This window comes from Coregonus clupeaformis, chromosome 3 (genome assembly GCF_020615455.1).
Source record: "Coregonus clupeaformis isolate EN_2021a chromosome 3, ASM2061545v1, whole genome shotgun sequence".
In the NCBI taxonomy this organism is placed as follows: domain Eukaryota; kingdom Metazoa; phylum Chordata; class Actinopteri; order Salmoniformes; family Salmonidae; genus Coregonus; species Coregonus clupeaformis.
In genome coordinates this window covers 22,129,432-22,378,421 of record NC_059194.1, presented here as the reverse complement: position 1 = coordinate 22,378,421, position 248,990 = coordinate 22,129,432, and the positions used below count along the sequence as shown (strand labels likewise).

Below are 248,990 nucleotides of genomic sequence, written 5' to 3'. Positions count from 1 at the left end.
TCTTAAAAAGTGTCGCGGGTTTAGATACAAAACTCTAGATGAGCGCAAATCATATCTCAAAGAGAATGGCATTTGTTTCCGATGTTGTGGGTCAACTCAGCACAGAGCTAAAGACTGTAAGGTGTCAATCAAGTGCTCCGAGTGTGACAGCGACAGACATCTTGCTGCTCTGCATCCAGGTCCAGCTCCTTCAACGATAGACACCGCTACAGCAGAGAAAGAGCATGGCGGGGAGCAAGGTGAAGATGCTCTTCTATCAGTCACCTCAAAGTGTACCGAGATCTGTGGTGAGGCAGCCAATCCAAGATCATGTTCAAAAATATGCCTAGTCAAAGCTTATCCAGCTGGGAAAAGAGAGAAAGCTGTCAAAATGTATGCAGTGCTTGATGAACAGAGCAACAAATCTCTGGCCAAGACAGAGTTTTTCAATCTCTTCAACATCAATGACAACTCTGCTCCATACACCATGAAGACCTGTTCTGGGGTAACAGAGACTTCAGGCAGGAGAGCCGTCAACTTCATGGTGGAGTCTATAGACGGACACAAGCAGCTCACTCTCCCTACTCTGATAGAGTGTGACATGATGCCAGACGATAGAATGGAGATTCCCTCCCCAGACATTGCGCATTATCATCCCCATCTGCAACCAGTGGCGGACAAAATTCCAGCTGTAGACCCAGACGCTCCCATTCTCCTGCTCTTAGGGACGAGACATCTTAAGGGTACACAAGGTACGAGAACAAATCAATGGGCCCCACGACACTCCTTATGCACAGCGACTCGACCTCGGGTGGGTCATCGTGGGGAAGTTTGTCTGGGAACGGCTCACCGACCAGCCAGTGTTAACGTGTTCAGGACAAACATACTTCAAAATGGTCGCACGTCCTATCTGAGCCCTTGCCCTGACATCATCCAGGTGAAAGAGAACTACAGCAGCGTAGCTCAGCAACACATTTCTCTCTCTACAGGGCACTCGAGAGATCCAAGCACAACTGTAAACACTGACAGCAATCCAGCAGACCATGCAACCAGGCCTATACGAGCCGCACTCTTAAAGCACACCAATTGGTTCTCAGGTCCCCCCTTTTCTGGCTCAAGCAAACTCAAGTGAGTCTGAGACCATCCATTTTGACCTTGTAGAGCCTGGACGCAGACGCAGAGATTCGGCCAGACGTCACTGCCTTCGTCACTAAGGTTTCTGGAGCTCAATTCGGCTCTCATCGCTTTGAGAGGTTCTCGAACTGGAAAGCTCTCAATCGAGCCACAGCACGACTCATTCATGTTGCCAGATCCTTTCACAAAAGTGCGGACGACAACAACTGCAGAGGCTGGCATCAGTGTAAAAAACCATGCAGTACAAGTGAGTTGTCACAAGCCAAAACAGCAATCATTCACTGTGTGCAACATGAAGCCTTCAAAGAGGAATTCAAATGCCTTGAGAAAGGAAAAGAGTTACCAAAACAAAGTACACTCAAAAAGCTGAACCCAGTGATTGATGAGGATGGGTTGCTGAGGGTGGGAGGCCGATTATCCTCTGCCGACCTGTCACAAGACGAAAAACATCCTCTCATCATCCCACGGACGCATCATGTCGCCACTCTGCTGGTAAGACATTATCACGAGCAAGTGGCTCACCAGGGCCGTCATTTTTCAGATGGAGCTATTCGAGCAGCAGGCTTCTGGATTATTGGGAGCAAACATCTGGTCTCTGGTATCATCCACAAGTGTGTCACCTGCCGTAAGGTTAGAGGAAAGTCAGTTGACCAAAAGATGGCGGACTTACCTGCAGACAGACTCACATCAGAGCCACCATTCACCAGTGTTGGACTTGATGTGTTTGGACCATGGAATGTCATAACTCGTCGCACTAGAGGTGGTAGTGCAGACTCCAAGCGCTGGGCGGTACTCTTTACATGTATGTCTACTAGAGCAGTCCATATTGAGCTCATCGAATCCATGTCCACATCCAGCTTCATCAACGCGCTGAGGCGTTTTTTCTCTATCCGCGGTCCAGCAAAAGTGCTACGCTCTGATCGAGGTACAAACTTTATAGGTGCCTGCAGGGAGCTGGGAATCGACACAAATGACTCAGAGTTGACTAAATACCTCTCAGACAAGGGATGTACTTGGATATTTAATCCCCCACACTCGTCTCATATGGGTGGTTCTTGGGAGAGACTCATTGGGGTTGCCAGACGTATCCTTGATGCTATGCTGTTTCAGACGGGCTCCACTCGTCTCACACATGAGGTCTTGAGCACTCTTATGTCTGAAGTTATGGCAATAATCAATGCGAGACCCCTAGTGTCAGTGTCAACCGATCCTGACATGCATGCCATTCTTACACCCTCAATGTTACTGACACAAAAGACCAACGCTACCTCAGCCCCTTCTGGATATTTCCACATGAACGATCTTCATGGAAAACAGTGGAAGCAAGTCCAGTGTCTCGCTGACACTTTTTGGAAAAGGTGGAGACAGGAGTACCTGACAACACTGCAGAGACGCAGAAAATGGACAGCAGAAAAGCCAAATGTGAAAGTGGGAGATGTTGTCTTATTGAAAGACAGTCAGACGCACAGAAATGACTGGCCAGTCGGACTTGTGGTCAAAACCTTTCCCAGTACTGACGGAAAGGTCAGGAAAGTAGAACTAAAGGTTGTCAAGCAAGGGATTGCTAAGGTGTTTCTGAGACCAATCTCAGAGATTGTTGTTCTTCTTTCTGAAGCATCCTAGAGGCAAAATATTTGATTTCATAGTGGCACAATCTCATTATACCAGGCGGGGAGTGTGCTGCCATCTTGTTAGAAGGTAACAGATTATTTTATTATAGTGATTAAGAGTGACTTTCATTGTGTTCCATGGTGTTTAGCGCCCCCTAGTGGAGCTTTCTGGTACTTAGAATTATGTACGAAAACCCGGAAGTAAAGTTGTCATTATGCACGCAGACAAGCAGCTAGAAACAACGCTACTGTACAGTTCTTTCAGTGCAACTATTTCTTGTTACGCTTCAGCCTCGGAAAATATTTGTTTGTAAGTTCAATTCAAGCATATTGCAAGTGATGATAATATTGTTATTGACAGAATTGCTTACTTATCAATGTTAATTGGTTACATTTACTCACGCAAATTGCATTGACTTTCATGGATGCCGTTAGCTGTATTAGTTTGCTCGTGCGTCATGTAAAAGAAGTGTAAAACATACTATAGTTTGTTACTGTTTCTAGTGTAATATGCTTTGTTATTGTACAGAGGTGTTTGTACATTATTAGAGTAATGAAAGGAGTTGGCTAGTTGTTACTCATAGAGTAATTATCTATTTGGTTTGTCGTCATGCCAGATATATGGTAACTTGGCACTCGCTTTGTATTTATGCAACTTCAACTTGAAATGTATAATGTACAGCTACAGTATGTCAATGTGAATTGAATACTAAAGTATATTATTTTCTGTATTTGCAGTTTCACAACATAAACGTTTTCAATACATTCGTTCAAGAAAAGTCACGCCTTGGAAGTTTTATTGAAGACTCAGTTGTTAGCTATCTGTCTAGTTTTGCACGGGAACGCAATTCCAGGGCAGAATAGTTGGTCAACATCAAACAGTTGTTTCTCAACAGTGACACGAAACTGTCAAAGCCTGGTAGAGTCTAGGAGGGAGGGAGGGGGGGGCATGTGCAGCCGTGGGAAAAATGCATTAAACATTTCAAGATCAAGGAAAAATACCCTTTTCTCAATTCTTAGTGTAATAATTTTAAAGTAAAGCTTTACCTGACCAGGCTGTGTTTCATACTGGTCACAATTAAGCTCTAAAGTAAAAACATGGAGACATATTATCTCAATACCCTTCTACAGTACACTATGTCCAGACCCGTGCATGACAAAGGAGTGCATCATGGACGACAGGTGGAATGGTGCTTGTCTCTCACCTACACACTTAGTTTGGTTGTTGCCGAAGTTAGTAAATCCAGCAGGACACAGGCACCAGTAGCTGCCATTCAGGTTGTGGCAGATGCCCCCCTTTCCACATACTCCTTCTGTGTTACACACGTTAATGTCTGACAGAGAAAGAGAGAGATGAGTAAGTCGCCTGAGGAAGAAATATGGATATTAGGGTGATGACAAGGAAACACTGCACACACACAAACACACACACACACACACATTAAACAATACTTACCCAAACACTGTCCAGTTGCAATATTTGTGGGCTGTAATGTGAACCCAGTAAGACACTCACAATAGTAACTGCCAATGGTATTGAGGCAAATTGAATGGTCCTCACAGATTTGTGGATTGGCCATACACTCATTGATATCTAGATGACATAACATGGAGACCAGGGGGTAAATAAAACTTAACACAGAATGTTATGGTGGTTCAGTACAGTCAGCCAGTACATGGAAGACAGACAAGTTAAGGTAGCCATCTTAGAATATTTAGACAAAACCCAATACAAGAAGACCCAATAATAATTGTTTCTCTCACCTACACAGTGAGTTCGTCTGTAGTTGTAGTTACTGAATCCTGTGGGACACTTGCACTGGTAGCTACCCACCTGATTGAGACAGATGTCCCATTCCCCACAAATATGTTGGTTCTCAGCACACTCATCTATGTCTGAAAGAGAAAGAGAGTGTTGAGATTGATGAGGATGAAGTGGAGATGGAGAGATGAGGGTGAAAGTGTCTGATTATAAGGATGATACTAAAGACAGAATTCTTACCCAAGCATTGTCGAGTGGCACCAGCGAAGTCCTTAAACCCAGTAAGACACTCACAGTAGTAGCTACCAACAGTATTGAAACAAGCTGAATTGTCCCCACAGATGAGTGAGTTGTTACTACACTCATCGATATCTATATGACACAACATATACAATATAACGTTATGACATGTGTAATGTAGTTACATGGCCATTTAAAAGCACTGGTTTTGTCTCGTCTCAAACTCAAGGTAGCCATAAGACTATTGGTTTAAAGCCATATACATCAGAGGAAAATAATGTTATTTCTCACCTACACACACAAGGTTCATACAGACAGCATCCTTACACTAACCTACGTATATATCTACATGAGAAAGGCCAGATAGGTATTTAAAGTTATGACATAGATCATATTTAAGTCAAAATAGATACATATTTTCTGAATAAAGACACCCCTTGAAGTGAATGGTGTTGAATGTTCTTGAGCAAGGTCTGGTTAATGCTGGAGAATGAACAAATTAGCTATTTATAAATTCCTGATTTAGGTGAATATTACTGATCAACCTAACAATACAATAATTTAAAAAATGTAAGTCTAAAATACATTACACATGAATATATCATATCACCATCAGTCTTCATCATCATTAACATCACAAATAGCATAATACAAAATCCCCTTAGCTTCATCTCCACCTTTCTGTGGAGCTCCATGACCATGGTCCTTGAGAAGCGCTAAATGAAGACATAAACAAAGGTTGAACTGCACACATACATATATTATATAGCTTTTAAATAGACTAAATTATGATATTTTAGTCAAATAAAAAGCTGAACATTTACTGACCCAGAATCAGGAGAAATATAATTGCTCCCATGCTCTCTAACAGGCAGTGAGTTAATGTCACATGTCAGCTTGGCTTGAATTCTAAATAATAATTTGGTAACCTCACGCATGTGGTAAGCACAGGGAAGTAACAATAGTTCATCATAACTAGCAACTTCTTTCTCAATAAAGAGCAACCGCCCCTATAAACCAAATTCTCATTTAGAAAACAGCCTATGTGTCATTAATATGAGTCTGAAACATTTATTCTATACTGTCAAAATTTGCTACAAAGTGTAAATAGGATAATTTGTCAGAAAGTCAGTCTTTAACTGAGTTCTGTGAGATTGTGGTCGTGACTACTGCATCACAACTGTGAGAGTGTGATTTGAAGGAGTCAGGCGCAGGAGGGTAAATCGCAGAAGACAGAGTTTATTCCATAGTACATACATTTACATTTACGTCATTTAGCAGATGCTCTTATCCAGAGCGACTTACAAATTGGTGCATTCACATTATAGCCAGTGGGATAACCACTTTACAATATGTTATTTTTTTGGGGTGGTGGGGTAAGGGGGGGGTAGAAGGATTACTTTATCCTATCCCAGGTATTCCTTAAAGAGGTGGGGTTTCAAGTGTCTCCGGAAGGTGGTGAGTGACTCCGCTGTCCTGGCGTCGTGAGGGAGCTTGTTCCACCATTGGGGTGCCAGAGCAGCGAACAGTTTTGACTGGGCTGAGCGGGAACTGTGCTTCCGCAGAGGTAGGGGGGCCAGCAGGCCAGAGGTGGATGAACGCAATGTCCTCGTTTGAGTGTAGGGACTGATCAGAGCCTGAAGGTACGCAGGTGCCGTTCCCCTCACAGCTCCGTAGGCAAGCACCATGGTCTTGTAGCAGATGCGAGCTTCGACTGGAAGCCAGTGGAGTGTGCGGAGGAGCGGGGTGACGTGAGAGAACTTGGGAAGGTTGAACACCAGACGGGCTGCGGCATTCTGGATTTGTAGGGGTTTAATGGCACAGGCAGGGAGCCCAGCCAACAGCGAGTTGCAGTAATCCAGACGGGAGATGACAAGTGCCTGGATTAGGACCTGTGCCACTTCCTGTGTAAGGCAGGGTCGTACTCTCCGAATGTTGTAGAGCATGAACCTACAGGATCGGGTTACCGCATTGATGTTAGCGGAGAACGACAGGGTGTTGTCCAGGGTCACGCCAAGGCTCTTTGCACTCTGGGAGGAGGACACAATGGAGTTGTCAACCGTGATGGCGAGATCATGGAACGGGCAGTCCTACCCCGGGAGGAAGAGCAGCTCCGTCTTGCCGAGGTTCAGCTTGAGGTGGTGATCCGTCATCCACACTGATATGTCTGCCAGACATGCAGAGATGCGATTCGCCACCTGGTTATCAGAAGGGGGAAAGGAGAAGATTAGTTGTGTGTCGTCTGCGTAGCAATGATAGGAGAGGCCATGTGAGGATATGACAGAGCCAAGTGACTTGGTGCGAGAATAGGAGAGGGCCTAGAACTGAGCCCTGGGGGACACCAGTGGTGAGAGCACGTGGTGCGGAGACAGATTCTCGCCACGCCACTTGGTAGGAGCGACCTGTCAGGTAGGACGCAATCCAAGAGTGAGCCGCGCCGGAGATGCCCAACTCAGAGAGGGTGGAGAGGAGGATCTGATGGTTCACAGTATCAAAGGCAGCAGACAGGTCTAGAAGGACAAGAGCAGAGGAGAGAGAGTTAGCTTTAGCAGTGCGGAGAGCCTCAATGACACAGAGAAGAGCAGTCTCAGTTGAATGACCAGTCTTGAAACCTGACTGGTTAAGATCAAGAAGGTCATTCTGAGAGAGATAGCAAGAGAGTTGGCTAAAGACGGCACGCTCAAGAGTTTTGGAGAGAAAAGAAAGAAGGGATACTGGTCTGTAGTTGTTGACATCGGAGTGATCGAGTGTAGGTTTTTTGAGAAGGGGTGCAACTCTCGCTCTCTTGAAGATGGAAGGGACATAGCCAGCGGTCAAGGATGAGTTAATGAGCGAGGTGAGGTAAGGGAGAAGGTCTCAGGAAATGGTCTGGAGAAGAGAGGAGGGGAGGGGATAGGGTCAAGCGGGCAGGTTGTTGGGCGGCCGGCCGTCACAAGTCGCAAGATTTCATCTGGAGAGAGAGGGGAGAAAGAAGTCAAAGCATAGGGTAGGGCAGTGTGAGCAGGACCAGCAGTGTCATTTGACTTAACAAACGAGGATCGGATGTCGTCAACCTTCTTTTCAAAATGGTTGACGAAGTCATCCACAGAGAGGGAGGAGGGGGGGAGTGGGAGGAGGATTCAGCAGGGAGGAGAAGGTGGCAAAGAGCTTCCTAGGGTTAGAGGCAGATGCTTGGAATTTAGAGTGGTAGAAATTGGCTTTAGCAGCAGAAACAGAGGAAGAAAAAGTAGAGAGGAGGGAGTGAAAAGATGCCAGGTCCGCAGGTGTGTGTAATTGACAAGACAAGACAAATGGAATGATGAGATATGGAGCGGCAGTGGCTAGAAGGCCGGTGATGACAAACGCCTAAGCCTGCCCAAACAAGGAGGGGAGGCAGCTTCGGAGGAAGTCGTGACGGTACCCCCGGTAGATGACAAGTGCCTGGATTAGGACCTGTGCCGATTCCTGTGTAAGGTAGGGTCGTACTCTGCGAATGTTGTAGAGCATGAATCTACAGGATCGGGTCACCGCTTTGATGTTAGCGGAGAACGACAGGGTGTTGTCCAGGGTCACGCCAAGGTTCTTTGCACTCTGGAAGGAGGACACATTATGTTCTGAAAAAATATATCACTACTAAACAGTACATAGTGTTGAATGTTCCTAAACAAGGTCTGTTTAATGCTGGAGATTATCAGAGGTCAACATTCCTGATCAAAGTACATTAGTAAAGCAAAATACTACACATGAAAATATAATCATATTCTCCATCATTACCAATACAATTCACACATCTAGTAACTCTTGCTCCTTGGTCCTTGAGTAGCGCTAAATGTGGACATAAAACAAAGGTTGAACTGCACACATACATACATATATTATATAGGTTTTAAGTAGACTCAATGATGATGTGTTGGTCAAATAAAAAGCAGAAAATTGACTGACCCACAATCAGGAGAAATAGAATCTCTACCAGGCGGTGTCACACGTCAGTTTGTCTTTAGTTCTAAAGAATAATTTGGTAACCTCATGCATGTTCCCACACTCACAGGGAAGTTACAATAGTTCACCATGACTAGCAATGTATTTTTATTTTAAGTCAAAAACAAAGAGGAACTGTCTGGGTATCACAAGAAGATAAATTCAATAGCAATTCGCATCAGGTTGATTTGTCTAGTTTCGCGTAGACCGCTTCCACTTTCCTAAATGATGGTCTATCTAGAGGAGGTACACAATTCCAGTTAATCTTCCCTCGTTTGGCCAGGGATTGCACCCACTTATTTGCACCCACTTACTTACTAGATTTCACCCAGGTACAATAATTCAGTTTCTGATTAAAAGGGAAGCATGAAAACCAGCAGACACTGATCAGGGATGAGTTGCATCCCTGAATTAGACTCTAGTCTAGAGGGTTTATCTCCAAGATAGACCCTCCAAGATTGACATTCCCTATATACATTAGAGTGTCTAGTTTGAGAAACAGGCGCCTCACATGTCCTCAACTGGCAGCTTCATTAAATAGTACCCGCAAAACACCAGTCTCAATGTCAACAGTGAAGAGGTGACTCCGGGATGCTGACCTTCTAGGCAGAGTTGCAAAGAAAAAGCCATATCGCAGGATGAGTTGCATCCCTTAATTAGACTCTAGTATAGAGGGTCTATCTCCCTCCAAGATTGACATTCCCTATATTGATCTAAAACACCAACATGCACAGTATAGACACTATTGATTGCTTATCAACAGGGCCACTTAAACCAGCTGACTTATGAAAAAGTTGACTTAGAATCCATATTTCACTCTGAAGCACCGCTACATATCTTTGTCTCTCCCCTTTCAAAATATCTTGCACAAGGCAAGCCAAAACTCCATCCCACCAAAACAGGCTGACATTTCAGACTGTCTTTTCAAACAGCTCTTACACTAAAAGGGCATTATCATAGTTTTCACAATTTCACAGTCTTATTCCAACCTCACAGTGTTTAAATATATATAAAACACAGGAAAATCATGTTTTTGACAGCACTGGGCCTTTAAGTCAGTTTGGGTGTTTGGAAGTCTTTACACCATGTGGGCAAGTGTCACGCCCTGGCTCTGGGGACACTGTTATGTTGAGCCAGGGTGTGTAGATCTATGTTCTCTATTTCTATGTTGGCCTGAGTGACTCCCAATCAGAGGCAACGAGTGTCAGCTGTTTGCTGGTTGTCTCTGATTGGGAGCCATATTTAAACTGTCGGTTTTTCCTTTGGTTTTTGTGGGTTCTTGTTTCAAGTTGGTTGTGTTTGACCGTGTACTGTCACGTTACCGTCTTTGTTGTTTTGATCGCGTTTCGCTCAATAAAGAGTATGTTTGCCTGCAACGCTGCGCCTTGGTCCTCATCTGTTCCCGACGATCGTGACAGCAAGCCTACTGAGGCAAAAAAAAAGGAAATTGGGTGTGCAATGATCAAATTCATTGTACTTTCAGTATGGTGTAGTGCTTTAGTTTTTAAGAAATGGACAGCTCATATTTAGATATTTGAATCAGAATGGAGCAAATAATAGCAAGATGATTTTTGGATTAAAATACGTTTTAATACACAGGACAAATATTACTTTCACTTAAAATAACTCAGTTACAACAACAACCAAGTGGCATGATACTGGACAAATACAGCTTTGAGTGGATATACCACTATTCTAGAAAAATGTATGCTACAAATTACAGACCATGCTTATGAGACTAAAATGACTTATGTATTTTGCCATAGAGATGAGAGCTCTGCTGTTACAGTCTGGAACTGATAATAGTTATATACATTAGATATTGTATATCTATTAACATAAAGTTATGTGTTCTTATATTTTTGTTTGTTTGATACATTTTTATACTACTTAATTAAATAAAAAATGCTGGCATTTGGATGTCCTTGCAAGCCAAGAGACAATGTTGCAAATGGATTCCAAGTAAAGCTTTTCTTATAACACCAATAGTTCAAATCCATGTCTTATTTGCTATGGAGCTGTGCATCATGTTCCAGCCGGTGTCCTCCACGGCGTTTGCGGCTGAAATTGCGACACCAGAGGATCGTGATCAGGGACAGGACCACAAAGGCCAGTGCCACAGAAATGCCCACCCACATCACCACCGACAGCTGCCCGCTTCTCTGCCAACGAGGAATAACAAGCATTAGACACACCATCTAGACAGTATGAACAAAACAACATCAGCACTCAACAAGCATCAAACTCTCCTAAATAATGTGACAAATGCATCAAATACTTAAATAATATGACATATGCATCAAACACTTACATTTAGCAGTTTAAAACATGAACATTTCCAGTGGAACCAAAGGAAGTCTCTGACACAGATATCTGGGAATATATTTTCTCCCCCTTCAGATGTGCTACACTAACTATGTTTCCATCCAATTGGCGACAGATTTACATGGGAATATTCTAAAATGCGCTTTAAAACACTAAAAATGTTCCCACCAGAGAGGTGTTTCCATCAAATTGACAGATAAAGGGCTGTGCGTGATGACATAGTGCACATACAAATACACTTTGCGGTTAAATTCCCATGTACCAAAAAAAAGTTAAATGGGTTTCCATGGCATTTTCAACTCTACTGATGGGTTTCTCACAAACATATGTTGCAATATATATGTGCCCACTCCGGTATTGGCACGTGTGCTCTAGTCCACAGCGATGTTTACGGATAAGTATATGTGCGCTGTTGGCTAGAGTGCACGTATTGCCTACATGATGAGATTATTATGGACAAAAGAGCGAGATTGTTTATATTTGTCAAACTATAGCCTAGCATCGATGATCATGTCACCAGAATAAGACCCTTGATATTTATTGCACATTCACCACCCTGTAAAGTTCATCATACATTTATTTAATCTGTTGCCTAATAAACTGCATGCTTTCCAGACGAGTCGTAGAGGGAGGACCACACACGTCATAGCGTGACTCTAAATGTACTTCGATATGATGGTTATTATATCAATATTTACGCATAAAAGCGTTTCCACCTACATTTCTTGCATAATTATTTTTACCGAAACAAAAAGATCCCACCTTGTCTAGCGTATTTTGTTTTCTTGACATTTTGAAAGTTTACCAAAACATTTTCTGTTTCCATCAGTTCTGTTATTACATTTTTTATCCGACATGTACTTTACTCGCATAAAAAAGTTGGATGGAAACTGGTTAGTGTTCTCATCACCTTTTTCTGATGGATTCCCTTCAGCAGAGCAAATGTGCTGAGATGGTTGCAGGAGCACACAGTGTGGGTGGAGTTTGACATCACTGAAGTGCAACCCTGCCCAGACCACTCCCCCGGTCCATTCTCATCCGACCAATAAACACAGGTGGAGTCAACATCACTGGACTAGGATACAGTGTATATATGAGTTGGGGTTCATTCCATTTTCACTCAGTCAATTCGGGAAAAAATGTGACTTCATGCAAAATATATAAATGAAAAACATGTTTTACTGACAGCCAGAGACTATTAAGAAGAGACACAAGTGTTACCTGCAGGTGATTGAAGGTGAGATTAACCGGTTGGGGCAGGTTTGTTGTGTTGGAGTTGCTAACGGACACCGTCACAGCACTGGACATGAGCTGCTGGCTCTGATGAGAAAAACTGTCCTTCAGAGTATCCAGATTCTTATAGCTGAGCAGAACGACAAAGGCAAACCCTGCACACAAAAAAACAACACAAGAAAACATAAGGCCTGATACAAAAACATGTGCAACAATATCCCAAGCGAATCTCACCTGCTATGGAAGAGACAGCACTGCGCAATCGTGAGGGGATATAGAGAACAGCTGATACTTCGCAAGGTATCTCTACCTGAAAATACATGATCTAAGTGATTGATAGTTGGTATTCAGCAGTCATAAAAGTATGCCTTATTTCCTTTGAAGAACTACAAAATAGTGATTTTGTCAGACAGCAGAGCAACAGCTCTAGAGATGAGATGATGACTTGGAATGAAATAATAAAGTTGTCAAATAAAACACACCCTGTAACTCTTCTGCAGTAAAATCTCTTAAACCCAAATACTTCTCTGCAGCTGCCACCACAACACCTATTTTCTGAAATGTACATTCTATTTCTGCAGTACAGTTGAGCACCATGGCAATGAATGCTAAAAAGCCAACCTCACTGAAGCACATTTCATTGGTAGGCCTATCACTCTGTCCTGGCAAAAGTCTGCTACTCACCAGGAGCCTCTTAGGGTCCCTCTCCCAAATCAAATCAAATCAAATGTATTGGTCATATACACATGGTTAGCAGATGTTATCGCAAGTGTAGCGAAATGCTTGTGATTCTAGTTCCGACAGTGCAGCAATATCTAGCAAGTAATATCTAACAGTTCCACAACAAATACCTAATACACACAAATCTAAGTAAAGGAATGGAATAAGAATATATAAATATATGGATGAGCAATGTCATTGTCAGAGCGGCATAGGCTGAGATGCAAAAGATAGTACAGAATACAGTATACACATATGAGATGGGTAATACAAGATATGTAAACATGATTAAGATAGTATAGAATGCAGTATATACATATGATATGGGTAATGCTAGATATGTAAACGTTATTAAAGTGGCATTATTAAAGTGACTAGTGTTCCATTTATTAAAGTGGCCAGTGATTTTCAAGTCTCTGTGCTAGTGATGGCTGTCTAACAGTCTGATGGCCTTGAGATAAAAGCTGTTTTTCAGTCTCGGTCCCAGCTTTGATGCACCTGTACTGACCTCACCTTCTGGATGATAGCGGGGTGAACAAGCAGTGGCTCGGGTGGTAGTTGCCCTTGATTATCTTTTTTGCATTCCTGTGACATCGGGTGCTATAGGTGTCCTGGAGGGCAGGTAGTTTGCCCCTGGTGATACTTTGTACAGACCACACCACCCTCTGGAGAGCCCTGCGGTTGTGGGCGGTGCAGTTGCCGTACCAGGCGGTGATAAAGCCCGACATGATGCTCTCAATTGTGCATCTGTAAAAGTTTGTGAGGGTTTTAGGTGACATGCCAAATTTCTTCAGCGGTTGAAGAGATGCTGTTGCACATTCTTCACCACACTGTCAGCATGTACGCCGAGGAACTTAAAACGTTTCACCTTCTCCACTGCTGTCCCGTCGATGTGGATAGGGGGGTACACCCTCTGCTGTTTCCTGAAGTCCACGATCATCTCCTTTGTTTTGTTGACATTGAGTGAGAGGTTATTTTCCTGACACCACACTCCGTGAGCCCTCACCTCCTCCCTGTAGGCTGTCTCATCATTGTTGGTAATCAAGCCTACTACTGTTGTGTCGTCTGCAAACTTGATGATTGAGTTGGAGGCGTGCATGGCTACACAGTCATGGGTGAACAGGGAGTACAGGAGGGGGCTAAGCACACACCCTTGTGGGGCCCCAGTGTTGAGGATCAGCGAAGTGGAGATGTTGTTTCCTACCTTCACCACCTGGGGGCGGCCCGTCAGGAAGTCCAGAACCCAATTGCACAGAGCGGGGTTGAGACCCAGGGCCTCAAGCTTAATGATGAGCTTGGAGGGTACTATGGTGTTGAATGCTGAGCTATAGTCAATGAACAGCATTCTTACATAGTTATTCTTCTTGTCCAGATGGGATAGGGCAGTGTGCAGTGTGATGGCGATTGCATCGTCTGTGGACCTATTAGGACGGTAAGCAAATTGAAGTAGGTCTAGGGTGACAGGTAAGATGGAGGTGATATGATCCTTGACTAACCTCTCAAAGCACTTCATGATGACAGAAGAGAGTGCTACGGGGCGATAGTCATTTAGTTCAGTTACCTTTGCATTCTTGGATACAGGAACAACGGTGGCCGTCTTGAAGCATGTGGGGACAGAAGACTGGGATATGTATGCCGACAAAGCACATTAGTGTAACAATGGTCCAGTGTTTTTCCAGCGCGAGTGCTACGGTCAAAATGCTGATAGAATTTAGGGAGCCTTTTTCTCAAATTTGCTTTGTTAAAATCCCCAGCTACAATAAATGCAGCCTCAGGATATATGGTTTCCAGTTTGCATAAAGTCCAGTGAAGTTCTTTGAGGGCCGTCGTGGTATCAGCTTGAGGGGGGATATACACGGCTGTAACAATAACCGTTTTAAAGGGGCAATCTGCAAATCCAACAATAACAAATCGGCTCACCCTATCACAGTTTGGGTAAAAAGCTAAGGGATTTGGCTAGATAAATGTGACCACTCTCAAAACAAATAATCTGGTTAACCTCACACATTCTTACAAACATATTTTTTACTTTGCAAACACAACAGTGGTCAAATATGTTTTTCTGAATATGACAACATTTGTGACTCCACAGATGACATTTGTGACCTGCGTTTTACATATTTGTGAGTTGAGTTTTACAGATCAATTTGTGCAGATTTATGTTACAGATTACAGATTAGGGCATCCTCAATTCTCATAAAAATAAGGTAAAAATTAATATATCACAATTACTTTTGGTAGCCAAGCTTCCTTTCTTCCTTTCATATCTTATTTTGTCTTCCTATCCTAGCTTGCTTTCCCAGATCCCCTTCCTTCCTTTCCTCCCCTCCTTTGCTTTCCTAACTCTCTTTCCTCCTATCCTTGCTTCCTTCCCTCCATTCCTTGCTCCCTTTCCTTCACTAGCTTCCTTTCCTACCTTCCTTTCCTTGCTCCATTTCCTTCCCTGGCTACCTCTCATCACCTCCTTTCCTAGTACACTTTAATTTCATCATTTCTTATCTTCCTTCCCTATCTTCCTTTCCTCATATAATTTCCTAGCTCCCTTTCCTTGGTCTTTCTTATCTTCCATGACTTCTTTCCTAACTCACTTTCCTCCTATCCTTTCCTAGCTATCTTTCCTTTCCTCCTTTCCTACCCTTCTTTTCTTTCCCATCTTTCGTTCATCCTTCCCTAGCTTCCTTTCCTCATTTCCTGGCTTTATTTCCTAATTTCCTTGTTCTCTTTCTTTCCCTAACTTCCTTTCCTCTTCTCCTTTCCTAGCTCCCTTTCCTCCTATTATTTCCTAGCTTCCTTTCCTTGGTCTTTACCATCTTCCATTTCTCATTCCCTAGCTTCCTTTCCTCTCCTCCTTTTCTAGATCTCTTTCCTCCTTTCCTAGCATAATTTCCTCATTTCCTTTTTCCCTTTCTTTCCCTAACTTCCTTCCCTCCTATCATTTCCTAGCTACATTTCCTTTCCTCCTTTCCTAGCATCCTTTCTTTGATCGTTTTCCTTCCTTTCCTCCTTTGCTATGCTAGCTCTCTTTCCTCCAATCCTTTCCCAACTCTCTTTCCTTTCCTCCTATCATAGCTTCCTTTCTTTTTTCCTTGCTCCCTTTCCTTCCCTAGATACCTTTCCTCTCCTCCTTTCCTAGATCAAGTTCTTCCTTTCTTAGCTTCCTTTCCTCCTTTCCTTACTCCCTTTCCTTCCCTAGCTTCCTTTCCTACATCCCTTTCCTCCTTTCCCAGCTTACTTTCCTCCTACTACAGTATTGACTTTGGGAATTCTACACTACTACTACTGCTACTAGTACAGTCACTAGCAGGGGCGGCAGGTAGCTTAGTGGTTAAGAGCGTTGTGCCAGTAACCGAAAGGTCGCTGGTTCTAATCCCCTAGCCAACTAGGTGAAAAATCTGTCGATGTGCCCTTGAGCAAGGCACTTAACCCTAATTGCTCATGTAAGTCGCTCTGGATAAGAGCGTCTGCTAAATAACAAAAAAAAATAAAAAATAAACTAGCAGCAAATCAGTGGCCTTGTGGGAGAGTGTCCACCCTGAGATTGAAGAAAATTTACTTAAAAATGGAGATAGCCTCAATGGCACTGCCCATGCTGTTGCAGACGCTATAATCAAAGATTTTTATAACTAACCCAAGATAGACCAGACAGAACCTGTCGTTTCCAATGGGAGCAAATTAATCATAGTGGGCAGAACAAGCAAGGTGGTGGGCAGAGCCAAGCACAAGCTAGTGAGATCCTATTGGCTCGTTGTAGCAAATATTTGTATATTTCCGTTAGGGAACGCCTACTCTGTGAAGTGCAAGTGTGCAATAACTAAATTCGCCCTTGCACTCCACAACTTGGCAAAGGGTCTACAAAGTCTACAAAACGCAGTCCACTCTGTTTGTTACAGATTCTAGTTTTGGAAACAGAAAACTGTATGGACATCAAATATTTCATTGATGAGAACATTTGCAGAACGTCGGACAAAATCTATCTCACTCCATCTTCTCCCAAGGCCGGCCACTGGGCTTCCCCTCATCACCACATTTGGTAGTAAGTGAAAACGCCAACCAGATGCTTCACATTTATACATCCAGTGAAATATCTGGCTCATTGTTCTATTTGTGCCATAAAGGCACAGATACAAAGATGAGTCCTCAATCTCTATGGGGCAGACATATATGTTTCCACCAGGTGGTGCTAATGTCACTGGTCTCACTGAGAAGCGTATTTTGCAGGCATTATATATCCTCGATACTATTGGCAGATGGAGGTGAAATCAATAACAAATGGATACTATTTGATTTAACTTGCTGGGTTGTAATGTACAGATTTGGGACATAATTTTTTTCAATATTAGTTTCTGCAGTTGGAACGAAGGTGAGAATGTATAACTTTATCCGAACTGCATGAGATAGCTAGCTCATGTGCAATACATTTACATTTACATTTTACATTTTAGTCATTTAGCAGACGCTCTTATCCAGAGCGACTTACAGGAGCAATTAGGGTTAAGTGCCTTGCTCAAGGGCACATTTACGTCATTTAGCAGACGCTCTTATCCAGAGCGACTTACAAATTGGTGCATTCACCCTATAGCCAGTGGGATAACCACTTTACACTTTTTTTTTTTTTTTTTTTGGGGGGGGGGGGGGTGGAAGGATTACTTTATCCTATCCCAGGTATTCTTTAAAGAGGTGGGGTTTCAAATGTCTCCGGAAGGTGGTGAGTGACTCCGCTGTCCTGGCGTCGTGAGGGAGCTTGTTCCACCATTGGGGTGCCAGAGCAGCGAACAGTTTTGACTGGGCTGAGCGGGAACTATGCTTCCGCAGAGGAAGGGGAGCCAGCAGGCCAGAGGTGGATGAACGCAATGCCCTCGTTTGGGTGTAGGGACTGATCAGAGCCCGAAGGTACGGAGGTGCCGTTCCCCTCACTGCTCCATAGGCAAGCACCATGGTCTTGTAACGGATGCGAGCTTCAACTGGAAGCCAGTGGAGTGTGCGGAGGAGGGGGGTGACGTGAGAGAACTTGGGAAGGTTGAACACCAGACGGGCTGCGGCATTCTGGATGAGTTGTAGGGGTTTAATGGCACAGGCAGGGAGGCCAGCCAGCAGCGAGTTACAGTAATCCAGACGGGAGATGACAAGTGCCTGGATTAGGACCTGTGCCGCTTCCTGTGTAAGGCAGGGTCGTACTCTCCGAATGTTGTAGAGCATGAACCTGCAGGATCGGGTCACCGCCTTGATGTTAGCGGAGAACGACAGGGTGTTGTCCAGGGTCACGCCAAGGCTCTTCGCACTCTGGGAGGAGGACACAACGGAGTTGTCAACCGTGATGGCGAGATCATGGAACGGGCAGTCCTTCCCCAGGAGGAAGAGCAGCTCCGTCTTGCCAGGGTTCAGCTTGAGGTGGTGATCCGTCATCCATACTGATATGTCTGCCAGACATGCAGAGATGCGATTCGCCACCTGGTTATCAGAAGGGGGAAAGGAGAAGATTAGTTGTGTATCGTCAGCGTAGCAATGATAGGAGAGGCCATGTGAGGATATGACAGAGCCAAGTGACTTGGTGTATAGGGAGAATAGGAGAGGGCCTAGAACTGAGCCTTGGGGGACACCAGTGGTGAGAGCACGTGGTGCGGAGACAGCTTCTCGCCACGCCACTTGGTAGGAGCGACCGGTCAGGTAGGACGCAATCCAGGAGTGAGCCGCGCCGGAGATGCCCAGCTCGGAGAGGGTGGAGAGGAGGATCTGATGGTTCACAGTATCAAAGGCAGCAGACAGGTCTAGAAGGACAAGAGCAGAGGAGAGAGAGTTAGCTTTAGCAGTGCGGAGAGCCTCCGTGACACAGAGAAGAGCAGTCTCAGTTGAATGACCAGTCCTGAAACCTGACTGGTTTGGATCAAGAAGGTCATTCTGAGAGAGATAGCAAGAGAGTTGGCTAAAGACGGCACGCTCAATAGTTTTGGAAAGAAAAGAAAGAAGGGATACTGGTCTGTAGTTGTTGACATCAGTGGGATCGAGTGTTGGTTTTTTGAGAAGGGGTGCAACTCTCGCTCTCTTGAAGACAGAAGGGACATGGCCAGCGGTCAAGGATGAGTTGATCAGCGAGGTGAGGTAGGGGAGAAGGTCACCGGAGATGGTCTGGAGAAGAGAGGAGGGGATGGGGTCAAGCGGGCAGGTTGTTGGGCGGCCTGCAGTCACAAGTCGCAGGATACATGATGTACTAGTAGCTAAGCTCCAAAGCCAGGTTTTAGTTGTAAGATAACCTTGCTGCTGCTCGTTTGCAACAGATTTCTTGAGTGGTTCCTATTCCTCTAAAGTTGCAGCAAAGCGAAAAAAAAAAGTTCCAATGTCCATTGACCTTGTTGCCCATGTAGCTAACTAGGTAGGCTGATCAATCAGACAGCTACCAGCTTTCTGGTAACACAGCCTGAAACAAAGCACTGCAAAAACCTGGAAAGCTGGTATCACAGTCTGATTTATCAGCCTACCCAGCTAGCTACACAGGCAACAAGTTATATACAAATGTGCCAATGGTGACTGTTGGTTTACAATCTACTGTGCAACTTATTTAGCCCATTCACAAATGAAGCCTACTTCTCATAAAAATGGTCCTCTTAAAGATTTGTCACAATGCTGTCGCAGAAGATTAGCAGGCACGTGAGACCTGGCTCACTGCAGACATTACATCAAATCAACCACCTTTCATCCAGAACTCCCATTGCCTGTGACCACCACACAACACACCGCAACCACATCCCTCTTTGGGTGGCCACATTATCCTGCCTCCGTCCTAGTCTGCCTGTCAAATCAACTTTATGCTTTCAGCCCTGTAGACCAGCATCTACAACCAGCGGTAGAGGCTGGTATGAGAGCATAGCAGACTCTACTCCTGTCCATCTGACTGAGCAACTACTGATATCTGTCCATCAGACCACAGGTCTACCATGGTGGGCCAGTATCGTGTGTACCACCGTGGCCCTGAGGACAGTCGTAATACTGCCACTGGGAGCCTATCAGGCGGTCATCATCGCAAAGGCCTGTGTTGCATCAAGAAACAAGCATCCTATTATACAAAGTGTTTTTTCAGCTCTTGTTGGTGCACACACTAGTCCCAACAGGGTCAGAGTTGAGATTGAGAAGCCCTGGGGTGCATCTCCATAGTCTAAAGTAAAGTAGCATCCTTCCTCATCTGCACAGATGTGCAAGAACTGACAAGGTGAAAGCAAATATCCAGGAAGCATCAACAAGTGGTTTCACCTATTTTGTGAATACAGATGGATGCAGGTGAAGGAAAAGAGATACGAGGAGGAAGCTACTTTAGACTATTGAGGTACACCCCTGGTGTAATGTATCATTTGCTAAACAATTTAAAATGTAAATGTACAGTATCCAAACAACCAGATCAGATTTTATCAGGAAAGAAATGTGATTTGAAGTGCTCATCAATATTGTTGTGTGAAACAAGTGGGCTGTGAAACATGATATAGTCACAATGGGGAGATGTTCTCTGCTGCTCACTATTCCACCAGAGGGAACACGAGACACTTGTTGAAACTCCCTCGTCTCCCATCCTTTTGTCTGTTACTGAAGCATCCCAGGAATATCAAGATGTTTACACACATTCTGGGGAACTATGACAGGCATTTTAAAGTCAGCCAATGCTGTAAACTGGTGCAAACGTTGCTGTGCGCTTGGCCTTATTAAGCATTCTTTCCCACTCCTACGTCCTTCCTCAGCTGTGGGATGTTGTTTCTTTTTCCAGTTTTTTTCCTGCCTCCACTTACTCCTTTCCCTCCCCTCCCCAGTGCTGCTCTCTCCCCCACTGTGTGAGAACAAGGGTCAGCATATCGCTCCCCCCTCTCACAGACCTGACACACAGACACACAGACACACACGCAGCAGCAGCAGCTGCTGCAGCAGTATTCTACTCAAGTCTGTGAATGACCTTCATGAGTCATCATGAGGAAAAACAGCATTTTGACTTTAATATTTGGCTGTAATACATCAAGGTCCCTGACTCTTGGAGGACTTTGAGAACTTGATTTAAAAAAGGAGCAGTCGGGTTGAATGTTTTGTTGTCATAACTCAGAGAGATTGCTCCCTTGTGACCAGAATACCTGGCTAGCCTGATTCCCTCTACGACCCATGTCCAGTTTTGGGTTACTAATGTGTGCAGTGTAATTTTATAACTTTTGGCTGCACTTCAGGGGGACTCCATGTTGAATCAAAGTTAACCCCCGTGCTCCTCTTTGCCTCCAGCTAAGTTGAAGCCCTGAAAGAGGAGATAGCGGAGCTGGCTAAAAGGCTGCACTACGAGATCTCAGTGCGAGCCAAGTGATAAGGGCTGGATGGAAAAACACTGCCGGTAAAGAAATGACCTTTGACCCAGGCACCTGGAGGGCTGCCTCTGGGAGCTTGGCGCCAACCTCAGGACTCTAGTCTATACATATCAACAGAAATACAACACACTGCCTCGCTCAATACGGAAGTGGTCAGATGATGCAGATGCTTAGCTACAGGACTGTTTTTCTAGACTGGAATATGTTCCGGGATTCACACGATGGCATTGAGGAGTATACCACATCAGTCACCGGTGCATTCATCAATAAGTGCATCGATGACGTCGTCCCGACAGTGACCATATGTACATATCCCAACCAGAAGCCATGGATTACAGGCAACATCCGCACTGATCTAAAGGCTAGAACTGCCGCTTTCAAGGAGCGGGACACTAATCTGGACGCTTATAAGAAATCCCGCTATGCCCTCCGACGAACCATCAAACCGGTAAAGCGTAAATACAGGACTAAGATTGAATCCTACTAGACCGTCTCTGACTACCAGACGAGCTAAATGCCTTCTATGCTCGCTTCGAGGCAAGCAACACTGAACCATGCATGAGAGCTCCAGCTATTCCGGACGACTTTGTGTTCATGCTCTCCGTAGCCAATGTGAGTAAGACCTTTAAACAGGTCAACATTCACAAGGCCGCAGGGCCAGATGGATTTCCAGGACGCGTACCCAGAGCATGCTCTGACCAACTGGCAAGTGACTTCACTGACATTTTCAACCTCTCCCTGGCTGAGTCTGTAATACCTACATGTTTCAAGCAGACCACCATAGTCCCTGTGCCCAAGAACGTCAAGGTAACCTGCCTAAATGACGACCACCCCGTAGCACTCACGTCTGTAGCCATGAAGTGCTTTGAAAGGCTGGTCATGGCTCACATCAACACTATCATCCCAGAAACCCTAGACCCGCTACAATTCACATATCGCCCCAACTGATCCACAGATGATGCAATCTCTATTGCACTCCACACTGCCCTTTCCCACCTGGACAAAAGGAACACCTATATGAGAATGCTGTTCGTTGACTACAGCTCAGCGTTCAACACCATAGTGCCCTCAAAGCTCATCACTAAGCTAAGGACCCTGGAACTAAACACCTCCCCCTGCAACTGGATCCTGGACTTCCTGATGGGCTGCCCCCAGGTGGTAAGGGTAGGCAACAACACATCTGCCACGCCGATCCTCAACACGGTTGCCCCTCAGGGCTGAGTGCTTAGTCCCCTCCTGTACTCCCTGTTCACCAACGACTGCATGGCCATGCATGACTCCAACACCATCATTAAGTTTGCCGACGACACAACGGTGGTAGTTCTGATCACCGACAATGATGAGACAGCCTATTGGGAGGAGGTCAGAGACCTGGCAGTGTGGTGCCAGGACAACAACCTCTCCCTCAACGTGATCAAGACAAAGGAGATGATTGTGGACTACAGGAAAAGGAGGGCCAAGCACGCCCCCATTCACATCAACGGGGCTGTAGTGGAGCGGGTCGAGAGCTTCAAGTTCCTTGGTGTCCACAACACTAACAAACTATTATGGTCCAAACACACCAAGACAGTCATAAAGAGGGCACGACAATGCCTAGATTTGGTATGGGTCCTCAGATCCTCAAAAAGTTCTACAGCTGCACCATCGAGAGCATCTTGACTGGCTGCATCACTGCTTGGTAAGACTCCAGCCACCCAAGTCATAGACTGTTCTCTCTGCTACCGCACAGCAAGCGGTACCGGAGCGCTAAGTCTAGGTCCAAAAGGCTCCTTAACAGCTTCTACCCCCAAGCCATAAGACTGCTAACCAGTTAATCAAATGGCTCCCCGGACTATTTGCATTGACCCCCTTTTTTACGCTGCTGCTACTCGCTGTTTACTTTCTCTGCATAGTCACTTTACCCCTACATATTACCTCAATTACCTCGACTAACCTGTACAACCGCACATTGACTCGGTACCGGTACTGCCTGTATATAGTCTCATTATTGTTTTTTTATTGTGTTACTTTTTTTAAACTTTAGTTTATTTAATTACTAAAAACTCTGCATTGTTGGTCCCTTGAAAAAAAGGTAGGGGCGTGGATCAGAAAACCAGTCAGTATCTGGTGTGACCACCAGCGCGGCACATCTCCTTCACATAGAGTTGATCAGGCTGTTGATTGTGGCCTGTGGAATGTTGTCCCACTCCTCTTCAATGGCTGTGTGAAGTTGCTGGATATTGTCAGGTACTGGAACAGGCTGTCATACACGTAGATCCAGAGCATCCCAAACATGCTCAATGGGTGACATGTCTGGTGAGTATGCAGGCCATGGAAGAAGTGGGACATTTTCAGCTTACAGGAATTGTGTACAGATCCTTGCGACATGGGGTCGTGCATTATCATGCTGAAAGATGAGGTGATGGCCGCGGATGAATGGCACAACAATGGGCCTCAGGATCTCGTCACGGTATCTCTGTGCATTCAAATTGCCATCATTAAAATGCAATTGTGTTCGTTGTCCGTAGCTTATGCCTGACCACATCATAACCCCACCGGCACCATGGGGCAAACTGCTCGGCTACACGACGCCATACACGCTGTCTGCCATCTGCCCAGTACAGTTGAAACTGGGATTCATCCATGCGAGCACACTTCTCCAACGTGCCAGTGGCCATCGAAGGTGAGAATTTGCCCACTACAGTCAGATCAAGACCCTGGTGAGGACAACGAGCATGCAGATGAGCTTCCCTAAGACGGTTTCTGACAGTTTGTGCAGAAATTCTTTGGTTGTGCAAACCCACAGTTTCATCAGCTATCCAGGTGGCTGGTCACAGACGATCCCGCAGGTGAAGAAGCCGGATGTGGAGGTCCTGGGCTGGCGTGGTTACACGTGGTCTGCAGTTGTGAGGCATGTTAGACGTACTGCCAAATTCTCTAAAACAACGTTGGTGGTGGCTTATGGTAGAGAAATTAACATTAAATTGTCTGGCAACAGCTCTGGTGTACATTTCTGCAGTCAGCATGCCAATTGCACGCTCCCTCAAAACTTGAGACATCTTTGGCATTGTGTTGTGTGACAAAACTGCACATTTTAAAGTAGCCTTTTATTGTCCCCAGCACAAGGTGCACCTGTCAGGTGGATGGATTATCTTGGCAAAGGAGAAATGCTCACTAACAGGGATGTAAACACATTTGTGCACAACATTTGAGAGAAATTAGCTTTTTGTGCGTATGGAACATTTCTGGGATCTTTTATTTCAGCTCATGAAATATGGGACCAACACTTTACATGTTGCATTTATATTTTTGTTCAGTATAGATCTGATTAGTTATGAAATAGAATTTAACTTCTATGATGAAATTCCATGTTGTTCAACTGACAACTGATACATTACACTGTATCAGCTTTCCAATGTCAGCTATGAGGTTTAACTTCCTTAAAAAATCCTTTGTGTCCCATTAGATACCAATTCAAGAAGAACCTGAAGAGAATAGTGTCTGAGCTGTATGTGAGAGATAACTGCCACCCCTTCAAGGCCAGCCTGCTGGTATGGGTGCAGCTGCCCATGTGGGTGTGCCTCTCTCTGGCCCTGCGGATCCTGAGCCTGGTAGTGTCTGATGCCGCCACTGGCAAACCTCCACACTCACTCACCTACTCAATCAATCAATCAATTCACAATCAAGGCTGTTGTATCTTCAACAAGAGACATAATCACATATGTACTGCTGTATTCTGACTATGGAATATTTAAAATATGAATTGATTAATAATGTATTTATTTCAGTGTTGCAGACAGACCTGGCAGTAGGGGGCGCTCTATGGTTCTCTGACCTGACATTGCCTGACTCCACTTGGATCATACCCGTCTCCCTGGGCCTCATCACCTCAATTAGACACACAATAGGGAACCCTTTTAGAGGAGAGCTTTGATCCACCCAGTATTCAGACCCTCTGGCTGCTTTTTTTTTACAAGAGGACACTCCTCACCTGATGTGCTTTCAGCTAGACCTGTGTTAAACTCACAATATATTTCTACCGTGATATATTTGCAAAGGATAGAGATATGAGCAGGGTTGCTAAAACAGTTTTACATTTACGTAATTTAGCAGACGCTCTCCTCCGGAGCAATTACGGTTAAGTATCTTGCTCAAGGACAGATTTTTCAACTAGTCGGCTCGGGGATTCAAACCAGCAACCTTTCAGTTACTGTCCCAACGCTCTTAACCGCTAGGCTACCTGCCGCCCTGATTCAGACATACTGTATGTGATTGACACATCTGTTTTTGATTTTAGTTTGGTCATTCTGCATCCCTCACTGACCCATGAATATACAGAATGTATTTCCTACTAGGAATGCCAGGTATTTGCTCATGCGGAGGATAGAGGCATCCAGGTTCCAGAAGTATGTAACCAACTTTATCAGAGGGATCTCTCTGGTGATGATACCCATAGCTGCCACCGTGCCCTCAGTACGTTTGTGTGTGTGTGTGTGTGTGTGTGTGTGTGTGTGTGTGCGTGCGTATAAATTCTCGTGTTCGTGCATGTGTGTGCGTCCATCCGTGCTCATGCATGCGTGTACATATGTCTGCATGTATGCACATGCATGTCTGCATGCTTGTCTGCACACGCAACCACAAACCAGAAACTTTTTTGCCTTCAACAACATTTAATCACAAAAGCTGTTAGACATGCCACATCACTTTCCCCTGTAGATTAACAGACAGCTAGCACATTTCACTAGCTAGCCCTATGTTAACATCCTCCCACTAGCTCTGAAACTAAATACTTTAGACACACCTCTGTCTCCCACGTCTCCCTAACTCCCATTGCCCCTGTGAGCCTATCCACCCATTACATTAGGGATGGATGAGAGGAACACTTTATTTAGAAGCCCACCTAAATGGTAATAGTTGAAAACACACTGAGGATGTTTTCTCCCCGACTTTAGTGACAATTCCACCAAGTCCACAGACCCATGCACAGGACGTCTCTCTTATCTGGAAGATACACACACACACACAGTCAGAGACATACACACAATCACACTCACACACACACACACACACACAGTCAGAGACATACACACACACACACACACTGTACACTTTACAGTTGGGCAGATGTTGCAACAGACAAACCCTGCTTGTCCCTGAAGAGCCTCGTCTGGTTTTGAAAGCCCTATATCGCTCTTTCCCAGGTACACTGATGCATCCTCCCAGTCTAGCCCCCTGCAATCTTACTCGATAATCTGGAGTGTGATTTTGTTGTCTTCCTTTGGAGCACCATGATGTTTACATAAGAAGTCGATCTGCCAAAGAGAATCCCAAAACACTGGTCCACGTGAGAGTCGGCCTTGTGAAATCCTGCAAGGGAGACTGAAAAAATCAGAGGCTTTTCCTGACCTTTGGTTTAGTTAGATATATTCTAGTAGGGGGATGTTTCGTATGCTTTTTCAGATATAATTCTGAAGGGCTGCCCATATGCACCTCTATTTTTAAAGCTTCCAGTTGAATTTTATTTAAAGGCTATGCATGGTATTAAACCTTGCTTATTTGTCTATGCTGAATGCCAAAGATTGATACGCTCTCCTTTTCCCCTCCTCATTCTTCCCCAGTCCATGGCTCTGTACTGGTTGAGCTCCATTTGTGTGGGACTGGGACACAATCTGCTCCTGCGCTCACCTCGCCTCCGGAGGCTGTGCCACATCCCCTCCACGCGCCCCGACTCAGACACGCCTTAAAGGGACAGTGCTTCCTCCTTCGTTTCCAAATACATCAAGTGAAAACGATTTTTCATCTCATACTGGATAAGAGACTTTCAATCCTAAATCAACCCTAAAGCTCCTTCCCCAATTCAGCCAATCAAGGTATTAATGATTAGCTGAATAATCACGTGTTAGCACTGGGTTGGCACATACACCTGCGCTGTACACTCTGTATCTCTCCAGGACCAGGGTTGGTGACCACTGAACTAAGATCTAGATTGGGTGATGGTCTATCAGAGAGAATCAGACCTTGTGGACATATCCAATACATCCATATCTGACAAACCAAGTCAGTATCAAGATCTCTATATGACTGGTGTATACTGTAACATGTACATGCATGTTTACTTTGAAAGGCAACCACTCCCTGTTCTACCCAGGATAACTTGGTGCTGTGATTAACGACTGTAACTGGCAAATGATGTGCACACTTTTTTATTTAAGATCAAATCAAATCAAATTGTATTTGCCACATGCGCCGAATACAACAGGTGAAATGCTTACTTACAGCCCTTAACCAACAATGCATTAATTTTTTTATAAAAAAGTAAAATAAAACAACAACAACAAAAAAGTGTTGAGAAAAATATGTAATAACAGTTGGGAGGCTATATACAGGGGGGTACCTGTGCAGAGTCAATGTGCAGGGGCACCGGCTAGTTGAGGTAGTTGAGGTAATATGTACATGTGGGTAGAGTTAAAGTGACTATGCATAAAAAATTAACAGAGTAGCAGCAGCGTAAAAAGATGGGGTGGGGGGGGCAGTGCAAATAGTCCGGGTAGCCATGATTAGCTGTTCAGGAGTCTTATGGCTTGGGGGTAGAAGCTGTTGAGAAGCCTTTTGGACCTAGACTTGGCGCTCCGGTACCGCTTGCCGTGCGGTAGCAGAGAGAACAGTCTATGACTAGAGTGGCTGGAGTCTTTGACAATTTTGAGGGCCTTCCTCTGACACCGCCTGGTATAGAGGTCTTGGAAGGCAGGAAGCTTGGCCCCAGTGATGTACTGGGCCGTACGCACTACCCTCTGTAGTGCCTTGTGGTCGGAGGCCGAGCAGTTGCCATACCAGGCGGTGATGCAACCAGTCAGGATGCTCTCGATGGTGCAGCTGTATAACTTTTTGAGGATCTGAGGACCCAATCCAAATCTTTTCAGTCTCCTGAGGGGGAATAGGCTTTGTCGTAACCTCTTCACGACTGTCTTGGTGTGTTTGGACCATGATAGTTATTTGGTGATGTGGACACCAAGGAACTTGAAGCTCTCAACCTGTTCCACTACAGCCACGTCGATGAGAATGGGGGCGTGCTCAGTCCTCTTTATTTTTCCTGTAGTCCACAATCATCTCATTTGTCTTGGTCACGTTGAGGGAGAGGTTGTTATCCTGGCACCACATAGCCAGGTCTCTGACCTCCTCCCTATAGGCTGTCTCATCGTTGTCAGTGATCAGGCCTACCACTGTTGTGTCGTCGGCAAACTTAATGATGTTGTTGGAGTCGTGCCTGGCCATGCAGTCATGGGTGAACAGGAAGTACAGGAGGGGACTGAGCATGCACCCCTGAGGGGCCCCCGTGTTGAGGATCAGCGTGGCAGATGTGTTGTTATCTACCCTTACCACTTGGGGGCGGCCCATCAGGAAGTCCAGGATCCAGTTGCAGAGGGAGGTGTTTAGTCCCAGGATCCTTAGCTTAGTGATGAGCTTTGAGGGCACTATGGTGTTGAACGCTGAGCTGTAGTCAATGAATAGCATTCTCACGTAGGTGTTCCTCTTGTCCAGGTGGGAAAGGGCAGTGTGGAGTGCAATAGAGATTGCATCATCTGTGGATCTGTTGGGGCGGTATGCAAATTGGATTGGGTCTAGAGTTTCTGGGATAGTGTTGATGTGAGCCATGACCAGCCTTTCAAAGCACTTCATGGCTACAGACGTCAGTGTTACGGGTCGGTAGTCATTTAGGCAGGTTATCTTAGTGTCCTTGGGCATGGGGACTATGGTGGTCTGCTTGAAAGAAGTTGGTATTACAGACTCAGTCAGGGACATGTTGAAAATGTCAGTGAAGACACTTGCAAGTTTGTCAGCACATGCTCGGAGTACACGTCCTGGTAATCCGTCTGGCCCTGCGGTATTGTGAATGTTGACCTGCTTAAAAGTCTTACTCACATCGGCTACGGAGAGCGTGATCACATAGTCATCCGGAACAGCTGGTGCTCTCATGCATGCTTCAGTGTTGCTTGCCTCAAAGCGAGCATAGAAGTGGTTTAGCTCGTCTGGTAGGCTTGTGTCACTGGGCAGCTCGCGGCTGTGCTTACCTTTGTAGTCTGTAATAGTTTTCAAGCCCTGCCACATCCGACGAACGTCAGAGCCGGTGTAGTAAGATTCAATCTTAGTCTTGTATTGACTCTTTGCCTGTTTGATGGTTCGTCGGAGGGCATAGCAGGATTTCTTATAAGTGTCCGGGTTAGAGTCCCGCTCCTTGAAAGCGGCAGCTCTACCCTTTAGCTCAGTGCGGATGTTGCCTGTAATCCATGGCTTCTGGTTGGGGTATGTACGTACGGTCACTGTAGGGACGACGTCATCGATGCACTTATTGATGAAGCCAGTGACTGATGTGGTGTACTCCTCAATGCTATCTGAAGAATCCCGGAACATGTTCCAGTCTGTGCTAGCAAAACAGTCCTGTAGTTTAGCATCTGCGTCATCTGACCACTTTTTTATTAACCGAGTCACTGGTGCTTCCTGCTTTAGTTTTTGCTTATAAGCAGGAATCAGGAGGATATAGTTATGGTCAGATTTGCCAAATGGAGGGCGAGGGAAAGCTTTGTATGCATCTCTGTGTGTGGAGTAAAGGTGGTCTAGAGTTTGTTTTCCTCTGGTTGCACATTTAACATGCTGGTAGAAGTTGGTCGAACGGATTTAAGTTTCCCTGCATTAAAGTCCCCTGCCACTAGGAGCGCTGCCTCTGGATGAGCGTTTTCCTGTTCACTTATGGCCTTATACAGCTCATTGAGTGCAATCTTAATGCCAGCATTGGTTTGTGGTGGTAAAAAGACAGCTATGAAAAATATAGATGAAAACTCTCTTGGTAAATAGTGTGGTCTACAGCTTATCATAAGATACTCTACCTCAGGCGAGCAAAACCTTGAGACTTCCTTAGTATTTGATTTTGTGCACCAGCTGTTGTTTACAAATATACACAGACCGCCTCCCCTTGATTTACCGGATGACGACCATAGTCGTGGATGATCAGTGGATGCTAGATTTGTACTTTGAACATTCAGTGTAAATTGCATAAAATGTTTATTTATTGAATGTGAATCTCATTATGTGATCCAGAAATTGTTGATTACATTAGATGTGTTCACAAAGTTGAAGTAATTGGGTTGAAGTTACTTCAGTAAAATGAAACATTATTTTTGTATTAACTGTGGTGTTTTTGGTTACTTGCAAAGTCAATTTCAAATGGGGATTTAGACCATAATAACTTTTATGGAGAGACATGGAAGTCAAAGGAGGGGATTTTGGGGGCGGGGTTGAGCTTCACCACTAATAAGAACTGTACAGTGCTTTACACTGTATGAGACAGCCATGGCAATACAGAACCACCACTGTAAACTCAGCATCAACATGTTGGTGCTTTTCGCCGTGGTCGTATCGTTGTCACTTGCGTCCGCATTTGCGGACCGTGTGCCGCGCACCTGTGGCACTTGCGAACCCAGCGTGTGCGACCCTCTTCCAGAGGAGGGCTGCAAGTCTGGCACGATTTTTGACTCCTGTGGTTGTTGTTCACTTTGCGCGTCTGGATCCGGGGAGCCATGTGGGGGGCGCGGAGCCACAGCCAAGCGTTGCGCCTCTGGACTGGAGTGCGTAAAGAGCGACAAGGACAAAAAGACTAAGCTCGGCGTTTGCGCCTGCAAGACCAACTACGAAGTGTGTGGCTCGGATGGGGTGACTTATAAAACTGGTTGCGACTTGAAAGTTGCCAGCCTGAAAGCGGTGAGCGAGGAGAAGCCTGAAATCAAGATCCTGAATAAAGGAAAATGCTCAACAGGTGAGAATGGGGGGAATGGCAGATAACGGTCCACTTATTTTACAGAGCGCAGTAGTAGGCTAGTGGAAATTGAATTCTGTCTATTTTGGAAACACTGCTTTTATTTGGTGTATCACGCTACAATAATTCTCATCCATGTCATATACATTCTGGCCTGATAGCCAATAGTTCACCAAGGGGCCTACGATATTACACTTTGGTGTGACTGTTCACTTTCATCTTGACTCATCTCTTCCCCTCAATCAGTAAGAGTTATTATATTATTATTTTTTATTTATTTTTAAGTGTGATATGCTTGCTATAAGCTTTCTGGCATAATCAATAACCATTTACACAATGCAAATAATGTTAATGTATTAACCACCACTGATGGTATCTCTCTATGACCTATTGTCAATGTTTGCCTAGCATGAACTGATTCTAAATGGTCTTGATTTGACTACTGTCCAATGCACCATCAACTTACATTGTTGTTGTACATCACTGTCACAATACACTGATTTGTCTTGGGACCCATGCAGAGACATGAGTGTTATCTAGTTACTTGATAGAAGAACTAACTGAGAACTATGGAAAATCTGTGGCACTGTCCGCTGGGTGTGGACAAGGTCTACATCATCCTCTATCTTTATAACCCTTCCAAAACAACCAGATCTAACTAAAGCCAGCCACTGAACATGCTGAAAGCTGTTGTCTCCAGTCAGGGGTGGCACCCTCTATATAACATATAGCCCTGAACAGACATGTCTGAGATTCCACCCTCCAGGGGAGGGATTGTACATTTTGTAAAGGAGGATGACTGTCGATCAAACAGCAGCGCCTCGCCTACAAACACACAGACAGGCCCTGTTGGTTTAAAGCAAAGCCAGCAGTGTCTAGTTCAGTGAACCTTCACATGATTAATTATAACTGCATGCCAGCTCTGGATTAGGCCGGCGAAAGGGTTCAAGACGTGGAAAAAGAAGGCGGGAAAAAACCTGGCTAGCTGGCAGAAAAAGTCGAATGGCCCCAGACTCTTGCTAATTTGCCCATATACAACAGGGCGAGGTCAGACAGCCACTTTAGCTGCACCCTGCGGGCTCTCAGACAGGTCAAAGTTAACATAACGTTAGAGGAATGTTGGCCTTGAACATTTAAAAAAAATCATTTTAGTCATTTAGCAGGCGCTCTTATCCAGAGCGACTTACAGTTAGTGAATGCATACATTTTCATACTCTCCACTCCAAGTTGTTCTTGTTTTCTCAGGGTTCATTGGCCTAGGGCTGTGGTTTCAGGGGAGGATTTTATTGACCTTACTTAACTGGTGACATTAAATTTCACCGGAACGCAAAACAACAGGGGCCTCTAACTATATGAGTCAGCGCTTATTTATGATCCTCATTATCATATCATATCCATTCCTTGGGTTGGAGTACATAGCATTGAAAAGACAACATAGTCAATCTTCCATAGGCCTGCTGTTTCGTCATAACATTGTTCTAAAGAGACCCTTACTTTGCAACCCTTGTCATTCAAAGCCTATTCATCATAACTAAAATAACATTTCAGTAAAGCTACGTTTTTGTCCACACTTGTGGATCAAATGTAAAGTATTATGTGCCAGAAGTGTGATGTGATGTAATTGCAACAAATTATTTTCTTGACCCATAGAAACTTACAGAAAATTATGTTTGAGCTAAACAGATTGCCAGCTTTGTTTTTCAGAATTAATAATAATTGTAATTGGTGCAAGTCAGCATAAAGCCTGTCCCAATGTTTCAAAGGCAATTACAGTAATGTCCAGTGTTCATATTGAGAAACTAAACAGAGGTCATGTTGAACTAATTCTGACTGGCATGAGAAAATCGAGGGGAGAAAGTATGCTTAATATTTCATCAAATTCCTAACTAACAGAATTAACTCCAAACTCCTTGATGTGGTCCATGTTATATCAGCTCCACCACTTACTGTAAGATTCCCATGAATTCCTTTTGGAACGGTTAAAAGGACTGGAGCCGCCATCTGTTCATGTATAACACGCTCACTCATTTATATAAAACGCATCAATCGGAACACAAACATTAAATTCCTGCTCTGACATTTCCGACCTGTATCATCTTGTCCCAGGGGATTACACCAGAGCTATCTCTGATTCCGCCCAAGGTAAAGATAAGTGTTACAGGTTGATTTGAAGGAGATATTAAATCCACTCAATTGTCTCACCTTTTTTTCTTTCTACCTATCCTCCTCTACAGCACCTGTCATTGTCACATCCCCTGGTGAGGTCTACAATGTCACAGGCTCCCAGGTCTACCTGAGCTGCGAGGCCATTGGAATCCCCACCCCTGTGATCACCTGGAAGAAGGTACTAGAAGGTTCAACAGTGAGGTCACTTGGACATGTTCAATTCAAATTTGAATCAACACTTTTCTAGGGTGTGGTACAAAAGAAAAGACAATCGCCCCATGCTTTGAGAAAACATTTCTACACGGGTGTCAGAAACACTCCCATGTATAGTTTAGTGTGATGGTCCAAATAACTGTACATACGGTAGATTGTTAATGTATTTTCCTATGTCTAGATATTCATACGTCCCCTTCCACTGATTGTTGATTTGGGCTCTATATTTGAGGACACAATGGATGAAAGCGATATGACCATAGAGGATATGAAGTTAACCACACACTGACACAATAGCACAGGACATGAGGGGTTAGAGGGGAAATCCTCAATTATTATCAGATCTTTACAGTCAAGGCTTTACTTATACTCACGGTCAGCAGTCAACATTCATAACATTTAAGATAAAAAACAAAAAGGCATGAAATGCCCATTGGTTTCACATAGACAATACATCAGTGAGGATAATTGAGGATGAGGCCAAGAAAAGAATGAAGGAAAGGGGAAGGGAGCGGAGATAAACAGGGCCATGGAAAGGCAGGATGCATGACGTCAATGTGGAGAACACAACTCATCATTCCTGGACAGACCATGAAGATAACCTGATTGCTTACAGCAAGAAAACAGATATAATCAAGATGGAAATCTGGAAGTTTCAGGGATAAACAAAAATGTATTCCTGCACTGAAAAAGAGAGAGCGGGTTTGAATTTATATACATTTTGACGTTGTAAGTATGGTTTTATTGATTTGATTAGCCCAAACGCCCACACTCTCGCAGCTCAACAGGATGTTGCTTTTTTCGAATGGAGCCCATAGATTTGAGATTTGCCTTGACCTGTTAAATCTGACCTATTTAGCAATCAATGCCTATGTAACTGGTGTTAGGGATTTTCCTTTAAAGAGCCAGTCACACACATTAAATAGCAGAACTTGAGGAATTAAGGGTGAGCTTAGCAACCACATTCCTCTTTCTCTCGTAGTGGAGGGGCCCCATTATGTTTTAATTACAGTAGCTAGTGGGCCTGTCATGGTCCTAATCAAATCAAATTTTATTTGTCACATGCTTCGTAAACAAACGGTGTAGACTATCAGTGAAATGCTTAATTACGGGCCTTCCCAACAATGCAGAGAGAGAGAAAAAAGAGAAATAGTATGAAAATATAAAAATAATAACACAAGGAATAAATAGAAAAATAATAACACACAGAATAATAACAAAATGAGTAATGATAAGTTGGCTATATACACGGGGTACCAGTACCGAGTCCATGTGCAGGGGTGCGAGGTAATTGAGGTAGATATGTACAGTGCTTTCAGAAAGTATTTATACCCCTTGACTTTTTACATTTACATTTACATTTTAGTCATTTAGCAGACGCTCTTATCCAGAGCGACTTACAGTTAGTGAATACATATTTAATTTTTATACTGGCCCCCCGTGGGGGGGGTTACAGCCTGAATTCAAAAATTTAAATGAAAAGCTGAAATGCCTTGAGTCAATAAGTATTCAACCCCTTTGTTATTGCAAGCCTAAATAAGTTCAGGAATACAAATTTGCTTAACAAGTCACATAATAAGTTGCATGGACTCACTCTGTGTACAATAATAGTGTTTAACATGAACGACTACTTCATCTCTGTACCCAACACATACAATTATCTGTAAGGTCCCTCAGTCGAGCAGTGAATTTCAAACACCAACTCAACCACAAAGACCAGGGAGGTTTTCCAATGCCTCACAAAGAAGGGAACCTATTGGCAGATGGGTAAAAATAAAAAGCTGACAATGAATATCCCTTTGAGCATGGTGAAGTTATACATTACACTTTGGATGATGTATCAATATACCAAGTCACTACAAAGATACAGGCGTCCTTCCTAACTCAGTTGCCGGAAAGGAAGGAAACCGCTCAGGGATTTCACTATGAGGCCAATGGTGACTTTAAAACAGTTACAGAGTTTAATGGCTGTGACAGGAGAAAACTCAGGATGGATCAACATCATTGTAGTTACTCCACAATACTAACCTAATTGACAGAGTGAAAAGTAGGAAGCCTGTAGAGAATACAAATCTCCCAAACATGCATCCTGTTTGCAAAAAGGCACTAAAGTAATACTGCAAAAAATGTAGCAAAGCAATTAAATGTTTGTCCTGAATACAAAGTGTTATGTTTGGGGCAAATCCAATAGAACACAGTACTGAGTACCACTCTCCATATTTTCAAGCATAGTCTAGGCTGCATCATGTTATGGGTATGCTTGTAAAAGGACTGGGGAGTTTTTAAGGATAAAAATTAAACGGAATGTAGCTAAACACAGGCAAAATCCTAGAGGAAAACCTGGTTCAGTCGACTTTCCACCAGAAACTGGGAGGTTAATTTACTTTTCAGCACGACAATAACCTAAAACACAAGGCCAAATCTATACTTGCTTACCAAGAAGACTGAATGTTCCTGAGTGGCCGAGTTACAATTTTGACTTCGATTTACTTGAAAATCTATGGCAACACCTGAAAATGGTTGTCTAGCAATGATCAACAACCACGTTGACAAAGCTTGAAGAATTTTGAAAAGAATAATGAGCAAATGTTGCACAATCCAGTTGTGGAAAGCTCTTAGAGACTTTCCCAGAAAGACTCAAAGCTGTAATCGCTGCCAAAGGTGATTCTACAAAGTATTGACTCAGGGGTGTGAATACTTATGTAAATGAGATTTCATTTTAAATACATTTGCAAAAATGTCTAAAAACTTGTTTTCACTTTGTCATTATGGGCTATTCTGTGTAGATGGGTGAGAAAAAAATCTATTTAATCAATTTTGAATTCAAGTTGTAACAACAAAATGTGGAATAAGTCAAGGGGTATGGTAACTTTCTGAAGGCACTGTATGTTGACAATGCTTTTTGTCACATGCATCTGTCATTTGTATTTTTCATTTAATTTTTAGCTATGATTCTGCTTTATTACAGCAAAACATAGACTCCTGCCTTCACTTATGTCATGCATGATAGTTCCTCGCACTAGGCCTAATAGCTCATGCATTAGGCTACTGTACATCTAGGCCTATCTTTTTATTTTATTGAACCTTTATTTTATCAGGGAGTCATACTGAGACCAAGGTCTCTTTTACAGAAAATACACACATCAAAATATAAATACAAAATGCAAGCAGAAAGAAAAACACGGTCATAAATAACAAACACATTCATCAGTAATAAGGTCCTCAATCAGCTTTCTGAATTTCGCTAGAGGCACCAGAACATAAGATTTAAGAACATTTTGAAGATTGTTCCACAAATAAGGTGCAAGAAAACTAAAAGCTGATTTACCTAACTCAGTAGTAGAGACCAAAGGAATTTCCAGAGTTAGCCATTTCTGAGACCGGGTGTGGTAACTCTTATGTGTCACGTTGTATAATGATTAGAAGACAGGCACAGGAATGCGTATTAGGGGTTGTATTACTCCACCCAACACAAACACACATATATATACATACAAAAGGGATGTAACCCAAACAATGAGCGAGGTGTAACCTCTACACAATACACGGGACGAGACCTGTAAACAACCAGCGCACAATACACGGTACTCACGAGACCAACGGACATGGGCCAATAATGGACAAGGACAATGGGGAACAGAGGGCACATATATACACATACTAATCAGGGGGAATGGGAACCAGGTGTGCGTAATGAGACAAGACAGTCCAGGGTTGGTGGTAATGATCCATGTCAGTGACGCCTAGAAAGCCAGTGATGTAGACCTCCGGAACTGGTGAACGGAATGAGCAGCAGTACCGGGGGGATCCGTGATAGTATGTCTAAAGTCAATGGGTATGATGTCTTTCTGAAGGCACTGTACATATAGGTAAGGATACACTTACTAGGCAACGGGATAGATAATAAACAGTAACATCAGCGTATGTGATGAGTTAAAGGAGTTAGTGCAAAATGGTCAATGCAGATATTCCTGGTAGCTAGCCATTGGTTAACTATTTAACTAACTATTTAGCAGTCTTATAGCTTGGGGGTAGAAGCTGTTCAGGGTCTTGTTGGTTCCAGATTTGGTGCTTCGGTACCGCTTGCCGTGTGGTAGCAGAGAGAACAGTCTATGACTTGGGTGGCTGGAGTCTTTGACTATTCTTAGGGCCTTCCTCTGGCACTGCCTGGTATAGAGGTCCTGGATGGCAGGGAGATTGGCCCCAGTGATGTACTGGACCGTACGCCCTACCCTCTGTAGCGCCTTGCGGTCGGATGCCAAGCAGTTGCCATACCAAGCAGTGATGCAGCCAGTCAAGATGTTCTCAATGGTGCAGCTGTAGAACTTTTTGAGGATCTGAGGGCCCATGCCGAATATGTTCAGCCTCCTAAGGGGGAAGAGGCGTTGTCGAGCCCTCTTCATGACTGTGTTGATGTTTGTGGACCATGGTAGTTCCTTAGTGATGTGGACATTGATGAACTTGAAGCTCTCAACCTGCTCCACAACAGCCCTGTCGATGTGGATGGGTGTGTGGTCGGCCCTCTGTTTCCTGTAGTCCACGATCAGCTCCTTTGTCTTGTTGACATTGAGGGAGAGGTTGTTGTCCTGGCACCACCCAGACAGGTCTCGGACCTCCTCCATGTAGGCTGTCTCATTGTCGACGGTGATCAGGCCTACCACTATCGTGTCGTCTGCATGATGGTGTTTGAGTCGTGCGCGGCTACGCAGTCGTGGGTGAATAGGGAGTACTGGAGGGGACTAAGCACACACCCCTGATGGGCCCCCGTGTTGAGGGTCAGTGTAGCGGATGTGTTGTTGTCTACCCTCACCACCTGGGGGCGGCCCATCAGGAAGTCCAGGATCCAGTTGCAGAGGGAGGTGTTTAATCCCAGGGTCCTTAGCTTAGTGAGAAGCTTTGGGGGGACTATGGTGTTGAACGCTGAGCTGTTAGAGTGAAGGTGATGACTATGACCGGGTTAAGTCCTATCTACTATGGAGAACTAGAGCCTGGAGACAGTAATGTCCGGGCCTCCTGAAGAACAGCTCTCAGCTTGCCTCAAAAGCCCCTCAGATAGAGTTGATTCGATTAGTTAGTTATTAAGTTAACTGTTGTTTTCCCAGGTCACCAGCGGAAAACAGAGAATGGAGCTGCTTCCAGGAGACAGAGACAACCTGGCCATTCAGACCCGTGGAGGACCTGAGAAACATGAGGTCACGGGCTGGGTCCTGGTGAGTCCAACCAGCCCACACACACATAAACACACAGATATGCACACTACTTGAAATATTTTAGCTGTCATACAGACTTGTGGATCTTCCCCCACAGACACAAATCAGTCAAATACCTCAAAGACCACACACAGAGTTAGTAAAGGTAAAAATATAGCATAGGGTGGAAGAGTTATGTATTAGATAGCTGACCATTATTTATGCTATGTATTTATAATTATAAATTGGGAGGTTCGAGCCCTGAATGCTGATTAGTTGAAAGCCGTGGTATGTCAGACTGTATACCACGGGTATGACAAAACATTTATTTTTACTGTTCTAATTACGTTGGTAATCAGTTTATAATAGCAATAAGGCACCTCGGGGCTTTGTGGTATATGGCCAATATACCACGGCTAAGGGCTGTATCCAGGCACTCCACGTTGCGTCGTGCATAAGAACAGCCCTTAGCCGTGGTATATTGGCCATATACCACAGCCCCTCGTGCCTTATTGCTTAAACATTACCTGAGGCACATTCCAAAGTTATCCATGAACGCTACTCATTGACTTGTTCTGTTCAGAGCCTCTACATAACAGAGAGTTTAATAGAAATGCAACTCCTTCGTCAATGTCTCAGTGAATGAACAGAAAACATTGGTTGGCCCTGTTCAGGGGTTAGAGCTATATCTAGCTCTTCCTCCCTCTCTTTTCGCTCTCAGGATTCCGCTCCCCTGCTGTCAAACATCACATTCTTTCAATTTCTTCATCTCAGTTCAGAGTATTTATCTTCCATGATGATTTGTTACCATGTTTTCTTCATTGGCCATCTTCCATTGTAGATGTCTGTACTTGTGAGAAGTAAATGTCTAAACACCTACACAGGTGCAAGCCGGCACTGGACAGCAGTTATACAACTGCAAACAATCCTGAACGCTTGAAATGGCGCCCATGCTCTGTCGAAATGAGCCGAGTTTGGCTGGGAGAGAGAGTTTGAGGATGTGTCTGTGTCCCTTGCAGCTGCTTGTTTACTGCAGACTATAACATGTGTTCTGCTAAAAATCACATTAGGCTATAATAACCGCCGCCACCATGCTTTTCAGATCTCGCCGCTCACCAAGGAAGAGGAGGGTTCGTACGAGTGTCACGCTGTCAACGTCAAGGGAGAAGCCTCAGCGGTGGGCACCATTCACGTGGTGGAGTCCATCGATGACATCCCTGTCAAGAAAGGTACTCAAGCGCCCCTTCTCTATCGCACTCCTATTTTACTCTTATTTCTACTTTTTTTCATGTTAAATCTAAACCCACACACTATGGCACCAAAGGTCATATCTACCCTTTATACATTGATTTGTCTCTTCAGGTTTGCATGAGCTGTGTCTGTACATGTGCGTCCTTGTATGGGTACATTCAGTGTGTGTGTGACTTATTTGGAATTCAGGCCCTCTAGCCCGTGGTGACCATACCGTCTTGACACGTTTAGGATTGCCTGCTTTGCTTTTGGCTTTTGGCTCGGCCCACATCACTTGGCTCTCTTGACAGGGCTAGATGGTTGCCTTTACAAGGCGCGTCTCACTGGGGTTGACACATGCACTTCATTGACCTGCCTTTAAAGCTTTGCTCCATGGGAAAGAACCTGGATGTTTGAGTGAAAACGCCATCAGATCCCAATGAAAAGGTTAGCTCTACCTTTAGGTGATCTCCCATCCCTGGTGGTCTGTGATGATGGATACTATTAAAAACAATAAACCATTTCCAAGGCACGCTCTCCATCGTGCAAGATCCTAATCACTTCTCCCTCATTACCAGTGATCTAAAAAGGAATCAGGGCTAGGAAGGCGATACAAATCTGATGAAAACCGATCCAAGTATTCAGGTCTTCCCCATCATTGGTCATAATTTGTATGTTTTATTTATTTAATATTTTTTGCACCTTGGGTCTGAGAAAAGCGCTTTACAAATTAAATGAAGTATTATTATTTATTATAAACAGTACCAGTTAAGGACCCTTACCCTAGACATTCACTTACCTCTTTAATAAATTAACTTGCCTCTTTATTAAATTCACTTACCTCTTCAAAAAATGTACTTCCCCAATATATGTCATCGTGTTCTTGTCTGTGTCTCTTCCAGTGGCCAAGGATGATGAGCTGTAAGGCGTCTCAGCACAGCAGGGACTCAGTGGTGGAGAGGAGGGAGCAGCCCCAAGCCCCCCATCCTCGACTATCCCACCGCTGACACAAGTAGACTTGCACACTGACTGAGAAAGAGGACCAACACCCATTATTAGCATCACAGAGATCAATCATATTTATAATTGATTTGCTATTTGATAACAAGTCACAGTTTTCATAGTTATATTCAGTATACTGTGTATGCACAAACATCAAAATTGCATCTCACGGCATTGAAAGTTACCATCGTAGACATCCACAAGACACATCTAGGCCTCTCACACACATTATTTCTTCTCAGTGGCATCACACACAAGTCATTCTTTAATATGTACAAGTAACTGCCAAAATAATTGAAACACTTGAGTAAATGAGGGATACAAAGTATATTGAAAGCAGGTGTGGTTCCTGACTTAATTAAGCAATTAACATCCCATCATGCTTAGGGTCATGTATAAAAATGCTGGGCAGGGCATTATTTTGGCTACCATGGTTATGCCCCCATAGGATGACAATGCGCCCATCCACAGGGCACGAGTGGTCACTGAATGGTTTGATGAGCATGAAAACTATGTAAACCATATGCCATGGCTGTCTGTCACCAGATCTCAACCCAATTGAACACTTAGGGCAGATTCTGGAGTGGTGCCTGAGACAGCGTTTTCCACTACCATCAACAAAACACCAAATGATGGAATTTCTCATGATAGAATGTTGTTGCATCCCTCCAATAGAGTTCCAGACACTTGTCTAATCGATGCCAAGGTTCATTGAAGCTGTTCTGCCTTGTGGTGGCCCAATACCCTATTAAGACGCTTTATGTTGGGGTTTCCTTTATTTTGGCAGTTACCTGTATGTGCGCACACACAAAGTAATTGCACATATGCATGCCCAGTCAAACTCACCAGTATTTCACATCTGCCTCACCCTTACTCTTCCACCATCTCTTCTTTTTATGTAGTTTGCTGTTTTTGTGAATGTATTTACTCTAAAGAATTTTACCCTGGGTGCCTGCACTCAAAAATATTATATTTCAAGGCAATCATGGTTGGCCAAGGCAGAAACATACTGACACGCAGGCTAAAAATAACTAAAATCACAACTTGAAAAATGAATGAATATGAATAAATCCTTACATTCGAGATTCTATAAAAAAAAAAGATTTAGTTTTTCTTTGACCTCCTGAAAAGTACACAAATCATTATTTCCCTTGATATGGTGCTTGACAAGCCATAAAGCCGTGCCTTTGCAAAAACCATTGTGTGGAGTGAGCGATCTGGAATGACAGGCAGGCAAACCAGACACATAAGGCTTTCTCTGGCATTCATATAACCCCAGTGCTCTTATACTAGGGGTTTAGCTAACAAACCACACAGTGGCGGATGTCTGGGGATGTACTGTAGGGTATATTGAGCAAACGACAAGTTTGAAATGGCGTACAAAAAGGAGGCTTTATGTTGGAATGTAGAGATCCACTTTCGGTGCTATTGCTAAAAGTCCGCGACTCCAATGAAGAGGCCAGAGGACATTGCTTTTACCAAAATGTTGCTAGTTTTTCAGCTTAAGTATGTATTTTCTGTATTTGTATGGTTTACTAACATTGATGTTCCTACCATGTGACACGTGCTGTACATCACTAATAAATACAAAATGGACTACAAGTTGTTGCTATTTCGATATTACATGATCAAGACTTCTGCACAGAACAGTGTAACACTATGAAATAATTTGTCACATATATATATACATATATATACATATATATATATACATACATACATACACAGAGTGCCAGTCTGAAGTTTGGACACACCTACTCATTCAAGGGTTTTTCTTTATTTTTACTATTTTCTACATTGTAGAATAATAGTGAAGACAAAACAATTAAATAACACATATGGAATCATGTAGTAACCAAAAAAGTGTTAAACAAATCAAAATATATTTTATATTTGAGATTCTTCAAATACCCACCCTTTGCCTTGATGACAGCTTTGCACAGTCTTTTTTGGTTACTACATGATTCCTACAATGTAGAAAATAGTAAAAAATTAAGACAAACCCTTGAATGAGTAGGTGTGTCCAAACTTGACTGGTACTGTGTATACACACACACTATATATCCGTTTTTCAAATCCACATAAAGCTAGCTAGCTCAATACCAACACTGAATGAAGAACTACAGTGACAACAAATTAAAAACCAACCTTTATTTATTCTAGTTTGACAAAAACAACACAGACGATGTTCCTTCCGTTCCAAAACAGCGATATCACAACAACAAAAAATGTTGCCAGACAAATCGTGGGAGCCAAAATAAGTTGACTGTTGCGTTTAGTTTTTGTCTCGTCATGCTCCATTTCTCCCACTGAGATAAGCGATGTCCTCGACATTCCTACAACACTATTCAATTCCTGTTGACTCGACAGGGGTTTGGTAGTGCTCCTAACTGGTCATCATGCGAGGGGCGATGCTCATGGACATGAGCTCCTGGAAGAGCAGCTTGCAGGCATACGGCATTCTGACCAGAGAGATCTGACAAGAAAGGGTGGAAACGGTTACATTGTACAAACATCTTATTCGATAAATCTCCAACAAAACTAAGGCTAAAGCTTTTTTATAGTCCTGTTGGAACACTTTAAAAAGTATATAGGACACATTTCACTATACTGTATAGTTAGAATTCAGAATTGACATTCTGGTTACAGTAATAAAGGTATAGTGGATATAAACAACATGTGAATAGGCCGGGACACTGGTGGTGGTGTTGTTCCGCACCTGTGTTTTGTTGCGACAGCCCCTGCACTCGTAGGTGTGTGTGCGGGTGTTGGCGATGGCCATGAGGCCACAGAGGTTGCAGACGTGGACCTGGTAGGGGTCAGATGCCTCGAACAGCCTCTCACGCAGGAACTGAGCCGCGCCGTGGGCTATCTGACAATCACGCTCCATCTCCCCAAAACGAAGACCTCCATCACTGGGTGCAAAATGAGAGCATGGTTAGTTAAAGCGGCAATCTGCAGTTGCTACATCAAGTTTTGGACTTTAATGATACATAGCCATTGATTCTTGAAGAATATAACTTATAAATGCCTCATGAGCTTAGTTCAACTGTCGTACCCCATCAGAACCTAACATTTTAGCTTGTTTTACGGCATTATTTGTAAACAAAGTAAATGTAAACAAACACTTTATAGCCTCAAAACATGGTTAAAACTATAATTTGGATATCATGTCAGTCCTTGCATCCATAGCTCTGTCTATGAATTTCAGAGTGGTTACATTTCTCCAGGGCCATCCCTCAGCTTTTTACCAAAACACATGCGGGGTGACTGCTTTGTTATTGTTTCAAGTAAGGATTCTAGATTTAAGTAGGCAAGATCAAGGCCTGTATTCATAAACCATCTGATCTAGAGGTGCTGATCTAGGATCAGGTCCCTCTCCCCCTGTGCATTTGTCATCTAAAAGACATAACTGATCCTAGTTCAGCTCCCACTTAAAGTTGCTTAACAAATACGATCCCAGGAATGCATACCCAGTACACTCACATAGTGCCATAAAGGGATAAAGTCCTACGTTAAATAATTCTTAGTGTTCTTACCGTGATCTGCCCTCCATGGGCTGTCTGTTGAGGATCTGGACTGGGCCTCGGGCCCGAGAGTGGATCTTGTCGTCCACCATGTGCTTCAGGCGTTGGTAGTATGTGGGCCCGAGGAAGATCTGAGAGGTAATCTTACGGCCGGTGAAACCGTTGTACAACACCTAGAAGGGAAAAATGAGGCCAGTTAATTGTACTCTATAGACAGACTAGTGTGAAATTGCTCAGTCTGAAATAGCTACTATAGAAAGTAGATGTGAATGGTAAAGGGGGCTGATGTCCTGACCTCGTTGCCTCTCAGGTGATAGCCGTATTCAGACAGCAGGTTGGAGACTTTCTGCACGTTGACCGCATCGTTGAAAGGCGTGGCGTCACCAATCTCTCCTTTGTTGGCTGAAACCTACATGGTGAAAGGAGAGGGTGAAAACATTGCTACAAGAAAACTCCCATCCATACACTACACTTGATTTCCATGACGAAAGTCTAAAAACTTAAACGCTCTGCTTGCTTTTAATTTAACAAACATTAATACTCACTGACCTTTGTAATTTGTAAAAGACCCTATCTAGATGACAGACAATCTTATTGGTTTACCTTAATAGTTTACTGTCACATTCTTCAGAGGTCTCAACATAGGAGTAATAAAAGTACAAATGAAGTGGGGGGAGGAGTCATTAGACACGTGACAGTACCTTGCCCTGCAGGCACTCGATCAAATGGCCGACTGTCATACGAGAGGGGATGGCGTGGGGGTTGATGATGATGTCTGGGGTAATTCCCTCGCAAGTGAAGGGCATGTCCTGTGGAAAGTATCGGAACAATGGACATAGTTCACTTACAAAAACTTGTGTGAGGGTTCCAATTTTCTGAACCAGTTCTTCTAAGGCATAACCTCTTGCTGGAATGTGGCACATTCTACAGACTTCCATGTTCTATCTAAATCAGTTTTATAGTATATACTGGGACGTGGTTTACTTAGCATTTCCTGTGAAGAGGCCTTTAGCTTTATTTATGTTTAGGTTCAGTCTAAACACAATGTTTCTAGGCCATTGAATAAACATAATGATAAACATTGCCTGGCTCAATGTCATACTGTGTAGTCTACTTAAGAATGAGTAGTCCTGTAGACTATGCATGAGCAGCATGTGTCCAATACGTTACCTCCTGTCTGTACTGAATACCACAGGTACCCTTCTGCCCGTGTCGACTGGCAAACTTGTCACCAATCTGGGGGATACGAACAGAGCGAACCTGGAAGAAGAAACAAATGGAGTTCGAGTTAAATCATGCCACAAGTAGGCCGAGTGTAAAGTGTAAGGAGGCTTCATAACCTTATGGCCCAAGGTTAGAGGGTGCAATATCCAACCAGTGGAGCTCATGTTTTATTTAGTCAATCTGTCAACAACTCTGATTTGGTATCTCGGGCTTGTTGCTTCTATGGAAGCAATCATGCTCGTAAAACTCAACTCATGACAAATTCAAACCTGCACCTAGTGCAGATGACCTTCCTGCCTACTCTAAACTTCACAAATAAGTAGAGCTGTCAACAGGGGTAATTTGTTACCGTTAGTTTGTCATTTTTACAGCCTACTACTGCATCGTCAACTTGACACAATATGCCTCCTGGGGGAAGCTAGAGGACTCAGGACGCACCCTGATCTTGCAGAACTTGTAGCCCTCCTGGTTGAGGGTGACCATGACTTGGTCCACGATGCCCGTCTCGCTGGTGCGGAGGAAGGTGCTGCAGTCCCTCTTGGTGTAGCGGCGGTTGGTGCTGTCCAGCTCGTCGTCGGTCTCCGGCAGGGTCACTGTCTTGCCGATGATCACGTCCTCGCCGGAGACACGCACACCGGGAGCTATCAAGCCGTCGTCGTCCAGCTTGTCGTAAATGGCGTGCCTCATACCTGGGGGAAGGCAGAGGCATTGGGTTGTTCAATGAACACTTATCTTTGTATGAATGGCAATTTAAGGGAAGCTGCTGATGGAAAATGTATGAGATTATGGAAATAGTAGGCTCCGATTTTCTTTATATATTTGTAGATGCCAAAGATGCCTAGTACGTACCCGAACATGTTTCGCGTGTGGGTTTTTCAAAGACTTCCTCCTGATCAAAACCTTTCTTTGACTCTTGTTCTTTGTAGGAGCGGTAGAACACAGACCTGAAATAAAAAAACATGAATTACACCAACGTCTTAAGTCATTTTCACAGCAAATTTCTGTCTTCAAATCACAACACATACCTGAAGAATCCACGGTCCACCGCAGAGCGGTTCATGATGACAGAGTCCTCCTGGTTGTAGCCAGTGTACGCCGCAATAGCTACAATAGAATTGATACCTAAACGAGGCACAAATGGAGGATTTTAACGAGCCAGAACTAGAATATGGCAGAAATCTTTAGGTCAGAGTTAAGGGGTGTTATTGGCTGCTAATTCTGCAGCGCTCCAGTTCTTACCTGCTGGAAGCTCTCTGAAACGCAGGTACTCCATAGAGCGGGTGGTGACTAAGGGTTTCTGGGGGTAGTAGAGCACATGGGCCAGGGTGTCCATCCGCACATGGAAGTTGGTGATGTACACACCCATGGCTTGTTTACCCATAGCAGACTGGTACGTGTTTCTGGGAGACTACAGAGGGGAAAAGATGGGGGGAAATTGTATTAATCGGTTAACAGTTAAAACAGGGGCATATAATTGAGAAATCGTGTGATACTGTATACCAAGACTGATAAAAATCTTAATTTAGAATGTTTTATAGTCTTGTCATAGATAATACCATTGCACCTAAATCAATCACACCAACAAGAAAATATATTATAGGAGGTTAATATTTTTTGCCGTACCTGGTTGTGATCGGGGAAGGGGATGATGGAGGCACAGACTCCCAGGATCATGGAGGGGTGGATCTCACAGTGGCTGTATGTAGAACAGTAGGCCACGCCCTTCTCCTGGAGGTCGTCAGGGGTCATGGCCAGCATCACAGTCTCCTCCTCCAGGGTGTCGATGTACTCCACCACGCCGCTGGCCACCAGGTCCTGCCAACTGTAGTTGTTGTACTCCCTCTCCTTCAGCTGGTCAATGTGTCTCCTCTTCAGCAGCAGCTTCTGTTTCTCTACGATCAGCAGAGGACGACAGATCCTCCCTGCGTCTGTGTAGATGCGGATCTCCCTCTCTCGGATGTCTCTGATCATGGACACCTAGAAACAGGGGTAAACACTGATCAGAACAACACAGAAAATCAGGATAAGGGATATTGTGTTTGTAGGTTAACTTAAATGAATAATAATATCATAAATAATGAAAATGTCAGAAAAGCTGAAATTCCCGGAAAAATCATATCCCTTACCTCAGACACAATGATGTCCATCTGCCTTCTCAGTTTCCTCAGTGTGTTCATCAGCTGCTCTGGGTCCTTGTGTATACCCACCCAGCAGCCATTCACAAAGATCTTTGTGGCACTGTTAGTGTTGAATTAATGAAGAAAAACTTCAGCTAAAATACAGATAAGATAGGTTGACAAACTATACAAGTCACTCAGACATGAAAGACTGAGAATGTTTAGATATTTTCTGGACTGATAAAGAGCAGTGTGCTGCCATCTGCTGGACTCACTCTGCGATGGCTGCCGGTGAGATCTCCTCCAGGTTCTCCATGCTCCACTCCTCCAAGAACTCCAGGATGGGAGAGGGCTGGGAGCCCACAGAGATGTAGGCCATGAGGGCCAGGTTCTTCACCAGGCCTACAGCATGACCCTGGAGATACCAGATAGACAGTGGGAGGCACAAAGACAGGAACAAAGTAAGAGGGGACAATAGCATATCAATGACTAGCCTTCCTTGACTGCGAGCTTAATTCTTTGAGGGTAACCTCAACCTTAAAATATGGCATGATACAACAATAGCCTTTGATATGAACACAGATATAATTTGGGTTGGTTTTGGACATACCTCGGGGGTCTCGGCAGGGCACACCATGCCCCACAGTGTGTTGTGAAGCTGCCTGGGCTTGGCTAGCTTGCCATCTCGACCGATGGGGGAGTTCACCCGTCGAAGATGGGAGAGGGTTGAGGCAAAGGTCAAGCGGTTCAACACCTAACGAGATAAAGAACACAAAAAGTTCTGGTTTGGAATGACAACAATCATCTTGTAGCAGCATAATGGCAAACTGAGACTAAAATATATAGATATGTGTACGAGGTGTCTTCTGTACTGTGTTACCTGGGACACTCCAGCTCTGGCCTGATGGGCCTTCTTGACGTCACCCCAGTTCCCCGTGGCCAGAGAGTACTTCAGGCCATCGGAGATGATGCGCGTCTTGATGGCCAACTCCAGGTTGAAGTCTTTCCCTCTGTCAATGAACTTCTGGGCGTATATGCGGATCTCTTTCAGCAGGTTCTTGAACATTCTAAACGTGTCAACATAAATGAAAAAGAGCTTGATTAAAGTTCCAGGCTTGGTATCCCATTGACTTCATTAATATTCACCAAATGATCAGTTTGGATAGGAGTGCGGTTTACACAAAGTAGCCCAACATCTGTGAATTATAGCTTTATAGATAATTTATAGTTTTATAGAGGTGTTCCTTCAGGGCCTTACCCACGGAACAGGAAAGCCAACAGAGGCCCAGCCAGGTCCAATCTTTTGTTGCCGTAGTGATCCCTGTCATCCAGCTCTCTTCTGCCCAGGGCAGCCAATAGCAGTCTGTGGACCATGTACCTACAAACAGACCCAGATATACACACCGAGTTAGGCTAATACATCAAGCACAACAACAACAACATATTGGTCTTTATGCAATCAGTAAGATCATGCTGTCATAACCATAGAATTACATATAGAATCTCCAACAGAAACCTGGTGAATTATAGGATCTCTATGATTATTACATTAATATAACATAATAAAAACATACCCTAAGAAATAGGCCTTTTTGGTCTCACAGAAGTCACTGACTCCGACGTGGGGGAGCACCTCCTTCTGCAGCACCTCCTTGGCGTACTTGATCCTCCTCTCTTTGGTGACACCGGGCTTAGCACCACGAGAGCCGATGAAGTTCAGGGCCACGTTCTGCTCCTGGATCACAAAGGCCTCGTCCAGGGAGGGCTTGACCTGGTGGAGCACAGCACATCAGAGGTGTGGATGGATGGTTGGGCGGTGAGAGAGAGAGAGAGAGAAGGAATATGTTTCATGTGTCAGTTACAATGTAGAACTTTTACCATCTCCATCATCTCAGGGTCGTCAAAGTCGTAGATTATGTGCTCCAGGATGTCTCTGTCGGACACAAAGCCCAAGGCTCGGAACACTATGATGATGGGCACCTCCTGTCTGATGTAGGGCAGAGTGGACACGATCCTCTGACCAATGGCACTTTTCTTAACCCCCTGGGAGAAAAAGAAACAAAGAGAGTCAACATTTGGGTGCAGTAGCAGAGGAAAGAGAACCTAACGGCAACTTTGCCAGCAAATTCAGACAAGGTATATTTTGGTGTTCAAGGTTGTTTGTTTCTCACCTGTCCTCCCCTGGCCATCATGCTGACCCAGATGGAGCTGGTGGGGCGCGAGGAGTTCTCCAGGCAGGAGCGGCACTCCCCTGTGTACGCGTACTTTGAGTCCTTCTTGGCAAAGACATACACTGTGTTCGTCGCCATCTTTTCTTGGGCAATCAGGACCTGCACACCAAACACAACAATTGTTATCAATAAAACATCCTCTTCAAGCAAAAGCAGGTGTTTCTCAGGTGCTTCGTGAAAAGTATTGAAGAAACAAGGGTACCCCAATAAAAACATCCTCTTCAAGCAAAAGCGTGTGTTTCTCAGGTGCTTCGTGAAAAGTATTGAAGAAACAAGGGTACCCATACACACAAGGCCAGACATAAATCCCACCCTCCACCCCCAATCTCTCTTTCTTCTTCTACCTTCTCAGAGCCGTTGATGATGAAGTAGCCCCCAGGATCTAGCGGGCACTCGTTGAGCTCACAGAGATCACGGTCCGTTAGGCCACTGAGCAGGCAGTAGGTGGAGCGCAGCATGATAGGGATCTTGCCGATGAAGGTCTTCTGGTGCTGGGTCTGCAGCTGGTCCTCACCCTCCTTGATGATGGTCTTGGTGATGTCCACGTACAGCGGAGCAGAGTACCTGTACAATACAGATGTGAGCCTGGTTGGCACTGGCAGCACTGAAGGTTGCATATGAGGTGCGCGGGAGATATATTGTGATAAAATTATGACTCCAAATGGGCCAACTTACGTGAGGTTCCGGAGTCTGGCTTCGTTGGGCATCATAGGGGAGGGTGCTCCATCTCTTTCCCAGTGAGTGGGTTTGGAAAGGTAGATCTGTTCAAACTTTAGCAGGTAGCGTGGCTGTAGGGCAAAGGAAAGGGCTCATTAGTTACAGGCCATGAGTGAGCGCCTTTAGAGAGAGGCCCTACATGGAGCAGCATATCTGAAAGTGCCTGTCTGTCACTCACCGGGTCCTCCACCTCTCCAGAGGTGTGCTGGGCCTCAGCCTGCAGGTCAATGGGCGGAGCATCCTCCACAATCCTCTGCACGGACATCTGGATGAACTCGTCAAAGGAGTCCAGCTGCTGTCGTACCAGACCCTTCTCATCAAAGTAGGAACTGTAGGTGCATCAGCGAGAATAGTGTTATTTGAACATAAGCAAGCTGCATAGTGTATGCTACATGATGATCAAAAGAGGAGAGATAGGTAGGGAGAGCATAATTTTACCTGATAACAATCCAGCAAGCTTCCTGCCATAAATCGGGGGTGATTTCATCCTCATCCTCGTCGTATTGGATATCTGCAAGAGATCACAGAAAATACATCAACAAAGTCAATGCAGACGCAGTGATTTAATGTTAGCCTAGGCCCCGGATCTAGTTCATGGAGTTTTCTACAGAAGAACAACTGATACAAACAAATAAGGGTATTGTAGCTCTGCAGATCTCAAAGACAGCTTTGTTTTTGCAACATAATGGCATGATGTGATGCTCATTTAGATAGGCCTAGTTGAAAGTGTGCTATGGCTAGCTAACGTTGGGTGTTTAGTCTGGTGAAACCATCTTTGGTATGTAACAAACTAGTCAACCTACATAGTGCTAGCAGGCTTGCTAACTATGTCTTCTTGTTGATGCTTCTGGCGCCATATAGCCTATATGCTAACTTAGCTAGCTAGCGAGGAACAAGCTAGCGAGCTATATTATGTAAAAACCACAATAGACACCAATAGCTGAAATACCTTCATCTTGGTCATACATGCTTACTGCTTATTCCCTCTCGTGTTCGCCTAAATAAGCAGAAACCGACGTTTAAATCATCAACAGTGTCGGATTCAACGTTGTCTAACGTTGCACACTCTGCTAGCTAAATGAATACCAGAAGAAATATTGATGGTCAATCCTAATACGTCATTTCCTGTACAATCTGTTATTTTGACGTGCAAGAAATGAGTCTTCACTAAATATTTGTGCTATTCTGCTCCAATATTAACTATGAGAATCATATTATCTAATAAATAATATATTTTATTATTATTATTAGAGGCCGAATCTTAATAGTTGTAAATGTAAATAAACAACATTTCCATCTACGTCAGTTCCGTCAGGATATAAATTGATTTTTGTTGCAGCAACTCACATGTGTAATGGATTTATATTATACTTTCACAGATAGAACAATAAGATATTTCGCCGGATGTATAAATGTGAAGTGAGAGGAAGCCCAATGGCCGGCAGTGGGAGAAGATGGAACGAGATGGACTTTGGCCAACATTCTGCAAATGTTCTCATCGATGAAACATTTGATCTCAATACATTTTTCTGTTGCCAAAACCAGAATCTGTTATGAACAGAGTGGACTAAGTTTTGTAGACTTTACCCATTGCAAAAGTTTCTAAAAATCGCGTTGTTTTGAAGGAATGCAAAGGCGAATTTAGTTATTGCACACGCGCACTTCAGAGAGTAGGCGTTCCCTAACAGAAATATGCAGATGATGCTAGAACGCGCCAATAGAATCTCACTATCTCGTGCTTGGTTCTGCCCACCTCCTTGCTTGTTCTGGAAACAATAGTCTGTGGTCTATCTTGGTTTAGTTATACAAATCTATGATAGTTCAGTTAGGGGCGGTAATGACTGCCAACCGCCGTTAAACTCCACCAAAGAAGCAACAACTCGTGTTTTTATTCAAGGTTATGTTATCATTGTATGATGTATGATTCAATTGTATTAGTTTGTAAAGATGTATAAATTGTTGCGTGAAATTGTTAAATGTAAATGTTCTTGACATCTATCAATTCCATGTCTATCTGTAAAGCATAGGACCAAATGGATCTCATCACCTCTATGAAGGCACTATATGTCTGTGTTTGAAGGAAACCTTTTCCATCATGAACTCCCTTTTGTATTGGATGACCAGTGATCATGAACTCCCTTTTGTATTGGATGACCAGTGGTGGAAAAAGTACCCAATTGTCATACTTGAGTAAAAGTAACGATACCTTCATAGAAAATGACTCAAGTAAAAGTGAAAGTCACCCAGTAAAATACTACTTGAGTAAAAGTCTAAAGGTATTTGGTTTTACATATACTTAAGTATCAAAAGTAAATGTAATTGCTAAAATATACATAAGTATCAAAAGTAAAAGTAAAAGTACAAATCTTTTCAAATTCCTCATATAAAGCAAACCAAGCGGCACCATTTTCTTGTTTTTTTAATTTACGGATAGCCAGGGGCATGCTCCAACACTCAGACATCATATGCAAACGAAGCATGTGTTTAGTGAGTCCGCCAGATCAGAGGCAGTAGGGATCACCAGGGATGTTCTCTTAATGAATTAGAGAATCTTCCTGTCCTGCTAACTATTCAAAATGGGTGTTAGGGAAAATGTATGGAGTAAAAAGTACATCATTTTCTTTAGGAATGTAGTGAAGTAAAAGTAGTCAAAAATATAAATAGTAAAGTACAGATACCCAAAAAGCTACTTAAGTAGTACTTGCAAGCATTTTTACTTAAGTACTTTACACCACTGTGGATGACACAATGAAGACCAGGGGTGAAACTCAAGAGCTGGATAAAAATGTCAAAATTCAAGGGACATACACCGCCATAGAGCCAGAAAAGGAGGAGGAATTTGTTTTCCTGGACTACATAGAGCAAGAAGATACTCACAAGGACCAACTTCATTGTCAGCTCCATGTGAATGCTGTCCCCATGATTTCCAAAGAAGACAAGAGGTTGCCGCCGAGGTCAGGCTCTGAGAAGCAGCAGAGGACTCTGGAGCAACAGCTGCGGTCATTGAAAGATGGGACCAAAGTGGCGACGGTGAGCCCTGATTCTCTCATCGAGTTTCGTGATGTAGACTTCCCTCTCAAAGGAAACAAGCAAGAAGAAGAAAAAGAAATCTGAAGGACAGCAGAAAATCTATGGTACGGCAGATATGGAGGAACCTGCCATTGACATCTGTTGCAATGGATGTGGCGCAGTCATTTACTGCACCTGATGTGGCATGCTATCTACCAAGTGAGAAGTATAAACTTTTGCTGGAGGAGAACGAATTGAAAAAAGCCATTTGCTATCATTGTTACTTGCTCACACACCGCCAAAAGGCATTGATTGTCAAGATGTCCAAGGAGGAATATCGGGATATTGTCCGCAGGATCAAGTCAGAAAGCCTTGGTACTGTTGATCATGGATCTCCTGGACATCCCATACAAGTTAGTGGTTCTGGGTAATAAAGTGGACTTGAAAACTACTTGCAAAGGATTAAATGTCAACTTTCCCAGTACTGTGCTCATGTAGGCATTTCCAGTGATAATATCAAAGATACCCACCTCATTAGTGCCAAAACGGGACACGGAATAGAAAATCTCATCGCAAATCTTCAGAGATCGTGGAAGTACAATGGAGACGTGTATCTAGTGGGAACGGCCAACACCGGGAAATCCACACTGTTTAACACTCTACTGGAGTCAGACTACTGCATATCCAGAGCCTCGGATGTGATCCACAAAGCAACCATATCTCCATGGCCTGGTAAAATGGAGCTCTGCCCAGCCTGAATGTAATCCACAGTTACTATAAAATACATTATTATTTATGGAACACTCTTCTTTGTGTATTGTTGCTGCAATCATTAGTCTTGAATTAGCTTTACATTCTAACCACTTTTACAGTCACATTGATAGAGGGCTTAATTCATACTTACATTTGTTTACAGAAACTGAAGTCTCTACAATGTTGATCTTCTTCAATTGACTTTAAAATGTAATACTGTATTATCCACAGGTACAACGCTGAACCTTCTGAAGTTCCCCATCATCAACCCCATTTGGTACTGCATGTTCAGGAGGTCCAAGAGGCTCCAGAGCGCCTCCAAGCAGACGGAGAGTGATCTCTCTCCACAGGATCTCAAGAGACTGGAACAGTTCAGCAAGCAGGGCTTCCTAGTGGGTAAGAAGATTGGTGTTGGCTGTTGGGGACAGAACTGGTGGTAACCCCACAGGGTAGCCTAAATACCAGGGGTTCGAAATGGACAACCCAAACAGCTCAAACCTTGACCTGCTGTGTTGTTAATGGTTTACATTGTTACTCTTAAATGTGTACTTTGTAATGTAGGCTAATTATAAAAAACAACATGCGTTTTCATGTCAGAGGCTTTTTGTACACGATGTCTAATGGTGATACCGTAATTTCAGTTTGTGGATGGTTTTCAGCTCTGGGTTTTGTAACATTGTCTGTAAATGTAATGATTGTAAATATCCTACATATAAACAGCTGTCGTTGTTTATCGATGTGTAGACTTGTGCTTACATTTACATTGCTTTCATTACACTTAGACAGCTGGCAGGGAACCTTTAGTGTAATATATTATTAAACATATCAGTAACTGCAGAAAATGTAAGAAATGGAAAGGAATCACACACCAACAATACCTCTGGATAGTAGGCCAACTTTTATTAAAAAGTGTAGAGCAGAAAATGGTACAGGATGCTTTGTTTTAAACTGAACAAAAAGGTTTTAAAACGGCCAATTGTTTTCAAAAAGTATTGGGGACAATGGCCAAAAACTCCCCACTTTGGTGAAGGTATTAATAAAAGTTAGTTGGCAATTATTGAATTGAAAAAGTATTTTCAATTCATTTATTTGCTTTAATCACTGAGCACAACCGGCGCTTATTAGAGACAGGTGTCCATTTGAGCCAGGCTTCTATTTCCTTAATGCATACAGCTTTTGCTCAATAAAATGTTGAAAAGACTACCACACTGTTTGTGACCAGAATAAACATTATAATAACAAATCCATCGCAGATCAGACTTGAAAAGACTAGGCTGCCTATCACACACCCCAATTTCACCCTTCAGCACCATTCATTTAATGTTGTGTTCTGTTTTTGGTGGCGACATGGCTAGCAACGATGACAGAATAAAAAAAAAAAGTTTAATGCACATGTCCATGGGAATATCGTAAACAGTTCAGTTAGACCCGGGATTCATTTGAAACGGGTGTTTATTTGCTGAAATGTGTGCCGATTCCCGGCTTTTAGAAGGGACAGGCGGCTGGCAATTTGAGACTCAGCATTTAATTGAAGTTTTACGTTACATATGATTACAATATGTGAATGCAAAATGGTTTCAAAGACTGAAATAAACTTTTCTTATCTACTAATAAGCACAATACAGTAAGTGAACAGAGATAAAAGGTGTACATTTACAGTGATACGGAATCTAACAGTCTAGCTAAGAGTGCATTTATAGACTGGTTCAAGAGCACATCCGCTAAATTGGACCAGTTTCCCAGGGAACCCTGGTATATTCTTTTCCTTCCAATAGTCAGGAATCTCAAGACATAAGTCTTTATAATTCTATCTTCTCACTTTGGCATCACACCCAAAATATAATATTGCACTGAATTTACTAAAAGAGTACACATGGCATATTTTTTATTAGCTCAGTCTAACAATCACCTCAATAGAACAGAAAACTAAATGCATATGAAAGAAGTATATCACGGATGGCACAAACAGGCTAAGCTTTGGAGGCACAATTCTGTAAAACAGATGAGTGGGTTAATAAAAACAGCAAAAATCAAGTTGATGGGTTTGATCTTCATAGTAATCAAACAATTACAACTAAACCTCAAGGAATGGTTATAAAGATAGACATGATGTAACAACAATATAATTGAAATCAGAGCTCTTACAGTGTAAAAAGAATGGTGACTCAATTACTATAAACCTACACTGTTAATATGCAAAAACATAAAATAATGATTGTCGAAGGCACTGAAGAGTAAAAAAGAAGAACATGTAGAACTACCGGCATCTTCGCTCAACAACTGTAAAAAATCTTCTTTGGCTTTTTCTGAACTCAGATACAAAACTGATAATGGCAAAGTTTCAGATGTGTTCACAAACTTTCATTTCACAACTTGTTTTCAATGTTAGCTAGTCTATTCTCTGTCAGTGATAGCAACATAGTATCTGTTTTATACCATCCAGAAAATCTCTATCCTTATCTTAAAGTTCTATAGGCCTACAGATGTAAAGGGCCAGTAGGCTAACACTAGGAACACCCTACCTCCCACAAAGTTGTGCATTTATTAATGAGTAGTATGAGTTTTTTTGTATGATTTGTATATACAAAAAGTAACAACATATTTCAAACATTAACGCAAGAAACAATTCTATACACATCTCGCCACTTTTGTACCGGATGAGCCCAAAGAAACCTCACCCCATTTCATAGTTCATCAATTTGACTGAACGAGTCCTCATAAGTCATGGCAATTAACACCTATAACGTTTTCTTGTAATTAAGATATTTTTTATAATTAGTCCATTGTACAGATTGATAATTGATTTATACAATGTTTAAAAAAATCTCTATTGATGTTATCAATATAAAAAAGACAAAATCATAGTTGTCAAGTGCTCCCTAAATGGTGGAGTGGACAACGCACACTTGTCCCAACTTTGAACATGCAGCCCTCTTCCCCATTTAGGGTACAGACCACTTCACTGGAGTGGACTCGCACAATAGGAGAACCCTATTATTCTCTGGACCACCTGAGTCCTTCTAATATAATCTCCCTGCGGGAATTGGGGGGTTTCTTTGGTTTTTCATTGAAAAAGTCTACCACTTCCTTTCATAATGGATTTACTATTGTTGTTCAACAGGACTGATGGATTATAAAAACAGGTGCAACTCATCTCTTGGTGGCTTCTTCTAATATAGAAACTCAACTGCTTTGTGAACCACAGGGCAAGGTGTCGCGATTTCTTGAATATCAATCGCTATTTGTAACATATATACAATGCTATTCGATTTTAGATACCGGTAGTTGCATAACCATATGAGATTTACAAGTATTATGAGATTTACAAGCAACAAAATGAATATCCCATATTTTCTTTGATGGATGTTTCAGCCAAATGCCAAACCATGAACATTCGTTTTGGGCCTCACACGTGTCAACTCACATATTCTCTATGATTTAAATTAAAAGCACTGAAGAATTAATAGTCAAACAGTCTGGGAACCAATACGTGAAAGCCCAGACACCAATAATCCAATTAACTAGTCTGCCTAAAGCTGGTATTAAAAAGGCTGTCAAGAGAGTTTTAGGCATACCATATTATATTTTATACAGCACTTACTAGTGAGCACTAATGCAAGGTAACTGAATATGTACTGTCAACATGCTTACACAGACAACTATGTTTTATAACAGGGAGAAAGGGTAAAACAAAATACACTGCTGGAACCTGACCAAAATGGGATAATTCATAGCTCCCTACTCTGCAGACACTCACTGGCCCAGCTTGGATGCATTGTCAAGATAGTACACATTCACCAGGTGGCGATTCAGGTGCCGACGGTACTCCACCTCCAAGGGGAAGGTACGGTCACAGAAAATACACATGTGATTCTTGAGTTCAGTTGGAGTCGGAATCTCTTCTGTGGGAGTTTCAGGGTCATTGGCCAGTTTGCTGGCGGCAGCGGCCAGTCCGTTGAGCCCCGAGTCGTCGCTGCCCTCCGAGGCGCTATCGCTGATCTCACTTCCTCCGTCATGGCTATGGATGCCCTCGTCCTCTTCAGTTTCAGTAGGCTTTCCTCTTGGCCTAGGGAGCTCCAGGGAGGGTGTTGTTGGTGTTGATGGTTCTCCCTGTGGCCTTCTGAAATCGGGAGAGCCGTCCATTTCTATGGGAGATGGGGACTCGTCTTCAAGAGTAGGAGTTTCCTCTGCTTGGTCGGCGACCTTAGCCTGCTCAGCCTGTGGAGTTGTGTCCTGAGATGGGGATGCATTTTGCTTTGCAAGGTTGTTTCCCCCATTATTGGACTGTTGTTCTGCAGAGCTCTGCCTAGTAGATGTATGCATTGCGGGGACGGTCTCCTGGTCAGATGCCTGCTTCTCTCCCTGTACAACTGTTGGCTGAAGCTCTGTGGCAGGACACTTTTTGTTTTCAGGGGGGCTAATGGGGTTCTCAATGATGGAACACTCCTTGTTCTCACTGGAAGCCTCAGTCTCTCCAGGGCTTGCTTCTTTCTTGTTGATGTTTTTCAGCTTTTTCACTACGGGCGAGTTCATAATCTGGTTTGCTGAGGCCTCCTGCTCAGACACTGGGCAAGGCTCAGTCGTCATGCTTTGGGGGATACTGGCTTTTGATTGTGACTTGTGAGCAGCCTTGACTTTTAACCGTTTGGCCTTAATGTCGGTGCAGGGCTCCTCAGGAGATTCCTTCATTGATAAGTCCAAGGCCTCAGCAGCCTTTCTCTTTAGTGGCTTCATCTTGCTCTTCTCTCCCTGTTTTTCCACTGGTGCTTCCAGACTCTGAGGTGCTTTTTCAACAGTCTTTTCAACCACTTTCTCCATTTTTTTAGAAGGACTCTTAGATTTTGTTGTATTTTTGTTCTCTTTTCCTTCTCTCTCATTCTTCAGTGTTCCCTGCTGCTCTTTTTTCTCCTTCTCCAGCCTCTTGTTTTCCTCCTTATTCTCCTTCTCCAGCATGTCTTTCTCCAACGCCTCCTTAACTGATTTCTCCTTCTCAACATCGTCCTCTTCCAAACTCACCTTTTGAACTCTTTCCACAGTTTCCTTTATTTTGCTCTTATCCTGAACACCTGTTTTCCCTATCGTCTGTTTTTTGGGACATCTCTTCACTTTATTACCTGTGGTTTGAACTGCAGCTGCTGTCTCCTTCGGGGTAACATTCTGCTTTGTATTCTCACTGCTCATCTCTGTACTCTTGCGTTTCAGTGTTACCTTTTTCTCTGCCTTGTCCTTTGCCTTTTTAGGTGTCTCTTTGACAGGGGAGACGTAACATTTCTTGTGGGTCTTGTCCGTTGCTACACTTTCTGCAGCTTGAAGAGGGCTGGGATTGCTGCTCTTCTTGGTCGAGAGATTGCCATGGCTTGATTGTTTATCAGCTCCAGAGATCTCTGGTCTCGCCTCCATGTCCTCCTCCTCATCATCAATTGCAGACAGCTCAAACTTTGCGATTCCATTCACCATGGTGTACTCATCGGTGAATTCATCAGAATCAGGTTTCTTGACACGCAGCTTGACCTTTGACACATCCATTGCGATCTGTGGGCAGCCGGGGTGTCTAGATTTGATGTGATACTGCAGGTTACACTTTTTGGAAGCGGCGTACTTGCAGACAGGGCAAAGGAACTGACGCGGGTTGAGGTGGAGCTCCACATGCTTTTTGTAGTTGCTGCGATCAGCCGTCTTGTATGGACAGTGGGGGCAGCACAGGGGCTTGGGTCCATTGTGAACCTGTCTGGAATGGCGTGTCACCTCATGCTGATTGGCAGCCAGGTAGTTGCAGCGGTCACATTTGAAAGGCCTTTCACCTGTCAAGAAAATCAATGTGGAAAATGGTCAGGTTACAGACGTTTTAACTGCTGTTAACTTGAATGGGAACACTGGCTCACATTTCATGCAGGGAAGATGGACCAGAGTACGGAGAGACAAGCAACAATTACAGGTCGAACACTAAGCATCTCACAGCACGTATCGCAAACCACTTTACCGTTCTCATCCAAAACCATCTGCTCCAGCGAATGCAACAAAGGAGAAGAAGTTGACTATGAGAGGAAATAAAAACAGAGACTATGCACAATAATTATATTTGTCTAATTTCTGCTACATGCTAGAAAGATGTACCGTCAGTCTTTTTTGTCATGTAGCCTGTGTTAGACACTCACCCGAGTGTGTTCTCATATGCCTGGTAAGATGGGTCTTCTGGGAGCTTGAGTACTCACAGTACGGACATCGAAAAGGACGCTCCCCTACAGCAGGAAAAATAGAGTTAGCTATACTGTTAAAAACACTCATACGTTGACCATTAAGTGCATAATTGGGAGTGAAAAGGTTATGTTTGACAAACCTGTGTGGGTGCGGATATGCTGCACGTAGTTGTTCTTACGGTCCGAGAAATAGCAGCACTGGTTGCAGGTGAAGAGCTTACTGGGGAAATGGTTCCTGAGGTGCTTCCTCCAGTGGTACTGACTGACAGTGGTATACGTGCAGATGGTGCATTTATAGACCCTCTGGTCGTCACCCTCCTTCTCGTGGTGCTTGAGGTGAGCCATGTAATGGTCGTAGCGGTTGGTGTTGTAGCCGCAGCGCTCACAGCGGATCACCCCTTTGTTGTTGGCCCCGCCATCACCGCTCTCCGATTCTTGAACTGGTCCCGCCAAAGTCTCTTTTGCCCGTGCCTTATCCCCCTCCACGCGTTTCACCACGATCATCCTATTGGCGCTGTGGATTTGGATGTGGGTTACAAATTCCTCCTCGCGCTGGGCCTGGTAGTTGCAGGGTTTACAGAAGAAGGGTTTCTTCTTCTTAGCTGACTCCATGATCATGCCCAGAGGGGTAGAAGGGGTAAATGGGATGGGAGGGCTAGAAGGACGCTGTTCAGAGGGTTTGGACAGGTCCATCCCTTCTTCCTCTTCATCATTATCAATCTCCTCAACCTGGGCAATGCCAGCCTGTGGAGACTCTGGGTAGTCTACAATACACATCTCTCTCTCATGGCTATCGTAACTGTACCTGATGATGTTCTCGTCTTCACTATCGGAGTAACTGCCGACGGTTTGAAGCTCCATCATCTCCTTCCCTTCTGTTGGATTTTCACAGGCTACGTTGGCGAGCATGACCAGCTGCGGGGCCGGCAGCTCATTGTGTGGAAGCTCAGCCAACCCCTGGGCATCCTCCACCATGGGCATGCCAGCTGAGGTGGAGTACATGACCAAGCCCATTGGATACACCGTCTGAGAAGCCATGCTGGGAGGGCTGTGGCTGTGGGGGAGGAGAGCAGAACCAGAGATCATGATCATTGCTCAAACAACTTCAAATAAGATATGTTAAATTACGTTTGTTTTCATTTCAGAACTAAAAATGTTGTAGTCACAGAGAGTATGAGTTTTAACAGGCCTTTAATTCTGGCCTTCATCAATCTTTTGAACATGTTTATCACATAGGCCACTCGGTCCCACGTCATCAAAATTATATGGCTTAAAAGTTTTCCAAGCAACTACCAACCAGGGACATTCCATGTAAGGTAATGTCACTGTTCCTTCTCTGAATTAGTCATTTGGTATTTATATCATGGTCGGAAAGCGCAGGATGTTTTTATAATAATCCAGGAATGGTGGACACAAGAAAGAAAAAAACTAATGTAATCAATCCAAGTGTCAAAATAGATAAAAGGAAAGTATGATAAACCTATACAATTTCATCACGTCATTGATTCCTTATCTGGATTTCTTCATGTCTTCATGCGGTCTGCTGTGCATATAGATGTGATGTACCAGTATGTGACTATAACAGATGACAATGTTGTATGTATTCTTACATTTGTAAGAAAGGATATTTATCCAGACTATTTCATTCTTAAAATGTAATCAGTTAAGAAAACAAAAACAAGAGTTATTTCCCATAAATATATATTTAAATGTTTAACAGAATACTACCAAGAATATCCCACCACTTCAAAATGTATGTTTCATAACTTAATTGTGGGCCTGCTTCATGTATTTTACTATGACACAGTGCCTTGTGAAACCCCATAGTCTCCTAGGCCTGTGTTTGCATGCACAGAAATGTGTGTTCGGCCATTTTGAAACAGCACCACCAACTTGGTCGACAGCGCCCAAAAACTACAGTAGCCTGCCCTACATTCTAACTAGTATGCAGAGAAAATAAGAAAGAGGTGGAAATAGAAAAACACAATTACGAAATGGGTTGTATGATCTCAATGCTAAACAAAATATATAGCTAGCATTGACCTAAATGGTAATAATGACCAAACACTTACACCTTTTTTTTGTCTTTACTTTCTAACTATGAGCAAAAGTGTGTAGACATACTTTGTAACATTGCTGGTATGGAAATAATCACTTGCAAAATAACATGTATTTGACTGAGTTATTGTCTATGTATAGTTGTAAACAAGAACTAGACCTCAACAATAAAAAGCGGAAAGTTGCAACAAAAAAAGCTACAGTAAAGACAAGACAATTATTTCACTTCGTTGACAAATGGATCGATTGTAGTTAAAACTAACTTTTACCAACAATAGTATTCCACATATCGCCATGCAAGCTTGCAGAGAATGTCGCTGTCCAGCAAGGCCCTCAAAACTTCACTCGGAAAACTTGTTTTACGGAAGAGCAAACTCCGAACAAAACAAGGTCGTTAACTTGTAAAATCTTGAAAAAATGTAGAGATAGTGTGTTATTAGTTTTATTAAAAAAAATATATATATATATATATATATATCATAAATAAAGTTTGGCGTGCAAACACTACGAAAGTTTAGAACAGCGTATGTTAGCCATGGTCCTGATCTTCGTGCTGAAATCAGCCCTGGACAGCGCCTCCCTCTTTCAGCAACCTCCACACAGCCTCCATTTTCAAAAATGTTCGTCAAAGTTAGTTTGTTTCACAAATTCAAACAATAGACAACAAATCTGTTAATTCCTAAATTACACACAACTCACCGTATATCTGTATCCACTCCTTGTCGGTATTCGGTCAATATTATCGAAGAACTAGTACACAAACTATTGACGGAAGAAGTTTCCAAACATTCCTACACAGGCTGGCTTCGTCTGTTTGCAGGGATGGCTGACGTCAGCGCGAGCTCCTGTTTCTGCCCCGGGCTTCTTCTTTCCAAATACCAACGTTCCAAATGGTCATACAATCTAGCAATCGGGTTATTATTATTATGCATTATTAGTTGACTTATTTTCATTTAGAAAAGTTTTCGGCAAAAAATGTATTCCTCTGTATATATATATATACTACCGGTCAAAAGTTTGGACACACCTACTCATTCAAGGGTTTTTCTTTATTTTTACTATTTTCTAAACAAATCAAAATATATTTTATATTTGAGATTCTTCAAATAGCCACCCTTTGCCTTAATGACAGCTTTGCACACTCTTGGCATTCTCTCAACCAGCTTCACCTGGAATGCTTTTCCAACAGTCTTGAAGGAGGCTGCTTTTCCTTCACTCTGCCATCCAACTCATTACAAACCATCTCAATTGTACATATTACTTCAACTACCTCAACTAGCAGGTGCCCCCGCACATTGACTCTGCACCGGTACCCCCCTGTATATATAGCCTCCCTACTGTTATTTTATTTTACTTCTGCTCTTTTTTTCTCAACACTTTTTTGTTGTTTTATTCTACTTTTTTATTTAAAATAAATGCACTGTTGGTTAAGGGCTGTAAGTAAGCATTTCACTGTAATGTCTGCACCTGTTGTATTTGGCGCATGTGGCCAATACAATTTGATTTGATTTGATTTGAATTGGGTTGAGGTCGGGGGATTGTGGAGGCCAGGTCATCTGATGCAGCACTCTATCACTCTCCTTCTTGGTAAAATAGCCCTTACACCGCCTGGAGTTGTGTTGGGTTATTGTCCTGTTGAAAAACAAATGATAGTCCTACTAAGACCAAACCAGATGGGATGGCATATTACATTTACATTTGAGTCATTTAGCAGACGCTCTTATCCAGAGCGACTTACAGTTAGTGAGTGCATCGCTGCAGAATGCTGTGGTAGACATGCTGGTTAAGTGTGCCTTGAATTCTAAATAAATCACAGACAGTGTCACCAGCAAAGCACCCCCACACCATAACACCTCCTCCTCCATTCATTTCGGTGGGAACTACACATGCAGAGATCATCCGTTCACCCACATCGCGTCTCACAAAGACACGGCGGTTGGAACCAAAAATCTCCAATTTCGACTCCAGATGAAAGGACATATTTCCATCGGTCTAATGTCCGTTGCTCGTGTTTCTTGGCCCAAGCAAGTCTCTTCTTCTCATTGGTGTCCTTTAGTAGCGGTTTCTTTGCAGCAAATCGACCATGAAGGCCTGATTCACACCGTCCCCTCTGAACCGTTGATGTTGAGATGTGTCTGTGACTTGAACTCTGTGAAGCATTTATTTGGGCTGCAATTTCTGAGGCTGGTAACTCTAATGAACTTATCCTCTGCAGCAGAAGTAAATCTGGGTCTTCCATTCCTGTGGCGGTCCTCATGAGAGCCTGTTTCATCATAGCGCTTGATAGTTTTTGCGACTGCACTTGAAGAAACTTTCAAAGTTCTTGAAATGTTCCGTATTGACTGACCTTCATGTCTTAAAGTAATGATGGACTGTCGTTTCTCTTTGCTTATTTGAGCTGTTCTTGCCATAATATGGACTTGGTATTTTACTAAATAGGGCTATCTTCTGTATACCCCCCCTACCTTGTCACAACACAACTGATTGGCTCAAACGCGTTAAGAAGGAAAGAAATTCCACAAATGAACTTTTAAGAAGGCACACCTGTTAATTGAAATGCATTCCAGGGGACTACCTCATGAGGCTGGTTGAGAGAATGCCAAGAGTGTGCAAAACTGTCATCAAGGCAAAGGGTGGCTGTTAGAATAATCTCAAATATAACATATATTCTGATTTGTTTAACACTTTTTTGGTTAATGCATGATTCCATATGTGTCATTTCATCATTTTGATGTCTTCACTATTATTCTACAATGTAAAAAATAGTGAAAATAAAGAAAAACCCTTGAATGAGTAGGTGTGTCCAAACTTTTGACTGGTAGTGTGTATACACTGCTCAAAAAAATATAGGGAACACTTAAACAACACGTCTGCTAAATGGCATATTATTATTATTATTATTACAATGTAACTCCAAGTCAATCACACTTCTGTGAAATCAAACTGTCCACTTAGGAAGCAACACTGATTGACAATACATTTCACATGCTGTTGTACAAATGGAATAGACAACAGGTGGAAATGATAGGCAATTAGCAAGACACCCCCAATAAAGGAGTGGTTCTGCAGGTGGTGACCACAGACCACTTCTCAGTTCCTATGCTTCCTGGCTGATGTTTTGGTCACTTTTGAATGCTGGCGGTGCTTTCACTCTAGTGGTAGCATGAGACGGAGTCTACAACCCACACAAGTGGCTCAGGTAGTGCAGCTCATCCAGGATGGCACACCAATGCGAGCTGTGGCAAGAAGGTTTGCTGTGTCTGTCAGCATAGTGTCCAGAGCATGGAGGCGCTACCAGGAGACAGGCCAGTACATCAGGAGACGTGGAGGAGGCCGTAGGAGGGCAACAACCCAGCAGCAGGACCGCTACCTCCGCCTTTGTGCAAGGAGGAGCAGGAGGAGCACTGCCAGAGCCCTGCAAAATGACCTCCAGCAGGCCACAAATGTGCATGTGTCTGCTCAAACGTCAGAAACAGACTCCATGAGGGTGGTATGAGGGCCCGACTTCCACAGGTGGGGGTTGTGTTTACAGCCCAACACCGTGCAGGACGTTTGGCATTTGCCAGAGAACACCAAGATTGGCAAATTCGCCACTGGCGCCCTGTGCTCTTCACAGATGAAAGCAGGTTCACACTGAGCACATGTGACAGACGTGACAGAGTCTGGAGACGCCGTAGAGAACGTTCTGCTGCCTGCAACACCCTCCAGCATGACCAGTTTGGCGGTGGGTTAGTCATGGAGTGGGGTGGCATTTCTTTGGGGGGGTCGCACAGCCCTCCATGTGCTCGCCAGAGGTAGCCTGACTGCCATTAGGTACCGAGATGAGATCCTCATTAAAAAAAAATGTTTTAGTCATTTAGCAGACGCTCTTATCCAGAGCGACTTACATGAGCAATTAATCCTCAGACCCCTTGTGAGACCATATGCTGGTGCGGTTGGCCCTGGGTTCCTCCTAATGCAAGACAATGCTAGACCTCATGTGGCTGGAGTATGTCAGCAGTTCCTGCAAGAGGAAGGCATTGATGCTATGGACTGGCCCGCCCGTTCCCCAGACCTGAATCCAATTGAGCACATCTGGGACATCATGTTTCGCTCCATCCACCAACGCCACGTTGCATGCTGAAAGACCCAGCCACGTTTCATCTTCAATGCCCTTGCTGATGGAAGGAGGTTTTCACTCAAAATCTCACGATACATGGCCCCATTCATTCTTTCCTTTACACGGATCAGTCGTCCTGGTCCCTTTGCAGAAAAACAGCCCCAAAGCATGATGTTTCCACCCCCATGCTTCACAGCAGGTATGGTGTTCTTTGGATGCAACTCAGCATTCTTTGTCCTCCAAACACGACGAGTTGAGTTTTTACCAAAAAGTTCTATTTTGGTTTCATCTGACCATATGACATTCTCCCAATCCTCTTCTGGATCATCCAAATGCACTCTAGCAAACTTCAGACGGGCCTGGACATGTACTGGCTTAAGCAGGGGGACACGTCTGGCACTGCAGGATTTGAGTCCCTGGCGGCGTAGTGTGTTACTGATGGTAGGCTTTGTTACTTTGGTCCCAGCACTCTGCAGGTCATTCACTAGGTCCCCCCGTGTGGTTCTGGGATTTTTGCTCACCGTTCTTGTGATCATTTTGACCCCACGGGGTGAGATCTTGCGTGGAGCCCCAGATCGAGGGAGATTATCAGTGGTCTTGTATGTCTTCCATTTCCTAATAATTGCTCCCCACAGTTGATTTCTTCAAACCAAGCTGCTTACCTATTGCAGATTCAGTCTTCCCAGCCTGGTGCAGGTCTACAATTTTGTTTCTGGTGTCCTTTGACAGCTCTTTGGTCTTGGCCATAGTGGAGTTTGGAGTGTGACTGTTTGAGGTTGTGGACAGGTGTCTTTATACTGATAACAAGTTCAAACAGGTGCCATTAATACAGGTAACGAGTGGGGGACAGAGGAGCCTCTTAAAGAAGAAGTTACAGGTCTGTGAGAGCCAGAAATCTTGCTTGTTTGTAGGTGACCAAATACTTATTTTCCACCATAATTTGCAAATAAATTCATAAAAAATCCTACAATGTGATCTTCTGAAAAAAAAAAGATTTTTTTTTCTCATTTTGTCTGTCATAGTTGACGTGTACCTATGATGAAAATTACAGGCCTCTCTCATCTTTTTAAGTGGGAGAACATGCACAATTGGTGGCTGACTAAATACTTTTTCCCCCACTGTATATATATATATAAATTATTACACTGGGGGGCTAATTAGCTATCTAGAATGCTCCGAACACCTGCGTGTAATGGAAGAAGGCCGCCAGAAATGTGTTGTCACTGAAAAATACTGTCGGCTGCAACTGTGATAAAGCTGGTTAAAACATTGTACAGTAAGTGTATATTTATCATTTGTGAAATTATTTTGATGTGATATGAAAGTAAAGGGATTTATTGAGAATCAATTCATGTTTAGATGGAGTATTTGGCTGTTTTGCCTTCCAGAGCCAGTCTACCTCTGAAAATAATATGTAAAGTCCTTGGACCTTAAGGAGTAACGGTAGGCTCCTTAAGAGTGCATCTTGGGCTATATACACTGTCTACTGCTATACACATCATTCCCAATAATACAATCATGTAACATTATAATTAAATATAAAGAAAATTTCACAAGTCAAAGTACAACAATTTATGCATAATTCATTAGTGTTTTAAATCTTCACATTGTCCGCTTCACAACAAAAAGTTAACAGCTCCAGTACCCTGTTAATGCCACATAATCAGATGGTCTCATGATTTAATTCACCATACCTGGGTTGGCTGGCATGGTTATTTCCCCAAAACAGTCCTGAATTCTTTTTTACATTATGTGTAATATATACATACAGAATGTGTAGTTATTCGATCAGTGTAATCTTGCCAAGAAAAAGGTAAAGATCTTCATGTTTCAGTGTTTTATTACCAGGTATACTGGGGAAAGCCCACACTGACCATGGGAAAAGAGCTATTGCATAAATCCCACAATGAAGGTTTGATTGAATTCTGTCCACACCAAAATGATATAATACCTGGATGGGATGGCTCAACGGATGCCCATCCTTCTGTGTGACCTCTGTAAATGGGGAATGTGTCAGAGGATCTACCAGGCCTAAATGCAAAAAAAAACAAAAAAAACATGAGACCAACCCACACAGACTGCATTCTCCAGTCCACAGTGTACTGCTGCACAAAAACTCACTTGGATTTGTTGGGTCCATGGTTTGGGCCAAAGCCTTTTGGAGCATGCCAGGAAGCAAGCTCTAGTCTGGGCATACACATGCCCTCACTTGTGAAACTGGGTCTTTGCAACTGTCTAGTCATGGGTCTGTTGCAAATAGAGACAGCTTTTCAGCTTGATGAAAGTGTTATAAACAACTCAAGGCCTCCAGGTCATGAATTACACCAGAAGCATAGGTAGTTACCTTGTGGGAGTTTGCCTGTAACAAATGTAATTGACACAAACCAGCTGGTCATGATCGAATTATTCAGTCACCAGATAAAAAGCAAACATTTTTGCAAACACGAAATTCAATAGTAACATAATTATCATGGACAGAATGTATCACAATGTATCGCCGTCTGCCACTGGATAGCGCTCGTGCGTTATATTTGACATGGGGACACTGCCTCAGTCAACATTTTACCAAAGATTGTTATAACTAAATCAAGATTAACCACATCCTGTAGTTTCATATCGAAACAAATGAGTCATAGTAGGCAGAACAAGCAAGGTGGGCAGGGCCAAGCACGAGCTAGAGATATCCTATTGGTGTGTTCTAACAAGTATTTGCATATTTCTGTTAAGGAACGCCTACTCTGCGAAGTGCGCGTGTGCAATAACGCAATTCGCCTTTGCGCCCCTTCTAAACAACGCAATTTTTTAAGCTTTGGAAAAGGGTACAGTCTACAAAACTTAGTCCACTCTGTTCGTAACATATTATAGTTTGGGGAACAGAAAACAGTATTGAGATCAAATGTTTTATCGATGAGGAAATTAACAGAATGTCGGACAAAATCCATCTAGTTCCATCTTCTCCCACTGCCGGACACTGGGCTTCCTCTCACTATCATATTTGGTAGTGAGTGGAAACGCCAAGCGGATGCGTCACATTTATACATCAGGTGAAATATCCGTTTCACGCAATGGAATTTTTATGCAGACTTGATAAAAAAAATGTTTGCGCTTGATTAATCCAAATAATTGAGGTCACATATACTTTGATGTCATTGTCCAATGAAATAAAGCCTGCTCTTAATTTAGTGCCCCATTTGAAATCATTGTCACTAACAGACTGAACGTTTCATATTAAAAGGGATAATAACATAAAACCAAATATACACTAAATAAACAGCTTAATAACTTTCTACCACATGTTGTTATTTATTTACACTGACAATTGAATTTCATAGTTTTTTTTTATTTCCTTCTGTTAAACAAAGAAAAAAGTGAAGAAAGACCAACTTCAATTAATCAGTGCATATATATAAAGGAAAACCAACCAGGAATAATTGCAAGCGTATCCGGAGTGGAGCAGCGGTCTACGGCATTGCATCTCAGTGCTAGAGCTACCCCAGCCAAACCAGGCTGTATCACAATCCGGCGGTGATTGGGAGTCCCGGTGAAAGGCCGTCATTGTAAATAAGAATTTGTTCGTAACTGACTTGCGTAGTTAAATAAAGGTTAAAAATATACATCATAGCAGTACTACAAGCACTTTATTACCAGGGATGTATTAATTACGTCTTCCATCTGAAACCGTTTAGCGTTTAATACCCCAGTATCTCTATTTGCACATCATCTTTTGCACATCTATCATTCCAGTATTATACGAAATTGTAACTATTTTGCACTATGGCCTATTTATTGCCTTACCTCCATAACTTACTACATTCGCACACACTGTATATATATTTTCTATTGTATTTTTGACTTTATGTTTTGTTTACCCCATATGTAACTCTGTGTTGTTGTTTTTATCGCACTGCTTTGCTTTATCTTGGCCAGGTCGCAGTTGTACATGAGAACTTGTTCTCAACTGGCTTACCTGGTTAAATAAAGGTGAAATAAAAAAATAACCAAACGGAAGCAAACAAAGCGAACGAAACGGGGCGGGACCTAAATTAATTTGTCCAATAGAAACTCTCGTTTTAGTTGCAAAACGTTTTCCTTTTGGAGTAAACGGTTTCTGGTGGAAAAAACGTTTTGTAACAGAATAGGCGTAACGTCATCTAACTATACGCACACGCTGTTCGTCATAGCGCAGACTCCTCCCTCCTGCAGCTCATTTGAAAGATGTCACTTGAACCAGCTACTAACTTCTGTTAAGGTCTCCACAAGGAAATGGCTGAGGGATTACGTATTTTTTTCTCTCCAAATTGTACAGCTCTGACGTTACTTCGTTGATCATGGACGCTAATATTTTAAATACACTAGCATTATACCATCGGATATGTGTGTTTAATTTAGTTTAGTCGAAGTCAATTTGGCCAACAAAACGGGAAATTAATCATTCGGAGAATCTCACCTCCTCGGACATGCTGCTGGAATTCTTCGCTGCCGTTAGTTTACTACCTAGCGATAACACCGGTTATCGCCAGTTAGCTAAATGATTTGTTAAAGTAATTTGGGACAGTTAGTAGTGATAGCTGGTATTAACTTGAGGGAGGCTTTTTACAACAATAACTTATTTATTGGACGGAATACGACTAAAGTACAAGGTAAAGGATAAAACGGGCAACTTTTTCTTGAAGTTGTCTCGAGCGAAAATGAAATTTTACCATAGTTAGCATCTAACTAGCAAATTAGCTAACAGTAGCTAGTTGACAGTGACATCAGTGGAAATTGGGTATGGTGTTGCAACGTTGTAACGTTAACGTTACCTACTTTAGATTTGTTTATCCATATAACTAGCTACAGTAGCTAATTTAGCATAGCAAGCTAATGATGCGGGATTCAAACGTGAATTTCAGTGTTCTCCATAGAACTTGCAAATTGGTCGTCCTTCTATGTTTTCTCCATATTTCGGTGACTTTAATTTTTTACATGAGGTCGTTAGATATTCCATTTGCGTTTGCACAAAATCAGCAAGCACACACAGCAAAAAAGCATGACCAAACTACATCAAAGGACACCGTACCTGACGTGGTTGAAACGAACCGCTTTTCTGTAGACAACATGCCACCTAACGTTACATTCACCAAATACCTTGGAAAATGTCCTGACACATCACCACTGCTTGGTAAGTAGCTATGAATGTGTTGCCAAAACTAACAAAGAGTCGATGGCAACTAATATTTAATCAACATTGCATAATCAATATCTCTGACGTACAATGTAGCCTCACTGGGACATTGTATAGTCATATGATGCCTGGTGGGTAGTCTTGCCAAAAGTGGCACAGTCATTCATCTGCTCTGATGAGGAATGAGTAGAGCTTGTATTACATTTGTCTCATTAATCTGTAGCCTAATGCAAGCTCCAAGTATAACCAGTTAGCCTCCAGTCGATTTCTTAGTTATTTTATGACCCCTTCCTTAACCTGTAGGGTTTGGTATTTCACTTATTCATACAATAGGTCTATCTATGGCCACACGCCCACACCCTTATATTATTAATGCATAGCATAGGTCTACTGCTAGTGGTATTGGATGAGCAGCTTTTCTTATTTCCACACAGGTTTGTTGTTGTTGTTCAGTGGCCTTCTCCCTTAGCCCAGGTTTAAAAAATATGTTTATGCAGCTGTGGCCCTAGCTGATCTGTCCCTCTGCCACAAAACCCTGACTGCTCCACAGGTGGGAGTCAGTGGATTAAAGTGGTGTGCACATTCTCCCCTCAGCTGACTTGGAGATTTAATTGAAAATCAACGCAGTCTTGCAGTCTACTGTAGCTACTTGTGTAAGCCACTGGCATATAGGAGCCACACTATTGTGTCTTTTAATAATAAAACAGCTGAGAGGTCATTGTCAGGAGAAAAAGCATTAGCTGAAAACAGGAGATTGTAGAACTAGGCTAGATTTCCTTGCAATAGTATATTAGGCCTACGATATTAACAGATTTTACTTGCTATTTCTACTGAATCATCAGTTATCAGGTCTGACAAAAATGTATAAGACTTCTCCTCTCTCCCGTTCTCGTCCAGTGGGCCCACTGCGAATTGAGTTCTCCAACCCAGTCAGCCTGGATGTGGTGAGGAAGGAGAACCCAAATCTTCAGAATGGGGGGCGCTTCAAGCCCAAAGACTGTGTGGCCCTCCAGAAGGTGGCCATCATCATCCCTTTTCGCAACCGCGACGAGCATCTCAAGTTCTGGCTGTACTACCTCCATCCCATCCTTCAGCGTCAGCAGCTGGACTACGGCATCTACGTTATCAACCAGGTGGGTCCCTCCCGGCCCCTGTCTGCTCTCTGTCTGCCTGTGTGGAGTAGTTGGTAGTGCTGAGCGATTATTGGAATTCCATTTAGTGAAACAATTTTTCTGTGAACTCAATGCGCACATCTCACTGTTTCTCTAGAGATAAATCTGATCGAGCCTGAACTGTGCAATGTAGTAGGCAGTTGTAGTTTCCAACAGGCCACTATTCTACATAGTTTAGAGCATAAAACATGGTAACTAACTACAATGACCATAATCCATTGTGCATCTACTTGTCCGGTCTGTGTTTCTTTTACGATTGATTGGTAGTTGGTATTCAGCAGTCATAAAAGTATGCCTAGCCTAGCCTAGCCTAGGCTATGTAAAAAGAAAGTGAGGGAGCTTTTACTGTAATTCTGTTGCCAAACTTTCTTTCCAGTAAATATTTATTTTATTGTGCACATTTTTCTAAGTAGTCATTGTGCATGGAGTTGTATGGTTTGTTAAACTTTAAATTAAAGTGAAAGACTGAGTCTCGTGTGTAATTCCGTTAACGTGGAATTGTCCATATGTCTGTTTTCTATAAAGGAATTTCTTGCTTTACAGTCAAGAGAAAAATTAGGCTAGCGTCCAAATAACTCTTGCCTCCCTTCTTTAAAGAACTCCTACAATTCGCAGTAGGCCTAATGATTTGTGTTCCCGTATACGGGGAAGAAATCAGATCTTGCAACATAGTGCCAGCATTTGTCTCTGCATCTGTTCTTTGTCCATCAGCAATTTCCTTTATTTATTCATGGTGTTTGCACAACTAAGAGACTATCATGCTCTCTATCGTCAAACTAGCACTGAACACCAATGGACGTGGCACAGAAATAGACAGTGGCTTTCAGACGTGGCCATCTCTGTCACTTTAAAGACCTGAGAGAACAATCCTGTCTGGAATGCTCTTTTTATCCTCACTCATTCCTGTTTCTTTTCATCAAGAAATAAAAAGCTTTATTTTATGTACACAAAGGTATAGAGTTGGTTACAGATAACTAATGGAATAATTCAACAAGGGTTGTACTTAAACTTGAATGCACAACATTTGGGGAGCCTGGCCTGGGTACAAAATGTCCTGTCTTTTCCAGATGTAAAAATAGTCAGTAGGCCTAATTTGGGCTTTTTATTATGATCATGTAGGCCTAGTTTATTGTTTAGCGCATGTAGTTACACTACATGACCAAAAGTATGTGGACACCTGCTCTTCAAACATCTAATTCCAAAATCATGGGCATTAATATGGAGTTGGTCCCCCCCCCCCCTTTTGCTGCAATAACAGCTTCCACTCCTCTGGGAAGGCTTTCCACTAGATGTTGGAACATTGCTGCATTGCCACAAGAACATTAGTGAGGTCGGGCACTGATGTTGGGCGATTAGGCCTGGCTCGCAGTCGGCGTTCCAATTCATCCCAAAGGTGTTCGATGGGGTTGAGGTCAGGGCTCTGTGCAGGCCAGTCAAGTTCTTCCACACCGATCTCGACAAACCATTTCTGTATGGACCTCACTTTGTGCACCGGGGCATTGTCATGCTGAAACAGGAAAGGGCCTTCCCCAAACTGTTGCCACAAAGTTGGAAGCACAGAATCGTCTAGAATGTCATTGTGTCATAATGTATGCACCCATGACTGTAAGTCGCTTTGGATAAAAGCGTCTGCTAAATGGCATTTATTATTATTATTATTATTATTATTATTATTATTATTATATTATTGTATGCTGTAGCATTAAGATTTCCCTTCACTGGAACTAAGGGGCCTAGCCCGAACCATGAAAAACAGCCCCAGACCATTATTCCTCCTCCACCAAACTTTACAGTTGGCACTATGCATTGGGGCAGGTAGCGTTCTCCTGGCATCCGCCAAACCCAGATTTGTCCGTTGGACTGCCAGATGGTGAAGCGTGATTCATCACTCCAGAGAATGCGTTTCCACTGCTCCAGAGTCCAGTGGCAGCGAGCTTTACCACACTCCAGCTGACGCTTAGCATTGCACATGGTGATCTTAGGCTTGTGTGCGGCTACTCAGCCATGGAAACCCATTTCATGAAGCTCCCGACGAACAGTTCTTGTGCTGACGTTGCTTCCAGAGGCAGTTTGGAACTCTATAGTGAGTGTTGCAATCGAGGATAGACGATTTTACGCGCATCAGCACTCGGCGGTCCCATTCTGTGAGCTTGTGTGGCCTACCACTTCGCGGCTGAGCCGTTGTTGCTCATAGACACTTCCACTTCACAATAACAGCACTTACAGTTGACCGGAGCAGCTCTAGCAGGGCAGAAATTTGACGAACTGACTTGTTGGGAAGGTGGCATTCTATGACGGTGCCATGTTGAAAGTCACTGAGCTCTTCAGGAAGGCCATTCTACTGCCAATGTGTGTCTATGGAGATTGCATGGCTGTGTGCTTGATTTTATACACCTGTCAGCAATGGGTGTGGCTGAAATAGACTAATCCATTAATTTGAAGGGTTGTCCACATACTTTTGGCCGTTTAGTGTATCTAGATGGCTACTAGACAAAACATTTGATTGAAAACAGACAAGTTGACCATAGACATCACGTCATTTGGATGCGTGCCGATGACTAGTGATCATGATAAGCACTTAGTTCCACAACAAGTTGGCTACTCTGTTTTGACAACTAACCTAGCTACAAACTGGCCAGTGTTGGTTGGTCGTTATCAATAGCAATCATTAGCCTGAGTGGTGACACCTAAAACACTTTGGTTTCATGAAGTGAGCCTTTCCTGCCTAAAATGAGGTTCTATCTCCCCATCTCTCACTGACTATCTCCCAATTTGTAGAAATCCCTAGAAACATGAGGCCACAGGCAAATGGGCAGAAACTCGTTTTGTCACGTTTTTTGTGTGTGAAGTGATGCTGCAAGTAGTTAGACTGAATTCTCACAGGTGTGGGGATTTACTGACTTATGGGAATACTAGAGTTGGCCTCGAATGTATTTGGAAATCAATCTGGCAAAAGGACAAACTGTAGTATGAATGCCACTGCACAGCCCAGAGTTGACAAGGTGAAAATGTATTAGTTATTGTGTCATCTAATCCCATTTCACGCAAAGGCTGACCTGAACGTAGGATAACGATTATCCATTCTTCTCAATATCCTTCAAGTCATCAACACTGTCTGGGATAAAGCAAAGTAACTTCTGAAAATGTATTGACAATCTATTCCTTTTTGTTAAAAAAGCTTATCAGATCGGTGTAGTTCAATGGTCCTTTTAATGATTCTTTACAGATGTAGGCGCTATTGGCACTTGCGAGGCCAGTACTGGGTTTCAGCTTGAAGGCGTAATTGACTTCTCTTTCAGGTCTCATGCCAGGACATGAGTCTGTTGCCTCCCACCCACTAACAGGTAAAGTGTGGGAACCCAGCATGTTGTAGGGTAAAGTGAACGCCACACATAGGCTATACACAGCAAATACATGGTTCTATTTGTACATATAACCTTCTTTTTTTTTTTGTAGAGTATACTCCACTCCAGTCTCCAGCACAAGTAGCAAATTGGTTCAAGACGTTGGCCTAGGTGGTGTCCATTGCATAGAAAAGTAGCTTTAATGGCTGCTATTATACTAATGGGCCAATCAGACTTGTTCCATAGACAAGCCTAGCTATTGCTAGAGGGCCCTTCAATGCTGTTAAACACAATTATGAGGTCTTTGTTGAAATTCTACTCAGTCTTTCTGTTTCTCTCTTCTCTCCTATTTCTCCTAGCCTTTCCTATTCTTTCCTCCCTTATTTTATTTCCTCCTCCTTTCCCTGCCCCCTTGCTCAAACCGCCGTCCTTTTGCATGTCAGGCGTATCTGGCCATTGGCTGTGGTCGCTGGATGAGGTGAGACCGGCCCCCTGCTTGCTCTGGCCAATTGCGTGATCCCATGGGCTGAGGGGTTCTACTGGTAATATGGGATTCTTTTCTCTCTATCTCATTGAATTAGAGATCTATTTTGGTCTCATGCTGTCTTCTTCACTTGCTTGTTTCCATCTTTGCAAATGATCCACACCCTGTATACAGATGAAGCTGTAATGCACTGGAGGAGAGAGGGATGCATCACTTGGTGGAAGAAAAAAAACACACACACTCTCATAAACACACTCACAGACCTCCTTAGCGGATATAATTTTTCAGACCGTAGCCGATGTCAATACGTTAATTTCAATCAGTGTACATGTCTGTCTCATATCACCACAATGTGCAACATGACATGTGACTGACAGCAAAGTGCTTCAGCAGAGAACAATACTGAACATTGAATCAATTGTCCAAGGGTTGGACCTCCTCTTCAGATGACTTGAACTTCCCAGACCCTCTTCCTCGTTTACCTTTTCTTTTTAGATGAATTTTCTTTTTTCTTTTTTTATTAAAACACTAGCCACACTATTCTTTAATTTGAGAACCACAGTCCTTGTTATGATTGCATGTTATTAGGAGGAGAATCTGCCTCCATTTGAATATTTTAGCCAATTTTGGTTCTATGGGTATTCAAGCTGATCTTTTTCAGGAGGACCATCAGATAAAGCCAGTGATATATGAGACGTGTCCATTGAAAGTCACTCCGCCCACATTGAAGGCACATTGACACAGAACACGATGCTCCCGTTCTTTTGCCAAAGGACACCGCACAGAGAATCATCCCAGGACACTGAAGTACATTAGACCTGGTAATTGACCATGTATTCAGTCTGAGAACACAAAAAGAGAATCAAAATACCCACCCAACAAGTAGTGGATGACATACCATAAGAGCCTAGAATATGGTGGTTTAACAGAGGATTAAGTATAAAGCCTGTACAGACTACAATATGATATTCTGTTGTTCAATCCCCCAAATTTAAGGATATTTTGTTCCCTGTTCTTTCATTAAGCTAGGCCCATGATTATAAGATGAGGACTGCTGAAACCGGATACTGAGGAAAAGTACGCTACTGCTTTAAGAGTTTCGAAATGGGAAATGGTTGTCTCCCAGATGACCTATCCATGTTCTTCAGCATTCCTTTGTTTTGAGTCATAATAATTATCCTACACCTGGGGAAAAAAACCTCTCCTTCCCATTACAGAGTTCTGTCTCTATTTACATTCACTCTACATAAAGCGCTCACGATCCATAAGTTAAAGTGCCACTGACACGTTTTTAGCACTATTAAATATTATTAGAATCTGTTCATATACACCCTTGAAAATGCCTAGCATAACAGCTACATGGAGTCACATTAAAGAGCTGGGCCTGCAAAGCTTTGATGACACTGCATCAGCAACACAACATGAATTTCAAGTTTGTAAGTACCTGCACTCCTGATTTTAAGAGTAAACGCATGTTTTCCAGCAAACAAGAAGATGCCTACACAATGTCATCAAAGACAAACGACTCCAAGTCATGTACTGTATACACCAATGTTTTCAGTTGTCCAAACCTTCAAGTCTAGTAGTTTTGTCTCATTTTCAGTGTAGGATGTTTGTAGCATCTAGTGCTCAGTCTCTGACATGTTTTTATTCCCGATCACATTATAATAGATAGCCCTCTGGATGGTTTAGTTTAGCCTTGATTCTGGTGTGCACTTTAGTCCCATTAGACATGGGTGGCCAACCAACCAATGAGGACAAGAGTTGCTTACTCCTGTCTAGACCCTCAAAAATAAGTATTTAGTTTTACACGATTCACCTTTTAATTCTAACCCATATTCCCTCCATTCACTCTCTAGGACGGTGATGAGATCTTTAACCGCGCCAAGCTCCTCAACATTGGCTACATGGAGGCCCTGAAGGAGTACGACTATGGCTGCTTTGTGTTCAGCGATGTGGACCTCATCCCCATGGACGACCGCAACACCTACAAGTGCTTCAGCCAGCCCAGGCACCTGTCTGTCTCCATGGATAAGTTTGGCTTCAGGTAAGTCAACCCTTCCCACAGATGACCAGGCATTCTCTCCAGTCCACTGCGCTTTCAGCCTCTCCCCAGTCCACTGCGCAGACATAGGACAGACACAAATGTGCATTCACATGGTCAAAGGCACACACACTGAACTCATTTAGTAGGAGTGTCCATATAAAAGCTTGAAGTGCACCTGTGGATTGATTCCATGATGTTCTATCCGTGTCCGTGTCACTCACTTTAACCAATTAACTGCTGAATTACCACTGCTGTTACAGAGGGCTAACAGTTGACTTTGCTTGATGCTGCCTATTGAAAATTGACTTTGTTGTCTTTTGTTTTGTTGTTGAGTTTCTGGGTCTGCCTGTCTTTACCTCAGTAGCTGTCTATAGGTGTTTGCTGTAGGCAGTTCAAACCAAGCCATTCACTGGGTTTGTGATGGAGTCAGTATTACTAATGAAGGGAACTACAACTTTCCCCAATGGGGTGGGGATGTAATTATGAAGGATGCCAACAGCATAGGTGAAGGATATCTTATGGTGGCTAATGATTGCCTTCTTCCTTATTGATCACGACTGATCCAAACCAGGTTCTGTTAAAGATTAGCCAAGAATTAGGCTAGAAAGATTAGACTGTGTAAAGTGTCACATGCCAAAGGAATGCCATATTATTAAGTTTCTCCCTATTACATGCACAAAGGCTTGTTTCTCCTTACCTCTGTCGGTAAGACAAGCAAGCATTTAAATCGCTAATGCAGAAGGTGGTGTTGGAAAGAGCTTGGCATGAAATTTGAATTAGGCGCTAAATTTAGCTACACTAGTTGTAAACTGTCCCTCATTTGTATTTATTATGGATCCCCATTAGCTGCTGGGACATTATTTGCCTCGAGTCATGTGTGTTGAATAGCCTGCCTATAGACTTACAACGTGCTCACATGAGCAGGACTGGCTTCAAAGGTCTGCTGTCAGAATGGCTTAAATGTTAATCATTTTAGCCTTAGGTGGCAATGCTGTTAGTGCCACAAGGTTTTGAACTGTTTTCTGCTTTGTTTTCTGACTATAGAGGAGGAAGTGGGGTCCAGTGACCTGTAGAGCAAACTCCAGTTGGTTTAGCTGTTGCTCTACACGTGTAACACGTCAGACAGGGAGGGGTTATGTGAGGCTACAAACTGTCTTTGTCTGTGTGTTTGATAAAGGGATTTGGGAGCTTCTCTTCTGATACACAGCTCTGGGCCTACACAGCTGTAGGCCTTATGCTCGGCTAGGCACTGATCTACAGTCAGTTTGCTTCCGTTGTCTGCTTCTGATTTAAGATTTAGATTGGTAAGGTAAGCTGGTCCCAGATGTGACATCATAGTGCAGAGTGCCCCCTGTGTACAGGTCATAGAACAGGTCTCTCAGCTTGTAACTGGGCTTTTATGGGCATCCTGTCACCGAACTCTTCCCTGTGTTGCACACAAAACACCTTGTGTCCTGTCACTGTGTGTCATGTTCCTCCTGGGGCATGCAGCTCACAGAGCATCTGGATGCAATATCCAGCAGGATTTGGGCAGGGAAGCCCGGCTCAAGGAGAGACGCCAAGCTCCCCTTGTTCGGTAATTTGTTCGGTGACTAAATCCCACAATGGATTAATGTTTTTTTTTCTTAATTGTGGCGACTTTTCCAATGTTTGCCATGGGATTTAAAGAATAGCATTATAGTCAAGGATAACTTGTAGAGCATCCAAAATCAACAAGAAAATGAGGCAAGGCTAAACCAGGGGGCCTCAGTCTCTCAGCTACACGTGGCCCTACAGTACACAGTGTACAGACAGCCAGCATGTAATTTACAGAAGGCAGTGACACATGGAGGAAGTGGGTTTTTCTGCAGCACCTCATCTTCTAGGCAGATGCTTCTTCTTTCCTGGAACGTAAGCCACTGACTGCAGTTTATGTTGGGCCCGAAGTCCTTGATCCCTTCCTTCATTTGAGAGTTGTTTAAACTCTAATAAACAAATTCAAGTTTCTCCATATATTTATTTTTCTTTCTCTGTATCTCTCTCTCTCGCTCTCTCAGGTTGCCGTACAACCAGTACTTTGGAGGCGTGTCATCAATGAGCAAGGAGCAGTTCCTCAAGATCAACGGCTTCCCCAACAACTACTGGGGCTGGGGAGGGGAGGATGACGACATTTACAACAGGTCAGAGTCCGCACAGCCACTCTCAGACCAACGTCTGTGGCGTATTAGGACTCCGTGTAAAAGTCAGGAGCAGGACAGCAAGAAATACGACTCCAAAAAAATGCATATTTGTTGGGTAAAGTGATAGCGAAGGTTTCACATGAAAAGGTTTCCTTGTTCAATGTTGAAGCCCCATCACATGTTGAAACTCCATCACATAGTAACATAGGCCTAATACTTGTCACTCGTCAGTGTGGGTTGTGTTTTTAGCCCTACTTTTTGCATTGTTCCAACTTGCCCCTGAGGGTGCCCTTGTATACCACTACCACCATTTGCTATTGAAGGAAATGTATCAGTTAGTAGCCTATTAGCCTCCGTTTTAGCAGAGGAGCTTTCACAAGCAGATGGGACACCCAAACAAACTTCTAATTTGTGAGTGGTATGTATCCTGTCTCTGAGACACTCCCTGAACACTCCCTCCAGCCATCTCCAGTGGTCCTGCCTGTTTCTCCAGTGGTCCTGCCTGGGAGGCTGTTTATGTTGTCAGGGCAAATTCCAGCTGTCTGACTGCTTGCTTCTGTCTGAGATAGGAGGAGGGGGAGGGGGGGGAGGGGGTTGAACGTGTTATGGCTCTGTCAGACCCAGTCTGACATCATTTCCTGAAATAAGAGGAATAGGGTACTTTGCAGGGGTTGGAACCATAATTATTTTCCAATTGTTTTGTTCTGAACAGAAACACAATTGTTTTTGTTCTGTTCCAACCAACAAAATATAGTTCTGAACCGGTTCGAACCAAAAACAAGTACCGGTTAATACTATTCCTTTTTTAACCTGTGAAAACAACCGTTTTTTACATTTAGCTCATTCAATTAGTTCACCAATCAGTGTGGATAGAGCAGGCAAGCTAGTTGATTACATGCATGATGGACAGACAAGTATAGCCTATGGCTCAGGACGCAGATGGGGAGAGATGGTTGAGGAGGAGGCTTGAAGCGCTGGGCATCTTGTTATGACATTCATTATCTGAATTAGGTCCACAGAATTATACCTAGGAGGAGCGGCTTCTATGGAGGAACTTTGAATGTCCTTTGAGCTAGCTAGCTAACAAGCTTGAGCAGAGCGGCACCAGAATTAAAAACACGTCTTACCTTTTTGTAGTTAAATCCAACGTGAAACGTGATAACTAGGCCTGTATTATCCTCAACTAGCATTGAAGAAGTTAATCCATTCTTCTCTAGCGAATAAAAAATCTCTCTCCCCATCTTCTTAATCACGCTTGTAACATCAGTACATTAGCCTATGCATCGCCGGGGGAGGCTAGGGCAGGTAGCCTGAACACATACACACTGGCAAAGATTTACAGCTTGCAGGTAGACCCTGGAATAAGTTTGGGCTTTGCATTGGCGCTTTTTCTTTTTTTTTCTGGAATGTAAAATAACGTTATTAACTGGTTCCCATGCTTTTAAAATAACGGTTCTGTTCCGGAACAGTCTTTGTCTAACTTGACATACAGTATCTACTGTTGCTTTGCTGGATTTGGCATTAAATTAGCTCTACAAAACATATACTGTGCCTTGTTAACTTGTGTCTTTGAGGCATGTGTAACCCTATAGGTAAACTATAGACCAGCCAAACTGAACATTGTCTCCAGAACTGAATTATAGATGAACTCCACACATACTGGTGAATGCCCAACAGTACAAGGTGTTAAGATGTGTTTTTGTCTCTTCTGCTTTACGTAGCTCTTAGTAGGGGATGGTTTATGATTCACCTTATCCATTTTGATCAACTATGGCAGACTGGCCGTTTCCAGAGACGCTCAATCTTATTCACGGCGTTCGGGAAGCTTTTATAGCTGTGTCACTGAGCCCAGCTACACAAATGTGACCTGTTATTTAATAAGCAAGGCCAATTTGCATCTTCCACAGAGGCAACTGAATGAAAACCAAATAACCTGTTTTACTCCCTTTCACATCTATCCTACTTTTTATTTGACCTATTTTATGTTTATTTCACTAGTGTAAAAAAAACAGGCGCAGATCTTCTCCTCGGGAGTAAAACCTTTTTGTAACTGCGATCCAGTGTTTTAGTTAGACGGGTTCTGACTCATGTTGCTGCTGTGTTTTAACAGGCTGAGCTCCAAGGGGATGACCATCTCACGGCCCAGCGGCGCCGTGGGGAAATGCAGGATGATCCGCCACAACCGGGACGGTGGGAACGAAGACAACCCTCAGAGGTGAGGTTCCCCCTTGTGAACAGGACTCCTGCACGATGCTCTCAGGGGCGGTGTTTCAAACTATAATGGTACCCCTCTGTCTTCGTTCACTCCCGTTCACATGAATATAGCCAAACTGGATTTGATAGAAGTAAGCAATTGGTCCACCTAGTTTCAGCTATATTGCTTTCACCTATCCAGCTCTGTCTGATCTGTAAAGGAGAGCAGAAGGGAGAGGGAACAGAAGGTGTGCACAGCTGAACCCTCCCAGGCTCTCCTTTCCCGCTTCACACAAGGATCTAGTCACTCACTACTGTTCCCCTTGATGTCATTTCTCACTAACGCTGGCTGACTTTCTGAGCTCGGACATTGTTCTCCGTACCTAAGCAAACTTAATAGAATATTACAAGTCTGGGAAAACATTGGCGTGAAATGTGGTCGAAGCCACACTGATAAGCCACTTAATTCATCATGTCTATTGAAATCACTATGTACATATTACATTACAATGTATAATGGATTACTTTTCCCTATAGTACTTTGATTTGTTTGATTGTCGTGTATTTCTTTCTTGTTATCGTGTTTAATCAAGTAGTGTTTACTCAAGCGACGGTTGTTGTGAAATCCAAAGGAGGTGTTTGCCGTAGGCTACACCTTAAACTAAATAAAAAAGACATGGTTCCTAAACCACGTCATTGAATTGTGGTTGAACTGTGGTTTTTCGTTCCAGGTTCGACCGCATCGCCCACACCAGGGAGACGATGAACAAAGACGGCATCAAAACCCTGTCGTATAAAGTGGTCAAAGTGGAGAAGGATCAATTATATACCAAAATCACTGTGGACGTGGGGAAAAAATGACTCGGAAAGCCAATAAAAACATGAACAGCCTTGACAACCAATTTGTGGCTGTGGTGGATGCAGTAACCAAATGTGCCTTGATAAATTATGATATATGCCTTGGACTCTTTGGACTACAGAGAATGACTGATCTGATTAGCAAACAAATGTTCCCTTTATTTTCGGCCTTTGCACATCCGATGGTGAATTGAACTGGGATTCCAGCGTTTTCTTCATAGGATCCATAAATCATTGACACCAGGAATGACCGTTGACATTCAGCACATTGACACACTCTTGGTGTCCTATTGGGCTGGTACGCCCCCCACTCTCTTTCTGAAGACGGCTGCTGAGATTAAGTCCTTTGTGAGCCATTTTGTCTTGAGGGGAGGTTGTGAAATGTTTAATTGATCGTCCTATGCATCGGGGACTCTCAAATAGTTAATTTTGTCATATGCCTATCTCTTTGTAGTACTGTTGATGTTGTCTTTTGGGTTCATATTGGGATCATTTTAGTTTTCTGTCACTTTCGGGGGATTTCTTGCTATTCCTTTTGATGCCTCTGCTGATCGAGCGGGGTTTCAACCCATCCAATGCCAAGAGCTCAGGCCAAAGATGGAACTCTACAATTTGAAGTTCAATAATAAACCAAGTCACTTTTTTTTGTTCAAAGACAACCAAACAACTATCTTGAAAGATTTTTGTACTTTGGGATATGTTCAAAACCTTTTGATGGAGCATCAAAGGGCCTAGAACTCCAAAAACAGGTTGTTGAAAAGGCCAAATCCCATTATATTTATATTCTAATTCTCACCACTAAGGGGTCCTTAAGGGTATTTTAACTATGTGAAAAGCTCTATCTTGAAAGTGTATCCGCTGAAGCTCCCTTCCCTGTGAAGAGCACCATTCCAGGTAGCTTATAAGGAGGCCTCTTCCTGGTGGAAAAGAGGTACCTGAATGTATTTGCCTGGTGGTGTTGAGAGTGTGTGCCCTGAGGTAAAATGCTACCATTCTGTTGTCTGTCACAAGTGTCTGGTGTTCTACCTGGTCTAAGACAGGGGGTTCTACGCAGAATAATAATCCTATTGTAGTCAGTGTATGTCTAACGAAGTGTAAAGGTTAGAAAAACAAGCATTTTGCATCCTCAATACGTAGTAATCAAACACCCTCAAAGACATCAGCATGTTCTTAAACTGGACGGTCACCATGTCCTCCTCACAGGTCCTTAAAGATCCTCATATACAGTGAAAACGACTCAAGATTGTGAGCTTTGGGGCATGACATTGCACAAGTAAAGTTAGTAACTCAATCTTATTGAGGAAAAAAGCCATTGAGATTTCTGACTTGTGACTGGATAGAGCAGATTAATTGTGCTGTCCATACTTAGGCTTACATGTTTGCCATTCCTCTCCTGACTGCTTCTTAATTATATCAGTGCTGGTGTCTGGAGAGACTATGAAATGACTGCAATTTCTGCCTTACCGAAATAAACTTGAAAATATCTATTAATTGGTCAATGTTTTAAATTGACATTTTAGTCATTTAGCAGACGCTCTTATCAAGAGCGACTTACAGGAGCAATTAGGGTTAAGTGCCTTAATGGCTCGGGGATTTGAACTAGTGACCTTTCAGTTACTGGCCTCAACTTTATAGATAAAACTGTACGATGGACTTCGGACCATTAATAGGAGGTATGAGTGTACATTCTAAAGCTAAGTCATGAATTCCCCATTAGTAGGAGGTATGAGTGTACATTAAGCTCTAAAACGAAGTTAGTAATTCCCCAGCTGTTCCCCAAAAGTGTTTTCCAAGATGTTGGACGATAGTTGGCTGCCTACTGTACATTTTGTAGTGAATGTTCCAATGAAGCAGCCAAGCCATATACACACACATCCTATAGTTTCCACTGCAAAGTAGAAAAATGTCATGATGTCACTGGGTTCCCCTTCAAGCTGTAAGCCTAATGCGCTCGGTCAGGAAACCCAATATCGGGGGCTTATTCAACTATGGTGGGACGTTGCATATACAAAATCCTTTATATAGAATGAACACAATGTACAATCATGGCGACTAGAGGATTGTGTCAGCTTGAGGAAGCCTCAGAAAAGGCCTCATCACCACATACCTCCTCACTCTGTCTGGGAGCTACGTACAAACGCTCAAAAGACATGGGAGAAGTCTAATGATGTGTATGTAGTCTTGCTCTTTAAGCCTGGCATGCAGGGCTGCATTATGTGCAATGCATACCATTATATAATTTACTCAATCCACCCAAAGACTCTTTCAGGGTTGAAAACCAGTGTCTTTATAGGTTGGCTAAAGCCAGGTGTGTACCTCCCATAGACAATTGCCTTTGTTGAGAGCCAGCATTTTGTATGTCAAGTGTGAATTCAGTTTGTTTTACAGAAGTTAGCTGACTAATCTGCAAGGCTTCATCACAATGTTCTTCCTTTTTCTCTTCATGTTTTCCATTATGATTCATAGTGTGCATGTATGTGTATGCTTGTGATTTCTACAAATGCGTTTGTCTTTGTAAATCTTTTGCTGTCTCTTCAAATTTTCATTCAAAAATGTATCCTGATTTGCAAGATTAAACATCATGTTTAGGTCATTAAATATTTAAGTAAATTTCTTCTCATTCATTAACATGGGTCAAAACACTAAGGGGTGGTTTCCATGACACAGATCAAGCCCTGGAATTAAGAGCACTTTCAATGAAGTTTCCATTGAGAATGCTCTTTATTCCAGGACAAAGATTCATCTGTTCCTGGGAAACCGGCCCTAAAAGTCCCCCCACATATTATTTTTGTCCAAGTGTTGGGTCAGCCAGCTAAACTCTTAAGTGCCCTCTTGGTTAATGTTCAGTATGGCCACTGGCCAATAGTCTCCTGCACAGGGCAATGGGTGGAGCGTATCTATGGGATACATGATGGGACAAAGGTGCAGGGGCGCTGTACCTTTAAACTAAAAACAAGCCAACCACTTTCTACATTTTATTTAGTGAAGAAAAAAAGCACATGTCCAGGTGAGTGGTAACTACTACTTAATCTTTGCATCTGTCTCACTCATGCAGTTTTGAGTTGTGACATCCAGCTTGAAGTTAGTACCCGTAGGTGGTGTCGTGAACATGTCAGACATTTCATGTGGCCTATAAACAAATGTAGATTTGGAGGGCAGGGGTTTTGATGCAGGGTGGCAGCAGATGCAGAAGTATTTTCCACTATACGACCCCGTGGACGATATGCCACCTGGCTGGCTTCGACTCACCCAACCTGGGACGATTGAACTTCAGGGCCTCCTGGACTCTGAGCAGCGGAGGAGAGATCTGGAGGTCAGTCTGGCTTGGGTCCAAAGTGCCCTGCAGAAACAGAGGCTCAGACTGCTCTAGATAATGGGCCCAGGGAGCCAACATGCACTACCGAAGGTAATAGATGTAGCTGCTGCTGCCACCTGTTCTGTAGTGTAGGCTGTGGCCCTCATAATAATAATACACTGCTCAAAAAAATAAAGGGAACACTCAAATAACACATCCTAGATCTGAATGAATTAAATAATCTTATTAAATACTTTTTTCTTTACATAGTTGAATGTGCTGACAACAAAATCACACAAAAATTATCAATGGAAATCAAATTTATCAACCCATGGAGGTCTGGATTTGGAGTCCCCCTCAAAATTAAAGTGGAAAACCACACTACAGGCTGATCCAACTTTGATGTAATGTCCTTAAAACAAGTCAAAATGAGGCTAAGTAGTGTGTGTGGCCTCCACGTGCCTGTATGACCTCCCTACAACGCCTGGGCATGCTCCTGATGAGGTGGCGGATGGTCTCCTGAGGGATCTCCTCCCAGACCTGGACTAAAGCATCCGCCAACTCCTGGACAGTCTGTGGTGCAGCGTGGTGTTGGTGGATGGAGCGAGACATGATGTCCCAGATGTGCTCAATTGGATTCAGGTCTGGGGAACGGGCGGGCCAGTCCATAGCATCAATGCCTTCCTCTTGCAGGAACAGCTGACACACTCCAGCCACATGAGGTCTAGCATTGTCTTGCATTAGGAGGAACCCAGGGCCAACCGCACCAGCATATGGTCTCACAAGGGGTCTGAGGATCTCATCTCGGTACCTAATGGCAGTCAGGCTACCTCTGGCGAGCACATGGAGGGCTGTGCGGCCCCCCAAAGAAATGCCACCCCACACCATGACTGACCCACGGCCAAACCGGTCATTCTGGAGGATGTTGCAGGCAGCAGAACGTTCTCCACGGCGTCTCCAGACTCTGTCACGTCTGTCACGTGTGCTCAGTGTGAACCTGCTTTCATCTGTGAAGAGCACAGGGCGACAGTGGCGAATTTGCCAATCTTGGTGTTCTCTGGCAAATGCCAAACGTCCTGCACGGTGTTGGGCTGTAAGCACAACCCCCACCTGTGGACGTCGGGCCCTCATACCACCCTCATGGAGTCTGTTTCTGACCGTTTGAGCAGACACATGCACATTTGTGGCCTGCTGGAGGTCATTTTGCAGGGCTCTGGCAGTGCTCCTCCTGCTTCTCCTTGCACAAAGGCGGAGGTAGCAGTCCTGCTGCTGGGTTGTTGCCCTCCTACGGCCTCCTCCACGTCTCCTGATGTACTGGCCTGTCTCCTGGTAGCGCCTCCATGCTCTGGACACTACGCTGACAGACACAGCAAACCTTCTTGCCACAGCTCGCATTGATGTGCCATCCTGGATGTGCTGCACTACCTGAGCCACTTGTGTGGGTTGTAGACTCCGTCTCATGCTACCACTAGAGTGAAAGCACCACCAGCATTCAAAAGTGACCAAAACATCAGCCAGGAAGCATAGGAACTGAGAAGTGGTCTGTGGTCACCAGCTGCAAAACCAGTCCTTTATTGGGGGTGTCTTGCTAATTGCCTATAATTTCCCCCTGATGTCTATTCCATTTGCACAACAGCATGTGAAATGTATTGTCAATCAGTGTTGCTTCCTAAGTGGACAGTTTGATTTCACAGAAGTGTGATTGACTTGGAGTTACATTGTGTTGTTTAAGTGTTCCCTTTATTTTTTTGAGCAGTGTATAATATGCCATTTAGCAGACGTTTTTATCCAAAGCGACTTACAGTCATGCGTGCATACATTTTTTTTTGTGTACAGATACATGACCACAGATAGATGAATGGACTGGGTAGGTTTCCAGGTCACTATGACACATGCCACATTCCATTATGTTTTTGTTCCATTTCGTATCGGGGATTCTAAAGGAAGGGAATTTAGGCTAATGACACATCTGAATAAATACCTAGCTGAGTGGATTTCCTTTCTCACATTGTCACTGTGCTAACTTGTGCCACGGTTTGACCCATATTTGTTAATTGCCTCCCCCACAGACACTTTTTTTGAATCTTCGGCAGATCAAACGACCAGTAAACCTCCATCCAAGTGTTATCAGGGAACATCTATATCCCACCATATAGTGACCTTTTACACAAAGTAATGAATAACTATGGTGCTTGTTGATCAGTGCAGTGGATCGTTTTTGGGCTTTCTCTTTTTGTATGTTGCTCAGGACTTTTCTGTCTCATGTCCTCAGAGTGGGGAAGCTAGAGTTGGACTTGGAGACCATTAGCGCCCAACTGGACCAGGTTTTCTGTTCTGGGGGAAAGTGTCTCCACAGGAATGGACCTTCAGCCCATAAGGACAGCTTGACTCCTGTAAGCCCTAAATAAGCAGAGGAAACTAGCCTCCCATTGGCAGAATGAAAGCTGCCACTGAAATGAGATGTCTTTCATTTTGGTCTGTCAATCAGGAGAATTGGGTCGGTACCGTTCGCCCACAGTGCCAGAGGGAGGACCATAATATGACCTCCCAGCTTCTTGCTCAAGCAGTGGACAAAGGTAAACTTCTGAAAGTAAATCTGTATGTCATCCTTTTGTTCACTAATAACATGACCAAACTGACAACCCTGACACTGACCAAAAAATTATGGATGGCTGATTTGGCTGTGTTTGGGCCATAACCCAAGAAACTGTTGGTGTTTTCAGGAGCTAGACAACCTTGAGCGTCTGCTGGAGGAGTCTAGGGCCCAGCAGGGGCTGATGGAGCAAGGAAGGGATGCCTCAGAGGCCTAGATAGCAGCCCTCCACTCCCAGCTGTACCAGGCACGCTTCAGCCTCCAGGAGACCCACAGAGAGACACTGGCCACACAGATAGAGCTACATGGCAGCAAGCAGGTAGAGACATGGAAGACCAGACCAACTAAACTGGTACAGGGATTCACACCCAAAATGGATGCAGGCGGTTCCTTCTACACTTCGTCCTTGTACAGAAGCATGTAATCTTGCAGAGCCAGACATCTCGGTAGTATCTAACCCAGGCCTCAAGCCACACAACAGTTCTCAAGCCACACCCAAGCCACACAACAGTTCTCTCTATCATAATAATGCCACAGTAAGAACATTCACTATTTTGTGTAACACCACTTTGTTGGCTGATGATCTGCAGATCAATTAGTCCCTGTTACAGGAGGTGGCATCTCAGACAGAGGCTGAGGTCTGCAGAGGTGCGGGCCTCCCTGATGGAGAGTGACAGACGCCTGCTCAGGGCTCTCCTAGCAGCACTGGAGACTGAGCGGGAGGAGCTGCTTCAACAAGGACACCCCTCAGCCCTTGGGTAAGGAACCCCCGCCTCTAATATTGGTGCACTTGGAGATCTGAAAGAATCAGATGGATATAATCAATATGGTTCTACTTTGCTATCTGATGGAATGTTCTCCATATTGCTGCCTTACACTTATCCAACCCTTATGGTCTTCATACGTGCAAAGAGAGTATGGGTGGATTTGGGATGGAATCAGTATCTCTACCTTTATCTTGAGGTCATGGGGAATTTTCTTGTCTCAGTGTTTTAACTCTTGGCATCGTCAGAGTGCTGCGAGCTCCAGAACACGGAGAAACAGTCAGACTTATAACTGATGAACCAGAAGCAGGGGTTTGTCAGTCCACATCTGTTTGTCTCTTAGGAGTGCTTGGGAAACGGATGTGCAAGTCTCTGGAAAGGAGGAGAGGGTGAGGGAGGAGAGTGCTGTGCATGAGGTGGAGGAGCAAGATGAGGATGAGGAGAAGAGTGGAAGGGAATAATGTGTCTGTTATTCAACTGCAGTCAAAGTTCAGTGAGGAATTAAGACTTAAGATCCATGAGGTGACCCACTCTAAGCCTGGCCCACAGAAACAGATAAAGGAAGAGAACCAGGTAACTGCCTCTTTGGGAGTACTTTCCTACAGCACCATATCACGTGGAGGCGGTCTAACGTGGCAGAGTGATGTTTTCTTTGAAACATACCTCTCCTCCAAACCCCACTTTCTTTTTTCCCAACAGACTCAGTTGAATTCATTTCACATATAAAAATGTTATATATTTTAACATTGTATTTACCTAGAATATTATTAAGCTATGGTATTTATTACACTTCCAGTACTTTATGTTAAAAATATCCCTTTATTAAAGTTGAAAAAGCAAAGATTTCCCCTTCATGCAACCTGAGAACCTTTTTTAAGCGAAGATGCTACTTTTTGCAGTTTACTGTGCTACATGCTTCACTATCCAGTATCTTGCCAACACATGCTGAGTAGACAAGCTATAGAAATACCTATGAGTTATGGATTGTGGATTTCTGAGGATTCACTGTCTTAGAATACTACTGATCAAAGATAATGCTGGACAGTCTGCCTCTGGTCTGTGAGGGGAAGGAGGGGAATCTGGAGAGCCCATTCTCTAACAGCTGTGCTCAAATCTGGCAATGTATACATTGTAACAACCTTACGTAACAGCAAACTTGTTACAGCCACAAAGCCCATGACCAACGTCCATTTATTAATGTAACACCCTGTTACACTGGTTGACATAGAGTGTCATTGTCTTAGTCTGAGGACTCTGACATGTTCTTGTTTATTGTTGAGGCTGGTGAGGAGTTTTGATTTCTGGCTTAAACTAATACTAATCCCTCTCCGAGACTATTTTCTTTGGCCCTGAGCTTGTGGTCCACGGTGCGCTGCCTTTTACTGCCCTGGTCCCTCAGGACACATAAACATGGATTCATGGGATATGCAGACTGGGAAGACATGGTTGGAATACTGCAGGGCTAGACACTTTTTCTCGCCGATATGAGATTGTCATTATGAAGGGACCAATCAGAGAACAGGGTTATGACAATGTCTTTATGAAGGGATCAATCAGAAAGCAGGGCTATGACAATTTCATTATGAAGGAACCAATCAGAGAGCAGGGTTATGATAATGTCATTATGAAGGGACCAATCAGAAAGCAGGACTATGAAAATGTCATTATGAAGGGACCAACCAGAGAGCTGGGTGATAATGATGTCATTATGAAGGACTAATCAGAGAGAAGGGTTAAGACAGAACTAAGTTTAGGATGTAAAGAAAGCACTCCTAGACAGCATTATTTTTCAAAGACAAAGATGTAAAGACAGTAATATCATAATGATAATAATATATGCCATTTAGCAGATTACTTTATCCAAAATGACTTACAGTCATGCGCGCATACATTTTAAGTATGGGTGGTCCTGGGAATCAAACCCACTATCCTGATGTTGCAAGCACCATGCTCTACCAACTGAGCTACTTCATACTTTCCTCTGGTCTTTTCACTTCCAAGTACACAATGAATGCTTACTCAGGAATAGGTGTTACATAATGTTTTTATATTCATACCAACCAACACTGGCACTTATTCTTGGTGCATACTGGACTCATTTCCCCCTACAGTTTGGCTGTGCTTGCCCTCATTTGATTGGTTGTAACTGAGAGGTATGTGCCCAAAACCATGTACTTCTGGCTGAGTCTGGCTGATGCAATGTTGCATGACTCCACACTGACACAGACCGCACAGACAATCCTTCTTGATTGTGGAGAGCTGGAAGCTTAACACTCACTTACACTCTCTCTTTATTCTTCTGTCTTTCTCTCTGTTACATTCTCTCTCTCTCGCTCTCTCGCTCTCATTATCAGGAAATGGGATAATGACCCTGTCATGAGGTTTTCCGTTGCCGTCATCACATTTCCCTGTGTTCTCAATGTCTGCTTGTCCCTGTTGCTTTTTAAAGGCCTGCTAATTTCAACGGAAATAAAAACTGCAGACTTTGGCAAGTCATCACAACGTCAAACTAGGTATGTTTCATGTTAACATTGGCCCACAATCGACGACTGATAAGTACACTTCAGATACTGTAAGTGCAATCTCCGTTTTAGTGCAATAAAGTTGCATTTACCAGACGTTGACTGTAATCCAAAATAATGAATACTCATACAATGTTAATGCAACCCAACCATTCCATGTACAGAACCTGCAGGAGCCCTATTGAAAATCCTCATTTTGATAACCCAAGAGTTACACCTGCAGGTAAGAATGATAACAAATAGCAATGTGGAGATTGAATAGACACACCTCCCTGTTCCACATAAAATGTATTCCATGCATTCCATTCTATCTACTACATAATGATGTACTTCCTTCGGCTTCGCCGGTGGAGAACATCCTGGCAGTGAAGCACACTCTCTGAAAAAAAAGGTGCTAACTACAACCTAAAAGAGATCTTCGGATGTCCCCATAGGAGAACCCTTTGTCACAGAGGGTTCTACATGGAACACAAAATAGTTATATCTGGCATCAAAAAGGGTTCTACCTGGAACCCGAAAGGGTTCTCCTATGGGGAGAGCCGAAGAACCCTTTTGGAACCCTTTTTTCTAAGAGTGTAGCCACAGATGGTAGACTTGGTGCCCTTGGACCAGTATTTGTCATGAAGCTTTACTTTATACATTCCTTCCTCATCTGTGTCCCTTATTCTTCTACTGTCAATTATGTGTCATCTCAGGACAGAGAGGAGAAGGGGCTGGTATTCGTCGATCGCTGGAATCCATGACAGCACGAGCCAATGGTAGCTAGTCCAGTCAGTTCATGGCATCATCATAATCCAATTCTTGGTATCACCTCACACCAAGTTGCCCATATATCATGTAATAACTTGGAAAGGTATTGACAAAACTGACATATTTCTGTCAGTTACAGTGTAATTACATGTAACTGTGCACTTTGATGTAGCAAGACACCATTTTCATTGTATAACAGCTGAGCGAGTGGCTAACCATAGGAGTAGATTAACTTGTTCCTTTCTGCAGATGACAGCGCTGGTCATAGAGCTGCAGGAGCTGAGAAGGGTCTGTAAAGAGACATCATCCACACGACCTGTCTCCCCCAAGGACCAGAGGGCCAGGGAGTGGCTAGAAAGAGCTGCTTTGATTAAGGTAGGGCTGTCAACCCAACCCTCCTGGTTTGGATCCCAGAAGCTTCATCTCTCAACAAGCAGTTAACTGAATTGAATCAATGCATTGAATTAATACATGAAATGTAAACAATGTGGAGAGTGTTCTGTGTAGTAATACTTTTGTTTGTTTATGCTTCTACAGTTGGCATGGCCAATATGTGCTACTATACCAGTGGTTCCAGTTATATTGCCTATGCCAAAACCCATTATTTAGTTTAAAAGTCTCTGTATAGGACTGTGTGGGAGAGCTGGAGAGGAATAGCGAGAGGCTGGATGTCCCGGAGAGCCAGTGGAGTTCTTTGGGTGGTACCTCCAGGATCATTAGCAAAGGAAGAAGTAACCCACTACATGCACTATGATCCTTGACTATGTAGGTCCATATTTCCACATTCTGCAGAATAATCTATGCTTAACATATGCAATCAAGCATGTCTTAATCAAGACAGCAGGAAGTAATAAGCTGAGTCACTGCATGTTAAAGTGTGATCTGAAGTACATCCTCAAGAAATCCTGACGTCACCAAGCATGACTAGGTCAAATAAAACTCTACTATACCTTGGCATCCATTGAGTATACCAGTTGGACAGATAACACTATTGGCAAACAATACCACACTAGGATCTCACCCACTCCTCATGTCCTTCACTTGTATTATGTACAGTTGAAGTTGGAAGTTTACATACAGCTTAGCCAAATACATTTAAACTCAGTTTTTCACAATTCCTGACATTTAATCCTAATAAAAAATCCATGTTTTAGGTCAGTTAGCATCACCACTTTATTTTAAGAATGTGAAATGTCAGAATAATAGTAGAGAGAATGATTTATTTCAGCTTTTATTTCTTTCATCACATTCCCAGTGGGTCAGAAGTTTACATACACTCAATTAGTATTTGGTAGCATTGCCTTTAAATTGTTTAACTTGGGTCAAACATTTTGGGTAGCCTTCCACAAGCTTCCCACAATAAGTTGGGTGAATTTTGGCCCATTCCTCCTGACAGAGCTGGTGTAACTGAGTCAGGTTTGTAGGCCTCCTTGCTCGCACACGCTTTCTCAGTTCTGCCCACAAATTTTCTATAGGAATGAGGTCAGGGCTTTGTGATGGCCACTCCAATATCTTAACTTTGTTGCCATATTGCCACAACTTTGGAAGTATGCTTAGGGTCATTGTCCATTTGGAAGACCCATTTGCGACCATGCATTAACTTCCTGACTGATGTCTTGAGTATGAAAAATGTATGCACTCACTAACTGTAAGTTGCTCTGGATAAGAGCGTCTGCTAAATTACTAAAATGTCAAATGTTGAGATGTTGCTTCAATATATCCACATAATATTCCTTCCTCATGATGCCATCTATTTTGTGAAGTTCACCAGTCCCTCCTGCAGCAAAGCACCCCCACAGAATGATGCTGCCACCCCTGTGCTTCATGGTTGGGATGGTGTTTTTCGGCTTGCAAGCCACCACCTTTTTCCTCCAAACATAACGATGGTCATTATGGCCAAACAGTTCTATTTTTGTTTCATCAGACCAGAGGACATTTCTCCAAAAAGTACAATCTTTGTCCCCATGTGCAGTTGCAAACCATAGTCTGGATTTTTTATGGCGGTTTCGGAGCAGTGTCTTCTTCCTTGCTGAGCGGCCTTTCAGGTTATGTCGATATAGGACTCGTTTTACTTACCAGCATCTTCACAAGGTCATTTGCTGTTGTTCTGGGATTGATTTTCATTTTTCGCACCAAAGTACGTTCATCTCTAGGAGACAGAACGCGTCTCCTTCCTGAGCGGTATGACAGCTGCGTGGTCCCATGGTGTTTATACTTGCGTACTATTGTTTGTACAGATGAACGTGGTACCTTCAGGCGTTTGGAAATTGCTCCCAAGGATGAACCAGACTTGTGGAGGTCAACAATTTGCTGAGGTCTTGGCTTATTTCTTTTGATTTTCCCATGATGTCAAGCAAAGAGGCACTGAGTTTGAAGGTAGGCCTTGAAATACATCCACAGGTACAGCTCCAATTGACTCAAATGATGTCAATTAACCTATCAGAAGCTTCTAAAGCCATGACATCATTTTCTGGAATTTTCCAAGCTGTTTAAAGGCACAGTCAACTTAGTGTATGTAAACTTCTGACCCACTGCAATTATGATACAGTTAATTATAAGTGAAATAATCTGTCTGTAAACAATTGTTGGAAAAATTACTTGTGTCATGCACAAAGTAGATGTCCTAACCGACTTGCCAAAACTATAGTTTGTTAACAAGAAATGTGTGGAGTGGTTGAAAAACGAGTTTTAATGACTCCACCCTAAGTGTATGTAAGGTTCCGACTTCAACTGTATGTACACAAGCTTAATGAGGGTGGGTGTGTGAGTTAGTCACTCTTCCTTGAATAGGTCCTGCTCAATGTCATCTGTGATCTGTTAGTTACCCCTCCCACACAGTATGGGAGGTTTTTTCCTGCATACAGTCATCAATCGAGTCTCACTTCTTGCCAGCAGATGACAGCTAGCAAATGAAAGTGGTGCCCCCTTGTGGACTGGTTTGAACATGAACACTGCTTTTTTGTTTTTCAATCAACACAGATTCATTATTTATTTCTCAAAAAATAAAGAGTTGACAAACAAAAGGCCACTGTCCTTACTCACGGGTACACAAGATGTAAAAAATATCAGAATAAGTGATTGTTCACACAGCGCAAACACACTGGGGTCAAAATCCCCTTTGACTTGATAAGTTTCAACTCCACTGCATTCATCAATCGGGTCCTTTTAGCTCAGTAGTCAGAGTAGAGGAGACAAGGAAAGGAGATGACCACACCAATGCCTCCTTGCCTTCAAATGATTGAGACAAACCCCACTAATTCAGACAGTTCTCGAACATCCTTCTCCGGAGCAGAGTGGTCCCCTAGCCTAGATGGATCCATCGGCCACCCTTCTGAAGAGCGTCTGCCGCTGCTGGGCCGTCATGTTCTCACAGCTCTCCAGCAAGTTGGCCACGATGAGGGTCTGCTGGATGGTCTTGGCCTTGACCCACACCCGCCCATTCATCCCCACCACAATTTCAAAGGGGAACATTTTCTCCAGGTCCTTGGCTATTTCACTCTGGGGCGCTAGCAGCCTGGATAGAGAGGACAGTTACTATTCAGAACCAGGGTCGTGTTCAGTGGTGCAACATTACAGAATGTTTAGATAGATTTGTAAAATGTAGAACAGACATACACTACCGGTTAAAAGTTTTAGAATATCTACTCATTCAAGGGTTTTTCTTTTAAAAAATTATACTATTTTCTACATTGTAGAATAATAGTGAAGACATCAAAACTATGAAATGACACATGGAATCATGTAGTAATCAAAAAAGTGTTAAACAAATCAAAATATATTTTATAATTGAGATTCTTCAAATAGCCACCCTTTGCCTTGATGACAGCTTTGCACACTCTTGGCATTCTCTCAACCAGCTTCATGAGGTAGTCACCTGGAATGCATTTCAATTAACAGGTGTGCCTTCTTAAAAGTTAATTTGTGGAATTTCTTTCCTTCGTAATGTGTTTGAGCCAATCAGTTGTGTTGTGACAAGGTAGGGGGGGTATACAGAAGATAGCCCTATTTAGTAAAATACCAAGTCCATATTATGGCAAGAACAGCTCAAATAAGCAAAGAGAAACGACAGTCCATCATTACTTTAAGACATGAGGGTCAGTCAATATGGAACATTTCAAGAAATTTGAAAGTTTCTTCAAGTGCAGTCGCAAAAACCATCAAGCACGATGATGAAACTGGCTCTCGTGAGGACCGCCACAGGAATGGAAGACCCAGAGTTACCTCTGCTGCAGAGGATAAGTTCATTAGTTACCAGCCTCAGAAATTGCAGCCCAAATAAATGCTTCACAGAGTTCAAGTCACAGACACATCTCAACATCAACTGTTCAGAGGGGACGGTGTGAATCAGGCCTTCATGGTCGAATTGCTGCAAAGAAACCACTACTAAAGGACACCAATAAGAAGAAGAGACTTGTTTGGGCCTAGAAACACGAGCAATGGACATTAGACCGGTGGAAATGTGTCCTTTGGTCTGGAGACCAAATTTGAGATTTTTGGTTCCAACTGCCGTGTGACTTTGTGAGACGCGGTGTGGGTGAACGGATGATCTCCGCATGTGTATTTCCCACCGTAAAGTATGGAGGAGGTGGTGTTATGGTGTGGGGGTGCTTTGCTGGTGACACTGTCTGTGATTTATTTACAATTCAAGGCACACTTAACCAGCATGGCTACCACAGCATTCTGCAGCGATACGCCATCCCATCTGGTTTGGGCTTAGTGGGACTATCATTTGTTTTTCAACAGGACAATGACCCAACACACCTCCAGGCTGTGTAAGGGCTATTTGACCAAGAAAGAGAGTGATGGAGTGCTGCATCAGATGACCTGGCCTCCACAATCCCCCGACCTCAACCAAATTGAGATGGTTTGGGATGAGTCGGACCGCAGAGTGAAGGAAAAGCAGCCAACAAGTGCTCAGCATATGTGGGAACTCCTTCAAGACTGTTGGAAAAGTGCGTAAAACTGCCATCAAGGCAAAGGGTGGTTATTTGAAGAATCTCAAATATAAAATATATTTTGATTTGTTTAACACTTTTTTGGTTACTACATGATACCATTTGTGTTATTTCACAGTTTTGATGTCTTCACTTTTATTCTACAATGTAAAAAAATAGTACAAATAAAGAAAAACCCTTGAATGAGTAGGTGTTCTAAAACTTTTGACCGGTAGTGTACTTCTGTAGAATGTAGGTTATATGCTGAATATGTTTGTTAACTGTAAGGCTGTTTTGAATAACACTTGCTAAATGACCATAGACTAGTTTTAGTCTTGTGACATACCTGCGTACAAGTCCCAGGGACACCTTGAAGAGAAGCCCCCCTGCTCCAAACACCCCCATCCCGTTGGCTCGTCCACAGCTGTCTATACACACCAGCTCCGGCTCCATGTCTTTGTTGGCAATGATGAACTGGGAGTACACCAGGTCCCCCACCTGCAATGGCACCACAGAAAGAAAATTGAGAAAGACTAGTGCCATCAAACTTTAAATTGAAAGACGTGTTGTTTAAAGGAGTAGTTCACTATTTTACAACTTGATGTTTGATGGTTCCTCTCCCTGAAAGTAGTCTATGGGCCAGGAGAAACTGTAATCCATGTTTCAGTTCTTTAAACCGCCACTACAAACTTCAGCTAACTTTAGCCACCACAAACAAACAATCAATGGAATTGAAGGGGGTATGTGAGCATGTATTTTTATTTTTAGCCAAATCACCATTAAGTAACATCAAACCAAATATGGAGTTGAATTGTTTTTTTTACATGTTCACATGCCTTCCATTGATTGTTAGCTTGTAAGCTGAAGTTTGTAGTGGCTGTTTAAAGAAAACGGAACCCTGGATTACATTTTCTCTTGGCCCACTTTTTAGGGTGAGGAACCATCTAACATCAAGTTGTAAAATAGTGAACTACTCCTTTAAGGTAAAGGCTCATGCCACCTGGAAGAATAAAGAGGTGCTTGTGACAATACTGACCTGCACATTAGGTCTATTCCTCTTGGTAGCCCCCTCAAAGGCCAGGTAGGAGAGTGATGCCTGCTCACTCCCCCCTACATCCACCTTGAAGATGTCACCTGACTTGGCAGTTATGATGCCAATCACACTCTCTCCCTTCCCTGGAACATACTGGGGGGGGAGAAAATAAGCAGTGAGCCCATAACTTACTTGAGAAGGACTGTGCAGGTGACAATCACCTGATATGTCCCTTGGGAAGACCAAGTCTGGTACTAGAGTGCAACATGTTCATGCATGCCATCCATTTTCCCCAACCTTTTTACCTCATTCCTGCCAAGACCATATTTGTATTGGGGTTGTGAATTGGCCGTTTACTGTGACAAAGATGGTAGCTAACTAGATACAGTAGCCAACCTCTTCAGAAACATCATGGGCATGCACCTTTCTTTGTAAACCACGTGGTTATCAACGCATCGTGTATTTCTTCTTCAAAAGCATGTAATGAATCAGACCCTGTATAATATAGCTAGCTATCTAGGTAGGTAGCTATTTATTAGTCATTACATAGATACATACCCGCCTTTGCTGAGAGTCTATCCAGTACAGATTCGGTTGTTTATGTCGGAGGATTCCGCTTTTGCAAACGAGAACTTCATCTCCGTTTCGCCGAAGCCCTGGTCCACAAACGACTTTCTCGGGTTTGCTGTCAGTGATACTTTCAGGCATTTGAAAAGAAAATACATCTCCTGGTAATAAAACATCACCAACTTTATCTTTGAAACAACTCAGCATGTCTGTAAATGTGCACTTCTGATGGGGGAAACAATAAATGTGACACAGGAAACCGAGGAAGAGCAAAAACGGAAGTATACTTGTTGTAGCTCACCCATGTGGTTACTACTACCAAGAATGTGACTTAAATGTACTGTAGGTGTAATATCTTGTGCATTTAATATTTTCATGTCATTATTCACGTAGTATGTTGATTGGAATATAACACAAACAAATAAACAAACCATGTGGACATAATAAGGATAATCTGGACCTTTAATTATAAAATATTCCACAGGTGCTGGGACTGAAAAATCGATGTATTCTTTACAAAGCTAGTGTTAAGATTTAATACAAATCAATATGATTATATAAAATGAGTATATATGCGAGTGTGTGTGTGTACTGTGCATGAGTGTTCCATAAAAAACAACTTCTACAATCTATTCTAACAATCACAGAAATAATCAAAAATAAATGTGATAATATTATCACATTCACAGCAGAACCATCTGTACTTGAGTAGGCTACTCTTCAGCAACTTCCGTCTTTCACTATCAAGATGTCTGCATTGGTTTCCCTTGAGAGAGAGAGAGAGAGAGAGAGAGAGAGAGAGACAGCCAGTAAGATGTTTTTAAGCAAGCAAAACGTCTCTTATAAAGCTTCTCCAGTGGACTAATTCTGTGGTAATTCTGTGTTTCCTATAGATATTTTTTCATAGGCGGGGTGGAAAATCACTGGCCTAGTCGCCAGATCTCGTTGTACAGATCCTGCAACCAGGCTACTGTAGTACGACACAGTGCTTGCTGGCTATAACAAAATGTACAACCGTGCGTGGATGACGCTGGGGGTGCTACAGAGATAAGCAGCACACCCAAACAATTAGAGAGGAAACATTTCAGTATAATTAATTATTGCCACCTGGAAGAATAAACCAACCCTGGTTTTCTATAGTCATGCATGGACATTCTCATGAATTAATGTGTAGTTGCCACATTACATTTTTTTTAGTATAGAGAACTGTAATGATAATATTTGAATGGAATCCTCACCCTCCTGTAGAGTCTGGATCGGTCCGCTGCGTCTGGTAATGCAACATCTAAACCACACACAAGTAGAATTTAACCTTTTATTCTTTACTACCTAGCATTTATTATCATAACTGCTAATGAACAGTACAATGGACAGTACAATCTGTCATGTTTTGACAAACTACCGTTCCTAAATGGAAATTAATTATGAATTATGTACAGAATAGTCAGACATTTTATTCATTTAAATTATTCATGTATTTACCTGCAGAAAAGAAGACAGCCAGACATACTAGCAAAATAGTTTTCCCAATCATGTTCATGTGACACTGGTGTTGATGATGAAATGCATACATCTTGACCAAGAGCAACTATCAAACCTTGCTATGTAACACGTTTTTTTTTTAGCACTGAATTAAAGACAGTTCACTGATATTTACCGAATTTGTAATATTTTGGTCCCCACAACAATATGACCTGGTCTTGTTTTCACCTGTATGGTAGGCTAATTTAGTTTTATTAGGCCTATAGTTGGCCTACTTATATTGGCCGTGTTCGAGAGCATCAAATCCATGATGCATTATTGGTAAATGGTGACTGACTGATCTACAAATAATAATGAGTAGTTATTTATGATGCAAGTTGATATGTAGCTCGGTCAGTCGGCAGTCGCCTGCACTGTCGGCTGCAACGTAGAACAAGCCCTTTGTCTTTGTGCTAATGCAGCTCTCATTCCCAGAATTATTTTTCATTTTGAAGGAACACATGATTTCTACTATATGCAGTCAATCAAATGTAATGCTTTTGTCACAGAAGTGTTAATACAATATGGACATAAATCCTAAAATTAGTGACAGGAAGGAAGAAAGCTTGAGAGGAAACAGACTCTAGAGGGGGTGGTCTTAATTTTTACATTTTAGCCATTTAGCAGACGCTCTTATCCAGAGCGACTTGCAGTTAGTGAGTGCATACATTTTTCATACTTTTTTTTTTTTCATACTGGCCCCCCGAGGGAAACGAACCCACAACCCTGGCGTTGCAAGCGCCATGCTCTACCAATTGAGCTACAGGAGGCCCATTAATCTGGTTGAATTAACTATTCAGACTAGGAATAGTAAATTATACTTTTCTTGTTTTACTTTATTTATTATTATTCATAATATTTGAACTCACCCAAGTGTGGATATAAATGCAATTTTTCATTCTTACTATATGTTACCAAATCACATTTTATCTTCTCCCATCACTGAGATCGGAAATGTAGATTAAAGGATTATGTTTTTTTTCACGGATCTCTAAATTTGAGCTTCTCTCGGTTTCCGTAGTCAACAATTTGCACAACGCCAAAGATTATCTATTATATTGACAAGAAAGCCGAGTGACCGCTCTAACAATGGAAAGACATGTCCACAATTGAGCGAAGGCAAGTGAGATCAGGTGGGACCACTCTAGCCAATGAGAGGGCAGATACGCGTGTGAACAACAGGCATAACTAAGTCGCTTTTCTCAAAGTCGCCGGAATGCTACGTGCATCCACTTATATCAGTGCATTTGTGTAGCAGCCTAAACATTACCAAACTTCTATTCGATCAAATAAGCCTCACTTAATTCGACACACTCTCATAGACTTCCATACAAAAAAGGGCAGAGTAAATACTTATCGGGCGGAGTAAATCCTCTCGCTTCGCCTCTTCCTCTCCGTCAACACAAAAACGTTTTACGGAACCAGAGATCTGTATATAATGACGAGATGCTCATGTCTCCCACCAACAATGGGAGTCGTTGTCGCAAAGGCAGGCGAACGAGTTTAGGTCCAAAATAAACCCATATAAATTAATTATCTTGTACAGATTTGGACGAGTGTGAAACCTCTCGCTTCGCCATCCTCTCTGACGAACTCGCACGGTGCTCTTGGATACTTTTTGTAACACTAGTGTTAAAGACTTCCAAGCGAAATGTTTACAGTAAGAAATTCGTTTCGCAGATCGTCAAGGCTTATAGAAAATATTTGTTGGAAAAATGGTGACGTGGTGGTAAGTTTGGACTATTATAATTTGGTCTACTTTGACAGTGCGATGAAGGCAAATTCCAATGCAAGTTGATTGTTTGTTCACATTGTTATATTTTAAAAGTTCACGTTTGTAACTTAGTAACAGTCATCAGGTTTGACAAAAGTCAATGTGAGTTTCAGTTTTCATTTATGCAAACGCTTTTTGCAAGATATGCGTGGTATTACGAAATCTTGGCAATTAAGAGAGAGAAGCAAGAGACTTGCCCTCTGGCGTATGTAGCCCAACCGACCGGCATACGGCGCTATTATTCATTTTACGTAGGTTGTCATAATTGCCTTAACTTCATTAAGTCATTCCATGTGAAAATGTCATGCATTTTACATGTTTTATTTACCATGGACCTATAGCATACAGTGTGACTTTGCATATTAAGGTAATATTGTCTTAGATTTTTGAAGCAACAGAGTACGAGTATGCAATATAATGTATGCACACTGCAGACATTTTAGACTGGCGTGCTAGGGAGAAGTCAAACTCCACTGTACTACAGACCTTTGGACCAAACTGAACGAAAGGTTCGATAGCAAACTGATTCCAAAAGGCTAGGGCCCGGTTTTTCCAAAAGCATCTTAAGGCTATGTTCATCGTTAGAACCTTCCGGTGCATCGTTAAATCTCCGAGCTGTTTCCCAAAACCATCGTTATTAACGTTGCACTTGAAAACGCTCGTAGTCTAACTTTTGCCCACTCGTAGAACAGCTAAGTGGTTCGTAGATGCTTTTTTGCCCTCCCGCGTCACTTTAGGCCTTTAGGCTCCACAGAAGATCTCCGCTGTGACCGCGGATAACTTCAGAACAAAGTTGACTACAAATACAAAGTTACCAATGTCTTTACAATTGATACAAACAAGCGAATTATAAAAATATGCTTAAAATGAAACCCGAGATCACTGCATTAAAATATAAACAGTAAGCCTATTTAAATCATATTGAAATACATATATTAAATAAGTCTCGAGGTATTGCTCGCCTTAGATAGTGTCGTCTACAGCTAATCATGAGGTACTCTATCGACCAAGACAGTTCTCATCTATTCTTCTTCGATGAGGTTTAACGGCGGTTGGCATCCAATATGTTGCATTACCGCCACCTACTAGACTGGAGTAACTCCCTTATATTTTGTTTGAAAATAAAATAAAATAAAGAAATACCCTACCATCTAACAATACCCTCACAAATTAATTAAATTAAATTAACAACACCCTACTCCACTATTTAAATATATTAATTCCTACCTCATGCCCTCAACCTGAAAGGATGGGACATCACCACTTAACACACCCTGTAACTCTTCTGATGTCAAGTCTCGCACACCCAAATACCTCTCTGCAGCTGCCACCACAACCTCAATTTTCTTTGACTTACGTTCCATCCCTGCAGTACAGTTGATAACCATTGCTATAAATGTTAAAAATCTAATCTTACTGAAACATATATAACTTGTTGGCCTATCCCTCTGTACTGGTACATATCTACTACTCTCACCACTCCTCCCCCTTGACCCATCTTCCTCTACTTTCTTCACTGCCTCAGCATATGACAACTTCTGCACTACTCTTACCCTGGAAACCTCAACCTGCCTCTCTTGCACAGAACATTTCTGATCCCCAGCCCCATGGGTACCCCTACAATTAACACATACCACTACTTTCCCCAATGCTACACATTGCTTTGTCTCATGCCCTTCTGCACACTTCTCACACCTTGGAACCTCCCTCCTACACACTGCTGCCACCAGTGGCGGTTTTACACGGAGGCCGGGGGAGGCCCGTGCCTCCCTGGAAATGTCCCTGGCCACCCCTGTGGCCCCCCCGTGCTGACCAAATAAAAAATTATGAATTTATAACTATTTTACACGCGAGCGCCAAAAGCGGAACTAATGCAACGCTCTACACGGCAACGTTCTACACGGGTAAATTAGAGTGGCGCACCCAAAAAGTAGGCTAGTAGGCTATCCTTGCTAGGTCTACACAATGTTGTGATGTTAACCACGTAACTTCATCCGTCTTGGCTGTTGCATCGCGATAACAAATACATTTTTAGTAAAGTAATCAACAGGTTATCTGCCAGTGTTAAGTAGGGAGGGATGGTTAGGTAACAAAATGTAATGCATGCCCCTACGTTTTTTCTTCTTCTAATAGTTATCATGAAACGAGGAAGGGACATAAAGTCATTTTTTGCCCCAGCAAACAAAAAAGTGAGAGAAACAAATCGAGGTTTTGAGAAAGTTGAGGAAGAGGGAGAGCCAGCATGTGATGAAAGTGAGGGGTCTGACAAAGAGAGGGAAATTCCAGAGGGTGAGGAGGATGAAGAAGAGGGTGAGGAGGATGAAGAAGAGGGTGAGGACTCCTTGTTTTATTATTTTTCATTTTACATCATCTATCTTTTTTTCCTCACAGTACCAGTAGTTCCACACACTACTAGAGTGTATGTATGTTTGTATGTATGTATATATATCCCACCAATCCTCTCTCAAGAGGTTTTCAAAAAGGGGCAAACTCATGTCTCAAGACCTGCTTCTGTTGGTTCCCCTCTCCTGCCTGTAACTTTCCATCCACATCCCCAAAGTTTTGTGCCCCATTATGACATCACTCCATTAAGTGATTGCTGCATGTACTGCTCTAAGGAAACACTTCTCTCTCTCTCTCTCTCTCTCTCTCTCTCTCTCTCTCTCTCTCTCTCTCTCTCTCTCTCTCTCTCTCTCTCTCTCTCTCTCTCTCTCTCTCTCTCTCTCTCTCTCTCAGTATAGATAGATAGATAGATAGAGTTTATGATTTTATTCTTTTGAATTATCTCTGCCAAACATCTATGTACTACAAATCTTCAAGCTCCACAGATGTTTTATGGCATCCACTAAACCTCTTTAGATATTTGTAAATTATACAGTGTGATACCTTTCAACGAAAGTTTATTTTATTTTTTACCAACTATGATTTTTCCTTTTGAAAACAAGCAAAGCAAGAAAAAAAAGAAACAAAATCACTCCAATCATTGCACACTTGTGTCGTTCAGACTTTGCAGGTCCAGCTTTGACATGATGATCTAACTAACACTAATATTGTAACTAATATTGTAACTGAAATATGTATGATCCTATGATGAGCGATTGCTTACTTCCCTTTCACTCTTAAAACATTACTGAAAAAAAATTTGTATAAAAAGTAGGGGTGTAACGATCCATCTACTACATCGATGTATCGATTTATATTCATATGATCCAACTACATCGATCTGTGCTTGGCGAGTTGGCCTTTTGGACAACATATATCGATCTAACATCGTTTTAAAATGTAATAAATCGATTGTATCGATACTAGGAAATAACCCATTGGATTTAAGCACGTCAGACTTTATATGCAGGGGTGCACATAACTGGTACGCAGATACGCAAGCGCGACAAAAATCAGGAATGCGTAATGCCACTTGTGTTACTACGCGCCTTTGCGTACTTGACCGATCTTCTCATCTAACCTTACACATGACATGTTGCTTGTCAACTACTGTCAGGGATGTCCAAAAAGCAACAGACATTAAGCAGATTCTTTGGCGTTTCGCCACCTACAAAGAAACGCCAACTGGAGCCAGAGCCGAAGAAAATACTTTTTTCGGAAAAGTGGCTTGAAGCTAACGATGAGCGCACTGAAATGTGGTGCAAGATTTGCCGCTCAAATCCACATCTAGCAGACAAAACAGGTGCATTTTATAAAGGCTCAAAGAATTTCAACCATCCTTTATTTGACAAACATGAAAAGAGCAAGGAGCACACGAATGTGGCGCAAGCCATTGCTAAAAGCGAGCCGAGAATAAATGTCCAGTCGCCGAGACAAGCTGAATGAAGAACAGCGGCAAGCTCTGTTTAATATTTTTCTCTTTCCATAAAGCTAAACACGCACGTCCCATGTCTTCCTATTCTGAGGATGTTCCTTTACTGAATGCTTTTTGATGGATCTGAGGACATCACAAAAACTGAGCAGGAAATAGTTTACATTGTGTCTGTGTCCAGCAACGGAGAGTTTACTTCGGACTTTATTGGACTGATTGAATTGGGTGCTGACCGAACCGCACAGGCCATAACAGACGGACTTGTGAGACTTTTGGTAAGTTTCATAATACCAGATGGTCTGCATGGAGTCATGAAACACTGTTAAAAATATCAAGACTATTGCCAGCCATTAAAATGCAACTGGTTACCAGGTATTTATTTCAGTCACACTGGTTGAATTTTTGGCTAAAAGGTTACTGAATCGATTTCAAGTCACTGAATCGTTTCGGATCGTATCGTTCTAAATGAACCAATATCGTCCTTGAATCGTATCGACAACCACGAATCGTGATACAAATCGAATCGTTGTTAAAACGAATCGTTACACCCCTAATAAAAAGGTATATGTAGTATATGTTTGTTTAGTGAGCATTCATGCTGTCATTTTTTCCTAATGTGAACTATGGTGGAAATGTGCTGTCCTAAATGGACTTGCCCATATATGTTGTAAAGCCTTTTTTTGTACACCTGCTCATCAACTGACAGTGAAGTACACAAAGACACAGACACACACACACACACACACAGACACCTGTAATATTCTTGTTTTCATGTTGTTGCTGATATCCATCAGTGTTGTTCATATTGCTACATTGTGTTGACATGATTGTTGCTTTTAAACGAATGTTAACTTAATGTTTATTGTCTGCATCCTATTGGACTACTGGATGTTAATGTGTAACACGTTTTCCTGTTTATGTGCTTTAGCAATACTGTATGTCAATATGGTCATGCTAGTAAAGCCTCTTTGAATTGAATTTCTTTTCTGATTTGGTTTATTTTACCTAAATGGATACAGGGTAGTGTGTTTTGTTTATAAATCACTCAGAAAGTTTTCTTTCTTAAAACAAAATGTGGAATCAACTGTCCACAGTAGTGGGGCTTCCATAAATAGGAAATGGCACATTGTTGTACCCTTTGTTGTATCCTGGAGTTTTGTTCACATTGAATATGAACCCTGTATTTGTACCCTGTACTTTTTTAAAACATTTTATTTATTTATTTTTTCATTTTTATGGCACTATCTCTCTTGCATCTGCACTCTTGTACAAAATACGTGTTATAATAAATGTCATATGATTTTAAAGTAAAATAAAGTTTATAATCTTTGAATATCATGTGTTGCCAGTTTTTTTTATGTGTGCCCCCCTGATTAAACACTGGCCCCTCCTTGGCCCCCCTAGTAAAATGTGTCTAGAACCGCCACTGGCTGCCACATGCCCATAAGTTTGACACCTGTAACGCCGTAATGTATTCGGCACATAAGCTCGTACAGGATAACTTATATATCCTAACTTCACTTTGTTGGGAGTTCTCATCTATATTATTAGTAGCCATCTATTTACCACCACAAATCGATGCTGGCACTAAGACCGCACTGAACAAGCTGTATAAGGCCATAAGCAAACAAGAAAATGCTCATCCAGAAACGGTGCTCCTAGTGGCTGGGGACTTTAATGAAGGCAAACTTAAATCCGTTTTACCTCATTTCTACCAGCATGTATAATGTGCAACCAGAGGAAAAAAATCTCTAGACCACCTTTACTTCACACACAGAGACGCATACAAAGCTCTCCCTCGCCCTCCATTTGGCAAATCTGACCATAATTCTATCCTCCTGATACCTGCTTACAAGCAAAAACTAAAGCAGGAAGTACCAGTGACTCGTTCAATACGGAAGTGGTCAGATGACGCGGATGCTACGCTACAGGACTGTTTTGCTAGCACAGACTGGAATATGTTCCGGGATTCATCCAATGGCATTGAGGAGGATACCACCTCAGTCACCGGCTTCATCAATAAGTGTATCGACGACGTCGTCCCCACAGTGACCATACATACATATCCCAACCAGAAACCATGGATTACAGGCAACATCCTCATCGAGCTAAAGGCTAGAACTGCCGCTTTCAAGGAGCGGGACACTAATCCAGATGTTTATAAGAAATCCCGCTACGCCCTCAGACAAACCATTAGACAGGCAAAGCATCAATACAGGATAAAGATTTAATCCTACTACACCGGTTCTGACGCTCGTCAGATGTGGCAGGGCTTGAAAACTATTACGGACTACAAAGGGAAACCCAGCCGCGAGCTGCCCAGTGACGCAAGCCTACCAGATGAGCTAAATGCCTTTTTTGTTCGCATCGAGGCAAGCAACACTGAAGCATGCATGAGAGCACCAGCTGTTCCGGAAGACTGTGTGATCACGCTCTCGGTAGCCGATGTGAGCAAGACCTTTAACAGGTTAACATTCACAAAGCCATGGGGATTACCAGGACGTGTACTCAAAGCATGGGCGGACCAAATGTCTTCACTGACATTTTCAACCTCTCCCTGACGGAGTCTGTAATACCTATGTTTCAAGCAGACCACCATAGTCCCTGTGCCCAAGGAAGCGAAGGTAACCTGCCTAAATGATTACCGCCCCGTAGCACTCACGTCGGTAGCCATGAAGTGCTTTGAAAGTCTGGTCATGGCTCATATCAATACCATCATCCCGGAAACCCTAGACCCACTCCAATTTGCATACCGCCCCAACAGATCCACAGATGTCTCAATCGCACTCCACACTGCCCTTTCCCAACTGGACAAAAGGAACACCTATGTGAAAATGCTGTTCATTGACTACAGCTCAGCGTTCAATGCCATAGTGCCCACAAAGCTCATCACTAAGCTAAGGACCCTGGGACTAAACACCTCCCTCTGCAACTGGATCCTGGACTTCCTGACGGGCCGTCCCAGGTGGTAAGGGTAGGCAACAACACGTCTGCCACGCTGATCCTCAACACTTTGGCCCCTCAGGGGTGTGTGCTTAGTCCCCTCCTGTACTCCCTGTTCACCCACGACTGCATGGCCAAACACGACTCCAACACCATCATTAAGTTTGCTGATGACACAACAGTGGTAGGCCTGATAGCCTATAGGGAGGAGGTCAGAGACCTGGCAGTGTGGTGCCAGGACAACAACCTCTCCCTCAATGTGAGTAAGACAAAGGAGCTGATCGTGGACTACAGGAAAAGGCGGGCCGAACACGCCCCCATTAACATCGACTGGGCTGTAGTGGAGAGGGTTGAGGGTTTCAAGTTCCTTGGTGTCCACATCACCACAAACTATCATGGTCCAAACACACCAAGACAGTCGTGAAGAGGGCACGACAACACCTTTTCCCCCTCAGGAGACTGAAAAGATTTGGCATAGGTCCCCAGATCCTCAAAGTTTTACAGCTGCACCATCGAGAGCATCCTGACCGGTTGCATCACCGCCTGGTATGGCAAATGCTCGGCATCTGACCGTAAGGCGCTACAGAGGGTAGTGCGTACGGCCCAGAACATCACTTGGGCCAAGCTTCCTGCCATTCAGAACCTATATACTAGGCGCTGTCAGAGGAAGGCCCAAAAAATTGTCAAAGACTCCAGTCACCCAAGTCATAGACTGCTCTCTCTGCTACCGCACGGCAAGCGGTACCGGAGCGCCAAGTCTAGGACCAAAAGGCTCCTTAACAGCTTCTACCCCCAAGCCATAAGACTGCTGAACAATTAATCAAATGGCCACCTGGACTATTTACATTGAATACATATAATATGGTATTAGAATTTCAGAATTTTAGAATTATAATTTTTGTAGCAAAGATGCATCAATAAAACACTGGTAAACCTAAATTCCATCGCTATCGGGAAACCGGGCCCAGAATAGTTTTGTGCTCATATGAGTAGGCAATTAGTTAAAGATTTAACTTAACGTGATAAATAGTGGAAAGACAACACAGCAGGTTTGACTAAAACCACATTGTTTAAGTTATGAGACTGTCTCGTGAATTGAATGAAGTATCCAGCTGGGTCCCTCAAACAAAAAACATGAAATGAAGAGATAAATTAGAATACATATAATATGGTATTAGAATTTCATGCTGTCAGTAATGGTCAATTCCATGCTAACGGAATTATGCAGAGACTCCAATTTTTTACTTTAAAATGTATGCCAAACAAAAACCATTGATTTCAAAGTTTAACAAGCCATACTATACACAATGACTACCTTGAACAGTTTACAGTACACAGTACATAAAAAAAAAATACATTTACTGGAAAAACTGCAGATGCAAAGTCTGTTAACAGATTTACTGTAAAATCTCCCTCGGTTTTATTCTGTTACTAAACTTTGGATATGCACAGTTCTTCCTGTAAATGTGTTTTTGTAAAATGTTCAGTGGAAATTGTTCAAAGTAGTCCCTGTGCAAAGAGTTCTATGGTTTGTTAAACTTTGAAATCAACAGTTTTTGTTCGGTATACATTTTAATGTGATAAATCTGTCTCAGCTAAATTCAGTTACCATTGATTGCATGTAAAATCCACATTGGCTACAGGGTGTCAGCAGTGACTGTACTTCTCTCCTTTCAGCCTAGAGACTGTATTTCCACTGGGCCCCAGCAGCAAAATGGGACCTTCTATGAATTCCGTACCTACAGAATCCTGCCAGAGAAGAACGCTGCCTTCCTCAAGCTGACCAATGAGAAGATCCACCTGCGTACTGCTCACTCAGAGCTCCTGGGCTACTGGAGCGTGGAGTACGGAGGCTTGAACCAGGTCTTCCATATCTGGAAGTATGGTGAGGAGGAGGCAGAGAGCAAGCTAGGGCTTTTTGGCCAGTTCCATGTGGAATTCAGTCAACTCAGGAAATACTGTACATTGAAATTGTACAGTTGAAGTCGGAAGTTTACATACACCTTAGCCAAATACATTTAAACTCAGTTTTTTTTTACAATTCCTGACATTTAATCCTAGTAAAAATTCCCTGTCTTAAGTCAGTTAGGATCACCACTTTATTTCAAGAATGTGAAATGTCAGAATAATAGTAGAGAGAATGATTTATTTCATCACATTTCCAGTGGGTCAGAAGTTTACATACACTCAATTAGTATTTGGTAGCATTGCCTTTAAATTGTTTAACTTGGGTCAAACGTTTCGGGTAGGCTTCCACAAGCTTCCCACAATAAGTTGGGTGAATTTTTGCCACAACTTTGGAAGTATGCTTGGGGTCATTGTCCATTTGGAAGACCCATTTGCGACCAAGCTTTAACTTCCTGACTGATGTCTTGAGATGTTGCTTCAATATATCCACATAATTTTCATTCCTCATGATGCCATCTATTTTGTGAAGTGCACCAGTCCCTCCTGCAGCAAAGCACCCCCACAGCATGATGCTGCCACCCCCGTGCTTCACGGTTGGGATGGTGTTCTTCGGCTTGCAAGCCTTTCCCTTTTTCCTCCAAACATAACGATGGTCATTATGGCCAAACAGTTTTATTTTTGTTTCATCAGACCAGAGGACATTTCTCCAAAAAGTAAAATCTTTGTCCCCATGTGCAGTTGCAAACCGTAGTCTGGCTTTTTTATGGCGGTTTTGGAGCATTGGTTTCTTCCTTGCTGAGGGGCCTTTCAGGTTATGTCGATATAGGACTCGATTTACTGTGGATATAGATACTTTTGTACCTGTTTCCTCCAGCATCTTCACAAAGTCCTTTGCTGTTGTTCTGGGATTGATTTGCACTTTACGCACCAAAGTACGTTCATCTCTAGGAGACATAATGTGTCACCTTCCTGAGTGGTATGATGGCTGCGTGGTCCCATGGTGTTTATACTTGCGTACTATTGTTTGTACAGATGAACGTGGTACCTTCAGGCGTTTGGAAATTGCTCCCAAGGATAAACCAGACTTGTGGAGGTCAACCATTTTTGGCTGATTTCTTTTGATTTTTCCATGATGTCAAGCAAAGAGGCACTGAGTGTGAAGGTAGGCCTTGAAATACATCCACAGGTACACCTCCAATTGACTCAAATGATGTCAATTAGCCTATCAGAAGCATCTAAAGCCATGACATCATTTTCTGGAATTTTCCAAGCTGTTTAAAGGCACTGTCAACTTAGTGTATGTAAACTTCTGACCCACTGCAATTGTGATACAGTGAAATTATCTGTCTGTAAACAATTGTTGGAAAAATTACTTGTGTCATGCACAAAGTAGATGTCCTAACCGACTTGCCAAACTATAGTTTGTTAACAAGAAATGTGTGGAGTGGTTGAAAAACGAGTTTTAATGACTCCAACCTAAGTGTATGTAAACTTCCGACTTCAAAAGTTTAAAGGAATTGAATTTCACCTACAATAAGCAAGCACTCAAGTTTGAATTTCTGAATCCTAAATTGACTGTAAGGGAACCTACACAAACTCAAGCCCAGAGAACTCCAATGTAAAATAAGCCATTGTATCTTCAGTATATCTCACTGTCTCTCCTGTTGTTGTGTTGCTATCTAGACAGCTATGCTCAGCGGGCGGGTGTGCGCGCATCCTTGGCTCAGGACCCCAAATGGATTGAGGAGTACATCTCCAAGGCCATGCCCATGCTCATGTCTCAGGACAACGAGGTCACGTATCTGGTGCCCTGGAGCAAGGTGGAAAGGCCTCCCAAGGAAGGTGGTGAGTAGCTGAGTGAAATAATTACCCTCTCGTCTGACACTGATAGAGTTGAGTTGTCCCTAGACAGAAATCAACAGAACTTCTCCCTTTGTTTGTGCGCGTGCATTGTCCTTTTGTGTTAATTTCCTTGGACCTCACTAATCTAGCACTCATTTAGTAAACAACAGAACTGTTTTTTTAGAGGAGTTATATTCATTCATATTCCTCGTAAGTACTGGACAGCACCTTTGTGTTTTTTGCAGGAAATGAAATCAGCCCTGTTTACCCAAAAGAGGTGGTGGCAGGTAGCCTAGCGGCTAAGAGCGTTGGGCAAGTAACCAAAAGGTTGCTGCTACGAATCCCCTAGGTGACTAATCTGTCAATGTGCCATTGAGCAAGGCACTTAAACCTAATTGCGCCTGTAAGTCGCTCTGGATAAGAGCGTCTGCTTACTGATTAAAATGTAAATTGGGGATCTGTAGTGCTGTGTTGCATCACCCTCAGCAGTTGAATGATCTCAGTAAACTGCTCTGGAATAAAAGTGTTCTGCCAAACCACTAAGATAGATTTAAAGCAGTTGTAGAGGCTAGGGGTTGGTTTAGGAAATTATAATAGTTGGATATGTTGCATATTATTAAGGGTGTTAGGTACAGTGGGGAAAAAAAGTGTTTAGTCAGCCACCAATTGTGCAAGTTCTCCCACTTAAAAAGATGAGAGAGGCCTGTAATTTTCATCATAGGTACACGTCTCCAGAAAATCACATTGTAGGATTTTTAATGAATTTATTTGCAAATTATGGTGGAAAATAAGTATTTGGTCACCTACAAACAAGCAAGATTTCTGGCTCTCACAGACCTGTAACTTCTTCTTTAAGAGGCTCCTCTGTACTCCACTCGTTACCTGTATTAATGGCACCTGTTTGAACTTGTTATCAGTATAAAAGACACCTGTCCACAACCTCAAACAGTCACACTCCAAACTCCACTATGGCCAAGACCAAAGAGCTGTCAAAGGACACCAGAAACAAAATTGTAGACCTGCACCAGGCTGGGAAGATTGAATCTGCAATAGGTAAGCAGCTTGGTTTGAAGAAATCAACTGTGGGAGCAATTATTAGGAAATGGAAGACATACAAGACCACTGATAATCTCCCTTTATCTGGGGCTCCACGCAAGATCTCACCCCGTGGGGTCAAAATGATCACAAGAACACACGGGGGGACCTAGTGAATGACCTGCAGAGAGCTGGGACCAAAGTAACAAAGCCTACCATCAGTAACACACTACGCCGCCAAGGACTCAAATCCTGCAGTGCCAGACGTGTCCCCCTGCTTAAGCCAGTACATGTCCAGGCCCGTCTGAAGTTTGCTAGAGTGCATTTGGATGATCCAGAAGAGGATTGGGAGAATGTCAGATGAAACCAAAATATAACTTTTTGGTAAAAACTCAACTCGTCGTGTTTGGAGGACAAAGAATGCTGAGTTGCATCCAAAGAACACCATACCTACTGTGAAGCATGGGGGTGGAAACATCATGCTTTGGGGCTGTTTTTCTGCAAAGGGACCAGGACGACTGATCCGTGTAAAGGAAAGAATGAATGGGGCCATGTATCGTGAGATTTTGAGTGAAAACCTCCTTCCATCAGCAAGGGCATTGAAGATGAAACGTGGCTGGGTCTTTCAGCATGACAATGATCCCAAACACACCGCCCGGGCAATGAAGGAGTGGCTTCGTAAGAAGCATTTCAAGGTCCTGGAGTGGCCTAGCCAGTCTCCAGATCTCAACCCCATAGAAAATCTTTGGAGGGAGTTGAAAGTCCGTGTTGCCCAGCGACAGCCCCAAAACATCACTGCTCTAGAGGAGATCTGCATGGAGGAATGGGCCAAAATACCAGCAACAGTGTGTGAAAACCTTGTGAAGACTTACAGGAAACGTTTGACCTGTGTCCTTGCCAACAAAGGGTATATAACAAAGTATTGAGAAACTTTTGTTATTGACCAAATACTTATTTTCCACCATAATTTGCAAATAAATTCATTACAAATCCTACAATGTGATTTTCTGGATTTTTTTCCCCTCATTTTGTCTGTCATAGTTGACGTGTACCTATGATGAAAATTACAGGCCTCTCATCTTTTTAAGTGGGAGAACTTGCACAATTGGTGGCTGACTAAATATTTTTTTTCCCCACTGTATGTGTGTGTGTTTCAGGGGTATATGAGTTGGCATCGTTCCAGATGAGGCCAGGGGGTCCAGCAGTGTGGGGGGAGGCCTTCCAGGCTGCAGTCAATACCTACGCTGCTGGGGGACACGCCCACCTGGTAGGGGTCTTTCACAGCGAGTTTGGACAGCTCAACAAAGGTACAGTAACAATCGGGTCAATGATTATCAGGATGGAATGATCTAATACATGGGTAACACTATAAGATTATAATATGAATGCAGTAGTGTGAGGCAGACTGTGATTTCTCCTTGTGTTTGCCAGCCAATGCCCTGTGGTGGTATGAGAGTCCGGACCAGCGGGCAGCAGTACGCCACAAAGCCCATGGGGATGCCAGGGTGGTGGCAGCCGGTAAACCTTTCAATTTATCCAAGAAGAAAAGGGAATTTTGCCAGCTCTATTCACATTTTAGTTTCTATATGCACTCTTCTAAATCTCTCTCTCTCTCTCATGCGCTCTCTCCCCACAGTGAGGGAGAGTGTGACCTATCTGGAGTCGCAGACGAACAAACTCATGTTCCCCTGCCCTTACTCTCCCCTCAAGTGATCTCACACTGAAACCCAGGATTGAAGGGACTAAACCTCAACTGCATCTAATATGCTGTCAATCTGATATGTGCCTTACACAGTTGATAGACCTAAGTAGAGGTTATAAAATGTGACTGAGATTTCTTATTAAATCAATCGACCAATGGTGATCATATCATCTAAATGTGATGACAGTAGCACTCAAACAAATAATTACTTGTAATTATGAATGTTACATTGATATCAATATATAACGGTCACTCAGGACCAAGTTTAATTAGGACCATGGCTATAATAATGTTTATGTCATTCTATTGCGGACTGTTCAGTCTTATAACAAGATGGCTCTTGTGAAACGCATTTCTATGCTGTAAAGAACTGCTTGTTATGAAATGCCTCTGTTAAATCTTAAACATGTAATAAGTTACCTCAAGCAGTCTTCTTTCAGTTGCTATGAATCAAACAGTATTATGTTAGTAATCATGGATTACATTTATATGTAATATAATATATGCCATTTAGTAGACTCTTTTATCCAAAGCGACTTAGTCATGTGTGCGACTCAGTCATGAGTGCAAAGGTTTTGCGTATGGGTGGTCCCGGGAATCGAACCCACTACTCTGGCGTTACAAGCGCCATTCTCTACCAACTGAGCTACGAAGGACCATACCGTATTAATAGGTATGGATAATTGTGTCTTATTCATTGTGTACATTCCACATGAATACTTGTCTGGACTAGAATGCACTTTTCTGTAGCCTTTGTCAAAAGAAGGCTATGCGAAAATGTAAGACCAATAAAGACCTATTTCAAAATGAAACATTCTGCTGAAATGTGGTTTTAGACAGGATTAAGTTTACAGCCATGTTGACACAAGATTAAGAAAATGGAAAACACTTGCCGGGACTGACGATTTGCTGGGTTTTATTGTGTAAATAAGTATTGTACAGGGCGAGTAACAGATATCCCCACAGCCTTTCTCAATACATTAAAAACGTAAACGGCTATTAAAAAAATACTTTTCTTGGTAGGATTATCTCTTTCTTTTTGATCAAAAACAAAACAAACAATTGTATACAGTCTGTGGAAATACCAGCGCAAAAAAAAAAATCAAATTAACACCACAAATAAAGTGCTTGGAATGTTGAACTAGCCTCATTTCAGGCAAGCTTTGTGTTTCAAAATACTGAGTCCTTTTACCCGAAGGACTATTTTATTAATTTCACAATAAAATGGCACTTGACTGTACCGGTCTCTGCAACGATACAAGACAAGCTCACAGGTCACATGTTATGACAGGAGTTCAAAACTGACACGGCACTGGCGGTCCCTTACAGTATCCATGGTGATGTTCCTCGATTTACTATTATCAACCCATGGATGGAATGTTTCTGTTCTCTGCTAGTGGTTAGGTGGTGAAAATACTGAAGTATCCTTCAAACAGTTTATGTCTGGCAGGGTACTGTGGTATGTTGTGTTGAGGTATTCATTGCAAACGTTGATAATGCGTCTTAACCCACAAACAAATCTTTTAGTTTTTTCTTTAAAAAAAAAGCTATATATACTTTTTTTTTTTTTTTTTTTTTTTTTTTTTTTAACAGTTCTTTGCATAGCGTACATTAAAGTGTTCTTAGAAGTTCCTGCAATTGGAGTGTTTCAAAATGGCTGAGTCCACTACATAGTAAGGTACTGAACTAGAAGGAAGAACATTCATGATTACAGTAATGCCACAATGTACTTAGCCAAACATAATTAAAACATGTCTTGTTTATATATTCATTTACATAATATATAAATAAAAGGTACATCTTTAAAAACAAAATCGAACATAATCAATTCTGATTCTACAGTTCAGCCCTTGGCCACAGAAATGATTGGGATTCTTCATCATGTAATTCTGGTCTTAGAGAACAAAACCAAAATAAACAGGCCCTGAATGATTTTCCTATCATTGGTAGAAACCAGTTGATTGGAATGACACAGTAGAAAATAACGCAGTTTCCACTGAAATATACACTGCATAACATCTGCTGAAGCACATGATAAAAATATGGCAGATATTCCAAGTTTAATACGCTTTCTCCTTAATGAGTATCGTGAGGGGCCCCCCGGGCCTCAACTCGCTTCAGCACGAGTGGGAAACTTTGCATTGACTTGCATTGAGCTTTCCAGCCAGGCCCTTCCAAGAGCAACACCTGGCTGAAGAATTAAAACAAGTATTAAAATACTACTGTAATAATACAGGGACATAAACTCAGTCCAACACTGTTTGCGGGTTTAAGTTCCAGTTTTGGGTGGAAGATGGTCTCCGTTTGCTCACACCAAGCTCTCCTTTAGCCTCTCCTCGGCTAGCTTCTCTTCAGCCTGCCGCGAGCTGAGCGGGGTAATGTCCACCACTGCCTCTTTGCGCTTAACTGAATTGTCTTTTGAGTGGTAATCGTCACTCTGGTCCTTGGCAAAGTTCACAAACACCTGGTAGAGAAGAGAGAGTGTAAGCTATTATCACAGTACATGATGCTATGTCCAGTCTACTAATAAAAGAACATGCAGAAAGATAAAAATGCATGGTGCTGTAATCCACAAGTAATCACACTTCAACGAAAACAAGTTTTGACCACAAAGCCTTTAGCCAGTGACGGATGGCGTCTTACCTGGTCCAGTGTGGTCTGCGACACAGAGTAGTCCTCTATCCGGAGCAGGTCCTTGTTCTTGGCCAGGATCCTGAAGATGTGTGCCAGGGAGGTGAGAGAGGAGGGCAGCTGGTACTGCAGCATGTTCCTGTGCTTCTCCTTAAGGGTGCTGCCCGGCAGCTCGCTCTCAATGAACTTAATCACTGGCGGCAGGTCAGGGTCCGCCCCCGCCACACGCAGGATGATGGTGTACCCGTCTCCGAACCTGGAGAGACGGGGGAAAGGTGAAAAGATGGAGAGAAAAAAATAAAGTGAACAAATAATTTTTTATTTTATACTTTTGTTACTCACAAGAAAATACAAAACAATAAGATGAGAGTTTAAAAGGCAAACAAAAAGAGTTCAGGAGAGAAAAAAAACTGAGGCTTGTAAGGCACCTTTCAAATGATTACAAAACAAAACCATACAAAAAAGTATTGTTAAGAATTATAAACAAATAAATCTAGATTTACACAAAAAAATGAAAACATGATGAATTAGGGGGTAAAAATACACTAAAATGCACAATCAAAAATATATCAATAAATATATCAATAATAATTTGTGCAACTTACTGTATTGAAAGCCACAGAGCAAACTTTGTAGGTATTGGCTTGTTTCATATGCATCAGTGAAAGGACTTGTCATATTACCTGTTCTTTAGGTGCTGAACGCTCCCCAAGCAGCGGAATCTGCCGTTGACCATGATGGCCATTCTGGTGCACAGGGCCTCACATTCCTCCATACTGAAGACACAAAATGGTAGATACAGACATTAGATACAGTGTAAAGGAATTGCTGAACTAGAAAACACATCCCTGCAAAGGTTAGACTATGTCAACTAAGCTGCTAAGCTAATAACTTGTCAAAGTAAAGTTAACACTCCAAAAGCTATTATTGTCATCATGCACAGTAAGTGGGTAAGCAATACTTTGAACCATGTAAACTACCTAGTACAAGCCAATAGGCTACATTTGTGCTAATGATGTTTGCCTAACCGCAGCCTATACCGAACATAAACCATGTTGCCAACCAATCAACAAAACAACAAGATCATGCATTTCAATGTATAGCAGTTAGCTCTTAGCCTAGCATGGCTGAGGTGTAAAGGTGTTTCTGGTTACCTGTGCGAGGTGAGCACCACGGAGCGTCCCTCCTTGATGACGCTGTGGATGCAGTTCCATAAGGCCCTGCGTGCTTTGGGGTCCATCCCAGTAGTGGGCTCGTCCTGTCACAAAGAGCACAGCCAGGTTAAGGTTGGCCCACAGGTTGAGCAGGAAACCCACAGAGAAGACCAGCAGCAGGAGGAGCAAGGCATTATGGCTCTTCTAGTGTTGCATTATGCTATTATAAACAGGCGACTGCTAAGAACTTGCTTTCTCTCTGGCTTTGTTTCTCTCTTTTCTCTTTCCCTCTCACCATGTCTCTTGCTCTGTCTCTTGCTCTGTCTCTTGCAATGTCTCTCGCTCGGTTTCTGTCTCTCTCTCCCTTTATCCAGCTCACAGTTAATGTGGCCAGCCCCTCTCTCCAGCCCAATAGGAGCAAAACATAAGCCTATGATTTTCCAGGAATCCTTTGAGAGCACTGTGGCGTGCCAGTGGGAGAGTTTTAATCTAACCCTCATTACACAACCGTTGCTGCTGCAATCCCCACCGGGAGAACAATTAAACACCAGTTATCTGATTTAGAGGAGGTTGCTTTGTTGATATGTCACCTCCAAGCTGATGCAACCGGTCTGATCCCCTTGTGTTGATGTTTACAATTTATGTAGGTCTGTGTGTGTGTGTGTGTGTGTGTGTGTGTGTGTGTGTGTGTGTGTGTGTGTGTGTGTGTGTTGGGACATAGTACGTACCAGGAACACAACAGGTGGTCCTCCTATCAGGGCCATGGCCGTGGAGAGTTTCCTCATGTTTCCTCCACTGTAGCTTCCTGCTGCCTTGTCCACATACTTTACTAGGCCCAGTTTACGGATGCCCCATTCAGCAACCTCGCACACTTCCTTCTCGGGCACGCCACGCAAGATGGCGTAGAACTCCAGGTGCTCTCTGCCTGTCAGCAGTTCGTTGATGGCGTCAAACTGGGGGCAGTAGCCCATGTTCTGGTGCACTTCGTCTATCTCCCGCAGTATACTACCAAAGCAAAATAAGTCCGTCTCACATTTAGACTACTGAAGCTCTCCACTGTAATACCTAGTATGAGCTCTCTGGCACAAAATGGCTGCCTTACCTTTTTCCAGCCAGGAAAGCTTCTCCACTGGTGACTATGGAGTCTCCTGTCAGCATTTTGAAGGTGGTGGTCTTTCCAGCTCCGTTCACACCCAGGAGGCCAAAGCACTGAGAGAAAGAGAAAGGAAACAGAGGAAATATCCGTATTCAAATATACGGGGCGGCAGGTAGCTTAGTGGGTAAGAGCGTTGTGCCAGTAACCGAAAGGTCGCTGGTTCTAATCCCCGAGCCGACTAGGTGAAAAATCTGTCGATGTGCCCTTGAGCAAGGCACTTAACCCTAATTGCTTCTGTAAGTCGCTCTGGATAAGAGCGTCTGCTAAATGACGTAAATGTAAAATGTATACCGAAGGAGATTGAAAGAGATTGCATGTCATTGCATCATGTATTTACTTGTTTTAAATAATCTAATCTTACCTCTCCAGGAGGGATGCCCACACACAGACGGTCTACAGCCGGCTTCTGCTTCCTCTTGTAGACCTTGGTGAGCTGTCGGAGCTCCAGGATGTCTCCTTGTCCCAGTCCGTTGACGATCCTCTGCCTCTCTCTGGCCACGTCCTCGTCCTCCTCGCCCACCGGAGGGAGCTTGGTGTGCAGGTTAATGGGCTTGATGCAGAAGCGGTACTGGAAAAGGACGGTGATGATGAAGAAGACCACTCCTTCCACGGCCATGGCAAACAGGTTCTTGCCCACCATGTCCCACTCCAGAGGGGATCGGAAGCGGTTCTCACCTGTGAACAGCAGGAGGAGTGGGTTTAGAGAAAAGTTCAAGAGACACCTCTACGCTGAATTACATAGAAAAATGGCTCATGGGAAATGCAGTTCTTACCAAATCTCTCCAGAGCATCGGCCATGGCCTGGTTCTTCACCATGTCGATGAGGCCTCGGCCAAGACAGAAGTGAGGGAAGATCAGCAAAACGTTCTTCAGGATGTTGTTGATACCCCCAATCTCCTGAAGAGGGAATAGGATGAATATTTAACCCTTAATGTCACCAGATAAGTGGAACCTTAACAAATGACCTTGTTAATTCTCTGTTGTCTAAAAAACTAAATGGCTTCCTTAAGCAAGGATGAGCACACCACGTTATGCAGCCAATGTCTGGTGTCACTTACGTTGTCTCCGAAGAGCTCCATGACAAAGGTGGAGATGCTGCCGTTGATGCCGATGAGGATGTTGACGGAGGTGAGCACCACGTAGGCTGTGCTGGGGATCTTAAAGAAGAAGGACGCCGGGTACATCAGGGGAGTGATAGACCACCCATAGAGAAGCAACAGCAGGGCCAGCACTGGCAGGTTGGTGGACGACACGTAGGCCTTTTGTTGGAAGCAGACGAAGATGATGATGACGAGTGTCGCCGGGACGATGTAGTTACACTGCAAGACAAAAAAGAGTACAAAGTTAGCAGTCAATCAATCAAACTAATTCTGTTCATGTAGCGCTTTAAACTAGTAGAAAACAGTTGCTAAATGCTCAGAAGAAAACTCAAAATGGTCGCTAGGAGTTCTCACCATATCCCAGATGAAGTTGGCAGTCCAGTAGAGCAGGGGCTGCACGCCGCTGATGAACTGCATGTGCTTGGCCTTGCTCACTCTCTCCTGGATGAGGAAGACTACGAAGCTGGCTGGGACGAAGGACATGGCGAAGATCACGCAGATGGACACCAGGACGTCCACTGAGGTGGTCATCCTACAGAGAGGGGGGGTTAGGTGGTCAGTGAGTTGGGTGGAATGGACACAGAACGGAGAGTATACTGTGCTAGGCACACTTTACAAACTATACATTCTACTAGGTCAGGGTTTCCCAAACTCGGTCCTCGGGACCCCAAGGGGTGCACGTTTTGGTTTTTGCCCTAGCATTACACAGCTGATTCAAATAATCAACTAATCATCAAGCTTGGGGTCCCCAGGACCGAGTTTGGGAAACGCTGTACTAGGTAATTTACATTTACTAGGTAAATTACTTTAATGATGTCATTGTTCCAAGATGCCTGTGGCGTGGGTACTTACAGTGCCACCTGGGACAGCTGCTCCTTGGTGAGGTTGAGCGGGTGGTTGAAGGCGCGGATGCCAAACTTGCTGGGGTCCTTGCCAGGGGGCAGGTTGGCGCGCAGGATGCCGTTGTTCATCACGTTGAGGAAGGCTCCCATGCTGTGCCACCCCTTGTTGTTGAACCAAATCTTGACATTGTTCTTGGTGTCCAGACCATTGATGAAGCTAGACAAGCTCTCCAGGAATCGGTCTGCGGCTGCACCCTGAAGATAAAGAATAACAATGGTTTAGATTGGTGGCAGTGATGTTGTGTTCGTGGCAGAAACCGAGGTATAGTGAATGTGGGAATGAATGAATAGAAGTCTCACCTTCTCCAATTTGAAAATCTTCCTCACTCGAGCGATGGCGTCGTCAATTTCATCAGCTGGGGGGAGGACGTGGGTGCTCCTGGCACCCAATGAGAAGCCACCATACCTAAATTCATTTACCCAGATCTTGTTCTTCAAACTGTGAAAATAAAAAAAGAAATATAATTATTGAATGTCAATTTGGGCTGGACAGGTATACAAAAACACTTGTATAACTCAATTATTGTACATACTATATCATAACACTGTTATAAAATATATGCAATATATATATGAAAGTTATACCTTTTCCCAATGATCTCTGCATAGGTCTTCACCAGGTAGTCAGAGATGTTTCTGCCGGTCAGGTTTTGCAGGGTGTCTGTCTCGCTGATCTTCATCTGGGAGGGTGGCAGTCCTCCGGCTCCAGCAGGACACTCAGGGAGCATTTTCTTGCGGCCTTCACAGCTGCAGGCGCATGCGGGGGACGGCTCCTCCATGGTCCAGTTACCTGTGCGGAACAGTTCCAGAATGGTCTCCGGGACCTCCGGTATGGACCAGTCCTCGTCACCCATCGTACAGGGAGTGTCACTGAGAGAGAAGGAGGAGGGAGGGAGAGATTGAGAGTCATTATCTCCTAAAGAACATTGAAAATATGTGCCACATCGTAAACCTATCTGTCATATATTTATTTCCTCAAAGACAGGAGAAATGGTACAAATGGAAATAGCTATTTTGTTAAACCCTGGCATATTGAGACTCACGGTATGGGCTGTCCTTCCATGCAGCGCGTTCCAAACCCAGGTCCTTCGGTGAGGGCACTCAATAACTGTTGTGTGCTAGCATCTTCAGGGGCGTCATCACTGATGAAGAGGGACTGTTCTTCGTACATCCATGGCTGCAGCTCCAGACTGGGGTATTTTCCAAATGGTGGGACGATGAGACTGAAGACCAGGGCAATGCACACAAACACGGCAGGGAGTACAATCTGAGCAAAGAAACCTTTTCTGGAGCGTTGAGCGTACAGAAACCTCTTCCAAATCAAGGCCACAAATTGCTGCCTCTTCAAACCCCAGCCCTTCACCTGGTAGGATCCTTTACCATCTGAGCCGCTCAATAAGTCTGTCTCTCTGGATTCTGGGTCTGCGTCTGAGTCGTTATGTTCATTGTTGTCGTCGTCAATCTGGGGTCTAAGGCAGCTCTGGTGGTCTCCACCGAAGGCATTTCCTCCACCAAAGGCATGATTTCTACGACGTCTGCGCACAGGGAGGGTACCGTCTAGGCAAAAACACATACAAAATAACATAAATTAACAGATGCTAACGTTTTCTAGAGCCATTCAAAAATTGATCATCCGAGTCACACCCACAGGTGATTTCTAAAGGGTTCTTACCTGAGGGAACTTCAGTGTCAACTCCGTTGTCCTCTGCCACTTTCAGGAAAATCTACAAGGAGATAGAAAAGACAGAAATCAAACACTATTCCCCAATGCAATGTAAAGCACTTTGAGCATCTGGACGTTATCCATTTAATAATCTATTCTAGTTGTACCTCTTCCAGGGTGGTGTCGGAGACACCATAGCTGGATATGCCCAGGTCAGGGAGGCGACTGTCCATGTCCTTGAAGAGCTCTACGAAGGCTCCGTCCTTGGCGGCGCCGTAGGGCAGGACATAGATGAGCTCGTGGCCAAGGTTTTCCACCATGCGGGCGGCCGGGACGTGCTTGAAGATCAGGCTGGAGATCAGGGAGACATCGGGGGGCACGAAGGCACTTTCGCAGTTGGAAGCTGCCTGAGCAGTTTCTATGGTAGCTACTTCACTCTCGTGTTCGCTGCCAAGGCCTGCGTCGGAGCTGCTCTCAGAGGGACAATCCTCCTCCTTCTTGGTGAAGGAGACGGTGCTGGAGGAGTTGCGGCAGGAGCTGAGGAAAGGTTCTGGGCACTTCTTGACCAGGGTGAGGTAGTAGCCTGTACCCAGCTGGTTCTTCAGGAAGAGGGAGGAGCCCACGCAGCACAGCTTGCCGTGGGAGATGATGGCGATGCGGTCGCCCAAGATGTCCGCCTCGTCCATGTGGTGGGTGGAGAGGATGATGGTACGACCTGGATAGGGGGAGGGAAAACAGTTATCACACAGGACTCCCCCCAGTAGTTTCTTAAACATAGCTGCTAAAAAGAGGTAAGGAGATAGTGGTTACCTTGACGGTATTGGAGCAAAAGGTCCCAGATGCCCCTGCGGGCATAGGGGTCGACCCCGGCAGTGGGCTCATCCAGAATCACAACCTTTGACCCTCCGACAAAGGCCAGAGCCACAGAGAGCTTCCTCTGCATCCCTCCGGACAGTGTGCTGGTCCTGGAAGTGCGTTTGTGCAGCAGGCCAGTGTCTATCAGGATCTGTTCGATCTCAGACTTCACCTGTTCCTCAGATAGACCCTTCAGACGAGCGTAGAACCAGATGTGCTCCTCGACGGTCAGCCTGGTCAAACCCCAAAACAACCACGTTAGACTCCATTCAACAACTGCTCATAAGAAACCTGCTTTGGGTCATTAGAATTAACTTTATGTTAAAACTGGTTGTTAATATGATGGACTGGGAACACTTACATGCTGAAGAGAACGTTGTGCTGTGGACAAACGCCCAGACTCTGTCGAATAGCACTCAGCTCTGATCGGATGTCTTTGCCCAGGATGTAAGCAGTGCCAGAGGTAGGGGGAAACAGTCCCGTTAGAATCGACCTGAGAAATACAAAAACGCAAATATTAGATTAAATCCTTTTAAATTATATCAATTTAACATTCAACTCAATTTGAATGGGCTATTGTTCACACCGATGGCACTACTTGTGTGTTATTGCACTTACATGGTGGTGGTTTTCCCTGCTCCGTTGTGGCCCAAGAAAGAGGTGATCTGTCCCTCGTAGAAGCCCAGAGTCAGCCCGTCCACAGCCAGCTTCTTCCCGTGCCGGTACACCTTGACTAGGTTCTCTATGAAGACGCCAGGTTTCAGGTGGGCTGGTTCTTCCTCTATACAGACAGCTGAAGACACAGTCCATCAAATGGGGTACAATGACCATCCCATTTCCCTTTACTTTAATACACATACAACTACTCAAATCCATTCGCTCATTCTGGCAACACACTACCATTCTGGCAACACACTTTTGGGCTAATCTATATCGCCACCATGTGGATAATCAGTTGCTCTGCATCGGCATTAAATCAGGGTCTTACCTTCACAGTTCCTTCTCTTGTTCTGACTGAAGTCAGTCTTCCTGTTGTCTCCTTCTCCAAACCAGTAGGACTTGGAGAACAGGAAGTACCAGGGCCTGGGAATACCATACTGACCTGAAGGAGACCACAACAAACACATACATCTAGACAATGCAAACATCAAAACAATACAATACAATGCAAGAAGCCTCAACAAGCCTATCAAAATGGGACCCAAACAGATCCATTATAGTGGAACAGTTCAGCTCAAGGACACCTACCAGGGAAGACGGACTCGATGTACCAGGTCATCACCATGTAGAGGAAGGAGTCGAAGTACATCATGATGATGGCGGTGGTCAGGCTGAAGTCATCCTCCTCCATGGGGCTGTTGAACAGGTTGTTCCACTGGATGCCGATGCCCTGCTCTTCGAACAGGGCAAAGTACTCACAGCCAAAGCCAAAGGCCACTGGGGACAGCAGGCTCTGTAGAGAAGGAGAGAGGTTAATACACTACATGACCAAAAGTATGTGGACATCTTCTCGTCAAACATCTCATTTCAAAATCATGGGCATTAATATGGTGTTGGTCCCCCCTTTGCTGCTATAACAGCCTACACTCTTCTGGGAAGGCTTTCCACTAGATGTTGGAACATGCTTGCTTCCATTCAGCCAAAAGGGCATTAGTGAGGTCTGGCACTGATGTTGGGCGATTAGGCCTGGCTCGCAGTCGTCGTTCCAATTCATCCCAAAGGTGTTCAATGGGGTTGAGGTCAGGGCTCTGTGCAGGCCAGTCAAGTTCTTCCACACCAATCTCGACAAAACATTTCTGTATGGACCTCGCTTTGTGCACAGGGGCATTGTCATGCTGAAACAAGAAAGGGCCTTCCCCAAACTGTTGCCACAAAGTTGGAAGCATAGAATAACCTAGAATGTCATTGTATGCTGTAGCGTTAAGATTTCCGTTCACTGGAACTAAGGGGCCTGAACCATGAAAAAAAGCCCCAGACCATTATTCCTCCTCCACCAAACATTACAGTTTGCACTGTACATTCGGGCAGGTAGCGTTCTCCTGGCATCCACCAAACCCAGATTCGGCCATCGGACTGCCAGATGGTGAAGCGTGATTCATCACTCCAGAGAATGCGTTTCCACTGCTCCAGAGTCAAATGGCGGTGAGCTTTACACCACTCCAGCCGACGCTTGGCATTGCACATGGTGATCTTAGGCTTGTGTGCGCCTGCTCGGCCATAGAAACCCTTTTTATGAAGCTCTCGGTGAACAGTTATTGTCCTGTTGCTTCCAGAGGCAGTTTGGAACTCGTGGTGAGTGTTACAACAGAGTAAAGACGATTTTTACGCGTTACGCCTTTAAGCACTCGGCGGTCCCGTTCTGTGAGCTTGTGTGGCCTACCACTTCACGGCTGAGCCGTTGTTGCTCCTAGACGTTTCCACTTCACAATAACAGCACTTACAGTTGATCGGAGCAGCTCTAGCAGGGCAGAAATGTGACAAACTGACTTGTTAGAAAGGTGGCATCCTATGACGGTGCCACGTTGAAAGTCACTGAGCTCTTCAGTAAAGCCATTCTACTGACAATGTTTGTCTATTGAGATTGCATGGCTGTGTGCTCGATTTTATACACCTGTCAGCAACGGGTGTGGCTGAAATAGCCAAATCCACTAATTTGAAGGGGTGTCCACATACTTTTGTATATATAGTGTATCATATACAACACCAATGCCAATAAGATGCTGAGCCTGAAGAGGTAACCAGCAGCAGAAAAAACAATGATGTGTCAAAAGAGACAGTTACATTACAAACACATTTAAATGAAAAAGCTGCCCTTTTTGTAGTGGCACTATACTTAATAATTTAATGAAAGTGGCTCCTCTTATAAAACGTCACACGTGGACAACCAACATCAACTCAAAATCTCTAGTACATATAAAAGCATGACTCACAGCGACAATTTTGGCCCCAAAGCCCACGTAGTCCTGCCAGGCCACACAGAGGACATAGGGCAGGTAGAGGGTGAAGTAGATGATGCCACCACATGCCGCCGCCAGGTTGGCACGGGCAAACATTGTGCTGATGAGGAAGCACTGCATGATGGTTACCACAGCGAAGGAACCCAGGAACAGGAAGATGACGCCGGGGTCACTGTAGGGCAGCAGGTTCCCCATCTGATTAGAGGAGAGAGAGGGAGGATGCTCATTGGTAAATAGGGAGGAAGTCAATTAAAAACCGGTCTCACATCAACATCAAATATTAATACAAGTTAATGTCACCATACCGATATCACTGAAATATTGCAATACTGATATCACTGAAATATTGTGATGCAAAAAAGGATCATTGTCATCCTAAATCCTGGTATGCAGTGCAGTACCTTGAGCAGCACCACCAGCAGGCCGGCAGAAATGAGCAGGGGGATGAGGCTGCTGATGAACCAGCTGAACCACAAGATGCCGTTGTCCAATCCCATGATCCTCATGGTCTCCTTCAGCCTCGCCTCCTTCTCGTACACCACGCTCTTGATGATGATGGCCACAGAGTACATCCAGGCCAGGGTCATGAAGAGGGGCATGGAGCGACTCATCACCCGCAGGAAGCTGGAGGACAGACGTCATAGGTCAAAGGAGGAAATAGATGCCATTTTGAAGCCTTGCAGTTAGCCTGTCGTAAGCTGCCTCAAATCCTGCTCGGTGTGACTCACATGTCATCCACGTAGCAGGGGTAGGGCATCTGTTGGATGTAGACTCCCGTCTTCTCCTTAACGCCAGTCACTACTGTGATGATGCTGTGCTCGATGATGTCCTGGAGGTAAGAGAAGCCGCCCCAGATGTAGCGCAGGTCCTCAAAGGGGTCGGCACGAGGACCGGGGTCCCAATATCTGTTAGGAGAGAGCAAAATCAATTCTTAAACCCCCCTTCTGTAAACCTCTTACAAATTCACTCCCTCCCAAGGAGCAAGGTTCACATCAAATTCTAATTTTACCAACAAAACAGAAAAAAGCTGAAAGTGATCCTCTGCCAAAAAAAAATAAAGTTAATGTTCAAAATGACCACAATGGCACAGACATAAAACACTGTCCAATACATCTAGTAGGTAGATTGGGGCGCTTGAATCAACATACCCATCTTTGATCTTGTTGGTGCGCTCCACATTATCGATGTCCATGCGGATCTTGTAGTTGACATTGGCTGGCAGTTCAGAGCTGTTGGCCTCAATGTCGGGAAACACAATCCCCGCCCAGAACTTCCTATCGTCCAGGAGCGCCATGGATTTGTTGACCATCCTTTCCTCATTGGCCACGGGCTCCATCTTATCCAGGTTTACACACTGTAAACAAACAAACACATTTGTTAAAGGCCTATCCTCATTTGGTCTTGGCCAGGACTAGCAGATCCATTCACATGCTGGAAGGGGGGGATGGGGAGGCTTTAAATGGAATGTTCATCAGGTTCATGGCTAACTTGGTCCAGCTGTGTTTTTCTGACTACTATTTCCACAAAGAGAGGGCAATGACTGGAATGAAAACCCTCAGACCCAAAGCACCTTGATGAGTTTCACTTTTTGTTTTACCGCCCGCAATTATGTAATTGGCATGTATTGCAGAAGGTGCTGAATGGGGATTTCACCAGAAAATAAACTAAATTGAACGGAGGCTAAGAAAGTGGCCAAGTGACTGCGTGTGTGTGTGTGAGAGTGAGCGAGAGTGAGCGAGAGAGAGAGAGAGAAAGAGAGTGAAAGAGAGTGAAAGAGAGAGAGAGACCTCCATGAAGCGGGATATGCTCATGATGGCCTGGTCCGTCTCGTTGAAGACTTCCCTCCAGGTGAAGGCGGTGCCGTGAGGGCGCGTGTCCTGCGAATGTTTAGTCAGGAAGTTGGAGACGTCCTCCACAGTCCACTCTGTGCCCGCCAGTTGGGAGGTGAAGAAGCTGGCAGTGCCATTGTTCTTCAGTAGGGTCTGCGAGAGAGGGGGGAAGAGCAGGAGAGTGACTGTGAGTGGCTGAGGACTTTGTGGCACCGTCCCGCATCCCTCCACAAGATGCCAGTGTTGACCATCTGAAAGGGCTGCTTCCTACCATGTTACTTAATCATGTATTTTGTTGTATTGCTATTTGCTATGTTACTGTGTCATGTCCTGGGTTTTGTCTCTGAGTTATTATTACTGATGCCATTCAATAAGCCAAAAGCATTTCAAAACTGAAAATAAAATGTTGTATAAGGTATTCTACAAAGGTGCTCCACAAGGCTAACATACAGTATATGTGATGTTGGCTGTAGTAGAGACAACAGATTAGTCAGACATACCCTTACTAGGTCCATGTGTTCGCTGCTCTCCATGAAGTCCCAGACCTTGGGCTTAATTTCCTCCCACATGCCCCCCAGCTCTCTGAGGACCCCCAGCTCCTGGAATGTTCTGTTCACCTGGAGGAGAGGGCGAGAGTGGGACAGTTAGTGTTCTGCTAAAACAACTACTGGAACCAGCAATATACTGTAGCTAAGAGGTATAGTATGACTGATACACACCTCGTGGATGATCTTCTGTGTGGCGGGGGTGTCAGGGGTGTACAGGATCTTGCCCATGAGCAGAGGCTTCAGGGCCTGCCAGATCATCCTGGACATGGGGCTGGACTCCATGTTCCTCATCATAGCGTTACAGTATGGCGCTGGAGGGGTCACAGAAGGAACAATGACATCAGGTCCAGACAAGGATGTCACAGCTATCCTTGAAGCAGTTTGGAAATCAGGGAATAGATCAGTGGTATTCACAGATGGGAGGGGGGGGGGGTTCCTAAAATTTCTAGCAAAGAATACCACTGGAATACATTAACATGAAGGAGAAGTTGCCTACTGGATGTGTTGTCATAGGCAGAGATGGGCTCCTCCCCGTCAGTTGTGTTGTGGTTGCCAAACAGGGCCTTGTAGTTGTTGTCCTCGTACCAGTTGAGGGACTTGATCTTTAGTCCGCCACCCTCGGGGTGGCCGCAGACGATGCGCGACACGGCCTGGTACATGTGGCTGGGGGAGGATGTGGCGTTCTCAGTGAGGAAGATGATCTCGTTACGCAGGTCTCTCCAACTCTTCATGCTGGCCAGCTATTTGGGACATAAGGGGTTGTGATGTTAGCAAATGGGGTCAGGGGGTCATATTGTAGGATGCAAATGAGAGTGTGACCTGGACTTGGAGCAGTTCATTGTGATTCCAGACCAGCTTGTTGAGATGGTGAAATGGATACATATTGTTATAAGGCAACTTGTCAATGTGTTGTAAAGACTTTCTGTGTGTGGATAGATGGATACATTAATCTTTGTCTTGTAGCTATGACCTCAGCACAGCCATGCTAAAACCACAGTAAATCACACCACCTCGTGTATTAATGCTTTATTGTTCATTATTATTATTATTTATTTTTAATGCTATTATGGTATTTGGCTACCCTGGTTCTTTGGCTGACCAGAGGATTTTTACAACAACCTGATTTTGCTGCCTTGCATTTCTGGTCAATAATTGATCTTGATACCGGATTATAAAAAAGGATGGACTCGGCGCAGACTAGGAGCATTGAAAACACAACAACAGACCTCACAAGAAGCCTGAAAAGCGTGTGTGCTAACTGTCCTAATGCCTTGTAATGCACAATGCCTTATTACAACATTCACATAATACAGTACTAAGAAATGTGTGCTGTTATGTCTGCACAGAAAAGCTACACCTTTTGTGGCAGATTTGCCATTCTATGTTTGACCTCTTCTCTCTCACTATCTATTTCTATCCTTCTTTTTCTCACTCGCCAAAGCTGGTTTCCTCACCCAGCATGGGAAAACAGAGAAAGTCAGGAGTGAGAAAAAAATATGTGCCAGAGGGAAAAGGTTACTCTCGGTCATTCATCACTGGGGCGGAGGAGGAGAGACGTGGTACTGACTGTTGCCTCTCCCAGAGCCTATGACAATGTGTTTACATACGTGCCAGTCAGGCCCTCCCATCTCCTCCCCTTCCCTCCTCTCCGTACAGATGGACCTGACTCAGCCTGGCCACGACAGCAAGAAAGCAGGCACATGGTTTCAATCTAGCCCGGGCGGCGCACCTGGAACAGAGTGTGTGTGTGTGTGTGTGTGTGAGAGAGACACGGGGGACACAGCTGTACACACTGAACTCTCACACAATAACAGGACAGCAGCTCTGGACCCCTCGTGAGTTGTTTCTAGGGGGTTCACACCCCTACATAACCCCAGGGTAATGTGCCAAACCAAGTCATATTTAGTGACTCAGAGTTTCTTGACATCTTCATATACATTGTTGGGCTTAGCAGGCAACAAAGAACAACAAAGTGTGTGTCTACTTGTTTTAGTAACTCCTAAAGACTGTACACTATACTGTAGTTAAGAGCCTTCATAAACACTACATAGAAGTTCTACATAGCTCAAATCTAATTTTATTGGTCACATACACATATTTTTCAGATGTTATCGAGGGTATAGTGAAATGCTTATGACATGGGTATGCAGTTGCAACATACCAACATGTGTTTGCGGACATAAGAATCTATGTATACTTATAGGGGTTATCCTTATTGTTGTAAGCAAAGTAATCAACAGAGCACTGATGGGTTGAGAAAACACAGACAAAACACTTGGGTACAGTCTGGCCCGCCATCGAGCCAGTCTTAAAGCCTCCTCGGTGTAAATCAATCAGCTCGAGTTAACTTTCCTTTGGGTAAATGCTGACTAGCCCACTAACTTGTTTAGAAAGACTTCTCTCTTTGTTCAGCTGTTCCTAGTCATCTATCTCCTGAGGAAATCTAGGCTCAGAGACACTGGATACCAATACAGTTACTGCCAAGTTACTTACAAGGGTCCTTTTCTATTGCTATGGAGGACAGTATAACTGACAAAGCAAGAAAATAGCAAGAACACAACGAGAATAGAGATATTCTCAATATAAGAGATATCCTCAATATAAGAGATATTCTCAACATACAGTGCATTTGGAAAGTATTCAGACCCCTTGACTTTTTTTCACATTTTGTTACGTTACAGCCTTATTCTAAAATTGATTAAATTGTTTGTTTTTTTACCCCTCATCAATCTACACACAATTCCCCATAATGACAAAGCAAAAACACATTTTTAGAATTTTTTGCAAATGTATAAATAAAAAACGGAAATATCACATTTACATAGGTATTCAGACCCTTTACTCAGTACTTTGTTAAGAGTTCAATCTTGGTTTCATCAGACCAGAGAATCTTGTTTTTAGGTGCCTTTTGGCAAACTCCAAGCGGGCTGTCATGTGCCTTTCACTGAAGAGTGGCTTCCGTCTGGCCACTCTACCATAAAGGCCTGATTGGTGGAGTGCTGCAGAGATGGTTGTCCTTCTGGAAGATTCTTCCATCTCCACAGAGGAACTCTGGAGAGCTGTCAAGAGTGACCATTGGGTTCTTGGTCACCTCCCTGACTAAGACCCTTCTCCCCCGATTGCTCAGTTTGGCCAGGCGGCCAGCTCTAGGAAGAGTCTTGGTGGTTCCAAACTTCTTCCATTTAAGAATGATGGATGCCACTGCGTTCTTGGAGACCTTCAAAGCTGCAGACATTTTTTGGTACCCTTCCCCAGATCTGTGCCTCGACACAATCCTGTCTTGGAGCTCTACGGACAATTCCTTCGACCTCATGGCTTGGTTTTTGCTCTGACATGCACTGTCAACTGTGGGACCTTATATAGACAGGTGTGTGCCTTTCCAAATTATGTCCAATCAATTGAATTTACCACAGGTGGACTCCAATCAAGTTGTAGAAACATCTCAAGGATGATCAATGGAAACAGGATGCACCTGAGCTCAATTTCGAGTCTCATAGCAAAGGGTATGAATACTTATGTAAATAAGGTATTTCTGATTTTTCATTTCTTTCTAAAAACCTGTTTTTGCTTTGTCATTACTGGGTATTGTGTGTAGATTGATGAGAAAAATAATTAATTTAATCAATTTTAGAATAAGGCTGTAATGTAACAAAATGTGGAAAAAGTCAAGGGGTCTGAATACTTTCCGAATGCACTGTATGTGTCAGACCTACAGTACTTGACTTACATTTACATTTACATTTTAGTCATTTAGCAGACGCTCTTATCCAGAGCGACTTACAGTTAGTGCATACAGTGGGGAAAAAATGTATTTAGTCAGCCACCAATTGTGCAAGTTCTCCCACTTAAAAAGATGAGAGAGGCCTGTAATTTTCATCATAGGTACACGTCAACTATGACAGACAAAATGAGAATATTTTTTCCAGAAAATCACATTGTAGGATTTTTTATGAATTTATTTGCAAATTATGGTGGAAAATAAGTATTTGGTCAATAACAAAAGTTTCTCAATACTTTGTTATATACCCTTTGTTGGCAATGACACAGGTCAAACATTTTCTGTAAGTCTTCACAAGGTTTTCACACACTGTTGCTGGTATTTTGGCCCATTCCTCCATGCAGATCTCCTCTAGAGCAGTGATGTTTTGGGGCTGTCGCTGGGCAACACAGACTTTCAACTCCCTCCAAAGATTTTCTATGGGGTTGAGATCTGGAGACTGGCTAGGCCACTCCAGGACCTTGAAATTCTTCTTACGAAGCCACTCCTTCGTTGCCCGGGCGGTGTGTTTGGGATCATTGTCATGCTGAAAGACCCAGCCACGTTTCGTCTTCAATGCCCTTGCTGATGGAAGGAGGTTTTCACTCAAAATCTCACGATACATGGCCCCATTCATTCTTTCCTTTACACGGATCAGTCGTCCTGGTCCCTTTGCAGAAAAACAGCCCCAAAGCATATGATGTTTCCACCCCCATGCTTCACAGTAGGTATGGTGTTCTTTGGATGCAACTCAGCATTCTTTGTCCTCCAAACACGACGAGTTGAGTTTTTACCAAAAAGTTATATTTTGGTTTCATCTGACCATATGACATTCTCCCAATCCTCTTCTGGATCATCCAAATGCACTCTAGCAAACTTCAGACGGGCCTGGACATGTACTGGCTTAAGCAGGGGGACACGTCTCGCACTGCAGGATTTGAGTCCCTGGCGGCGTAGTGTGTTACTGATGGTAGGCTTTGTTACTTTGGTCCCTGCTCTCTGCAGGTCATTCACTAGGTCCCCCCATGTGGTTCTGGGATTTTTGCTCACCGTTCTTGTGATTATTTTGACCCCACGGGGTGAGATCTTGCGTGGAGCCCCAGATCGAGGGAGATTATCAGTGGTCTTGTATGTCTTCCATTTCCTAATAATTGCTCCCACAGTTGATTTCTTCAAACCAAGCTGCTTACCTATTGCAGATTCAGTCTTCCCAGCCTGGTGCAGGTCTACAATTTTGTTTCTGGTGTCCTTTGACAGCTCTTTGGTCTTGGCCATAGTGGAGTTTGGAGTGTGACTGTTTGAGGTTGTGGACAGGTGTCTTTTATACTGATAACAAGTTCAAACAGGTGCCATTAATACAGGTAACGAGTGGAGGACAGAGGAGCCTCTTAAAGAAGAAGTTACAGGTCTGTGAGAGCCAGACATCTTGCTTGTTTGTAGGTGACCAAATACTTATTTTCCACCATAATTTGCAAATAAATTCATTAAAAAAATGTGATTTTCTGGAGAAAAAAAATCTCAATTTGTCTGTCATAGTTGACGTGTACCTATGATGAAAATTACAGGCCTCTCTCATCTTTTTAAGTGGGAGAACTTGTACAATTGGTGGCTGACTAAATACTTTTTTTCCCCACTGTACATTATATATATATTTTTTCATACTGGCCCCCCGTGGAGAAAGAGGTGAATTCCTCCATCCTATTCTGTTCTCATATCTTTTCACAGGAGAAAACTGTGATTATCATCACATTAGAACACTGGCAAACAGTAATCCTTGACATTAAGCTGTAAACTATCCTTCCAGACTCACATTAAGCATCTCCAATCCAAAGTTAAATCTAGAATCGGCTTCCTATTTCGCAACAAAGTCTCCTTCACTCATGCTGCCAAACATGCCCTCGTAAAACTGACTATCCTACCGATCCTTGACTTTGGCGATGTCATTTACAAAATAGCCTCCAACACTCTACTCAGCAAATTTGATGTAGTCTATCACAGTGCCATCCGTTTTGTCACCAAAGCCCCATATACTACCCACCACTGTGACCTGTACACTCTTGTTGGCTGGTCCTCACTACATATTCGTCGCCAAACCCACTGGCTCCAGGCCATCTATAAATCACTGCTAGGCAAATCCCCGTCTTATCTTAGCTCATTGGTCAACATAGCAACACCCATATGCGCTCCAGCAGGTATATCTCACTGGTCATCCCCAAAGCCAACACCTCCTTTGGCCGCCATTCCATCCAGTTCTCTGCTGCCAATGACTGGAACGAACTGCAAAAATCTCTGAAGCTGGAGACTCTTATCTCCTTCACTAACTTTAAGCATCAGTTGTCAGAGCACCTTACCGATCACTGCACCTGTACACAGCCCATCTGAAATTAGCCCACCCAACTACCTCATCCCCATATTGTTATTTATTTTGCTAATTTGCACCCCAGTATCTCTATTTGCGCATCATCTCTTGCACATCTATCATTCCAGTGTTAATACTAATTGTAATTTTTTGCACTATGGCCTATTTATTGCCTTACCTCCATAACTTGCTACATTTGCACACACTGTATATATATTTTCTGTTGTATTTTTGACTTTGTTTTGTTTTACCCCATATGTAACTCTGTGTTGTTGTTTTTATCGCAGTGCTTTGCTTTATCTTGGCCAGGTCGCAGTTTTAAATGAGAACTTGTTCTCAACTGTCTTACCTGGTTAAATAAAGGTTAAATAAAAACATGTAATAAAAAAAGCTGTGGCTCAAACATCTAGGGACCAACTGCCTCTCCAATTAACTTTCTAGCTACATGTATTAGCAATCCAAACAAATTGGGTGAGGTTATCAGGCAACAAACAAATACTGCAGCGAGTTGAGGGTGGCTGCAAAACGCCACGTGCTGTTTTAGTCCAACCTCTCCTCCTGTATGCTGTGAAACTTCAAATAAGACCAGATTAAAGGTCGGGGTAAGGGGGAGACATTTGTGGCGGCCATTTTGTAATTATGTTCTCCATTGATGTTTTCATCCTATACACTGAGGGTACAAAACTTTAGGAACACCTTCCTAATATTGAGTTGCACCCCCTTTTGCCCTCAGAACAGCCTCAATTCGTCAGGGCATGGACTCTACAAGTTGTCGAAAGCGTTCCACAGGGATGCTGGCCCACAGTTGTGTCAAGTTGGCTGGATATCCTTTGGGTGATGGACCATTCTTGATACACACGGGAAACTGTGTGAAAAACCCAGCAGCGTTGCAGTTCTTGACACAAACCGGTGCGCCTGGCACATAATACCATACCCCGTTCAAAGGAACTTAAATATTTTGTCTTGCCCATTCACCCTCTGAATAGCACACATACACAATCCATGTCTCAATTGTCTCAAGGCTTAAAAATCCTTCTTTAACCTGTCTCCTCCCCTTCATCTAAACCAGGGTTCTTCAATTCCGGTCCTGGAGGGCCGAAACACCTCTGGTTTCATCCTCTCCTTCTAATCAGGGGCTAATTCAGACCTGGGACACCAGGTGAGTGCAATTAACTACCAGGTAGAAATAAAAAACAGAAGTGTTTCGGCCCTCCAGGACCGGAATTGAAGAACCCTGATCTACACTGATTGAAGTGGATTTAACAAGTGACATCAATAAGGGATCATAGCTTTCACCTGGATTCACCTGGTCAGTCTGTCATAGAAAGCAGGTGTTCCTAATGTTTTGTACACTCAGTGTACATCTAAGGGCCTTTTCTGTCTGTGGTCCAGCCAACAACAAACTGTTGATCTTAGGTAGGGGTGTTCGTTAAGACAGTCATAAAAAGAAACATGGTTAAAAACAGGAAATGTACTGGGCTATCATGGCAGGCAGCAGAAAACCTTATAGTTTTCATCATGTAATAAACTGCAGTGATGACAGTGATTGTCTACCTCAACGGCCAGCGAGCCCAAGCTCTCCAGGAGGTTGTCTGTAGCCTCGGCCACCTGTTGGACGGCTTCAGGGTCAGCCCTCACATCTTTCTGTAGGGGGATGGAGGGAAGAAGTGTCAATTCACACACACATAGAAAATATGAACAGTGACTGTCTGTTGTTTAAAAAAATATATAAGTTTGACTTATTACACTCATATAGCAGTCAATACAAACTGAAAACTCTTATTTTTCTTAAAACTGCATTGATGGTTAAGGGCTTGTAAGTAAGCATTTTACGGTAAGGTCTACGTTGTATTCGGCACATGTGACAAATAAAATTTGATTTGATTTTAAATCCATACAAAATATTAATGGGTAAGAGCAACAACAATTGAAAACGAGTAAAAAAAAATTAATCAATAATGTCCTGCAGTTTTAAAAACACTCCTTAAATCAATAAGCAGAAATATGGGATTGGTGACCTCATGTACCATTCAGTTTGTTTGTTTTGACTCTGGGTGTTCCTGCCTGTCACTGCGATTCGGTCAGTGGGTAGCCAGCCTCTTAATTTAGATTTTAGGAGGCTGACAGCAAAGTCAGTGCAGAGTTGTGTCCGTCTTTCATGACACTGGGGTAAGGACAGGGTCTGAAGTGCCCCAGTATAACTGGAGTATCCTCCTAGGATGGTGTGGCATGGTCTCTTCTGAACACTCTCCAGGTCATCAGACTAGGCCTGGGTTAGTGAGCTGAGTCAAGCAGGAGCAGCATACTCCAAGGTGTGGCATATGTAGCCGGTGTAAATGCTCACCAGGTCTTCCTGTGGCACATGGAACCTTTTTAAGGCGATGGAGGATAAAACATGTCGAAGTTGTTCAGGGCCTGCTGTGGTGTGCTGATGTTTCCTGTTGTACACGTGTTGACCAGATTTAGATCGTCAACATATTTCCACCTACTGTCGACATCCCGGGCTGCACTGTCTATGACTGCAAGGAAGATGAGAGGGCCTAGAAAAGTTCCTTGAGGCACACCTCCCGTCAGCTCCCGCCAGTCTGAGAGGCTGTCTTGGTAGTGTACCTGTTGTTTGCGGGCGGTCACAAAACTGCAGAGCCATGCTGTGAGGGCAGGTCTGACACCCAGTTGGATTAGGTGTTCAACGGCGATGGTGTGGTCGATTTTGTCAAAGGCCTTGGAGAAGTCAGTGGTGATTAGGGCTGTTACGTTGACTGCATGTGATCGTTTAGACACGGTAACTAGGCTTCACCAAAAATGCGCTCTGATGATGCTTATGGTCATTAGTAGCCTACCAAACTTGCTAACTGCCAGTCGCTAATGGCCTGGTACTCAGCGATCTATTGTCCCACTAATCACTCTAACATCAATGCAAATGCAATCGAAAATCAAATACTTCATGAGAGCTCATATTCACATTTTAGTCATTTAGCAGACGCTCTTATCCAGAGCGACTTACAGGAGCAATTAGGGTTAAGTGCCTTGCTCAAGGGCACATCGACAGATTTTTCACCTAGTCAGCTCGGGGATTAGAACCAGCGACCTTTCGGTTACTGGCACAACACTCTTAACCACTAAGCTACCTGCCGCCCCCTTGCGCAACACTTCTTAAGGCTATGAAATTGTGTGAGAAAACAGAGTTTTGATGGCCTCTATTAAAAAGAGGAGGATCCCATCAGCTTTCTATAGGCTAGGCCTACTATATTTACTTCTCAACTTTACTAATATTAAGCACATTGCTTCGCTTTACAACAGGAGTATAGCCTACCTGGCTGGCATGAAAATGAACCGCGGTAAAAGCGTCCTCCATTCGCTATTTAAGTGCATATGATGACGTATTATTTTCCCCTGCCCCTTTTCCGACATGCATGATAATGGTTCATTCTAATCAAAACTAATTTCACACATCTATTATTTAGTATATGAAATAAATAATTAAATTAAGAATAGTGTGATGGGTGACAATATTATCACTTGTGAATGATGCCCAGCATGTGAAGTAAGGCAAGAAACACCACATTACTTTTTTTGCGACTATTTCAAATCATAGTCGCACACATCATGTAGTCTAGCCCATAGACCTATATGTTTTGATAAGGTTTGTATCACTACTGAAGTAGCCAAATAACTCCAAAGGTAGGCTATAGGCCTGGACCCCTGGAACACAGTTAGAGAGCACAGAGCCTAGTAAAACATGTGTTCTTATAACCCAAGACATTGTGCAATCGCATGTGAAAACAGTGTTTGACTGGCCACTATTTAAAAGAGGATCCCAGCTTTCTCGTGCTGCTATACAGTGAGGGAAAAAAGTATTTGATCCCCTGCTGATTTTGTACATTTGCCCACTGACAAAGACATGATCAGTCTATAATTTTAATGGTATGTTTATTTGAACAGTGAGAGACAGAATAACAACAAAAAAATCCAGAAAAACGCATGTTAAAAATGTTATAAATTGATTTGCATTTTAATGAGGGAAATAAGTATTTGACCCCCTCTCAATCAGAAAGATTTCTGGCTCCCAGGTGACTTTTTTATACAGGTAACGAGCTGAGATTAGGAGCACACTCTTAAAGGGAGTGCTCCTAATCTCAGCTTGTTACCTGTATAAAAGACACCTGTCCACAGAAGCAATCAATCAATCAGATTCCAAACTCTCCACTATGGCCAAGACCAAAGAGCTCTCCAAGGATGTCAGGGACAAGATTGTAGACCTACACAAGGCTGGAATGGGCTACAAGACCATCGCCAAGCAGCTTGGTGAGAAGGTGACAACAGTTGGTGCGATTATTCACAAATGGAAGAAACACAAAAAAGCCCCTCGGCCTGGGGCTCCATGCAAGATCTCACCTCGTGGAGTTGAAATGATCATGAGAACGGTGAGGAATCAGCCCAGAACTACACGGGAGGATCTTGTCAATGATCTCAAGGCAGCTGGGACCATAGTCACCAAGAAAACAATTGGTAACACACTACGCCATGAAGGACTGAAATCCTGCAGCGCCCGCAAGGTCCCCCTGCTCAAGAAAGCACATACACAGGCCCGTCTGAAGTTTGCCAATGAACATCTGAATGATTCAGAGGAGAACTGGGTGAAAGTGTTGTGGTCAGATGAGACCAAAATCGAGCTCTTTGCCATCAACTCAACTCGCCGTGTTTGGAGGAGGATGAATGCTGCCTATGACCCCAAGAACACCATCCCCACTGTCAAACATGGAGGTGGAAACATTATGCTTTGGGGGTGTTTTTCTGCTAAGGGGACAGGACAACTTCACCGCATCAAAGGGATGATGGACGGGGCCATGTACCGTCAAATCTTGGGTGAGAACCTCCTTCCCTCAGCCAGGGCATTGAAAATGGGTCGTGGATGGGTATTCCAGCATGACAATGACCCAAAACACACGGCCAAGGCAACAAAGGAGTGGCTCAAGAAGAAGCACATTAAGGTCCTGGAGTGGCCTAGCCAGTCTCCAGACCTTAATCCCATAGAAAATCTGTGGAGGGAGCTGAAGGTTCGAGTTGCCAAACGTCAGCCTCGAAACCTTAATGACTTGGAGAAGATCTGCAAAGAGGAGTGGGACAAAATCCCTCCTGAGATGTGCTCAAACCTGGTGGCCAACTACAAGAAACGTCTGTCCTCTGTGATTGCCAACAAGGGTTTTGCCACCAAGTACTAAGTCATGTTTTGCAGAGGGGTCAAATACTTATTTCCCTCATTAAAATGCAAATACATGTATAACATTTTTGACATGCATTTTTCTGGATTTTGTTGTTGTTATTCTGTCTCTCACTGTTCAAATAAACCTACCATTAAAATTATAGACTGATCATGTCTTTGTCAGTGGGCAAACGTACCAAATCAGCAGGGGATCAAATACTTTTTTCCCTCACTGTATTTATTACTCAATTCTTAAAATTAAGCACGTTACTTTAAAAAAATAAATATTTGGGGGGGGGGGTGGTAGATCAGCTTTAATATTGCAGATAGATTGTAGCTTCCATCAATGTAATTGTCTGCATCATTTCCAATCCCCCATATATATTTTTATATACAGTACCAGTCAAAAGTCTGGACACACCTACTCATTCAAGGGTTTTTCTTTATTTTTACTATTTTACACATTGTAGAATAATAGTGAAGACATCAAAACTATCAAATAACACATATGGAATCATGTAGTAACCAAAAAAAGTGTTAAACAAATCAAAATATATTTTATATTTGAGATTCTTCAAATAGCCCCCCTTTGCCTTTATGACAGCTTTGCACACGCTTGGCATTCTCTCAACCAGCTTCACCTGGAATGCTTTTCCAATAGTCTTGAAGGAGTTCCCACATATGCACACTCGACCACTTTCCCCCTCAAACAACCACAAGCTCAGATGTTCAACAGCTGTTCCATCACCGAACCCAACTCAAGAACGGACTTGATGTGCGAATGCATATACAGTTGCAGCTGTTTGAGAAAGCATGCAAAATTTAGAAAACATTTGCTGAAATTGGGAAATTTGATTAACCAATGTCAAGTCCTAGCTGTTGGAGATCAGGTACACCCACTTCCCCTGAAACACACACACGCGGGTCCCCTGTTTTCCCAAGCATCTCTGTGCAGTCAGACCTTTGATCATTCCGTGCCACCAGGGCCACAGTAATTTGCCCCCCCATGGGTTACTGCAGCTAGTGTTGCCAGCACTGCCACTACCTGGGTGGGGGCACCCCACCGGAATCCTCACCAGCTAGGTACAAGGTCGTCAAGGTTCTCATTAGCAGCTTTGAGAAATTCCTTGTATATTATGCTCACCCATCAGGGGGCTTTGGCTTTGTAGGACCAACCCTGCCAGACAGGCTCAGAATCTTGAGGGGGCAGTGCTGCTTTAGTGGGTCTCTGACCGCATTTATCTTTCTGTTTTGGCTGCGTATAGGCTACTTACAGTGGGACCATAAACCAGATAAGGCTTTCTCCTTACTGTATGGGTCGCTCAGGTGGGTGTCTAGAGTATAGGGTTGGGGACCGTTCCATCATGATAGGACAATAAATAACTAAACTATATTTATAATTTCTTTTCAAATGTATATCCCATATCTGCACAACATTAAGCACATTAATCCGCTTTACAACCTGGTATACATAGGCGGCGCGTGAGTTTCAAGTTCGGGGAAGCTAATTTTCACCATAAAAATGCACCTTTATAATAAAGCATTCCATGCATCCTGACATTTGCAGATACTGTAGGCCTAAATAGTGAATATGCACAGTGAGGATATTGCCGATGCTCTCCACTGGTGCCAATAAGATAGGCTATACTGTTGTTCATTCATTTAAGTTAAGAATTTTGATAACTAAAATACAGATTAGTCTTTTCATTGTCTTCTCTTTACAGCAATAACCATTTGCTTTCCAAACTATGTTTTCCTGTGATTGTATTTTGAAATATTGCGATATGCCTGGCTTGGCCTCTACTTTTCACAGACAGTCGCAACTCAACATTAATCTGCCCAAATTGTGAGCGCTATCTTTCCTTCCGACTGTAGGCAATACGATTTAAAACAATCCACAATGAATTAGCCTCTGTGGCCAAATCATGCTTTAGTACCCTATTTAGAATTATTTTATTTATTTCTGTATAGACAGGAGTAGGCTAATTAGGCTATATAATGTTGGCAATTTAATTCAATTTACTTTACGAAAAGCTTAGCTGCCTATGCTTGCATATTAAAAACTTAACCGCATGTAACCTCCATTTGCTGTTTGTGGGCTATTCTAAATACAAAATAATTCCACTCATATGCTATATGTAAAGACCAGATGAAATTAAGAATAGTCTGATGGGTGAGAATATTATCAAGTGCTTGTCAAATTGTGAATGAGAGACTGATGAAGTGTGTGCATCCTGCACAAGAAACAGAGCAGAGCACATGCCTTTCATGCAAAAAATTTTAAATCATCATTAGAGTCGCATCACGCAGCCTTAGAATGTATTAAAAATCAAAACCTATAGCCTAACGTCGTTTGTATCACAACTAAAGTTGCATAAATAACTCTCAGCCTTAGAATGTATTAAAAATCAAAACGTATAGCCTAACGTTTGTATCACAACTAAAGTTGCATAAATAACTCTAAATTAAGCATATAGGAGGACATGTTTCTTTGTTAACTGCTCAACACAGAATAGCCACGTGGGCACTCCCTCGGAAATCGTTTGGGGAAAATATCCTTTCTATTTTATTCAGCTTTGTTCGATTGTATACTTCATACTATAAAATTATATAAAATAATGGCACGGAATTCTAAGAAAATCCTGTCTGCTAAATTAACTAGTGTAGCCCACAGCCATATGGCATAGCCAGATCAGGGCCTAACATTAGGACAACTCAGAATATGCTACTCTGTTCTTTTGAAATAGGCTACATTTTCTTCATATCATGTTTCTTTAGACCTGTCTAAAATAAATAAGGATTTATTGTGATGATGTAGGCTACATTAAATTTATTTGACTTTTTTAAATGTAGATGTTCCAAAGGTCTGCATATTTTTTTTACATTTTAGTCATTTAGCAGACGCTCTTATCCAGACGCTCTTATCCAGATCAGTGGCTTGTAGGCTATGCGTGGAAGCCAGGAGATGCCAAACGTGTTTATGTTAATTAACGGTCAATTACTGGTTGCTGGTTTGAATACCCAAGCCGAGAATGTCATAAATATGTCAATGTGCCCTTGAGCAAGGCACTTAACCCTAATTTTCTCCAGGGGCGCCGTACTACTATGGCTGACCCTGTAAAACAACACATTTCACTGCACCTATCCAGTGTGTGACAATAAAAACATACTTTTTTGTTTTTTTATGCCCAATATTTAACTGATTACGAAACCCAATGAACTGTTCCGATGTAATAGCACCCTGCATGTCCTAAGGTCTTGTTTACCATGTCTTGTTCCCTAAAGGCTACAAAAACAGGAACCATAAGAGGGACACAAACACACAGTTTCTTGTATTAAACTATCATAAGAATAAGGAAACTGACCCCTGTGGCATGTCAAAATGGGGACAGGGGTCAGAGAAGAACACGTTGCCCATGACTCTTTAATGTTTATCATTGTGGGCAGTCATACTGTATCTTACTGACAAGGTGATACAATCAGCAGCACTTTAATAGATAGGAATCACACTAACTTCTCTGTCTGGTTTCTAGGAACCTTGTTTGAAAGCTATAAACGTTACAAAAGATGCCAGGGATCATGCATTATCTGCCCTTTGGGAATCAATGAATGGTCTATTAATGATAGAATTCCCTGGCACTGGTGCTAAGGTGTGGAATTGGAAGTGACCTTTATAAACTATGATTCAGAGAGAAGTGATACTCATAAATAACTAACATTTTAAGATTGAGGGTCCAAATCCTCACTTTGATGGCAGTTAGTTTTGAAACATATCTACAGGCTACAACTAGAGGTAGGTCGACATGGATAAGCAACAACATGCCTCCACCTACGCTTATCCCTTTCTTTCTGATCTTCTGCTTTTCCCCCTACGCTTTGTTTCTCGGCACTGTGCATGTCAGTGATTAAGTCACCTGGCTTTGGTCTTTAATGGAGAAAAACAATAATGTGCCTAGTGCCCATTTGTGCTTACCCGTATGGGTTTGAGGAAGTCCAGGTTGTGGAAGAAGTGGCTTTCTGCCTGGTTCAGCCAGGAGCCTGGGGACCTGCAAAGGACCTTCTGGACCAGACTGGACACCTCGCTGTCTGTGATGGTCACAAAGTCCTCCACACTGATGCCGTTGCTGTTGCTGCTGCACAAGTCCCTCAGACGGACACCGAAGCCTTTGACCAGCACCTGGAGATGGAGAAGGGTCAGTGTGTAATGTAGCAATGACCAAGGACAGGCAGAGGACAGTATTTCGGTGAAACATGTCATCTTGGGAGTACTGAAAGAACAGAGTTGAGAAATACTGAGCTAAGACACATGGATGAGGCCATGTGACTTTGCACTTGCATGTTATCTCGCGGGTGGATACCACGGAGCAGAGAAATGAGCTGATCTGAATTACTTACGTATCTATATTACCATTGCTGTATGTTACAGCTGGATTGTATGAAATGTGAGGGCAGTATCAGTATCAAATTGTAGTAATCCATTATGCTAAAGGAGAAACCCTGGTTGAGAGTATTTCCACATAGGCCTACAGCGGGAAACCATAACAGCTGATCTTGAGCCTTTAAAATATCTCAAATGGGGAGAAAATGAATATAGGAAACACCAGATGGCAGCTTTTAAAACTGTGAAAGAAAACAAATATATCTTCATGTTTTTGAGGCGAGAGCAAAGACAGAGTTGAGGAGGATGTCTAGTAGTGAACATTCTCCAGGTTACAGTACAGAGGGGTGTCCCTGCTTCATTACATGACTTTCATTCAAACAACAGACTGTCACCTTTATAAATGTCCCCCTGTCTCTGCTCTCTCTCTCTCTAGAAGTTTATGTCACTGACATAAAGAGCCACAGACTTAATTAACTCACAGGTCCATCAAATGTAACCAAGAAACACTACTGACCTGCTCAGTATCTGCTGCTACCTGCAACAAATGGACAACCTGGGACCTAATCTGCTCGGAGGAGGGAAACAATGGGCCATGGGAATGTTGAACAACTACTACACTGCCTTTGAAGGTGTCCAGGATGGAGTGAACTGATCATAGTAAAATGCCTCATAATATTCCTCAAGGGGTGGCGGGTAGCCTAGTGGTTAAGAGTGTTAGGCCAGTAACATAAAGGATGCTGGTTCGAATCCCAGAGCCGAAGAGGTGAAAAATCTGTTGAGAAAGGTACTTAACCCTAATTGCTCCTGTAAGTTGCTCTGAATAAGTGCATCTACTAAAATGTGAATGTCATAGAATTTTGGGAAGGTGGTATTTTTCCTCTTACCTTTTCCAAGTTCACATCGGCCTCAATGATCTGGTGCACGGCGTGTTCCGAGAAGGAGGCGTTTCGCAGAAGGAATGTGGACAGGGTCTCATTGTTGTGGAGGAAATCCTTCAGCTTGAATCCTGTGGGAAATAAACACAACAACTTGTTCAAACCAGCTCTCTCCTATACCCTGACATTACTAGATACAGTGCATTTGGAAAGTATTCAGAACCCTTGACTTTTTCCACATTTTGTTACATTACAGCCTTATTCTAAAATTGATTAAATTCTTTGTTTTCCTCATCAATCTACACACAACACCCAAAATGATAAAGCAAAAACAGGTTAGTAGACATTTTTGCAAATGTATAAAAAATACAAAACTGAAATATTACATTTACATAAGTATTCAGACCCTTTACTCAGTATTTTGTTGAAGCACCTTTGGCTGCGATTACAGCCTCAAGTCTTCTTGGGTATGACACTACAAGCTTGGCACACATGTATTTGGGGAGTTTCTCCCATTCTTCTCTGCAGATCCTCTCAAGCTCTGTCAGGTTGGATGGGGAGCGTCACTGCCCAGCTATTTTCAGGTCTCTCCAGAGATGTTCGATCGGGTTCAAGTCCGGGCTCTGGCTGGGCCACTAAAGGACATTCAGAGACTTGTCCCGAAGCCACTCCTGCGTTGTCTTGGCTGTGTGCTTAGGGTCGTTGTCCTGTTGGAAGGTGAACCTTCGCCCTAGTCGGAGGTCCTGAGCGCTCTGGAGCAGGTTTTCCTCAAGGATCTCACTGTACTTTGCTCCGTTCATCTTTCCCTCGATCCTGACTAGTCTCCCAGTCCTTGCCGCTAACAAAATATCCCCACAGCATGATGCTGTCATCACCTGCTTCACTGTAGGGATGGTGCCAGCTTTCCTCCAGTGACACTTGGCATTCAGGCCAAAGAGTTCAATCTTGGTTTCATCAGACCAGAGAATCTTGTTTCTCATGGTCTGAGTCCTTTAGGTGCCTTTTGGCAAACTCCAAGCGGGCTGTCATGTGCCTTTTACTGAGGAGTGGCTTCCGTCTGGCCACTCTACCATAAAGGCCTGATTGGTGGAGTGCTGCAGAGATGGTTGTCCTTCTAGAAGGTTATCCCATCTTCACAGAGGAAATCTGGAGCTCTGTCAGAGTGACCATCGGGTTCTTGATCACCGGGTGGCCAGCTCTAGGATGAGTCTTGGTGGTTCCAAACTTCTTCCATTTAAGAATGATGGAGGCCACTTTGTTCTTGGGGACACAATCCTGTCTCTGAGCTCTACGGACAATTCCTTCGGCCTCATGGCTTGGTTTTTGCTCTGACATGCACTGTTAACTGTGGGACCTTATATAGACAGGTGTGTGCCTTTCCAAATCATGTCCAATCAATTGAATTTACCACAGGTGGACTCCAATCAAGTTGTAGAAACATCTCAAGGATGATCAATGAAAACAGGATGCACCTGAGAGCAAAGGGTCTGAATACTTATGTAAAGAAGGTTTTTCTGTTTTTTATTTTTATTGAATTTGCAACCATTTCTAAAAACCTGTTTTCGCTTTGTCATTATGGGGTATCGTGTGTAGATTGATGAGATAAAAAAAAAAAAGTAATCAATTTTAGAATAAGGCTGTAACGTAACAAAATGTGGAAAAAGTCAAGGGGTCTGAATACTTTCCGAATGTGTGTGTGTGTGTGCGTGGATGGAATTGTCTATTTTAGTAGACTTATTCAGCAAATGTCAGATGTTCCTTCTGCCAAATCATACTATTTTCCATAATCGTGAGTACTGTATTAGCTTTCAACCTCATTAAAACATTGTCATGGAGCATGTGCTTGCTCGCTAGTTACTCAGGTGACCAACTCTACAAAACGCTTGGCCACAGGAGTTTAGGATTATTTGGATACTCTTTTGTTTTTGTCTTTTAAAGTTCAATTTTTGGAAACGTGAGGCTGTTCAAGGGGGGTTAGCAGAACTGTGGATTCTGAAGGGCACCGGCAGCTAACTTCCTCAGTCAACCAAAATATGTTTTGTTGGATGAAAATATTCCAGAAAAGGTTGGGTCTGAATCAGTAATGGAACACAAGGGAACACAAACAAGTAGGTGAATATATAAATATATAAAGTTAGTTAAAGGTATGAATAGCTTTTCAGAGGCTGGAGAGAAGTGTCTCTATGCAAATATTGACAACAACTAGGCCAGGACAATTCTGTACATGTCCAAGGAAAAACGGCCAACACTGAACTACAGTAGGGGCCATGAGATGTAAATAGCCACACACACACGCTGCCTGGTACCATCCTCTGATTGCTGTAGATCATTTCAATGAGGAAATGTAGAGCATCAAGCATTTACATTTTAGTCATTTAGCAGACGCTATTATCCAGAGCAACTTACAGTTAGTGAGTGCATATATTGTTTTTTCTTATACTGACCCCCCGTGGGAATCAAACCCACAACTCTGGCATTGCAAACGCCATGCTCTACCAACTGAGCTACATCCCTGCCGGCCATTCCCTACCCATACCCTGGGCCAATTGTGCACCGCCCCATGGGTCTCCCGGTCGCGGCCGGCTACGACAGAGCCTGGATTTGAACCAGGATCTCTAGTGGCACAGCTAGCACTGCGATGCAGTGCCTTAGACCACTGCGCCACTCGGGAGACTACATTTTGCTACACCCGCAATAACATCTGCTAAATATGTGTATGTGACCAATAACATTTGATTTGAGGTACCTTTAACAATTCCTCAACAACATACACACCAAACACCTTGCAAACTGTAGCCCATTGCCAGAATACCCCATTTCCATCATTCATTGTGTGATCTAAAATAATAAACTGTTGACATAGACCTGTGTGTATCGGTGATCCCCGGGACCACCCATACACAAAAAATTTATGCACGCATGACTGTAAGTCGCTTTGGATAAAAGCGTCTGCTAAATGGCATATTATTATTATGAGAAGGAGGTGACACACTTCACACCTTCAACCACAGGGTAATTCCACAGTGACGGAATTACGCTGAGTCTCCAATTTTTTACTTTACAATTTACATTTTAGTCATTTAGTAGACGCTCTTATCCAGAGCGACTTAGAGTTAGTGAGTGCATATATTTTCATACTGGCCCCCCCCGTGGGAATCGAACCCTCAACCCTGGCGTTGCAAGCGCCATGCTCTACCAACTGAGCTATGTACTGTATGCCAAACAAAAACCATTGATTTCAAAGTTTAGCAAACCATACAACGCATAATTTTCTGTGTAAATTGTTCAAAGTAGTCCTCGTGCATAGAGTTGTATGGTTTGTGAAACTTTTAAATCAATGTATTTTGTTTGATATACATTTTAGAGTCTCAGCATAATTCCGTTACCATGGAATTGCCCCACAGTAATGACCCGCTAGCACATTCACACTGAAAAAAACCCACTGGATCATACACAAACTGTCTGCAAATTGTCTGCTAACTGCCCCCCCTCCCCTCGCTCTCTCATTGGCTCCTTCCCTCAACTCCTGGGCCCTTTCAAAGAACAAAAGCTGGAAGTGAGTCCAGTCACTTGTCCTGATGGCAGTGGGGGGTCGGGGGGACAAAAGGACAGGAGGTGGCAGATTCCTCGAACTTTAACTAGACAGCCGTTTGAAGACAGACGAGGTGAGGGGGTGGGGGTCAAATTGGGTCGCTGAAAATCTGGAGCCTTTTCAAAAGCTGACAGACTCCATTTTGTTTTACTGTCTAGAACTATGAACCCCTGTAAGTCATTAGAAATGATTGTCAAAAGGAGTTACAAATTAGCAACAAATTTTACCCAACAAACCATGAACATGCTTTAGAATTTAGCGACAGGCAATTTAATCAATATTCATCCACTGGTTACAGTACATTAAGAATCCCCCCCCCCATGACACCTTTCAGCAAATCTACTTTGACAAATCCTTCAGTTTATTGGGAAATTCACAGGCTTTTGTGAATTCCTGTTTTGTCTCTGGAGGTAAGCCATTGTAGCCATGGGCTTGGTTTTTACATGACGGCCTGACAAAACATTGGTGGCCCTAGGTTATATGCCATTTTAGCAGACGCTTTTATCCAAAGCGACTTACAGTCATGTGTGCATAAATTTTTACATATGGGTGGTCCCGGGGATCGAACCCACTACCCTGGCGTTACAAGCGCCATGCTCTACCAATTGAGCTACAGGTCTAGTACATGCTCCTTTTGTTAATTGTGAGATTCATAATTGTAGATATTTGCACATATCAAGTTAGAATCAAGCTATAAAATGTGTGCTCTGGGAACACCAAAAAGATTACCCTTCCTGAAATATACTGGATCCAAAGCAATTGCAAAAGTCAATGCAAGATTATGCAAACCCACAAAAGCATTTATTTGAGCAATTGAGACATAACTATCTACTATTTTAGATAGATGGCTCCACTATAAATACATTTTACGGTGACAAATTCAATCAACTAAGACATGGGTCCACAATGAGTCCAAAAAGTAAGACGTCACTGCCAAAAATAACATATATTCAGATAAAAGAAAAAAGAAAAAAACATGAAAAGCATAAAAAGAGCTTGAACTCAGCGTGAAGGAAACACACAATACCTGCAGAACCTTTCAAAGAGTCCACTTTGGTCAAGCAAACCCTTGCTGACAAAGTTATTGTTGAATTTGCTTATTCAGCTTCAAGTCCACAGTCTTTACCTCAGTCGCACAAAGAAGCTGAAAATGTTTACTGTACAAACTATCAACTAGATTCTAAGAATCCCCCGTTCTAGCCTCACCCATGCTTTGCTTATATAAGGCAAATCGTGACAGGTTTTCAGAAAGGACTGATTAACGGATATCATCAACGTGGATCATCAGGAGTATCTTGACCAGTGGCTGTGCAAAAGTGCTTAATTGGCATATAGTAAGTGAACTCAGGTGCCAAAATGAACAGAATCAACAACCAATACTGAAGGGATTTTACATCATCACTGGTCATACTTCCACATAGCATAGTAATAAACAAAGCCACTATGAGTCACGATTAAAATATCCCCTAAAATATCCCCCAGCCCTATCAAACTCTATTGGCTTCACCTACAATAAAGGTTTATCAATATCATGCTTAGACTGGTAAATAGGACAGAGACTGAACCAGAAACCGATTAGCAAAATCAAGTAAATGAGTGGAAGTGTGTTAAACCAGGTGGCCACCAGCATGAAAGCTATGTCATAAGAGAAAGACCTAGCACAACCGTTCACCTTTATTGCCACTCGCAAAGGCTCGAATCAGATATCACTGATCTACTTTTCAGCTCATTTATCTCCTGATTTACTTAACAAAAGGCATATAGCTCAGCATTCAGACTATAGCTCAGCATTCAACACCATAGTACCCTCCAAGCTCATCATCAAGCTCTAGGCCCTGGGTCTTAACCCCGCCCGTGCAACTGGGTCCTGGACTTCCTGACGGGCCGCCCCCAGGTTGTGAAGGTAGGAAACAACATCTCCACTTCGCTGATCCTCAACACAGGGACCCCACAAGGATGCGTGCTCAGCCCCCTCCTGTACTCCCTGTTCACCCATGACTGCGTTGCCAAGCTAGCCTCCAACTCAATCATCAAGTTTGCAGACGACACAACAGTGTAGGCTTGATTACCAACAATGACGAGACCACCTACAGGGAAGAGGTGAGGGCTCTGGGAGTGTGGTGCCAGGAAAATAACCTCTCACTCAACGTCAACAAAACAAAGGAGATGATCGTGGACTTCAGAAAACGGCAGAGGGTGCCCCCCCTATCCACATAGATGGGACCGCAGTGGAGAAGGTGGAAAGCTTCAAGTTCCTTGGCTACACATCACCGACAAACTGAAATGGTCCATCCACGCAGACAGTGTGGTGAAGAAGGCGCAACATAGCCTCTTCAACCTCAGGAGGCTGAAGAAATTTGTCTTGGCACCTAAAACCCTCACAAACTTTTACAGATGCAAAATTGAGAGCATCCTGTCGGGCTGTATCACCACCTGGTACGGCAACTGCACCGCCCGCAACCGCAGGGCTCTCCAGAGGGTGGTGCGGTCTGACGAACGCATTATCGGGGCAAACTACCCGCCCTCCAAGACACATACAGCACCCGATGTCACAGGAAGGCCAAAAAGATCATCAAGGACATCAACCACCCGAGCCACTGCCAGGTGCATCAAAGCTGGGACCGAGAGAATGAAAAACAGCTTCTACCTCAAGTCCATCAGACTGTTAAATAGCCATCACTAGCACATTAGAGGCTGCTGCTGCCTATTGAAATCACTGGCCACTTTAAGAAATGGAACACTAGTCACTTTAATAATGTTTACAGTCACTTTAATAATGTTTACATATCTTGCACTACTCATCTCATATGTATATACTGCATTCTATTCTATAATATTCTACTGTATCTTAGACCATGCCGCTCTGTCATTGCTTGTCCATATTTGTATATTTTCTTAAATTCCATTCCTTACTAGTTTTGTGTGTATTAGGTATATGTTGTGAAATTGTTAGATATTACTGCACTGTCGGAGCTAGAAGCACAAGCATTTCGCTACACCCGCTATAACATCTGCTAAACAAATACAATTTGATTTGATCAGGGCGGCAGGTAGCTTAGTGGTTAAGAACGTTGTGCCAGTAACCGAAAGGTCGCTGGTTCTAATCCCTGAGCCTACTAGGTGAAAAATCTGTCGATGTGCCCTTGAGCAAGGCACTTAACCCTAATTGCTCTGGATAAGAGCGTCTGCTAAATGACTAAAATGTAAACTCTCAATAGGTGGTCCAGGTGTCCACATGGCACAACTAGCGGGGTGGGCATATCCTCTTTTGGTCTCTATAGAGTGGTGAGGAGGAGGAGTCTACCATGACTGGAAGAGACTTCAAATAAAAAATTGATTAGTAAAAATTAAAAAAGAAGAAAAATAACAAATAATTAAAGAGCAGCAGTAAAATAACAGTAGCGAGGCTATATACACCAGTCATTTTCTTGATTCAGGTTCACTCAAACATTGTTTTAAGCTTTGGTTTACTATTGACAGTTAGAGCTGATTTCAGGACTATATATCGATTCGCTCTCCTTAAATATTTGTCATCTGATGTATTCATTTCAGTCTCTGAATTGTTTAATCAAACTTTTCACCGCCAGCTCCTGATATCAGGGTATAAAAACTACAATCTCTCTCCTGAATTAGCCTTGTGTGCATGTGCGCCCAACTACACTGAACAAAAATATAAATGCAACATGTAAAGTGTTGGTCCCATATTTCATGAGCTGAAATAAATAAATCCCCAAAATGTTCAATACGCACAAAAAACGTATTTCTCTCAAATTTTGTGCACAAATTTGTTTACATCCATCCACCTGACAGGTGTGGCATATCAAGCAGCTGATTAAACAGCATGTTCATTACACAGGTGCACCTTGTGCTTGGGGACAATAAATGGCCACTTAAAATGTGCAGTTTTGTCACACAACACAATGCCACAGATGTCTCAAGTTTTCAGGGAGTGTGCAATTGGCATGCTGACTGCAGGAATGTTCACCAGAGCTGTTGCCAGAGAATGTCATATTCATTTCTCTACCATAAACTGCCTCCAACGTCGTTTCAGATAATTTGGCAGTACGTCCAACTGGCCTCACAACTGCAGACCACGTGTGACCACGCCAGCCCAGGACCTCCACATCCGGCTTCTTCCCCTGCGGGATCATCTGAGGGGGGTGCTGAGGAGTATTTCTGTCTGTAATAAAGCCTATTTGTGGGAAAAAATCATTCTGATTGGCTGGGCCTGGCTCCCCAGCCTGGTCATGTGAAATCCATAGATTAGGGCCTAACGAATTTATTTAAATTGACCTATTTCCTTATGTGAACTGTAACTCAGTAAAAACGTTGAAATTGTTGCATGTTGCGTTTATATTTTTGTTCAGTATATATCCTGTCCCGAACTTGTTTTCCACGGTTTTCCCTGGCTAAACTAGCTGGAATATGTGTTTGTCCTCATTGCCAAACTTCATAAAAACTGCACCTTCAACTTCAAAACTCCTTTGCAAGCTATACAATAATGTAACAAAGAACATCGCTGGAAAGAAACTTGAAAAGTATGTATTGTTTTGTTGAATAGTCATGACTGGTTCGAGCTATCTGTCGTGTCGTAAGACAACTGTGGCGAAGGATATCATTGCTACATAACGCAGATCCAAGTTCATATTTGAGCTCCACCGGCGTCATTGGCTGGACGTTTCTGACTGGTCTTCGAACTGTGACAACGGGCAGCCTCTCCTCGCTTGGCTTGATGGGATATGTAGTGATTTTGCCAACACAGCCAGATACTGTATGTACACAGTCTTGTACCGTTAACATTTTTTAAACTGACTATCGCATTTGTTCATTAAATCAGACTTGATTAATATAATGAGAAATCCAGGAATGTCACGTGTTAATTGTGAACTCTACAGAACGCCAATGGCTACAATGAATGGCTAAATTGCTTCCGGACATGAAGGGTCCATGGAGCTCCTCCTCCTCACCCCTCTATAGCTCCTGATTGTTCCTCAAGCAATGGGGGAGGCCGATGACATCAGAGGCCACCATCAGACCAACTTCTTGAATGGCATACTCCTTGTAGTTTGTACTTGTGTGTAAAGAACACTATTTTCCTCAAAACATAATTTATAATTACTGTATTTATTCGTGGGATATTGTTTTTCAATAGGAAAAGTTCATAAATTGCTGGAGTACGTCTTTAACATCTGCTGTGCTCATTTGAGTGTTTTAGGAGTTTGAGGCACCTACACTCCAGGACTCAGCGTATACCTAATTATCCAGGAGTCAGCGTATACCTAATTATCCAGGACTCAGCGTATACCTAATTATCCAGGACTCAGCGTATACCTAATTATCCAGGACTCAGCGTATACCTAATTATCCAGGACTCAGCGTATACCTAATTATCCAGGACTCAGCGTATACCTAATTATCCAGGACTCAGCGTATACCTAATTATCCAGGACTCAGCGTATACCTAATTATCCAGGACTCAGCGTATACCTAATTATTCAGGACTGAGCGTATACCTAACTATATTTCCACAGAAATGTTTTCTTCCATCAGCCAAAGTGGATACACAGATATGGCAAATATCTCATTCATTACAGTAGTACTGTATTTGCCTTGAGATTGAAGTCTAGTCTGTTTGTTGTTATACTACTCCCATGAAAGGCTTTTCATTTTATAAAGTCCATTACCCAAGCTAATGTAATGGGGCGGCAGGTAGCTTAGTGGGTAAGAGCGTTGTGCCAGTAACCGAAAGGTCGCTGGTTCTAATCCCCGAGCCGACTAGGTGAAAAATCTGTCGATGTGCCCCTGAGCAAGGCACTTAACCCTAATTGCTCCTGTAAGTCGCTCTGGATAAGAGCGTCTGCTAAATGACTAAAATGTAAATGTATAAGGTCACCTGACTAAGGTAGCACGGTCCTATTTTGTCTAATGAGAAACACACTATTAACCCAGCACACAGTAAGTAAGGAAGCACGTCAAATCTGTCCTATCTTGAATGGCATATGAGAATACCTTCAAGCCATGTGCCCAATGGCCTGACATAACCTATCAGAGACTCTGCCAGCTTTCATCCATCTACTGCCTCAAACCATCTCACCACCACTCTTAATTTTTTTTTACCCCTTTTTCTCCTCAATTGGTAGTTACAGTCTTGTCCCATCACTGCAACTCCCCTACGGACTCTCGAGAGGCGAAAGTCAAGAGCCATGGGTACTCCGAAACACAACCCTGCTTCTTGACACACTGCTCGCTTAATCCGGAAGCCAGCCGCACCAATGTGTCAGAGGAAACACCGTCCAGCTGGCGACCGACGTCAGCTTGCAGGTGCCCGGCCCGCCACAAGGATTCGCTAGAGCACGATGGGACAAGGAAATCCCTGCCAGCCAAACCCTCCCATAAACCCGATGACACTGGGCCAATTGTGCGCCACCTCATGGGTCTCCTGGTCACGGCCAGCTGTGACACAGCCTGGGTTCGAACACGGGTCTGTAGTGATGCCTCATGCACTGCGATGCAGTGCCTTAGACTGCTGCACCACTCTGGAGGCCCCACCACTGCCACTCTAAACACAGCATTGTCTAAATGCTCAAAACGGAATGTCATTACAGAAGGAATCAGTGTGTGAAATTAAGGTGGTACAATCTTTAAAAAATGTTTTACAAGTTCAGCTTTAAAATTATAACTCTATCCATCCACAGCCATTCACAGGCACAGGAGGCGAACCCAGAAGGCAGGTTGGAGCAGGAAAAAAGGGGATGGGAGTCCCGCTGCGAGTCAGCACAGCGTAAGGTAATTAGTGTAAAACCTATTTTCTGCCCAGACGTGGTGGTAGAGTAACTCTTCGGGGCCTGCTCAAAGGGGCGGAAAGTTCAGGGCAGACAGAGATGCACTACGTAGACCTGGAATGACTCTTGATTCAGTTTCAGTTAAAATACTGTCTATTCTAGGCTGTGAGTTTATGAACGTTCCACTCAAATGAATAGGCCCCTGGTGTTTCTTGTGAATGTAGTAGTGTGTACATTGAACAATGGTTTATATAGAGGTGCCTCTTACCTTTGGTGTTGGCCTGTAGTGTCTTCAGGGCCTGGATTAGGCCTTTAAAGCCGTCCAGATTCCGGTCATTCTGACTGTACAGCAGGATCTTCTTGGCATCTGAGAACAGACGAGAGATTCTGCAGACATCCACAGAGAAACAGATTAACACAGAATACAATTGAATCAGTTAAATTCAAGTTATAAATAGGATATTTACAGGAAACATTAAAGTGACCATTTTCTTTATTTGGATACAATGATAATCCAATGAAGTGGACGAAGCATAAAATAAAGTGTATTCATGTTTTTAAAACGATCAGATACAGCTTGGGGTGGAACTCACATGGACTCGTTGAAGTTACCCACGACCCCCGGGGACTCTCCAGGAGTGGGGTTGCGGAAGCAGGGGTTGTTGGCATTGCAGATGATGCCTTGGATCCAGGGCAGGGTGCCCGCCGAGGGCATGGCCTTGTTGGGGAAATGACCTGAGGGAGACACCGGGAGGGATACCATCAGTAACGTCACCGTACAGTCCAGTCATTAGACACAAATTGTGGTATTTTGAAATTCAATAATGTTTACACCACATTCAAAACTACATCTCTGGGTGTATAACAAAACACTTTTTGGGGGACATTTTTGACATATTTACTCTATTAATCCACTATCTACAGAGAGTGGACTGGAGAGAACACGGGGTAATTCCAGTCACGTTTGATCTGATACTGAGACATTTAAATTTAAATTTTAGTAATTTAGCAGACGCTCTTATCCAGAGCAACTTACAGTTAGTGAGTGCATACATTTTCATACTGGCCCCCTGTGGGAAACAAACCCACAACCCTGGCGTTGCAAGCGCCATGCTCTACCAACTGAGCTACAGGGGACTATATCAAATGGCCTCTATATCAACCCACTGGATCTATTTGGGGTGGTCTTTGAACATCACCTGCAGAGTTTCAAAATTATATTTTTGTCTAGGAAAGATACAGATAACGATGTGTGTTCTCAGATTGCCTTATCGGGCTGGCAGCAGATGAGCTAGCATCAGCGTATCCACATCTTGTCCCATCTTGAAGGCTTCACTCTGCAGCTACAGGCCTTATCGATATGAGGGAGTGATTGCCTAAGTACAATGTACGACCTTTGCCCCCCAAGGTGCCATCCCTCCCTCCCCAAGAGGCTTGCAGTTATTTGTGTGATGAGTTAAAAAAGTAGGCCTGCTATCAGTAAACCTTAAGACTGCCAACTGGCCCATTACTAAGCAAAGCAGAGATAAGAGATAACACCACATAGCCAATTGCTTAGCTGATTCAGGGCGGACATTTTGCTTTTCAGAGTGATCGTCATCAATGGCCTACACATATTATGGCTTAATTAACTAGTGGGTGATAAATGTGAATCCTAAATGGCATTTAGCTAGGCAGTTTTCAAACTAGCACCACATTCAACTCAAACGATTTAAAATCTTCAAAAAGAGCAATGGGTACTTGGAGTCTTTTTGCCCTGTCACATTTTTTTTGCCATTCTTTTCGTGGTTAATATCCATCCCCAAAAGCAATAGGTTAGCCATGTGCAAGGAAGAACATGTCTTTCCTATGTGGTGTAGGAGCAGTCACAACATCCCCAGACCCAGGTGCTGTATGACTCACACCAAAAGTATGCCACTGCCTGGTGCCTAACCAGGACTTTAGGTGGAACTGAAAGCAATTTACCCGCTAATGCTTCTGCTTTCTGGCAGATGGACAAAGCGCAGGCTTCCGGGAATGAAAGAAAGCGGATATTCTGGTGTAGACAAAGATTTCTCAGGGGATGTGTTCATCCCATTGATAATAGTTATTAGTAGCTATATGAATGCTTTGTCCTACACAACTATATCCTGAAGCAGGGTACACAAAGTAGGATCAATAAGTCAACCAGTTTGACTTTGTTAAACACACAGCTGTAACTCTTAATTTTGTAATTCATTAAGAATGCAGAGTATCAAGTCCCATACTAAGAAACAATAGTTGCTTTAGCATAGAAAAGGTAGCCGGCAGCTTTATTGATCCTGTTCTGTGAACCGCCCCCAGAGATATAACTAACTGAAGCTTTCTCTAGCGTATCATTCCGGTGAAAACAGGCTTTGGTTCAGCCAGTGCATTGCCATTATGTAAGCTTTTCCCATACCCGTGCCAAAGATAGTCTCTGGGGGCCTCGCGACCTTTATCAGCTTTCACATATATAACCTTGATAATGCGATTAGAGCAGTAATAAAGGCATCATAAACTCTAAACCCCCCATAAAGCCACTGATATGTACAAAGGCAATCTGAGCCACCTCACAAATTAACGTTAGAATCAAATAGAAAACTGTCAAACTTATATTTGTACAGTTTTGACTGATCACATAGAGACATTTTGTCTTAAGCAAACAAGAGCCTCTGTTTTGTCTCTTGCCAAAAAAAAGCTCCAGTGATTAGTAGTATTAGATCTACTGTGATGTTCATATCGGAGGCTTCGTGCAGGAGGGGTAAAGGGATACATGCCCGGTTGGCAGAAATCATCTGTCAGGCTTTAGATAAAAACACATTAACAGGGGTATATCTGCCATCCCATACCAGAAGATTGATTAGCAGGACAGAATATTTCCCATATAACAGTTAACGCATAAAACACCCAGCATCCACACCTGATAAGGACATATCATAAACAGTTCAACACGATTAGGCTGCTGTTGGATTGTGAAAATGTATAGGTTTTTTTTCTCCTTAGTGTGTTTACTCGAGTGGCCAGCACGTAGCAGTTTCAAAATAAATGCCTACACATCGCATTGTAGCATACTAGTGCATGGTATTGCTAGCTTGTTTACGGTAGCATCAATGGCTTGTATCTTTGGCAGTGTACAATATGTATACATGAGGCAACATAGTTCATCCCCAGATTCCAAATCCAAATGTCTCTGTGGCTACAACAACAGGAGTGGTTGAACAGCCATTTGGGGTGTGGGGGGCAATTCAGTTCAGTGTCTTGTGAAGAAATGTGTGTGCGTAAACAATGAAAAGGGGGGTGCATCATACTTACATTCATGTTGTTCGTACGGAGGGTAGTTCAGTCTCACTGATATCAAAATGAAGAAGATGAACAGGGGCCATACTATCTCAATCAGCAGTTGGAGCTAGAGAGAAGAAAACAAGTGAAGAAGGCCAGTTAGCATTTTTGATAAGGAGCATGGCCTATGTAAACCATTACTACTTCCCCTTCCTCCCCTCTTTATAACCGTAAGCCTAGCTTGTCTGCTAATAGTCTGAAGCTCTTAAAAGCTGGCATTCAAAATGGCTCCCTCACAACACCATATAATATGTCTGCATCAACGCTATAGGCAGGCAGGATGTAGCTCTCATAGGACAGCTTTTATTAGGACTCATTCAGCGATCAATACAACCAACCCTGACTTCAGAATAGCCAATGCTGCACACCCACATCCAGCAACAGTGAAGTCATCTCTGTTCAAGGGTTATCAGGTGCATGCTGATTGAATTAGGAGACAGAGAAATACTACTCCAGCACATGTAAGGCCATCTAGAGGCAGGGTTCTAACACACGTGGGAGAACAAGCTGTAGTAGCTGTTAAATCTAACACTGCGACGATAAAGCTCTGTCCCTTTGGGCATGTGAGCATAATACATTTTCCAATAAAACATTTTATTTGGGGGACTATTTGAATAAAAAGTAGTAGAAGAGGTAGTATGCATAGTAATAATGGACTGGATTTACACTGTATTTACAAATATAAAGTGGCTGGTGGAATCAATGGTATATATTAGAACAGCAGCGTTGACTGTGTGTGTGAGTGTGTGTATATGAGTTCTGAGTGTGTGTTTATGGGTGTTTGCGTGGTTGTGTTTGTGTGTAAGGGTTGGATGTGTGGGTAGTCAGTTTAAATAATTTATCCGGTGCAAATAGTCTCTAAGGTGCAGGTCTGTCCAGGGAGACGGCTAGGATGAGCTTTTCAGCAGTCTGATGGCCTAGTGGTAGAAGCTGTCTCGGAGCCTGTTGGTCCGAGACCCGATACTCTGATAGGGCTTGCCAGATAGTAACAGAGTGAAAAGTTAATGGCTTGGGTGACTGAAGTCCTTGACGATCTTTCGGGCCTTCCTCAGACACCGCCTGGTGTAGATGTCCTGGAGGGCAGGGAGCTCGCCCCCAGTGATGTTTGGGGCCTATCACAGTGCTGTTCTTACTCTTATAATAGGAGAACCGGACCTAACAGACATGACCACTCTTTGTAACTAAACAGCTATTGAACTATTGTGTGAAGTAAGATTTGCCACAAAGAAGGAATTCAAACTGTAGACCTGGTATATGACAATAATAAAGTAAATACAACATTTGTTTTAAATACACTGTAAACATTATAACAGAATAACAGAATTATACATCCTCTTTTAAATGTTCCTATCAAACAAAGCCATGAGAAAAAGTCCCAATTCCTTACCAAGGATTTCACCAATTCACACAATCTGATATAAAGATGGACTGCTTACCGTTTGCCTTCTCCTGTAGGTAAAGTTCTTCCACAACAACAAGCCCAGCTGAGTTGAGATGGACATCTCTACTCTGGACCTCTTCCACTCAAGCTTCCCTCAGCTCCAGCTCTCTAAACTGAAATGACACACAGGCAGTGGTGACTGTGGGTAAAAAGTCCAGCCAGCCAGCACACAGCTCAAAGGTACAAGGTCAAGGGTCATTTGTCTATCTGGAGCTGACAAGATCACATCTCGCCAATAGGTCCTCCTCACATGGGAACTTCTTCTGCACTGTGTCCCCAATCAGTTCCCAGGCAGACCTTATGGGAGTGAGGATAGGTTGAGGGGACGTATTTACAGGTTATTAGTGGTTCCGTCAGTACAAAGCGTGTGGTTCTGATGGTCCAGATTGGGAGTGTATATCTCTGCATATTACCTTTATATCGGGTCAGAATCACTGATACAGGCCCCCCTCCACCCTCTGGGGTATGGATAACAATTATGTCTCCAGAGAAACCTACATGCAAATAAATGTCCTATATATCAAATTGCTGTAGGCAGAATTCAATGTTTTTGGCTTGGGTCAAAATGACCCTAAAGGTCTTGATAAAAAATTTTTTTGCCATATTGATACAGAAACACAAAACATGATTTAGATTTGTTAAGAACAAGTTGATTGACAAATCATGAAAAATGTAAAGAATTGAATAAACCAACTTAGGGGGCTATGATCCAAAATATGCCTCTAGGGTCAGATGACTCTGAGTGGCGCAGTGGTCTAAGGCACTGCATCGCAGTGCTAACTGTGCCACTAGAGATCCTGGTTCAAATCCAGGCTCTGTCGCAGCCGGCTGCGACCGGGAGACTCATGGGCGGCGCACAATTGGCCCAGCGTCGTCCAGGGTAGGGGAGGGAATGGCCGGCAGGGATGTAGCTCAGTTGATAGAGCATGGCGTTTGCAACGCCAGGGGTGTGGGTTCGTTTCCCACGGGGGGCCAGTAAAAAAAATATATATATATGTATTCACTAACTGTTAGTCGCTCTGGATAAGAGCGTCTGCTAAATGACTAAAAAATTTAAATAAAATAAAAAAGATGACCTTATGACCCCGGTCAGAATCGGAGTCCCATCTCTCTCTAGACCCCTTTCCCAGAATTGTGTGATTGACTGACTGACTCAGCTGCTAGCTGGGCATCTTGCTCGTTAGCTTTGGCTGTGTAGCGACTTAGACAACCACGCACAGGTAGATGGTTTAAAGCGGCTCTGGCTCTATGTTCATAACTAAAACGGATAGATATTTGCTTTATTGCGATGATAATACGTTCACCTGGATATTATCTAATTGCCAAGGTAGGTAGCTAACGAACTCCCCCGGAGTATAAACTAGAACAGCTATGGTCATGAAGCAGAGGCAGACGGAATTCCTGCCTAGGGATGAGAGCGCATAATTGCACCTGTTAACACCGAAGCATGCCTTTCCTTTCTGCCTCCAATGAGTCACACGCACAATTGTAAACAACATAAACACATCCAGGCGCTTGGCTGCACCATGTTTTACTGGACGTATATGGCGTTAACTTTATAGACGAGGGGTAAAACACTGGGTCGCGGGGACGAGTGCCGCGCAAAATGGACAACTGTTTATGTTGTCCAAGAGGCATGAATCGGAGTTTGGACAAAATGTATTTAGTTTGCATCTTAAACATGCACCATTCAGTTTTGACTGCTAGTGAGGCTCCTGGCTTTTCACGATATTGGAATTACTTAGCCGAAATGAGGGGTTTTGCACGCGCGTTCCCCACGAATCATAAGGGTTATTTGTCCTTATGATTCGGAGGCATATGAAAACACTGAAACTGGAAATAAGCTATTGAATGATCAGTGATCATCACCAGTTGAAGCATGTAATTAACTAAATAGAATTACATTAGGCTGCAATTGTTATCGGCCAAGTGGGAATGAAACCGTCATGGTACAAAATGAGAATGCCGTTCCTATTTCTTACTTACTTTTTTCAAACTGCAATGTTGGTTAAGAGCTCGTAACTAAGCGTTTCACAGTAAGTTACTGTTGTATTCGGCGCATGTGTGACACATATAATTTTATTTTATCTGAGGGAACTAATTAATAAATTGATGGAATTTATGTTTTATATTGAGGGAACAAATAAAAAAAACAAGGGAATGGATTAGTCTGGCCTGTTTTTTCCTCCACCATGACCCATAAGGGGCTCAGTATGAACCCAATAAATGGGACATGGGCATAAATTGATGAGTAGGCTACACAGAGATAGATAGAGGACTCTAGCGCCCAAAAGCCCGTTTTAGCATAGTCACAATTTTGAAGAAGTCAATTGGGTGGGACTTCCTATGGGTTAAGGAAGGATCACATCATTCCATCCAGATCATCATGAGGGATCAGCCAATTAATTATACTTGTGAGAAAACATTTCATAACTGCAGGTGGCAGTAAATCGCCAACCTAGGCTTTATACCTGTTCAAACACACTCTAGGTGGCAGTGTGAACTATGCAACCTTTCAGAGTGTTTACCATAGAAGTAGTAGAAGAAAATGTACTACTTTAAAATGGAGATGGCCTCAATGACGCTGCCCATGCTCTCACAGACCGCTATAATGGGACATATACAACGTAGCATCCTCTAACTATCGCTATGGTACGCTACTATCACTTTCTCTACTGTTGTTTGGAGGGACAAACTCAGTCTAGGTTACATTTTATTGTCTCCCTGTCTTTTGTCCTCACACAAGAGCCAGGTGGGCTGTTGGTTGTGTGATAACTCCCGCAGGTAAGACGACAATATAAATGACAAAAAAATCTTCATTTACAAATGATTAACGGACCTATCAATAACATGTTATTTTGCGGGGCTTCACACTGACGTCCCTTAACTGTAAATTGAAACAAAGTAACTTGTTTCTAACTTGTTTATTACCTTGTTTGGTGGCAAAATGTTGTGGAACGTGTGCAGGGATAACTCCGCAAAGAATGTAATTGAATAGAAAATATGGGATCGTTTTTTAAACGTTTGTTTAACACAATGGGTGAGAAGATTCGTGCCGTGTTCTCCGTTTTCCTTGGAAAAATCTAATATTGAAGGCCGTCAATCATGAAGTCCTTTTCATGAATGAGTAAATCAACGTTTCATAACAATACATAATGTCGTTGTAAATGTGCCCGAAGACTAGTCTACATCGTGTTTTATAATTAAGTACAACAAAAAACTACGACAAACACATTTTTGCTATGAAACAAAATATCTATAAGTGATGCGTTGTTGAAAAGAAAAATATCAAAAGTTTGCCATTTAACTCCGTTATCTTTTCATATTTCTTTATAGCAGATAGGACTACCATTAAAATAAGACAATAAACCAATTACAGACAATGAATCAGTGGAAAATCGAAATACCTTTTTCCAGCTAAACCACACTTCTTCACTACTTTTTGAAATATTTTTGTCTTGGCTTGTTATCCAGGCATGTGTGATCTGTACACAGAGGAGGAGAATCATCTGGATCTAGAAAAGCTTTTATATGGAGGGAACCTTGGCTACATCCGCTTGGCGAACTACAGGGGTTACTCTCGGTCATGGAGATGTTCCGTTATTAAATCCCCCTAGTAGAGCACATGTAGACTCGGGGCAACTCGCTCTCCCCGACCTCCTAAACATCTGGAACTGATGATAATGAAAATAAATACCATAGACTTGCATGTATTTAAAGTAGTAAATAGCCTACCGGGGACTACATTTCGTTGGGGTATAGAGTTGGGGTATAGGCCTAGACGCCATCGTCTTTCCACACATCTTTTACATTTTAGTTTGACATTTTAGTCATTTAGCAGACGCTCTTATCCAGAGCGATTTACAGGAGCAATTAGGATTAAGTGCCTTGTTCAAGGGCACATCGACAGATTTTTCACCTAGTCGGCTCGGGTATTCGAACCAGCGACCTTTCGGTTACTGGCCCAATGCTCTTAACCGCATTTTCATTCTGATTATTCATTCTGATTATTCACTGATGTTGAATCTGTTTTTCCATGGATTTAGATTAAACCCCATACTTTACAGTCAAAACATTATCTGGTCATGTTTGCCTTTCATGAGATTCAACAATTAATTAAATACTTCCCCTGAATTCTTCCAATCATTTCCAGGTTGCATGTATATTGGAGCAATAGGCCAATGTTGAATGGTTTTGATCACTTGGGAAACAACAATGTGTTCAGCTGAGGGGGTGTTCTTTGTAAAAGACTGAAAACAGTTCCCCAAAGCAATGTGACAATGACAAAAACACAAGTGTCATTGAAAGGAAAGATTTGAAGAGATTTGAAATCAGCAAGTTCCCCTTTGTGACAACACAGTAATTTGCTCCCCCAAAATGGCGTAGCCTCTCACCTATGAATTGGATTAGTGCAAATAAATATGTTTATAGATGGAAATTATAAGGCCCATGAAATAGTTAAATAATTGCACTATAGGTTATGCATATTCATGAAACCAATCATGGTAGCTCTTTTTAATTATATCAGTTATGACCTTTTCACTCTGCCAATCTGAATGGGAAACTCAGCCAATTCAAAGGTCAACTACTCAAAGCTCAATAACTTATCAACACAGTATGATTTATAGCTGTAGGCAGAGCATATCCTCAGAAGACCATCTCCAACACTAATCAGAAAAGGGACAGTTAAAAGTTTGCCAGACATTTTCATACCTCAAAAGTGGTCTGAAGTCAAGCTGATGTCATCCCATTCTAGGCAATAGGAGAAATCTGCAGTGCATACCTCACTCCTTAATTAATGGAAAAGATAGGCACAAGGTATTAGTAATATTTGCAGAAGCCTAGTGCTGGGAAATAACAGTAGAGAAAATGTAATGGTATTAATCACCAACATCTGGAGTACACTGCTCTGTGTTAAATAATTCTCATGACCACTTAGGGTAAAATAAAAATGAAACACATTATAACTTCCTATGTAAGTAAGGCAAGAAAAACAATAGCCTTCTACTGTCCATATAGTATGCCCTGTGAGATACATTTAAACAATTCTCATGACTTCTGCAACACCATGTAGGCGATATGGTGAAAGAAAAATACTGTAAGCGACTCCTTAAGTCAGAAAGGTTACAAAAACAATATTTTACTATAACAACTTACATATAGTATCGCCTGTTACTGTGAGGTACATTTAAATAATTCTCCTGACTTCTGCAAAACCACACAGGCTATAAGACAAGATGAGGTAAAGCATGGAAACAGGTAATAACATGCTTTCATTGACTGCTGAATCACATAATAGATATATAAAAGATCTACCCTAGACTAGAGGAGCGTGTGACAACTTTACGTATAAGAGCTACGTATTAATTGGGTAGGCTACCTGCTATCGCTTTCTGCCTTTTTCACACGATGTTTCGGACATTCTATAGTAACCTGGCCCCTGCTCAGTGAAAGTAGGTGAAAGGTGAACTGATGTCATCTGACCCTGGCTGCAATTGCCCCCACCCAGATGTTCCAGCTCAAAGTGACTAAACTTATGTAATAGCATGTGAGCAAGTGATGAAACAGCAAAAAGTTTAGACAGTATGGAAAAGACACATCTAATCAGAAAAGCCCTTAAATATATAATTTAGGCTCTTGAATAGCTTCTACCAACAGGCACTTGAACAGCTTCTACCAACAGGTTCTTGAACATCTTCTATCCCCAAGCAATAAGACTGATAAATAGCTAACAAAATAGCTACATGGACTATCTGAGTTAACCTTGTTTCTTTATTTACCTTTTATTTTTGCAGTCTCTATGCACACTCACAGGGCCCTACACACTCACACACTCACTCACTCCATCATCTGCTCTCACACATAATATGTACATACAATTATACTGACTCTACACACACGCACACCCACAAGCTGCTGCTACTCTGTTTATCATACAGTATATCCTGATGCCTAGTCACCTTACCCCTATACATATCTACCTCCATCACTCCAGTGGCCCTGCACATTGTAAATATGGTATTGGAACTGACCCTGTATACAGTGGGGGAAAAAAGTATTTAGTCAGCCACCAATTGTGCAAGTTCTCCCACTTAAAAAGATGAGAGAGGCCTGTAATTTTCATCATAGGTACACGTCAACTATGACAGACAAATTTAGATTTTTTTCCAGAAAATCACATTGTAGGATTTTTTATGAATTTATTTGCAAATTATGGTGGAAAATAAGTATTTGGTCACCTACAAACAAGCAAGATTTCTGGCTCTCACAGACCTGTAACTTCTTCTTTAAGAGGCTCCTCTGTCCTCCACTCGTTACCTGTATTAATGGCACCTGTTTGAACTTGTTATCAGTATAAAAGACACATGTCCACAACCTCAAACAGTCACACTCCAAACTCCACTATGGCCAAAACCAAAGAGCTGTCAAAGGACACCAGATAAAAATTGTAGACCTGCACCAGGCTGGGAAGACTGAATCTGCAATAGGTAAGCAGCTTGGTTTGAAGAAATCAACTGTGGGAGCAATTATTAGGAAATGGAAGACATACAAGACCACTGATAATCTCCCTCGATCTGGGGCTCCACGCAAGATCTCACCCCGTGGGGTCAAAATGATCACAAGAACGGTGAGCAAAAATCCCAGAACCACACGGGGGGACCTAGTGAATGACCTGCAGAGAGCTGGGACCAAAGTAACAAAGCCTACCATCAGTAACACACTACGCCGCCAGGGACTCAAATCCTGCAGTGCCAGACGTGTCCCCCTGCTTAAGCCAGTACATGTCCAGGCCCGTCTGAAGTTTGCTAGAGTGCATTTGGATGATCCAGAAGAGGATTGGGAGAATGTCATATGGTCAGATGAAACCAAAATAGAACTTTTTTGGTAAAAACTCAACTCGTCGTGTTTGGAGGACAAAGAATGCTGAGTTGCATCCAAAGAACACCATACCTACTGTGAAGCATGGGGGTGGAAACATCATGCTTTGGGGCTGTTTTTCTGCAAAGGGACCAGGACGACTGATCCGTGTAAAGGAAAGAATGAATGGGGCCATGTATCGTGAGATTTTGAGTGAAAACCTCCTTCCATCAGCAAGGGCATTGAAGATGAAACGTGGCTGGGTCTTTCAGCATGACAATGATCCCAAACACACCGCCCGGGCAACGAAGGAGTGGCTTCGTAAGAAGCATTTCAAGGTCCTGGAGTGGCCTAGCCAGTCTCCAGATCTCAACCCCATAGAAAATCTTTGGAGGGAGTTGAAAGTCCATGTTGCCCAGCGACAGCCCCAAAACATCACTGCTCTAGAGGAGATCTGCATGGAGGAATGGGCCAAAATACCAGCAACAGTGTGTGAAAACCTTGTGAAGACTTACAGAAAACGTTTGACCTGTGTCCTTGCCAACAAAGGGTATATAACAAAGTATTGAGATACTTTTGTTATTGACCAAATACTTATTTTCCACCATAATTTGCAAATAAATTCATCAAAAATCCTACAATGTGATTTTCTGGATTTTTTTTCCTCATTTTGTCTGTCATAGTTGACGTGTACCTATGATGAAAATTACAGGCCTCTCTCATCTTTTTAAGTGGGAGAACTTGCACAATTGGTGGCTGACTAAATACTTTTCCCCCCCACTGTATAGTATGCTTACTTACATATTGTGTTCTTCATATTTCTTCTTATTTCTCGTGTTCTTTGTCTTGTATTACATTTGACATTTTAGTCATTTAGCAGACGCTCTTATCCAGAGCGACTTAGAGTGAGTGAATGCATACATGTTTATTATTATTATTTTTTTTCATACTGGGCCCCCGTGGGAAACGAACCCACATCCCTGCCGGCCAAACCCTCCCCTACCTTGGACGACGTTGGACCAATTGTGTGCCGCCCATGGGTCTCCCGGTCGCAGCCGGCTGCGACAGAGCATGGACTCGAACCAGGATCTCTAGTGGCACAGCTAGCACTGTGATGCAGTGCCTTAGACCACTGCGCCACTCGGGAGTACATTACATTGTTATTACATTGTTATTGATTATTGCATTGTTGGGTTTTGAGTTTTCAAGAAAGGCATTTCACTGTACTTGTGCATGTGACAATACAACTTTATGGACTTTATCTAATTTTGGAGATGTTTTAGGCTCATAGTAAAATATTCGCTCTATATGAGCATTTCCTATCAAGAATGTAAAATGTAAGATTCAAGTCAGTGGATTTAGTCACAGATGGATGTTTCCCTTTAGTTCTGCATACATTTTCTCCCCACCTCAATTACTCAACCTTATTCTTCTCGAGTGGACATTACCATAGATTGTGATTTAAGGGCATTTTCTGTAGAAAACTGTTGCCATTTTGTCTGAAACTTGTGAACACAGAGGCCCCCCTTGTCAATGCAGACTCATGACCCATTCCACATTGAGTGTGCGGGCCTCAGGAAGAATTAACAGTAGGTATTATGTATCCTGAGGAAGTGCGGCACACCTCAGCAGTATGTCCACAGTATATTCCCTAGCCTAGAGGAACACCAGGTCTATTCTGAACTGTCAACATGGAGATGTCAGATGATTAGGAAATAAGAGTCGACCAACACCACAACGGGAGGACTACAGGATTAACATGACAATAAGACAAATTAGGAACTTTACCATTCTCATTTGTTACACTACACTAAATAGCCTTGGTTTCTCAAATGACTGCCTCGCCTGGTTCACCAACTACTTCTCAGATAGAGTTCAATGTGTCAAATCGGAGGGCCTGTTGTCTGGACCTATGGCAGTCTCTATGGGGGTGCCACAGGGTTCAATTCTTGGGCCAACTCTTTTCTCTGTGTATATCAATGACGTCGCTCTTGCTGCTGGTGACTCTCAGATCCACCTCTACGCAGACGACACCATTTTGTATACATCTGGCCCTTCATTGGACACTGTGTTAACAAACCTCCAAACGAGCTTCAATTCCATACAACACTCCTTCAGTAGCCTCCAACTGCTCTTAAACACTAGTAAAACTAAATGCATGCTCTTCAACCGAACGCTGCTTGCACCCGCCCACCCGACTAGAATCACTACTCTAGACGGGTCTGACCTAGAGTATGTGGACAACTACAAATATCTAGGTGTCTGGTTAGACTGTAAACTCTCCTTCCAGACTCACATTAAGAATCTCCAATCCAAAGTTAAATCTAGAATCGGTTTCCTATTTCGCAACAAAGCCTCCTTCACTCATGCTGCCAAACATGCCCTCGTAAAACTGACTATCCTACCGATCCTTGACTTCGGCGATGTCATTTACAAAATAGCCTCCAACACTCTACTCAGCAAATTGGATGTAGTCTATCACAGTGCCATCCGTTTTGTCTCCAAAGCCCCATATAATACCCACCACTGTGACCTGTACGCTCTTGTTGGCTGGTCCTCACTACATATTCGTCGCCAAACCCACTGGCTCCAGGCCATCTATAAATCACTGCTAGGCAAATCCCCGCCTTATCTTAGCTCATTGGTCACCATAGCAACACCCACCCGTAGTCTGCGCTCCAGCGGGTATATCTCACTGGTCATCCCCAAAGCCAACACCTCCTTTGGCCGCAATTCCTTCCAGTTCTCTGCTGCCAATGACTGGAACAAATTGCAAAAATCTCTGAAGCTGGAGACACTTATCTCCCTCACTAACTTTAAGCATCAGTTGTCAGAGCACCTTACCGATCACTGCACCTGTACACAGCCCATCTGAAATTAGCCCGCCCAACTACCTCATCCCTATATTGTTATTTATTTTGCTCATTTGTACCCCAGTATCTCTATTTGCACATCATCTCTTGCACATCATTCCAGTGTTAATACTAAATTGTAATTATTTTGCACTATAGCCTATTTTATTGCCTTACCTCCATAACTTGCTAAATTTGCACACTGTATATTATATGTATTTCTGTTGTATTTTTGACTTTGTTTTGTTTTACCCCATATGTAACTCTGTGTTGTTGTTTTTTATCGCACTGCTCTGCTTTATCTTGGCCAGGTCGCAGTTGTAAATGAGAACTTGTTCTCAACTGGTTTACCTGGTTAAATAAAGGTGAAATAAAAATAAAAATAAAATAGGTTTCATATGTGTTATAAAAAAAAAAACTTAATCTTCCAAATAGGTTTTTGATTAGAGCCAGAAGGAGTTTTTACTGGGACATTGTCACGCCCTGGCTCTGGGGACTCTTAAATGTTGAGCCAGGGTGTGGAGTTTCTATGTCTTATTTTCTATGTTGTGTTTTCTAGATCGTTTAGATCTATGTTGGCCAGGGTGGTTCCCAATCAGAGGCAGCTGTATCTCGTTGTCTCTGATTGGGGACAATACTTAGGCAGCCTGTTTGGCACTAGTCGGGGTGGGATCTTGTTCCGTTAAGGTTTGTTTTGTGTAACCTAGGACTTCACTTCATGTTTCGTTTGTTTGTTGTTTTGTCGTGAGTTTAGTACTTAATTAAATGTACGCTTATCACGCTGCGCCTTGGTCCGTATCTTCCATAAACGATCGTGACAGAAAATCCCACCAAAAGAGGACCAAGCAGCGTGTCCAGGAACAGACAGCCTGGACCTGGGAGGAGATCCTGGACGGGAAGGGATCCTGGACTTGGGAGGAGATTCAGGCCGGAATGGATCGCCGTCCTTGGGAGGAGACTGTGGAGGCGCGCTATAGAGAGGAGCAGCAGCAACGCAGAGGGTACCGGCCGAGGAGGAAGCCCGAGAGACAGCCCCAATATTTTTTTTTGGGGGGGCTAAAAGGGTGGTTGGCGGAGCCTAGGGTTAGAGCAGAGCCAACTCCCCGTACTCAGGCTAGGAAGCGTGTGACTGGGCAGGCTCCGTGTTATGCGGAGCCACGTACTGTGCCGCGAGTGTTCCGGCACAGTCCTGTACGTCCTGTGCTAGCACCACGCACGTGTCGTGCAAAGATGGGCATTCAGCCAGGACGGGGTGTGCCGGCTCAACGCTCGTGGTCTCCAGTACGCCTCCTCGGTCCCGTATATCCTGCGCCAGTGCCACGTGCTGTAGCGCCAGTACGAGTGCACAGCCCCGTACGTCCTGTGCTGATGCCTCACACGTATTGTGTGGAAGTAGGCATTCAGCCAGGACGGGTTGTGTCAGGTCTCCGCTCCAGACCTCCAGTCCGCCTCCACAGTCCGGCCCGGCCCGTTCCGGCTCCCCGCACCAAGCCAGTGGTGCGTGTTCCCAGTCCGGTCCGGCCTGTTCCTGTCCCTCGCGCCAAGCCAGTGGTGCGCGTCGCCAGCCCGGTCCGGCCTGTTCCTGTCCCTCGCGCCAAGCCAGTGGTGCGCGTCGCCAGCCCGGTCTGGCCTGTTCCTGCCCCTCGCACCAAGCCAGTGGTGCGCGTCGCCAGCCCGGTCCGGCCTGTTCCTGCCCCTCGCACCAAGCCAGTGGTGCGCGTTGCCAGACCGGTCCGGCCTGTTCTGCCCCTCGCACCAAGCCAGTGGTGCGCGTCGCCAGCCCGGTCCGGCCCGTTACTGCTCCCCGCACCAAGCCAGTGGTGCGCGTCGTCAGCCCAGTCCGGCCCGTTCCTGCTCCCCGCACCAAGCCAGTGGTGCGGCGTCGTCAGCCCGGTCCGGCCCGTTCCTGCTCCCCGCACCAAGCCAGTGGTGCGCGTCGTCAGCCCGGTCCGGCCCGTTCCTGCTCCCCGCACCAAGCCAGTGGTGCGCGTCGTCAGCCCGGTCCGGCCCGTTCCTGCTCCCCGCACCAAGCCAGTGGTGCGTGTGTCCAGTCCGGCACGGCCCGTGCCTGTTCCACCGGTGCCTGGCCCGTGCCTGTTCCACCGGTCAGCTGCTCCACTCCGGAGCCAGAGCAATCTGCTCCACCGGGGTCCGGTCCAACTCCTGTCAGCGGATCCACTCCGGAGCCAGAGCAATCCGCTCCACCGGTGCCCAGTCCAGCTCCGGCCAGCGGCTCCAGTCCGGAGCCTGTACAGATCGATCCACCGTCGTCGGGTCCAGCTCCAGTCAGCGGTGTCAGACCAGACCAGGGGCGCAACGGGGAGGTGGAGAGAAAGTGGTGGTCACGCCCGGAGCCGGATCCACCTCCGAGGCGGAATGCCCACCCGGCCCCTACCCTGTTGTGTTTGTGTGGCGCGGTCGCAGTCCGCGCCTTTGGGGGGGGTACTGTCACGCCCTGGCTCTGGGGACTCTTAAATGTTGAGCCAGGGTGTGGAGTTTCTATGTCTTATTTTCTATGTTGTGTTTTCTAGATCGTGTAGATCTATGTTGGCCAGGGTGGTTCCCAATCAGAGGCAGCTGTATCTCGTTGTCTCTGATTGGGGACCATACTTAGGCAGCCTGTTTGGCACTAGTCGGGGTGGGATCTTGTTCCGTTAAGGTTTGTTTTGTCTAACCTAGGACTTCACTTCACGTTTCGTTTGTTTGTTGTTTTGTCGTGAGTTTAGTACTTAATAAAATGTACGGTTATCACGCTGCGCCTTGGTCCGTATCTTCCATAAACGATCGTGACAGACATACATCAAAACAAACTTTAAGTGAGACTGTAATCTGAGGTAATATCAAATACAACCATCTTAGGTTACTACTGTATGCACATTTGGATAAGAGCGTCTGCTAAATGAACAATTATTTATTTATTATATTATTTTATAATTATTACATATCTATAAAAAGACTCTCACGAACACGTAACATGTTTTGCTCTAAGATGCTCACAAGCCACACAAGAGTCGCTAGAAGGTAAGGGGTTCTTCTACAGTACATACAAGATCATAGAAAATCCCAGTGTTTATACTGTAATAAGGTCACATAGTTGCTGTCAAACTCCAAATTCCACTGTCTAGTTTGATATTAATTTCCCACTGAGCAAACAATTTCTGTACGTACAGAATTCTTAGTCTTTTTTTAATCCGGTTTTTGCTTTGGCTGACCTAATTTTTGGTGTAAAATGTATCAATAAAACTAATGAATGCAACTGTTTGTCAAATTGTTTTGTGTTCTACTTGTAGACCTGGTTCTCCTGAAAAGAAATTGGTAAAACACTTCAATGTGAGGCTATGAGGGCAGAGCAAGCAAATTCTGCTTGTTTTTCTGTGGGAAGCCTGGTAACAATGGAGTCTATTAAAAACTACCAGAGCGTAGAGAATCAGACCCATTACATAGGGTCTGAATGACCAACCAAATGGGAGGCTCTCACCAACCACTGCCTGATTGAACACTAGGCCAACAAAAACAAGAAACTGCCCACTACTGCAAAAAGACTGCTAAATAATAAGCTACATATTAGGTAACAAATGTAAGTGAAAGGTTAGAGCTGCAGGTTTGGAGCCCACCACACATATATAAGGACAAACAACAACCAATGGTCGACTCAGCAGATATTATCCCAAAAAAGAATGACAAGTAAGGATGGCACATTTTGTTGAAGTGCTGTGTTGTCACATTTAGCTATCCAGATAGTCATGAGATCCACTCCCTAAAACAAGATGAACTATGTGTTATTTAGTCTGGTTTATACATAAAGACGTTTCTCAAAACCTCTGATTCACAATGTTTTATTGGACTGCCTAGACATATCATAGTAGCTCACAGATAGGAGTGCAAACAGTGACAATTATTGTAGTTTTGCTACCATTTACTATAATATGTTGATCTTCTCTAAAGTGAGACACTAATGCAGCTTAATATTTCAAAGATGTCTGCTTACTTTACTTCCTTTCCTTCAACTTTACTGATCTGGGTGAGTTGTGAGGTGAGATTTGTTTTCAGATCAGTGTATAAAACAGAGATAGTCAAGGAGCTGAGTAGAGGTAGCCATTTAAGACTATTGAGACGCGCCCTGAATCTTTGGCAACTCCATCCGTCTAATTTTTTGCTGTTGGGTCCACTTACTGCCGACTCCTCCAACTTGTTTTACACAAGGTGTGACTGCCCTCTAGTGGCTTACACCAAAATGGCAAGACATTTGTACTGTACAAAGAGAAATCACCTACGGAATGATCTCATCAAATGTTGCCCATTAATCCATTATAATTATGTAAATATCGGTATATACAATTACATCAACACAAATACAGAGAACAATTAATTTGTTTATAAATGTTTTGTCTACATTGTAGCCCTACAGTTGATGGTAAAAACAAGGAAGGATAATCGAAAAGGACAAGAAAAACAAACGACTAATTTAGAACTTTGGTCACACATACCGTATCTCACCAATCACTACATTTGAAAAAGTGGTGCCACAGGTTGATAATGCACACTAACTCATTACAGCCGTACAAATAAAAACATCACACACGTGCGCGCACATTCACGCGCACAAACACACACACAGCGCACTCTCTCCCTGGTACAACAGAAAACAATGCAACAAAGGCCCCTATTTTTGCCTTCAGATTGGCATCTCCCTGCCAGTGCTGTGCCCCACACAGCCAAGAAGATGGAACAGAGAAGTTCGACAAGCGGTTCCCAGCAAGGGAGGCCCAGGAAAAAAGTGGACAACCCTTATTTGGAGACAGACTACAGCGTGCAAATAAATCCTGGATACCGTATGAGAGTGAGGAAAGCGTTAATATATATATTTTCGGATTGGGAAAAATTGTTTTTTTGTTTTTGTTTTCAGATTAAAAATGGTGTATGTTATTAATATATTATCATACAGTATACATTTGAATACGATTATGGGTTTACGAACAAAATCCATCATTCAAAAACAAATAAATTATAGGTAATTGCTAGAATATTGATCAAGTAGCCTAGGCTATATAGCATCATCTATTGGCTGATAAAAATTGCATTAACCTCTGTGATGAACATTGACTCATGTGTAGGCTACTAATTTATTGTTCAGTGCAGCCACTTTGGAATTACATGAACGGAAATGGTCACCCCATTATGTTAATTTTAATTTGATAATTGTGAGCGCTGACAATACAAATTAATTGGAACATAACATGCCCCCTTAGTTGGCCTATACAATTTTAAATTGAAGCATGTGCATTAGGGCTATGTCTTCTTCGGCCCACAACACCTCCAGTTTTAATAATGTCTTATAGTCTATTATGGACGAGTGCGCCATATTGTGTGGTTTGAGTAAATGGACATTAGGATACACTGATAAAGCAGTGCTTTTAGAAGTCGCGCGCGCCGCCAACGTCCCGCCATCCTCCGGTTATAGTCGGTTACCAAATGCGCAGTCTCATGAATGGATGCTACGTTCCTTTTCCGGCTGCACCAGCACAATCCACCAGGAAGTGTGCGATAAATCCTAAAGTATTAATCCCTTATACCTGGAGGAAGGAGATAGATATTAGTATGCATTTTTGATGGAATATACCAGTTGTGTCGCCTTTCTAATCTACAAATCGTTCAAGTCGGTGTTTTGCAATTCATGCAGGGTAAACATAATACCGGGAACTCCCAGCAAGTTTGGGTTTTTTGTTCTTCTTGTGCTGTAGCGTTTAGCTATTCTCAAATCTAACCCTTGACTGCAATGGGATGCTGCGATAGCACAGAGGTAAGCTAACGGTTTCCTCCATCCCTATGTTGCATTCGTTTAATTGCACCTTGAACATCATGCATGGAACGACGATTGCACTACTATATTGTTGCGACCGCTGTCATCCAATGACAATTCTCACCACCGTAGTCAGATTAGATAAAAAGCCTGGGCTATGTTCATCGGGGAAGACTAGTGTAATCCTATTATTATTGAAGCCGAGGAGGAAATATCGAGCTATATAACTTGCGACAATAATGGTTTAATCGTTTTCTAGTTCATTACCACCGACATTTTGCATAGGCTACCACTTGAAAGCAGCTTTGTATACCATAAATAGCTCGTGAGCACGGTTAGTTTAGTAAACAAACCTCACCTCACGCAACGTGCGAGATTTTACGCTATTGAACGGCGCCTTGGCAATGAAGGATAGTCGAATATCGTTAAATGTGATTGTTTTCAACGCAAAGTCTGTTACACTACAGTCGGCCACAAATAGCCTCTATCTACGAAAATGCAATGTCAGTAAAATTGCGTTGGGCAAAGGCAGTCAAAATTTGGCCTAATTACATTCACGGTGACTACTAGAGAGGGCGCGTGTCATTGATGGACATTTTTTGTGTGAAATAACATGTGTAGCTTACAGTGTCACCTTTGAATTGACAAAGACTCATATAGACTGTAGCCTATTTGCTAATGTGGCACAGCCTATGTGTTGATATTTTGTTTTCCAGAGGACAAAGAGAGAATGGAAACCCTTGGAGGATCGAAGTTGCACGGATTTGCCGTGGTTCCTTTTATTTACTGTATTCTGTGTTGGAATGGTAAGTATATATGCCTATTCATTTTACAATTGAAAACGAAGAACAATGTAATACCATAAATATATAGGTTAAACCACATTTGGAGACTAAATACAAGGCTCCCCTCAATGAAAGTCGTTCAACTTGTCATATGACACACTCTTTAAATGCCCAGGTGATTGATTGCCTGGCTAGTGGAAACTGTGTCAGGTTACCACACCACCTTTGCTCAGCCAATTATCTCCAAGCATGCAGACAATTAACAACACCTCCTGAAGTTTGAACTTGAAGTGTGCTCAGACTTTTGAGAATGGTTGACATTGTGGCTAAAATGTATGAAACAAACAAACCGATCGGAATAGATGATCAACTCTCAGACCAGGCGATGAAAAAGTGGGAATCGAACCAGCAACTAGAATTAGTAGATGGCTACTGGTTTCAGATCCCAGGTACCACTTCCTACTTTTGACCATTGAGCAAGGCACTTAAACCCTAGCCAGCTCCATGGACACTGGCACCATTGCACGGCAGCTGATCCTGTGCTCTTCCCAAAGAGTATGTGTGTGAGAGAATAAGAATAGTTGCTGTAACAGATGGACAAATTAAGTACTATTCAATTTCTGTGATTTTAATCTGAATACTTAAAAACCACTGGTCATTAAACTATCTATAAGCTTCGCAGTTAGAGAGTCAGGTTGGTACATTGCATTTTATACCTGTCAACAATATATTGATACAAGTCCATACCCCACTGTCACACATGCACGTATTGTATTTGTAGCATTGGATGCTAATGCTTGCTAATGCTTCTCTCAGGGGAGTATCTGTGGGTTTACCATCGCCACTGGGGGCGCAGGCCGCCTGGTCTTTGGATATGACAGCTACGGGAACACCTGCGGCCAGCGCAATGAGCAGATCGAAGGGGTCAGGCTGAGTGGACTGGATCAGACGGACAAAAAGTGAGTCTCTCGCCCATCTTTCACTCTCACCCACTTCACACTCTTCTATCTTAAAGTGGCAGTGACATTTGCCAAAACCCACCCCTCTGTTTACAAACACAAATGTTAGGGCGAATTAGCCCATTATTGAGAAATATTAAGAAATAGGTTTGCCCTGTTGCTCATTGGTTCAATAGAAATGTCAAATTGCAGTCATTTTAACTGTGGCCTATGGGAAACTGGCATAAATAAAACCTTGAATAAATATGCAGAGGCCTTATGAGTAGGACGTTCTGTCACGGTCAACTGTACTTACTGCACGCACCACCCTCTGGGAACACCGGTATTTCAGCCCACTTCATTTGCATCGCATGCTGATTACTTTCCCCTCTTTGGATTGACTGTGTGCTTAATGATTGGCTTGTGGTACCGTATAATTACGAATTAGACAACCTCCTGTGGTACAGACCTTTGGGTCATCAGCACAGGGTAATTCATTTATTTAGGTTTTGCCGGAGTGTCAGTGAAGAAATATGAATGGGTTTGATTTCACTCTGCTTGATGTTTTCCTCTTACCGTTTGGACAGACTACTGATGAAACAAAAAAACATAATGAAATAATGACGCTAGTTCCTTCCTATTGAACATAGAATTCATCCGTTGTGTTAATGTGTGTATAGATGGTATGCATTGCGCTGCTGCCAGTGTTTACAGACATAAGATATAGCTAATCATCATGTGGAGAGAGAAAGTGGCTTGGTATTAGTCAGTGACTATGTCAGTAAGTGCGCGCAGGAAGACGTTTCTTGAGAGGGTGCTGGCTCACATCAGGAGGACCCTGTCACTCAAATAGTTGTGAAAACTCAGATGTCACTGGCTGGCAGTTTCTTTCTCTGTCTCTCTTTTTGTATTTCTCTCTTTCTCTCTCGCTCTTGCTCTCTCTCCCTCTCATGCGTGCGTGCGCTCGCTCATTTTCTCTGTCTTTCTATTTCTATCTGTAGGTTTCTCTCTCTCTCCTTCTCTTTCTTTCCATACATCATTGTTTACTGCTTTGTTTCTGCACTGTTGGGTGGTGCAGAGTGCAGACACTGCCTTGTCTCTCAGTCTGTTGGGTGGTGCAGAGTGCAGACACTGCCTTGTCTCTCAGTCTGTTGGGTGGTGCAGAGTGCAGACACTGCCTTGTCTCTGTTGGGTGGTGCAGAGTGCAGACACTGCCTTGTCTCTCAGTCTGTTGGGTGGTGCAGAGTGCAGACACTGCCTTGTCTCTGTTGGGTGGTGCAGAGTGCAGACACTGCCTTGTCTCTCAGTCTCACTCTTCCTTTGAACAACCACAAACTGGCTGTGATGAGCATAACACCTACCCATTTAATTTGTCTCCTGAATGGTGTCTTCAGTCCCATTTTAGAGTGGAGAGTTGTACCAACAATGAGTAAGCTGATTTCACTCATAGTGTGCTGTTGATGCTTGTGGTAGAGTTGTGTAAAAACATGCCTGCGGGCAAGGCTATTTTAAATTAATAGCTATAGGGATATTGGACCCTTGGTTGTACATGGCTATTGTGTTGATTGATCCCACAGTGACTAGCATGCCCAGTCTGAAATAATCCCCAACCCTCTAATCCTGGGTAATAGTCTGACATTGGTGTCAAAGGTGTGTATGTATATTGACAGGCACATGCAGATGTATAGATGGAGGTTTTGTCGACAGAACTATTGTGAAATTCAATGGCTTCTGCCCTTGAGAACCTTTTCAGGCTCACTGGTTAGCTTCCCCCAGTCCATAATCATCACATTAGCTAGCAATTATATGCTTCATTAAAGCACCCTGACGGCCTCTCTCAGGACTGACCTATTGATGTGACTGACACACACACACACATACATACATACATACATACACACACATACATACATACATACATACATACATACATACATACATACATACAGTGGGGAGAACAAGTATTTGATACACTGCCGATTTTGCAGGTTTTCCTACTTACAAAGCATGTAGAGGTCTGTTATTTTTATCATAGGTACACTTCAACTGTGAGAGACTGAATCTAAAACAAAAATCCAGAAAATCACATTGTATGATTTTTAAGTAATTAATTTGCATTTTATTGCATGACATAAATATTTGATCACCTACCAACCAGTAAGAATTCCGTCTCTCACAGACCTGTTAGTTTTTCTTTAAGAAGCCCTCCTGTTCTCCACTCATTACATGTATTAACTGCACCTGTTTGAACTCGTTACCTGTATAAAAGACACCTGTCCACACACTCAATCAAACAGACTCCAACCTCTCCACAATGGCCAAGACCAGAGAGCTGTGTAAGGACATCAGGGATAAAATTGTAGACCTGCACAAGGCTGGGATGGGCTACAGGACAATAGGCAAGCAGCTTGGTGAGAAGGCAACAACTGTTGGCGCAATTATTAGAAAATGGAAGAAGTTCAAGATGACGGTCAATCACCCTCGGTCTGGGGCTCCATGCAAGATCTCACCTCAGCCCAGAACTACACGGCAGGACCTGGTCAATTACCTGAAGAGAGCTGGGACCACAGTCTCAAAGAAAACCATTAGTAACACACTATGCCGTCATGGATTAAAATCCTGCAGCGCACGCAAGGTCCCCCTGCTCAAGCCAGCGCATGTCTAGGTCCGTCTGAAGTTTGCCAATGACCATCTGGATGATCCAGAGGAGGAATGGGAGAAGGTAATGTGGTCTGATGAGACAAAAATAGAGCTTTTTGGTCTAAACTCCGCTCGCCGTGTTTGGAGGAAGAAGGATGAGTACAACCCCAAGAACACCATCCCAACCGTGAAGCATGGAGGTGGAAACATCATTTTTTGGGGATGCTTTTCTGCAAAGGGGACAGGACGACTGCACCGTATTGAGGGGAGGATGGATGGGGCCATGTATCGTGAGATCTTGGCCACCAACCTCCTTCCCTCAGTAAGAGCATTGAAGATGGGTCGTGACTAGGTCTTCCAGCATGACAACGACCCAAAACACACAGTCCGTATTGCCCAGCGACAGCCCCGAAACCTGAAGGATCTGGAGAAGGTCTGTATGGAGGAGTGGGCCAAAATCCCTGCTGCAGTGTGTGCAAACCTGGTCAAGACCTACAGGAAATGTATGATCTCTGTAATTGCAAACAAAGGTTTCTGTACCAAATATTAAGTTCTGCTTTTCTGATGTATCAAATACTTATGTCATGCAATAAAATGCAAATTAATTACTTAAAAATCATACAATGTGATTTTCTGGATGCTTTGTAAGTAGGAAAACCTGCAAAATCAGCAGTGTATCAAACACTTGTTCTCCCCGCTGTATACAGTTGAAGTCGGAAGTTTACATACACTTAGGTTGGAGTGATTTAAAACTAATTTTTCAACCACTCCACAAATTTCTTGTTAACAAATGATAGTTTTGGCAAGTCAGTTAGGACATCTACTTATTGCATGACACAAGTAATTTTTCCAACAATTGTTTACAGACAGATTATTTCACTTATAATTCACTGTATCACAATTCCAGTGGGTCAGAAGTTTACATACACTAAGTTGACTGTGCCTTTAAACAGCTTGGAATATTCGAGAAAATGATGTCATGGCTTTAGAAGCTTCTGATAGGCTAATTTACATCATTTGAGTCGATTGGAGGTGTACCTTTGGATGTATTTCAAGGCCTACCTTCAAACTCAGTGCCTCTTTGCTTGACATCATGGGAAAATCAAAAGAAATAATTGTAGACCTCCACAAGTCTGGTTCATCCTTGTGAGCAATTTCCAAACGCCTGAAGGTACCATGTTCATCTGAACAAACAATAGTACGCAAGTATAAACACCATGGGACCACGCAGCCGTCATACCGCTCAGGAAGGAGACGCGTTCTGTCTCTTAGAGATGAACGTACTTTGGTGCGAAAAGTGCAAATCAATCCCAGAACAACAGCAAAGGACCTTGTGAAGATGCTGGAGGAAACAGGTACCAAAGTATCTATATCCACAGTAAAATGAGTCCTATATCGAAATAACCTGAAAGGCTGCTCAGCAAGGAAGAAGCCACTGCTCCAAAACCGGCATAAAAAATACAGATTATGGTTTGCAACTGCACATGGGGACAAAGATCATACTTTTTGAAGAAATGTCCTCTGGTCTGATTAAACAAAAATATAACTGTTTGGCCATAATGACCATTGGGGGGTGGCTTGCAAGCCGAAGAACACCATCCCAACCGTGAAGCACGGGGGTGGCAGCATCATGCTGTGGGGGTGCTTTGCTGCAGGAGGGACTGGTGCACTTCACAAAATAGATGGCATCATGAGGAAGGCAAATTATGTGGAAATATTGAAGCAACATCTCCAGACATCAGTTAGGAAGTTAAAGCTTGGTCGCAAATGGGTCTTCCAAATGGACAATGACCCCAAGCATACTTCCAAAATGGCTTAAGGACAACAAAGTCAAGGTATTGGAGTGGCCATCGCAAAGCCCTGACCTCAATCCTATAGAACATTTGTGGGCAGAACTGAAAAAGTGTGTGCGAGCAAGGAGGCCTACAAACCTGACTCAGTTACACCAGCTCTGTCAGGAGGAATGGGCCAAAATTCACCCAACTTATTGTGGGAAGCTTGTGGAAGGCTACCCGAAACATTTGACCCAAGTTAAACAATTTAAAGGCAATGCTACCAAATACTAATTGAGTGTATGTAAACTTCTGACCCACTGGGAATGTGATGAAAGAAATAAAAGCTGAAATAAATCATTCTCTCTACTATTATTCTAACATTTCACATTCTTAAAATAAAGTGGTGATCCTAACTGACCTAAGACAGGGAATCTTTACTAGGATTAAATGTCAGGAATTGTGAAAAACTGAGTTTAAATGTATTTGGCTAAGGTGTATGTAAACTTCCGACTTCAACTGTATATGTGTGTGTATATATATTACACACACACACAGACACAGACAGACACTGTAGACCGAGATCACTGGATTAATGCAGGCCCCAGCGGCAGTGTGTGAGTGTGTAGAAGAGAGTTTGGTAGAGAGGGTGTGACGTTTGACTGACAGGCCTCGTTGCGAACGCAACCACCTGATGCTGAACTCAACTGAGAAGGCAGCTGTCACGGGATTCAATAAAGGACTACACAGCTGTCAATTCTCTCTCTCTCTCTCTGTCCCTGTCTCTCTGTCTCTGTGTGTGTCTCTCTCTGATTCTCCTCCTCACGTCCTTCATCTCTCTCTTGGTATATCTTCTCTTCATGTCATTAGACTTATGGTGCTTTCAAGACAAATCATGACGTCCGTGATCTTCAGGTCGGAAAGTCAGAGCTCTAGAAAGATTCCAGTTTCTGACTTGGAATTCCGAGTTGGATTTTTCCCTGTCGGAGCTTGTTTCTTTCTGAGTTGTCTTGAACGCACTGAAGTCGGACGTCGGAGATTTCCCAGTTGTTTTGAACACGGCAATAACAATAACAGATGTGATCTTTCTTGCTGGTACGCAGACATTGTTTGTCCGAAAGTGCCTATTTTTTTGCATTCTGTGGGCAAAAAAGTCTAGCATTGCTGGGGTGGTTAATTTAAGTCTAGCATTGTAGGCCAAGTCGAGGTTATGTTCAATGCTTTATTCAGTCCTGCCCTCAGCAACCTTTTAAGTGACCTACCTTTGTGAGGTATAGGCTGGTGTCACATAATGCAATCAGTGACAACAAAGTCAGAGCTTAAGGGATAGCTGGTCAGGGTTTATTTAGCTAATACAGTTAAGTAGCTCCTCATTCACAAGGCAGGGGCCAAATGTAAACAGTACAGCGCTGTAGGCGTATTGTTCTGGCCATGGCAGCTGGTTGATCCAGGATCAGTTTATCCAAGTCCGATCCTAACCTCAGCTGTTAGGAAGAACTGACTTTAGAGAAAGTCAAACTGCCCTCGACTAGTCTGATAAATCCAATGTGACTTGATTGTCATATCTATCTTCCTTTCAACAAGCATGTGTGCAGTGCAAACCACTGTGCCAGCTTATAAATCACCAGAAAAGTCAAACATTGTCCATAGACTGCTTAAAGGGTAAGGAAACCAATATGTAATTTTGTAAATAGGGTGAACTATCCCTTTAACATTTAGAGGTGGGGGATACTTCAAACTTTGTCCACCTAATAGCAGGAACGGCACCATCAGGATGTCGGATGGGATATAAAACGAACAACTTCAGTGACTAATATATCTGAACAGGAGAAAAAAACCATCACCAAATTCACTGAGAATACATTATATAGGATGAAGAAACAATACTCCGAGCTGCAGCTCCATACTACTTGTCAGACACAGGAAGCTGCTGAGGGGAGGACGGCTCATAATAATGGCTGGAACGGAGTAAATGGAATGGTGTCAACCACATGGAAACCATGTGTTTGAGACTGATACTGTTCCATGTATTCCATTCCAGCCATTACTATGTGCCTGTCCTCCCCAATTAAGGTGGCACCAACCTCCTGTGTTGTCAGACATAGAGAACTGAGACGTATACTGGTTGTTGGGGTTGGATTGGCGTGGGGGGTCCGTGGGTGGCTTTTGACAATTTCTTTGGATTCCTCATGTCTTACTCATTGTTAAAAAAAAACATTTGGTCCAAATCGGATGTTAGGTACTATATTTATTGAATATTCTATGAATCCTATAAATTAAAAAATGTCCAATTTGGGTGCAATCAATTTCTCTGAGGTCAAATTTATATTTCAACAAAATAATGTTGCAGGAATGCTAATCTGATCTGTTTCTAACTACAGAAACGAGTTCAGAACAATCTGAGATGGTGGGTGTCATAGCTTGCTGAAATGACATGGAACGACCCTCCTGTGAGTGCGTGTGTGTGGGCAAGGTGCCCACCCCCTAGTGTATAAAAGCACCAGGCAGATGGACCACAGTGAAGGATTCTCTTATTAAAATGTCCTTGTTCCTTTCACTCTCCGTTCCACTGCCAAGTCCCATGGACCAGTTCCAGCAGCAGCAGCAGTAGCAGCAGCCAAAGGCTCTCTATCTCGCGGCATTCTATCATATCTCAGTGAATAAGGTATTGTTGAGGCAGTGTGTTCGCTTTGTCCCCAAAATGAACAGGACATTGAGGGGAGGTGTAGGCTTCTGGATTTTTCCGGTCATTTTGTTACTTTGTTTTCCTCTCTCAGTATCACATGTTCCCACGCCCACATTTTCACATCTTTCTCGTGACACATTCCTCATATTGGTGATGGGAAACAGATTTTATTGATAAAGAACTGATAATCAAATTGCTGAAATTCTCACATTCCTTGTTACCCATTCCTTATGTAGGTGTTTTTTGTGTTGATAAAGAACAGATGAACAGATATTTTGTCGTCTGATTTGTCTGCAGGTATGTGTTCTTCCTGGACCCATGCAACATTGACATAGTGCAGAGGAAGATCAAGTCCATGGCCCTGTGTGTGTCCCTGTGTCCTGATGAAGAGCTGAAGACGTACCAGGACCTCAAGAGGTTCGCCATGCACAATGGTGAGTAGGGCCCCTAGTGAAACAGTGGACACTGTCAGCTATAAGCTTTTCTACCATCAAAGCACACAAAAGCATAACACTGACAGCATATTGAATCATTGACTGATTCTCTATTCCTCTCAGTAACTCTACTGATAATGCTGTGGACCCAGCACATGCAAGTTATTGATTTGAAAATCTGCTTGTCGATAGTGGTCATGTCATGAATTGTTTTGAAAGGAAGCTCTTGCATTTTATTCATCACAATCTCACATCATATCCATGGAGAGAAAAATGAATCACCACAAATCTTTAGATGAGAAGGCATAAAAATCATCTAAAGATCATCCCGTTAGAAAAGAGTGTTATGAGGAGCAGGTGTTTCTCTTCCCCCATCAACAGAAGGCTACTAGGTCATCGTTACAGCTGCCATCCATCACGTCATTGACAGTGAATCACTGCCATCCTTTGGAACGACAAACACTTTCTATAAACACTGACATGTCCGTGACCCCGCGTGCCATCTTCCCTTAATACTGTCTTTTCATTCAACACACACACACACACACACACTCTCTGGCACAGCAGGCACCTTGGCACAAGTGGAGAGCGAACTAGATGAACAAAGGCCCCATTTAAGGCCAATGCCACCCCTTGCTGTATGGGTACTGTTTGTGCCACACTAGCCCGTCCTTCAGCCAGGTTTGCGTGTCTACTAACAGTACTGTATATACTTATTGTATCACACACAGTCCATGTATGCCCCATGATAGACTGGGCTGGGATTATGTAACTTTGCCGTCTCCAGTGGTCTTGTGTTCTGATTCGACTGACTGATTCTGAATTCCCGGGGCAGTGAGCGTAGCACAGTTAAGAACAAGATTGTGTAACGTTATTAGTTACATGAAGTGAAAATGATGAAATATGGATCAGCATATGTTGGTTTAGACAGCATATTGAGCTATAACTGATTACTTCTGGGGAGACTGAATTTTAAATCAATTGTCCTTATGTTCCTGGGTGTGTATGGTTCCACTTTCCTGTGTTCAAATTCTTTGTCTGTCTGTCACTCAGGTTCGGAGCTGTGTTCATACGAACTAGCCGGTCACAAATATCCCGGCCTTCCAGAGAGGTTCGACAAATGTCCCAAACTTCCAGTTCCCCCAAGGTAAATAGGCCTAACATTAGGGCTGCATTTCAATAGGCTAGGATTGCTTATTTTCCTCTTTTCATTCAGAACCATAAAAGGACTTTCACTTAACCAGTCATATAGATTAGATATTACCTCAAGTAAGGGGTGGGGATACATACATTTTAAGTATTCAAACAGGTCATGTTTTAGAGAACCTCCCAGGTCGTGACGCCTGACTTTTGACCTCTACTTCGCTCCATCCCACAGCAAATCTCTCCCGGTGTTCAACCGCTGCACGCCGGTGGACATCTCCTGCTATGCCAAGTTTGCTGAGGCGGTGGTGACATTTGTGAGCGACAACAGTGTGCTGCACAGGCTGATCGGCGGCGTGATGGCCAGCAAGGAGATCATCGTGGGCCTCTGCCTGCTGGCACTAGGTGATGACCTCATCAGCATGCGTTTGTTATCAGCAGTATCTCAGGGGGATGCTGGATAGATATAAGCAATATGGCAAAATCTCCACCCATTGGGGAACAAGGTGGAACTACTACCATGCCTATCCAATTGTTTCAGATCTACATGAAGAGCCAGGGGAAGGGGCTAAGGGTTGTTTCTGGACAGGGCCTTAGTCTCTAAACCCAGTGGGAGGGATTGGTCTTCATTGTATTTCTGGGGCCCACTAGTCTCTGAGCCTTCCCTAATGTGAGCCAGTAAAGAATAGGCCTGCATATGGAACACCTGTCCTGCTTTAGTGCATTCTGCTGATTTCTCCATATCAGTATGACGTGTCAGTACACAGGCAGTTACTGTAGGAGAAATGTCAATGGTGGAGAAACACAGTGCTGGGTGAAAATACAGCAAAGTCATCACATCTTTGAGTCCCCCCTGAAACTGCCCTCTTTGGAATGAGAGGATGGAAGCTGGCAGGTAAAGGGCATGACATGGGAGCCATGAACTTGTACATTTGGGAGTTAATGCTCAGAGTACATGTGGGTTAGGGTAAGACAAAGTTCTGCTGTGTCGAAGTGGGGCAGGAAAGGCTTTGAATATGGTTAGCTGACCCTCGATCTTCACTTGGGGAACTGGCTCTCCTGATGGTCAGTTTTGATTTTTGATTCCAAATGGTTGAGGTTGGGGTTGAGACCGAGGGCAGGGTTAGCTGATCCTAGATCTGTGTTTTAAAGGTCTGTTGTGCCTGTGTTGTACAGTGCTCTCCATGATCCTGATGGTGATCATCCGCTACATCTCTGCTGTGCTGGTCTGGATCCTCACTGCCATGGTGGTCCTGGGCTCCCTGTGTGAGCTCACTTCCTGTCTCCTGATCAGTCAAAATAACAACTGAAAACCATGAAACAATGACATAGTTTTGCACTTAACATTCATTCTATGATCATTTTTGGGACAGTCCTCTTTGCATTTATCAGTGTGCAGGTGTTCAATCTATCATAAAAAGTGTCTGTTTTTCTGTAGCGGGCACAAGCATTCTGTGGTGGCTGTACATAGACTACCGGTTAACTGCCAACGAGACCTTATCTAAAGAGACTGCAGAGACTACAGAGACTAAAGATGCTAAGGAGGAAGCAGAGATGACCAGGGACAATGGCCAGGCGCTTCTGGTGTATGCAATCGCTGCCACAGTATTCACAGTGAGTACAGTTAGTGTTTGTGTTTGTGATGAAAGGGACACTGTGGGCAACCAAGCCTTGTAGATTTTGGGTGGGGTGTGTGTGACATTTCAGATTGAATGCCTGGTGCTGCTTTGAAATCTCAAACTCCTGACACCTCTCTACTTTTTTACCCCCTCCTCCTCTCTGACTCTTTAACCTTCCTCTCGCTCTCTCTCTCCTCTTGGCCATCTTCCATTTGTTTCATCCTTCTCTCATTCTCTCTTACCCCTTTTCTTCCTGTCTGTTTTGTCTTCCTATGTCTCTTCCACCTTCTCTTGACCTGTTGTTCTCTTCTCCACTCATTTACATCCCTCTCCTCCTATACCTTTCTCTCTCTTTGTGTGATTTTCCCTTCTCTCTCTTCCTTTGTCTCTTCCTCGCTCCCCCCCTCAGGTGATCCTTTTCCTGCTGATGCTGTTCATGAGGAAGCGTGTGGCGCTGACCATCGCCCTGTTCCACGTGGCCGGCAAGGTGTTCATCCACCTCCCGCTGCTCACCCTGCAGCCCTTCTGCACCTTCCTGGCCCTGCTCCTCTTCTGGATGTACTGGGGCCTGGTGCTGCTCTTCCTCGGGACCACCGGTGAGGGAGGGAGAGGGGAGGGAGGGTGGAGGGTGGAGAGGGGTAGGTAGAGAGGGAGGGTGGAGGAGGGAGAGGGGTAGAGAGGGAGGGTGATGGAGGAGGGAGAGGGGTAGAGAGGTAGAGAGGTAGAGAGGGAGGGAGGGAGGGAGGGAGGGAGGGTGGAGAGGGGCAATGGTTCTCCTCTTCTGGATGTACTGGGGCCTGGTGCTGGAAGTGAAAGTGGGGTGGAGGGAGGGGAAAATATGAGAGAGAAAGGGAATGAAAACATGAGAGTGGGAAAGCATCTTTACAAATGATAAGTGATGAATTCCAACACAACAGGACACTGCACTAGGATGGTTTAGTTCAGTTTACTGTATTGGCCTTATTCAGGAACTTGTCCAAACTAGTCCCGACCACTAGACTGAGTCTGAGATGTCCCCCTCAGGGAACCCGGTCCAGAACGAGGAGACAGGTCTGACAGAGTTTCGGCTGACTGGGCCTCTGCAGTACATGATGTGGTACCACACTGTGGGCCTCATCTGGATCAGTGAGTTCATCCTGGCCTGCCAGCAGATGACTGTCGCTGGGGCCGTGGTCACGTACTACTACACAAGGTCTGACTCTGAAATTACGTTTTCATGATTTGTTTATATACAAATGTTTATTTTATAGGATATCGGCTATAATCATGCTTAGTAATAACATTAGATTTTATTGTCTGTCACAAATGTTTTGCTAAAAAGAAAATCTAGGTATTTATGGGTAATCTGTTCTCACAGAGTTATAGGAATTACAGAGAGGAGAACAAGAATATCAATTTAAACTTCTCTCTCTTCATTTATTTTACTCCCATTCTCTTTCCCTCTATCCTTTTCCTTTCCTCTGTCTCAGGGACAAGACCAGGCTGCCAGTGACGCCCATCCTGTCGTCAGTGCTGAGGCTGATGAGGTACCACCTGGGCACAGTGGCCAAGGGCTCCTTCATTATCACCCTGGTCAAGATCCCACGCTTAATGCTCATGTACGTCCACAACCAGCTCAAGGGCAAGGTAAAGCACACTGTTTACTAACTCTTCTCTCTCTATCGCTGACATTCATTGTATGGAGAATAATAAAATACTGCATGTTACATACAGTGATGTGCTGTACAAGCTAATCAAGGCTAGCTTGTTGGCTTGTCACCAGTAGATCTAAATTGCTGTCAATGTCAACATGACAGTTGTTGTGACATGACATCGGCTATAATGACTTTTTTTGACACCTGCTATCTTCTGTTGCTCTGTTTAGGACAGTTTAGAGAAGAGAGGATTTATTTTGGTTTTAGGTTCAGATGGCTGTTTGGGTTTGGCACAGTGCTGGTAACATTAGGGGTGTAGGTTTGGTTAATAAATGGGACATATATAATGACTATTTTAACTAACTCATTTTGGATAAACACATCTGGTAAACCATGTTTCTATAGTATTATCATGTTATTTGTTTTTACAGGTATTTTTCTTTATTCTCCTTGGTGGGTAATGTGAGCTAGTGTCTGTTGTCCTTAACCTACTGTTTGTTGTCACGTCCCAAGTGTTGCTGCTTGACATGATCTATGGACCTTACAGCATAATGAATTGAAGGGATAAATTAGCATTAGCTCTCCAGAGTTCTGAGAGGGGAGGTAACTTCACCTGACTAATACTCTGAACTGTTCCATAAAGTTGGGTAGGCCTACAGCAATCTGACTGTGCCTGCTGCATTCCGTTTCCACTATCTTTTGGTTTAGCATGGAGATGTGAGAACACTAAGTTCTGGAGCTCTGCGGGGAACAGCTTTGAAAACTATTGTATCTATTTTTGAAAAGTAGTGCATCTCAGATACCTTTCCCCATCTCTCTCACACAGGAAAATGCATGTGCTCGCTGCATGTTGAAGACCTGTATCTGCTGCCTGTGGTGTTTGGAGAAGTGCCTCAACTATTTGAATCAGGTAGGAGTGCTTTCCTTCCCTCTAATTTGATCTTTTTTTATATAAATAAAGGATAGATAAGAGGTGTAAGTTGGTTCGCATCCTGCTGGTCTGGTTTAGTGACTACAGTCTCTCCTCTCTGTCGTTAGAATGCGTACACGGCGACAGCCATCAACAGCACCAGTTTCTGTACATCGGCGCGCGACGCCTTTGTGATTCTGGTGGAGAACGCTCTGAGGGTGGCCGCCATCAATGCCGTGGGAGACTTTGTCCTCTTCCTGGGCAAGGTGAGGGGGGCTGCTGGGATACTTGAGGTCTTCAGAGTAGTCCCTATTCACTGTTACAGGATCAGATCTACTTTTCAACCCCTTGATGATTAAGGTTAGGATGGGGGTAGGGTAATCTGTTCCTACATCTGTGGTTAAGGGCAGCCATTACCTTGAGTGTGGGCCTGATTGCGTGGACTCACAGGAGGCTGCTGAGTGGAGAACGGCTCATAATAATGGCCAGAACAGAGTAAATGGAATGGCATCAAACACCTGGAAACCATGTGTTTTGATGTATTTGATACCATTCCACTAATTCCGTTCCAGCCATTACCACGAGCCCGTCCTCCCCAATTAAGGTGCCACCAACCTCCTGTGGCGTGGACTACTCAATTAAAATTTTGACTTTTTTTTTTTTTAACGTGCATATGTGTTTTAAATGTGTGTGCATGGTCAGATCCTGATCGTGACGTCAACAGCGTTCGCCGGCGTACTGCTGCTGAACTACCAGCGGGACTACGCAGAGTGGGTCCTCCCTCTCATCATCGTCTGCCTCTTTGCCTTCCTGGTGGCCCACTGCTTCCTGTCCATCTTTGAGATCGTGGTGGACGTGCTCTTCCTCTGCTTCGCCATCGACACCAAATATAATGACGGTACACCGGGCAGAGAGTTCTACATGGACAAAGCCCTGATGGTAATCTACGTGAAGATATGGTATACTGGTGGGATTTTGTTGGAATGGGAAGTAAACTGTTTATCTATACTAAACAAAAATATAAACGCAACATGTAAAATGTTGGTCCCATGTTTCATGAGCTGAAATAAAAAGATCCCAGACATTTTCCATAAGCACAAAAAACGTATTTCTCTCAAATGTTGTGCACAAATTTGTTTACATCCCTGTTAGTGAGCATTTCTCCTTTGCCAAGATAATCCATCCACCTGACAGGTGTGGCATTTCATGAAGCTGATTAAACAGCATGATCATTACACAGGTGCACCTTGTGCTGGGGACAATAAGGCCACTCTAAAGTGTGCAGTTCTGTCACACAACACAATGGCACAGATGTCTCAAGTTTTGAGGGAGTGTGCAATTGGCATGCTGACTGTAGGAATGTTCACCAGAGCTGTCAGAGAATTGAATGTTAATTTCTCTACCATAAGCTGCATCCAACGTCGTTTTAGAGAATTTGGCAGTACGTCCAACCGGCCTCCCAACTGCAGACCACGTGTAACCACACCAGCCCAGGACCTCCACATCCGGCTTCTTCACCTGCGGGATCATCTGAGACCAGCCACCCGGACAGCTGATGAAACTGAGGAGTATTTATGTCTGTAATAAAGCCCTTTTGTGGGGAAAAACTCATTCTGATTGGCTGGGACTGGCTCCACAGTGGGTGGGCCTATGCCCTCCCAGGCCCACCCATGGCTGCGCCCCTGCCCAGTCATGTAAAATCCATAGATTAGGACCTAATGAATTGATTTCAATTGACTGATTTCCTTATATGAACTATAACTCAGTAAAATCGTTGAAATTGTTGCATTTATATTTTTGTTCAGTATATTTGCACATGTAGGTAGGCGTAAAGTACATGTAATATAGAATATCTATTCAAAAATGGCATTATTTTTGAGTCCTGTTCATTGAGAACACAATTAGACTTCATAATTGTTTCTTATCTCTGCATCTTCCCTTTTGCTACATGCACCTTTTGGATGTTCCATTTATCCTACAACTCAATCATCCAGGGATGAACAAATATTCAAAACATGGCATTTAAATTATTTTCTCCTGTAACTTTATGCTTTTCTGTTGGGAGAGCTGTCGGCGCACTTGTCAGACATAATCAGGGGAAGAAAGCTCCCAAAATATGCAAAGTAGCTTGTTTCATATAGCACAAAACCTTGAGCATCCTTAATGGGAGGTAGTAGGTGAATTCAGAAGGGGGCCTTCTTGAATGGTACGTTCCCTCTGGAGATGTTCTCTGGATGGATGTTTAAAAACGTAGAAGCTGAAGGGAAATGGAAAATTATTTGTTAGCAACTCCAGTAGCTGCATAATATTAATTAATTTGTTTGACAGGTAGTGTGACTAAATGGGCCCTAAAAATATCCCCGTTTGGTTTAGTATGATAGCCCAGTTAGGTTTAGGATTATGAACTACAACATGCAACTTTTTCCAATAATGGCACTCAGTAGTAATACAGCAATTAGCAATATACACTGAACTAAAAATATAAAACGCAACAATTTCTAACATTTTACCGAGTTACAGTTCATATAAGGAAATCCAGTCAATTGAAATAAATGAAATTGGCCTTAATCTATAGATTTCACATGACTGGGAATACAGATATGCATCTGTTGGTCACAAAAGTAGGGGCATGGATCAGAAAAGCAGTCAGTATCTGGTGTGACCACCATTTGCCTCATGCAGCGCGACACATCTCCTTCGCATAGAGTTGATCAGGCTGTTGATTGTGGCCTGTGAAATGTTGTCCCACTGCTCTTCAATGGCTGTGCGAAGTTGCTGTATATTGGCGGGAACTGGAACACGCTATTGTATATGTCGATCCAGAGCATCCCAAACATGCTCAATAGGTGACATGTCTGGTGAGTATGTAAGCCATGGATGAACTGGGACATTTTCAGCTTCCAGGAATTGTGTACAGATCCTTGCGACATGGGGCCGTGCATTATCATGGTGAAACATGAGGTGATGGCGGCGGATGAATGGCAAGACAATGGGCCTCAGGATCTCGTTACGGTATCTCTGTGCATTTAAATTGCCATCGATAAAATGCAATTGTGTGTTGTCCGTAGCTTATGCCTGCCCATACCATAACCCCACCGCCTGGTACAGTTGAAACCGGGATTCAACTGCGAAGAGCACACTTCTCCAGCGTGCTAGTGGCCATTGAAGGTGAGCATTTGCCCACTGAAGTTGGTTACGACACGGAACTGCAGTCAGGTCAAGACCCTGGTGAAGACGACGAGTACACAGATGAGCTTCCCTGAGACGGTTCCTGGCAGTTTGTGCAGAAATTCTTTGGTTGTGCAAACCCACAGTTTCATCAGCTGTCCGGGTGGCTGGTCTCAGACCATCCCACAGGTGAAGAAGTCGGATGTGGAGGTCCTGGGCTGGCGAGGTTACATGTGGTCTGCGGTTGTGAGGCCAGTCCTTTAAAATTCAGGCAAACGCTCTGGTGGACATTCCTGCAGTCAGCATGCCAATTGCACGCTCCCTCAACTTGAGACATCTGTGGCATTGTGTTGTGTGACAAAGCTGCACATTTTAGAGTGCCCTTTTATTGTCCCCAGCACAAGGTGCACCTGTGTAATTATCATGCATTTATTTTTGTTCAGTCTAGGTTTTTGTTTTGGGACACTAAAGCTAATGATTCTGTGATTTAATAACGAAGGAAATGCATTCAAATTTTTTCATTTCATTTTCATATTTTTTTTCTCGTACTGGTCCCTCCACAAACCTGGAGTTGCAAGCGCCATGCTCTAGCAAATGAGCCACACAAGACCATTCACATGGAATATTAAGCGTAATATTAACCAACACTGGTGCGTTTCAGCACATGGTATGACACTGCTTTCCATCTCTCCCTGCAGGAGTTTGTGGAAAACAGCAGGAAGCTGGAGCGGGTGGTGGAGCGAGGGCGGAGCCGCCCCACGGAGGCGGTGTTGGTGGAGGGGGCGGAGATGAAGCCCATGGTGAGTGACAGTGGAGGGGGCAGCGACGGGGGCGGAGACACTGAGGAGGTGGGCTGGGGCTTGGACAGAGGCGGGGGAGAGTGGGAGGAGCTGCAGGAGTTCCACGTGTACTACCTCCTGGCAGGGGTGCTGGTGGACTGGGCCCTGGGGGAGCAGAGTACCATGGTCTCCTTGATCCTCTGCTTGACAGAGGACGTGGTCCTCTTCTTCTGCGTCTACCTGCCCACCTCCACATTCTTCCTCTTCGCCACGCTGCTCCAGAAACCCTCCCCCGTCGTCGTGCCTCAGCCACAACCAAAGCCACAGACGCCTTCTAAACCGTCGGCTTCGCATGCTAGCTAACGCATGCTAACTAACTAACTAACACACCACTACGGCATCTTGCTCACCCACATCTCTAATAACTATTTTTGCAAACTATTCCATCCCACTTTTTTTTACTGGGTTTTTTGCTCGCCTGTCATCTCCTGGCCATCTTTAACCTGAAATGTAATTGGGTTGAGTTTTTTTTGCCTTATCACCATGGTGCTTTTTGGTAGAGGGGCATGTCTGGTAGCGCAGACAATCATCTGTCAGCTTAGAAAGATGGGGGGGGTGAACACAAAGGAACGGTACAAAATAAACAGTCCATCCCCCCCAAAGTAAACAGCAGTGAGCAACAACAATTCCAGACTGATGATGCAATGCTAAAAGGGACCAATGTGGAGGTGGATATAGGACTATTTTTGCCAGTCTATTGTACCGTGCTGCTGGATTTCCATGTACTGCTGGAATTATTTAAAGCGCTGTTAGGAGCTACTAAAGTTGGCAACTATGCACTTCTGTTTTACTTGTAGATTTGGCCTTTTCTTATCTCCTAGATACTCTGAGAGCATTATGGGTAAAGTTATTCTTGTAATTTGGTAGTTATAGAGGAGGTAGTATCTCCCCCAATAGTTTAAAATAATAAGCTATGTGTATTTGTCATAATGCACAATCAGTGTTGATAACAGCAGCAAGTCAGCTTTGGTCCAAGGATACAGGCGTATCCCTCAGTCCTCCTCTGAATGTGCAGCCTTCAGGTCACAAGATGGATCCTAACATCACCACTCCACTGCATGGCTTCCATTTTATTTTCCGTAACCTTTTCTTGTCCTTTTTTTTTTTTTTTAAATCATAACAGCTTGGAAATGTATCTAACCCTTTTTTCACCCATTCATTCTTTTACCATCCAAATACTTTTTTAATGACTGCATGTGATACTGTGAATGGAGTAATAAGACTTGAATAACTTTGCTTTCCAGGCTCCAGGAACAAGTTCAGCTTGACCAAAATCACCTAATGGGACTTTTTTAAAAGACATTCCAGAATGTTTATTTTTACCAATGTGTAACATGTTTACTATGGTTTCACTCCAGGGAATACAATATTTTAATAAGAAACTGTAAAAAAAATAACAATAATGAAGCACTTTATATTGAAGCGCTGCATATTTTAAAAGGCTGATGCATTTTTCGTAGTGATGTCCTTTTTTATAAGACTAAAAAAAGAATTGCCATCTAGTCGAACACAGTACTAAAATGTATTCAATCACTTTGGGTTGTCAACGTTTTGCATAACAAGTTTGCCTTTTGGTTGGACTTCTCGATCAGCGAGATACTTATTTGTCATGCAATGATATAGCACTTAGATGTGTTTTTAATCAACCACTGAAACTTAAGTACGTTAGACTCACGTTTGCATTTAAATTCAATCTGCATCATGGAAGAGCGTACTTTTGTTTTGAAAGGAGATGTATTTTTACCAGAGTGTAGGGGATCTGTTTTTGCAGCGTGATTTTTGGGATGTGCAGAAACAGAGTCATACAGCTGTGGGTATTACAGCAGGAGGAAGACAACTTGTAGTTCCCATGGTTTGGAGGGACGCAGAGACAAAGTTACTGCCGACTGGAAGTCTATCCCCCCTACACCTAGACACTTAGATCTACAAGGGACCATGAGAAGTTTAGGGGTAGGGACTAAGGGTTCATTGTGAACTGGGCATGACATTTACAGTGAGAACTATCCAGAGGGCTGCAAAGTCTGTTGCTTTTCTTACTCAACCAATTGTCCCCTAGTTTGATTCACTTGGTTCATTTATCAAACCAGTCAGTCATTATTGGGATTGATGGACAATGGACCTTTGACCTAATCAGAGGTGCAGTGTAACGAGTCCTCTTCCACTGAAGTCTCAGTAGGAAGTGATGACTTTGCAGCCCTCAAGCAATAATGCAACACCATTAGTATTTACCGCTACATTATTTTAATTTTTTTTACTTGCACTACAGCTTTTCAAGACAAGTTCCTGGCATAGCGCTATCATCTCTCTGATGTGGAGGGGGAGTGGAGGGGGACACACTCGCACTTTGCCTTAACTGGTTCCATAGGATGTGCCCCCAATCTTATTAGTTAGTGACGGGACTCCCCAGTTTGTAATTGGGGGGTAGAAGTGCTGTAAGCCTTAAGTCCCCTCTTCTTTTTGCAGTAGATATGTGTATTTGATACCAAGAGTACTGAATCCATTGGAGAGACTGAAGAACAACTTTGCCGCCCCCCCTTTTTGAATTTGCTTTTATCAATCTTCTAAGTCAGAAAATGCTATCTTTTGAAGGCTTTCAGAATTGTATGAATTGCACGTTTTATGCAGAGTTGAATAATGTGTTGATAAGACTAAATAGTATCCTGATATTGTGAAGTGATCCTGGTGGATATGTTCAATGTTGTTGAAGGGAGAGATGGCTGTGACTGTTCACATAACGTTCATGTTCAGCTTCTCGTGTGAGAGAATGACAAGCACCAGCCATCCTTCACAATAACATCGTTAATGTTTCAAAACAGGAAAACAAGAGTGTTGGTGCGCTTTTCTCCGGGAATACACTACTAGACCGTACACTATGATGTACCTATGAAATATTAAGAGCATGTATGTTGAAAAAAAGTCAAGCCGAATTAACGTTGCCACAGAACCCTATTGCGTAAAGCATGTTAAGAATTGCACTAAGATGGTATTCATTTAAACACTGATCAATTTAAGATATCTGTAAAATATTTATAGTTGAAAATGACTTTAGCTCTGTCAGTCGATACAATGTAGAGATGTTTCTTAAATGTTTCAGAGGATGGTCCTTTCCCCAAGTGAGAGAACCTGCCCAAAAATATGCCTAGTGCAATCAAGGAATCCACAGGTCAGACTACTGATAACTGCATTTCTCTGAAAACGACATGTCATTCATGGGTATGTGTCCATCATAGAAGACCAAGACTATGACCGAGGGACTGTTTCTCTCAGCCTTGTCTGACTACATTTAACCCACGCCGTTCTGTTTGCCAAACTACCAGTCGACGCACACAACGGGAAAATCAGACACAACAACAGAGACCGTGTTGTGCTAACTGGCTTTTCAGTTCTGGTTTCTTTTTCTTTACACGCCTGTAAAGCAAGCTGCTCTGCGACTAGCTGAGACGCAAGGCCTGCTTTGTCAGCTTCTATTAGCGCGGACAGAAAGCCCTACTACTTAGAAGGAAGAGCCAGTATTGTAAAAGCCAGTATTATACTCAAAACGGTGGACCATAGACGACTTGCATGTTTTCCGTCTGGGGTTTTTCCTCGCTCCATTTTAGGGCGAGCCATCTTTGTAGGGTGTGACTATTACGGCATTAGATCCACGTGACTTAATACTGACTTAACTGATAGAACAATAGCTTTACTCAGCAACAAAGCCACTGTTTTTCGAGATGTTAGTCGACCTCTCTTCGTTCCTAGAAACAAACTGCGCGTCTATTCTTGTCACACAGGAATGGGAGATACTGTTATGAATAGGCAACATCAGTTTAATTGTCTGGTGTTACATTTCTCTGCAGTAAGGTTGTTTAACATTGGGCAATGTTTTGTTTTTTTGTTTGATTTTTATGTATTTATGTATATTCGTTTTTTTAAGGTAATAAATTGGAAAAAGTAAACTTGTCATTGACTGTCGTAGTTGTACTGTACATCACAGGATGTTGGTGGCACCTTAATTGGGGAGAACGGCTCGTGGTAATGACTGGAGTGGAATGGTATCAAATACATCAAACATGGTTTCCAGGTGTTTGCCATTCCATTTGTTCCGTTCCGGACATTATTTATAGCCGTTCTCCCCTCAGCAGCCTCCACTGCTACATTATACATACCTACATGAAGTTCACATTGTGTTATGGTACATATGATACACACAAATGAAAGGAAAAGTAAATTAAATGCAAAGCAGTAATACACAAGTAACGTGCATTTGGACAAAATATGCTTTAACCCAAAATCTGGAGTGTGCATTTTGGCAAGTGAGTGAAACATGTTAAATAAAAATCTACATGACATATGATCGATGAAATACCTACTGTAGTTAAATGAAGTGTGCAAATATGTGTAAATTGTGTCTTTTGCATTCATTCCTATGGCAGTGCATGTAAACTATTATATTAGATGATCTAGAGAGAATGTGGTTGGTCAGGTATAGTGTTCTTGACCACAACTCCGGTACTACTTACCTTTTAAAAATACATTACAAATAGACTAACATACAGTAAGAAATAGATCTTGGACCAGAGCTTTGGGTGGGTCATATCTGTACCAGCGGGGCCATTCTTCACCAGATGGCTGTATAGTCTACAACTCCAATCCATTAGATCCATTAGTTCCACAGGATCCACCCCTCTGTCCAGAGTCTCTGACCGTCCCCTAACTACAGCTCCTCATCGTCCTCGCTGACCAGTATAGTGTCCAGGTCCTTGTCCTTACGCTCGGCGCTCTCGGTGACAAACTCCCTCTGCTGGGCCTCCAGCTCTCTGAGCTCCCCCTGCAGGCACTCCAGATGCAGTGCACGCCGGTTCCTCAACAGCTTCATGGGGAACGGGTTCATGTCGCTGAAGGCAATGTTGGTCAGCTTCCTGTTGGACGGAACAGAGTAAGGCAAGACATAGAAACAAGCCCAATATTACTCAGCCTGTTGATTTCCAAACCGAAAAACCACAGAATTGAACTCTGTGCAGGCAGCATAGTCACAAAATACTCCATAAGCTGTATGGCCCCAACACCAGATTTAGCCCTCTCTCACACATCTGTTTTACTTGCATGCATTGGACAGGAGTTCCTGAGATAGTGGTGCATGTATCTCATCTGCTCTTTGTTTGGAGATACAAAACAGAGTGCTGTGAATGCTGCCCTCAATGCACTCCTCTGGCTGTATAGCCTCCTTTTCTCCCATGTGTTGAGCCCATAGCAGCAGCGACAACAGAGCTATCTGACTTCTATATGGTGAGAGAGCATCTGTCTCGGTCTACAGCAAAAATAGCTCCTCCATCTGCTCTGCCAGCAACACACCGACTAAAGGGCAGCAGAAAAAGAATGGGCTAAGTAGGTACAGGACAAAAAGCACAAACCATATAGATAATACAACAATTGAACAGGTTACAAAGGACAAGCTAAATGTGATTTAGTGGAATTGTTCACAAACCACTTAGGGGTGAATCAGGTATGTAAGTGCTGGGCTGTAACAAAAACATGCACACCAGCCATCCAGGAGTTTAAGACCTCTGCTATAGTGGTTCCTATCCCACTACAGAAACACAGATCTAATATAGTGCCATTTTCTTCATAACACAGCCTCCATAATTTGATCTTAGATGACCTCTCACCTGCCATCAGAGATGGTCTTGGTGAAGAAGCGCAGGTATTGGTAGATCTCCACGTTGTCATGAATGTTCAAGATCTCCTCCTCTTTGTACTTGAACAGAGCCAGGGCATACCGAAATATCACCTGCATCAAAAACATGCATGCACGTTTACATTAGAACTGCTGCTGCAAAAAAAATATTATACCAGGTGGGTAGACTGGGCAATCGATAACATTTATCAATCAGTTAACAACCAGTCATCCTGCAGACAGGACCCACATTTGAATACCCATGAGCTAGGAGTTTCTGTTTTGCTTTCGGCCCAGGCACTAGTCTCACTTAAGCGCGGTACCTTGGTGCCCTCGTAGAGGAAGGCGTCCCACACCCGCAGGAGGATGTCGCTGGGCAGGCTCTCCACGAACACCACCAGGAACCAGTTGAAGGTGATGAGGGACACGTCCACACTATGCTCCTCAAAGTGGGCAGTCAGCCGGGGCATTTTCTCCGCCATGAAGTCCTTCAGCACACGCTGGTCCACCTGCAACATCCACACATACACCATGTCACATCAGCAGATGACATTAACAGATATTGGCATGATATGAGAAATCTTGAATTCATTACGTTGTTCATGAAATGTATGCGCTATTTCAGTTTCAGTTCCATGTTTTGGAACAGCTGCAGAACTAAAACGGATTAAATCCCACTTAAAACACCACTTCCCGTATTTTTATTACAGAGAACTGTAGATAATTATTTTATGCATCTATACAGTTGTTTAAAAATCACATATTTTGCTCCTTCGAGCCGGATCATTACCTGCGAGGCTATGAGTGTTTTGGTGTAGTAGTCGTGGGGCATGATGACCTCCACCACAGCTACTAGACACCAGAAGGCATCCTCCTCACTCTCCAGCACCAGGAGAGCTATGGCTGCCAGCCTGAAGGGAAAGAGAGTGGCCAATGTCATAGTTGTCCTTAGATATACTGTAGAGATTGTTTTGAAGTCTGTGAAAGCTTGTATGGTATATTTACAGCCTAGTCTGAGTAGCCAGATCGAGGAAAATGCATGTTTTTAGACTAATCATAGATTTTCACAAAAAAACTCATCAGTCTTCCCTAAACTTGAGAACATTGTGTAGATATTGTTTTGGAGTCTGCACTTTATATCAGTTTACAGCTTTGCCCATTAGGTGGCAGTATTTCTCTATATTTAATATGTTATTGAGCACACTACTGACTGATAAAGGGAGTATTGTACCTGTTGAGGCCCTGACAGTAGCCGATGGTGGGGTTTTGCCAGGAGAAGGCTAGCAGAATTCGTTGTAGCTGCTGCAGGGCGGGGCTGGAGGGTGAGGAAAAGCGCTGATTGGTGGTTAGCGTGCGGTGCAGGTCCAACTGGATCTGTCTGGAGGCCTGGTGGGGAGACGTAAGGCTCTTCTGGCACAGCTGAAACAGTAATGGATGGATTTCATGTAGATGTACGGAAAGATGGATGGACAGATGGAGAAAGATTATGAAATTGAGAGATGCATTGTAAGGAAGTGAATTTGCCTGATCCACTACCACCCTACCACCCACCTGCTCATAGCGATCCGGGTGGCGCTCCCTCAGCGAGCGTGTGCGGGCCCTCACCACCCAGCGCCACACCTGCGGGCGGTACTCCCGCGGCACGCCACACCGCAGCAGGAATTTGAGCTCCTGGGAGGGGTAGAGATCGTCGGCCAGGCGGCCGCCCAGATACTGAGCCCAGCGGTCCAACAGGGGTCTGACCCCGGCCTCCTGCCTCAGCAGATTGTGGGAGCGGATCTCCAGGTCTTGGATCTTGGCCAGCAGCTTCATGTCCTCCACCTCGTAGTCCGGAATGATCTTGAAGCCGTACTCGTCGTGCTCCCTAAGGAATGGAGATCAATGTTCATTCACGGTTTGTAGATCATTTGAACATTCATTGACTTTTGATGGTAATCTAATTTTTGTTAATTGTGTGACTGAATTGGTGATTTAATGTGTTTATAACAAGTGTCCCCCTTGAGAAAGTGACTGTTGTAAATCTTAAAAAAGGAACACATGTATAAATAAATAATAAAAATTAAATAAAAAAGTTGGTCCTGTCATCTATCAGTGTAGTGAAGCAGAGGAGACAAGAAGACAAGGAAAGGAAGCCAGTTCAGAGTATTGATCCACGGTCCGTTACCTGACAGGGTTGAGTTTGAGGATGTCGTTCAGGTCTCCCTGTAGTGCGTCCTCTATGAGGTTCCTCACAGCCTCATGCTGGCCCGGTTCTAGAGCCTTGCTCTCCTGCAGCTTCCTCAGTACACCCAGGTAATGACTCTCTATCTGACAGTTACGGGCCTCCAGGTAGGCACACTGCAACACAAAATAAGCACACCCTAAAAGACCAAGACTGAGGTCCCAATTCAATCAACTGTAGTGGCCTTCAGTGCTTCCCTTCACCACAACCCACTCCAACCTGGACAGCACATGCAGATGTATTTGGCACTGAATATCACCCATAGTCACTAGGCAGACCCACCTTCACCATAAGGCTTTTCTCCTGCTCTGAACTGTTGCGCCATAGCTTGGTCAGCTGGTAGATCTCAGAGTTCAGAAACTTGTTCTGGATCTTGTAGGCCTCAATGTCATCCTGTGTGAGAAAAGTATTAATACTGCAAGGAAGGGCAGAGTGAGGGCCATTTAAAGAAACAAATAAATATGCTTCATATTTGACCAGAGAATATATATATCTAAAATCTACTTCAAAAGACTCTATGGTTCTGGGGCCTCATTTATAACCATTGCGTAAATTTGACATTAAAATATCTGCGTGTGATATTTTTGAAAAGACTGCCACGCACAAAAATAGAGATTTCTAAAATTGGCGCACGCCATACATACGCATGTTTCTCATTATAAATCAGACCTGTCGTAAAACTGTGCGCGCATGAACGAGCATTACAGTGCTATGAAAAAGTATTTGCCCCCTTTCTAATTTCTCTACTTTTGCATATTTGTGATTCTGAATGTTATCAGATCTTCAACCAAAACCTAATATTAGATAAAGGGAACATAAGTGAACAAATAACACAACAATTACATATTTATTTCATAAACAAAGTTATGCAACACCCAATTCCCCTGTGTGAAAAAGTAATTGCCCCCTTACACTCAATAACTGGTTGTGCCATCTTTAGCTGCAATGACTCCAACCAAATGCTTCCTGTAGTTGTTGATCAGTCTCTCACGTCGCTGTGGAGGAATTTTGGCCCACTCTTCCATGCAGAACTGCTTTAACTCATTCACGTGTGGGTTTTCAAGCATGAACTGCTCGTTTCAAGTCCTGCCACAACATCTCAATTGGGATTAGGTCTGGACTAGGCCATTCCAAAACTTCCAATTTGTTGCTTTTTAGCAATTTTCATGTAGACTTGATTGTGTGTTTTGGATCATTGTCTTGCTGCATGACCCAGCTGCGCTTCAGCTCACAGACGGATGGTCCGACATTCTCCTGTAGAATTCTCTGATACAGAGCAGAATTAATGGTTCCTTCTATTAAGGCAAGTCGTCCAGGTCGAGGCAGCAAAGCATCCCCAAACCATCACACCACCACCACCATGCTTGACCTTTGGTATGATGTTCTTACTGTGGAATGCAGAGTTTGGTTTTCGCCAGGCATTACTGGAACCATGTCGTCCAAAAAGTTATACTTTTGAATCATCTGTCCATAGAACGTTCTTCCAAGAGTCTTGATGATCATCCAGGTGCTTTTTGGTAAACTTGAGTCAACTTTATGGACGAGATGGGTCCCATTATGCCTGGCGAAAACCAAACACTGCATTCCACAGTAAGAACATCATACCAAAGGTCAAGAGTGGCGCAGTGGTCTAAGGCACTGCATCGCAGTGCTAGCTGTGCCACTAGAGATCCTGGTTCAAGTCCAGGCTCTGTCGCAGCTGGCCGCGACCGGGAGACCCATGGGCGGTGCACAATTGGTCCAGTGTCGTCCAAGGTAGGGGAGGGTTTGGCCGGCAGGGATGTGGGTTCGTTTCCCACGGGGGGCCAGTATGAAAAAATAAAATATATATAATAATACATGTATGCATTCACTAACTGTAAGTCGCTCTGGATAAGAGCGTCTGCTAAATGACTAAAATGTAATGTAAATGTCAAGCATGGTGGTGGTGGTGTGATGGTTTGGGGATGCTTTGCTGCCTCAGGACCTGGACGACTTGCCTTAATAGAAGGAACCATTAATTCTGCTCTGTATCAGAGAATTCTACAGGAGAATGTCGGACCATCCGTCTGTGAGCTGGAGCTGAAGCTGAAGCGCAGCTGGGTCATGCAGCAAGGCAATGATCCAAAACACACAATCAAGTCTACATGAAAATTGCTAAAAAGCAACAAATTGGATGTTTTGGAATGGCCTAGTCAAAGTCCAGACCTAATCCCAATTGAGATGTTGTGGCAGGACTTGAAACGAGCAGTTCATGCTTGAAAACCCACACGTCACTGAGTTAAAGCAGTTCTGCATGGAAGAGTGGGCCAAAATTCATCCACAGCGACGTGAGAGACTGATCAACAACTACAGGAAGCATTTGGTTGGAGTCATTGCAGCTAAAGGTGGCACAACCAGTTATTGAGTGTAAGGGGGCAATTACTTTTTCACACAGGGGAATTGGGTGTTGCATAGCTTTGTTTATGAAATAAATATGTAATTGTTGTGTTATTTGTTCACTTATGTTCTCTTTATCTAATATTAGGTTTTGGTTGAAGATCTGATAACATTCAGTATCACAAATATGCAAAAGTTGAGAAAAATAGAAAGGGGGCAAATACTTTTTCATTGCACTGTATTTACACAGTACCGGTATATCTAAATCAAATATCAATAGCGAACTTGATCAAATGTCTTTGGAGGTGTTGGCAGAATGTTGTTTTCTTTTGCAGTGACATTTGTCAGTTTCTGAATGTCACGGTTTCGGCCGAGGCGGCCCCTCCTCCTTGTTCGGGCAGGTTTCGGCGGTCGTCGTCTCCGGAGTACTAGCTGCCACCGTTCTATGTTTCTTGTTTGATTGATTTTGTCTGTTTGTCACACCTGTTTTGTGTTATGTCTCATTAAGCACCCTATTTAGTTCCTTGTTGTTAGTTTAGGTGTTGTGTGTAATTGTTCCTTGTCGTGTTGCTGCGCTACCTATTTTGGTGCGCTATTTTGTAGCTTACCTCCTTGTTTGTTTTAAGGAGAAGATTACGCACATGTTTAGTGCGCCCGTTTGTTTACGCCTGTGCGCGCTTTTCTCGCCTCCGGGCTGTTTTTGGATTATATTTTGTGTGATCTACTAAAGTCTTTGTTGGACTTAACTTCTGCGTCCTGCGCCTGATTCCACACCACACCTACCTACAGCAACTCTTGACACTGAAACACAAAAACTATTGCAAATTGTTGCAGACCTGTAACAGATCGTTTGAATTCAATAGTGTTTTGCATTTACTTTCTCCTGAACCTAAATATGCTACACTGCCTGAAAATTCTGAAACGTTGTCTATTCAAAAAAAGAAAGAAAAAAAAAGTAAACTACAGTCGGCTATACCAGTGGTAGCCGAGACACTTCAATGCCAAATATCAACTGTCTGTTCACCTGTATGTTATAAACCGCGCTCCCTTTTGGATGCATAGAGCAACAACTTACATTCTAATAGCCTATCTAATAGGCCCAATTAAATGAGAGATGCGCAAGGTAATTTGTTGTATGGCTACTTTGGGAATATGAACTCATCATGGTCAGAAAATGTGCAATAGTTATGATATATGTATTATGTTTATAAATGAAATATTGTCTAGGCTACTCGAGAAATGTGATACTACAGTATTCAGACGTAGCCTACAAACGTCAATGGAAAAGGTGAACCGTCTGTTCTACCGTGACACTGCGCTTCGGATATGATCGCATAGAGCAAAATACTTTAAATACCAGTAGCTGATCAATTTACTAATGAAGTTGGTCCAATTAAATGAGAGATGGGACGAACGGTAGCCTATCCTAAATTGTATGATGGTATGAAACTATGACAGTCAGAAAAGGTGAGGAATTTATTATGCAATGATCATGGAAATTAAATATTTCGGAAATAGCTTTCCAATTATTTTAGATGCAAAGATAATGATTGCATCTTGTTATTATATTTAGCTACCTGTTTTTTTTTGCTATGAATAAGTCACCATATTGACGCCAATGCTTCCCACAGTTGTGTCAAGTTGGCTAGATATCCTTTGGGTGGTGGACCTTTCTTGATACACACGGGAAACTGTTGATCAGGAAAAAACCCAGCAGCGTTGCAATTCTTGACACAAACCGGTGGACCTGGCATCTACTACCATACCCTGTTAGGCACTTAAATATTTTGTCTTGCCCATTCACCCTCAGAATCGCATACATACACAATCCATGTCTCAATTGTCTCAAGGCTTAAAAATCATTTCCCCTGTCATCTACACTGAAATGGATTTAACAAGTGACATCAATAAGGGATCATAGCTTTCACCTGGATTCACCTGGTCAGTGTATGTCATGGAAAGACATATGTTTTGTATATTCAGTATATATTCCCCATTTGCACAAGGCTACTAGGCTACGTTGCCTTCTTGCAATGCAATACTTCAACCACTGGAAACTGTGTATGCATGGTCTAAAGCTTGCGGGAGGATAAGCACATTTTCACATCAAGTTCAGTTTTTATAAATGCCAACTTATACGTGAAAACTGGCGCGCGCATGTTTTGGGGCATATTTTGTACGTATGCAACGTTTATAAATGAGGCTCCTGGTCTTGGTCTTGAGGCTGGGCTTCGGTCTTGATTCCATCTCTGGTGTTGGACTGACCTACTACCTACCAACCACAAACCAACCTTGAGGTTCTCAGTGTCCTCCTGCAGCTGGTGGAAGGTCTGGACCTCCAGGCCATTGGTGGTGGACACGGTGCGTCTAGGGTCGGTCATGCAGGCTGCCACCTGCTCTGACAGCTTCAGGATCACCTGGGATCACATCAGAAAGGATTGTATTATTAGGCAGTGATGCCATATATTATCATATCATGAAGTGTATACACTTGGAGCCAAATAGAACTCAGGCCCATATTCAAAAGGCATCTCAGAGTGGGAGTGCTGATCTAGGATTAGGTCCCCACTGTCATCATAATCATTGTGCTCTATAAGACTAAACTGATCCTGTATCAGCACTCCTATGAGACTCTTTGTGAATACGGGCCTAGACCCCTTAATATGGGCTTCACCTCCTGTTTGGCGTGGTTCTTCGCCATCATCAGGGTGACGTTTTCCTGCAGCTCGGCCACGTGGGCGTCCCTTTGGGCCAAGCTCTTCCTCAGGCCCTCCTCCTTGGCCTTCAGCTCCTCCAGACGACACTGCAGGTCAGCGGCGTGGCGCTCGCGGTGCCTCAACAGCTCCAGACGCTCCTGCTCGCACTCGGCTGCCAGGAACTCGGTGCAGGTCCGCTTCTCTAGCTGAGCCGCCTCCAGGGCCTTGTGGAGAAGCCACACCAGCTCCTGGAAGGGGGAACGGGAGGAGGAAGGGGATAGGGTAGAGCCAGGGGCAGGGTGGGAAAGCAAGAGGTGAATAGTGAGGTTAGTCCATCTAGTCTGGCACAGATTCAAATGAGAAGGAATACATTGAATTTCAAGATATTTGTAGGCCTATCAAATCAATCATACACCATATTCTAGACGTCAGATAATAAGGGCAGGGTGGAAAACAACATTGTTGGTAAGATATTGGAGGTTTATTAGATCTGGCACGGCTTTGATCTTAGCTCTAACCTTCTGAGCCTTGACCTCCTCAGCCAGCATGTGTTTCTCCTGCTGGAGGCGGGTCGTCTTGTCTGTAGCAGCTTCCCGTAGCACAGTGGGCATGGTGGCAGAGCTGCCCCTCGTCTTCCCTCTGCTCTTCGGGGATGGGCATGGGAACAACCTGCCCTCCCCAGGGGAGCACTCGCCCGCGTGGTCCGCCAACAGCAGCGGGGTGGTAGGGGTCGGGGGGTCAACGGGAGTCCTAGGGCCTGTAGGAGGGCATGGAGGTTAGAGGAGGTTGGCTATGGCTCTGTGGTTATTCTGGACTGTGACATATTACTAATGTGTCAAATAAAATGTATCTTTGTTTAGACGAGAAAAAATGACAATGTTACTAGAGCAATGACGGCATTATGCTATCAGACAATGAGAAAACCTGATCCTTCTGTATGATTTCAATCAGCTGCCAACAGAGGGCAGAAGGATGCCACCAGTGTAGAACACCAGTGTATTGGAGAACATCTCCAGAAGCTGGGGTGTGTGTGGGACGTACCAAGCCTGTCCTGGGCTGTCTGGGAGGGGGTCTTTGAGGGATTTGGTGGGGTCCAGGGAGGAGGCGCCTCCAAATGGAACACACTCCGACTCAGTTCCTGGGAGGACCGCTTGTAAAAAAGACTGTGCATTGAGTTCCTGTAGGAGCAACACACACGTGTGAGAACACACACAAACGTAAGCATGCACGCCAACACATCCACCCCCAAGTGCCAGCCTGAGTGTAAACCTACTACTAGAACAATCCATTTATTATGAAGCAATTAGCGATTAAGGTACAAGCCAAAAAAAATACATCTCAAAGTCACTTTCACTATGAAGTCAATCTTGGCATGTTAGCAGATTGGCAGAGCACAGGCACCTGTAGTCACATAGCCACAAACAGTTATAATGTCTACAATCAACAATGTAGATGAATATCAAGCCCAATGTCAACTACTCCAACGTATCCTAAAGTGATGGGGAAAAAATCTATACAGTTACATATCGGGATATTATTTTTGAAGATATGACGTATCATATTATTTTGACAATATAACAATGTTACTTTTGCGCTAGTTGGCTGTACCTGCACCAAAACTCCAGTATGTTTCCTTCATAGCTTTTTAAATAGGAAGCCATTTTGTTTTCAGCACTTTTATTTCCATGACTGATCAAAACTTGTTTTCTTATGCTCTCTCGTCTCTCTGCAGCAGACATATTGTGAGCAATATGTTTGGAACATCGAATCGCAATAACATCACAGTATCGAATCGCAATACATATAGAATCGTGAGAATCGCAATACATATCGTATCAGCACCTAAGTATCATGATAATATCATATTGTGTGGTACCTGGCAATTCCCAGCCCTAGTATCCTATACCATCTGTTGTACAGGTCCAGCCATATGCCTCAATCCCAAATGAATGGGAAAAGATGGGAAAAATCACCTACTGAATCTCTATCAGAGGGTGTTTGAGGGAGAAGTTGCTTAGGGGGGCCCGTTGTACCGGCGCAGGCAGATTGGCGGCCTCCTCGCCCAAGAGGCCTGGCGGGGTCTTCATCGTTGGCAGGAAGTAATCTACGTTACAGGAAGTAAAAGGAAAGAACAACGTCAGTGGATCAAGCCCTCTGGAGCCAGGGCACACAAAGGACACAGCTACTCATGTAACAAGCAGGAACCTTCCGGCTAAAGACAATGAGAGTGATATCATGGGTTGTAATACAGAGAATAACGATCATGACTATCTGGCCACCAGACTTGTGTTGACTTGGTCTTCAGGTAAAATTGTTTGCTCTTACTGTACTGCTATGAACTGAAAGTTATGACACCATGAGGTGAGACCCATTGAAAAGTCAAGAGATTCATATATTTATCTTAACTGATGAAATTCCTAACTACTTTTGGGCAACCAAGTTGTGCAAGCTGAATACAACTACAATTGGGACCGTGGGAATATTCAAAGGAGTATTACAGTCAAAACATACTGTTCTGTTCCTCCGTGAAACATTCTGGGCATGTCAGGACAAGCATGAAATATCACAATTCACAAACCAGTTGGTAGGAAAGGTTGTGTCTACAACAGGAGCAAACTCAATGGCATCGGGAAAAGTCATTACATGGAACTAGCAATAACATTGTTCATTCATGCATATTCAAGACAGCTACGACTTGAACAGTTGAATATCTCACTTATACAAGCTGTTTAAGCTTCAAAATAACATGTGTGTTGATTTATTGGACCAGAATAGCCTGTAGTCTGTGTAGTGCAGCCCCCCTGTGCTATAACCAAGGCTCCTAGCCTCAGCACGGTGTCAGACGGGCACTTCCTCTCGCTCTCGGGGCCATGCAGAACCACTTCCTGCAGCTGTCAGTGGGGCTGTAGCCTAAACATTCATTACACAGATTCCCCTGGGATCAAAGAGCAGGGCACGCTGGAATCACCTGGGACACGTTCAGTAGGCAAACATTGTGCAACTCTAAGATAGTAATATTTTACGTAGAACAAACATGTCTCTCTGAATAAGGAATGTCAGCTCTATTCATATCTGCAACATTATAAAACTTTTGCCTACTGAATGTGGCCCTGTTTAGACTTCTTTTCCTACTTCATATTCTACTGTTGAAATACTATTGTAAAAGAGGTGGTGCTTATTTCATTGACTAGTTAAGAAAGTGTGGCGTAGCTATGGAGTAATAACATAGGGTAATACAGTAGTTGCTACCATGTCATATCTAATACCAAGTGGATAAAAACCAACTGAGTTTACCTTCACATTTAGATTGAATGAAGGTACATTAGCATCTCTTTTCGTGTAAAATCACTAACAGTAGATAAGTGGTTTACTGGTATCAAATCTCCAGAGACGAAAGCGGGAACGCATTAAGAGCAAGCAATTGTCTGCAATTTGCAGACGGTGCAGTGAAAAATCAAAGCACATCTGATCAACATTGTTTCCTGTCCTGAACCCCACCCCACCAATCTCAACCTTGGCCAGGCAGGCCACCAATGGGGCATATAATAACAACATATCATTAAACACTGGAGAGATTAATCATTTATTTTAAATGATAAAGGCCTGTGTAGGTGAAAATAACCTTTAATCCGTTTCATGAAAATGCCATGACCCTAAAAACGTTTGAATAGTTACCAGAGGGATTTTAATTGTTCTTGCTGTCCCCCACCCCCTATCTTAATATACATTTGACATTTTACTTCATTTAGCAGATGCTCTTATCCTGAGCGATGTACAGGAGCAATTAGGGTTAAGTGCTTTGCTACATTTTGGGCCCAAAAGGGAAGTCAACCCTTCCTTTACTAGTAATGTACTGTACTTAAGATATTCCAGTGTTTAAGACAACAACATAGGCTTACAGAGTACAAACATGAATGTTGACAATGAATGAACATTCTTCTAGAAACTATTGCAACAGATAAAATATAATCTACTAGGGCCAGTCATTGGCCCATACAGTGCCTTGCAAAAGTATTCATCTCCCTTGCTGTTTTTCCTATTTTGTTGCATTACAACCTGTAATTTAAATGGGGTTTTATTTGGATTTCATGTAATGGACATACACAAAATAGTCCAAATTGGTGAAGTGAAATGAAAAAAATATGCATTTTACATGATGGAAATGAGCAGTAAAGACAGCTTCCTTATTATTTGGAAACATAGGTCTCTGTTCTAAAACACTAGAGGCCAAATAGGCCAGTTGTTTCCCAGACATCAGCTGACTGGCCTGCCGGAGGAGCATGGAACACGTCTGTTCATCCTCCAGGTATTTTAAACACAGGAATGGCTCCAATCATGCATGCTGCTCAACAACACCAGGCTGCAACATTACAGAACGTTCCTATAGAAATATATATAGTGTAGAACAGTCTGTAATGTAGAATAGGGAATCATATCAGCAGTCAGCTCTACTCATAGTATTTATATCTGGAATGTTCTGAGTGTTTATATTACCTAAATACACAGTGTGTCCTCAGTGTAACCCTCAAGTGTAAAAATGATCAGTTACAATACTTGTCGCACTTTTCTAACAAGAATACTGTAAAATTAAAGTGACGTAAATTGTTACTAACATTTCTGTATGTAAACTAGTTGGTTTTTGACAGAATGTTTGTATGAAAGTCTATTTGAGAGTTAAAGATGAATGACTTACCCAATGTTCTGTCTCAGACTGGCTGGCTACACTTGATGCCCATAGTAGATTAGCTGAATCACTGAAAGGAAGTGGGTGTGCTGCCACAGGCTTTCAGGAAGCTAGGTCTCAGTGGGAGAATTTGGAAATCCCTAGTGAGGCCACTTACCAGCCAGGGAGAGGCTTAGGCTGACAAAGTCAACTGCTGACGATTCATGAATTGACTATGTAGCCAAGGGATGAGTGTTGTAAATATTGACATCACACTCCAGTGCATTGACATCTGTTTTCACTTGAAAGATTCACAGTATGTACACATTTTTGTTGTTTGGACATTGGTGAGTTATTACTAATGTTTAGTTTAAAATGTGGGAACGTTCAATTTAACTAAATTAATATGTTGCCTAGTTTAGTTTTTCATCTCTGATATCTGCCAATGTTTCATTGGGTGTGTTCTGTATCTGTGTGTAGGATCTTGTACATATTAGAAATTACCTCTAAACTTGCATGTGTCAATAGGGAGTGGAATAACTTGAGACAAACTCCCTTTGATAGAATATGACACCCATCTCCTAAGGTATTCATAGTACAGTTTAGTATGATATCAACTATAAACAAAACATATCCTCAGATAACACGATCCAACTGGTTACAACCGGTTTCATAATCAATGACATACCTGTCATTGTTGTTAACTTGATTGTGTGTCTGATGGCTTCCACTTTCACTGTCATACTAACTTCAAGTATTACATTTCTCTCACATTTGTTTAATGCTTCACTAAGTATTAAACCATGCATGGTATATAGTGGTATTTGAGCTGGTATTCTTTGCCTTCTCTGTCAATCATTGTCATGCCAGACATAATCTTGAGCAGTGTCTGGGGCCACTTCATTCTACTACTCCCTGTCTTACTATACCTGGGCAGCTGGTGGGTAATTCCCCCTGTCCCTCTGGTCTCTGGTGGTCAGTGCAGTGACGTGTGGATTCTCCTGTTAGCTGGTCTCGGTGCTGCCATCTCTTCAGCTGCAGCTGTTGTAGCCAGTACATCATGGCCTCCTGGTTATCTGCCTGAAACAGACAGAGAAGAGATATTGTTAGCCTACTGTACATGTGTGCCACGAGTCAGAATATCTGTAATGCGTGACTTCAGAATGTTCCATTGTGGATCAAGATAAAGTATTAAAATGCAATGTGTGAATATGAGTGCACTGTATTTGTCTTCCTGTATAGCAAACATGGACAAAACAATACAACAGAAAGAGAGATGCCTTCATTTTGTAATTACTAAGCATTCCCATTCAGCTTTTATGATTAATCTCTGACCAAAAGGATCTGTTGGTTTCTTATTGAGAGGAATAGACAGCTGTGTGACCCAAATGACTGGGTTAACATGTGACCGTTATTCAGATACAAGAGCACCACTGTTTCACTGCCTCATTTTTTATCCTTTTAGCAGTCTTCCCCATCCCTCCACAAAAAACTATGACATTTCAGAAATATTGATGACACTCCCATTCAGAGCAAGTTCTACATTTAGGAAAAACCCTGGTGATACAGGGTTGAACATGTGATGGCCCCAGAAGTGAATCCCCTCTACTCAGGGACTCTCTGGCCAACCAATGACATTAATAATAAATACAATAACTACCAGGAAGAAAATAAAACAGGCAGAATTGCCAACCTCGAGGTTCAGATTTGAATACACCTGATATATTATAAATTCAATAAACATTACCTTGAGGACGAAGGTCCGTTCGGGGGTCTGGATGTGAAAGGTGCCATGCTCTCCTTGGAGGGGGTATCCAAACGTGGCGCTGCACAGCTCAATCTTCCCCAAAGAGGTCACATCCTGCGCCATCCTGTAGTAAAACAACTGGCTCTTCTTCTCCTCGTATGTGAACCAGCGCGACTTCCACGACTTCATGGGACCTCCTTGTTTAAGGAGGTACCCACAGAGTTTAGTGTTAGACAGGCTTTCCGTGGGTTGTTGCTGGACTTGGTTGTCCATGGTGGTGGCGGACTGACTCTGGTTGTTGTCTGTGGCAGCAGTCTTAGCTGGGACCCCTTCACTCTGGTGGTCCTGACTCGGCTGGCCCATGCTGTTTGTGTGTTTAGCGGTCTCTTCAGAGTTCCCCCGTGTTGTGATACAATCATCCTCATCCGCTGGGCTTACCGCCTCTGCTTGGGGAGGAAGTGAGTGGGATGAGGCAGTGCTGGGATTTCCTTCTGGGTCCTCTCCCTCCATCACACTGAGAGACCAAGAGGGAGTAGAGAAAAAAAACTCAACAAAACAAAGCAAACAATGACTTGGTAGCCTACAATGGAGAGGTCACTCTGCTCCACTTGGAGACTTGACATTATAGTGAGGGCTTGACAATGGGATCAGCATGAACACATCTTAAGCTGTTCAATGTGTAATATTTTATTAATTTTCATTTAATCTCAATTTGTAAATTAATATGACTGGCTTATAAAAAAAGAGTTACACTTTTTGTGTCTCTAATATTTTTCCCATGTTTTTCTTGTATCACTCTCTACAAAGTTTTTGAAATGGTCATAATCGGCGCAAATAATTTACAGCAAGCAGGTGTTCGTTTAACAAATGTGCCATTGTGGTTGGCAGGCAGGGTACCAATTCTCAACAATCCTGTTTCTCCAATAACTCACACTTGAGCCAGTTCTGTCAGTCATATCACCTACAGTAGCATAATGGTTTCAGACAGCTGCAAAGGCACGCTGATTACATTAAATGTAATCACTTGAAGTAAGAAGTCAGCATGAACGGTCCGTGTTGGTCCAAGTACTTGTTGGCCAATTAATATTTCCTATTAGATGACAAGATAAAAAATGAGTTAAGTGTCATTCCTTGTTTATTTGATTTGAATCTGAAATCAAACACAAAGTTTTGTTTTTATTGTCTAAAGGAAATATTGAATAATGACAAATGGAATAATGATTTGATTATTCAAATGTTGTGTTTTTAATGATCGTTTCTGGTTCAACAAGTGTACCATAAGTTTTGGCCAATTAATAGTCGTGGCTTCCTGACAACACATAAAATGTTAGTCGTTCTTCATGTTTTTGATCATACATATTATGTAATCAAATAAACAGATAAACATTATTTATAGATTATTTTGTTTCTCATTCCAATGATTTGATGATTGACAGTCACTGTAGTGGGTCATGTGCCCAGTCCAAATTGACCTAGGTCAGTGAGACAGGCACTTTCACAAAATAACCACTCGATTTTACAGGAACTCATGAATGTAATTCCATATTCCATTATAGAGGCAATTTAGTTGCAACACAATCTCACACTCAATTTGTGCAAATATGTACAAAATGTATTTCAGCAGATTCCGTGTGCTTTTGTGTGGCTTAATTCCTGTGAAAAGACACACATTTATGTGCGACTTCATTCATAGGAAAATACATATTTTTGGGGCAAACTTTGGAGCAATCTTTTGAAAGTCATTGGAGCAATGCATTTTTGGGCAATGGTGTTCTACACTGCCTTTTTTTGTGTCACACATTTATTTATATTTAAAAAAGACACGTTAACAACCCAATATTGTTAATCAACCAGGTTGTCACCGAAATACTTAGAATAGTAGCATTATGTTTAAAAATAATAATAATATTAATGCCAATGCTGTTTTCTATGCTTGTTTTCGCTTAATACTTGGGGATACTGGCGCTATTAAGGAGGTACCCACAGAGTTTAGTGTTAGACAGGCTTTCCGTGGGTTGTTGCTGGACTTGGTTGTCCATGGTGGTGGCGGACTGACTCTGGTTGTTGTCTGTGGCAGCAGGTAATGTTTATTGAATTTATAATATATCAGGTGTATTCAAATCTGAACCTCGAGGTTGGCAATTCTGCCTGTTTTATTTTCTTCCTGGTAGTTATTGTATTTATTATTAATGTCATTGGTTCTTCAGTGGAAATACAGAATTATGTATAAAAATGCCAAATATACCAAAAGCTAAATAAAGCAGAGATGTAGGACTATTAACAATGTTAATAATTACTGAAACATGCAAACTACAAACATTTAAAGATAATGAATACATGACAACTAGATACAAATATTTTATAAAAATGAAATCATACAAAAGTCAAGAGTTGGCTATAACATGAGTACAAACAAAGTGAGTGTGTTTATATGTGTGTAAGTGTGTAAGTGTGTGTGTATTATGGTGTGTATTATAATTTCCCATCATAAAAATGTATCCCCATTCCCCAATCAAATACCTTCATCGATACCACACAATAAAATAAATAAATAAAAACATTTTGGGGTATTTTTTCTCCAATGTGGCAACCATCATAAAATTCGACATAGCCTTGTATGAAATGCATTATGAAAGAAACTGTGTAATGTACACAAAAAAGTGGAGACTTGTTTTAAATGCATTATGAATAAAATTGGGTAAAGTAGGCTCCACAAAATATGAAATGCGTTATGAAGAAAATTGTGTAGGCCTACTATTGCCTACACGAAAAAAGGGCGTTTCTGACTACAAGTGCACCAGCATCCCAAAGTATTACAGTGGGGAAAAAAAGTATTTAGTCAGCCACCAATTGTGCATGTTCTCCCACTTAAAAAGATGAGAGGGGCCTGTAATTTTCATCATAGGTACACGTCAACTATGACAGACAAATTGAGAAAAACAAATCCAGAAAATCACATTGTAGGATTTTTAATGAATTTATTTGCAAATTATGGTGGAAAATAAGTATTTGGTCACCTACAAACAAGCAAGATTTCTGGCTCTCACAGACCTGTAACTTCTTCTTTAAGAGGCTCCTCTGTCCTCCACTCATTACCTGTATTAATGGCAACTGTTTGAACTTGTTATCAGTATAAAAGACACCTGTCCACAACCTCAAACAGTCACACTCCAAACTCCACTATGGCCAAGACCAAGGAGCTGTCAAAGGACACCAGAAACAAAATTGTAGACCTGCACCAGGCTGGGAAGACTGAATCTGCAATAGGTAAGCAGCTTGGTTTGAAGAAATCACCTGTGGGAGCAATTATTAGGAAATGGAAGACATACAAGACCACTGATAATCTCCCTCGATCTGGGGCTCCACGCAAGATCTCACCCTGTGGGGTCAAAATGATCACAAGAACGGTGAGCAAAAATCCCAGAACCACACAGGGGGACCTAGTGAATGACCTGCAGAGAGCTGGGACCAAAGTAACAAAGCCTACCATCAGTAACACACTACGCCGCCAGGGACTCAAATCCTGCAGTGCCAGACGTGTCCCCCTGCTTAAGCCAGTACATGTCCAGGCCCGTCTGAAGTTTGCTAGAGTGCATTTGGATGATCCTGAAGAGGATTGGGAGAATGTCATATGGTCAGATGAAACCAAAATAGAACTTTTTTGGTAAAAACTCAACTCGTCGTGTTTGGAGGACAAAGAATGCTGAGTTGCATCCAAAGAACACCATACCTACTGTGAAGCATGGGGGGTGGAAACATCATGCTTTGGGGCTGTTTTTCTGCAAAGGGACCAGGACGACTGATCCGTGTAAAGGAAAGAATGAATGGGGCCACGTATTGTGAGATTTTGAGTGAAAACCTCCTTCCATCAGCAAGGGCATTGAAGATGAAACGTGGCTGGGTCTTTCAGCATGACAATGATCCCAAACACACCACTCGGGCAACGAAGGAGTGGCTTCGTAAGAAGCATTTCAAGGTCCTGGAGTGGCCTAGCCAGTCTCCAGATCTCAACCCCATAGAAAATCTTTGGAGGGAGTTGAAAGTCTGTGTTGCCCAGCGACAGCCCCAAAACATCACTGCTCTAGAGGAGATCTGCATGGAGGAATGGGCCAAAATACCAGCAACAGTGTGTGAAAACCTTGTGAAGACTTACAGAAAACGTTTGACCTGTGTCATTGCCAACAAAGGGTATATAACAAAGTATTGAGAAACTTTTGTTATTGACCAAATACTTATTTTCCACCATAATTTGCAAATAAATTCATTAAAAATCCTACAATGTGATTTTCTGGATTTTTTTTCCCTCATTTTGTCTGTCATAGTTGACGTGTACCTATGATGAAAATGACAGGCCTCTCTCATCTTTTTAAGTGGGAGAACATGCACAATTGGTGGCTGACTAAATACTGTAAGTGAAAACAAGCATAGAAAACAGGATTGGCATTAATTACACATTTAAAAAACATACGTTTACTATTATATTATAATTATTTCGGTGACAACCTGGTTGATTAACAATATTGGGTTGTTAACACGTTTGTTTTTTTATATAAATAAATGTGGGACACAAAAAAATGGCAGTGTAGAACACCATTGCCCATCATGCATTGCTCTAATAACTTTCAAAAGATTGTTCCGAAGTTTGCCCTCCCAAAATGTATTTTCCTACGAATTAAGTTGCACAAAAATATGTGTATTTTCACATGAATTAAGCCACACAAAAACTCACGAAATCACCTGAAATATTTTTTGTACACCTTTGCATGAATTGACTGTGAGATTATGTTGGATATATACACTAACTAACCCTCTACTGCACACATTTTGGTTTTTCATTATTTTAATTTTTTATGTTTTGAGGACGTGTTCATCCCAAACCAGCTGAAGAAAACTCCCCACTGCATAAAAGCACAAGGCTGTTAGAAGCGGTTAGCGGGTTGGGTTGGCTGATTGAGGGAGACAAGGTGCAGCAGTCTGAGTATCTCCTCTCGTGGGATGCTGTATTTCTGCCCCATTATTGTGAGTCTGCAACGGGATCAGGTTGTTGAGAATATGCGCATTTATATCAACCGACTGTGCCGCTGGTTATGTTGGAGAGCAACAATCTGCTGAATAGCAGCCATATGCTCTATTACGTCTGTCTGTTTCTCCCCTCCGGCGCTCTGATTTGCCTGTCTACTGAGCCACCGGTCTGAGCGCACCACCTCGGCAACAACGGAATGGAAACCCAACACACCCTAATCACCTCCAGCGCACCTGCAGCTCATCATCTAATCACCACCCCTATTTAGCCCTGGACTGTTCTGGAAGATGTTGTGTGTGATTGTTTAGCTTCGTGTCGTTTACTCTAGCTTTGTTATTTCTCTTTGTCATTGTTAAATAAACCTTGACCTTGCTAATTCCTGCGTCTGAGTCCTGCCTCTTCAAATACTCAGTAGTCGTCACAGAATCGCACACCTAACGAAAATGGATGCAGCATGAGTTTCCCAGTGCCTCGACCAACACCAGCAGCAGCTTACCCAGTTGAACGCCTCCATGCAGGAAGTTCTCCAAACTCTGCATAATCTGCCCAGCGCTCCGGTTCCACTTCAGGGACCGGCGAGTGCCCCGAATCCACCTGTTCCCGTGCTATAACCCACTTCTGCGGGAACCCTCGCCCTACCGGAGTGCTATGACGGTAAAACTACTAAATGTAGCGGCTTCCTGCTACAGGTTTCACTTTATTTGGCGTGTCAGCCTGGGGCATATCCATCTGACCAAGCCAGGATAGCGCTGGTGATTTCGCTACTTAAAGGAAAGGTGCTGGATTGGAGAGGAGGCAGTGGCACTACCCTACCCCACCTTCCTCGCTCGGTTCAGGGCGGTGTTTGATCACCCCATCTGAGCTATGGATAGGTTAGCCACAGATCTCCTGGCGGCTAACCTATCCCGTCGTCGCTCCGTGAGTATTACGTCAGCGCCTATCACAAAACCATTGCTTTTAGTTCCCATAACGGTGTCTGGTTACTCCTTCTCTTCCATTTCTACTGCTATGATAGATTCCAGATCTGCGGGGAACCTTATAGATAGGGAGCTGGTCTCTGAATGGGGGTTGCCCACCGTGCCACTGCCATCTCCGCTACACGTCTCCTCACTGGACAATAAACCCCTTGGATCAGGCACCATTACGCACGTCACTCTCCCCATCACCATCACCATTCCCACACTACCGGAGCACCACGAGGAGCTGTCATTCCACATCATCACGTCACCGGATCGTCTTGGGATTGCCCTGGCTCAGACTACACAACCCCACCATCAATTGGAGCACCAAGAGGATCACAGCCTGGTCTACCTCATGCCGGAAGACCTGCCTGCCGGTGGTTTGTTGTTCCACATCAGTGGAGAGTCCGGAGTCTGCCCTCCAGCCCAACATTCCACGTGAGTATGCAGATCTCTCCGATGTCTTCTCTTCATTAAAGGCTACGTGTCTCCCTCCTCACAGGCCCTGGGACTGCGCCATTGACCTGCTGGAGGGACAACACCCCCGAAGAGTCGCATTTACCCCCTTTCCATGGCGGAGACATGGAAGCCAGCTTCTTCTTCGTGGCCAAAAAAGACGGAGGACTGAGATCATGCAATGACTACAGGGGGCTGAACGCAGTCACCACCAAGTACCGGTACCCCCTCCCTCTGGTTCCGTCGGCCATCGAGCAGCTACGAGGGGCCCGGTACTTTACCAAGTTGGACCTGAGGAGTGCCTACAACCTGATCCGAATCTGGGAAGGAGACGAGTGGAAGACGGCATTCAGCACTACCTCAGGCCACTATGAATACTGCATCAAGCCCTACGGCCTCGCCAACGCACCTTCTTTGTTCCAGTCCTTCGTCAATGACGTGTTCCGGGACATGCTGAGTAGACAGGTGGTGGTGTACATCGACGATATCCTGATCTACTTGGCTACGTTCGAGGAGCACGTCAGGGACATCTGAGCTGTCCTACTCCGCCTCTGGGAACACAGCCTGTTGGTGAAGGGGGAGAAATACGAATTCCACCAACAGGCCATCTCCTTCCTGGGATATCGGATCAGTCCTCACGGGGTGTTCATGGAAGGAGTGAAGACGGACGCCGTCAGGTCATGGCCAGTTCCCACCACCATCAAGGGCCTACAGAGCTTCCTGGGCTTCGCTAATTTCTAATTTCTACCGTGTTTCATCAGGTCCTTCAGCTCCAAAACTGCCCCGCTCACCTCTCTCCTTAAGGGTGGGCCTCAGAAGCTGGCCTGGAACCCGAGGCTGACGCTGCCTTCAAGAGACTGAAGGAGAGGTTCACCTCAGCGCCTATCCTAAAACACCCAGATCCATCTCATCCTTTCATCCTGGAGGTGGACTCATCGGAGGAGGGCGTGGGTTCGGTCCTCTCCCAGCGGCACGGTAAGCCAGAGAAAATGTATCCCTGTGCCTTTTTCCTCTAAAAAGCTTACCCCCGCAGAGAGGAACTATGGAGTTGGAGACAGGGAGCTGTTGGTGGTGGTCCTCACTCTGGAGGAATGGAGACACTGGCTGGAGGGTGCAGTCCATCCATTCCGGATTCATACTGACCACCGGAATTTGGAGCATATACGGGCAGCGAAACGGATAAACTCTTGTCAAGCCAGGTGGGCCCAATTTCTCACTCGCTTCCAATTAATTCTGTCCTACCGCCCAGGATCCCAGAATGTGAAGGCCGACGCACTCTCCAGGATGCACCATACCAGAGAAAGGAAGGACCTATCCTGCCCTCGTCTCTCATCGTTGCACCTGTCGTTTGGGATGTGGACGAAGACATCCGCCTGGCGGCTCAGGAGGACCTAGCACCTGCCAACGCCCCTCCGGGGTGCGTGTATGTACCCACCAGTGTCCGTGACCGCCTGCTGATCTGGGCGCACACTACCCTTACGGCAAGGCACTCTGGTATTACGCGCACCCTGCATTCTCTAGCCCAAAAATACTGGTGGCCAACCTTGGCATCTGATGTCTCCCGCTATATCAACTCCTGTTCCGTATGTGCCCAAACAAAGACACTTCGGAACACCCCGGCAGGCAAACTAGTTCCTCTCCCAGTGCCTCAGCGACCTTGGTCACACCTGTCCATAGACTTTGTCACCGATCTTCCACGTTCTGACGGCTTCACCACAGTCATGGTGGTCGTAGATCGGTTCTCCAAATCATGCCGTTTTTTGCCACTAAGTGGTCTTCCTTCTGCTCTCCAGGTCGCTGAGATCCTGTTCCAACACGTCTTCCGGCATTATGGACTTCCGGAGGACATAGTCTCGGACCGTGGCCCCCAATTCACCTCCCGAGTGTGGAAGGCTTTCCTGGAGAAGATCGGGGCCACGGCCAGCCTCACTTCCGGATATAGACCTCAGTAGAATGGGCAGGTGGAGTGCATCAACCAGGAGCTGGGGAGGGTTCTTCGTTGCCACTGTCAGGACCGGCAGGGTGAGTGGGCAAGGTTTCCTGCCTGAGCAGAATATGCCCAGAACTCCCTCGTTCACTCCTCCATGGGGCTCACTCCCTTCCAGTGCGTCATGGGGTACCAGCCAGCCCTGGCCCCTTGGACACCCAGCCAGACCAATGCGCCCGCTGTCGACGAGTGGTTCCACAGGGCCGGACAGGTCTGTGACGCTGCCCATGTCCATCTCCAGAGGGCCATTAGTCGGCAGACGGACCAAGCCGACTTCCACCGCAGTGAGGCCCCTGTATTCCAGCCTGGGGATCGTGTCTGGCTGTCCACAAAAAACCTCCCCCTCCGCCTGCCCTGCAAGAAACTGAGCCCCCGGTTTGTGGGGCCTTTTAAGGTCCTTCGGCGGATAAATGATGTATCATACCGGCTGCTCCTTCCCCCTCACTACCATGTCTCACCCACTTTTCATGTGTCTCTCCTCAGGCCGGTGGTTCCTGCTCCTCTGGCGGATGCTGTCCTCCGGGGTACGCCCCTGGACATTGACGGGAGTCCGGCGTATGCGGCGAGGGACCTGCTGGACTCCAGGTTCCGTGGGGAAGGCTCCATTACCTGGTGGACTGGGAGGGGTATGGTCCTGAGGAGAGGAGCTGGGTTCCGGCTGGGGACGTTCTGGACCCCAACCTAATTCGTGACTTCCACCGTCGCCACCCTGACCGGCCCGCTCCTCGTCCTCGGGGTCGTCCTCCTGGCCGGCGACGTCCAGCGGCTGGAGCCGCGCATCCGGGGGGGGATACTGTCACGTCTCCTCCCGTTGCTCCCCTCCGGCGCTCTGATTCGCCGGTCTACTGAGCCACCAGTCTGACCGCACCACCTCGGCAACACCGGAATGGAAACCCAACGCACCCTAATCACCTCCAGCGCACCTGCACCTCATTGTTTAGCTTCTTTGATATTTCTCTTTGTCATTGTTAAGTAAACCTTGACCTTGTTAATTCCTGCGTCTGCGTCCTGCCTCTTCGTATACTCAGTAGTCGTCACACGTCTGACAATGGCTTGTCGTTTAGTGTTCCAGGTGTTTCCAATTTGTACCGGATAAGTTTCAGCTTGGGACAAAACTAATCTGGACAAAATGTTACTAATACATATTTCAAATATGATATTAGATCCTATACATTACCCAAATGAAACATTTATAATTGTATGATCATGCCCATTTACACAAAACTCTTATACATTGTTTTAGAATGAAATATTGTAAGGCAGAGAATAAGCCTAAAGGTGCACTTTGGCTGTTCTATGAGTGGTCTGGTCACCCGTAGATGTGCAAGGGTTTCAAGAGCAGCTTAAGGCTAAGTTCATCGTTAGAACCTATGATGAACCAAGATGATTTTGGGAAACCGGGCTCTGGTCTTTACACACAGTTGTGCATCGGACATTTTCAAAGGACGTGTCATATGCTATAGGATAGGTCCATGGACAGAGCTCATTTTTTAAATATTATAACTTATTATTGATGTAGCTTATAGCCAGATCCTGACATAGGCAAAACTAAAAACTGTTCTCCGTGGATCATGAAACAAATTTCACCGGACCGCGGCTGACTTCCCATGTAATAATAATAATAATAATAATATGCCATTTAGCAGACGCTTTTATCCAAAGCGACTTACAGTCATGCGTGCATACATTTTTTTTGTGTATGGGTGGTCCCGGGGATCGAACCCACTACCTTGGCGTTACAAGCGCCGTGCTCTACCAGCTGAGCTACAGAGGACATGTGGTCACGTTGTCGAAGCTCATAGGCACTGAAGCTTGTGGTGGTATGTTATAGAGCCTATCAACAATTATGTAGGCTACAGGTTAGTTGTTAAGGTTGTAAAAGTTGTGTAAGTGACTGTCTCACTGACCCAGGCCAATTTGGACTCTGGACTGGTCACATGACCCACTACATTGACTGTCAATCATCAATCAATCAATCAATTTTATTTTATATAGCCCTTCTTACATCAGCTAATATCTCGAATCATTGGAATGAGAAATTTGACTTATTTATAAATAACGTTTATCTGTTTATTCGATTATATATGCAGATCAAAAACATAAAGACCCATTTATCATGTTTTGTGTTGTCAGGAAGCCACGACTATTAATTGGCCAACACTTACAGTGCATGGGTCGAACCAGAACCGATAATTAAAAACACATTTGAATAATCAAATAATTATTCAATTTCTCGTTATTTAATATTTCCTTTTACAATAAAGACCAAAAAACTAAACCGTTCGTTTTGTTTGAGTTCAGAATCAAATAAAATAATTGAGGAATGACCCTTTACTCGTTTTTTATCTAGTCATCTAATAGGAAATATTAATTGGCCAAAAGGTACATGGACCCATGTTCGTGCAGATAATTCCACAGCCAACACCTCCTGTCCCTTCAAAATAAAAGTTCACCCTTCTAACACCCATTATATTAATAGCCATTAATTTATCCATCAACACCATTATCCCAGAAACCCTAGACCCACTCCAATTTGCATACCGCCCCAACAGATCCACAGATGATGCAATCTCTATTGCACTCCACACTGCCCTTTCCCACCTGGACAAGAGGAACACCTACGTGAGAATGCTATTCATTGACTACAGCTCAGCATTCAACACCATAGTGCCCTCAAAGCTCATCACTAAGCTAAGGATCCTGGGACTAAACACCTCCCTCTGCAACTGGATCCTGGACTTCCTGACGGGCCGCCACCAGGTGGTAAGGGTAGGTAACAACACATCTGCCACACTGATCCTCAACACGGGGGCCCCTCAGGGGTGCGTACTCAGTCCCCTCCTGTACTCCCTGTTCACCCATGACTGCATGGCCAGGCGCGACTCCAACACCATCACAACAGTGGTAGGCCTGATCACCAACAACGATGATACAGCCTATAGGGAGGAGGTCAGAGACCTGGCCGTGTGGTGCCAGGATAACAACCTCTCCCTCAACGTGACCAAGACAAAGGAGATGATTGTGGACTACAGGGAAAAAAAGAGGACTGAGCACGCCCCCATTCTCATCGACGGGGCTCTAGTGGAACAGGTTGAGAGCTTCAAGTTCCTTGGTGTCCACATCACCAACGAACTATCATGGTCCAAACACACCAAGACAGTCGTGAAGAGGGCACGACAAAGCCTATTCCCCCTCAGGAGTCTGAAAAGATTTGGCATGGGTCCTCAGATCCTCAAAAAATTATACAGCTGCACCATCGAGAGCATCCTGACTGGTTTCATCACCGCCTGGTATGGCAACTGTTCGGCCTCCGACCGCAAGGCACTACAGAGGGTAGTGCGTACGGCCCAGTACATCACTGGGGCCAAGCTTCCTGCCATCCAGGACCTCTATACCATGCGATGTCAGAGGAAGGCCCTCAAAATTGTCAAAGACTCCAGCCACCCTAGTCATAGACTGTTCTCTCTGCTACCGCACGGCAAGCGGTACCGGAGTGCCAAGTCTAGGTCCAAAAGAGTTCCCAACAGCTTCTACCCCCAAGCCATAAGACTTCTGAACAGCTAATCATGGCTACCCAGACTATTTGCACTGTTGGTTAAGGGCTGTAAGTAAGCATTTCACTGTAATGTCTGCACCTGTTGTATTCGGCGCATGTGGCCAATACATTTTGATTTGATTATAAACTAAGATTGAAAATGATAAGCTAGCCACAATGACGTTAGTGTTTATTGACTTATTAATGAACCTCTGTTACTGTAAATGGTTAGCTAACTGATATTTCATAGCTATCGAGTTAACCATTGGTAATCTTATTCAATGATTGCATACAGCCAATAAAAAAGTATATATTGCTAGACTAGAGATATGGCCCTAGCTATAGTTAGTCAACGGTTGCACATCTAATTATCTGGAACGAAGCAAGTGTGTGAATAGTAGACATGTAAATATCCTTTCACTGTTTACAGCAGGTCTCCAACTGTTCACAACCATACTCTGAGGAAGAACCAGAACTGCCTGGTTAGGGTGATCAGCCTGATAGGGTGTGTCCAGCATTGGAATGAAACAACCAACCAATGCCTCAAGTGATGTGCTGAAGGTCCACCACAAACCCACAGGGTTGTGGGGTCCTGTCCAGAAACAACCCCTAGCCCATACATCCTGGGCACTAGTGGAGATCTGAGAGGATTGGACATCTGTAAGCAATATGGCAAAAAATATACCAAGTCTGTTAGAGGGTGGAGCTATCACCATGTCACCACCTATCAATGCCTCTCAGATCTCCACAAGTGTCTAGACAGTATGGGCTAGGGGTTGTGTCTGGACAGGGCCTGGGTATCACAGACACACACACACACACACACACCATATTAAATTATCATGCACCTGTCATTGGTTGTGTGAATATAAAGAAGGGGACTGAGCATACTAGACTATATCATTTCTGAAAAGGTGTCATTTCAGAATGAGGGGTGTTGTAGCTCTACTGGTGTTGCTATTCTGTCTGTCAAGTAGCCTGACGACTCACACTAAATTATTCCACTGCTCTGTCGTTCACTGCATACTTTAGTCTGAGACTGCCATCATTGAAGTCGTTTGGGGTGACGAGGGGCATTGTACAAAACAAAGTCTACAGCGATTTGTATCAAAGTTTCAAAGCCGATTGCCAATACTTAGCCTTCAAGGCAAGCAACACTGAACCATGCATGACAGCACCAGCTGTTCCTGATGACTGTGTGATCATGCTCTCCACAGCCGATGTGAGTAAGTAACATTCACAAAGCCGCAGGGCCAGATGGATTACCAGGCCCTGTACTTAGGGCATGCGCTTACCAGCTGGCAAGTGTCTTCCCTGACATCTCACCCTCACCCTCTCCCTGACCCAGTCATTTACTTACATGTTTCAAGTAGACCACTATAGTCCCTGTGCCCAAGAACGACAAGGTAACCTGTCTAAATGACTATCGCCCGTAGCACTCACATCTTTAGCCATGAAATGCCTTGAAAGGCTGGTCATGGTTCACATCAACACCATCATCCCAGACACCCTGGACCCATTCCAATTTGCATACTGCCCCAACAGATCCACAGATGATGCAATCTCTATTGCACGCCACACTGCCCTTTCCCACCTGGACAAGAGGAACACCTATGTGAGAATGCTTTTCATTGACCACAGCTCAGAGTTCAACACCATAGTGTCCTCCAAGCTCATTACTAGGCTAATGACCCTGGGACTGAACACCTCCCTCTGCAACTGGATCCTGGACTTCCTGATGGGCTGCCCCCAGGTGGTGATATAGGCAACAACACATCCACCACATTGACCCTCAACACAGGGGCCCCTCAGGGGTGCGTGCTTAGTCCACTCCTGTACTCCCTGTTCACCCACAACTGCATGGTCGCGCACGACTCCAACACCATCATTAAGTTTGCCGACGACATGACAGTGGTAGGCCTGATCACTGACGACGATGAGACAGCCTATAGGGAGGAGGGCAGAGACCTAGTAGTGTGTTAACAGGATAACATCCTCTCCCTCACCGTCAGCAAAACAAAGCAGCTGATCGTAGACTACAGGAAACGGAGGGCCGAGCACGCTCCCATTAACATTGACAGGGCTGTAGTGGAGCGGGGTCGAGATCTTCAAGTTCCTTGTTATCTACATCACTAAGACTCTATCATGGTCCACACATGCCAAAAGTCGTGAAGAGGGCACAACAATGCCTCTTCCCCCCCAGGAGGCTGAAAATATTTGGCATGGGCCCTCGTATCCTCAAAAAGTTCTACAGCTGCACCATTGAGAGCATCTTGACTGGCTGCAACACCAATTGGTATGGCAACTGCTTGGCATCCGACCACAAGACGCTACAGAGGGTACTGCGTACGGCCCAGTACGTCACTGGGGCCGAGCTGCCTGACATCCAGGATCTCTATACCAGGCGGTGTCAGAGGAAGGCCCTAAAAATGGTCAAAGACTCCAGCCACCCAAGTCATAGACTGTTCTCTCTGCTACCGCACAGCAAGCGGTAATGATGCACGAAGTCTGGAACCAACAGGACCCTGAACAGCTTCTACCCCCTAGCCATAAGACTGCTAAACAGTTAAATAGCCACCCAGACTATCTGCATTGACCCTTTGTGCACTAACTTTGACTCATAACATACAGTACCAGTCAAAAGTTTGGACACACCTACTCATTCAAGGTTTTTTTTTTATTATTACTATTTTCTACATTGTAGAATAATAGTGAAGACATCAAAACTATGAAATAACACATATGGAATCATGTAGTAACCAGAAAAGTGTTAAACAAATCAAAATATATTTTTTATTTTCGATTCTTCAAAGTAGCCACCCTTTGCCTTGATGACAGCTTTACACACTCTTGGCATTTTCTCAACCAGCTTCATAAGGAATGCTTTTCCAACAGTCTTGAAGGAGTTCCCACGTATGCTGAGCACTTGTTGGCTGCTTTTCCTGCACTCTGCGGTCCAACTCACCCCAAACCATCTCAACTGGGTTGAGGTCGAGGGATTGTGGAGGCCAGGTCATCTGATGCAGCCCTTCATCACTCTCTTTCTTGGTCAAATAGCCCTTACACAGCCTGGAGGTGTGTTTTGGGTCATTGTCCTGTTGTAAAACAAATGATAGTCCCACTAAGCGCAAACCAGATGGATGGCGTATCGCTGCAGAATGCTGTGGTAGCCATGCTGGTTAAGTGTGCCTTGAATTCTAAATAACTCACTGACAATGTCACCAGCAAAGCACGCACACACCATAACACCTCCTCCTCCATGCTTCACGGTGGGAACTACACATGCGGAGATCATCCGTTCACCTACTCTGCGTCTCACAAAGACACAGCAGTTGGAACCAAAAATCTCAAATTTGGACCACTAGAGATCCTGGTTCGAATCCAGGCTCTGTCGTAGCCGGCCGCGATCGGAAGACCCATGGGGCGGCGCGCAATTGGCCCAGCGTCGTCCAGGGTAAGGGAGGGAATGGCCGGCAGGGATGTAGCTCAGTTGATAGAGCATGGCGTTTGCAACACCAGGGTTGTGGGTTCGTTTCCCACAGGGGGTAGGAAAAAAAATAATGTATGCATTCACTAACTGTAAGTCGCTCTGGATAAGAGCGTCTGCTAAATTACTAAAATGTAAATGTAAATGTAATTCGACCATGAAGGCCTGATTCACGCAGTCTCCTCTGAACAGTTGATGTTGAGATGTGTCTGTTACTTGAACTCTGTGAAGCATTTATTTGGGCTGCAATTTCTGAGGCTGGTAACTCTAATGAACTTGTCCTCTGCAGCAGAGGTAACTCTGGGTCTTCCTTTCCTGTGGCGGTCCTAATAAGAGCCAGTTTCATCATAGCGCTTGATGGTTTTTGTGACTGCACTTGAAGAAACTTTCAAAGTTCTTGAAATTTTCCAGATTGACTGACCTTCATGTCTTAAAGTAATGATAGACTGTCGTTTCTCTTTGTTTATTTGAGCTGTTCTTGCCATAATACGGACTTGGTCTTTTACCAAATAGGGCTATCTTCTGTATACCACCCCTACATTGTCACAACACAACTGATTGGCTCAAACACATTACGAAGGAAATACATTCCACAAATTAACTTTTAACAAGGCACACCTGTTAATTGAAATGCATTCCAGGTGACTACTTCATGAAGCTGGTTGAGAGAATGCCAAGCGTGTGCAAAGCTGTCATCAAGTCAAAGTGTGGCTACTTTGAAGAATCTCAAATATAAAATGTATTTTGATTTGTTTAACATTTTTTTGGTTACTACATGATTCCATATGTGTTATTTAATAGTTTTGCTGTCTTCACTATTATTCTACAATGTAGGAAATAGTAAAAATAAAGAAAAACCCTGAAATGAGTACATGTGTCCAAACTTTTAACTGGTACTGTAAGCTGCTGCTATTGTTTATCATCTGTCACTTTATTCCTAGCTACATGTACATATCTACCTCAATTACCTCGTACCCCTGCACATCGACTTGGTACTGGTACCCCATGTGTATAGCCAGGTTATCGTTACTCATTGTGTATTTATTATTACGCGTTTTACTTTTCTATTATTTCTCTATTTTAATTGTCTGCATTGTTGAAAAAGGACCCTAAGTAAGCCTGTTGTTTAGGAAGCATGTGATAAATAAAATATGATCTGATTTTAAATCTCAGACTTCCGACTTCATTGTGTTCAAGACAACTGCGAACTCGGTAAAAAAAAAACGAGCTGAGACTGAAAAATCTGTCATACAACTTGGAATTCCAAGTTGGAAACGCAGGCATGTTTCTAGAGCTCCGACTTTCTGACGTTAAGTTAAGTGACGTCATGATTTTACCTCGTTTTTTCAGCACCGAGGTCAGAAGTCACACTTCAAAAGCTTAACACACACACACACTGAAATATTACCACATTTGAAAAACATCTTGAAAATGCGAACATATTGCTGTCTTTACACCATAATGTCACAATCAAAATGTCAAAACTACAGTAAATAAAATATTTATCTACTCGTTCTACTAGTAACAACATGCCATGGAATGTTCACTGGATCCCGAAAACGGGAAGTCAGCAACAACATTAGTTCCAAAGACCTACAGGTTGATCCAGTCGCGATAGACGCCAATGCCAATCGAGAGATAGACCTTCTTGGAATAGGGCGGCGGCGCGCGCCAAACCCTTTTGAAGGCATTACACAATGTATTGCTTTCAGTTCATGCTTGCTTGAGTTTGCTTATTTTAGACTAAAATATATAAGCATTTTGACAGTCCAGGAACAGAGGTGTGTTTAATAGTAACGTTACTAGCCTACATACCTGAGGCGTGCACGTCGGCGCTGTTTATTGGCAGTGGCAAAAAACGTCTTCTCCTTCTTCTTCAGTGGGGTTTATCGGCAAAAAACGTCTCTCTCCAGTTGTCTAAATATTGGTGCTTTGAAGACAACTGGGAACTCGGGTAAAAACGAGGTCATGACGTCAGTGATTTTCAGGTCATAAAGACGGAGCTCTGGAAAGATGCCCGATGCCAAGTTCACATTCTAGTCGGAACTAGGAAATTAGGAAATGTACGACTTGCGGAACGCGGCGTATAACTTCAACCAATTAGCATGTCGGACATTACCGAGTTTCCTTGTTCCGAACTGTACGTGAACGCGGCCCGACTTGGAATTCCGAGTTAGTTGACAGTTCAAAACTATTTTCCCAAGTCGGAGATCGTTTTTTTTCATGAGACCCAGTCTTGAACACAGTCGGAGATTTCCGAGTTCCCAGTTGATTTTTGGTTAATTAACATAGGATACTGAAGGCGTTCGCGGTCAGCGGTTTGGCGTCTCAAATAGTGGTGGTACAGTCAATTCCAAGTGTGGTTCACTTTTCCTATGCATGTTACAAGGTGAAAACATATTCACAGCTTAACATCGGTTGCTGCCATGAAAAACAATACAATTTGCGCGCATGTAGGAGAGTCAGGAGATAACATATCGAACACACATATTCATCCATTTCACATATGAGTCAGTGCAATGAATGCAAAATGATTTGCTTCTCACAAAGTAAAACTATAATAATCTATATTTCTCTCACTGCCTGCTCCACTTTAGCTTATTCTCGGAGTCAGTCGTGAAAGTAATGCAATTTTCCCACGTACAGGAAGAGGGAGACATTGTAATAAAGATCTACTAATTTCAGCATTTTACGTCAGGGTTGAAAGGTGAATAATTTGATAGCGCAGCGTTTGTAAATATTATTGAAGCTACGCAACGGTAGGTTACTTATGTGTCATATCATGTAGCATTTATTGAGGATACAATTATAAATGTTCTATTGAATAACATAACTTGTCTCTCCACGCACAGCTACCTTACCATATCGGCTGGCTTGCTAGTACAGACGCTAACCAATACGCCTAGTCGGCATCTGTGTTTACTGTTAGGTAACTAGCTAAATAGGGTGTGATGCGGAACTTGAGGTTGATGAAGAGCCATCGTTGCTCGGAGCTGCAGGGCCCGGGCACGCCGCAATGTTTCTCTGTTCGGACAGACACAGGTACTGTGCTCATCGCTTCAGAATACTCCGTTACCGAGTTGGACCCAAGAGCTGGCCAGGTACTTTACACATAGCAGTGTTCTTCAATCATGGTCCTGGAGACCCACCGGCTACAGGTTTTTGTTCCAGCCCATCACTAACACACTGGGGCTGGAGCACCGACCGCAGCCACGGGGAGGACGGGCAGGACAACGCTAACGTGGCAGTGATCGATGGAGGTGAGTCAGACAGAGGCCTTCTTCCAATATCTTTGAAATGCATCCTAACCATCGGCATTCATGGAGGTGATCACTGATTTATAAGTGAGTGGATAGGTTAAAATATGGTTGCCCGTCCCACTGCTTTCACTAATCTTACTGTATCAGATCAGTGATTTCCTCATAGAAAATAAGGAAGGGCCAATGAATTGGAGCAGGGGAGAGACTGTTGAAATGAAGTATTTCAAAGTATAGTATTTGGGTGACTGTTTCTGTTTGTAGACAAGTTCCTAGTGTCGACGTTTCGTCAGTGTTGCGGTGACCCCTGCCCATGTGTGCCTATGAGCTCCAGCTGCCCACCCCCGTTAACCTGGTGACCTTCCACCGCCAGCCCCAGAGGACCAATGAGCTGGCAGCACTCACCGCCGATGGACACTTCCTAGTCTACGGTCAAGGTGGGCCACCTAAAGCTTTGAGCATCTGCCCTCTCCTCTCTAACTGATCAGCCATGACTCTTCTCTCTCACTTCACCCCTACTCTCTTGATGCATACACTGAGTATACCAAACATTAGGAACACCTTCCTAATATTGAGTTGCACCCCACCCCCCTTTTGCCCTCAGAACAGCCTAAATTCATCAGGGCATGGACTCTACAAGGTGTCAAAAGCATTCTACAGGGATGCTGGCCCATGTTGACTAACATTTTTCCCACAGTTGTGTCAAGTTGGCTGGATGTCCTTTGGGTGGTGGACCTTTCTTGATACACACGGGAAACTGTTGAGTGTGAAAAACCCAGCAGCATTGCAATTTTTGACACAAACGGTACGCCTGGCACCTACTACCATACCCAGTTCAAAGGCACTTAAATATTTTGTCTTGCCCATTCACCCTCTGAATGGCACACATACACAATCCATGTCTCAAGGCATAAAAATCCTTCTTTAACCTGTCTTCTCCCCTTCATCTACACTGATTGAAGTGGATTTAACAAGTGACATCAATAAGTGATCATAGCTTTCACCTGGTCAGTCTGTTATGGAAAGAGCAAGTGTTCTTAATGTTTTTTGTACACTCAGTGTATATGTCTACGATCTCTTTCCTCTTCCTCTCCATCTCTTTTCCCACTCACACTGTGGTGTTGATTAATTGTTAAGACAGGTACTGGGTACATAAATCCTGGCTGCTTTTGTGTCTAATTCTGTAGTATGTTCAGGTACTGGGGACCAGAGTGAGCCTGCAGCCAGACTGGGAGGATTCCGGTCGATCACACATGCCCCTCAGTTAAAGACAACCTACAGGTACAATCAGGACAGTCATTCCAAAGCATTTTAGTTTATGACCCTCACGCTAAAGTTGTATTGCGCCCTAACATTGTGGCTGTGTTGCGTGCAGGGTTTTGGTGGATCAGGAGGAGCCCCTGGCTCTGTGTCTCCTGCTGTGGCTAGGATGTGTTCCTGGGGGTGGGGGCCTGTGCAGAGGGGCCGTCCCAGTCCACACTGCTCATCCTGAGACCCTCGGAGGCCCAGAGCCCCCAGCCAACCTTGGAGATCAAGTAAGAATTAACAATAAATTACAACAACGCTGCTTTTTACGTGCTGTCAGAACGTTCCCCTAATTGTTTGTATCCCCAGGTCATGTGTGGAGGTGGAAGGTCACGTTATCAGCATGTGTCACAAGCTCCAAGACGGGCACGGTGGCCCTGCAGCTGGAGGACGGCCAGATCAGGAAGTTCCTCTGGGGTCAGTGACAACTACTTCCTGGGTTATGAGAATATTGCTTGTAGACTTGCTTGTGGAATTGAGCCAGCTATCATGAGATGTCTTCTATGTCTCCAGCCTGAGCAGCCTTGTGTATGTCCCCAGACTCCCTGAAGCCTAGTGTGGTGGAGTGGCAGGACTCGACAGGCTGCAGCATTAACTTCCCAGATCCCTGTGTGCAGACGGCCCTCTGTACTATAGAAGAGGTAAGGGTACAGTCCAACTGAATACTGCTGTCACCGAAAATGACTTAGTATCATTTGGTGATTTGATAATATTGATTATTGTGCCAAAAGTACCTATCTCCTGGTCTCAAATCTAGGGGATTTTTTGTAATGTCAACAGGAGCATCTGCTTGGGCTTACGGACCGATCTCACCTGTTTGTTGGCGACACAGAGGTATGTCTGTTGTTCTCTCTTGGTGATTCAGCACAAAGGCAGAGTTACTATTATGATTGATGCAAACACACTTCTTACTTAGATTAATTTAGCTGCTTGCCTCGTGCATTTAATGCAAAGCCAGGTCATATTCATTCAAAACATTTAACTTTATTGACCAACCTGTTTGTGTCACTGCCTCCCTCTGTTCTTCATCCACAGGTGGCCTCCAACGTCTCCTCCTTCGTGGTCTACGATGACTTCCTGCTGCTCACCACACACTCGCACACATGCCGCTGCCTCCGACTCAGCACACTCACCGTCAAAGGGCTGCAGGTGGCCTTGGCTGCAGACAGAGGTCAGAATCAGAATCACCAGAATCGTCACTGTGGTCCCCCAGGACACCAGGCTCATCCTACAGGTCTGAACTGTTCCGCCTGTCATTAAAGAGATTACAATCCCAGATTACCCATATTGTTTAGCTCTACATCCCTGGTCGTGTTGATGGTGAGCATGGTCTGATGTGTGTCTGCAGATGCCTTGCGGTAACCTGGAGACCATCCACCATCGAGCGCTTGTATTGACTCAGCTCAGAAAGTGTCTGGACAGCCAGAAGGCCTTTGAGTGCATGAGGAAGCTGCGGATCAACCTCAACCTGATTTACGACCACAACCCCAAGGTTGGTAAGCGCCCCCAGCCAGGTCACTTCTCCTTCACCTAACCTGTCTGTGACCTTCTGGTGTGGAATGGCACATACAACAAGACGTATGAAGTACAAATAATTTACTTCAGTAGCTAGTTTTCCATCCAATTGGTGACAGATTTTCATGCGAATATTCAAAAATCTGCATAAAGAAAATGTCCACCAAACAGACTTGTTGCGAATACAAATCTGTGTGTGACAACGTAGTGCACATAAATTGTACTTTTTCGCTTTAGTTTTCATGTACCGAATAAAAATCTTAAATTCTATGTGTTGCCGTCGCATTTTCAACTCTACCGATTGTTTTGTCACTTACTGTTGTTAAATATCAAATGTGCCTACTCTGGTCTTGGCATGTGCGCTCTAGCCAACAGCTGGCAGATACAATGTGGGTAGGCTAGTCTACATGATGAGATTATTATGGATATTTTGATTTGTCAAATGGCAGTCAAGCATCGATCATCATGTCACCAGAATAAGACCCTCAATATTTATTATATATATATTATTATATTATTATATATTTATTGGAAATGAGCATCAAGCTCATCACCTTGCACTTTCACCACCCGGTGAAGTTCATCATAATTTATTTAATCTGTAGCCTAATAAATTGCATGCTTTCCGGAGTCGTAGTGGGAGGACCACACACCATATCATCATGTGACTCCAAGTTTACTTCGATATGATGGTTATTATATCAATATTTGCGTATAAAGGCGTTTCCACCGCCATTTCCCGCATAATTAATTTTACATTTACATTTTTTACATTTTCGTCATTTAGCAGACGCTCTTATCCAGAGCGACTTACACATTGGTGCATTCACCTTATAGCCAGTGGGACAACCACTTTACAATTGTTATTATTTTAAAATTTTTGGGGGGTGGGGTAAGGGGGGGGTAGAAGGATTACTTTATCCTATCCCAGGTATTCCTTAAAGAGGTGGGGTTTCAAGTGTCTCCGGAAGGTGGTGAGTGACTCCGCTGTCCTGGCGTCGTGAGGGAGCTTGTTTCACCATTGGGGTGCCAGAGCAGCGAACAGTTTTGACTGGGCTGAGCGGGAACTGTGCTTCCGCAGAGGTAGGGGAGCCAGCAGGCCAGAGATGGATGAACGCAATGCCCTCGTTTGTGTGTAGGGACTGATCAGAGCCTGAAGGTACGGAGGTGCCGTTCCCCTCACAGCTCCGTAGGCAAGCACCATGGTTTTGTAGCAGATGCGAGCTTCAACTGGAAGCCAGTGGAGTGTGCGGAGGAGCGGGGTGACGTGAGAGAACTCACCAGACGGGCTGCGGCGTTCTGGATGAGTTGTAGGGGTTTAATGGCACAGGCAGGGATCCCAGCCAACAGCGAGTTGCAGTAATCCAGACGGGAGATGACAAGTGCCTGGATTAGGACCTGTGCCACTTCCTGTGTAAGGCAGGGTCGTACTCTGCAAATGTTGTAGAGCATGAATTTACAGGATCGGGTCACCGCCTTGATGTTAGCGGAGAACGACAGGGTGTTGTCCAGGGTCACGCCAAGGCTCTTTGCACTCTGGGAGGAGGACACAACGGAGTTGTCAACCGTGATGGCGAGATGGAACGGGCAGTCCTTCCCCGGGAGGAAGAGCAGCTCCGTCTTGCCGAGGTTCAGCTTGAGGTGGTGATCCGTCATCCACACTGATATGTCTGCCAGACATGCAGAGATGCGATTCGCCACCTGGTTATCAGAAGGGGGAAAGGAGAAGATTAATTGTGTGTCGTCTGCGTAGCAATGATAGGAGAGGCCATGTGAGGATATGACAGAGCCAAGTGACTTGGTGTATTGCGAGAATAGGAGAGGGCCTAGAACTGAGCCCTGGGGGACACCAGTGGTGAGAGCACGTGGTGCGGAGACAGATTCTCGCCACGCCACCTGGTAGGAGCGACCTGTCAGGTAGGACGCAATCCAAGAGTGAGCCGCGCCGGAGATGCCCAACTCGGAGAGAGGAGAGGAGGATCTGATGGTTCACAGTATCAAAGGCAGCAGATAGGTCTAGAAGGACGAGAGCAGAGGAGAGAGAGTTAGCTTTAGCAGTGCGGAGAGCCTCCGTGACACAGAGAAGAGCAGTCTCTGCAGACACCAAAAGTGTGACCAGTCTTGACAGACACCAAAAGATCCCACTGTGTCGAACAAACAAATGATCTGTCGGCATTTATACAATTGTAATGAAACTTCCTGTATCCATCACAGCTGTCAGGATTTGTTGTTGTTGTACGGTATGACTTTACTCTCATAAAAACTGTGGATGGAAACGTGGTTACTGACTGTTGTTCCTTTCTGGTAGGTGTTTTTAGAGAGCGTGGAGACCTTCCTTAGACAGCTAGACTCTATCAACCACATCAACCTGTTCCTCACAGAGCTCAAGTAAGAGCCTATTTTATTTTACAACAATTACAAAAAATGCCCATTTGTAATGTATTTTAGGAAATTGTAATTAGTCAGTCAACAGTATTTTTATTTTATTTTACAGAGAGGAAGATACCACTACGACAATGTACCCATACCCATTGAACACTACAGGCCAGTCAGCCCCTGGGGCTTGTGGGAAGAAGGTTGACATTGTTTGTGATGCGCTACACTGCACCATGGAATCTATGGACCAACACAAGTGAGTGCGCTCTTGATACAGGTTAACTTTTTTGTCAATGAAAACTAATACAATTTGATTTGTATTGCTCTATTTACAGAACATTTGAACTATTATTGTACTCAAATCATGTTTCTTTTACACTTCATTGTGAGTGTAATATTGTTATTATCACCCACAGGTACTGCCTGTCTATTTTGAAGTCACATGTGAAGAAGACTGTTCCTGAGCTGGAGGTTGCCCTGCAGAAAGTCCACGAGCTTCAAGGTAATACAGACACAAGCAGATCAGCAAGAGCAATAAGAAATTGTTAAAATCTGAAAATCCATGTATCTACTGTTTGTGTGTATTTGTAGTGAACCCACCCAGTGCAGCCAACGCGGTGAGTGCGGAGGAGGCTCTGAAGTACCTGTTGTTCCTGGTCAATGTCAACGAGCTGTATGAACACACTCTGGGCACCTACGACGTTGACTTGGTCCTCATGGTGGCTGAGAAGTCCCAATAGGTCAGTGACAGAAGAATAGTACTGCAGGTAAACCGTACCTAATAGTTACTATGATGAAGCCATTGCTGCAGAAACTTTGATGAACGTTCACTGCAAATGGAGAAAAGGCCGCTACTTAAATGTATTTTCATGTGTATTAAAGAAGATGAATTGTCTGTTTCCCTCCCAAACATTCAAGGACCCCAAAGAGTACCTTCCCTTGCTGAACATGCTGAAGACTCTGGAGCCCAACTACCAGCGCTACACCATCGACAAACACCTGAAGAGAAACAGGAAGGCCCTGCACCACCTCAGCAAGTGTGGTGAGTGTCCTGCAATAGGCATTTCATTAAACCGACAATTACTTAATTGAAAGGAATGACCTAGACTGGATGTGGTGTTTTGTACCAGGTGAGGAGCACTTCAACGAGGCCCTAAATCTGGTGAAGGACCAGAGGCTGTATAGTGAAGCCTTGGGGCGCTATCCAACAGACAGCCCTCAGTACAAGGTAATGCGTTCTCACACATTACTAAATAAGTAGCCACACCGTGTGCTACTGTTATGTCTCTGACCTCTAACCTCCAACACTGACCTCTGTCTAGGCCCTGAGCTGTGCCTACGCTGAGTACATGGTGGAGCAGCAGCAGGCGGAGCAGGCAGGGTTGTTGCTGTGGCGCTGCGGCGAGGCAGTCCGTGCCCTCCAGGCCTTCGTGGGCAGTGCCAGCTGGAGGAACGCTCTCTGTGTGGCAGAGCAGATCCCCCTTCCACCCGACCAGCTGGCACTGCTGGCTAGGGACCTGACGGGTACAGTTGAAGTCGGAGGTTTACATACACCTTTGCCAAATACATTTAAACTCAGTTTTTCACAATTCCTGACATTTAATCCTAGTAGAAATTCCCTGTCTTAGGTCAGTTAGGATCACCACTTTATTTTAAGAATGTGAAATGTCAGAATAATAGTAGAGTGATTTATTTCAGCTTTTATTTATTTCATCACATTCCCAGTGGGTCAGAAGTTTACATACACTCAATTAGTATTTGGTAGCATTGCCTTTAAATTGTTTAACTTGGGTCAAACGTTTCGGGTAGCCTTCCACAAGCTTCCTACAATAAATTGGGTGTATTTTGGCCCATTCCTCCTGACAGAGCTGGTGTAACTGAGTCAGGTTTGTAGGCCTCCTTGCTCGCACACGCTTTTTCAGTTCTGGCCACACATTTTCTATAGGATTGAGGTCAGGGCTTTGTGATGGCCACTCCAATACCTTGACTGTTGTCCTTAAGCCATTTTGCCACAACTTTGGAAGTATGCTTGGGGTCATTGTCCATTTGGAAGACCCATTTGCGACCAAGCTTTAACTTCCTGACTGATGTCTTGAGATGTTGCTTCAATATATCCACATAATTTTCCTTCCTCATGATGCCATCTATTTTGTGAAGTGCACCAGTCCCTCCTGCAGCAAAGCACCCCCACAGCATGGTCCTGCTACCCCCGTGCTTCACGGTTGGGATGGTGTTCTTCGGCTTGCAAGCCTTCCCCTTTTTCCTCCAAACATAACGATGGTCATTATGGCCAAACAGTTCTATTTTTGTTTCATCAGACCAGAGGACATTTCTCCAAAAAGTATGATCTTTGTCCCCATGTGCAGTTGCAAACCGTAGTCTGGATTTTCTATGGCGGTTTTGGAGCAGTGGCTTCTTCCTTGCTGAGTGGCCTTTCAGGTTATGTCGATATAGGACTCGTTTTACTCTGGATATAGATACTTTTGTACCTGTTTCCTACATCATCTTCACAAGGTCCTTTGCTGTTGGTATGGGATTGATTTGCACTTTTAGCACCAAAGTACGTTCATCTCTAGGAGACAGAACGTGTCTCTTTCCTGAGCGGTATGACGGCTGCGTGGTCCCATGGTGTTTATAGATGCGTACTACTGTTTGTACAGATGAACATGGTACCTTCAGGCGTTTGGAATTTGCTCCCAAGGATGAACCAGGCTTGTGGAGGTCTACAATTTTCTTTCTGAGGTCTTGGCTGATTTATTTTGATTTTCCCATGATGTCAAGTAAAGAGGCACTGAGTTTGAAGGTAGGCCTTGAAATACATCCACAGGTACACCTCCAATTGACTCAAATTATGTCAATTAGCCTATCAGAAGCTTCTAAAGCCATGACATCATTTTCTGGAATTTTTCAAGCTGTTTAAAGGCATAGTCAACTTAGTGTATGTAAACTTCTGACCCACTGGAATTGTGATACAGTGAATTATAACTGAAAAAATCTGTCTATAAACAATTGTTGGAAAAATTACTTGTCATGCACAAAGTAGATGTCCTAACCGACTTGCCAAAACTCTAGTTTGTTAACAAGACATTTGTGGTGTGGTTGAAAAATGAGTTTTAATGACTCCAACCTAAGTGTATGTAAACTTGCGACTTCAACTGTACTATCCTACCCGCGTCCTGGCACTCAGCGCCACCACATTAAGTCTTAAAGTTGCGTGTTCGATTCGAAATTTGTTGCTCATTTAGTTTAATATTTCCCCCTATCGTTTCAGAGAAGCTGATCGCGCTCAGAAGATATACGGAGGCGGCCATATTGTTGGAGCAGTATGCCAAGGACTGTGAGGAGGCCATCTCGGCTCTGGTCACAGGTGCAGTCTGGGAAGAAGCACTTCGACTGGTGAGTTAACAAGATGGCCTCCATTGTGCAACACGCTCTACAAAGTCCTCCCAAGACAAAATGACATTGTCTTTTTTCTGTTCTAGGTGTATTTGTACAACAGACAAGACATCATTGAAACAAACCTCAAACCAGCTCTCTTGGAAGGTAAAACCCCAATTTTTCATTGGTGAATTTAAATGCTCTTGATAGTGCTAATGATGTTTCAGTGTGCAATATATTTGTTTTATGTAATCTTTATGGCACCAAATGTATATACATTGGTTTGATGAACACTGTTTTCTTTAGCATGTAGTTCTCAGACGACCTACCTGGAAGCTCAGATGGCGATGTTGATTCGTCACAAAACCCGTCTGGCCGTGGTATGGGAGGTTAAGGAAAAGGACAGGCTGGAGTTACTGGGTAAACCAGCATTACTTACAGAAGAATACCGTTTTTGTAATAGCTTAAGGGGCTTTGAGAACTGGCTTGTCCATGTTATACTGACCTGCCTCCCTCTCTCTGTTTCTCCCTTTCTCTCCCTTGTTCTGACTCTCCCTCTCTCATTCCAGATGAGGATGTCCCAGACTGTCCGGAGGCAGAGCTCTATTCAGAGGCCAGTAGTGTGATGACCGGCAGCCATGCCGGCTCCAAGTACTCACATAGTAACTCCTCGTGAGTCAGCCCTTTACACATCTGTATGAATTACATGAAATACCTAGTGGATGTGGGTTTGGGACTTGGTAGTAAGATTTCAGTAGTCTCAGTATGAGATAGGAACTAACCTCTGTCTCTTAGGAGGTCATCTAAGAACAGCCGGAAGGCTGAGCGCAAGAAGCCGAGTCTGAAGGAAGGAATCCCCCTAGAGGACATGGACCTACTGCACGCCCTGGCAGATATCATCCACTCTGGACAAGATAAGAGGTGGGAGACGCACATTCTTACCGATCCTTTCTTTCTCTCTATCTCTTATCCCTTTGGCCTATTCTCACTCATACTGATGTGAATAGAATTACAGTTATCTGGTGAGAATAGTTTTTAATCGTCTCATTCATGTTTGGTATAGTGGTTCTTCTAAGGTAGAGTCATGTGGGCAGGTCCTGTGTGATTGACAGTTTTATGCTCTGCCCCTGCAGGGGAGGTGCACAGCCTACTGAAGGCCATGATGCTGTTCCAATTTGACGGACAGGCGGGGAGGCTGCAACAGGCCTATGGGGAGGCTCTCCAGATGATGGATGCGGCCCTTCCTGAGGTGTGGCAGGAGGGTCTTCAGCAGAGTCAGGCTCCGGTGAGACACAAACACACACACACACACACACACACTCAGACTTGTTCTTAGGAGTTAATTTAACCTGTGTTTTTAATTTTGTTCTCCAGATCTCAGGTCCTAACTCCACAGCCAACAGCATCATGGCTTCATTTCAACAGCCAAGACCCTCAGCAACCCAAGGTAGGTTTTAGTAGTATTAGCCTATTTATTACTATTGAAAATACACCATTTACTCATTTGTTTAGTAATATTAGGTGCTAAAATAAAATGTTCTTATTACCTTTTTAGTTTATTAATATAGTATACACGCTTCCTCTGATTCAGAGACTCCCCCACCCCCAAAGATGAGAAATGGTGTTAAGTGGAAGCTGAGTATTTTGAAGTAGCTTTTTGTCATCACTGTTTTCTTGTTTGTTCTTTTAACTGGAAAGCTATCAAATCACATAACCTATTAATAAAGATGTATACTGGATTTTCTTGTAACTTTTGTATGACTAAAGCATGATCAACAGAGCTTCTCACAATATAATGTTGGTAATGGATATATAGTTATTAATACTGTCAGAGATATGGAAAAGGCAGACAGTCAGTCCATAGTTCAATTTAGTTAATTTACTGTTTTATTTGCCAACCATAAAGGCACATAAGTAGCTTTCAGAAACATTTTCGATAAATGGCAAACGGCCCTTTCTCCTCATAGTCTTTCCTCCGAATCCAAAGTGATTGGAAAGAGGACAGGGAGGCAAGGATGGAACCTCCAAGCCACACTGTGTTTTGACGCTCCTGGGATGCCACAATGGTAGTCCCACCGTGTGGTGCTATCTGGTTGAGCTCGCTCTGCAGCCGTTCAGGAAGACCACTGAACATTGTGGAGCCACCACATATTAGGATGTTCTGTAGCATGTCACTCTTCAGTCTGATGTCACATTTATTGATACAGTTCATGACCATAATAGGAAGTCCTGGCTCACGGGATCCAATCAGATTTGGCTGGAATAGCACCTCTGGACAAAGAAAACGCTCATTTCCCAATGAGATAGAATTCCCATCTGGAAGCTTGTATTGCACCATGTCACTTTCTCTTAGTTCTATGTCTATATCAGGGGCTACATAGCAACATTTTGACTTGATGTCATCCATTAGGCCTAATTTGTCAAAAGAAAATATTTTTCCAGACTCCTGCAGTAACTTCTGTAAGTAAAGGTCAAGGCTTCGTCCTGCGTATTCTGCACGACAGGTGTAACTTGGCATGTAGTGGCCGTCGTCAATGGGGACTGCGTAAGAGCATCCATGCCCGCATTCCAAAACCAGTCCACTGGTTCTACCATAGGAATACATGGATAAAACGGACTGGTTTTCAATAAACATTGCTGGAGTGCTGAAGCTCTCGAACATGATTTCGGCGAGTTTTTCTCTGTTGGTGGTCGGACTAAGAGGAGGGTCACATAAAAGCACTGCGTGCTCCTCGCTTGGGATACCCAGCGTTTTGAACGCGTATTCCCACAGTCTCTCCATGGCATCCCATTCTGTTACTATGCCATTATGCACCGGGCTGACGTGGGATATGTCTCGCTTTTCTAGGATTTCCCTCCCCACATAGCCGTGTTTATAATCCAAGGGGCCTTGTCGCACAAAACCCACAACACTGGGAATTACGCAAGAGGGCGCATCAGCCCCAGCAAACCCGGCTTTCAGGTATCCTGTCCCGACATCGATGACTACAGCCTTGGTGCACTTCACGATACCCTTTATAGCCTTTGGACTCGACGACTCTTCATCAAGCTCCGTTGAAGGTTTAGATGATTTGGATGACTTTTTCGATTTAGGGTTACCTGGAGAGGTGTTTTTTGATTTGGAAGACTTTTTCTTTTTCCCTTCTTCATTCACCCTGATCAACTTTGCGACTTTTGCAGGACCCTCACTTGGAAGAATGGGATCGATGAAAGTGTCCTTATCCATCTTTTTACTTCATGCTGTTGGCCTAACTGTAACATGCGAAAACCGAAAGCTCTGTGTCCCGACCACTGACAGTTTTGAAGCGCCAGGGTGAGGCGCATTCAATCAGTGTGTTACCTTTGTGACGTTATTGATCGCAGTAATAATCAATAACGTAATTTGGAATGCATATGTACCGAACAGTCGAGACTAATTCAACGACAAGAGTAGCTGCAGCTCGCTGGTCTGGGTACCAGTCTTTTTAGCTGATATTCCACTCCTTGTCACTCCTGTCATTTGCCAGAGACTTTCGCAATCTAAACGTTCAATATGTAACTAGATTTACGCCGCAGTTGCTGTTTGGTAGTTGGAAACAACATTAATATTTTCAATGACAATGTTATGGAGCAACATGGCCCTAGTCAAAAAAAATCCTATAGGATTAGCGATTTTTTCCCAATAGAATTTTGTGTCACCTGTATCAGAATCCTATTGGAATTATATTTTTTGATTGGGAATCTAAAGTAATCCTATTGGACCCTATAGGATTCTATAGGATTTTGTATCACCTTAATCAGAATCCTATTGGACTACTTTTTTTCCTATTGGAAATCAAAAGTAATCAGTTTGGATCCTATAGGTTTTGTAGGATTTTGTCACCCCAATCAGATTCAAATTATAATTTTCTTAATTGAACCAATTACATTAGTTAGCCATTACTTCCAGTACAGTACAACAACATTAATTACAACATGTTCGTTGACCGGAAACAACAGTTCTATATTAATTTCTGTTTTATTCACACGTAAGAAAGCCTGTCCCTTTAAGAGTGACGATGACTTCAAATCGAGCACAGCCTGGTGAAAAGTCCACAATGAAACTGACATTAAATGTGGATAATGGTACGTCGGTTGGCCATCAAGTATTCATTTCTATGACATTGTAGGCTAACTGTAGCCTACCATTTCATACAATAAATATGTTGAAATGACAATATCACTGGAGTCATTGCAAATCAATACCGCCACTTGTGTAGCCTACCTGGAGCTGGCAAACTGATTTAATAAATAGCATATAACTTCCGTTTATTGTTGTTGTAGTCTTGTGTTAATATGGTATTATTGAGGGCAATGTTTAGTTAATTAAATTGGAAGTTATCAATTGTGATCATGGTCACAGCTCTATCGCAATTGACGATCAGCTAAAATGCATTAGATTGACAGTAACAGTCAGTTAGGTTTAAAAAAAACACTGGCTGTTGTTGACAAGCATATTCAGTTCATATCCATATTATTAATCTGTGATTCAGTGATTGAAATGACGACCCCATCCTCAGTAGCCTATTC

At 43.6% G+C, this 248,990-nt stretch overlaps 13 protein-coding genes and 1 pseudogene across 20 annotated transcripts; 6 read left to right on the top strand and 8 right to left on the bottom strand.

Moving 5' to 3' along the window:
- Positions 1-3,484: 3,484 nt before the first annotated feature.
- On the bottom strand, positions 3,485-5,614 carry LOC121541988 (adhesion G protein-coupled receptor E1-like). The gene is made up of 8 exons (XM_041851407.1): positions 5,554-5,614; positions 5,403-5,441; positions 4,726-4,857; positions 4,488-4,619; positions 4,180-4,317; positions 3,929-4,057; positions 3,771-3,808; positions 3,485-3,649 (listed from the first exon to the last, which is right to left on the bottom strand). Exons 1-8 carry the CDS (start codon positions 5,582-5,584, stop codon positions 3,542-3,544), a joined length of 747 nt encoding a protein of 248 aa, XP_041707341.1. The 5' UTR covers positions 5,585-5,614; the 3' UTR covers positions 3,485-3,541.
- A 4,647-nt stretch (positions 5,615-10,261) lies between these two features.
- Positions 10,262-15,395, bottom strand: LOC121538228 (adhesion G protein-coupled receptor E3-like). Its single transcript, XM_041846066.1, has 4 exons — positions 15,377-15,395; positions 12,229-12,395; positions 11,918-12,082; positions 10,262-10,844 (listed from the first exon to the last, which is right to left on the bottom strand). Exons 1-4 carry the CDS (start codon positions 15,393-15,395, stop codon positions 10,686-10,688), a joined length of 510 nt encoding a protein of 169 aa, XP_041702000.1. The 3' UTR covers positions 10,262-10,685.
- A 9,437-nt stretch (positions 15,396-24,832) lies between these two features.
- On the top strand, positions 24,833-27,007 carry LOC121546374 (cytochrome c oxidase assembly protein COX18, mitochondrial-like). The gene is made up of 4 exons (XM_041857608.1): positions 24,833-24,956; positions 25,052-25,150; positions 25,630-25,736; positions 26,882-27,007. Exons 1-4 carry the CDS (start codon positions 24,833-24,835, stop codon positions 27,005-27,007), a joined length of 456 nt encoding a protein of 151 aa, XP_041713542.1.
- Positions 27,008-30,582: 3,575 nt separating this feature from the next.
- On the top strand, positions 30,583-41,224 carry LOC121541978 (insulin-like growth factor-binding protein 7). Its single transcript, XM_041851398.1, has 5 exons — positions 30,583-31,071; positions 33,306-33,415; positions 38,553-38,660; positions 39,742-39,868; positions 40,772-41,224. The coding sequence occupies exons 1-5, from the start codon at positions 30,609-30,611 to the stop codon at positions 40,792-40,794; spliced, it is 831 nt and encodes a 276-aa protein (XP_041707332.1). The 5' UTR covers positions 30,583-30,608; the 3' UTR covers positions 40,795-41,224.
- A 1,783-nt stretch (positions 41,225-43,007) lies between these two features.
- On the bottom strand, positions 43,008-51,780 carry LOC121541972 (DNA-directed RNA polymerase II subunit RPB2). The gene is made up of 24 exons (XM_041851387.1): positions 51,637-51,780; positions 51,126-51,198; positions 50,866-51,016; positions 50,646-50,758; positions 50,315-50,534; positions 49,911-50,069; positions 49,618-49,782; positions 49,314-49,510; positions 48,998-49,117; positions 48,620-48,806; positions 48,350-48,493; positions 48,015-48,154; positions 47,749-47,860; positions 47,246-47,599; positions 46,862-47,030; positions 46,648-46,744; positions 46,472-46,566; positions 46,061-46,311; positions 45,569-45,658; positions 45,100-45,207; positions 44,694-44,807; positions 44,411-44,571; positions 43,591-43,786; positions 43,008-43,347 (listed from the first exon to the last, which is right to left on the bottom strand). Exons 1-24 carry the CDS (start codon positions 51,653-51,655, stop codon positions 43,258-43,260), a joined length of 3,525 nt encoding a protein of 1,174 aa, XP_041707321.1. The 5' UTR covers positions 51,656-51,780; the 3' UTR covers positions 43,008-43,257.
- Positions 51,781-55,330: 3,550 nt separating this feature from the next.
- LOC121541947 (RE1-silencing transcription factor) lies at positions 55,331-71,942 on the bottom strand. 4 transcript variants are annotated; one of them, XM_041851353.1, is made up of 7 exons: positions 71,863-71,917; positions 69,148-69,162; positions 68,925-69,050; positions 68,755-68,834; positions 60,787-61,700; positions 60,605-60,688; positions 55,331-60,250 (listed from the first exon to the last, which is right to left on the bottom strand). In XM_041851353.1, exons 5-7 carry the CDS (start codon positions 61,682-61,684, stop codon positions 58,203-58,205), a joined length of 3,030 nt encoding a protein of 1,009 aa, XP_041707287.1. In that variant the 5' UTR covers positions 61,685-61,700; positions 68,755-68,834; positions 68,925-69,050; positions 69,148-69,162; positions 71,863-71,917; the 3' UTR covers positions 55,331-58,202. The 4 variants fall into 4 exon arrangements, with proteins under 4 accessions (XP_041707287.1, XP_045063483.1, XP_041707301.1 ...); XM_045207548.1 differs by having other exon boundaries at positions 68,925-69,162; positions 71,863-71,942; XM_041851367.2 differs by lacking the exons at positions 68,755-68,834; positions 68,925-69,050; positions 69,148-69,162; positions 71,863-71,917 and adding an exon at positions 62,974-63,739.
- On the top strand, positions 70,773-85,711 carry LOC121541962 (beta-1,4-galactosyltransferase 1). Its single transcript, XM_041851377.2, has 6 exons — positions 70,773-71,964; positions 72,865-73,100; positions 78,827-79,014; positions 81,051-81,173; positions 83,284-83,388; positions 84,098-85,711. Exons 1-6 carry the CDS (start codon positions 71,667-71,669, stop codon positions 84,225-84,227), a joined length of 1,080 nt encoding a protein of 359 aa, XP_041707311.1. The 5' UTR covers positions 70,773-71,666; the 3' UTR covers positions 84,228-85,711.
- An 11,111-nt stretch (positions 85,712-96,822) lies between these two features.
- On the bottom strand, positions 96,823-100,989 carry LOC121546371 (exosome complex component RRP40). Its single transcript, XM_041857592.2, has 4 exons — positions 100,674-100,989; positions 100,119-100,268; positions 99,429-99,580; positions 96,823-97,662 (listed from the first exon to the last, which is right to left on the bottom strand). Exons 1-4 carry the CDS (start codon positions 100,887-100,889, stop codon positions 97,455-97,457), a joined length of 726 nt encoding a protein of 241 aa, XP_041713526.1. The 5' UTR covers positions 100,890-100,989; the 3' UTR covers positions 96,823-97,454.
- Positions 100,990-103,647: 2,658 nt separating this feature from the next.
- LOC121541926 (protein NipSnap homolog 3A) lies at positions 103,648-118,033 on the top strand. Its single transcript, XM_041851321.2, has 6 exons — positions 103,648-103,932; positions 112,412-112,619; positions 114,326-114,487; positions 116,677-116,826; positions 116,951-117,037; positions 117,156-118,033. Exons 1-6 carry the CDS (start codon positions 103,855-103,857, stop codon positions 117,230-117,232), a joined length of 762 nt encoding a protein of 253 aa, XP_041707255.1. The 5' UTR covers positions 103,648-103,854; the 3' UTR covers positions 117,233-118,033.
- Positions 118,034-118,120: 87 nt separating this feature from the next.
- LOC121541916 (phospholipid-transporting ATPase ABCA1-like) lies at positions 118,121-167,452 on the bottom strand. Its single transcript, XM_045207542.1, has 37 exons — positions 167,153-167,452; positions 163,741-163,858; positions 162,278-162,371; positions 159,559-159,700; positions 159,234-159,352; positions 148,601-148,722; positions 147,309-147,512; positions 139,687-139,776; positions 132,513-132,756; positions 132,188-132,327; positions 131,969-132,085; positions 131,427-131,621; positions 130,788-130,993; positions 130,368-130,544; positions 130,041-130,263; positions 129,613-129,834; positions 127,931-128,135; positions 127,671-127,784; positions 127,301-127,475; positions 127,044-127,175; positions 126,638-126,915; positions 125,995-126,542; positions 125,837-125,888; positions 125,208-125,721; positions 124,750-125,034; positions 124,465-124,603; positions 124,115-124,359; positions 123,617-123,794; positions 123,221-123,481; positions 122,936-123,059; positions 122,524-122,837; positions 122,109-122,215; positions 121,735-122,011; positions 121,007-121,110; positions 120,536-120,628; positions 119,865-120,108; positions 118,121-119,685 (listed from the first exon to the last, which is right to left on the bottom strand). Exons 2-37 carry the CDS (start codon positions 163,804-163,806, stop codon positions 119,530-119,532), a joined length of 6,906 nt encoding a protein of 2,301 aa, XP_045063477.1. The 5' UTR covers positions 163,807-163,858; positions 167,153-167,452; the 3' UTR covers positions 118,121-119,529.
- Positions 167,453-178,189: 10,737 nt separating this feature from the next.
- LOC121541909 (choline transporter-like protein 1) lies at positions 178,190-201,766 on the top strand. 2 transcript variants are annotated; one of them, XM_041851298.2, is made up of 16 exons: positions 178,190-178,295; positions 179,972-180,061; positions 180,857-180,999; positions 188,374-188,510; positions 189,564-189,657; positions 189,889-190,058; positions 190,830-190,919; positions 191,092-191,267; positions 191,682-191,868; positions 192,296-192,464; positions 192,742-192,898; positions 193,733-193,816; positions 193,945-194,082; positions 194,519-194,755; positions 197,683-197,784; positions 199,068-201,766. In XM_041851298.2, the coding sequence occupies exons 1-16, from the start codon at positions 178,290-178,292 to the stop codon at positions 199,089-199,091; spliced, it is 2,004 nt and encodes a 667-aa protein (XP_041707232.1). In that variant the 5' UTR covers positions 178,190-178,289; the 3' UTR covers positions 199,092-201,766. The 2 variants fall into 2 exon arrangements, with proteins under 2 accessions (XP_041707232.1, XP_041707229.1); XM_041851295.2 differs by lacking the exon at positions 178,190-178,295 and adding an exon at positions 178,905-179,255.
- A 118-nt stretch (positions 201,767-201,884) lies between these two features.
- Positions 201,885-234,567, bottom strand: LOC121541888 (TBC1 domain family member 2A). 4 transcript variants are annotated; one of them, XM_041851261.2, is made up of 16 exons: positions 234,427-234,563; positions 217,165-217,678; positions 216,347-216,497; positions 212,732-212,858; positions 211,796-211,932; positions 211,273-211,511; positions 210,733-211,002; positions 210,350-210,475; positions 205,983-206,093; positions 205,644-205,816; positions 205,031-205,343; positions 204,711-204,898; positions 204,270-204,390; positions 203,803-203,988; positions 203,472-203,593; positions 201,885-202,724 (listed from the first exon to the last, which is right to left on the bottom strand). In XM_041851261.2, exons 2-16 carry the CDS (start codon positions 217,672-217,674, stop codon positions 202,520-202,522), a joined length of 2,979 nt encoding a protein of 992 aa, XP_041707195.1. In that variant the 5' UTR covers positions 217,675-217,678; positions 234,427-234,563; the 3' UTR covers positions 201,885-202,519. The 4 variants fall into 4 exon arrangements, with proteins under 4 accessions (XP_041707195.1, XP_041707208.1, XP_041707217.1 ...); XM_041851266.2 differs by having other exon boundaries at positions 202,632-203,160; positions 234,427-234,567; XM_041851274.2 differs by lacking the exons at positions 216,347-216,497; positions 217,165-217,678; positions 234,427-234,563 and adding an exon at positions 215,448-215,686.
- A 153-nt stretch (positions 234,568-234,720) lies between these two features.
- On the top strand, positions 234,721-246,181 carry LOC121538220 (annotated as a pseudogene).
- A 125-nt stretch (positions 246,182-246,306) lies between these two features.
- LOC121546364 (actin-1) lies at positions 246,307-248,588 on the bottom strand. Its single transcript, XM_041857579.1, has one exon. It carries the CDS (start codon positions 247,666-247,668, stop codon positions 246,364-246,366), a length of 1,305 nt encoding a protein of 434 aa, XP_041713513.1. The 5' UTR covers positions 247,669-248,588; the 3' UTR covers positions 246,307-246,363.
- Positions 248,589-248,990: the final 402 nt, after the last annotated feature.

What these genes read in the sequence shown, in the direction of transcription:
- LOC121546374 (XM_041857608.1), top strand. Translation starts at nt 24,833, where the DNA reads ATGTGGGTGTGCCTCTCTCTGGCCCTGCGGATCCTGAGCCTGGTAGTG. An exon ending in CGTCTCCCTGGGCCTCATCA is followed by an intron (nt 25,151 to 25,629) that starts CCTCAATTAGAC and finishes GGAATGCCAGGT; the next exon opens with ATTTGCTCATGCGGAGGATA. An exon ending in TAGCTGCCACCGTGCCCTCA is followed by an intron (nt 25,737 to 26,881) that starts GTACGTTTGTGT and finishes ATTCTTCCCCAG; the next exon opens with TCCATGGCTCTGTACTGGTT.
- LOC121541916 (XM_045207542.1), bottom strand. Translation starts at nt 163,806, where the DNA reads ATGTCCATCTCAACTCAGCTGGGCTTGTTGTTGTGGAAGAACTTTACC. An exon ending in ACCAACAAGATCAAAGATGG is followed by an intron (nt 130,545 to 130,787) that starts GTATGTTGATTC and finishes CTCTCCTAACAG; the next exon opens with ATATTGGGACCCCGGTCCTC. An exon ending in CCCTGCTACGTGGATGACAT is followed by an intron (nt 130,264 to 130,367) that starts GTGAGTCACACC and finishes TCTGTCCTCCAG; the next exon opens with CTTCCTGCGGGTGATGAGTC.
- LOC121538228 (XM_041846066.1), bottom strand. An exon ending in TCACCTTCAATCACCTGCAG is followed by an intron (nt 12,083 to 12,228) that starts GTAACACTTGTG and finishes ACTGTATCCTAG; the next exon opens with TCCAGTGATGTTGACTCCAC. An exon ending in AGGGAATCCATCAGAAAAAG is followed by an intron (nt 10,845 to 11,917) that starts GTGATGAGAACA and finishes CCTCGTTGGCAG; the next exon opens with AGAAGCGGGCAGCTGTCGGT.
- LOC121541962 (XM_041851377.2), top strand. Translation starts at nt 71,667, where the DNA reads ATGATGCGGGATTCAAACGTGAATTTCAGTGTTCTCCATAGAACTTGC. An exon ending in TGACACATCACCACTGCTTG is followed by an intron (nt 71,965 to 72,864) that starts GTAAGTAGCTAT and finishes GTTCTCGTCCAG; the next exon opens with TGGGCCCACTGCGAATTGAG. An exon ending in GATGACGACATTTACAACAG is followed by an intron (nt 81,174 to 83,283) that starts GTCAGAGTCCGC and finishes GTGTTTTAACAG; the next exon opens with GCTGAGCTCCAAGGGGATGA.
- LOC121541926 (XM_041851321.2), top strand. Translation starts at nt 103,855, where the DNA reads ATGTTTACAGTAAGAAATTCGTTTCGCAGATCGTCAAGGCTTATAGAA. An exon ending in CTTCCATATCTGGAAGTATG is followed by an intron (nt 112,620 to 114,325) that starts GTGAGGAGGAGG and finishes GTTGCTATCTAG; the next exon opens with ACAGCTATGCTCAGCGGGCG. An exon ending in TGCCAGGGTGGTGGCAGCCG is followed by an intron (nt 117,038 to 117,155) that starts GTAAACCTTTCA and finishes CTCTCCCCACAG; the next exon opens with TGAGGGAGAGTGTGACCTAT.
- LOC121541978 (XM_041851398.1), top strand. Translation starts at nt 30,609, where the DNA reads ATGGCAATACAGAACCACCACTGTAAACTCAGCATCAACATGTTGGTG. An exon ending in TAAAGGAAAATGCTCAACAG is followed by an intron (nt 31,072 to 33,305) that starts GTGAGAATGGGG and finishes CCTCCTCTACAG; the next exon opens with CACCTGTCATTGTCACATCC. An exon ending in AGGTCACGGGCTGGGTCCTG is followed by an intron (nt 38,661 to 39,741) that starts GTGAGTCCAACC and finishes CATGCTTTTCAG; the next exon opens with ATCTCGCCGCTCACCAAGGA.
- LOC121546371 (XM_041857592.2), bottom strand. Translation starts at nt 100,889, where the DNA reads ATGCTGAGTTGTTTCAAAGATAAAGTTGGTGATGTTTTATTACCAGGA. An exon ending in TAGACTCTCAGCAAAGGCGG is followed by an intron (nt 100,269 to 100,673) that starts GTATGTATCTAT and finishes CTCCCCCCCCAG; the next exon opens with TATGTTCCAGGGAAGGGAGA. An exon ending in TCCCTGGGACTTGTACGCAG is followed by an intron (nt 97,663 to 99,428) that starts GTATGTCACAAG and finishes CTCTCTATCCAG; the next exon opens with GCTGCTAGCGCCCCAGAGTG.
- LOC121541972 (XM_041851387.1), bottom strand. An exon ending in GCTTGCTGGATTGTTATCAG is followed by an intron (nt 51,017 to 51,125) that starts GTAAAATTATGC and finishes ATGCACCTACAG; the next exon opens with TTCCTACTTTGATGAGAAGG. An exon ending in GTGGACCGTGGATTCTTCAG is followed by an intron (nt 46,567 to 46,647) that starts GTATGTGTTGTG and finishes TTTTTATTTCAG; the next exon opens with GTCTGTGTTCTACCGCTCCT.
- LOC121541909 (XM_041851295.2), top strand. Translation starts at nt 179,232, where the DNA reads ATGGGATGCTGCGATAGCACAGAG. An exon ending in CCTCTGCCTGCTGGCACTAG is followed by an intron (nt 190,059 to 190,829) that starts GTGATGACCTCA and finishes TGTGTTGTACAG; the next exon opens with TGCTCTCCATGATCCTGATG. An exon ending in ACAACCAGCTCAAGGGCAAG is followed by an intron (nt 192,899 to 193,732) that starts GTAAAGCACACT and finishes TCTCTCACACAG; the next exon opens with GAAAATGCATGTGCTCGCTG.
- LOC121541888 (XM_041851261.2), bottom strand. Translation starts at nt 217,674, where the DNA reads ATGGAGGGAGAGGACCCAGAAGGAAATCCCAGCACTGCCTCATCCCAC. An exon ending in TCCTCTACGAGGGCACCAAG is followed by an intron (nt 203,594 to 203,802) that starts GTACCGCGCTTA and finishes TTTTTGATGCAG; the next exon opens with GTGATATTTCGGTATGCCCT. An exon ending in AAGACCATCTCTGATGGCAG is followed by an intron (nt 202,725 to 203,471) that starts GTGAGAGGTCAT and finishes TCCGTCCAACAG; the next exon opens with GAAGCTGACCAACATTGCCT.
- LOC121541988 (XM_041851407.1), bottom strand. Translation starts at nt 5,584, where the DNA reads ATGGGAGCAATTATATTTCTCCTGATTCTGG. An exon ending in TGCAACTGGACAGTGTTTGG is followed by an intron (nt 4,058 to 4,179) that starts GTAAGTATTGTT and finishes TTTCTCTGTCAG; the next exon opens with ACATTAACGTGTGTAACACA. An exon ending in CAACCAAACTAAGTGTGTAG is followed by an intron (nt 3,809 to 3,928) that starts GTGAGAGACAAG and finishes TTTTTACTTTAG; the next exon opens with AGCTTAATTGTGACCAGTAT.
- LOC121546364 (XM_041857579.1), bottom strand. Translation starts at nt 247,668, where the DNA reads ATGGATAAGGACACTTTCATCGATCCCATTCTTCCAAGTGAGGGTCCT.
- LOC121541947 (XM_045207548.1), bottom strand. Translation starts at nt 61,684, where the DNA reads ATGGCTTCTCAGACGGTGTATCCAATGGGCTTGGTCATGTACTCCACC. An exon ending in GCATATCCGCACCCACACAG is followed by an intron (nt 60,689 to 60,786) that starts GTTTGTCAAACA and finishes TTCCTGCTGTAG; the next exon opens with GGGAGCGTCCTTTTCGATGT. An exon ending in GCATATGAGAACACACTCGG is followed by an intron (nt 60,251 to 60,604) that starts GTGAGTGTCTAA and finishes TTTTCTTGACAG; the next exon opens with GTGAAAGGCCTTTCAAATGT.